Source organism: Natrix helvetica (genome assembly GCF_964273705.1).
Source record: "Natrix helvetica genome assembly, chromosome: 3".
NCBI lineage: Eukaryota > Metazoa > Chordata > Lepidosauria > Squamata > Natricidae > Natrix > Natrix helvetica.
The window spans coordinates 23,613,613-23,901,970 of record NC_138549.1 but is presented as its reverse complement, the minus strand read 5'-3'; the positions used below and the strand labels follow the sequence as shown (position 1 = coordinate 23,901,970).

At 40.4% G+C, this 288,358-nt stretch overlaps 7 protein-coding genes across 21 annotated transcripts in view; 3 read left to right on the top strand and 4 right to left on the bottom strand.

Moving 5' to 3' along the window:
- The first annotated feature begins 23,140 nt into the window (after positions 1 to 23,140).
- Positions 23,141 to 45,825, top strand: SLAIN1 (SLAIN motif family member 1). Its single transcript, XM_081948718.1, has 9 exons — positions 23,141 to 23,686; positions 28,569 to 28,708; positions 33,591 to 33,740; positions 34,969 to 35,118; positions 37,268 to 37,615; positions 39,490 to 39,645; positions 40,658 to 40,952; positions 44,897 to 45,275; positions 45,421 to 45,825. Exons 1-8 carry the CDS (start codon positions 23,184 to 23,186, stop codon positions 44,970 to 44,972), a joined length of 1,818 nt encoding a protein of 605 aa, XP_081804844.1. The 5' UTR covers positions 23,141 to 23,183; the 3' UTR covers positions 44,973 to 45,275; positions 45,421 to 45,825.
- An 18,332-nt stretch (positions 45,826 to 64,157) lies between these two features.
- On the bottom strand, positions 64,158 to 77,348 carry RAP2A (RAP2A, member of RAS oncogene family). Its single transcript, XM_081948740.1, has 2 exons — positions 76,637 to 77,348; positions 64,158 to 66,607 (listed from the first exon to the last, which is right to left on the bottom strand). Exons 1-2 carry the CDS (start codon positions 76,948 to 76,950, stop codon positions 66,370 to 66,372), a joined length of 552 nt encoding a protein of 183 aa, XP_081804866.1. The 5' UTR covers positions 76,951 to 77,348; the 3' UTR covers positions 64,158 to 66,369.
- A 6,843-nt stretch (positions 77,349 to 84,191) lies between these two features.
- On the bottom strand, positions 84,192 to 151,285 carry MBNL2 (muscleblind like splicing regulator 2). Of its 10 annotated transcripts, none has more exons than XM_081948730.1 (10): positions 151,024 to 151,285; positions 135,526 to 136,237; positions 127,233 to 127,397; positions 125,250 to 125,441; positions 123,212 to 123,466; positions 118,453 to 118,506; positions 117,693 to 117,846; positions 113,841 to 113,876; positions 109,596 to 109,690; positions 88,151 to 88,302 (listed from the first exon to the last, which is right to left on the bottom strand). In XM_081948730.1, exons 2-10 carry the CDS (start codon positions 135,697 to 135,699, stop codon positions 88,288 to 88,290), a joined length of 1,140 nt encoding a protein of 379 aa, XP_081804856.1. In that variant the 5' UTR covers positions 135,700 to 136,237; positions 151,024 to 151,285; the 3' UTR covers positions 88,151 to 88,287. The 10 variants fall into 10 exon arrangements, with proteins under 10 accessions (XP_081804857.1, XP_081804860.1, XP_081804859.1 ...); XM_081948728.1 differs by lacking the exon at positions 151,024 to 151,285 and adding an exon at positions 142,052 to 142,187; XM_081948729.1 differs by lacking the exon at positions 135,526 to 136,237 and having other exon boundaries at positions 151,024 to 151,217.
- A 9,307-nt stretch (positions 151,286 to 160,592) lies between these two features.
- On the top strand, positions 160,593 to 228,669 carry UGGT2 (UDP-glucose glycoprotein glucosyltransferase 2). Its single transcript, XM_081947290.1, has 39 exons — positions 160,593 to 160,751; positions 165,175 to 165,257; positions 171,260 to 171,390; positions 172,883 to 172,995; positions 173,780 to 173,954; positions 174,800 to 174,896; positions 175,310 to 175,382; positions 176,839 to 176,939; positions 179,009 to 179,108; positions 181,533 to 181,593; positions 183,932 to 184,023; positions 184,384 to 184,534; positions 186,273 to 186,392; positions 187,563 to 187,648; positions 189,877 to 190,012; positions 193,285 to 193,416; positions 194,651 to 194,812; positions 196,701 to 196,824; positions 196,922 to 197,020; positions 198,837 to 198,931; positions 199,661 to 199,867; positions 200,922 to 201,053; positions 202,766 to 202,893; positions 203,740 to 203,835; positions 205,331 to 205,433; positions 207,079 to 207,158; positions 208,701 to 208,890; positions 210,208 to 210,366; positions 212,644 to 212,729; positions 214,097 to 214,181; positions 214,314 to 214,393; positions 216,464 to 216,562; positions 216,984 to 217,068; positions 218,577 to 218,759; positions 219,905 to 220,065; positions 220,295 to 220,409; positions 222,063 to 222,179; positions 223,883 to 224,027; positions 224,593 to 228,669. The coding sequence occupies exons 1-39, from the start codon at positions 160,606 to 160,608 to the stop codon at positions 224,613 to 224,615; spliced, it is 4,551 nt and encodes a 1,516-aa protein (XP_081803416.1). The 5' UTR covers positions 160,593 to 160,605; the 3' UTR covers positions 224,616 to 228,669.
- Positions 228,670 to 228,696: 27 nt separating this feature from the next.
- On the bottom strand, positions 228,697 to 252,817 carry DNAJC3 (DnaJ heat shock protein family (Hsp40) member C3). The gene is made up of 12 exons (XM_081947291.1): positions 252,607 to 252,817; positions 248,708 to 248,818; positions 247,934 to 248,058; positions 246,394 to 246,468; positions 239,347 to 239,499; positions 236,795 to 236,976; positions 235,714 to 235,833; positions 231,949 to 232,054; positions 231,520 to 231,640; positions 231,247 to 231,379; positions 230,355 to 230,503; positions 228,697 to 228,956 (listed from the first exon to the last, which is right to left on the bottom strand). Exons 1-12 carry the CDS (start codon positions 252,686 to 252,688, stop codon positions 228,802 to 228,804), a joined length of 1,512 nt encoding a protein of 503 aa, XP_081803417.1. The 5' UTR covers positions 252,689 to 252,817; the 3' UTR covers positions 228,697 to 228,801.
- A 3,057-nt stretch (positions 252,818 to 255,874) lies between these two features.
- On the top strand, positions 255,875 to 281,452 carry DZIP1 (DAZ interacting zinc finger protein 1). 6 transcript variants are annotated; one of them, XM_081948714.1, is made up of 20 exons: positions 255,875 to 256,050; positions 257,936 to 258,430; positions 260,902 to 260,986; positions 262,813 to 262,940; positions 263,457 to 263,618; positions 264,156 to 264,293; positions 265,605 to 265,667; positions 267,264 to 267,404; positions 268,152 to 268,203; positions 268,377 to 268,430; positions 268,708 to 268,791; positions 271,967 to 272,026; positions 273,341 to 273,486; positions 274,653 to 274,845; positions 275,594 to 275,723; positions 276,103 to 276,156; positions 277,549 to 277,730; positions 279,267 to 279,394; positions 280,237 to 280,396; positions 281,237 to 281,452. In XM_081948714.1, the coding sequence occupies exons 1-20, from the start codon at positions 255,982 to 255,984 to the stop codon at positions 281,317 to 281,319; spliced, it is 2,607 nt and encodes an 868-aa protein (XP_081804840.1). In that variant the 5' UTR covers positions 255,875 to 255,981; the 3' UTR covers positions 281,320 to 281,452. The 6 variants fall into 6 exon arrangements, with proteins under 6 accessions (XP_081804840.1, XP_081804841.1, XP_081804839.1 ...); XM_081948713.1 differs by lacking the exon at positions 255,875 to 256,050 and having other exon boundaries at positions 257,531 to 258,430; positions 262,816 to 262,940; XM_081948712.1 differs by lacking the exon at positions 255,875 to 256,050 and having other exon boundaries at positions 257,531 to 258,430.
- A 1,829-nt stretch (positions 281,453 to 283,281) lies between these two features.
- Positions 283,282 to 288,358, bottom strand: part of CLDN10 (claudin 10) — a 19,267-nt gene continuing 14,190 nt past the window's right edge. The window contains exons 3-5 of the mRNA XM_081948739.1: positions 288,229 to 288,310; positions 287,207 to 287,314; positions 283,282 to 284,931 (exon numbers count right to left, since the gene is read on the bottom strand). Of these exons, the coding sequence (XP_081804865.1) occupies positions 284,811 to 284,931; positions 287,207 to 287,314; positions 288,229 to 288,310 (311 nt within the window). The 3' untranslated portion in view covers positions 283,282 to 284,810. The remainder of the gene's footprint in view (positions 284,932 to 287,206; positions 287,315 to 288,228; positions 288,311 to 288,358) is intronic.

Genomic DNA, 288,358 nt, shown 5'->3' with positions numbered 1-288,358 from the left:
CGCCGAGTCCCGTGTCCACGTGTTCGGCGCCTTGATTCTCATCTTACGCACCTGACGGGCAAGCGCTTCGTAAGTATGGGCACTTCACTCTCAAAGGCTCACGCCTCTCACAGGCTTGAGCTTTCCCTTCTAATCAAGCAAGCCAATAGTCTGCAGAAACTCAACGACACCACTGTCTACCCTCTTTCTAAATCTGATATCGATCAACTCCTTTTTTATGTCTATCGCCACTGCCCGGCTTACCCTGAATCCGGAACTCTTAAACGTTCCACATGGGAACGCCTTGGCACTTATCTCCATTCTTCTCCGCGCGCCCCCTTTGGCGTTATTTCTTCCTGGCGCGCTGTTATGTCTGCCCTTGAGATCGTCTATCCAAAAGATTCCCTCCCTCCTGCTACATCCCCCCCCTCCTCTTTCTCTTCTGACACAGTTTCTTTGTCTGTTCCTGCAACTGCTGATCCTCCCCCTCCCTATCTTCCTCCTACGGCTCCCGATTGCCCTCTTTCCCCCCCTTCTCTTTCTCCTGCCCGTTCCCCCCCCTCTTCCTCCCCCCCTTCTTCCCAGGGCGGTCACATCTCTTCCCTTGTTCGCTCCCCCTCCTTTTCCCTTGACTCTTCTGAATTCCCTGCTGCCTATCCCCTCACGTTTGCCCCGGGTGCTCCCGGTCCTCCTGTTCATTCCAACATAGAACTGCGTGTTTTAAAAAATCTAAAAGAAGCAGTTTCCGCTTATGGCTTACAGTCACGCTACACTCAAGGTCTGTTGGATTCTCTCGTTTCTGCAACTTCTGTAATGCTTTTGTATGACTGGAAAACTCTGTTCTCTATGCTGATGAATCCTGCTCAATATGTTGTTTGGCTGTCTGAATATGAAAAACTAGCTGACGCTGAAGTCCTCAAAGGTCTTCCGCCTCAAGTTACTGCTGACCATCTTAAAGGCACAGGCGCATTTTCTACCCTTGTTCAGCAACAAAATTGCCCTCGGCGTGCCTTTGCCTTGATTCATTTACTTGCTATGAATGCTCTAAAACGAGTAGATGACTCATCCACTGAAGCCACTCAGGCTTTTTTGAAAATTATGCAAGAATCTAATGAATCATATTCTTCCTTTATTAATCGCTTGCAGACTGCCTTAGAAAGACAAATTGACAATGAGGCTGCAAGGAAAGAACTTTTGGTTAAATTGGCTTATTCTAATGCAAATGAGGATTGTCAGAAAGTTTTACAAACTGTTGCTAATAAACCTGGAGTCACTATCGCTGAGTTCTTGCAACTTTGTCGTGTCATAGGAACAACGTCTCATAAAATGGGGGCTCTTGCAGCTGCTATCTCCTCCTCCATTTCTGCTGCTATCCCTCCCCCGCCCGCTGCTACGGTATCTGACACACTTGCTCTCTCCCGTCCAGGCAACTGCCATAATTGTGGAAAGCCTGGTCATTTTAAAAGTCAGTGCCGTTTCCCTGGCGGTGGAGGCCAGCCTAGGGGTTCTCGGGGTCCCCCTCCCACCCCTACGGTGAAGCCTAAAACCATCTGCCCTCGCTGTCGCAAAGGTTTTCATTGGGCTTCGCAATGCCGTACTAATCCCCCTCCTGAGACCCCTCCCTCGGGAAACTAATTTCGGGGTTCTCAGCCAACCCCACTCCAAAGGCTGATCCTCCTATTCTTTCTATAGCCTCTCGGCACTCTTTGGTGCATGCTTCCTCCCCTGACATGCTTTCTTTACCCACCGCCTATCCGGTGGCACTTTCGGAAGCTTTTACTTATGATGATCCTGGCTCAGTGTTTACTCTCCCACTGTCAGTTACTTTATTGACTCCACTTCCGCCTTCCCAACCACTTTTGCTCATGCCTAACTCCACCCTCATCCTCGAAGGTGTGGTTGCTGCTCCTTTTCTTTATGACTCCTCCTCTTTAAAAAACATTTCTCTCGCTGGCATCGGAGACCGATGCTTCCACCTAGCGGCTGATACTATAGTTGCAACTCTTTTAATTCTGCCTTCTTCTGATACTTCTTCAGTTTATGCTTTACATCAACCTGTCCAGCCTAATAAGCCTTTGCTTACTGTCTCTCTTAATGGACGTCCTTTTACAGGACTGGTGGATACTGGAGCTGACGTCTCTGTCATCCAACAATCCGAATGGCCCTCCTCCTGGCCTTTGACTGATTCTCCTTCAGTGCAAGGTGTGGGCGGAGCCCAATCGGCCAAGGTTAGCACCAAGTGGCTTTTTGCATCTACTTCTCATTCCTCTCTTACTGCTTACATTAAACCTTACGTCTTACCTTTGTTTATTAATCTTTGGGGACGTGACTTGCTTTCTCAACTTAATGCTACCTTGAATATTCCTTAACATCATGTCATTATTTTCTCTTAAGCTTTCGCTAAAAACTAACACCCCCATTTGGATTGATCAATGGCCGCTTCCCATTGAGAAACTACAGGCCCTTCATGCACTGGTGGATGAACAATTGCAATTAGGCCACATTGAACCATCCACCAGCCCTTACAACACACCTGTATTTGTTATTAAAAAGAAAAATGGGAACTTTCGTCTCTTGCAAGACTTAAGGACCATCAATTTCATTTTACAACCCATGGGAGCGCTTCAATGTGGGCTCCCAAATCCAAATTTAATCCCACAAGATTTTGATCTTGTTGTTATTGACTTAAAAGACTGCTTTTTCTCTATCCCATTACATCCTGAGGATAGACTTCTTTTTGCCTTCACCATACCTGAATATAATAATTCTAAACCAACTGCTCGATACCAATGGAAATCTTTACCCCAAGGTATGATGAATTCTCCCACAATGTGTCAATACTATGTTGACAAAATTTTGCAACCTTTTCGCCGTAAGTATCCTACATTTTTGATCTACCATTATATGGATGACATATTGCTGGCAGCAGAAGGACCTAAAGGTACAGTATCAAAAACGTTACCTCATTTACAATCCTTGTTACATACAGCAGGCCTTCACATAGCTCCAGAAAAAATTCAGCACCAATACCCAATGCAATATTTGGGTCACAAAGTAATCTCATCTGCTGCGGCACCTGAATTACCACGTTTAACACTTCCCCCTGATCCCACATTGGTACAGCTACAACAATATTTGGGAACTCTTAATTGGGCTAGACCCTATTTATCCCTTTCTACAAATGACCTTTCCCCCTTGTTTCAAGGCTTGGTAGGCCTTAAACATCCTTCTGATACCATACATTTGAATCAGCAGCAACTTGATTCTTTGGAAAAGATCAACCTTACATTACAAACTACATGGGTGGATAGAGCAATTCCACACATTCCCCTTTCATTGGCCCTTCTTGCAACTCCTCAACTTTTGACAGGAATCATCATACAAGTAGTGATGATCCCAAAACCTAAACTTTACATTTTAGAATGGTTACATCAAGCACACACACCTCGCAATTCACTCACACCCAGAGCAACCCAAATGGCTTTGCTCATTGAAAAGGCACGAAAAAGAACTCGTGCCCTAATGGGAATGGATTTTGTTACACTTTATCTCCCTTTCAAGCTATCTCAATGGGAGCCTCTTTTTCAAAATTCTACCCTTCTCCAAGATGCACTCACGGAATGGCCTGGTCAAATTTCATGTCATCTGCCAGCTGACCCAAGGCTACAAGTTATTAAGACCATTCCGATACAATTCTCCACACCAATAACATCCCAACCCATTAAAGATGCGTTAACCGTATTCACAGATGGGTCCAAAAATCATGGTGCATGTACATGGAATACACAACAGATATGGCATAAGAAATTGACAGCTACACAAACATCTGCACAACAGGCTGAGTTGGCAGCTTTCATTTTGGCTTTGGAATTATTTTCTTCCGAACCTCTAAATATCATCACAGACAGTCTGTATGTTGCTCAATTAACTTTACACATTTTTGATGCCTATATCTCACCCTCTTTAACACCTTCCCTTTTGACATTGTTTATACAACTGCAAACAGTACTACACGCAAGGACTAAACCTTTGTTTGTAGCACACATTCGTAGTCATCAACACCTGCCTGGGTTCCTATCGGAAGGAAATCACATGGCAGATGAGGCCTGCAAAATGATGCCTGTAACTATTGTTTCACCTCAGCCTGCCCCATTGACAGCAGGTGAAAGTCACACCTTTTTTCATCAAAACAAAAAAGCCTTGATGAAGCAATTTGGCATTTCAATGGCAGAAGCTACTGCCATCATTCAACAATGCCCCACGTGTAGTCTCCAAGCCAATAGCATTCCGCAAGGGGTAAACCCAAGGGGTACTGAGGCTTGTGAAACTTGGCAAATGGATGTTACTCAATATCCCCCCTTTGCCCCATGGAAATATCTTCACGTTTCTGTGGACACTTTTTCGGGTTTTATTATGGTAACCCCGCAAAGAGGTGAGAATACCAAGCAAACAATTAATCATTGCATTCGATCTTTCGCAACATTGGGGTGTCCAAAAATTTTAAAAACTGATAATGGTCCCGCCTATACCTCCTCTGCCTTTGCTCAATTTTGTTATAGGTGGTCCATTACTCACAAATTTGGAATTCCTTTTAATTCAAAAGGACAAGCAATAGTAGAAAGAGCAAATAAAACCTTGAAAATAGCTCTTGATCGGCATATGGGGTCAAAAGGGTTACACCCCCCCAATCTCCCGATGTTGCAAAACATTCTAAATACTTGTCTTTATACTATCAACTTTCTTAACCTTACTGGCACACCAGCATCTTCTGCAGCTTCTCGTCACTTTTCTAAACCTCCTCTCCCTGCCTCCCGACCTCTTGTCTACTACAGGCAATTGCCGGATCCACAGTGGAAAGGTCCGGCACAATTGATCACTTGGGGAAAAGGCTACGCAGCGGTACAAATTGACGACAAGACTCTCTGGGTTCCTGCTCGTTGTGTTCGTCCGTGTCACCGCATACCAGAAGAAGATCAAGATGACCCCGCCTTTTCTTCTCCCCCTGACATATCACTCCTTTTTCTTTAAACTCTTTCTCTCATTGTTGTCTTATGCCTCTGCTCGATTTATTGTTCACCCTCAGGTGATTTTTGCACCTCTTGACACTCATGTGACTTTTGTGTTCAAAGACACTCTTCTCACTGCTTGTCCCTATGCCTTGCAGCATCAGGGCCAATTTCTTTTCCCTTCTTTAAAACCTTTGATATTAATTCAATACTTGTATCATGACTCTTGTCAAGTTCGTCTTTCCTTACAAGTAACTCCTCAAACTATTGGCTCCTACTCGTGCATTGGATTTTTGTCCAATAACACCTATTTTAACCAAACTGTTTATCTCCACTCAACACCCTCTGTGGCTTATCCTCCATTACCTTCAATTTTTCTTTCTTGGATGACTCTTGTCCGCACCTCTCCTCACCCCTCTTCAAGAACTTTGCTTCGCCATTTTTCCTGCTGTTTTCCAGAGCCATGCGATGTGAATGCTTGTTTGTGGAAAGCCAAGGAAATTCCAGACTATGCACCAGGAGTAAGCGAGCCTCTCCCAGGAGCAAGGATTCGCCGAAACGCACCTCACTTTCCAAAATATAATTCCCTCATACGAACACACCAGGTACGCTACACCTTCGTACAAGGAGTGCCATATGCTCCCACCATGTCTTGTCAACAACGATCTCCTATCAAGAAAAAAGGTACTTTTTGGCGATGGTTTTTTAACAACACATGGCTTCCTGAGGATTCAGAACATTATTTACAAACATTCCATTTTCGTTCTACTCAATTAACTGTAAAAAACCCCAAGGCAGCAGATTTGGGACTATATCAATGTGAAATTACCAAGATGGTTAAAGGATTTGCCACTTCCACCAGATTGACCTTATTGTTGTTTCAGAAACAGTCCTTTCATTCCCCACGAATTCGGCGTGCTGCATCACTTACGTCTGACACTCAAAGTTGTAATGACTGCATCACCATCACACGAACAGGTACTCGCATTACCAAAACTCTGCTATATTCCAACATCAAACCTGAATGTACATCTGACTTATCATCCTGCACACACAATGCTACCTTGTACCATCGTTGTAAGGAATCATCTGGGAAGATTCATTGCTATGATCCAAAGTCCTTAGGCCCACAGACTGCCTCCCTTTATGTATATGGATATAAAGGAGGACCTAGCGAAAATTTGCCTTTTATTTTTTCAAAAGCCCAATCAAGTTCTGGATACATTACGCATAATGTATCCAGAGGACAAGCTAAAATATCAGCATGTTTTGACATATGTGAGGCTATTAGTAAAGGTCAAGGATCTTCTTATGGTAATGCAGGACGTCTTTGTGGCAATCTTGGGTGGCAACGAGCATATTTACAGGATAGGAAATATCTTTTCCAAAAAATATCTGGATCCAATGTAGGAGCTACTACCACTTACAATTATTGGTATACTAAAGATGTTTCTACTCAACCTGATTATAGGGGTCCTCAAGGCATTAACCTTACTCGTGAACCTGCTTCATCAGACTGTGATTTTAACAAATGCAACCAAGTTTGTATATATTTATACACATCCACCACTCCTAGCACTCAGTACCGTTTTCTAGGTCTTGGAATTGATGGAGGTGGAGCAGATCCGTATGGCTACATTATTGTTCAATTAACAACAACTAAAGTGGTTCGTAAAACCATCTCTGTTTTTCAAAACTTTGAAGAAATTATTTCTCAATTATCCTCCTTGGTTATGCCTCCAAAAGCTCATAATATGTTTATTAGCCTCGCTGAAACCATAGCTAAAGAACTTACTGTAAAAAATTGTTTTGTATGTGGTGGAACTAACATGGGGGACCAATGGCCTTGGGTTGCACATCAAGTTAATTATACTGATTTGGTAATTCATCAATCTAATTATACTTTTACCCAAAATGGTACTGAAGTATGGAGAATTGATAATTCTCTGATTGGGCAAGAATGTTTTTGTCGCAACTATACTGCAGATCATACAATCCATGTAGGAGACACTCCTTGTTTGGGCCAATGGAATAACGGTTCCTGGTGGAGCGTTAATGGATCCATGCTCAAATTTCCTGTTTTGTCAAACATTCCTGCATTGGCTTATTTAAAAACACCTGAAGATACCAAAGAATGGCAAGCCCCTGCAGGCTTATATTGGGCATGTGGAACTTATGCTTATAATAGGTTACCTCCTCAATGGTATGGCTCTTGTTTTTTAGCTTCTATTCGTCCTAGCTTTTTTCTTTTACCATTGACCGTACGCACTCAATTGGGAATGCCTGTTTATGATACCTTAGATAATATTTACCGTAGCAGACGAAGTATATCCCTAGGAACTGGTGTAAAAATAGGAGATTGGAAAGATGATGAATGGCCTCCTGAACGCATTATTAATTATTATGGCCCTGCAAATTGGGCAAATGATGGGACCACGGGATCCTTTGGCAGAGATCCCAGTTATTTGTTAAATCGCATTATACGACTTCAAGCGGTGGTAGAAATCATCACTAACGATACTGCAAAAGCCTTAAATAAATTGGCTGTTGAAAGTGTAAAAAGTAGGACATATATAATGCAAAATCGATTAGCTTTAGATTATTTACTGGCTAAAGAAGGAGGTGTTTGTGGAAAATTTAATCTAAGTAATTGTTGTATTGAAATTGATGATAGTGGTCATGTAATCAAGGAAATCACTGACAGAATGATGAAAATTGCCCATGTTCCTGTACAGACATGGACTGGAATTGATTTTGGAGGTATGTTTGATGGTATTTTACCCAAATTCCCAGCTTTGAAAGCTATCTTCATATTAGTTGCAATGATTGCTATGGGATGTATATTATTACCCTGCTTATTACCTATTTTTATATCTATGATAAAGCGTAGCTTGAATGCAATTGCTGAAGCAAAAGCTGCTGCACAAATCAATATGATGCTTGAGAATAATACATATATGTTGGTGCCAACAGATGAAAGTAAGCAACCCTTGCTACATTTCTCCTCGGATAACGATTCAGAAGATGACGCTGAAAGTATGGTAGGTGCGGACACAGGAAGCTTGGGGTCGGAGGGCGCCTCGCGACTTGAGATAGCACTCACCTCCATGGACGTAAAAGCTCCATGTTTTCAGCTTTAATAAAGTCAAAACAGAGGAGATGTAGCTAACATGCTTAACGACATAAATACCACATCCTTTGTCGAGCTAAAGCACCTGCTAAATACGCAGAAACGCTAAACCACAAAGCCTGTCCGGAGAACTCCGGGCATGAGAGAAAACCACATCCTATAGAAAGCTTTTAGCCTGCTTAAGTTTTGCCCGGCAACAGGTTTTTAACCAATCATGTAATCGTGTGTTGTATTACGAAAACCCTTCTTGTATGCCTTAATAAATACCGTCTCAATCAGCCAGTGGGGGTTCTTTTTGGCATCCTGCTGAGCTGGTTGGTGCGTTTTTACACACCTTGGTGTCCGTGCTTCCTTGGCAGAGCCAGACCCACCTAGCTTAGGCTCACCCTAACGAGGGTTCTCACCCCTTCGGGGGTCCACAAGCCTAGCTCAGGTGCACCCTCGCGAGGGTCCCAAAAGCAGACGAGGTCGTCACCGTGTGGCAGCCAGCCGCACAATCACAACTGAGCATGCCTGGCTGTGGAATTCTGGGAGTTGAAGTCCACAAGTCTAAAAATATTTGAAACCCAGCACTATGTCAGTGCCTCACCAATCATAAACCTCACCGCACGTCACTGCCATTGCCCATTGCTTTTCTGGGTTCCAGGGTGCCGGGCAGTTGGTCTTCACGTGGACAGGAGTGCCAGAAACTGGCAGAGCAGCCATCTGGTCCACATGTGCCCACCAGGCAGACGATCTTCCAGCTTCTACCACGTGGATGCGCACCGGCCACTTGGTCTTCTAGTTTCTGGCACACATGGACATGTGAAGACCACTGGTCGGTGCGCATGTGCTGGCTCCACCTGGCCTTTCGGGGATCCTCGCGCCTCCCTGTCTGCCCACCCTGCCCACCCACTCCTCATCCCCATTGGGGTGGCATGACATCCCCACTGATCATCCTGTTCTGTAGTCCCAGACAGGCAGCGCCGAAAAGGTTCACCAACACTGATCTAAGGTTTTCTGGATCTGGGTTTTTTTAAATTTCCTTTTTTGAAGATGGGAATCACATCCGCTCTTTTCCAGCCCTCTGGTACTCCCCTGGTGCTCCAGGATCTTTGAAATATAAGGTTCAATTGTTCTGGGATTACATCTGCCAGATCCTTCAGAACGCTGGGATGTAATCCATCAGGTGCTGATGATTATTGTTAAAGGTTTTAGAAAAGGCTGCTTGAATATTATTGGTAAATTAAATTCCGTTAAGTTGGTGGCATAATTAATACCATGAACATTGACTATTACCCTCCTCCAATTTAAAGAGGCATTCAAAATTTATTGAATCACCTGAGATTATCTTTTGAGGAGAGTGGTTTTAATTTCCCCATTTTCAGAAACGTTATCCAGCTTTTTAATTTTATTGGTCATATTTAAATGGAACAAAAATTTAGAACTGCAGACCTTTTTCTTTCTGGGCTTCCTTTGAAAGTTTTTTTTAAATTTATCCACACTAATATCCCATATCTGACAGCAGCTAAAGTCACAGGGTTCGTTTTGATATTAAATATTGAAGAATTCAACTTTAAAAATAAATATGAGGAAGTTTTTTTGGCAGGTTTGGGCAGAACATGAAGTAATTACTTCAAATGAATTACTTCATTTATATTAATGATTTCTCTCAAACTTTAGGAGGAAGTTTGATTGCCTAATTCACAGCAGAATAATATATTCAACAATCATATTTTAATGGCTAAATGTGAACCTGATACTTCATCTGCTTCAAAGAAACCTGATTTGTTTTCCTTTTGAGGGAGCCCGTCACTGGAACCAAACATTCACCTTCTATGAATCAAAATAAAAATTTAAAATTGTCATTCAATTCTCACAGGCTCAAAGTTGACTCAGCCTTCTATCTTTCTGAGCTCAGTAAAATGAAGACCCAGATTGTTGGGGGCAATATGCTGGCTCTGTAAATCACTTAGAGAGGACTGTAAAGCATTCTAAAGTAGTATATACCACTGATATTGTTATTAAATGACACATGGATCAAAGAATTGGAATTTACAGTAAAGGAACCCCAATGGTTTCATTCTTAATGATGGACCTAATGATTCAAAGCTACAATGGATGCCCAAAAATGTATTTAAAAGACTACCCCGTTTCCCTGAAAATAAGACCTCCCCGGATAATAAACCCAATCGGGCTTTTGAGTGCATGTGCTAAAATAAGCCCTCCCCAAAAAATAAGCCCTCCCTGAAAATATTGCAACACAGCATCAGCCATGAGGTGACCACACTCACTGCCTCCTGCACCTCAAAAATAATAAGACCTCTCTGAAAATAAGGCCAAGCACTTACTTTGGGGGGGAGGTCAAAAGAAAATAAGACACTGTCTTATTTTCAGGGAAACATGGTATATATTAGGTTTTCTCTACTGGTAATGTAAAAAAAATGATTTACTTTGGTATTGAGAGCTATTAGCATTTTTGGAACAATGTTTAATATTGTTAATACAAAAAGGTTTTGTTTACAATTTTGGGGAAGCTTTGGAAATTTTGTACTTCCTTGGTTTCTTTTCATATTATTTTGCTTACAAAATAAAAAATAAAAGTTTTTTTTTAAAAAGCCCAACTTATTTAAACCTGGATGAAAGTGATTTTTTAAAAAAAAATATTTTTAATTAACTGATTTTTTTAAAATGAAGAAAAACAAGTATACACAACCCTGAGAATGCATATCCACAGACATGCATATATAGTATCAATAAATTGAAGCCATGATTCATTGCGGTCATCCCTTGTTGATCTATATTAATTCTGCAATCTGCTAAATAATCAGGGCATACATTTGTGTTTCCAATGATGAATAAGACTATAGCAGTGATGGCGAACCTTTTTTGGCTCGCGTGCCACAAGTGGGGGGAGCGCGGGGGGGGTCGTGTGCGGGCGTGCCGCACCCATAATGCAACGCGCGATCCCCCAGCGTGCATGCATGCACAACGCCCCCCCAATTTTTACATGCTTTTTTCGCCCTCCCCAGGCTCCAGAGGCTTTATAGGAGCCTGGGGAGGGCGAAAAGAGCCTCCCCCCAGGCCCTCCGGAGGCTTCAGGGACCATCCAGAGGCTTCCCTGAAGCCTTCGGAACGCTTAAAACCACCCTCTGAGCAAACCAGAAGTGACTTCCGGGTTGCTCGGAGGGTCGTTTTAAGCGTTCCGAAGGCTTCAGGGACCGTCCGGAGGCTTCCCTGACGCCTTCGGAGCACTTAGAACCAGCCTCCGAGCAAACCGGAAGTGACTCCGGATGGTCCCTGAAGCCTCTGGGGGGGCGGGGGAGGCTCTTTTCACCCTCCCCAGGCTCCTATAAAGCCTGTGGAGCCGGGGGAAGGCGAAAAATAGCTTTTAAAAAGGTGAACTCATCTGGCCAGCATGCACATGCGCGCTGGCCAGCTGACAGGGCAGCGCCTCGCGTGCCCTGACAAATGGCTCCGCGTGCCACTTGTGGCACGCGTGCCATAGGTTCGCCATCACTGGACTATAGGGTTTTAGTAGTTGTTTTTTTTTTCTTTTATCCACCAGAGGGATATCTAATATAAGGAATAAAATAAAATGAACAGAATTATTTATTAAGAATTGGTACTTTTTAAAAATCAAAGCTAATATAAACCACTTTGTTTTTTTTCTCATACTATACTACTTGATATTCATATATTACATTATTAACCTTCACTAAGCTTTGTGTGTGTGTGTGTGTGTGTTTGTGTGTGTGTGTGCACCTTTTGGAGATTCAACTCCCATGGTTAAATGAATGCAATTATTGGGAGTGGGTCAGAAGAAGGGGCAGTAGGCAGTGGTTGGAATCGGTCTTACTGAACTTCATAAAGTCTGGGAGCAATTAGAAACTACTCAGAAAAAGATACAGCAGCAACCTGAAAAAGTCACTGTTTTTAAAGATCAGCAGTCTGGACAAAATAGACAGGGTTTGAAGAGACATCCTAGGTTGGCTGTCCATGTTACACTGCCTTGTTCAGTCAGAAATATCCAGGGGTTAGAAGGGGAACTCCAATTTCCTAGCAGAGATTAGACTGTGCCTGTGTAGTCCTCAATGGAACTGCATCTACATGGAGGGAAGTATGCAGTGGAGTACCCCAAGGCTCTGTTTTAGGCCCAGTACTCTTCAACATCTTCACCAAGGATTTGGATGGGGGAATAAATGGGGAACTCATCAAATTTGCAGATGATACCAAGCTGGCAGGAATAGCCAACACTCCAGAAGATAGGCTTAAGATACAGAAGGATCTTGACAAACTTGAACATTGGGCACTATCTAATAAAATGAAATTCAATGGTGAAAAGAGTAAGGTTCTACATTTAGGCAACAAAAATGGATTGCACAGGTACAGTATAGGTGATACCTTGCTCAGTAGTAGTAACTGTGAAAGGGATCTTGGAGTCCTAGTGGACAACCATTTAAATATGAGCCAGGGGTGTGCAGCAGCTGCCAAAAAAGCCAATACAGTTCTAGGCTGCATCAACAGAGGGATAGAATCAAGATCACGTGAAGTGTTAATACCACTTTATAATGCCTTGGTAAGGCCACACTTGGAATACTGCATTCAGTTCTGGTCGCCACGATGTAAAAAAGATGTGGAGACTCTAGAAAGAGTGCAGAGAAGAGCAACAAAGATGATTAGGGGACTGGAGACTAAAACATATGAAGAACGGTTGCAGGAACTGGGTATGTTTAGCTTAAGAGAAAGAAGGACTAGGGGAGACATGATAGCATTGTTCCAATATCTCAGAGGTTGCCACAAAGAAGAGGGAGTCAAACTATTCTCCAAAGCACCTGAGGGTAGAACAAGAAGCAATGGGTGGAAACTAATCAAGGAGAGAAGCAACTTAGAACTGAGGAGAAATTTCCTGACAGTGAGAACAATTAATCAGTGGAACAGCTTGCCTCCAGAAGTTGTGAATGCCCCAACACTGGAAGTCTTTAAGAAGATGTTGGATAGCTATTTGTCTGAAACGGTATAGGGTTTCCTGCCTAGGCAGGGGGTTGGACTAGAAGACCTCCAAGGTCCCTTCCAACTCTACTATTGTATTGTATTGTATTGTATTGTATTGTATTGAAAATTGTATATAGTGTGTAAAAACAGATTAATTATTCTACTTTTGGTCTTATGCATTTGAGGGAATTTTAGAGGGTAGGTAGGATACAACTGCCATTATCGAAACTTGGTGAGATGAAACTCATGAGTGGAATGTACTGATGGAAGGATACAAACTCTTCAAAATAAACAGACCTAACAAAACAGGAACTGGAACTGCATTACAGAGGTAGTATTCAGCCGGTTCTCTCCGGTTGGGCAAACCGGTAGTGGTGGCTACGGGAGGCTCCGCCCACCCACCCCCAACATAATGCGTGAGCACTGTGCATGCACAGAAGGCAGTGCGCGTGCACTCACATTTCCCAGTAGGGAAGATAAGTGAATCCCACCGTTGATGTAAGAGCTCATTATATATGTATAAAATGCACAAAACCAAGAATGAAAGCCTCCTAGAATGCATATGGCTTGATATAAAAGGAAAAAAAGAATGACATTGCCATAGGTGTATAGTACAGGCCACAATAGATTAACTTGGCCACAATAGATTAACTTTTTGCTAACCAGTTAACAAATGTATGTAGGAAACACACCACAGTAGTAATAGGGTATTTAACTACCCTGACATCAACTGCGAGACAAACTTTGCATCAGGTAGGGCAGGGGTGTCCAAACTTTTTGCAAGGAGGGCCAGATTTGGTGAGGTGAAAATGTGTGGGGCCGATCATTCAGCTTGACATTCTTTGAACCCTTAACATTAAATGCGAATTAACTACCGTATTTTTCAGAGTATAAGACGCACCAAGATTTTGAAGAGGCAAATTTTAAAAAAAGTTTTTGCACTCTCCCAAAAATGGCCCATTTTTCACGAAAATGGGCCTTTTTTTTAAAAGGGCATGAATAGCCTTTAAGAGGCTTCTAGAGTGCTCCTGGGGGCTAGGGGGGGGCAAAGTTGAGCAAAAAATGACCTGTTTTTTGCTCATTTATGCCCTCCACAGCCCCCAGGAGCACTCTGAAAACCTCCTAAAGGCTATGCACAGCCATTTTGGTGAAGGGGGCAGAGTTTTGGGAGGCAAAAAATGCTGTATTCAGTGTATAAGATGCACCCAGATTTTTAGCCTCTTTTTTGAGTGGAAAAAGATGCATCTTTATATTTTGAAAAATACGGTATTTTATGAAAGACTAAACAAATGACTCCAGTGGGGAGAAGAGGCTGCGGGCCGCTTGAAATTTGAAAAAGGGCCACATTTGGCCCCCGGGCCGCACTTTGGACATGCCTGAGGTAGGGGATTGAACAGGCTTCTGCCCACCTAGATGACAACTTTGTCATCCAAGGGGTGGAGAAGAGAAATAAAGGGATAGTTATACTGGACTTAATTTTTACTAACAGAGATCGAGTGGGTTGAAGTTGCTGGATCTTTGAGGGAGAGTGACCATGTCATATTGAAATTCAATGTAATGCAAACCCAAACAATAGAACACAATCTATCTCTTCAAATAAGCAGTAGAGAGAAAGCAGAGCTGCTTAATCTGTCTTCACACAAAAAAGATAATACAGCCCAAACTACCAAAAACATAAAAGACAGACTAGGAATACAAATTAATATAAGCAAGAAAATGATAAGAGAACACCTGTCCGCTCTAGATGACTTCAGATTAGCAGGACCTGACAGATAACATTCCAGAGTGCTGAAGGAACTGGCAGATGTGATTTTGTAACCACTAAACATATATTTCAAAGGTCCTGGAGCACTGGGGAACTACTGGAGGGCCTGAAAAGAGCTGATGTAGTTCCCATCTTCAAAAAAAAGGGGGGGGGCAGATTCAGGAAACTACAGACCAATCAGCCTGACATCAACACCTGGGAAGATCTTGGAAAAGATAATCATGCAACAGATGTGTGAACACCTAGAAGCAAATAAAAGTTATAAGCAGAAGCCCATATGAGTTTGGTAAAAACAGATCATGCAAAACAAATCTTATTTCATTTTTTCACTAAATTAGTATACCAGCGAAATACTGTGGAAATAGTATACTTGGATTTCAGTAAGGCATAGACAGAATCACCATTACATGGATTTGTAACTGGCTGACAAACTGCATTCAACATATAATTCTTAATGGAACTACATCTACATGGAGGGAAGTAAGCAGTGGGGTACCCCAAGGTTCCATTTTATGCCCCGACGTTGATGTCTTCATAAATCAACAGATTAATAGAGTTGGAAGGTACCTTGAAGGTCATCTAGTCCAATCTCCTGCCCAAGCAGGAGACCCTACACCATTTCTGACAGACGGCAGTCCAATCTCTTCTTAAAAGCCTCCAGTGATGAAGCTCCCACAACTTCTGAAGACAAGCTGTTCTATTGTTTAATTGCTCTCACTGCCAGAAATTTTCTCTTTATTTCTAAGATGAATCTCTCCTTGATCAGTTTCCATCCATTAGTCCTTGCCTGGCCTTCAGGTATCTTGGAAAATAGTTTGACCCCCTCCTCTCAGTGGCAGCCCCTCAAATATTGGAATACTGCTATCATGTCTCCCCTGATCCTTCTCTTCACTAGACTAGCCATGCCCAGTTCCTGCAACCATTCATCGTATGTTTTAGTCTCCAGTCCCCTATTCATCTTGGTTGCTCTTCTCTGCACTAGAAGTCTCAACGTCTTTTTTTATATACTGTGGTGACCAAATGATTTAGATGAGGGAATAGAAGGGGAACTCACTGAATTTGCAGGTGTCAATAAACTGGCAGGAATAGCCAACACTGCAGAAGATAGGCTCAAGAGCCAGATGGATCTTGATAGATTTACATTGGACCAAATCTAACTAAATGAAATTCAATGTAGAGAAAAATAAGGTTTTACACTTAGGCAAGGAAAAACAAATGTACAAGTAAAGATTAGTTGAAACCTGGCTCAATGCCAGTAACCGTGAGACAGATTGTGGAGTCCTAGTGGACAATCACTTAAATATGAACCAGAAGTATGTGACAGCAGCCCAAAAAGCCAATACAGTCCTAGATTGCATTAACAGAGGGATAGAATCAAGATCACATGACACATTAGTTTCACTTTGTAAAGTCTTAGTAAGACCACACATTGAATACCACATCCAGCTTTGGTCACTATATTATACAAAAGATGTTGAACATATGAAGAACAGGTGCAGGAATTGAGTATGTCTAGTTTAGTGAAAAGAAGGACTACGTGTGGTATGATAACAGTGTTCCAGTATTTGAGGGGCTGCCAGAAAGAAGAGGGGGCTCAATTTATTTTCCAGAGCACCAGAACAAGAAACAATGGAGAGAAACTAATCAAGGAGAGAAGCAACCTAGAAATAAGGAGAAATTTCCTAACAGTGAGAACAATTAACCAGCTTGTCTTCAGAAGTTGTGGGTGCTCCATCGCTGGAGACTTTTAAGAAGAGACTGGGCAGCCACTTGTCTGGAATGGTATATGATCTCCTGCTTGAGTAGGGAGTTGAACTAAAAGACTATTAATGGCGATAACCATTCAACATTGAACAAATGGTAATGTTGGGATTGGTCACAAACCTGGAAGAGAACAGATCACAGCTGCATTCCAACCCACATGTGACGGAAATGCTCCAAAAACAATATCTTTGAATTTGATTGGACAATGGGGCCTAGCAGGGGGATGCACCTAAGAGAGGGACAGTTGCACTTGGGGATTTTGGTGCACACTTTTCCATACTGGATTTGCTCTATTCTAGCATATCTATACTTATGGGTTGATGTAGCATGTCAGAATCAGAATAGAGCTCGAAGGGACCTTGGAGGTTTTCTATCTAGTCCCCTGCTCAAGCAGAAGACCCTATACCAGCGATGGTGAACCTTTTTTGGCTTGTGTGCCATAAGTGGGGGGAGCGCAGGGAGGTTGTGCGCCGATGTGCCGCACGAATAATTCAATGCGCAACCCCCCAATGCGCATGCGCACATGACAGGCGCTCCTTCCCATTTTTTGCATGCTTTTTTCACCCTCCCCAGGCTCCAGAGGCTTTATAGGAGTCTGGGGAGGGTGAAAACAAACCCCCCAGAGGCCCTCCAGAGGCTTCAGGAGCTTCCCTGAAGCCTCCGGAGCGCAAAGAAACGGCCTTACGGGCCTTTTCTTCTGGAAATTTGGGAACGGACTTCCGGTTTGCTTGTAGGGCCAGTTTAAGCCCTCCGGAGCCTTCAGGGGCCTTCCGGAGGCTTCCCTGAAGGCTCCAGAGGACGAAAAACGACCCTATGAGCAAACCGGAAGTCCGTTCCCGAACTTCCGGTTTGCCTGTAGGGCTGGTTTCTTTGCACTCCAGAGGCTTCAGGGAAGCTCCTGAAGCCTCTGGAGGGCCTCCGGGGAGTGGGGGAGGCTGTTTTCACCCTCCCCAGGCTCCTATAAAGCCTCCGGAGCCTGGGGAGGGGGAAAATGGCTTTTAAAAAGGCTGAACTCAGTTGGCCAGCTGACAGGGCAATGCCTCGCATGCCCTGACAAATGGCTCCGCGTGACACCTATGGCACACATAGGTGCCATAGGAGTTTCACCATCCCGGCCCTATACCATTTCAGACTAGTGACTATCCAGTCTCTTCTTAAAAGCATCCAGTGATCCAGCACCCACAATGTCTGAAGGTAAACTGGTTAATTGCCCTAACCGTTTGGAAGCTTCTCCTCAATTCCAGGTTGCTTCTCTCCTTGATTAGTTTCCATCATTTCTTGTCCTGCCTCTGGTGCTTTGGAAAATAAATTGACCCCTCCTCTTTGTGGCAGCCTCTGAAATACTGAAATACTGCTATCATGTCCCACCTAGTCCTTCTTTTCTCTAGTCAACCAAACCCAAATCCTGCAACTGTTCTTCATATGTTTTAGTCTCCAGGCCCTTACATTGACCCCTCCTCTTTGTGGCAGCCTCTGAAATACTGAAATACTGCTATCATGTCCCACCTAGTCCTTCTTTTCTCTAGTCAACCAAACCCAAATCCTGCAACTGTTCTTCATACGTTTTAGTCTCCAGGCCCTTACATCTTACCCTGTTTCCCTGAAAATAAGACCTCATGGATAATAAGCCCAATTGGGCTTTTGAGCACATGCACTAAAATAAGCCCTCCCCGAAAATATTGCAACACAGCAGCAGCCATGAGGTGACCATGCTCACCGCCTCCTGCACCTCAAAAATAATAAGACCTCTCCAAAAATAAGGCCAAGCACTTATTTCAGGGTCAAAAGAAAATAAGATCCTGTCTTGTTTTTGAGGAAACACAGTAGTTGTTCTTCTTTGCACTTTTTCCAAAGTGTAAACATCTTTTTTGTAATGTAGTGACCAAAACTGGATGCAGTATTCCAGATGTGGCCTTACTAAAGCTTTATAAAGCGGTATTAATACTTCATGTGTGTGCCTCTTTTTATACAACCAAGGTCTCATATTTAAGTAATTGCCCACTAAGACTCAAAGGTCCCTCTCATAGTTACTGTTTACAGTTTAGTTACTCTCACAGTTACTAACTAGGAACAGCTAAGGACCATTTCTGGTTATCCCACTTTACCTGTTGTCTGGATGGCACATAAATATTTATACAAATCAACATTTTCCCCTTTAGATTTCAGTCTCAGTATTTGAATTTCATCTACTATATATCATAATTTCGCAGAATAATTTCTTCTATTCTTACATCAAGGTATAATGCTCATTAAGCCCCTTTTAGCTCAGCCCCTCTTGCAGTCACTCTTGACCCATTTATTAAAAAAATACCTGAAGCCAGGTATTCTACCAAAATTATTTCCTATCAACCAAGTTTTCTGGAGAAAAAACATGTAATAACCCTGTAGAAAGTGCAACAAAATTCCCATTTATACATCCATGGAAAAAGGAATGTTCCAGGACATTTGATTGTAAATATCTTCATGTTAAATTTTTGTCAACACTGTTGATTAACTTCACTTTGGATTTAGTTCTGAAGAATATTTTGTCTACTTCTCTTACAAAAGTATTGTGTTGGAGTATGACATAGCTGTTGGCCTCTAGGGCTTTATTCCTATGGGTGTTTGAATCATCGTCTCACCATTTCACATGTTCGATTGATTTTAAAGTTCCTTTAGTACCTTCATACACACAGTTGGTTTTGGTTCCAGGGATATTTGGTGTAAACCTATACGTAGATATGTAACCCTCTCATAGTTGCCTCAAATAGCAAGATGGTTGGCATATAAAACAAACAAACAAACAAATGCATGAATGCATATGTATGTTGCATCCTGGGTCTTACTGGAAGAACTCTTGTGCACTATTATTAAAGTTTGTGTAAGATTCTCTAATGTATTCAGTAAGTCTGTTCACAGCATGGCAAGGTTCCAAAGGTGTCAATTATTTTTGCCTCCAGTAGTTCAGTTGCAATCTGACCTCCTCTCTCTTCCTGAAGTTAATTGTCTAAATAAGTTTCTCCTAAGCACAAATTAATTTATTAACTTTGCAGCCGGAGACAACAACATCTACTCCTCATTTCTCAATTAAAGTAGCATCTTGATGTAATGCCTCTGTGAGCAGAAAGATCTGCATCCCACAAAATATGCACTTTTGAAATATTAGAATTGGACGGCATGGGCTTTATTTTGAAGAACATACTTGGGATTATAGACTGCCTGAATGTCAGCAATATTCACTTATGGTCCATATTCACTTGCTAGGCAGCCACTCCACTAAATACAATTGCAGAGTGATGGCACTGAAGCAGTGGTGGGTTGCAGGTGGTATGCTGTGGTACGGGCATACCGGAGCCTGCCCGGAGCACCGGGTACCATTCTGGTACGGTACTCTGGAGGGCCCACCTGCCTGCCCACGCTCCTTACCTGTCTTTAAACCCTTTGGCGCTTCCGCGCACGGCACATACAGCTCCTGCGCGATGCTCCGCCGAGCAGCTGGAACGGCACGAAGGCTTGCAGAGGCGTCACTGGATGGTAAGACGCATGCATGCATTCCGTGCATTCATGTGGAGGAGGCTGGATCCCATTGCAACCGTACCGATTGCAACGGGATCCGGAACCCACCACTGCATTGAAGTGACTGGTTTAGAGAGTAAAAGTATTGCTTTCTTTGCGCCCCATCATCCGCTATTGAGTCTACTAAGGGTGATATATACATACATTTACTTAGTTTGCAACACATGATGTTTTAATCTTGATTTTCAGTTCTCCAATACTCCAACAGAATCTGCTGATGGCAGGCCAAGCTTAACAGAATAACAGAGTCGGAAGGGACCTTGTAGGTCATCTAGTCCAACCCCCTGCTCAAGCAGGAGACCCTACATCATTTCTGACAAGTGGCTCTCCAGTTTCTCCTCCAGTGATGGAACACCCACAACTTCTGAAGGCATTCCATTCCACTAATTAATTGTTCTTGCTGTCAGAAAATTTCTCATTTCTAGGTTGAGTTTCTCCTTGATCAGTTTCCATCCATTGTTCCTTGTCTAATCTTTGGGTGTTTTGGGAAATAAGTTGCTCCCCTCTGCTCTGTGACAGCCTGTTGGAAAATATTGGAACACTACGATCATGTCACCGCTGATATTTCTCTTCACTGGACTAGCCATGCCCAATTCTTGTAACTGTTCTTCATATGTTTTAGCCTCTGGGCCCCTAATGATCTTTGTAGCAAGTTTTCTCTGTGCCTTCGAGTCTCAACATCTTTTTTATAGTGTGGTGACCAAAACTGGATGCAGTTTTCTAAGTGTGGACTTACTAAGGCTTTATAGTGGTACTATTACCTCACGTGATCTTGATTCAATCAGTACATTAATGCAATTTAGGATTGTATTGGCTTTTTGGCTGCTACTTGTGGCTCATAATTGGCTCATTTCAAAGGCCAATTCACTTGGAGTTTGATATTTTTTTCTCTGTTGGTTCAACTATGGCATCTCTGTTTTGGGATATAGCAACTTGAACAATTTTGGACATAGGCTTCCCTACTTTGACAAGGTTAGTCAATTTAGATAATAGAATTACAGGACTGGAAACGATCTCTGTGTCTTCTAGTACAATTCCTTGTTCAAAGTAGGAGATCCTACACCATTCAATCAAATGACTATCCAATCTCTTCCTAAAAACCATCAGTGATGGAGCATGGAGGCAAGCTGTTCACTGATTACTTGTTCTCCCTGACAGAAATATCACAACACTGTTGTGGTTTGCAAACTACGTTCCATGTACATGCTTATGCCCATGGAGGAACCAAAACTGAGGATCTAAGAAGAAAATAGAATAGAATAGAATGAGAATATATTAGGATAGGATAGGATTAGAATATTAAAATAGGATACAGTCGGGTAGGATAAAATTAGAATATATTAGGATTCAATAGGTTGAAATGGGATGGGGTGCAGTAGAATAGAGTAGAGTAGAATAGAATAGAATGAGAATAGAATGAGGATATATTAGGATAGGATAGGATTAGAATATTAAAATAGGATACGGTCAGGTAGGATAGAATTAGAATATATTAGGATAGGATAGGTTGAAATGGGATGGAATGGGATGAGGTGTGGTAGAATAGAGTAGAGTAGAGTAGAGTAAAGCAGAATAGAATAACAGAGTTGGAAGGAACCTTGGAGGTCTTCTAGTCCAACCTCCTGCTCAAGCAGGAGACCCTACACCCGGGATGGTGAATCTATGGCACGCGTGCCACCTGTGGCACGCGGAGCCATTTGTCAGGGCACGCAAGGCATTGCCCTGTAAGCTGGCCAGTGAGAAGCCTCCTGAAGGTCCCCAAAGTCTCTGGAGGACAGAAAACGGCCCTACGAGCAAACCAGAAGTCTGTTCCCGAACTTCTGGTTTTCCCATAGGGGTGTTTTTTTGCACTTCGGAGGCTTCAGTGAAGCTCCTGAAGCCTCTGGAGGTCCTCAGAGGGAGGCTGTTTTCGCCCTCCCCAGGCTCCTATAAAGCCTCTGGAGCCTGGGGAGGGCAAAAAAAGCATGCAAAAAATGGGGGGGAGCCCCTGTCATGTATGCATGCGTACTGGGGGGAGGGTCACACATTGCATTATGGGTGCGACACACCCATGCATGACTCCCCCCCTGCGCTCCCCCACTTATGGCACGCGAGCCAAAAAAGGTTCGCCATCGCTGCCCTACACCATTCAATCAAGTGGCTATCCAATCTCTTGCTAAAAACCTCCAGTGATGGAGCACCCACAATTTCTGGAGGCAAGCTGTTCCACTGGTTAATTGTTCTCACTGTCAGGAAATATCACAACCCTGTTGTGGTTTGCAAAATATGTACCTGCTTATGCCCATGATGGACCAAATCTGAGGATCTAAGAAGAAAATAGAACAGAATAGAAGTTGCCACTTGGAATGTTTTCCTTGCATACATCTCGCAAAGGGTCACCATCTCCAATATCCACTACCTCACCATGACAGGAGAAATAAATACAAAATTACGCATATACCCCGCATACATTAGATGACACAGAGAAACACGGTGTAGTTCGGATGTATCCACGTACAAGAAGAGAAACGGTCTGGAGGAAAATAACCGGTGGACGCGCTTCGAATGGAGCAAGCCACAATCCGCCCCCCTCTCACCCGCGTCATTTATTTTCTGCCCCGAAAGAAACGCCTCAGAGCATTCCCGCCACGGGCTCGGCGACGGGAAAGGAGAAGCCCGGCAAGGGTTCCCCGTCGCCCACCATCCCTTCCCTTTGCCTCCCGCTCCCTCATCCTGGGCAGGAGGCTCCCCTCCCGACCCCCGCGCCCCGCCCTGCGCAGCGCAAGGGTGTCTCCCCGCCCTGCTTTGTTTCCTCCTTGCGCTTGCGCGGTGCCTGCCCGCCGAGGGTCCGCGCGGTGCGGTGCTCCTGTTGAGGGGGGGGGTGCGCTGTTTGCTGCTGCGCGGCGGCTGGCTGGCTGGCGGGAGGTGCCCGGGGTGGGGTGGGGGAAGGGAAGCGCGCTTGTCGGGGAAGGGTCGTCTTGGCCGAAGGAGGAAGGGAGTCCCTTGGGTTCGTTCCGGGGCGCTTCCGGCTATGGAGGCCGCCTTGGTGAAGCCGATGGTGGCGGAGGTGAAGCCAGGTGCCATGAGCGCCGTGAGCGCCGAGCTGGAGGTGAAGAAGCTGCAGGAGCTGGTGCGCAAGCTGGAGAAGCAGAACGAGCAGTTGCGCAATAGAGCCGCTGCCACCTCCCCGGCTTCGGCCCCCGGCACGAGCCCGGGCAGCCCTCTGCAGCCGCGGCTGCTGGACCCCGCCGCCGCCGCTGCCGCACCGCTAGCCCCCCGCAGCAGCTCCCCTCCAGCCGGCCGGTCGAGCCCAGCGCCGGCTCTCGTGTGCCAAGCCGAGCCCTTCGTCTACTTCAAGCCGTCCCCCACTGGGGGAGCCTACGAAGCCCTCGCCGCCCCTTCCATCCTTCTGCCCCCGGCCAGCCTTTTGGATGAGGTGGAGATATTGGACCTTCGCAGGCTGGGTGGCTACGGCAGGGATGGAAAGGAAGAAGAGCAGCAGCGGTTCCAGGAGGAGGAGGAGGAGGAAACCTGGTAGGGTATCTTTGCCCGACTTTTCCGCACAAAGGCTTGTCTCCCGCCTGGCTCTTCTTTCCCTGCGGCTCTTCCTGAGAAAAGAGACCCTTCCTCTTTTTTTTCTTTTTGTATCCAGCTGGTGCTTTCCATAGCTCGCTTTCCCAGCCTTTGGCTGCCCAAATCCCCTTTGATTCTTATTTTTTTAAAAATTAGAATAGAATAGAATTCTTTATTGGCCAAGTGTGTTTGGACACACAAGGAATTTGTCTTTGGTGCATATGCTGTGACTGTACATAATAAGACAATACATCATTATTATTATTATTATTATTATTATTATTATTATTATTATCATCATCATCATCATCATCATCTCTTATTATGAAACAACATGAAACTCAGTCAACTGAACATTGAAAATGTGCATTATTATTATTATTATTATTATTATTATTATTATTATTATTATTATTATTATTATTATTATTATTATTATTTACATCGTGCCTTTTTCTCCGAACATCTCCATTTTTCTCATTGATTCTTTTTCCAAATCTTACTTTCCCAAGTCCTCCATTTGTTTCCAACCTGCTTTTTGCCTGTGCGGTTTAAAAACAGATTTAGAAACACTGGGTTTTAAAGACTTCTCTTTGTATTGGAGTGGTGGATAAGTCCCAGGCACGAATAGGCATATGCCTTTAAAATGAGAATGAGTATAAATTCTTAAAAGAAATTTCGCATGGAGCGGGGGAACTGAGATCTGTTAGCGTTGTGTTCTTTGCTGCATTGCCTTCATTCTGTTGTGCAAAAAATCATGGTGCACTGGTTAAGATCCCAGGGCTAGCTGATGCTGATTGAAATAGGACAGTTTTGAACTACTGTCCTACTCTCATGTAGGGGAGAAATGATAAAATGGAAAAAGCTGGGGATTTCAAATAAAGCTCGCCTGGAGCTCACGGTTTAGCATACATGTTTGAAATGGAAGTTGAGTTGAAAATGAATGGGTAATATTACTGCCTCAGTGGGAGGGATGAAATCTCATGGCTTGTAAAACTTGCAGGTGGATTTCAGTACTGTGGTCAGCAACCCTTGTGATGGTATGGATATTTCTGAATAGATCCAGCACAATATGGGTGCCTGCAAAACTAATGAAAATGGAGGTGGTATTTGTGATATACTGCAGAAAATTTCAACAGTCAGCAAAACTGATGGGGGGGTTTTCTCCATTGTTAGAAAAACTGCAGTCGTTTTAGGAGAAATCCTTAGACTTTTCACAGGGAGTAGAGAAGTTTGGGAAGAGAATACTGTTTCATATTGTTTCACTTTCTTTACATCCATACCTTCTGATACTTCCTCTTGCAAAATGTAAAATGCTTCCAAAGGAAAGTACATGTAGAGTCATGCAGAAAGAAGAAACATCCTTCATTGTTTCCCATATCAAATACCATTTATATTTCCGTTTCATATTTCTCATTACATCATGCAGTCTATGATTTTTTTTTTGAATCTCAGTCATTAATATGGCATTATCTGTATACAAAAAGACACACTTCTAACATCACCACAAGCTTTCATTAGGCATTTATCCATAAAGGACATTACATACAATTGTGTTACTCTTGCACAATATTGAACAATTGGCTAAGAATTCCGTTTTGTAAAATATTCTGGAATTTAAGCAGCTATCTGGGGAGATAAAAGGCATCCATACCAATAAATGATTCACCAGATACTTTTTTTAAATCACCAGCTGCAGTCTCTAAGAAGTTGAATAATGTTTACAAGAACTCAACATGGTAAACCTGAAAAATCAACAGAAATGTCTCCCAATGCTTGTGAATCTAATTCTAACCACACCATGAAAAGAAGCTGGCTAATGAGTAAATAGAGAATGTCAACCAATAAAGGAGAATATTTGTAGTTCAGGGATGCAACGAGGGGTCCTTGGTTCTCTCTGAGCTTGCTTGTTTTCTTGCAGAAGTTTCATTACCCTAACTAGGTAACATCTTCAGGGCTAGTAAGGAGTGCTGTTTGCTGCCAGTTTGTATTCTGGTGCCTTGCCTGTCTGTTTGGGTGGGGGCAGTCTTAGGGATTCTTTGGTTGGGCTGTTTACTGATGGCTCTTTGGCAGTTTCTTGACTGGGGTATTGCTTACTTGATTGTTGGTCTGAAGTTAACCTTGGAGTTAATCTATGCTGATCTGAGTGCTGACTACTGGTGGAGAGGTGCAGGAGTCTTATTCTCTTTTGGGATGGTTGATTGCATCTTTTTCATAGTCTATAGATGTTATTAATGTCTATGTGCCTGTGGATGGCTGATTTGTCAGAGTGCTAGGCTTATAGAAATTCCCTGGCATTTTTGGCCTGGTCTAGGATTATCACATTTTCCCCAATTGAAACTATGGTTAAATCTGTTGATATGTTATGAAATCAAAGACTTTCCATCATGTCTTCTGACTGCCAGTTGGTGCTCATGGATGTGTGCTGCCAGTCTTCTGCCTGTTTGTCCTACATAGTGGTTGTTACAGTTCTTGCATTGTGTGTTGTAGACGACTCCTCTTTTTCTTCTGGGGTTTCTGGGTCTTTTGGTTTGCTTAGGATGTTTTGAGAGAATGTCAACTCCTACGTTTACTTTAGCCAAGACATCAATGCCATATGTCCAGATATCATACTGAAGAACACCAGCATGGCTCTTTAAACATTTACCTCTACCACCCAATCTTCCAATATATGAAACATCTCAAAGTACTTCCAGCAACATAGTTATACCAGCAATAAGTTATGGCTACTAAGTGTGGAGCCTAAGGACATCTGAAATAGAGAAGCTTTGAGTACACAGTACAGTTAAGTGGTGGAAGAGTAAATACTAAAAGTTTCATTCAGATACCAAATCTGAAATGCAGGAATATACTGCAGAACCAACTTGAAGATGCCATCAAAATGGCACAGAAAGAAATTATGAATGGGCAGGAATATTTTAAAAAATGCAAAGCAATGGGTGGCCCCAATAGGTAGCCCTTTTGGATGCTTGTAGGATTGACCGCCTCTGAGTTGGAGAGATGAAATAAATAAAATCTTGGACCCAGATAGAATATTATAGCGTGGGACTATATACAACACAAAAACCTATTGATTTTGTCGTTTCTAGCAGTGAACATACCTAAGTGAATGGACTAAACTACTGAATAAATTATTTTACTTTTTTCCTTTTCTACTACATCATTTTTCCCTCAAATTCCCCCCTTGTCACTCATATTCTTCTCATTCTAGTTTCTTCCACTAGTCACTTCAAGCTTTTATTTTAACCGGTCAAATTAATAATTCTTTTAGATTTGTATTCCTTCGTTATGTACCTGTATGGTTAGCCACATGCTTAAACCACATATTCCATTTAGACTTTGCCACTTTTAGTGGTTTGTGTAAGAATTTGAACATACAATCAATGTTTCCTCTAAGCTGCGTGGTTGCGCATGTGACAAAACGCCGCGCAGCAGTTTCCAACTGCCGCGCAGTGATTTTTAATGACACAGCGTGCTAGGATCACGCGTGTGGCACTGCCCCACTCGGGATGGGGGGCCGCCATGGGTCCTTCCTTCCTTCCTTCAGGATGGTGCGGCTTTCCGAGCTTCACCCCTCCCCTCTCCTCCCGATCGCCGCCCACTGCCCCTTGGCGAAAGCCTCACCTTCACTCAGCGGAGCTGGCTGGCCACCCCGAGCGCGCAAGCGAGGCACCGCAGATGCGCCCAGCTCGGACGGTCGCCCCCCTCTCCCATTCCTTGAGTGGGTGTGGAAAGGGCAGCCCCTGCCCCAGTGAAAGCCATGCAATATTTAGCATGTTGAGATCTCTCCAAGCCACTGGGGGTCTTTCCCTCCCCTTCCCCTCTGCCCAGCAAAAAAAATTCAGGTGCTCAGGCATAAAAATGTGCCGCTCAAACACTATACTTTTCCGCGCACACTGAAAAAAAATTAGAGGGAACATTGCATACAATATTTAATAAGTAGATCAAGTATAGACCAGGTTATTGTCAGCCCTTTGAGGTTGTCTAGATCATGAAACGGACCCCACAAAAAGACTACGACTATATTGAGATAGGCGGTTGTGACATCAACATACAAGCCTGACTGCATTTCTCTTCCTTTCCTCTTATATTCCAGGGAATTGGGGAGGAACCAGAATGAGACTTCCTAATACTTTTTCTGTTTCCTGGTATCAAAGTATGTTTTTGCACATGTTGTAATAAGTTCTAAGTCCCAGGGTGGGGTCAAGTGCGCAATCAGTTTGGAGTCCCTTCACTCTCACAAGAGATCTAAGTCCAGCCCTCCTTGAATTCCATTGACTCTTATCTAACCGCCAATTTGCCTTGACCATTAGTAGTTCAGATTCTTGTAAAGAGATAAAATGGAATAAACTTGTAATAATTTGAACAACCCCGGTTCCTGATTTATTGCAGCTGACAACGTCCATTTGATTCACTTTATAACCGTGGTGACTCACTTTACGGTCTTTGTAAAAATGGTTGTTAAATCGGGTAAGTCATGTGGTGCCTTGACTTGTCACCACAATATATTATGACTAAAATTCTAGAGCTTCTGGTGCTGTGATTGTTAAGTCAAGGATTTACCTGTATGGTATTTAACTTCACTTCAAGACTTGCTTAGAGCTTAACTATTGGCTCATATTATTTCACCAATGGACATACATTGCTATCTCCATTCTTGGAGGAATAAATAGTTACATGAGCCTGATTTAGGAAAGGCTAAACTAATGTTGTTTAAAATATGCTTCAAGCATTGTATTGTTTTAGGACTTGTAATTCATCTTCAAACACCAAAGGTAGAAAATTACAGCTACCACCACTACAAAGAATGTTGCCCCAACCATTTTTCTCTGCTTCTATTTAGGCTATATGCTGCACCGGTTAAGAGTATCATGCAGCAAAAAAAGTCATTGACTCCCCTGCAGTGGTGTAGACATGTTCTTGATAATCCAAGCCCTGAAATGGAAGCTGCTAAGCGTTCTTTGTGCTTCAGGCTGGAACAAGGTAATTCTAAGTTTCTATTCTTAAAATTTATTTTGGGCTTTTTTGAACTAAACCTCTTCTTATTGATTGTAGTTGCTTAGACATCAGTACCAGCGTAAGATTAGCCATTTGAATTTTTTTCTATATGGAGCTGTCCTTATATATTTTATTTTATTTTATTTATAAAATGAGGATTAGGAATTTGTGTGACTCATTTCTTTTTCTTTTGGTCTTATGTCCGATGATTTCAAAGCTCTTCGTTGTGTTTCTGATATCCTTATCTTTTGAAATATGGCTAAAGTCTGATGCACGTTTATAAATAGTTGTTTTCATTTGAATGCCGGTGTCATTCTAAAATTCTCGTTTAGCTTGTACAACAACGGGTTTGTTCATTTGTCAGAAAACACCTTCAAGTGACTAGAATCGGAAAGAAAGTTGATTCAGAATAATGGTTTGCGAAATAAGTGCAATATTGACAATATGGTGAAATGATGATTGTGGCAAAAGCCAAGGAACCAATTAGAAGCAGAAGATGTGAACAGATTTACTACATCAGCTACTATGTCTCTTATCAACATGGCAATTGGATTGATTTATTGCCTCTCGCAGAATTTGTCTATAACAATTCACTGTATACCTTTGTCTTCTTTTCAAGAAGTCTGTGGACACCATCAGTGTCACCTGCTCTGTAGAAGTCCTAACTCAGCTGTTCCTTAAGCCTCTGGTGTTATCCAGGCTGCATAGTTTCTTTTAGAGAAACAGTAGGGTTTGACCAAGGCTGGGTATAAATGTGTAAGATCGTGCCAAGATTGTGATGGAAAGTTAGATATGGCTTTCCTCTAAGCCATTGTTGGCGAACCTTTTTGGCAAGGAGTGCTGAAATCGGAACACGTGCACACACGCATATGCGTGCATGCCACAAACCGGAAGAGCAGCCACTTGGTGCCCAGGCGCGCGCTGGGAAGATGATCTTCCAGTTTCTGGCACACAGATGTGCACTGACCAGCTGGTCTTTGTGCACGTGTACGTTCCAGAAACTAGAAGACCAGGTGGCTTCGAAAACACCAGCCTGAAGATGGTGAGTGAGACCTCACCGAAACGTTGTCAAGACAATCTCAATCTTACACGGGAAAAGATCCGAATACAACAAGACCAGCATACCTACACCCGTGAAAATCTATGAAAACACACACACACACACTTCATATATATATATATATAAGCCCAGGTTCAAATCCCAGTAAGGATATGGCTAGCTGATGAGAGCTAATTAGCTCGAAATAGATCTATACTAGTCTCCCTTTATTTATTTATCAGTACAAATACAACACACACACACACACACACACAAACATATATAAAATTAATGAGTGGAAGCTTACTCAAATTAAGCCTTACCTTTGCCCCCAAACAGAGTATCCCAGTCAGTTTCAAGTAGTATTGTGTGGAAAATACAGAGCAGAGCCATGAAACTGGTGTAGCAACTGTTAGGAAAGGGAATGTAGAAATTCAGTTTTGCAAAGACTGGCTTGCTGTACCTATACATTGATCAATTGGGAGCTGGGGCAATAGAACCAATTTGGTCCAATGGTTAAGGCACCAGGCTAGAAAGCGGGAGATCGTGAATTCTAGTTCTGCCTTACCATGAAAGCCTGCTGAGTGACCTTGGGTCCAACCCAGAGGTGGTATTCATACTTGTTTCCTTGTACTTGTTGACACATAAATAAATACATAAAATCCAGCCGGTTCTCTCCAGTTCGGGTGAACCGGTAGCGGTGGATGCAGGAGGTTCCACCCGCACACCCTGACGGAATCCATGAGCACTGCACATGCGCAAAAGGCAGTGTGCATGCGCAGATGAGAGAAGCGTGCTCACATTTGCGAACTGATAGGGAAGGTAAGTGAATGCCACCTCTGGTCCAACCCTCTCACTCAGTCCAATTCACCTGACAGGTGCTTGATAAGGGGAAAATAGGAAGAGGAAGGAACATTAGACACATTTGCCACCTTGAGGATTTGGGAAGGAAGAAAGGAAGGGAGAGAGAGAGAAAAAAGAAAAAAGAAAGAAAGAAAGAAAGAAAGAAAGAAAGAAAGAAAGAAAGAAAGAAAGAAAGAAAGAAAGAGTCAGCCAACCAAGGAACACTGCACTTTTATCACTTTTCCTAAAACACATTTCATACCTCTGACTTTCACCACCTTCCTTCTATTCAGTTCTATTCTCAAGTTACTTTTAAAAGAAGAGCAGAAAGTCCATAAGTCTTTTTCCTTCCCCTGTGCCTATTGAAAACACTCCTGCTAAAACTGACTGGAATAGACCTCACACTTTCTCTAAGAAGAGCAAAAAGCTCTAGATTAGGACATGCTCTGTCTGTCCTCCTCTAAGGTTTTTTTTTTTTTTTTTACAAATGCTGTGTTTTTGTTACTGGGGTTCTCGGAATCCCAGCTGCAAAAACAGTAGCTTTGTTCACTGTGAGTCTTCTCAAAGGCACAATTGTGGCAAAATAATGAATGCTGTTCACACATGGGCTGCAGGCTGCATTTGGGAGTGACAGGGAGCTGGCCTTGGATCAGACTGTTATGACACCAGTCCAAAGGCACAAAAGACCTTTTTTCCCCCCACTTTAAAGGCATTTTACATTTTAGGATTTCTAATGAAAAGGACAAAAGATGGAAATTTGTCTTTAAAATGGCTTTTGTTATTCTTGGAATAAGATCAAGAAGACAAATAAGATCAAGGAGACGTGTTAAAAGTGTTCTCTTTCATATATGTGCATGCATAATCTAGGTAAATGATTCAATCCATCCTTGGCTGTACACAAAGTGGATTTGATTGAAATCAAGTCAGTTTAAATTGCAATTTAAATCAATAGTAAAAAGACTTGATTTAAAATTAAATCAAGTCGATTTAAATCATAATTTTTAAAGAGCAAATGTCACCTCTGTCCCACAGCAGCTCCTCCTCTGACCCGCTGTTGACTCACCGACAGTCCCATTAATTTTAATGGGATCGCTGGTGATGCGGCAGGGACACCACAAGGTGAGGGACGTGGCAGGCAGCAGGTGAGTGGATGCCCACTAACAGGAGCTGCCATGATGGATCTGAAATGACAGATGCTCTTTCAATGTAAGGACTCATTCTTGCTGGTAGTTAGAATCTTTAATATTACTATTTGCAAACAAAGTGAAGGTTTCCTATTTAGAGTGCATATTATCTCAGCTTGCAGAGTGTGGATTCATTGAATGAGTTTACCAAAAATGTAAATATTGCTAAATATACAGCTTCATGCTACATAACTAAGCTCCATTTCATGCTGAATAAACTAAATTTTTAATGTATCTTAAATAGAAAACTGTCTTTAGATAGATTTTTACTCCAAAGGCATTTTATTAAAATAAATTTGATAAAAATAAAAAAATCTGATTTAAATAAAAACAATCAGATTTAAATTTTAAAAATCTGATTATATATATATATATATATATATATATATATATATATATATATATATATATATATATATATATATATATATATATATATATATATATATATATATATATATATATATGTTATATTTGTACTGATAAATAAATAAAGGGAGACTAGTATAGATCTATTTATCAGTACAAATATAACACAAATATAAAAAGGCAACATTAAAAATAAAAATATGGTTTTCTGCCTGCATGGTCTTCTGTGATAAGCCGAAGGACAGAAAGAGGGAGTAGTGACCTTCCTCCCATATTTAGTCATACCAGGGGTTGTAACACAAATACATTATATATATATATATATATATATATATATATATATATATATATATATATATATATATATATATATATATATATATATATATATATTTATCAGCACAAATACAACATATATATATATATATATATATATATATATATATATATATATATATATATATATATATATATATATATATATATATATATATATATATATATATATATATATATATAAATTTTTGTACACCAATCTGGCATTTAGCATGATTATAATGGAAGAATGTCTACTCTGGAGCCTGTACGTTTGCATTAAAAAATTGCATTTATGTAACTTGAAATTTCATTTTGGTGAAAAGAAGAAAGATTTACATTTATTGACTTAAAAGCTTAAGAAAAGGGATGCATTTTATATTGGCTACTTGGCAAGTGAATCTGTGGTTTATCGTGAAACTTCACTCATTCAAGTTTGTCATCAATAATTAATCCAAATAATATTGGGTTTCAAAAACCTTTTTTCTACGCTAATTAAAAGCGCACTAATACAGCATTTCTTTTAAGCATTTTTAAAACACGACTTTGTTATTCTGTATGCAATAATAAGGATTTCAGTGTTTAACAAAACTATAACTTCTAAAGTTCTTATTTCAGTATGTATGCTCATTTTGTCCATAATCATAATATTCTCACATCCTTTATTTTACTATTAAATTTAAATAATTTGTATAGGTAGATATTGGTATCAAGAAGTGTTTAAAATGTTCAGCGTTAAATTGTATTGTACGGGAGAGAAGAACATTAAGCAAAGAAAAAACACTTTATTCCCTTTTGCCTTTTTAAAATGTATCTTAAACAGGATTTTTTCCCTCTAATCTATAGAAAATTATTGGCATTCTATCAGTTCAGTGGAACTAACTCCCATGTAAATGGCATCTTGCTTCGATACGAGATGGACAGCAAATAAATTTAATAAATCTCTCATACATCAGTTGGTTTGGGAATAAAAACCCCTGTCTCTAATGATACTTATCTCTCTAGATGTACATAACATCACTACTGTTTGATCTTTCTTGTGATATTAACTTCCTAATAGATATGCATTCTGTTGCTAAATACAAACTGATATTTTCTTTTCTGTGCCCACTAACAGCTAGTAGATGGCGGAGTCTCTTCTCTTCATCTGTATCCTTGGCTTTTCCTTATAATCCTGTTGCAAGGTTTACTCCATATAGCAATAGCTTTAACAGCCCTGCGTTCCCTAAAACCTTCAGCAAAGCAATATTAACACCTGAACAAACAGGTAATGCCTACTTTCTTACTAACATAGCAATTTAATATTCTCTAAGCCCAAGCCTTTGTAGGTTTACAGACGGTGACCCCGATTTAAGGACCCTGTTTGCTGTAAGGAAAACTACAAATAGACAGAAAATAACTAGGAATCCCTAATCCGTACTGCAGTTTTCATTGTTGTTTCTTTGTTCTACTTTTTTTAATGTGAAGAAATTATAGGATTCCTATTTGTATTGATTTAATGAATAGAGATAACTATAATACCACTTTTAATACATGCTGTTTAAATGGACTGCAGTAGAACTGAATATTTTGAAAATGATTTGAAAGAAGAACCTGTGTTTTCCCGAAAATAGGACCCTATCTTATATTTTCTTTTGCCACCAAAAAAAGACACTAGGTCTTATTTTCAGGGGGTGTCTTCCACTGACCCACCTCACTTGCGCGCATCACCCCCCCCCCTGGCCTCCTTTTTGCTGTCAGAACTTCTCTGCAGCTGGCAAAGCTTTCCTGAAGGTCTCTGCAGCCAATAACAGATCCAGAGTCGATCCGGAGCTCTGTTATTAACTGCAGAGGCCTTCAGGAAAGCCTTGCCAACTGCAGAAGAAATGGGTCAGCAAGACAGGTTTTGGGGTGTGTGAGGCCTGGCTGCAACTGTCCAAAGGTAAGTAGTAGGGCAGCTCCACCCATCTTCATCCCCACCCTAGCTTAATTTTTACCCGTGTACCTGGAGTGGGTGAGGTCTTAATTAGGGCTTATTTGGGCGGGGGATAGGGTTCATATTGTGCACACGTGTAAAAATCAAGCTAGCCCTTACTTTCGGGGTAGGTCATATTTTTGGGGAAACGGTATGTTTAACCATTCACCAGCACTTTATAGCCATTTTCTGCACTTTTCTGAACTTGCAAATTAATTCACCTGCTTTAAGAATTTTAATGAATCAGCTCAAGGCAGTAGCATCTTTTTTGAGGTTTGTACATCTGTTTAATGAATAACATAAAACAGTGATGCTCAGGTGTGGTCTGAGCACATTCCTAATTATCTGCAAAGTATGCATATCCTTAGGTGGCAAAGCATTGTTTGGTGCACTTTCTAGAGTGTCATTGTGTCTTTCTTCCAAATAGATATTTATGATATTGGGATGATGCGGACATACTGAATAGAACAGTCACATTTGTAATGTATTAATTTAGGAATTAGTGCTGTTATTTTATTATGGATGTAATGTTTTTCAACAGATTGCATTTCTAGAAGCTCCCCTCTTAGTCCCCAGTCATCTCTGGACAGTGAATTGAGCACCTCAGAAGTAGAAGATGATTCCATTTCTATGGGGTATAAACTACAAGACCTCACAGATGTCCAGATCATGGCTCGGCTACAAGAAGAAAGTAGGTTGAAATTTTTATTTTCCTACTTCTAAATAAGGGGGGGGAGTGCTTTCTGATTAGAGAAAAAAGGGCTTGACCTTTGCAAAATAATGTGATTTTGTAGAAGATGAGTTTAAAAAATTACCTAGTTAAAATTTGAAAATGTGCTATACCACTTTGGTTTTTAAGGGAAAATGGTGTTTGCATATTACTTCTCTGTAACTCCTTAAAACATCTGCATATTTTCACAAAATTGAATTGCTTTTCTTACAACTGGTGCGTGTTCCCTGGAAAATAGGCATTAAATTGAAGGAGTTGGAGACTGATATTGTACATACACAGTCATGCATTTCCCATTTGCCTTTGGCATATGAAGTACTTCACAGCCTTAAAATGTGTATGCTCATATGCTTTCAAGAACTTAATTGAATAGCCAATGTAAATCACAATTAACTATCCTAACTTATATGGCATTTGACTGCTGCAAAGAGAAGAAACCTAACTGGAGTGGAGAGTGAGCTAATTGCATAAAAAGAAAATGGCAGTGTGTCACTTCTGTGCTAAAAATGTATGCATACTAGTTTTCAATTAAAGTTGATCAAATTATAGATTAATGCAGAATTTACTTTTTATTTTATTTATTTAATCATCTTGTTTACGGATGACTACTTATATATTAAATTATATGTATTTTATGCTTTTATTAGTAACTGAGATGACTATTTGCAATATGAAGATACAGCATACAGATAATGCATACAAGGGCATTAAAATGCAATGCCGTGCAATACTACCAACCTAGTAGCAGCTATTGTAAGAGATTGTGGGGTTCTGGGAAAGGAATGGAACAGAGAGTGAATGTAAATAATCAAGTTTTGGCAGGAAAATCAGTTGATAGCTTATCTCATTAAATGACAACCCAAGTGGAAAGAAACTTAGAAAGAAGGGGGTCTGTTGCTACCTCACACTTGCTTGTGCATCAATATCATGCAGTGATGATGTGTCGTGGACTCTGGGGAGGGTAGATGGGAAGGTGGATGCATGGGGGAAAGCGAAAGTAATTGCTGTATTCTCCCCAGAATGCTGTTTCAAGGTCAACAGTTGGGAGAAGAATGCAGCTGCATGCCAACCTGTGCTTGAAGTGATCGTTCTGAAAACACCTTGCTTGAACCTGATTGAAGGGGGAGGGAACCCAGTGATGGGAGGCAGCTAAGAGAGGGCAAAGTTGAATTTGGGGATTTTGGTGCACAATTCTCAGTGAACTTGACTGCTGATAAAACTATACCTTTCTCAACAAATAGAGCCAAGGATCATTTCTATTTAGAGGTTTAAATTTGTGGCAGGTCTGACAAAGTGTTTCAAAGAATCTAGTCTTAATGAACTCAGAATAAATAAGGGTGGGAAATTTCCTCTTACCAAGAGTATGTATTTACCCAGACTCATATTAAAGAAACCTGTTATGGCCTAGGCTTCCCAAGAGCACGCAGCAAACTCCTTGTCCTGATAAAAAAACCCTTTTATTAATTTACTGTGAATTCTGCTCATTCACATCCATCAAAGTCTTTCAAGGGAGGATTTACAGTCACAGACCTTATCTGGCTTGGAGAGCTGACAGGCCGATACTTGCAAAACTGGGTAAGGAATCTCAGAGAGTTACAAACCAATTAAGCAAACTAATTGTCTCTTGCAAACTCCATTCCTCTTTTATTTCCTCTGGGAGGGCCATTCATCGTCCACCTGTGGCCTTACTCCCAAGTTGACCCCTGTTCTTTAGCTGTTCCCTTCGTCCAGCAACTCTGTGCATGCGCACACTGGGAACAGGCTCCAGCTGCTCATCTGCCTCACTGATGTCTGACTCTGAAGGCAGCTGATAACTGGCATTCGGCTCCGGCACCCTCTCTGCCTCCGACACAGAGCCTTCATCAGGGCCTTCCCCAGACTCCAGGACTGGTCCATGTCCCTCCCCAACCTCCTCAGTGTCTGAATCTACTGCCAGCTCTGCTGGCCGCTGGCGGATCACAACAAAACCTTTCTGAAATCTCTGTACTTCTTGCTCCTTTGATTATGGTTTGTCCAGCAAGATTAAAATAATAATGCAATTGTAATTATATTATTAGCAGAAGTACAATTTTTTACCACTTTCTATTTTGGATCTTGTTTTCCTTTACAGGCCTGAGGCAAGACTATGCTTCAACTTCAACGTCGGTGTCAAGAAACATTTCCAATGTTTCTCTTCCTTTGATCAAAAAAGGGATCAGTGGTGATCAGGAATTTGATCGTTACAGCCTTGAAGATGAGGAAGAAGAATTTGACCACTTGCCCCCACCACAGCCTCGACTCACCCGTTGCTCTCCTTTCCAAAAAGGAATTCCCCATTCCCAAACTTTCTCCACTATACGGGACTGTAGGAGGAGCCCAACTTCCCCATATTTTCCCTACAGTAATAATCAACAGCAGCCGTTTTGTTCTCCTCAACCCCCAAATCTTCTGGAGTCTCAATCAAACAGAATTAACGGAGGTAAGAGTTGCTGGGTTGTGTGAGTTTTTCTTGACATCAGCTTACATCTGATCCTGAACACACTGTAATACTAGTGGGCTGTTCTCTTTTTGACAATATGCCTAAAAACAATTCATAAAGGCTTAATATTCTGGAAGTAGTTTCCTTCTTCCCATATATGTCCCATTCTTCAAATTTCTTTTTTTTTATTTCCCCACCCAAGCACACATTTTCTCTTCCATAAGAAGTGGATTCCTGTGTTTAGTAGTATGAATTTTGTTCTTTCGAGTCGAGCTCTAGTAATCCTGTCACTCTCAGCTATCACAACGGTTAACTGTTCCACAATGGAACAGATTCTAATAAAGTTGGAAGGTATTAAGGAAGGAAGGTTAATTTAAATGAAGGTTCAAAATCCATGCATCTCAGTAAACTGCATTTATTGTTGGGGTGACCCTGACTAACAGATGCTGCTGGCTCAGTAATTTTGTTTTGTTTTGCATTAAAAAATTGAATTATAGTGAATCCATCAGCATTTCATTAATTTGGGGAAAAGATAACATTTTATATACCGTATTTATAATACGCACCTTCCCCCTCCCCAAAAAGGAGGGTGAAAATCTGGATGCGTCTTATACACTAAATACAGCATTTTTGGCCTCCCGAAACCCTGCCCAGCGCAACCCATTTTTCACAAAAATGGATGCCCAGAGGGTTTGGAAGTCCTGTAGAGTGCTCCTGGGGGCTGGGGAGGGCAGAAAACAAGTGAAAAGGGGCCTGTTTTTCACAAAAACAGTGTTTTTGCCCTCCCTGGCGCCCAAGAGCACTCTATAGGCCTCCCAAACCCTCTGCACACCGCGGTTTTGTGGGGGGAAAACCATGCATCACAAAAAATGGGCCGTGCAGAAGGTTTGGGAGGCCTGCAGAGTGCTCCTGGGCGCCAGGAAGGGCAAAAACTTTTTTTTTAATTTATCTTTTCAAAATCTTGTTGTGTCTCATACTCCGGTGCGTCTTATAGTCTGAAAAATACGATGTGTGTGTGTGTGTGTGTGTGTGTGTGTGTATAGCAACTATATATACAGCTTAATTGTACAACTGTCAAATGCTGCAATACAGACACACAGACACACACACACAGACAGAATCAGTATTTGACAGCTCTGCAATTCAGTACACCTGGCAAATACTGTCAGAAATTCTGACAATAAAGCGTGAAAATTATAGCTAGCTGTAATTTGAACTAGTTTATTTTATGATCTGACAGGTTATCATTTTGTCCTCCTTCAGGCCCGTACAGCTTGAAACCTGCTAAATCTGTTCACCACATATTGTGGCTATTTTGGGACTGCAGCATAGCTAAAGCACAGCTTTAAGGGGGGGGGGTGAAACGATCCTTGAATACATCTGATTTGGTTGGTTTAGGACAGATGTAATTTTCAAAGTTGGGATGGCACAAAAATTGAGGTACAAATTTTCTCCCACCCTTCTGAGTGGTTAGGAGCACAAGGGAGAGGAAACACGAAGTAAGGAAGGTTCAGGATGTTTGGGACTGAATTGGAGTAGCTTCAACTGGCATCGATTTTGTTGAACTGAAAACTTTTAGGGCAAATTCCTCCTCTTTTTTTTTTTTTTGGAATATCACAATCACCATTATTCCCATTCCAAAAATGGGATCCTAGTGTGAAAAGAATATTGTTGGAGCTTTCTAAGTTAAGGTATTGCCATAGGAATTGGCATGGCACAATCAAAAGAGATAAGATTTTGCTTGCTCGACCAGCTGCGTCCTTCTGTAAACCCCACCTCGATTGGTCCTTTTGACTTGATCCAAAAGAACTTTCTCTCTTTGAAATTCATGCCTCCTTTTTTCAGACAATGCACATGTCTTATTTTTGTTGCAGACAAACTCCGAAGAAGCATGCCTAATTTAGCTCGAATGCCCAGTACCCTTACTGTCAATACAAGCAGCAGCCCAGCAGGGTCTGTGAGGAACAGCCTAAGTTTTGATTCTAACTTATATGGCGCCAGTAATGGGGTATCCAGAATGCAGTCTTGCAGTAAGTATGGGGATATTTGTGGGTTTTTTTATTTATCAAAAGCTGCTTGATTACCACTCTTTCCTAATCTTGGATCTTTTGATCCAATACTTCTGAGTTTGTCAGGATGCTCTATGTGTCAGATCTGCCATCTTCAGCTTCTATGGTATGCTGGCATCCTGCCATAAGATGAAAGATCTCCCACTTGCTGCATTTGTCTCTCAGGGTGCCAGAGTAACTAAAGTCCCCCTACAGCGGTACATTTCTTGCACATCTCATTTACTGGTAGCTGATGTTCAGCAAAATATTCATCTATTTTCTCCTGCTTGGTTGGGTAGCCTGTAGTATATATACCTATAGCAATATCGTTTCTTTTTCCTCGTAATATTCACCCAAATGCATTCAAGAGGGCTTTCATCCTTAGTATCATGTATTTCTATAGAGAGTGATTACTTACATACAATGTGTGTAAATACCTCCTCTTTTGTTATATCCTCTTTGGTTGGGTGTGTCAATGCAAGTTGATTCCAGATTTAGTTTTAGTTTATCATTACTTAAAGGATGCTAGGAGGTTTTCTGCTTCCAACTTTCAAGTTGTTCGGCATGAGTTGGATCCGAAAATATTTCAATCCGGTGCTGTTCTTAACTACCATTTCTTCAGTTTTTCTTCTCTGTGGGGTTTAAAAATATTTTCTGAAACTCATTTACCAAAAGATGACTCGTGCAGTGTCACCCTTAAGTGTTTGCATAACAACTTGTGCTTCAGTTAACAGGCTTTGATACAGTAAATGTTTTGTCATCTGCTCCCCTTGCCTTCCCCATGGATACGCATGCCTGAATTTCATACAAAAAGGGCCAAATACAAAAGGAAAGAACTACATAATAACTGAACATCTGAATACATTTTTACATGGTACATTTGCTTATACAATTTACTTCCTTGTGTTAATATGTGAAGTCACTGTCAGGAATTATTTACATTTCTCTTCAATGATAGCTGTCAGTTAATGTTTTCTGCTTCTTCTCTTTCTAGTTCCTTCACCAGGGCAACTTCAACACAGAGTCCACAGCGTGGGACACTTTCCAATATCTTCCAGGCAGCCCCTCAAAGCTATGGCCTACGTGAGTCCAACAGTTCAAGGAAGTAGTAGCGGCAGTGGCCTTGCGTTGTCCAATAGTAGCTTGCAAATGCACTCCACTACAAGCATTCCAGTGCCAAACAAGACTGCAAACACAAATATTGTAACTCGTAGTAGTCTTCCTAGGCCTTCCCTGGCCATAGGTGGAAGCAGTATACCTAGGAGCAAAATTGCACAGCCAATTCGAAGGTAAGAATACATTTGTTGAAGGAGAAATTGGGCTTATAAGCTTTAAAGAATAATTCCTACACTCTAAGCAAGTAAGAATTCTCATAAATCAAGTGTCTTGTAAATTTAATCTTTGGATATGGTAGGAGTGTGAAGGACACACGATTATGGTAGATTGTAACTTTGGATTCTAACCCTAATCATAAATTGTATCAATAATACTACAGGTCACCAGAATCAGAGCAAAATGTAAACTAAAGATGAGCAGTAACCACCCTTTATCTTAATATAAGCGAAAAAAGCAGGGTTTCACATGCCAAAAGAAGCTCTCCCCTCCTTTCTCAGGTGGTGTTTCTAACATACAATAACCCCCCCTCTAAATTTAATTTTTCAACTCTACTTAGCTCCATGCATGTTAACATACGTATATCATCATTTACGCTCAGTGGCTAAGACAATCAGAAAGATTGGCAGTTCAGCGGTTTGAATCCCTAGCGCCACATAACTGAGTGAGTCCCCATTACTTGTCCCAGCTTCTGCCAACCTAGCATGTAAAAATGCAAGTAGAAAAATAGGGACCATTTTGGCACAGTGGCACAGTGTTCTGTGCGCCTTCGGGGTTTATCATGCTGGCCACATGACCACAGAGACGTCTTCGGACAATGCTGGCTCTTTGGCTTTGAAACGGAGATGAGCACTGCCCCCTAGAGTCGGGAACAACTAGTACATATGTGCAAGGGGAACCTTTACCTTTTATCATCGTTTACACTTGACATAAATGGGTACCCATCATTCAGATTGGCAGCTCATTGTCTGCAGACTCATCTCTGGCATATACATATTTTAATCTTCTTCTGTCATCTTCAGTTCCACCCAAAGCTTTCTGTATTGATGGGAAGGACCTATCATGACACCTCCTTTTCATTATGCAATTACAGGAGCATCCAAACAATTCTTTCTCCCACCTGCCTATAAATTAATCCAGCTCAGGCTTACCAGCTTGTCCTGAGTTTATTGAAACCAGCAAATCATCTCTAACTTTGATTTGATATCTGATACTGATACTAGTCTTCTGCGTCCCTTTTAGAGGAGTTTCCCTATGAGAATCTAATCTTCTCTGAGCTTCTTATCAAAACTAACACAAACTGATTTGTCTCAATGTCGACATGGATATGAGTTTTTTAGTGACATGCTATGTTCGAGAATTAAGTCATCAGAAATGTATATGCAAAAGATGCAAAAATCATTCATGGAATCACCAGTTGGGAAATAACTAGAAGTAGATAACAGGAAACATCGATATCCATAGATAGATAACGGGTCAAATAGTTGTTTTCAGTTGGTTTGTGCTGTTACCCTATTAATTCTGGACTGCCTTTGGTTTATAGCCAATAAATTGGTGTTGGCAAGGTATGAATTCTTTTAACTGAGCCGCTGGTTTGCCATTAGCTATAAGTGATATATTTGCTTGGAGAAAAGGATTAACTCCTGACTTTACTGAGTGAATAAAGAAGAAGACCATACATTAGTTTGGCAGAGGAGTTGGCTTAGGAGGTAAAGGAAGGGGCACAGGTAAAGAACCAAAAAGATAGTAGGAACTGCTTCCATGATGTATGAGATATATGTTTTGACCCTTCATAGAGGATGGTGAGGATGTAGAGCTAGTCCTGATACTGGTGATCAGTGTTCAACCCAAGGACCCCCTTCTGGCTGGGGCATATTCAGCAAGGCCCCCATACTCTGAAATTTAGCCAGAAATGCTAAGCAGAGGCTTGTGATATAACCAGCTAAACTCTGCAGATCTACGACTTGCCAAGAAACAGACCAATAGAAGAGCAGATTCTCATGTGCCTCAGTCATTCATTGGGGGGTTAGGACAATTGGCTGAGCCTGCTTGGCCGGCCTGCTTCACCCCAGGACCCCTGCTGCAGTGGTCCCACAGTGATATTCATCCTCAGCTGCCCTTCTACCAGCACTCCTCTCCTGCCACTAGTCCCTCAGTGTCCAGAATGCCAGTGGAGGGGCAATCAAGGATAAGCACCCGCAGTAGGTCGGCAGCAGTAGCCTCCTCCTGGGTGAAGCAGACACGGCCAGACAGCCACATCCAACTGAAAAATCTGTTAGACATGCACTTTTTTTTTCTCCCGAGCTCTGGCTAATTGTTCTCCTTGAAGAGAAAGGGGAAGGAGTATAGTTACACATGTAATTTTCCTCTGTTAGAAAATAATACTAATGATCAATAGACCTGATCGCTACCATTAATATACGTTTATGTTCTACATCTTGTCAGCACTTGGGGGGGACTAACCCATTTCAGCTCATCTCTACAATTGGAGTTATACTACCGAAAACAAATATATTTTGGCTTCTGACTGCATTGGTCTTTGCAGACACAAACCTAGGGCCGTTAGCACTAGCACTTATATACTGCTTCACAGTGCTTTCCAGCCCACTCTATGTGGTTTACCGAGTCAGCCTATTGCCCCCAACAATTTGGATCCTCATTTTACCCACCTCGGAAGGATGGAAGGATGAGTCAACCTTGAGCCTGGTGAGATTTGAACTGCCAAATTGCAGACAGCCGGTGATCAGCAGAAGTAGCCTGCAGTACTGCACTCTAACCACCGTGCCACCATGGCTGTTACCTGCCTCCCTTCCCTTAAACTCCATTCTGCTTCACCTGACCTCTATAACATACAATTTAAAAAAGAGAGAGCGAAACAAAATCTTCAGTCAAGCTTCCTTCCTAGTTGATTATGTGGACAAATCCAGACACTTTTCTTCAAAACAGTCTAAGTCTGTGATGGCAAACCTATGGCACGCCTGTCGAAAGTGGCACGTAGAGCCATCTCTCCAGGCACGCGAGTCGTCGCCCATTGCTCTTCCAGCTTCCGGCGTGCAGGTCAGTTGGTCTTCACACGTGGGACGTCGGAAAGCAGAAGAGCTGCCATCCGGTGCACATGCACACACTGGGAAGATGATCTTCCAGTTTCCAGCGCGCACATGCGCACCGGCCACTTGGTTTTCTGGTTTCTGGCATGCATGCGTGCGCGAAGACCAGCTGACTGGTGTGCATGTGCATGCTGGAAACCGGGAGACCATCTTCCCGGCATGCACACCGGGCGACTGCTCTTCTGGCTTCTAGCACATGTGCGCATGCGCTCCCATTTTGGCATTCAGTGCTGAAAACACTGGTATGGGTGGTTTACCATCTCCCAGATTTTTTACAGTTTTCTCCAGTCTCCCATCCATGTGCTAATAGGCTGAACCCTGCTTAATTGTCAAGATCAACCGAATTTGCCTGCCTGTGTTTATTCTCTTACTCTCTTTGGCAAGGTAATATCTCCGACAGGATGACCCAATGGATTACAAGTTTTCTAGTAAATTCTATTTCTGAAGGATTCTTACCTTCCAAAGACCTACAGTTTAAAAAAGGGGGGAATCTTGCTGGGCCAGTTATATGAAAAGAATAACCCAGTCAATTGAAGTGGGGGGGGGGGAGAGGGGAAATATCAGCAACGGGTTAACTCTGTAATCAATTTGGTAAATTTCCAAAAGAACAACGTTACAGCATTTTAAAAGGGGGGGCCTGAGAATTCTAGTAGCTTCATTTCAGGGCAAGATTGGCCACTGTTCCTGGCACTATTCCTGCTCAGTTTTTCTACCGGGTAAAACATTTGAAGTCCCTTGCGGATCTGGACAGATCTGAGCAAAGAATGAGCAATTTGTTCCATGTTTGAAAAGACATTAAAACGTTCTTTTAAATTAAAAGAATGCATGCAGTGTATTCCACCAAATCTTTCTTTTGATGATGCTAAAAATTAGAGGGTCATTCTGCGAGATTTTATCTGAGAAGTATGTCAGCTGCAACTTGTGGAGAAGATAGCAATACATGTGTGCTTAGTTGTATATGGAACATTGCCTTATTTTATGCTTACCTTGTCTGTGTGGTTTTTTTAAAACAGTTTTCTCCAGCCACCGAAACCTCTGTCTTCATTTACTACTCTACGGGATGGAAACTGGAGAGATGGCTGTTACTGATGTCAGCTCAATCTGAATCCCATTCGAGAAATAGCTCTCCTACCCAGCTGGCTGGGTAAATATAACTTTAGCAGTGCTCTTTGTTATTCTTATTCTTCTTTACTTATCATTGTCACTAAATATATTGCACTTAATTGTCTGCTTCAGCAAAAAGCAATACAGATAGTTCTAGACTTACGACCACAGTTGGGACTGAAATTTTGGTTGCTGAGCAATATAGTCATTAAACGAGTTCATCATGTAACCGGATTTCATTTTACCCATTCTTACCATGGTTATTAAGTGAGTCACATAGTCATTAAGGCAGGGGTGTCCAAACTTGGCAACTTTAAGACTTGTGGACTTCAACTCCCAGAATTCCCCAGCCAGCCTCTGCTGGCTGGGGAATTCTGGGAGTTGAAGTCCACAAGTCTTAAAGTTGCCAAGTTTGGACACCCCCTGCATTAAGGGAATCATGTTTGTTAAGCAAATCTGGCTTCCCCCATCAACTTAGCTTGTTGGGAGCCAACTGGGAAGATCATAAATTGCAATCATGTGACCACAAGATGCTGCAACAATTGCACATGCAATGCCCCTGAATTGCAATCGGTACCAGTTGCCATGTAATGTATTTTTCAGAGTATAAATGCATTTTTCCACCCCCTAAAAGAGCGTGGAAATGTTGGTGCTTCTTATACACCGAATACAGCCATTTTTGGCCTACCGAAGCCCCGCCCCACATCCCATTTTTGCAAAAAAATGAGCTGTTTTTCACAAAAAAAACAGTCCATTTTTTGCAAAGCTGGGGGCATTTTTGCCTTCCCCCAGCCCTGCTGAAGCCTGCAGAGTGCTCCTAATAGCTGGGGAGGACAAATTTTTTTTTTTCTTACTTACCTCTTCAAAATCTTGGTGCGTCTTATACACCAGTGCGTCTTATAGTCCGAAAAGTACGGTACCTGAATTGCACTCATCTGACTGCAAATGGGTGTAGGACAATTCGATGCAGCCAACTCGCCACCGCCAACTTTCCCCAGGGCAACGCGCCATGGGACAAGTGTTACACTAATATCAACGAAACGGTGGAATAGAAAAGAAAAGATGCAAAAGGAGGGACAGAATGAAATGCGAATGACAAAAATTAAACTATTTTTTTTATTTTAAATAATTAAATTGAATTGTTAAATGGTCCCCCAGTGAGCTGTCCTGGTGGGAGTTGGCTGTGGCAAATTGTCCCGCAGAAAGTTGGCTATGGTGAGTCGGCCGCAGTGAGTTGCCCCATTCCAGATTGCAGGGGTGGTGCAACTGTTGTAGCTTCAAGGACAGGTTGTAAGTCACTTTTTCCAAGGCCGTTGTAACTTGGAACCGTTGCTAAACAAGTGATCGTAAGTCAAGGACTGTCTGTATTACGAAGTTAGTGTTGCATTGTTCTTATTTAACGTTTCAAAATACATGCACAAAGTACCGGAAGTGTCCCTCTTGGGGAGTCAAAATGTGACTTCTGAATGTTTAGTCAGAATGAAGTGAGTTTATTTTAAAAATGTGTTCCTTGCTTTCTTCGCTCTCTTTAGCTAGGCATTTTTTACCTTGTAGATTTACAAATTATGACGTACTTCATTTTTTTATAGTCTTTTCAAGAAAGCATATTTTTTGCACTTGATATCTTTTTTGTATTTGCTTGAAAAAGAGTGTCGAAATTTTCATGTACATTCTATATATATATATTTTGTCTTTTAATAATCAGTATTTGGTCAGAATATGTGTTAAGCGTATGTCCAAATCCAATGAGGTCTATCTGTGCCAACTTTATATACCTCTCTGCTAAGTTGTTCAATACTTGATGAACGTTCCAATCACTCTTCAAGACAAAACAGTAATTTAAATGATAGCAGTCAATCACGTGGGATAAGGATAGGGAGCAGCGGGGAAGAAGGAACAGAAAGCAGAGGTTGGATTTAGATGAAGACTGAATGGATGGGAAGTATGATAGTGAATGTATGATATAACAGTATGCACTTAACAAGTTTTAATTTAAATTGCCATGAGTTTGTTCCCTCACCTCCTTGTTAATTTATTACCACGATGTTCTATTTCTAACGAAATGTGTAAATTGCATTGCACTAAAAAGTTGCAGTGATCTCTTACTTATATAGTCAGATTTCAATACTTTATTACAAAGAATACACTTGCGGTGTTTTATTAACAATTGTATATGATGGAAATGAATATGTTTTCATGGAAATATTACATTTTTGATAAAACTTTGGCAAAACATTGAATTGCACTAATAAATGCTTTCTTACTTAAAAGAGGACGATTTGAATACTTGACTACAACTCGCATTCTGCTGATCTAGAAAGTTCCAGAAATAAAGAAATCTATTTCAGCAATAGAATATTTTTGGATGTGCAACAGAAATGGACCGTCTGCGTTGGCTCTGCTCCATTTTTATTTAATTAACAAGTATACAGTCTGATTGAAGTGAGATCCCTTAATCACAAGGTAAATGAAAGATACCTAGCAGCCTGACTTCTGGTTAGCAGTTTTCCTACCACAAAAATGGCAGGAACTTATCTGGGCATTTTCTGAAAATTGGATACAATTGAACAGAAGAAAAGAAAGAAAGAAAGAAAGAAATATGTACCTGAGGCATCTGTACAAGTAGTGCAGCTCAGTGGTGGGATTCAGCTAGTTCATACCTGTTCAAGTGAACCAGTTGTTAATTAAACACACACACACCCTATTACCATGACACTGAGACACAAATTGCTCTATTGACAGTGCTGAAAAAAACGAGGGTTAAAGAGGGAAGGAGCTACAGTAACATCCCTCTAGAGCAGGAGTGTCCAAACTTGGGAACTTTAAGACTTGTGGACTTCAAATCCCAGAAGGGGAATTCTGGGAGTTGAAGTCCACAAGTCTTAAAGTTCCCAAGTTTGGACACCCCTGCTCTAGAGGTAAAGGTTTCCCTGTCCAATTGTGTCTGACTTTAGGGTGCTCTGCTCATCTCCATTTCTTGGCCAAGGGAGCCAGCATTGTCCAAAGACATTTTCCATTGTCATATGGCCAGCATATATGCCAAAGGCTCATGGAACCCTGTTACCTTCCCACTGAAGTGGTATCCATTAATCTATGTGAATTTTCATGTTTTCTAATTGCGATGGGAGGAATGGGAGCTCACCCTGTTGCGTGGTTCTTGAGTCTCAACCCAGGCTGTCAGCAGTCTTTAACCACTGAGCCATCGCACCCCACAATCCCGCTAAAAGGTAAAGGTTCCCTTCGCACATATATGCTAGTTGTTCCCGCCTCTAGGGGGCAGTTCTCATCTCTGTTTCAAAGTCAAAGAGCCAGCACTGTCCAAAGACGTCTCCGTGGTCATGTGGCCAGCATGACTAAATGCCAAAGGCACACAGAACACTGTTACCTTCCCACCAAAGGTGTTTCCTATTTTTTCTACTTGCATTTTTACATGCTTTAGAATTGCTAGGCAGAAGCTGGGGCAAGTAACGGGAGTTCACTCTGTTACGTGGTGTTAGGGATTCGAATCGCCAAACTGCTGATCTTTCTGATCTACAAGCTCAGTGTCTTAGGCACTGAGCCACCGAGTCCCCTTACAATCCCTCTAGGGATCTATAAATTAGACTGCTGGGTACATCAGCAAGGTATCTAATTGGATATAGTGCATTATGCATCCTGGCTTTCTTATAAGGTAGTTATGCAATAATGGAGCAGGACTACAAAGACAATGGCATTTTGAAACAACAAAGAGACAGTGTTTGATGAGCATTCTTTTTAGGGAATTACTTAATCTTATTTCTGCAGACCTCTGCTCACCTCCTGGCATCCTTTCCCTGTTGGTCAGATTTTCTTGACCTCCAAAATGTTCACTTCTCTCATCTGATTTCACGTTGGAGTATAACAATTACTGTAATGGAAAACAAGCTGTGGTTCTGAAAAATGGAAAAACCTTTCTGGACTGATGTTTGTGGCCCGGTATTAAATCTGGAAAGCCTAGGAGAATTACACAATTTACAAATGTTGAATCTACATTTCAATGTAGTAAAAACGTACATCATGTGAACAAGATTTTGGGAAATGAGCAAGTTGAGATCTTATGAGACTTTTAAGCCCCAAACGGATAGACATCTTGGTCATAACATGCCTAATATTTCAAGCGTGGTTCATTGATGTTGCTATTCCAGATGATGTTCAGATTAAGGAAAAACAATTGTTAAAAAATGACAAAAGATCATAAAAATTATGAAACATTAGGACTTTTTACACAATTGTTACACAAAACATGTTTGGAAATCTCAGAGCAATGCCTAAAGAACTTCTTCAAAATCTAGAAATATTGATTTTACCAGACCCAAACACTTTTTTAAAAAACCAAACCAAACCCACTCTTCTGGGAACTGCTTATTAATTCTTAATTCTTTGGTTGCCATATGAATTATTAAGTTTCCACTTAGTTTGCAATTGGCTGGATTGAACATACAGATGTAGCTGCAGGGAGATATTTAAAGCAATCATGATGTCTACTAGCACTAATGGAAGATCTCCCTTTTCCCCATGGCTCTTTAAGTATTCCAGACCTTATATTAGAAATGTAAACACAGGGTCAATCAAAATGGACTCAAATGTCTATACACCAATGCACAGAGTATGAGGAATAAACAGAGCGAATTAGAAATTCAAGAAAAAGAGGGCATATACGATATTGTTGCCATTACAGAAACTTTATGGGATGAAACCGACAAATGGAACATACAGCTAGAAGGATTTAAATTATTTAAAAGAAATAGACCAAATAAAAGAGTTGGTGGAGTTGCACTATATATAAGAAATAATTACCTCTCTGCAGAAATAGAGCACAACAATGATGAGAACTATCTTGAATGCATTTGGGTCAATATTAAAGGTTGGGGGGGAAATGACATTGCCATAGGTCTATACTACAGGCCACCCAACCAAGCAGAGGAAGTAGATGAACTTTTTGCTAGTCAGCTAACTAAGGTATGTAAGAAGCACACCACAATAGTAGTGGGGGATTTTAACTACCCTGACATCAACTGGGAAACAAACTCTGCACCAAGTGGAAGATCCAACAGGTTCCTAACAAATCTAGCAGACAACTTTGTTTCCCCAAAAGTAGAGAAGGGAACAAGAGGATCAGCCATATTGGACTTAATTCTCACTAACAGAGAGGAAATGATAGAAGATAATCAAGCAACAAATTAGCGAACACCTAGAAACAAACAAAGTAATAGCCAAAAGCCAACATGGGTTTGTCAAAAACAGATCATGCCAGACTAATCTTATTGCATTCTTTGATAATGTGACAAAATTAGTGGACCACAGGAATGCCGTCGATATAGTTTACTTGGACTTCAGTAAGGCATTTCATAAGGTAGACCATAACCTACTACTAGATAAAGTAGAAGAATGTGGTTTAGACAGCATCACCACCAGATGGATTTGTAACTGGCTGACCAACCGCACTCAACGTGTAGTCCTCAATGGAACTGCATCTTCATGGAGGGAAGTATGCAGTGGAGTACCCCAAGGCTCTGTTTTGGGCCCAGTACTCTTCAACATCTTCATCAATGATTTGGATGAGGGAATAAATGGGGAACTCATCAAATTTGCAGATGACACCAAGCTGGCAGGAATAGCAAACACTCCAGAAGATAAGCTTAAGATACAGAAGGATCTTGACAAACTTGAACATTGGGCACTATCTAATAAAATGAAATTCAATAATGAAAAGAGTAAGGTTCTACATCTAGGCAACAAAAACGAAATACACAGGTACAGTATAGGTGGTACTTTGCTCAACAGTAGTAACTGTGAAAGGGATCTTGGAGTCCTAGTGGACAACCATTTAAATATGAGCCAGCAGTGTGCAGCAGCTGCCAAAATAGCCAACACAGTTCTAGGCTGCATTAACAGGGGGATAGAATCAAGATCACATGAAGTGTTAATACCACTTTATAATGCCTTGGTAAGGCCACACTTGGAATACTGCATTCAATTTTGGTCACCACGATGTAGAAAAGATGTGGAGACTCTAGAAAGAGTGCAGAGAAGAGCAACAAAGATGATTAGGGGACTGGAGACTAAAACATGAAGAACGGTTGCAGGAACTGGGTATGTCTAGTTTAATAGAAAGAAGGACTAGGGAAGACATGATAGCAGTGTTCCAATATCTCAGGGGTTGCCACAAAGAAGAGGGAGTCAAACTATTTTCCAAGGCACCTGAGGATAGAACAAGAAGCAATGGGTGTAAACTAATCAAGGAGAGAAGCAACTTAGAACTGAGGAGTAATTTCCTGACAGAACAATTAATCAGTGGAACAGCTTGCCTCCAGAAGTTGTGAATGCCCCAACACTGGAAGTCTTTAAGAAGATGTGGATAGCCATTTGTCTGAAACAGTAGAGGGTTTCCTGCCTAGGCAGGGGGTTGGATTAGAAGACCTCCAAGGTCCCTTCCAACTCTGCTATTGTATTGTAAATGCAAAAAGTGGTAGTTTCTCCATGCATTTTTAATGAAATTGACATCCAACAATTGTAATGATACTATATTTGTAACATGCATGCATATAGCACAAAATGTACAATCAAAAATAAGAATTTAGCTTAGCAGTCCTCATTTAATGACCACAACAGCCACTCTTGCTATGACATGGTCATTAAGTGAGACATTGTGTTATTGTTATGACCTCCCTTCTGCCATAGTCATTAAGTCAGACATCACATGCCCACAACTTGTAATTTTCTTGCCAGTAGCTTTGAAAGATGGTTAAACAGATTTGTTGCTTTTATGTCAAAATAGAAAAGAATTTGAATTAGCAACTATAGATATACTAGCTGCTAACCCGGGGTTGTCCAGGTATTTATTTATAGGGGGAAAATGTCCAGACCAAACGTAATTTCTAATGTTGGCTTTCCCCCCCTAGTATAGGATTTTCTTCCTTGTGGTGTACTGTAAAACCGTTACCATGGCAACTCCACTGCACTGTACATTAGAAGCCATTTTACAGCAGTACAGTAGAAGCCATTTGAAGGCACAACAGGCTGTAATGTAACAGAACACACATCCCGTGGAGTGTTAGGGGTGTCTTCCCCCACAGTATTTGTTTCCAGAGAGTAAGTCATCTGTGGACCAAGTAAGAAAAAAGGAGTATTTCAGTTCATGGATATATGGGCTTTCACAGATTCTTAGAAAGTATAAAGCTCTGAAGTAAAGTATTAAACATTTCTACAACAAGACATCAAAGTTATTACGGAATTAAGATATTGCTAAGACTCTTACAGAGAGACTGTTGCAATGGTCAAGGCCTCAGGCTAGAAACCAGGAGACCATGAGTTGTAATCCCACCCAGCTAGGCGACATTGGGCAGGCCAGTCACTTTCTCTCAGCCTTTGGAAAGATACAGTGGCAAACCATTTCTGAAAACTTTCAAGATACTGCAGGGACTTACGTAGGCATTCTCTGAAAATTGGACATGAATGAATGGAAGAAGAAAAAAAGATTGTCACACAATCCCACAAAGAAATTGAGATAATACGACTTCAAAGAGAAAGTTTTCACAGGAGGATAAGTGACAAGTTATTTCTTTAAGAAGGTATATTACAGAAATATAAATTTAAAAATAACCCTCCAATAAGAAAAAAACCCTCCAAAGTGTAACTACTAAGTAACTGCTGATTTAAGAGCCTAAATGGTCTTGGAATACTTTTGTATTGAGGTTCATTCAAATTCTAGTGAAAGGATTTTCAGGCAACCAATAGCAGATCTGTCCTTGTATTGCTAAAGTAGATAAAAATACAATGGTTCAAAATCTAGAAAATATTCAGAGTAAATCCTTTTTCTTATCATTTCTCTCTTCCTTTTGTTAAGTGTGTTTATCCTATGCTTTCAAAAAAATCAGAAGCAAGCAGATAGTGGTAAATATTACTTTACGTTAACTTTAATAATTCTAGAACAGGGGTGTCAAACTGAATTTCTTCGAGGACCAAATCAGCATTGTAGTTCTCTGAGGGCCAACCCGGGATGGTGGGAGGGAACAGGACGGACGCCTCCTGCAGCACTCTGCGGGACAAAATGGAGTCTACAAGGCCCAAATCAATTCTAAACATGGTGTCCATCCGGAATGAAGCAGGAAAAAAAACAACAAAAAACACACAGCTAGAAAACACACACATTATTTCCGGCAACAACTCCCTCTGTCTGCTGTGATAAATAGCCAGTTTTCCAGTGCAGCCCATCAAGATAGGCAGGGCCTTCTCCTCTCAAGTAGTCTGCTGAACTTCGATGCTCCTGCCTTTTCTCTACCCTACGTGTTTTGGATCAAATCAGAAGGCAGTTCCTCCTCCTCTTCACTGACCATCTGCCACTGCAAGCTTTCCCCAGCTGAAGCCTCCTTCAAATCTCTTCCGGCCAACTGTTCAGAGCCATCAATCAAATCAGTTCCTGATGTGCCAGGAATGGCTTCATCCTCCCCTGAACTGTCAACTGAGGAGGAATATGGGGAGTCATCCAAGGAAGACATCACACTTCCTCCCAGTCAAGCTGGCGTTGTTGTCGGTGTGACTGGCGATCATGGACTTCAGGTCATGTCATTTTGACAGCCAGCTGGTGTTCATGGATTCTATTTTTTAACTGCCATTCTGTTCTGCCAGATATAGAACTGGTCACAATTATTGCAACTGATTCTGTATATTATGTTGATGCTGTCTTCCTTCTGTGTTCTTTCTGTCTTTGATCTTTGTGAGTTCCTGTCTGAGTGTGAATGTGGGTTTGTGGGCTATTATTATTCCTAGGGGTTGCAGTAGTCTGGCAGCCACTTCTGATGTGTCTTTGATGTATGGCAGGACTTATTTCAATGCTGCGTTTTCTGTGTGGCTTTTTGGGGTTTGGATCAGGGATGAAATCAACTTACCTTTGCTACCGGTTCACAAATGTGAGCACGGATCTTCCGTGCATGCGCAGAGCATCAAAAACAGACTGTGACAATATCTGGGCAGGTGGGTGGAGCCTCCCGCCGCCATCGCTACCGGTTTACCTGAACCGGATAGAACTGGCTGAATTACACCACTGGTGTGGACCTTATGCATCGCAGGATGAAGTTCCTGGGATCGCCATTGCAGAGGAAAACGTTGAAGAGATATTTCTCCTCTGCTTCTGTTAGGGATTTGGTGCTGCGGTGTGTTCTGGCGCTCTTGAAGAGGGTCTGCTTCTTTGGTGTGCTGTGGGGTGGTTGCAGGAGCAGTTGACGATTTTGTTCATGTGCGTAGATTTCCGATATACATAGGTTGTCATTTCGCCATTCTTCTGTCTCCTTACATCTGCATCGAGGAAAGGGAGATGTTGATCCTTTTCTTCCTTGCGTGGAAAGCTGCTCCCTAGCGCTGTGTAACGGAGTGACCTCCTGTTATTTGTCCCAGATTTTGCCAACCTAGAAGTTCAAAAGCATGTAAAAAATGCAAGTAGAAAAATATGAACCACTTTGGTGGGAAGATAACAGCGCTCTGTGCACCTTCAGCATTTAGTCATGCTGGTCACATGACCATGGATATGTCTTCGGACAGTGCTGGCTCTTCAGCTTTGAAATGGAGATGAGCACTGCCCCGTAAAATCAGGAAGGGCTAGCACATATGTGTGAGGGGAATCTTTACCTTTACCGTTATGTTTCACTATATGCAGCACTGTTGTTACAGTAAAATTTAAATCAACCAATATAATAGGTAAAAATATCATATGCATAAGAAATGATCTGATCCAGATTTGTCTATAAGCGCAAGGAGCATCAAACTAGGAATAGCAAAATTTAAATTCCCAACTCAGTCATGAAGTTTACTGAGAAAATACCAATTACTGCTTGTAAGTATTACTTACCAAGATTATTGTAAGAATGAAATAAGACAAGTTAGGACAACCAACCATACCTGCTATTTGGAATCAGATCACCTTGAAGAATTTTAGCTGATGGGAGGATTAAAATCATATTTTCAAAAATAATGGTCCATTTGAAAAAAATATTTTATAATACAAGGTAAGCTCTCCTGCCATGAATGTCACATATAATCTATCTTAACAAATAAACACTTCTAAGAATTTCAGGAAAGAAATTGTATATTGCTGTAACCTACATTGGTCCTCACTACATACATATTCACTGGAGAAGAGCCTCATGCTGGGAAACATGGAAGGCAAAAGAAGAAGGGGACGACAGAGAATGAGGTGGCTGGATGGAGTCACCGAAGCAGTAGGCATGAGCTTAAATGGACTCCAGAGGATGGTAGAGGACAGGAAGGCCTGGAGGAACTTTGCCCATGGGGTCGCGATAGATCAGACACGACTTCACAACTAACAACAACATTAGTCCTCTGATTTTTTTAAAAAAAGTATAAATCCTTCTTCAAGATAAACACAGTAATCTGTTTTTGACATTTGCAAATTATATTTTATAATAATGTTAAAATTGAAACACATTATGTCAATGAATTTAATTTTAGGAACTTAATTGGCCTAGTTGAATCTAGAGGTATTTTTATCAGACCAACTTCTGGTGTTATATCCCATTCTGGTTGCTATGGAATAACAATGATTTCTCTCAACCAAAAATACCGTATATACTTGAGTATAAGCCGAATTTTTCAGCCCACTTTTTGGGCTGAAAAATCCACTTCGGCTTATACTCCAGTGAACAACAAAAAAAAAAAATGTGGCTCTTTAAACATTTTAATGCGGCTCTTCTGTGTGCCGGGTGCCCGCTTCCCTCCCTCCTCTCGGGCTTCAGAGGGAAGCTTCTGCATAACCCCGGCGAGTGACAAGTCTCCCAGGCTGTAATTTGCCGAGCTGTACGCGCGCGCCTGTTTTCCACGGCGTGGAGCAGCGGCGAGATTCTGGGCGGTGAGCAATGATTCCGGGGGCCATCAGTGGGGGGGGGCAGGATCCCCCCTCGCGTTCCTCATCTTCCCGGATGGCCCCTGGAATCATCGCTCGCCGCGCAGAATCTCCCCGCTGCTCCACGCCGTGGAAAACAGGCGCATGCGCACAGCTCGCCAAATTAAAGCCTGGGAGACTTGTTGTCACTCGCCTTTGCAGAAGCTTCCCTCCGAAGCGTTCCGAGGGAGGGCTGTAAACTTCCCTCCGAAGTCTTGGGATGTTCTGAGGAGCCCCCCAAGGCAAAACGCCGCTGCCAGGTAGTTAAAAGTACGTCTCTGATTCGTCTCTGTCAGTCTCTCTCTGATTCCCTCTCTCTCTCCCTTTCTCTGTTCCTCTGTCTGTCTGTCTCACTCACACACACACACACTTTTAGCAATTTTATTGTTATCTACCTGTATTTTTATTTTTGAAATTTACCGTGAGCTGCTGCATTTCCCAGCCTCGGCTTATACTCGAGTCAATAACTTTTTCCAGTTTTGGGGGGTAAAATTAGGGGTCTCGGCTTATACTCGAGTCGGCTTATACTCAAGTATATACGGTAAATCTCCAATAGCCCTGGAGAAAAATACAACCAGTTCTTTCTGTTATAGGTTGCTGTACCAAATGCACATACCGTATTTTTCGGAGTATAAGACAAACCAAGGTTTTGAAGAGGCAAATTTTTTAAAAAGTAGGTAGGTAGATAGAAGGATATACAGAGAGAGAGAGAGAAATACAGTAGGTAGATAGGGAGAGAGAGAGACAGAGAGAGAGGTAGGTAGGTAGGTAGGTAGGTAGGTAGAGGGATAGAGAGAGAGAAATAGAGAGAAAAATACAGTAGATAGGGAGGGAGGGAGGGAGTAGATAGGTTGGTAGGTAGAGGGATAGAGAGAGAAATAGAGAGAAACAGTAGATTGGTAGGGAGAGAGAGTAGGTAGGTAGGTAGGTAGGTAAAGGGAGAGAGAGAGAGAGAGAGAGAGAGAGAGAGAGAGAGAGAAATACAGTAGGTAGGTAGGGATAGAGTGTGTGTGTAGGTAGGTAGAGGGATAGAGAGAGAGAAATAGAGAAACACAGTAGAAAGGGGGGGAGAGTAGTTAGGTAGGTAGGTAGGTAGGTAGATAAAGGGATAGAGAGAGAAATACAGTAGGTAGATAGGGAGAGAGTGTAGGTAGGTAGGTAGGTAGGTAGGTAGGTAGGTAGAGGGATAGAGAGAGAGAAATAGAGAGAAAAATACAGTAGATAGGGAGGGAGGGAGGGAGTAGATAGGTTGGTAGGTAGAGGGATAGAGAGAGAAATAGAGAGAAACAGTAGATTGGTAGGGAGAGAGAGTAGGTAGGTAGGTAGGTAGGTAAAGGGAGAGAGAGAGAGAGAGAGAGAGAGAGAGAGAGAGAGAGAGAGAGAGAAATACAGTAGGTAGGTAGGGATAGAGTGTGTGTGTAGGTAGGTAGAGGGATAGAGAGAGAGAAATAGAGAAACACAGTAGAAAGGGGGGGAGAGTAGTTAGGTAGGTAGGTAGGTAGGTAGATAAAGGGATAGAGAGAGAAATACAGTAGGTAGATAGGGAGAGAGTGTAGGTAGGTAGGTAGGTAGGTAGGTAGGTAGGTAGAGGGATAGAGAAAGAGAGAAACAGTAGATAGGGAGGGAGGGAGGGAGTAGTTAGGTAGGTAGGTAGGTAAAGGGAGAGAGAGAGAGAAATACAGTAGGTAGATAGGGAGAGAAAGTGTGTAGGAAGGTAGGTAGGTAGAGGGATAAGGAGAGAGAAATAGAGAAATACAGTAGATAGGTAGGTGTTTCTGCTGGCACAGCACTTGATCAATGTAATTCTCATCAATCAGTTAGCTTTCCAAAAGGAAAAAAAGTTTTTGCGCTCTGCAAACCTCCCCAAAATGGCCCATTTTTCATGAAGACAGGCCCTTCCCCCCCCCAAAACAAAGGCATGAATAGCCTTGGGGGGGCTTGCAGAGTGCTCCTGGGGCGTGGGGGCCCCAAAAACGAGCAAAAAAGACAGTTTTTTCCAAAAATGGATCCGGTTTTTGTCAAAAAATTTGCATGCATAGCCTTATGGAGGCTTATAAAGTGCAGCTGGGGGCTGGGAGGGCAAAAAACGGCCTGTTTTTTGCTAATTTCTGCCCTCTCCAGCCCCCAGGAGCTCTCTGAAAGCCTCCATAAGGCTATGCATGGCCATTTTTGGTGAAGGGACAGGGCTTCAGGAGGCAAAAAATGCTGTATTCGGTGTATAAGACGCACCCATATTTCAGCCTCTTTTTTGAGGAAAAAAGGTGCGTTTTATACTCCGAAAAATACGGTATGTGTGAGGGGAACCTCACACATAAACCAATATAATAGGTAAAAATATCATATGCATAAGAAATGATCAGATCCAGATTTGTCTCTAAGTGCAAGGAGCATCAAACTAGACAAGGAGTATCAAATTATCTACATATTTAAATTAAAATATGGGCCTGAGCAAGAAATATAACATTTATTGAAGGAAATCCTAAGCATGTTTTAGAGAGGTGAGAAGGAACTTTGCACCTGCCCAGATATTTCTGAAAACTACTTAACCCACTCAAAAGGGGATCACATGACCCCAGGACACTGCAACCATCCTAAATCTGAACCAGTTGCCAAGTGTCTGAATTTTGATTATGTGACCACAAAGAAGCTGCAACTGTCATAAGTGTGAAAAACTCATAAGTCACCTTTTCAATGATATTGTAACTTTAACAGTCACTAAACACTTGGTTGTAAGTTAATGAGTATCTGTAATCAAACTGTAGGAAAGTTGTATTAGTCTATGTCAGTGGTGGGATTCAAATAATTTAACAACCGGTTCTCTGCCCTAATGACCGGCTAGGTTGGTGTGTGTGGCCAGTGGTGTGTGACAGGCAGCACTCGGCCTCCACCCCCCCTGGGAGCAAAAATTGGCCGTGGGGGGCTGTGCCACCCCCACCCCATTTTGGGCCTAGTAGGCCTCCCTGCAGCCTCCAGGGAGCAAAAGCAGGGTGTGTGGGACTCCTGGAAGGGGCAGGGCCAGCCAGCAATTGAAGAACCAGTTCACCCAAACTGGCCCAAACCAGCTGAATCCCACTACTGGTCTATGCTAGCCAAAAATCCAAGGATGGCCCCTTAATAGTTTCTTAAACGACTCCAGATTTTGTGAGCTGTGAGCAGAAAGGAGCTATAGGACTTAATTTTGCAGTTAATAATAACCGTAACAATAATGCAACAGGCTGGGCGTCTTCTACTATACCCCTCAAGTCCAACCCCTCGCTTTCCCTCCCGGCCCTGGGACACAGGTAGGAGCCAAAATGACTTAACTATATAGGGCAGTGGTGGGTTCCTGCCGGATCGCACCGGATCGCGTGCGCTCCCTTTCAGCGCTCCACCTGGCTCGCGCGCTCCCTTTCAGCGCTACACCTGGCTCGCGCGCTCCCTTTCAGCGCTACACCTGGCTCGCGCGCTCCCTTCCGGCGGTAAAACCGGAAGTACGGTCTTGCCCCGCCCCTGGCGAAGCGACGACGCCTGCCTGCGCTCCACCAGCTCGGCTGGGAACGGAGATGTTTCCTCAGCGGAGCGGAGCGCCTGAAAAGTCTTTTCAGGCGCTCCGCTCCGCTGAGGAAACATCTCCGTTCCCAGCCGAGCTGGTGGAGCGCAAGCAGGCGTCGTCGCTTCGCCAGGGGCGGGGCAAGACCGTACTTCCGGTTTTACCGCCGGAAGGGAGCGCGCGAGCCAGGTGGAGCACTGAAAGGGAGCGCGCGAGCCAGGTGGAGCGCTGAAAGGGAGCGCGCGAGCCAGGTGGAGCGCTGAAAGGGAGTGCGCGCGATCCGGTGCGATCCGGCAGGAACCCACCACTGATATAGGGGCTGTTTCATGAGTTGCTAGTTTGCTTCCAGATTACTCAAGGTGTTACAAAGTCCTACATGACATAGGGCCAGATTATTCAGGGGCTGCCCAGCTGAATCAATCCCATAGGGTTGAGGTGCTTGATTCCTTCAACTATATATCTCGGGAACCCCCCTAAGTTTTCCTTCTCAGTATTAGTGCCTGCCCTCTAGAAAATGGTATCCCCCCCCCCAAAAAAAGATCTGGATGGCCCCACTCTGCTGTTATTTTGAAGAGCTCTGAAGACCTGGTTCTTTATCCAAAATTACAGCATAATGTAATGTTCTCCTTTTGGTGTTTCTTTTCCCAAAATCCTTGGTGTGGTATCATTTATTTTCTACTTGGTGAAATTTTTGTTATACTGTAGGACAACATGGTCATGACCATAATTCGTTCCATAACTGTGGTTGCAATAATTCAATTTGATCGTGACACAAACCTAACCAAAATTAATGCAGTGGCCACACGAGGTCGCTGTTGTTTGGCGCTTACAAGAAAAATGGCACGGAAGGGGAAATCGGCTGCGGCCGCGTTTGATCACCACCCGATTGTGTGTTCGTGACCAGATTCAAGAATTTTGTGGATTTTTTGGTCAGAATCCAATTTGGTCGTGGTCAAAAGCATTTGTGACCAGAAGTTTTCTGTATTGGTTTTGGCAATCTCAGCGGTCACTGAAGACAATGGGTCTGTCACAGCACCTTTAAACTATTCTTAAAGCTTGGTGTGCGACCCACCCACCCACCCACACAAAAAATATGGAGGAAAATCCTGTATTAGATATAAGCCCGAGAGTAGGCACTATCTCAGTGATGGCGAGCCTATGGCACGCGTGCCACTTGTGAGAGGCTTTATAGGAGCCTGGGGAGGGCGAAAAGACCCCCCCCCCCCGGAGGCTTCAGGGACCGTCCGGAGGCTTCCCTGAAGCCTTCGGAACGCTTAAAACCACCCTCCGAGCAAACCGAAAGTGACTTCCGGGTTCCTCGGAGGGTGGTTTTAAGCGTTCCGAAGGCTTCAGGGATGGTCCGGAGGCTTCCCTGATGCCTTCGGAGCGCTTAAAACCACCCTCCGAGCAAACCGGAAGTGAGTTCCGGGTTGCTCAGAGGGTCGTTTTAAGCGTTCCAAAGGCTTCAGGGACCGTCCGGAGGTTTCCCTAATGCCTTCGGAGCGCTTAAAACCACCGTCCAAGCAAACCGGAAGTCACTTCTGGTTTGCTCGGAGGGTGGTTTTAAGCGCTCCGAAGGCGTCAGGGAAGCCTCCGGACAGTCCCTGAAGCCTCCGGAGGGCCTCTGGGGGGGGCGGGGAGGCTCTTTTCGCCCTCCCCAGGCTCCTATAAAGCCTCTGAAGCCTGGGGAGGGCGAAAAAAGCATGTAAAAATGGGGGGATCATGCGTTGTGCGCGCATGCGCACTGGGGGGGTCCCGTGTTGCATTATGGGTGCGGCACGCCCGCACACGACCCCCCTGCGCTCCCCCCCCCTTGTGGCACGCGAGCCAAAAAAGGTTCGCCATCGCTGCACTTTCTGGTTCATATTTCAGGATCATCCATATACTTTTAGTTAAGGAACAAGGTATTAATGCTTTAAATACAAACACAAATACTGACATGGAAACTTTTTACAGGGCTGTGCTCCAAATTTAGGATTCTTCTGTATTGCCTAAAAGAGAAAAGGTGAACTTATTGTATAATTGCCGTTCATTTATTCTGTAAAGTTTTTGTCTTCTTTAATGTTTGTTACACCAAGAAACATTTTAAAAGACCAGCGCTATTGAAAACTTCATAGAGTTGTACATTTATTCGTGATAAGAAGAGAGGGGGAAGGACAAACAAGAAAATTTGGTCTATACTGCTCTATACAGCTACTTTTGTTTGCAACACACACATCAATACATGGAAGCAAAGCTACTTAGAGTCCTCCAAAGGGACTTGGGCCAAAACTGAATGAATGAATGAATGGAGTCAATTATCAAATGTAAGACCAGCTGATGGCTGCATACAATTAGCTACATTTGTCAATCTTTGCAGCCCTAGCTGGGCAATATACAGTTCCCACAGCAGTCTTTGGCATCAGAGGACATTACTTAAGAACCAAAACTATCTAGTATAGTAGTTATTGCCACCTGTAATTCTTATAATGACCGATTTTAGCAGTATTGTCATGATAACAATGCAATAGTGAATCCATATCAGGGCAAACTTTCTTCACTAACAATGTGACAAATATGTTCCTTTTTAAAGAAGCATTCTAATGAAGGAGATCCGAATTCGGAATATGTGAAGAATGTAGTTAGGTTTTTGCTTTATTCTCAAATAAAAAGGAATACGAGAAGACAAGCCAACAGACATTTCATTAAATAAATTTATTTGTTAAAATAATTTAACTCCAGATACAACTGCTGAGTTTGCATTGAGTTCTATGTACAATTTGTTTTATTTTGAAATAGTTCGATTTAAACAACTGATAACTTATAAAATGTAGTGTTTTCCCCCATTTATCAGTTGTAACAGAGGTCCACAGTCAATTGTTAAAGATGCTTATTCAACTCTAGAAATGACAAATTGTCAATGGTTACATTTGCAAAAACACACTGCAATCCCTTTTTAAAACCTGATCGGAAATTCAGAAAGGAAAAAGTCACAATAAAATCCCGAAGTTGCCAAATTTGCTTTATTGTGGAGTTATTTCAGGTTTATTGAAGACCATGTGTCACCTCACCCTAAACCTTTAAGTGGCATATATGACAGAAAATACTAGCATGACCCCAAAAAAAATTGCTGACAAAAAAATAATGATGTCAATTTTTAAATAAAGGGGGTATACAGTACAGGTAGTCCTCGACTTACAACGGTTCATTGAGTGACCGTTCGAAGTAACATCACTGAAAAAAGTGGCTTACGACCATTTCTCACCCTTATAACCGTTACAACCTCCTCATGGCCACGTGACTAAGATTTGGATGGTTGGCAACTGGTTCATACTTATGACTATTGCAGTGTCCCTGTATCAAGGCCTTTTGTGACCTTTTGGCAAGCAAAGTCAATGGGGAAGCCAGATTCACTTAACAACTGGGTTATTAATTTTAACAACTGCAACGGTTCACTTAACAACGGTGGCAAGGAAATGTCTCACCCAGGAACCAAAAAATGTGGGCTCAATTACGGTCGTGAGTCGAGGGCTATCTGTATTCATTGTTGGTACCACCAGATGAGGAATTCCTCAAAAACCGCTATCGATACTTCCATGTGTGCTGAATCATCTTACAAAAACATTCTGCACAGATGTTGGGAGTTGTTCAACCAGTTTCAAAGGAAAAGAGGGACTTACCGCTGCAGAAAAATACAAAGCTCTACGCAAAGAATATCGGGTCTTTGGATGAACTGATAATATTTTAAGGCATGTGAGTCCTCCTTCCCAAATTATGTCTACTGGATCTGCTTAGGATGCAATACAGGTAGTTAGTCTCAACAAACAGTCCCAAGGTACTGTATGTAATATTGCCGACCAGATAAATTGGAACATGTCACCAATACATATAGAGGCCACTGTCTGTATGCTGGAATTGTGGCCTATATAGTGTCAGAATGACCTTGTGGCCAAGATTAATATGCCTGTTTTGATCTAGTTTTTAAAAGCTGTGTTCTGGGACAGCCAATGGCAAGATCACCTTTACAAACACAGTGATGGCCAGAAAAAAAACAAAGTTGCTCACGGTTACAAATTGGGAAGGGTAACGATTGACACAGGAACGCACTCTTGCATTGGCACTAGGAATCCCTTTTAGCTGCCACTAATTCTGTAGGACTACACCAGGGGTCAGCAACCCGCGGATCTGGAGCCACATGTGGCTCATTCAGCTCTCTGCTGCGGCTCCCTGTCGCCGGTCAGCACACAATTTTGAGAGGAGCTTCTGGTTTGGCGGGGGGGAGGGAGGGGAGAAGCACTGTGTGCCAGGAGGAGATTCTGTGGCAGGGGTGGGTTTTCCGGTCAGCTCAACAATTGATAGGGCTTTTGGTTAGGACAGGTAGAGGAAAAAGGACGCCGCGCTAAGAGGAGACTCTATGGTGGGAAAACTGAAGTTCTGGTTGGCTCCAGAACGGAACGGGGGGCTTCCGGTTAGGACCTTTGTGGCTCTTTGAGTGTTTAAGGTTGCCGACCCCTGGTCTACACACATGACTTGAGAGAGGGGGAATCCACATAACCATTACTGATAACCTGGGATATCCCCCCTTACTGATTTATATCATTTGGTCAAATATACTGCACTACTCAGTGACAGAGTCTAAATTGAATATAAATTGTTTCTTGGAATTAGCAATATCACCTACTTTTGTATGAAAGTATATTGTTTAGTCTGTAAGCGAAGATTAGACACTACAAAGTAGTTGTGGTCCCCCCCCCCCTCAAAGCTTCCTATTAAAATAACGCCTTGACAAAAATAAAGAAATGCCATTTATGTGCCTCATTCTTTTTACATCAAATAATCTGACATGCAATACAGGACTTCTTTTTGGAATCAATCAGTATAAGATGCACTCAACACTCTTCTATACCTGCTTATTCCACTTTTATTTGATCAGTGAAATTATTTTCTGGCATACTGCTGCACCATGTTCCTTCTAAAAGAATTTAAAGGTTAGAATTCATCATTTTTGCCTTAATACATGGAAGTTGCCAAAAAAAGCTGCATTAAGGTTCAGTAATTCCTAAAGCTGAGCAAGAGGTTTGGGAAGGAATTACATTTCTAATACAGGACCTCACTGTTTCAATGACAACTCTTTGCTTTTCTTGATTATGAGGGGAAAATAATTCAAGAACAAAGGCAAGTATAGCCAATAATCATCCATCATTAGGGTTAGAAATTGATCTAATCTAAATTAAATGTGTTCTACTGTGTAAGGTATAAAGTGGCCAAGTGTTTTTTTTAAAAAGGCGTTTAAAAATTCATTTGCTTTTGATACCCTTTAGATTGCAGTTTGTTTTTCTGCTGATCAAGGCAAAATCTCAGAACTCAAGTTCATTACAGCATTTGTAAAAAGTTGCACTCACCAACACACTCACACCCATACACAGAACATACATTCCTTTCCACTCATCTACACAAGAAATTACAGAACTACGTCACAGGATTGAAAAACCAATCTTTCAGGAATAGTATTTGGACCATAGGCTCAGTGATATTGTATTTTAAAGGCCAATTTATCCATCAAGGTCCATTATCATTCCACCATTTCAATCTTACCAGACTTTCTGATTGGAAACTTCCTCGGATTGTAAGACATAATAGATATAATTGGTGCTGTTAAGTCATGCAAATTTTTAAGTATTTCACTGCTATTTAAATTAAAAATTAGAGGCTGGAGCCACCATTTTAAAACAATGCTTTCACTCACTATTTGTCACAGCAATAACCAGGGCAACAAGATCACTTTTAATGGCAGCACCTGACTAGCATGTTAGGTAATTGAAGACAAAAATCCTTTTTTTTTCTCATTCCCACATGGAATTAAAATATTTTGTATTCACCTTCTGAGACAAAGTAATTCTACACAGTTAACCAGAATCGCCAACATTAAAAGATATAAAGTGGCAAAATTAAAATTCCATAGCTCAATTAGTATATCACATTCAAGACACAGCCCTTAAAAGGCAAAAATAAACTGGTATCCTTAAAACTAAAAAATAGAGGATGCTTTTACAGCCCCTGTGAGGTTTCTGCAAAAAGGAACGTCTGAATACAACATGGCTTCATTTTCCTTACAAGGTGGTACTTGTTAATGTGCTAGCAATGTTCCTCATTAGTAAGGCCAAACAATTCTATTTACCCCATCATGGCTGCTTCTTCCTGGATCAGTAAAGAGATAAATGCATTTCCTGCTCTTGTTAAAGCAAGGGCTGGTTTGGTATCTTGACTGAACAGCAGCTGAAGCAGTCCACCATTTTCTGAGCAACAATGCAGAATATCTGGCATATTTTAATGTTTCAGCGTTCTCTTTACAAGCTGTTGGGTTTGTTTGTTTTTCCAGCGCTTCTCTCTTTCCGTTCAAGTACTGATGGAGCATTTTCCTTTTTGCATTTATGGGATCACAGAAAATAACGAATGTAAAAGAAATAACATAACTATGTATTAGCTTGCCAATCAATTGATCAACACTTGCGTCAAAAAAATAAAATTAGCATATTTGACTGATTTGGCCACAAGTGATAAAAATCCTGATATTCAGTAAGGAGATACCTTTTGTTAAATCTTTACTTCTCAGTACAGAATAGGCAAGAGTGCAAAAGGTCTTTGCTGGTGCGCTCCTTTTCACCGAAAACTTTTCTTAATTTAAAGCAGTAGCTGTTACCTGACAAGCCAATGTGCACAGATTGTGCTCACCCTGTAATCTGTTGGCTTAGCCAGAGTAGAACATGCAGGAGGTGTGCTGCAGGCAAATAAAGCTTCTCAATTTCTTTTTAACTAAACCGATCCATATTTAGGTTTCACTTGGAGGGTCAGTGCTACTCCACTTTGAATTTTTGACCAACTTTAAATCACAGAGTGAAATAGTCTATTCTGTCACCTTACCCAAAATACAGCACACGAGGTCCAATTCCATCCTTGGAATGTTATTGTATATTACATGCAGAGCAGCATGGTTCATCTTTATCCGGTTGAGAGGCATAGTTCATTTGTCTGACAATCTCTGCAAAGAGCTCATCCACCATGGTTTTGCTCTTAGCAGATGTCTCCATAAAAGGACAACCCCATTCTTCAGCCAGAGCTCTGCCTTCACTGGATGAAACTTCTCTCTCACTCTCCAAATCCACTTTATTTCCAACCAAGATTACAGGTACCTTCTCATATCTGCAATTAGAGGGAAAGAAACAAGGTTGAAGTCTTTGGGCATCTTTGCAAAGATAAAAGCAGTCAAAATTGTCTCCGGTCTCAGCCATTAGGGTGGTCTTCAGCACAGTCTTCTCCAAAGGCTTCATTTAATGAACTTCAAACTAGGGGACACACTATTAAAGTTTTACCCATTATTTAAAGTTTAAAGGCAGGTATTCAATCTCAGAACTGTTTTTTCTAAAGCCCCTAAAAACTGTGATTTATTCACTTGCATCATTCTGGGTGGTTTACAACAATTTTTTAAAAATCAGCAAAAAAAAAAAAAAACACCAAAAAACCCCCAAGAAGATACAAATTAAAAAACCCTATAAAATCACATTAAAAACATGACATATTCAGTAGCCAAGTTACCCGAACAATCAAACCATTCAGTATAATCATCAAACCACTTCTGAAAAGCTTGCCATGAAAACTGGACTGACCTATCCAAATAGTCTCTGAGAATTGGATATGATTGAATGGAACAAAAAAAACCTGTCTTCTTATCCTGCACATTTCAATTCTGAAATCTAAATACTGAAATTTAGTATCCATAATCCAGGGCACATACAGAATATACTAGTTTGAGCTGGGGCGGCACAGTGGTTAGAATGCAGTACTGCAGGCTACTTCTGCTGACTGCCAGCAATTCGATTCTCATTAGCTCAAGGTTGACTCAGCCTTCCACCCTTTCGAGGTCAGTAAAATGAGGACCCAGATTGTTGGGGGCAATAGGCTGACTCTGTAAACCACTTAAAGAGAGGTCTAAGTGCTACTGTGATTGCGATTTTGCATACATGACCATTGCCTAAGTATTGTACATATCAGCATGATAAAAAGTAGACAGTTGCAAGACTGAATCACTGCAATTATTTTCATGAACTCTATGAAATGACATTGAATGTTTTTAGAATTCTAATTTTGCAATCATCAACAGTTTCAGTGTTCTAACTAGCAACATAATGTCTCTTACTTTAAAAGCTTGAATAAGCTAATAAAGAAAATACTGCCAATATCTCTGTAATTTTTGAAAATGTTTTTGGATAAACAAGTGTGATGTTTGGTATACTGTATCCACTGTAGTGCAATCTAAAATACAACAATCATCTTTATTCCATGGAAGATAGTTCATGCAACAGTATAATACAGTTTGTTCATTTTTTATTAATTATAATGTATGAACCCGCCCATTATCACTTAGCTTTAAGGGCAAGCAAGCCTTGTTGTGACTTATGACCATTTTTGCACACTTACGACCACTGTGGTCACATGATCAAAATCCAGAGGCTTGGCAACTGGGTCTGTACTTATGACCGTAGCTGTGTCCCAAGGTCATGTGATCATCTTGTGCAACCTTCTGACCAGCAAAGACAATGGGTTAACCAGATTCGCTTCAAAGCGTGTTTAAATATCCCACACTGTCAATTGGCCATGCAAAAGTATCTCTCTGTGAAACACCCAGGATGAAACGATGGGGTTAGCGCGCTGGTGGACCAATGGCGGGAGAGGAGCGCTGATGCACAGCCAGCTGACTAAGAATGTCACTATCAGGTCAGTTGCGGTGGGGGTCTTGAGATGAAGTGGGCATGTTAAGGCGGGCATGTTCAATTGTTCTAGAGTCTAGACCCTAATAGATTGATTTTCACTATCTTCCTGATTAGATGTAGAATATCATTGCTGGCTACTTCTGGTCTCTTCAAATTCTTCTCCTAAAATTTGCTCTTCATAGTCTGGATGATCCATTGGCTGAATCTTTGGGGCACCACAGTTTCTGTTCCTGCCCGCTAGTCTGGATTTGGGGTCATCCCCACACTAGGAAGATAGGGATCTGACCAGGATGCTACCTCCCTCCCTCCTGCACTGATATTCCATCTATATATATAATAGCCAAATACCACTCACTCATCATGAAATCTCCAAACCGTAAAGCTCACAAACCTGAAATTTGGCCCATATGTTCCTCTTGGCTTCTAGGTGCTTGCTAAGAAAGGATTTTTTGAAATGATCATCAGATCCTTAGTATTTCTTATACAGTAATTAACACACTCTGATGCTAAGGAGTTCTATTCCCCCTCCCCACCTAAGAAGAACTCTGTTCCAACTGCCAGTTGCCTTATATTAACACGCTCTTATACTAAGGAGTTAGACATTCTACTCCCCCTCCCCACCTTAAAAGAACTCTGTTCCAACTGCCAGTTGCCTCATATTCCATTATCTCAGTTCAAACTGGCAGATGTTCCACACTTTCATTCAGGAGCAGTCTGGGGCTCCTTACAATGCTAAACGTCGGTACCTCACCAAAATGTCTACACCTTCCACTTATGGAACTGCTTCTGGGCTCAAGGTGGCGGGAGCAATATTCCCTTATGTGTTTCAATCACCAATTATCACTTAGCCATTGGATTGAACTGGAGTGAACTGGATTTCTCCTGCATTGCCCGATCACATAATTTTGTCGTGAATCATGGGCATCCAGCTAGTATCTAATAAGACCTTTCTTTCTTCTTTTGCTTCAAACATGGCAAGCAAAATGTTCCAAAGTTTACAAAGTGGTAGAAGAACAGGAATCATCCCAAGATTTTCTTGGTCTGGTGACCTCAGTCTTTTCCAGAATCTTATTTGCAGGGTCCTTGGGTTCTTTCTGAACTTGGTTGTTTTCTTAGAGAATCTTAGTTAAAGGAGAATACAATTCAGTTCTAGGCACTATCGTTCCAGTCTGGGTGTGTCAAACTGCAGAAGTGCCTTGTTGGCCAGCGGTTGGAGTTCCTGTGACCTTTTGCTACAGCTAAAGAGATCAGCTAAGACCTGTACCAACCTAACTGTGTTTTCCTTCCTTCCCTTCATTTTGAGTTTTTCGGGTCTCCCATCATCATGCTGCAACAGAAGACATTAGAGAAGTGGAAGCGATAATGATTGGGCAGCTGTCTGACTTCCTTGATGGAGATAGTGGGAGGAGCTACTGCTGTCATTGATAGTTTCTATCAACTAATGGCTTTTCAGGGTGAGCAAAAGCAAACAGGCGGTCACTGTTAATTGCATGACAAGAAACTTCATCTCCTCTTGAGTAAGTAAAGGACTTGCACATCTTCCTTCTTGCATGTGGGATCCAGTCTCTAGTACCTTCTGTCTGGCTAAAAAAAAAGTGTTGGCATCACCCTATCTACAAAAGAGGCACTGACAGCCTCCTACGTTCATTGCCATCCTCTAGCCACCCTATGCAGAAGCAGGAGATATCATGGCTCAGATCTACAAGCAACACAGGTCAAATCAGAGCATCCTGCCCACTTCCTCAGAATCCACAGGCCAAAAGAAAAGATGATGCCCCAGCTACCACATCAGACGGGTTAGGAAGAGTCCTCAGTGACATTACCAACTACTTGGAAAAGTCTGCTTGTAGCTCATGCATTTGGCTGATTAGTATTTCCTGGTATTAAAACAACCAAGATTGTGGACATTTCTCCCATTAGTAGTAGTCCTTTACGGCAGTGGTCCCCAAACGTTGTGGCTTGGGGGGGGCGTCTGAAGGGGGAGAGGGGAACCAGGTTGCATGAGTGGCAGGCCAGGGCATGCGGCCACCACAGCTTAACTTGCACAAGTGGTGGGCTGGTGCGCACCCGCATGTGTACGCAGCTCAACTTGCACAGGTTGAGCTGTGCACGCATGGTGGCCCGGCATTCACACAAGTGAAGCTGTGCATGTGTGAACACTGGCCAGCCATTTGCATGGCCTGGTTCTGAATAGACCATGGCTCGGCAGTAGGCCATGGCTTGAGGACCCCTGCTTTACAGTCAAGCTTAATATATTGTTTCAGAGTTTTGACCAGTGTTCTCGTTAAATGTACTTACTCAGTTTTGAAGAAAGGAACAATATTTGCTGTTCTCTAAACTTCTGATGCTGTTACGTATCCTGTATTGGATTACATATATGTCAACCAAAGTAGAAAAACAAAATGTCAATCCTTTTCATATTAGTTGCATTCTTCCCCATGACCAGGAGGGGTGGCTGACGGCAACTTTTCCACCTATCAAATGTTATTAAAAGGCTGCAGCTCACAAAAGCTTATGTCTTTTAATAAAACATGTTGTTGAGAAAAAAATGCTAGGATGTTTTTTTCCTAATGTGTTACTACCACAGATTAATACAGCCTTCCTCCTACAGTATCCCCCACATTATGTGACTGATTATACCCTGCTAACTCTAGATTGTCAAGAACCTAAAGATGTTTGCATATCCCAGCTAAACTTATGCATGTTGAGAGGAAAATATATGTCCAATCCCATCAAGCATAGATTAGGCAGCACAGTGGTATATAATAAAAAGTCAAGGTTAAGTCATTCTGATTCTGTTTGACTCAAATTACATAAAATGTTCAAATGCCTATTGTATAACATTTTGAAAAACAAACAAACAAAATGTTGGGAAGTCCAGAAATAAAAACTGCAGGGTCAAATGTCTCTGTTAATTAGGATATTTCCCTCAAGTATTTTTTCTTAACCTTCACTCTTTGCACCGTGATAACAAATTTTGATTTAAGACCCACTCAATCACGAAGCTCCTTGGGGGGAGCCGAAACAACCTCACAGATGTGTGAGAAAGTAAAACAGGAAGAGAGAAGATACCCTCTAATCCTGTGACAGCGAACCTATCCAGAGGTGCCAGAGGTGGCACGCAGAGCCCTTTCTGCTGGCACATGCGCCCTCGCCCCAGGTCAGATCTCCTTGGCATTTCTTTCGTGAGTTCCTGTTTCTCTGCAAACGAGAAAAGCTCAACGAAAGAAAAAGATCTTATCTCTTGAGGCGCTGCCAGTTTTGGGATGCCCTGCCTCCCGCCAACCAGCTGGTCTTCGGGTCTCTGCTGCGCATATGCGCATTTGTGTGCACGTACACCTTTCAGTTTGGGCATGCGTGCATGCCGCAGTTTGGGCACTTGGTGCCTAAAAGGTTCGCCATCACTGATCTAGTCTAACAAAGAAAAGTACTAGGGGTGACATGATAGCAGTCTTCCAATATTTGAGGGACCGTCATAGAGTGGACAGTCAACCTATTCTCCAAAATATCTGAGGGGAACACAAGAAGAAGATGGACGGAAACTTAACAAAGAGAGATCCAACTAGAATTAAGGAGAAATTTCCTGTTGGTCAGAAAAACTGATTCAATTGTGGAACAGCTTGCCTTCAGAAGTTGTGCGTAATCCATCACTGGACATTTTCAAGAAGAGATTGGACAGGCATTTACCCGAAATGGTATACAGTCTCCTGCTTGAGCAGGGAAAGAACTCCAAGGTCCTTTGCAACTCGGTTATTCTAAATCCTGCAAATAAAACCTGCAGACTTTTCTCTTTCATGGAGTTAAGCCAAATCACTGCCTTTGAAGACAAGGGTTCAGGGAATTTGAGATATGTGCAGCTCCCTAAGCAAAGGCACAAGTTTCTTCCCAGATTATTTGTCTACCTGCAATAATGCTTCCACATCAAGGACCCCAGTCCGGGAGCATGGGAACCACATCCTATATTATACTATTAAATTGTCACTCTGTATCTTCTTTTTCTGCTTTCCATACCAGAAGGAGCAAAGAAACATATATTTTTTTAGCATTTCCACACTTGGGGCTTCCCACAAAAGCTGGAGCTGCAACTCGGAGAACAAGCAACGAGGGTAACTGATGGCAGGCTGCCCTAATTCAGTATAATACTGTGTTATACTTACAAAGTTTTCTTAAACAAGATGCAGTAACAACTCCGAACAGAGAATACAAATGCCACTGCCTCAGCATTTACTGTGGTTTTCTTCATTTACAGTACAGTGGTATCTCGGTATTCATCGTTAATTGGTTCTGGGAGGCGAGATGAGTACCAAACTAGTTTTTCCCATAAGGAATAAGGTAGTGAGTCACAAAGAAGCTGACACGGACAAGCTCTAGCTTGTGCATTGAGTACCAGACAAATGATGAATATCAGGAAAATGTTCACATCAAAATGCACTGAGTACCAAATTCGATGAGATTCAAAGCGTTGAATACCAAGGTTGACAGTGTTAAAGTTATTCAACTGATCCTTGTCAGCTGTTCAACTGATCCTTGTCTATAAGCATTTTACAATTACACGAATTAGCAGCATATCCACCATGTTCGTCTGAACAACTATCTGAATTCCTTGTCGTTTAATGGATAGATGCAATTTACTTTGCAAAAATATGGGAGTACTTTTCATCTGTCGCCTGGGCTTCTTTTAAAAAATTCAATCTATTTTATAGTGCTGGGATTTCCTAATGGTCCCCTATCCAAATACTAGCTGGGGGAAATTCTACTTTAGCATTCTAGGACAGGGTTCCCCAACCTTTCCGGGTTTGTAGCCCGGTGCAAGGGGGTGGGGAGAGGGAATGGTTTTGTGCGAGAGGCAGGTGCACGCAAAGCTTCATTTGTGTGAGTGGTGGGTGCACGGGCGAAGTGGGTGCCAGCGCCTACGGCTTCTGGGAGTGGGGTTGGGAGTGATGGTGCCCATAGGTTGGGGACCCCTGTTCTAGGATACATAAGGTTGGATAAGTGAGACGACTTCACCAATTTCGTATTCCTTAGAAATAAAAATTGAAATTATGCAATGTAGGGTCTTCCCTATCTTTTTATTACAGAATTTAACTTTGGTTCTTATCTTTATAGTATGTTATAAAGTCAAGTTATATAGTGGGTTTTTGATGAAATAGCCTGTACCTTGTCTGTGGAAATTCTCAGTCATCCAGGCCAGAGTTAGGGGGTGAGTGGAAGGATAATTTACTAATGACCAGATGACTGCAAAGAAATATCATCCTTCCACCACCACCCCATCCTGTCAGAACTAATCCTTCCATCGTCCCCACCATCCTACCAGAACCAATGAAGCTTCTTGGGATCAGAAGCTAAACATCTTCCTCAAGGGAAAAAACAGTCCAGCTTCTTTTTGAAAAAGCACCTTTGAGATAAGCTGTATCTCCTAAAACAAATTGGAAGTCTCCCATTTCGCTATTGCTTTTAGTTTCTGACTTTACACTTAGGAAACTATTTTCACTATCTTTTAAAAAGTACCTTTCCTGTTTTTTGAAAGCAATCTTTAAAAAGCCAATGAACACATTGTATAAAACTTTGATTTTTAAAAAAAAATCTGTTCTACAGATAAGACTGGTTAGTATCATAATTCAGGGTGCAGGTTCCAGATGAGCTTTGACACAACTTTATTAATCTAGAAACATTAGTAAAGCAAACTGATGCTCACAGGTACACCCAATAGAAAGCATAAATCAAAACTGGCGTATTTTTGAAAAGATCCTGCTACTTGAAATACAGTACTCTGCCAGGCAAACTCTTTATATACAACATGGAACCTAGAATAGGGTGGGAAGAAACCTTGGAGGTCCTCTAGTCTGACCCCCTGCTCAAGTAGGAGACCTGGCCTATATCATTCTGGACAAATGACTGTCCAGGGTCTTCTTGAAAAGCTCAATGATGGAACATCCATAATTTCTGGAAGTAAGCTGTTCCACTGATTACCATGCTTCCCCAAAAAATTAGACAAGGTCTTATTTTCTTTTGACCCCTGAAATAAGCGCTTGGCCTTATTTTCGGGGAGGACTTATTATTTTTGAGGTGCAGGAAGCGGTGAGCATGGTCACCTCATGGCTGCGTTGCAATATTTTGGGGGAGGGCTTATTTTAGCGCATTTGCTCAAAAGCCCGATTGGGCTTATTATCTGGGGTACCTACAGAAATTGTGGGTGCTCCATCATTGACATTTTCAAGAGACTGGACAAATATTTGTTCAGCATGATATAGTCTCAACTTATCACTGGTTTCTTCAAAGTTGCATTGAACAAAATCAACTTATAATGCAATTTCAAAGTTATCATGGCCGCACAGAGAGAGACATGCAGAGAGTCATTTAATAGCTTTTTGGATGCTTGGCAACAGGCTCACATTTAAAGCTGCTTGCAATGAACTGCAGTCATGACTGCAATTGTTTACTTTTTTTGCCAATTTCCAGCAAAAAATGGAAAAAAATTGGCTTTTCTTAATAATATAGCATTCGCTTAATGACTACCTACAAAAAGCGTCCTAAAATCAGCTTGAATCATGTAATGAATGACCCACTAAACCACAATTAATTACCACAATTTTGGGTTCCATTCGTTGAGGATTCCAGAATCTCATTAAATAATTCGTTCCGAAATTAATAGTTTCGATGCTTAATTCATTTTTAAATTGTATTCAGCGGTAGAAAATGAAAAATCCAAAACAACGGGTTTAATGTAAAGATAAATCATTCATGTATGCACACATGGGTATGAGCACATGACAAACACAGGAACAGAGAGTGCGGTGCAGATGTCAAGATCTATGGAGCAGAAAAATTCAGATTGTTTAAAATCCATACAACAAAACAAGCTGAAAGAGGTGTTGAGAAACAATATGTGGGGAGAAATGTAATGTAATACAATATAGATACACATAAACATACACACACAGACACACATGTATATTAGGGGCATGTAGCAGAGGTTGTGTAGGCTGAATGAGATACCATACAGAGCACCGGAAGTAGATGGAAGGAGGAACCAAAAGCTCCCTGTGTGGAAAAAGAATGAAATCTACACAAGGGCAGGGAGGACAGAGAGAGCTGGATGCAAGGTGCTCCGTGGATGAATAGCCATAAGATAAAAAAAAATGACAAGATCGATTTGCTCAATGTGAATGGCAGCACATTTGGGTAACACAGATATGGATTAGACGATAGCGATTCCGAGGTGGAGATCTCTGCGAGAGGCTATTGGCCAGTCTCTCTGCAGCATTCAAAGAAGAAGAGCTGCAGGCAGAGATGAAAAGCAGGCATGAGTCAGAACGAGGCTGAATCAATGGGGCGTACATCACAGAGGCATTTGCCCCGCCAGAACATTTTCATATAAGGAGGAATAAGAGGAAATATTCCACAGAGCAACTGAATTTGTGTGTGTGTGTGTGTGTGTGTGTGTGTGCGCGCGCGCGTGTGTGTAATTCATGTAGGAGAAAAGCAGATGGGAGTTGCAGAAACAAGCTCTATGAGGGAAGGATGATGGGTCCATGCTTTCTGCAAAGCAAACAAGGCTTCTGGGAAACTGAGCTCTGTGTGTGTGTGCGTGCGAGCATGAGAGAGAAAGAGAGAGGGGAAAGAGACAGACAGACAGACATTCATACAGGGGGAAAAGCAGATGAGATTTGAGCCTTATCAGGAACAAGGAAGGATGAAGGGTCCACACTTTCTGCAAAGCAAACAAGGCTGTGTGTGTGTGTGTGTGAGAGAGAGAGAGAGAGAGAGAGAGAGGGAGGGAGGGAGGGAGGGAGAGAGAGAGAGAGAGAGAGAGATTCATTCATACAGGGGAAAAGATTTGAGCCTTATCAGGAAGGGGGAAGGATGATGGGTCCACGCTTTCTGCAAAGCAAACAAGGCTGTGTGTGTGTGTGAGAGAGAGAGAGAGGGAGGGAGGGAGGGAGGGAGGGAGGGAGGGAGGGAGAGAGAGAGAGAGAGAGAGAGAGAGAGAGAGAGAGAGAGAGAGAGAGAGAGAGAGAGAGAGAGAGAGAGAGAGAGAGAGAGAGAGAGAGAGAGAGAGATTCATACAGGGGAAAAGATTTGAGCCTTATCAGGAAACTGGGAAACTGAACTGCAAATATATAGGTAGGTAGGTAGGTAGGTAGGCAGGCAGGCAGGCAGGCAGGCAGGCAGGCGTGAATGTGTGTGCAAGTAAAATTCATACAGGGGGAAAGCAGGTGGGAGTTGCAGAAACCGAGCCTCATCAGGAGCAGGGTGAGGATGATGGGTGCACGCTTTCTGCAAAGCAGGCAAGGCTTTCTGGGAAACCACCGGCCACCAGGATCCCAAAGGAAGGAGGGGGGGCGGGATTTGGGTGGAGTAATGAAGAGGGAAAGAAGCAGGGATCTCTCTGGGTTAAAGGCGGCGGGGCGGGGAGGGTGGTTGTTTCTCTCCCCTCCCCCACCCACCCACCCCCCATCACCTCTTGACGCGGATGATCTGGTCGCGCATGGGGCGGATGTCCTGGAAGCTCTGCTGGTTGACCAGGCTGTAGACCAAGATGAAGCCCTGCCCGTTCTTGATGTACAGGTCCCGCATGGAGGCGAACTGCTCGGTGCCGGCCGTGTCGAGGATCTCCAGCACCGACGGCGAGGCGTCCACCTCGATCTCCTTGCGGTAGAAGTCTTCGATGGTGGGGTCGTACTTCTCGATGAAAGTGCCCGTCACGAACTGCACGGTGAGCGCCGACTTGCCCACCCCGCCCGAGCCCAGCACCACCACCTTGTACTCCCGCATCCTCTTCCCACGCCAGAGCTCGGTCGGCCGCCGCTCATCCGCCGCCTCGGGCGTCACCCGGCTGCCGCCGCCGCCGCCACCACCGCATCTTCCGCCGCCGCCGCCGCCATGACTTCAAACGACGAGGGAATCCAAGGGCGGAAGGGAACCCGAGGGCGGGGAGGGCTTCAACCGCCGCTGGCTCGAGGTGAGGCTCGCCGATGGCCGGAGCCGCCTTCGAGGGACCACAGCGAACGCGGCGGCGGCTTCGGCGGCACTACTGCTGCTGGCGCTGCCAGGAGGCAGCCCTTCCCACCCCCTCATAGCCCGTAACCGAGGGAACTGCCAATCGGGTCGAAGCTGGGCGTTCCGTCACGTGGTTGGTTCGTCTTCACCAATGGGCGCTACCGGAGAAGCTGAGCGACACGCTGCCCTGCTTCCTGCCTGCCTTTCTTTTCTCTCTCTTTTGCCCTCCCCCCGCTTCTCCGCCCTTCTTGCCGCCGCTCTTTCTCTTTGTAGCCTAGGAAACAGAGACCCGCCTTTTTCTCTGCCCCCACCCCCTCCGCCCGTAGGCCAGGGCGAGTGTCGAGGCCCGTAGTTTCAAAGGCCTCCCGTCGAGAAGGGCATTCCCCTCACGGGCATGTAGCCGAGCGGGCCATTGGACGAACGGGAGCGGGACAATAAAAGAATCTTTGGAGATTCTCTCTTGTTCCTGGTGTTTAAAATGTCGCGCTTTGCTCTCGCTGGGGAGTGGGAGAGACTGTTCCGACTCCCTGGGGGAACTAACAGATTGAAGGGACCTTGGAGGTCATCTAGTCCAACCTCCCTGCCCAAGCACAGACCAGTGGGGCCTTTCCTCCACTAGCAATAACACTTAGACTTATATACCCCTCTAAAGATAAAGGTTCCCCTCGCACATATGTGCTAGTTGTTCCCGACTCTAGGGGAGGTGCTCATCTCTGTTTCAAAGCCGAAGAACCAGCGCTGTCCGAAGATGTCTCCGTGGTCATGTGACTAAACGCCGAAGGTGGACAGAACACTGTTACCAAAGGTGGTTCCTATTTTTCTACTTGCATTTTTTACGGGCTTTCGAACTGCTAGGTTGGCAGAAGCCTTGGACAAGTAACGGGAGGTCACTGTTACGCAGGTGCTAGGGATTTGAATCGGCCGACCTTTGATCGACAAGCTCTCCGTCTGAGCCACTGGGACCACAGTGTTTTCTGCCTACTCGTTTGACTGACCTCGGAAAGGTGAAAGGTTGAGTCAAACTTTGAGCCTGGTGAGATTCGAACTGCAGGCAATCAGCAGAAGTAGCCTGCGGCACAGCATTCTAATCATTGCGCCACCACGGCTCTTAATGTTATTGATTAAATCAATATTATTGATTTAATCATGCAACTGCAGCACCCCCTCAGACCTTTGCCTGGAGCTGGTTTGGAGCAATGAGTGTTGTAGTCAAACCTGTGCGGGATACAGGTAGTCCTCAAGTTACGGCCACAATCAAGTCCAAAATTTATGTTGCTAAGTGAAACGTGTCAAGTGAGTTTCCCCCCATTTTGCGACCTCTCTTGCCAGAGTTGTTAAGTGAATCATTGCATTTGTAAAGTTAGTCATACTGTTGTTAAGTGAATCTGGATTCCCTGTTAACTTTGTTGGAAGGTCGCAAAAGTGGATCACGTGATCCTACAACTGTCATAAATATGAACCACATGCCAAGCACCTGAATTTTGATCATGCAACCATGGGGATACTGCAACGGTTGTAAGTGTGAAAAATAGTCATGAGTCACTTTTTCAGGGTCATCGTAACTGAACGGTCGCTAAACAAACTTATAAGTTGAGGACTACTTTCAGAGTAGTCTTTAAGAGAGCAGACAACAGTTTTTTTAATGTGAGCCAGTATGCTTACAGTAAAAAATGACAATAAAGCTTTATCTTAAGCTCTAGCAACGTGTTGCTGATTTTAAGCAGCAGCATACGGTCAGGGTCATTGACCGGAGCTGATTTTGGAAAACTAGGCAAGATGGGCTTTTTATTTATTAATCAAATTTACATGGCTGCCCATCGTCCTGAAAAATACAGGCAGCCAGTCCTCGACTTACGAGAGATCATTTAGATCACTGAAAAAAAAGTGACATGACCGTTTTTCACACTGATGATCATTGCAGGGTCCCTGTGGTCACATGATTTAGATTTGGATGCTTGGCAACTGACTCACTTTTATGACGGTTGCATGGTGGTGGGGTCATGTGGACGCCTTTTGTGACCTGACAAAGTCAATGGAGTAACTACATTCACTTAACCATGTTACTAATTTAACAACTGCAGTGATTCAATAAACAAATGTGGCAAGTCATAAAATGGAGCAAAACTCATGTAAACAAATTTCTCACTCAAAATTGAGCCCAAAATTGGGTTCAATTTTTTTTGGGGAAGTCAAGAACTAACTGTACTTGGATGGGAGAGAATCAGGTTTTCTCAGGGGAGTTGAAAAAGAAGGCAAGGGCCAATTGCTAGAGAAAACTATTGATGAGATCCCCTTCTCTTCCCTCATCTACATCATTTTGTGAAGTTATTGAAGAGTATTGGGCCTAAGACGGAACCTTGTGGTTCTTCCTTCCTTCCATGCAGATGTAGTACTATTAAGAACTACTTGTTGAGTATGGTTTGTCAGCCAGTTGCAAATCCATCTGGTGGTAATATTTCTTGGACGTAGGTTGCAACTGATCACCTTCCTTGCTTGATGGTTTTGATCCTGGTTTTGGGCCTCTCAAACCATTGTTTCACGGCCATCATGAAAGCTTCAAAGTTGTGTAACTCTTCAGCATCTTCATCGTGCAGTGGTACGACCCAATTAGCTTCACCTTTCAGAGCTCTGGTGCTTCTAGTTCAACCCCCTGCCTAGGCAGGAAACCCTATACCGTTTCAGACAAATGGCTATCCAACATCTTAAAAACTTCCAGTGTTGGGGCATTCATAACTTCTGGAGGCAAGCTGTTCCACTGATTAATTGTTCTAACTGTCAGGAAATTTCTCCTCAGTTCTAAGTTGCTTCTCTCTTTGATTAGTTTCCACCCATTGCTTCTTGTTCTACCCTCAGGTGCCTTGGAAAATAGTTTGACTCCCTCTTCTTTGTGGCAACCCCTGAGATATTGGAACACTATGTCTCCCCTTGCCTTTTTATTAGACATACCCAGTTGCTGCAACCATTCATGTTTTAGTCTCTAGTTTCCTAATTGTCTTTGTTGCTCTTCTCTGCACTCTTTCTAGAGTCTCCACATCTTTTCTACATCGTGGTGACCAAAACTGAATGCAGTATTCCAAGTGTGGCCTTACCAAGGCATTATAAAGTGGCATTAACCATGTGATATTGATTCTATCCCTCTGTTTATGTAGCCTAGAACTGTGTTGGCTTTTTTGGCAGCTGCTGCACACTGCTGGCTCATATTTAAATGGTTGTCCACTAAGACTCCAAGATCCCTCTCACAGTTAGTACTGTTGAGCAAGGTACCACCTATACTGTACCTGTGCATTTGGTTTTTGTTGCCTAAATGTAGAACCTTACTCTTTTCATCATTGAATTTCATTTTATTAGATAGTGCCCAATGTTCAAGTTTGTCAAGATCCTTCTGTATCTTAAGCTTATCTTCTGGAGTGTTGGCTATTCCTGCCAGCTTGGTGTCATCTGCAAATTTGATGAGTTCCCCATTTACTCCCTCATCCAAATCATTGATGAAGATGTTGAAGAGTACTGGGCCTAAAACAGAGCCTTGGGGTACTCCACTGCATACTTCCCTCCATGTAGATGCAGTTCCATTGAGGACTACACATTGAGTGCAGTTGGTCAGCCAGTTACGAATCCATCTGGTGGTGATGCTGTCTAACCTACTTTATCTAGTAGTAGGTTATGGTCTACCTTATCAAATGCCTTACTGAAGTCCAAGTAAACTATATCAACGGCATTCCTCTGGCCCACTAATTTTGTCAAAGAATGCAATAAGATTAGTCTGGCATAATCTGTTTTTGACAAACCCATGTTGGCTTTTGGCTATTACTTTGTCTGCTTCTAGGTGTCCGCTAATTTGTTGCTTGATTATCTTTTCCACAATCTTTCCTGGTATTGAGGCCAGGCTGATAGGTCTGTAGTTTCCTGGATCCATTTTATCCCCTTTTTTGAAGATGGCAACCACATCAGCTCTTTTCCAGTCCTCTGGCAGTTCCCCGGTGCTCCAGGATCTCTGAAAGATAATAGTTCAGTAGTTCGGAGATCTCATCTGCCAGTTCCTTCAGAACCCTGGGATGTAATCCATCCGGTCCTGGTGATTTGAACTCGTCTAGGGTAGACAGGTGCTCACTTACCATTTTCTTCCCTATTTCAACTTGTGTTCCTAATCTGATTTTTGTGGTGCTGTTTTTGATAGGTTGGACTGTTTTATCCCTTTGTGTAAAGACAGATGCAAAAAAATGAGTTAAATAATTCTGCTTGGCAACTGGTTTGTATTTATGATTGTTGCTGTGTCTCAAGGTCATGTGATCACCTTTTGCAACCTTCTGACGAGCAAAGTCAACGGGGAAGCCAGATCCACTGAACAACTGGGTTATTAACTTATCAACTGCAGTGATCCAATTAACAACTGAGGCAAGAATGTTTGTAAAATGGGGCAAAATTCACTTAACAAATGTCTCACTTAACAACAGAAATTTGGGGCCCAATTGTGGTCTTTAAGTCGAGGACTACCTGTATTTAAGAAGCCATTAAGAAGGGGAAATAATGCTTCTTTATATTTAAGGTATATAAGAAATACCTTAACTAACAGTTCGGGCATGTACTGTACAGGATGGCACATTCATCTATCTCTCTGTGATCTCTGGATTCTTTTGCAATCATACTGATGAATGTAGTGATATGAATCCTGAAGATTAATGACAGAGTTTTCTATTGTTTTGTTGTAAAAAAGCACAATAAAATAATGTAATGCTGATAGGATTGCTGGACTGATTACATGCCCTCAAGTCAGTGTCAATTCTTAGCAACTGCATAGACCTCCAAAATGATCTGTTCCAATTTAGCTCATCAAGTCCTCCAACGGCTCACCCAAGTCTGCTGTTAATTCATTCATTGCTGCGGTTCATTTTTTCTTCCCAGCCCTGGAGACTTTTCAAGAGAATTCGAGCTTTGCCTACTGTGACAAAGTATGTCTGGTCATCATATTTCAACATTAGATTGATTAGTTTTACGATTCATGTGTTTCTTTATTTTGACTATCTTGGCTATTCCAAAGATCAAAAGCATCAAAAAAAATTTGTCCTGCTTCTTCAACTTTTACTTCTGTAGAATAACAAAAGAAAAAACATTGCCTGTACCACTCTTTCCTTTGTAGGCATATAGACAAATTATGGTATTTGAATACTTCCAAGGCCTTTATTGCAACCCTACAAAATAAAGTTATTTCTTGACTATTTAAGTGTTAAAAGGAGAAGCTATTCACCATTTTTTACAATCATATGCTTGGCGGGGAACTTTGGAGGTCTTCTATCCAATGTTCTACCCAGGACAAGAAGCCCAGTTAAACAGTTATTCAAACCTTGTTTGAAAGCTTCCAGAAGACACGATGCTTAATAGCTCTTATGGTCAAAAATCTCTTCCTTATTGTAAACAAAATCCAAAACAAATAACTGTCTCAGCTAGATGACTGAGTGGGACAGATGACATTAAGCTGAATCAGATGTTTTTCTGGCAGAACCTGTCAGAGCCTGCTGGATTTCACCCAATTCCAATCCTTCCTTCTTCTCCCAACCCCTTCATGAGCTGCCTGGCTGCCAGCTTATGAAGCTTGGATAGGTGAGATGCATCTCATGCCAGATCAAAATACCATGTCCTGGAAGTCCCAATAAGGACTTCCAATTCTGCCAATCTAATGATTTCTTTGAGGCTAAAATAATCTTTTCCCCTTCCCTTCTTTTACTTAATCTTAATCCCATTTTTTTCACTGCGCTTCTTGACTTTTCACTATTAGAGCCTCCAGATCGTTTGCATTTTGAGCTATCAGAGTACTGATATCAGCATACCCAATTTGTTAAAAACACTTATTTTTCCACAGAATTTCCCCCATATATATTCAACATATCTGTTGAATAAATACAGAGAGAGTATACAAACGTATCTTATTCTTTTGCCAACTTACTGCTAGACTGTTTTGCCATGTTTCAGTCACACTTGCAAACATAAAAGTATATGAATATATACATATACTACATGTACAGAATTGGACAACCTTGAAGGATGTATCTAAATGGTCAGACTGGAGAAAGGACTTATAGAATTCATGCTTTTTGCAAGGCCATTTTTTCAGGTTAGGATAAATACTGTCTGAGATTCCCTGTAGAGCGAACAATGGAAAAAAAACCAGAGATTCCAGTGGGTTGTCCCTCCCCCTCACACCCAAGTATACATACATTAATGAAGTTGAATATTTTTATAGTGCTCCAACAAGACAGCAGAGGACAATGCATCCATCTTGGCCAAAGTGAAGACTCATTAAAATTTCAGGTCTGTTGGGCACAAACCCATTGAACCAGGGGTGTCAAATTTGATTTTGTTGAGGGTTGTGTTTGACCTCGGAGGGTGGGAGCCGTGGCCAGATAGAAATCACTCGTGTTGGGGGTGCCTGTGGTGGCCTGCCAGTGAAAACGGGCTCCAGAGCGCCATTTTCAGCTGCGATGACCTCCTGCAACCCTCTGCCACTGAAAATGTAGCTTGAGAGGACCGTGCAAAGCCCTCCCAAGCTTCCTGTTTGCTGTCAGGGGCATCGTGGGCTGGTCCTTCACTGTTTCCAGGGTGGCCCTGCGGCCCAGATTTAAGCACCCCACGGGCCAGATCCTGCCAACGGGCCTTGAGTTTGACACCCCTACATTGAACATTCAATGTCCATTGAGCCAAACAATGTCCACAATTTTTGAAATGATACCCTCTGACAGTTCCAATGCATTTTTTCCTTTCAAAGAGCATTATCAACTTTAAAGTACTTTGAGATAGCTGGTATCAAGCAACAAAACTGAGGGAACAAGGTGTTGTCTTACATAAGTTTTATATGGTGATGCTCCACTGTGAACTGAAAATGCAAAGTATATCTGGCACTATTGTCTGAAAGCAAAGTACTGGTAAAGTTCCTGTTTATTTGTTTTAACAAGCAAAAAAAAGATGTTTATTTCCATTCAAGCTTTTTGCTTCTCTGTCTCATAGAGAACACTGATATACTGGAATGATTTTTTAAAGGCTTATTTTTATTTTCATGGTTGTACATAGGTAATTAAATTATACCTCAACACACTTATAAATGGGTATGTATGCTACTAAATAGTTAATGACATGAATCAATGGGAGGGATTTATTTAACTGTTAGCAGTGTAAATAATTTGTATAGTAGACAGATTAAGATACTTTGATGAAGACCTTACAAAAAGTATAGGCATATCTCAAATAATATGAAATTATGCTCAGACTAGTAATTGTTTCTTTGGAAACAGCTATATATATGGGGCAAGTCTATACTTTCATAATTTCTGCTGTCTTAGATAGTCTTGCTGAAACTAATAGATATAAGTTAGTTTTGCAATTGGACATTACATTTGACATACACATTCACGGTTAGTTTAGCATATATGCATGTACATTATATGTACATATGTGTGTGCACATGTATACCCACAAATACATACAAATGTATGACAGGGTCAGAACTTGTTTTGTGATCTCATATAAAGATAATGTTAGAATGAAGTTTAATTTGGTTTTGTTTAAATGTCAAATCTAGAAACTGGTGGAATTAAGAAGCTTGTTAAAGTGAGTACAATCCTTCCATGCAAATGCCTGAAGATTAAAATAACCTAGATAGGACCGAAATCAAGTAATATTTCCTCTTCAAAGCAGAGGAATGTTAAAATGCTTATTAAAAAAAAGAAAACAACCTGTTCATGGAGGTGAAATTAGAGCAGAATAAAAATGGAATTGTTGACCATAATGTGGCAGAAACAAATGGAGCAATGTTTCCTTAAAAATCTTTAACAGGGTAGGTGAGGGACAATTTAAGGGCTATATTTTCAAAAGTGGACTGTATAGGTATCAATCATATTCAATGTCATTTTTATTATTTGTACATTTTCTGTGACACATACTTTAAAACTATCTAAACCACTTATTCCAACATATCCCCAAGGAGATCAACTTGATCTTTATCTGGAAAAAATAATTTAATATTTAATATATTGGTTAATGTAGGAACAGAACATATCCAACAGAGGGGATCTCTCAGATTTTTTTTAAAATACATTTTCTTTTGTTCAGTTTTTATCCAGGAAGAAAATTCACAAATGTCTTAAAAGTCTGTTTCTTAATAGAGTAAATAATATCAGAGTGATTCTAAGAAAATAATTGTTTAAATGTATTATGTTCATATATATTTTCTACAGTTTAAATATTTTAAGCATACATAATTTGCCATTTCGTATTGTTGAATAATCTACCAAATATTTAAATGGACCATTAAAAAGTTATTAACTAGCACAGAGGTTAAGTAAACAGCCAAGTCAACAAACAAGTTATAATGACAAATTTATAAGTAAAAACAAAAGTTGCATACATTTTTCTCGCAGTTCAGATGAAAATAAATGCAAGATTACAACATGTTTTCCATAAGATTTTTGGGTGTACTGTATGTGTTTCTCTTTAAATGATTAAACTACTGTTAATATAAACAACATTTAGACACAAAATTAATACTGAAAAATAAAGTTATTAAAAATAAATTAGTAGATCTGTCCCTTAGAATAGGCAATGCTGCCAAACCCATTTCAATCTGAAAAGCCTAAGTTAAAATACTGCAATCATTTATAATTTTCATAAGGGAAAATGTTTCCAATAATTATGAATATTTTAGACTAATTTTTGTTTAGAAACATTAATTTAAAAACTATATTTATGTGATATATGTGCAATATACAAAACATTGAATGTAATGTATTTAGTACAACCTTCCAAACAAATGAATTTCTGTACAACTGTTTTGAAAATCAATGCAGTTTTGAAAAAGTAAATATTAAAATGTTTTGCCCATATGTGTGTTGTATATGATACAGTATACAGCTGTATATAATACATTCTGTATTTAATATAGCTGTATTAAACATAACTTTGCATTTCTGTGACATAAAGTAAACTTTTAAATAAACAATTAAAAGAACTAATTTCTTTCGTTGTAATCTTTTTAAATTTTATTTTTAAAATATGGCAGTAGTAACAATGAATTAAAATGAAGCTCTTTTTATATCCTTTTGTATAATTTCCTAATCGTCTATATTAAAGTCACTTATTAGCTTTTACAGTGACTGCACTGAGTTTTGAGTTGAAATAGAATTTAATATAATCTTATATAATCTGAAGCCCCATTTATTTAATTGGGAAGAAGTTATTTTATAACAAATGTTTTTTGGTAACCTGATTGCAAATCTGAAAGCTGAATCACTTGGCATAGATTCAAATATAGACTGCAGTGTCACTTAAGTTTCAAGTTTTATGTGACAAAATTTAGGCACTTCTGCAAAGACTTCTTTAAAAAATATTCTCTCTTTGTAAAATAACATAGTCAAGATTTTTGTTAGGGGTATGAAAATCATACTGTGCAAAGGTTTGATTTAATTCTAGAATGTTGTGATTCCATATAACTTCTCCATACATATCCCAAAGCAGCTTGTGTGCATTGCTGCAATTTGTGCTTTACCTCAAATCAGGGATGAGGAACTATTGGCCTTTATATGACTTGTGGACTTCAATTCTCAGAATTCCTGAGCTAGCCATGCTGACTCAGGAATTCTGGGAGTTGAAGTCCATAAGTCATAAATGGGCCATAGTTTGCCACTTTTGCTTTAGATCAGGGATGTCAAACTCACAGGCCTTGGGCTGGATGCATCATGCACTGGCCATACCCACCCCCGGTTTAGCAAAGGGGGAAAAGTCACGATATCTCATATGACGGCGTGACACCACAAGTTTGATATCCCTGATTTAGATCTTCTGTTTCAGCTTCATCCAATTGACTGTGCTCAACCTAGGTTTCTTATGACTCCCTGGATTCCCCACCCACCCACCTACCCACAAGCATGATCATTGGCTATGGTGGTTGCACCATAGAGAGGAGAAATCCTACTTATCCGAAGGACACCAAGCTACCCTGTTTCCCTGAAAATAAGACCGCCCTGAAAATACTTAAACACATGCGCAGGCTGTCCCCATTTTCTCTGGTTGCTTGCCTCATAACAAAGACAAGGAGAGGAAGTGAGGCCGGAGGGGGGGAAAGGGAGGGGGAACATGCCACATGCACCCCACATGCCCTAATGGCCGTTCCTGCAACCATAGCCACCAAACTCCTTCTCTCATGCTAATGACTGCTGCAAAAAGAGTGGTAGGCCCAGCAACACACCTCACACCGCAGCACAACACAGGAGCAGGCATGAGGTGACCACGCTTGCCGCCTCCTGCATCTCAAAAATAATAAGACCTCCCCCAAAATAAGGCCAATCGCTTACTTTGGGGGGTCAAAAGAAAATAAGACCCTGTCTTATTTTCGGGGAAACACAGTAGGAAAACTACTCTGGAACTTCTAGTGGTGATTTCACCACTGCATCACTTATTTTGTCACCAAACAATCATCCTAGTGCAACTAGTGGCACTGGTATCCCAAAGTATTTTGTTTTTAAATTCCTATGACCTACATCATTGGAACCAGATTCTCCTTTGCAGCATTGCAAAGTGCTTTTGAAAGTCCAGTTTCAAAAGAATTTCTCTGTGCAAACGGGGGTGCAGGGAGATCAGTTGAAGAAACATGCAACCAAAGCAACAGCTCTCATGGGAAACTATTCATGTAGTTAGATTCTGGATTTAGTGGCCAATGTAAATCAGTTATTGCTAAAATTGAAAGAGTCATAAAACTGTGAACTCTGCGATACATGAATGGGACTACTTACATTCACTATTTTATGGTGGTAAGACAATATTCCTAAGAAGTAAACAGTGTTATATAAAACTTTTAAAAGTAAAATATTACCCTTTTATGTCTTGAACCATCACAGCTGGCATCAGGTAGTTAACTAGATTAGTTTTGAATATACTAAGCATACCATCTTAATATTCATATACGATATAGCAGCACTAGCTCTTAAGAGTGTTTTGTCCAGATAAATAAACTCTTTACTCAGCATGCAGTTTGTGGCAATTCTGTTAAGGAAGAGACAGTGTTGTATGTACAGTAACAATGCTTTGCTGTTCTCAACAAGGCCTCTTGACATTCCATTCCATTCCTGTTCACTATTTCAGGATTATCTGCGACAAGAAAACAAAATACCGATGATTTTCAATGCAATATTTAATTGGAATATTTAATTCTACTGGAACAATTAATTTTTATCAATGCTACTACTTTTCTACTTTTTAAATAGTCTAAATTTAAAAATTCTACATAACACATAGAAGTGCATTCACTTCATTTAGGATTTTTACAAGTTAAAATATATACTGCATGCAAATTTTTAACAACAGTAATGTTAATTAATTTTCAAAGAGCATCAGAAATCAAACCATGGATATTTAATCTCATCTTATATGCTAAATGTTTGGAAATAAATTACATATTCAAAAACAAAGCACCTGATTTGGATTTTATTTCAGAATTATAACCACTTTTCCTTGGATTTGATTGGACTGAAAAGGCTGGTTTTTTTTCTTAAGTTACAATTAATTAACCTCAAAACAGCAGACTGATATAACTTTTAATGATTTTTAGAACATGTTTTTAATAACTTTTTTGGATTGCATTCAGATTCTTTTATTGGTTTTTTTTTAAAAAAATCTGTAGTTTGAAGTTTTATATTCTAAAGTCTTGTTATGTGTTCACATACACTTTAAAGACAGAATTTGGAATAACCTAGGACAGTGGTGGGCAACCTTTTTTTTCAACTGAGCCAAATCTCGCCAAAACCACGATTGAAATTTATTTTGAGAGCCACACTTTTAAAACCGAAAATACATAGGATGGTACACTGTTTTTAGTTTCAATAAACTCTGGCATTTGAAGCACGCAAGTCTTAAAGCTGTCAAGTGACAAGATCCTTGCATCCCTAACCCTTTAGGAAAAAAACCCCAAGGGGTCTTCAAACCTGACAGCTTGAATACTTGTGGACTTCAACTCCCAGAATTCCTCCTCCAGTCATGTTGGCTCAGAAACTCTGGCATTGAAGCATGCAAGTCTTAAAGCTGTCAAGTTGCAAGACCCTTGCACCCCTAACCCTTTAGGAAAAAAAACCCAGGGTCTTCAAACCTGACAGCTTGAAGACTTGTGGACTTCAACTCCCAGAATTCTGAGAATTGAAGTCCACCAAGGGCATTTTCGTGTTGTGCTTTTTTGTTTTATATATGTGATGTCTGTACACCTCCCCGAGTCCCTGCGGGGAGAGGGGGCGGTTTATAAATTTAATAAACTCAAACTCAACTCAATCAATCATATTAGCCCAGGGATCTGAAAAATTGGCTCTTAAGACTGGTGGACTTCAACTCCCAGAATTCTGAGAGTTGAAGTCCACCAAGGGCATCAATCATATTAGCCCAGGCAGGGATCTGCAAAATTGGCTCTTAAGACTGGTGGACTTCAACTCCCAGAATTCTGAGAATTGAAGTCCACCAGTCTTAAAACAGCCAACTTTGCAGACCTCTGTGTTAGCCCAAAGCTTGGCGCTGGGCGGGCCTTGCTCCCCCATTGGTGGAGCCCCAGGAAGCGAGGAGGGAGAAAAAGAGACGGAGGCCAAGGAGCTTCTCCCCCCCCATGCAAAAATCTTATCAGGGAGCCGGCTGGCAGTAGCAAATTAGCTGATCACGCAGCGTGATCGGCTAATTTGCTACTGCCCGCCCGGCTCCCCGGTTAGATTTTTGCTGGGAGGAGGCGGGGGGGAAGCTCCTTAGCCTCCGTTTCTTTTTCTGCCTCCTCGCTTCTCGTCCCCGCCCGACTTCAGGATCCTCCCTAATCATTGTGGGTCGAAAAGAAAAAAGGGAAAGAGGCGCTTGTTATGAAGTGCCCGAGAGGAGGGAGGGGAGCGGGCGCCCGGCACACAGAAGAGCCACATTAAAGTGTGTAAAGAGCCGCATGTGGCTCGCGAGCCGCGGCTTGCCGACCACTGACCTAGGACAGTCAATATATCAGACTTTAATCATATTTTATAAAACTGGATCAACACATCCTAAGAAACGAACCATACAATTTAAAACTAAAAATAAACACTTCCTTTTTTCCCCTAGGATGTGGTTTTTTTAAAAAATAATCTTTATTAGATCTTTTAATCAACTGTTTGCATGATCTATGTGTGTTAGATTGGGTAATGGATAGGCACACATAGGCTTAACGTTAACAACAGCTCTTTATTAATTACAACAAGTGAGAACAATCCAGCGAAGGTTGAGTCTGACAGCAGCCCTTTTATAGGGAGCTGTCAGACCTTTCGACCAATAGGATGAAACCTCTGTTCCCACCGGAACAGAGGTCCTTGGTGGAAACCACTGTAGTTAGAGCAAGTATCTAACACCCCTCTCCTCTTGGATGGAACAATCCTACTAGTTATGTAGTCACACAGGTAGGCGGACTTTTGGGTAGCTCTGCCTGACCTGCGCAGTTCAGTAGGAAGGGTTTCCTTGGACAGGTCAGACGGACCTGTTTGCTCCACAGCTCCATTTGGTGGAAGCTCCTGGAACCTTTCACAGGCTGCGGCTGGAGCTTCTAGAGCCGGTTCACTCGGAGCTCGCTGTGGCCCTGCAACATTACCAGTTAAGTTTCCCGGTACCCTTGGGCTTGAGCTGGCCGTGGAAGGAGTGAGTCTTTGCTCCGTTTGGGTAGGGATTTGACTAACTTGTGCAGGAGTTACCTCTGGTTGTTTAAGAATGATTGGAGAGGCGGCCATGGAGTTGGTCAATATGCCTTCTCCAATTCCTACCGTCCTCGAGCTCTAGAGAGGGCCTCTTTTGCAGATCTCACCATTCTCTCCGCCTGACTATTGGAGGTCGGATGGAATGGCGCGACCAGGGCATGCCTGATTCCCTGAGCTGCTAGGAAGGTCTCAAATTGCATGGCCGTGAATTGGGGCCCGTTGTCAGAGACCAAGATGTCGGGCAGGCCGTGTGTGGAGAAAAGTCTCAGTAGCACCATGATGACCGCTTCTGCCGTAGTGGAGGTCATCAGGACTACGTCTAACCATTTCGAGTAGGCGTCCACAACTACGAGAAGAGTCTGGCCATGAACTAGGCCAACAAAGTCAATGTGCACCCTAGACCATGGTGCTTGAGGTCACTCCCATTCCTTCGCAGGCGCCTCTGGGGGAGCTGGTCTGGACTCCTGGCACGAGGTGCAGGTAGCCACCCATTCTTCGATCTCCCTGTCCATGTTAAGCCACCACACGTAACTCCTAGCCAGATACTTCATCCTGACAATTCCAGGATGCCCTACGTATAAAGCCTCCAATACTGCAATGCGCAGTTTAGTGGAACAACGACCCGGTCCGCACACAGTAAACAGCCATTAACACCGGATAACTCATCACGTTTGGTAAAATACATTTTGAAATCAACCCCAACAAGCCCCTTGGGCCACCCCCTCCACTCCCAGTTCATAATTTGCTTGATGGTGGAGTCCTTTGCAGAGTGACAGGCAACATCACTAGATAAGAGAGGCCCAGTCTCAAGGCAGTCAATGAGGAGGACTGGCGTCTCGGGGGTAGGGTCAGCGAGAAGTTCAGGCAGCGGGCAGCAGCTGAGAGCATCAGTGTGCCTCAAAGTGGAACCTGATCAGTGGATGAGACGGTAGGAGTAGGCAGCTAGGAAGATAGTCCATCTGGTCATGCGGGGTGATAATGACATAGGGGTATGTCGGTCCCCAGCCAGTAAGACCAACAACGGCTTGTGGTCCGTAACTAGTTCGAAGTCCCGGCCATATAGATACTCATGGAACCTCTTTACTCCGGCCACTGCAGCCAAAGCCTCACGGTCCAGCTGGCTGTAGTTCCGCTCTGCGGCGGACAAGGTCTTGAGTAAAATGCAATAGGGGCTTCAGTTCTGTTGGGCATGCGGTGGCTGAGGATGGCGCCGACGCAGAATGGGGAAGCGTCGCAGGTCAGCACCAACGGCAAGGTCTGGCTGTACTGTATCAGGAAGGAGGTATTCGCCTACAGGAGTCATTTTACCGCGGCAAATGCAGCAGCCTCAGCTTTGCCCCAGGACCACTTCACGTTCTTAGCCAGGAGATGGTGTAAGGGCTCAGCAACGGTGGCTTTCTGTTTAAGAAAGACCCTGTAGAAATTAAGGAGCCCGAGGAATGCCTGCAGCTCGGTTTGATTGCGAGGTGCGGGGGTTTCCTAAATTGCTTTGATTTTTTGTGTGATCAGGTGAATCCCAGAGCCGTCGATTGGGTACCCTAAGAATTCAACCCTTGGCACATTAATTTGTCATTTCTCTTTTTTGAAGCGGAGACCTTTGTCTCTAATTCAAGCCAAAACTGTTCGTACACATTTTAAAAGTTGCGCCTCGTTTGCAGCCGATACCAAGATGTTGTTGAAATATGGGACGACTCCTGGAAACCCCTGCAAAAGCCGTTCAATGACACTTTGGAACAGTCCAGAGGCGATACTAACACTGAATTGCAAGCAGTGACATTTGAATGCACCCCTCTGCGTCACAATGGTTTGGGCCTCTGCTGTAGTGCCATCTACAGGCAATTGTTGGTATGCCTGCGCCATGTCCAATTTTGGGAAAAATTTTCCGGGGCCTAATGAATGAAGGAGATGCTGTACAATGGGTACAGGATAGGCACTTTGTTGTAGTGCTTTATTTATTGTGCACTTGTAGTCCGCGCAGATGCAGACAGACCCATCAGATTTGACAGGTGTCACTATAGGGGTCTCCCAGCGTGTGTGATCGACCGGCTCTAGGATTCCCTGGCCTTCGAGCTTGTCAATTTCCCTGTCAATTTTGGGGCGGAGAGCAAAAGGTACTCTCCTGGGCTTTAGCCTTATTGGGGCTATGTTGGGGTCCAAACTAAAGGAAATTGGACTCCCCACATACTTACCCAGACCAGTGTCGAAGACGTCCTCAAACTCCTTAAAGATGGCTTCAGCGCCATCATCTTTCAAGGCGTTGATACTGGTCACCTCTAGGCCCAGGGCTTGGAACCAATCTAGCCCTAGGAGGGTCTGCAGGTTGCCACTGACCACTGTCACAGGGAGTTTCCTGCTGAACTGCTTGAACTTCACGATGGGGACCCGGTTTCCCTGGTAATCGCGTAGGCGGATGTCAGGGGTGCGAAGATGCTGCTTCTTTAGGCCAGGGATAGCCTGCTTGAGGGTAGACCATGGTATGATGGTCAGCGATGACCCGGTGTGATCTCCATCTCACATGGAGAGTCCTCGATGAGGACTGTGACCTTCAGCTTTTTTGGCTGCCTGGTGCGGACTTGGCCGATTGACGTATGGTAGGTGACTCTATTGTCGCCCTCTGAGCGTTGTGGTGGTTTCTGCCAGGCCCCTTAGCTGGGCCTCTGTTGGCGGTTTGGTGCGCTTGTAGGCTGCCAGGTAGTGGCAGGGAATTTGCTCCGGCACACCTTGGCGATGTGCCCCTTTCGCTCGCAGTGTTTGCAGGTTGCGTCGCGGAAACGGCAAGCCGATCTGGCATGGTCTCCTCCACAGCTAGCGCAAGGCGGGAGATGCGGTTTGAATTTGCACGCCGGCTGGGCGCAGCTACTGCGCATGCAGCAGCTGTCATCTTCCTCGCCTTCTGAGCTCTCGGGCTCTGCAGCCTTGCGATGTATGCGTGTACACTTTCACACGTCTTGTGGAGCGCTTTGGCGCTGCAGAGTCTGCAGAGATTTGACAGCTGATTCGGAAGCCCTGGCCTCGTTCAGTGCAATCTGCAGATGAGGTTAGATTTAGCGAGTAACCTCCTCTGCAGGTTAATGTTCCGCACGCCGCAAATTATGCGGTCCAGAATCAGCTCGTCCAGGTCTTGGAATTCGCAGTACGCTGTGGCCTTGCAGATCGCCACAATGTATTTGTTAATTGACTCACCCTCCTTCTGGTTTCTGATGTTAAACTCATGCCGGTGAACGTGCTTGGACGGCTTGGGTGCATAGTGGGTCCTTAACGTCTGCTGAAGCACGGACCAGGCGACTGATTGTAGCGGTGTCAGCTCAGAGAGGTCTTTCGCTGTCTCGAACACTTCCTGGCCACAGTATCCAAGGAACATGTTCTTCTTGCGGCCTTCAGAAAGGCCCATGAGGTCGTTTGCCTCGAGGAAGCAGTCAAACTGTAGCATGTACGAGTCCCTGTGCTCAGTGACTGGGTCATACGGAATCGGTGGGGCATGCATGGGCATTTTGTGTTCAGAGAGCGTTTTGAGTTTGCCGCTCAAAAATGGCTGCTTGAAGCTGCGCTGAGCTCCGGGCTGGATGTACTTGCTGGATTGCTATGCTCTTCGGTTCGCCTAGTTGCCTTCCAATTCCACCCTCGTCGCCAGTGTTAGATTGGGTAATGGATAGGCACACACAGGCTTAATGGTAACAACAGCTCTTTATTAATTACAACAAGTAAGAACAATCCAGCGAAGGTTGAGTCTGACAGCAGCCCTTTTATAGGGAGCTGTCAGACCCTTCGACCAATAGGATTAAACCTCTGTTCCCACCAACAGAACCGAGGACCTTGGTGGAAACCACTGTAGTTAGAGCAACTATCTAACAATATGTGTATTCATGTTTGCGCTAATATGGTGTACGTGTGCGATATAAAGACAAATAATTTACTAACACAGAAAAGTATTAGTTGAACGTTTCGCTTCATTTTTTGCCTGCAATAAACCTAGCCATTGCAGTTTATGAACCATAATTTATGATTTAACATAGTGTGTGAAGATCTGTGCCATTTGGGGGATTTCTTTATTCTTAAACAACAAGGAAGAAGGCTGCTGAATGCAAGCTAAAATAAGGAAGTGTGATATATTTTTTTCCCAACTTTGATGGAGAAATATAAGGGTAGAAAGTTGTGGTTTTAGTGTATTATTTTTAAGTAATTTGTACCTTGGTCTGCAATTATGTATAGGAACCTGCCAAACCACTGAGGCAATTTCTTGCTTGGGGTGGGAAAAAAAATTAAACTTTGATTTTAGGTTTTAACGATTAGATAGGTCTGTTGTTATAAAAATGGCTAGATTGTACTATGTTAAAATAAAAACCTGATGTTATTATCTTATTCTACTGCGCCAAAGGGAATTGGAAGTCAATGCCTTTACTTTCTTTTTCTTCCTTTTTCTACACTTTTCCCTTCCCTTTCCCTTCCCTGTTTTTCTTACTATTTTCTTTTGTATTTTACATTATAAACTAATACAAATATTATAAACTATTAAAAAGAGAGAAATTCTTGAGAAAAAGAGAATGTATGATGGACTTGATAAACATTCCAGAGAAGAAAAAGATTTTATTCTCTGAAGATAAACTGGGACGAGTGACTTAAACTTAATGAGTTAATTGGAATTAGGATAGGTTTTTATCAGTCTGATATATGTAATTGAAAGTTTTAATGTAAAATAGTTTGAATATCTATATATATGTATATCCATCTATATCTATAATATTAAGCAATTCCTAAATCTTGTAAGATTTTATTGAAATTGTGTTTGAAAATACCTGTGTTAATAGGTAGTTAAAAAAGATGTATTAACTTTAAAAAAGTTAAAGTCTTTAAACAAGAAAAATATTCTATTGAAGAGTTATTTAAATTTAATTAGTGAATTGGAGTTGGATTTTCATTAGTCTAATCTATGTAATTGTAAGAAAGCTTTAATGCAGCTTGTTTTGTTTGTGTTTATAACGTGAGTTTGAAAATGGTTTTTTCTTTCATATATGATTTTTGAGTAATTTTTAAAGCTTGCAAAATATTACTGAAAACGAAGTTTAAAAAGATATATTAAAACTTATTGATTTTGAAAATGTTTTTAAAGAAAAGTTTAGTGTTTTAAAATGGATGAAAAGTGTTTTTTTTTCTCTTGAAAAAGGTTAAAGAATCTGAAAGAATATAGTGAATTTAACATGGTTTATAATGTTTCTAAAGACTATTACGTGCAAACAGAAATATATAATTTCCACAGCATGGAAGAAAAAACAAGGATGGTTAAATTGATTGCTCTATTCAAAGAAGATAAAACATATTTAATTATGTTTTTTATTTGGAAATCACTTCTGGATTTTGTGCTTGTGATAAAAAAAAAAACTTTGATTTTGGTTTTGCTGATTAGATAGAGTTGTTGTTATAGAAATAGCTAGTATATATTAATGTGTGAACGTAAAATGTTGAGGCTGTAATATTATTATCTTCTACTGAACAAGAGTCAAAACCTTCTTTCCCCCCTTTTACCTTACATTTTCTTTTCCCGTCCCTTTTTTCTTCTCCTAGTTTCCTTTTAATTTTATTTTCTTTTGTAATTAATATTTTGAGAAACTAAAAAAAATTGAAAACAAAAGAGCAGAAAGATTCTTACTGCCTACAGAAACATTTGGAAACTGTTATTTCTGCCAAAGGAGATGTCATAATGTACCAGCTGAAAGTGTATCAAAATGTCCAAGAGGACTATATTAACTCTTTTCTTATTCTCCATAAATAATTGCATATAATAAATTTGCAGAACTATGTCATTTTAAGAGCCGTGGTGGTGCAGTGATTAGAATGCAGTATTGCAGGCTAATTCTGCTGACTGCTGACAGTCAGCAGTTTGATTCCTTCTATTCTGACCGGCTCAAGTTTGACTCAGCTTTCCATCCTTCCCAGGTGGGTAAAATAAGGAGCCAGGTTGTTAGGGGGAAAAGGTTGACTGTGTAAACTGCTTTGAGAGGGCTTTAAAGCATTTTGAAGTGGTATATAAGTCTAAGTGCTATTGTTATTGCCAAGTGCTATTTTTTAACTTAATATGTAGAGGTTGTGTCAAATTTCATTCATCAAAACATACAATTTGACCATGGGAATCTAAACTTTTGCATATAACCAAACAGTAGCACAAGAAATTTTCTTCTTGCACTCCAAGACATAATTAGCACCTATGTATTTGTGGTGGTTAAGAGTATGCAAAACTACCAAAAAAATACAATAAACCAGACTGATGATGAACAACATGCAGAATGGATGGAGAGCAGGATTATATGAACTATTGTATATGCATATTTTGCCTGAGCATGGATCAAGAATACACATACATGGTCTAAGCAGAGATCTTGAGCAGGCATATTCCTGGGTGAAGAGTAAAGGAAAGATAATCTGAAATAGCAGAATACATAAGTTTGAACAGAGAGAAGGTGGGCTGGCTAGATATGACATGGAACAAGGGGATAAGCCTAGCAGTGACAATGGATAGGATGGGTCTGTGCAGTAGTGACAGGAAGGCACAAAGCTAGAGGAAAGGAAGGGTGGATAATTGGGAAAGGGTGGACATCTTTCATTTGGGGGCAAGTTACTGATTGACTTCCTGAATTATATAGGCACTTATATCTTTCGAACATGTAATGAAAGTAGAAATACAAATTGAATATTAAGGCTGGAAGGTGTCTTGGAAGTCGTCTAGTCCAATTCCCTGCCCCAGGCAGGAGACCTTACACCAGGGGTGTCCAAACTTGGCAACTTTAAGACTTGTGGACTTCAACTCCCAGAATTCCCCAGCCAGCTGGCTGGGGAATTCTGGGAGTTGAAGTCCACAAGTCTTAAAGTTGCCAAGTTTGGACACCCCTGCCTTACACCATCCCTGACTAATGGCTGTCCAATCTTTTCTTAAAAACCTCCAGTGATGGAGCACCCATAATTCTGGGAGGCAAGCTGTTCCCCTGATTAACTGTTCTCACCATTAAAAAAATTCTCCTTAATTGCAAGTTGGGTCCCCCTCTGATGAGCTTCCCCCCATTGCTTCTTATTCTACCTTCAGGTACTTTGGAGACAGTCCTTTGAGTATTGGAAGATGGTTTTCCTATCACCCCTAAATCTTCTCTTTGTTAGGCTACTTCCATTAGTTCCTTATAGAGTTTAGCCTCCAAGCTCCTTATTATCTTTGTTGCTGTTCTCTGCTCTCTTTCTAGGCCTCCGTATCTTTTTTGTATCATAGTGGCCAGAACTGGACAGAGTTTTGTGTCATCTTACTAATGCAGTATAAAGCAGTAGTATGACTTCTCGTGAGCTTGACACTGTCCCTCTGTTGATGCAGCCCAGGATTGCATTGGCTTTTTGGGCAGCTGCAACACACTGTTGGTTCCTACTTAAGTGATGGGACATCCCTCCCACAATTACTACTGAGCAAGGTATCACTTATTATGTAGCTGTGCATTTGGTTTTTCCTGCCTAAGTGCAGGACCTTATTCTCACCACTGAACTGCAACTTTTGTTGACTAGGGCCCAATGTTCATGAACCTTCTGAATGCTGAGTCTATCTTCTGAAATGTTAGCAATTCCCCCCAGCCCGGTATCATATGCAAATTTGATGAGTTCCCCTTCTGTTCCCTCATCTAGATCATTTATGAAGATGTTGAAGAGGAGTGGGCACAAGACAGAACCTTGACGTGTCCCACTATGTTTCCCTCCATGTAGACATACTACAGTTCCATTGAGGACCACATACCGAGTGCGCTTGGGCAGTCAATTGTGAATCCATGTGATGGTGGTAATGGCGGTGGTGCTATCTATTCCACATTCTTCTACTTTATCAAAAACAGGCTGTGGTCTACATTATCAAACGTCGAACTGAAATCTGTATACTATATCGACAAAATTTCTTCGATTCACTAATTTAGTTGCTTTATTAAAAAAAGCCAAAGATTTGTTTGGCATGACCTGCTGTCTTCTAGAGATCACCTTGTTCATTTCTAGGTGCTTATAAATCCACTGCTTGATTATCTTTTCCAAGATTTTCTCAGGTATTGATGTTAAGCTGATTGGGCTGTAATTTCCTGGATCTAAGGTGCATGAACATGTTTTGTTAAGACAGTGTTCAAAAATGTTGGACCTTCATATAAATTTTAATTACTTTTCTATTACATGAAATTTCATCTGGAGAGTACAATTGGATTTAATCCACTGAAAAGTCCATACTTTTTTGTTACTGTTTGCCTATAATTGCCTACAGGCAATCCTCAGTTAATGATAATTTGTTCACTGGGTGTTTAAAGTTATGACAGTGCTGAATGAGGAGACTGACAACCAGTCCTCAAAGTTGTGGCTATTGCAGTCATGTAATTGTGATTCAAGTGATTCGCAACTGGCTCATAATTTTAACAGTTGCAGTGTCTTGTAGTAGTGGCCTTGTAGTCTCTTGTGTGGACTTCTCAAAGGGAGAATTGCAATAGATCTGTGAAAGTCATATAATCTTGTATAACAGGAGCTATCAATAGAACCACAGAATCAGATTTGATAATAAATTGAGATCTAGTCTGATTTGCATGCCAAATTCAACATCCACTATGACATCTTGACAGATGAATGACCATCCAGCCTGTTTAAAGACCTCTAGTACCGGTAAGAAGAACCACAATCTCATGTTCCATCGAAAACTTCCCCTATGTTTAACCTCCTTCCTTCTAATCTGAATTCATTTGCTATCCTTCTGAAGCAATTAAAAAGAAATCCATTCCTTCTTTTTGAAAGTCTTTCAGATATTTGAAGATTGCTATCATACCTTTCTTCAGTTGCCTGTTTGGGTTAAACTTACTCAGATCCTTCACCATTCCCCAGAGAGGTTGGTTTTCAGAATTCACCATCTTGGTAACTTTCATCTGGACTTGCTTCCAATTTGATTTTTGAACAGTGGTGCCCAGAAATGGGCACCGTATTCCACAAGGAATGTAGTTCAACGGAATGATTATCTCCTGTGATACATGCTTCTATTAAAGCAAATCTTTTCTGAAAATATGGATTGCATTTGTTCCCCTCCTGTTATGAGGTATCACATTTGATGAGCTGTCAGTTTTGAAACCTGAGCAGATGAGGCAACAAGCAAAAGCAGGTAAGGCAGACTTGTATGATGCGGTCCCAATCCTAGCCAGGTGCCCTGGTCCAGGATGCACCAGCAACTTCGGAGAACAGAGCAAGGATGATCTGCTCAGCTACTCAGGTAGCAAGGACAACACATCTCCTTCAGCTGTATCTGCTTCTGGGACAATGGTGGGCTGCTGCCATTTTGGACCAGTTCAAGCGAACCGGTGGTTGCGATCTGCGGGCTATACTGTCCTATTTAGCCTTGTTTCTTATGCTGCACGCATTTGCGCAAGGCACACATGCGAGTGAAGCGCATGTGCAGAAGGCCGGATGCATGCGTGGATGGAGGGCGCACACATTTTCAGGGCTGAGTGAACCAGTTGTTAATTTATGTGCTGCCCACCTCTGATCTGGAACTACCTGTATTTTTTGGAGTATGACGCACCCAGGTTTTGAAGAGGCAATTTTTCTAAAAAAGCAGGGAGGTAGATAAAGGGATAGGGAGGGAGAGAAAGAAGAGAAATACAGTAGGTAGGGAGGGAGGGAGAGAGAGTAGTTAGGTAGGTAGATAAAGGGATAGAGAGAGAGAGAGAGAGAGAGAAATACAGTAGGTAAGGAGGGAGGGAGAGAGAGTGTAGATAGGTAGGTAGGTAGAGGGATAGAGAAATAGAAATAGAGAGAGATAGAGAGAAAGAGAAATACAGTAGATAGGTAGGGAGAGAGAGAGAGTGAAAGTAGGTAGGTTGGTAGCTAGAGGGATAGAGAGAAAAATAGAGAAATACAGTAGATAGGTGGGGGGGAGAGAGAAATACAGTAGGTAGGGAGAGAGTGTGTAGATAGGTAGGTAGGTGGATAGAGAGAGAGAAAGAGAGAGAGAGAGAGAGAGAAATACAGTAGATAGGGAGAGAGAGAGAGAGAGAGAGAGTAGGTAGGTTGGTAGTAGCAGGATAGAGAGAGAAAAATAGAGAGAAATACAGTAGATAGGTAGGGGGGAGAGAGAGTCTGTAGGTAGGTATATAGGTAGAGAGAGGGGAAAAGAGAGAGAGAGAGAGAGAGAGAGAGAGAGAGAGAGAGAGAGAGAGAGAGAGAAATACAGTAGGTAGATAGGGAGAGAGAGAGTAGGTAGGTAGGTAGATGTTTCCAGGTGTATTTATCCATGTGCTGGAGAAGGAATCGCTGACAACTTGTAGCACCTAAAACTTTGTTTCTGCTGGCACAGCACTTGACCAATGTAATTCTCATCAACCACACACACCAAACAACATTCCGAAAGGGGAAAAAAGTTTTTGCACTCTGCAAACCTCTCCAAAACGGCCCGCTTTTTGCAAAAACGGGCTTTTTTAAAAAGGCATGAATAGCTGGGGGGGGGGCTTGGAGAGTGCTCCTGGGGGGGCCAAAAACGAGCAAAAAACGGCCTGTTTTTCGCAAAAATGGCCTGGTTTGTTGTCAAAAAAATTGCATGCATAGCCTTAAGGAGGCTTATAGAGTGCTGCTGGGGGCTGGGGGGGGGCAAAAATGGCCCATTTTCACTCATTTCTGCCCTCCCCCAGCCCCCAGGAGATCTCTAAAAGCCTCCATAAGGGTATGCACGGCCATTTTGGTGAAGGGGGCGGGGCTTCAGGAGGCAAAAAGGTGCGTCTTATACTCCAAAAAAATAAGGTATTTCAGAGCTGTTGACAGGATTTTGCCCTCCATCAAAAAGAATTCTCCACCAGCCTGTGTCCCTGCTTTGTTCTCTTTCTCTGACTCTATGACTTTATGGCTTGCACTGTCTTGTGGAACTGCCTAGTGTTTGGATCCCAGACTGACACAGTTCAAGCTTGTTTTATTTCTGCCATCTTGCCTCTTTTCCTGAAGTTGCACGCCACAGACAAATGAGAACTGCAGTTCTGTTACGTTCCCCCTAAATAAAGGGAATCTACAGGGCCATTAAATTATTGAAGGGATTTGTTAAAATTCTGAGTGAAAGGATGCAAAAGATTGGGCTGTGCAGTGCAGCTTTATGTTAAGCAGGGATATGCAGACCAAAGCTTTGCTGTTTATCAAGTCATTAAGAAATGTATGAATGTGAGAAAGTTGTTGATTTACATAAAGGATTTGCAAATAAGCTTGAATTATGGAATGAATTGCGTGAATTTGGAATTGAAGGTTGCTTGCTGTATATAAAAACAGTATCTAGTGGAAGTAAAACATGCGTGAGAACAAATTGTCAGTTCCCAAATGTAGCATACTGAAATATTTAGGCTAAAAAAATATGTTAAGACATAGCAATTGTCCCAGGAAGTTAAGATTTAACGCTGGGCTTATTGGGAGGAAATAGGAAAGTGTTTGATGCCGTTTAAGATAGTTTCATATATGCCTATTGATCTCTTCTCCTATAGCATGCAGGTGAATATTAAAAACAAATGTTCTAGTGTAAATAATTCTAGAAATTTCTTATATCTCTCAGCAAATCCTAAGTAAGTCACATAATTTCATACTTGTTTTTTTTTCAATTACGAAGATACAAAGGAGTAAGTTTGGCATTACACAGACAACCAAGAATTTCGTGACATGTTAAATAAATATACTACGGTATGTGTTTTTAGTCCAGCATTTAAAGAATTCTAGTGCTGGAGGCTAGAATCCAGAGGAAGGTAATAATAATAATAATAATAATAATAATAATAAATTTGGATTTATTAGCCGCTCCCTTTCCAAGTAGGACTCGGGGCGGCGTACAATGGAGCATATAACATAAAATACATAACAACACCAAACGTACATACATACACAACACATATACATATACACGGAGGAGGAAACAAATTACATCAATAGACAGTTAAAAATCTACTTTAAAATACCCCAATTGTAAAAACCCAATAAAATTAATATTTAAGAACAATAATAATTTAAGGTAATAATTAAGGTTAACTGGAAACTTTAGATCAGTCCCTATCTCTCAGTCAATCTATTTCACAGGTTTATTGCTTTAAGGAAAAATTGGATCTTGAATTCCTTGAGCAAAAGTGAGATACAAATCTCATGAGCCCATGAACAAACAAAAATTCTCAGTTATACAGCCACGGTGGCGCAGTAGTTAGAATGCAGTACTGCAGCTACTTCTGCTGACTGCCGGATACCAGCAGTTCGATTCTCACCAGCTCAAGGTTGACTCAGCCTTTCATCCTTCCAAGGTTGGTAAATTGAGAACCCAGATTGCTGGGGACAATAGGCTGTCTCTGTAAACCGTTTAGAGAGGGCTATAAAGCACTGTGGAGCGGTATATAAGTCTAAGTGCTACTACTATTGCTATATTGAGATATGATAGACAAATGTGAATACATATTCATCAGTTTTGACAGTGCAGAAACAAACAAACTGTGATATGGAAATACCATTAAATATGCTTGTAAAAGAATAAAAAGAGAAACAAAAAGAGATATTCTTATTAGAACTTTACAGACTACCTTGAAAGGTAGACATATGGATATAGCTTTCCTATTTCAGATGACCAAGCATTTTGGATACTGCTGTTATAAACAAGGTAGGTACTGGTGAGTCTAGGGCAGAAAGCTGAATCATAACAACGATGATCTAAATCAAGGATAGAAAAAGTGATACTGTAGCCCAAAAGAAATTCTGTATATTTGCTATTGTTTGATGAGGAACATTCTATAGGCATGTACATCAACTAGATACAAATCCATATTCTTCCAGACTGTCTACAAAAATATAATTGGACAACTTACCAAAAACGTTGTTGAGATTATATATACTACATTCATATTGTTGCAGTACTTAACCTATACTTCTGCAATTCTGTGCCACTACTTTTTACTTGATTTTCACATTTCCAAAACTAAAAAATGACAAAAAAGCATTACTAAGAACTCAAATATTTAACAGAGTTTGAATATTATCACATAAATTAATAGGATTAAAACTACATAATCTAAACTAGTTATCTGTGTTTGGAGAAAAATGTACTATCAATTTATTCTATAATTTGAATTTAAGACTACTAAACATGTCTATTTGCCACTTCATTTAAAGTAATGTTTACAATGGAGCTGTATTTCATATTTTTCAAAGCATCACATAATTTTATTTTGAATTTATGAAATTGATATATCAACATAAATGGGAAAAGTTACTTGTTTTTTGTGCAATATATACTACTGAGAATTATAGTTAGGGATTGGAAATGAATTAAAAATAAATTATAAAATAAGAAACTATTATAAATAAACTATACAATAATAAAATAAATTGCAAAATGCTTTAAAATATGCATGACACGCTAACCAAAGCAAAAATACATAAGTCATCTAACTAGCTTAGAAGTGGTGTTGGGTGAGGTATTTTCACCCAGTCTTCCATGTCCTTCCCATTTCAATCTCAATTCTCCTTAATGAGGCTGGTTGTAGCATAGGTTACCTTAGTAATATCAAAACCTGGAGTGCATTTATTAAGTGAACAGATACACTATATTGCCAAAAGTATTCGCTCACCCATCCAAATAATCAGAATCAGGTGTTCCAATCACTTCCATGGCCACAGGTGTATAAAATCAAGTACCTAGGCATGCAGACTGTTTTTACAAACATTTGTGGAAGAATGGGTCACTCTCAGGAGCTCAGTGAATTCTAGCGTGGAACTGTGATAGGATGCCACCTATGCAACAAATCCAGTCGTGAAATTTCCTCGCTCCTAAATATTCCACAGTCAACTGTCAGCTGTATTATAAGAACATGGAAGTGTTTGGGAACGACAGCAACTCAGCCACGAAGTGGTAGGCCACGTAAACTCGTCCAACATCAGTGTGTGACCTCACAAATGCGCTTCTGGAAGAATGGTCAAAAATTCCCATAAACACACACCTAAACCTTGTGGACAGCCTTCCCAGAAGAGTTGAAGCTGTTATAGTTGCAAAGGGTGGACCGACGTCATATTGAACCCTATGGATTAGGAATGGGATGTTACTTACAGTAAGTGCATATGCGAGTAAAGGCAGGTGAGTGAATACTTTTGGCAATATAGTATATTTTAGATTTGACACATAATCTAGATTATAGTCCTGCCTACAGTTAATGCTGCAGTGTTACCACATTCCTATCTCAGCAAATAAGAAAGTCTGCTCCAAAGCATCAGAACTTTGAATGCACAACAGAACATATGGACAACAGACAAAATCTCTTGCACATGGAAGTTTCTTATTCCGTATAAGGAACTCTGATTTAATCATGGCCCTTCTCTCAAATTCTCTTTGGACAGCAATGATGATTTCTTAATCCGTTTCCTGTGATGGATATGTCTGGTTAGGCTTAGCATGACTAGGCTCACTAGATTGAGATCTCACTCTCTAACTCAAGGAAGGATACAAATCAGCATTTGATACCTTAATGGTTTATTTAGGACAGGGGTGTCCAAACTTGGGAACTTTAAGACTTGTGAACTTCAACTCTTAGAATTCCCCAGCCAGCATAGCTGGCTGGGGAATTCTAAGAGTTGAAGTTCACAAGTCTTAAAGTTCCCAAGTTTGGACACCCCTGATTTAGGATAAGATATTTACCGTACAAATTACTGATGATGGATTCTCTGTGGGAAATTTTTTTTTTTAACAAAACAACACAAAATAAAATATTTGAAACAATTTGAAAGCTTATCAACTAGCTACAATATAAATTGTGTAATGCTGTAATTTCCATACAATGTAAACACACCTGTGTACTGTTACAATTCAGTGTCTACCCATCTGTTATTTTCCTTATTATTTCAGATAAGTACTCTTTCTGTAGACAAGGGGAACATGAAATAGATGGCACGCCGCAAGAGTCAGCAGCAAGAGTTCAACAACTGATAGTCTGTCTTTGTACTGGAGCTTAGACACTACAGGTATTCTACACTAAGCCAACAACTTCTTTCTCTTTTTAAGCTTTCATATTGATTGTCAATCACAGTACTCACTATATCTTAGTATATTGTTTGCTGGTAAAGATATAATTGTTAACATTGTCTGGAAGGTGCATACATAACATGTGCGCCAGTGGTGGGTTGCTCTTACTGTTACTACCGGTATGCTGATCACGCACTTGCGCATTCTGTTCGCTGTGTGCTGTGCACGTGTGTGCAATCTACTGCCCCTGCAACAACCAGCTGATTGTTGGGGCTCTCGCAGGCACAGTAAGCTGTGCCCGAGTGCGCAATTTGCCATCTGCCATAAAAAACAGATATAGGGCGTGGGTGGGCGGGCCAAAAGAGCCACCATACCGGTACGCTCTCAGCTGCTCTGGGCCACTACTGGTACGGCCGTACCAGGCCGAACCAGCAGCAACCCATCTCTGATGTACGCAAAACATAGACAGTTGTGTGCACAATTTTAGTGGCTTATGTAAAGCATGAAGACTAATTTATATTAGGAATGCCCCCTGGTTTATAATGCCTTCTAATCAAACAAATGACAGAACTAACGATGGTTCCCAAGTTGTATCTGCTTGCAACAGAAGTCAGAAGTCTAATTAGCAGGCACTGGCATACTTCTTATTTGCTCTAAAACACATCATGTGTTTTAGGTTCATGTGAATTTGTTCACTGTGTCCTAGATGTAATTTTTCCCATGTTCAGAAGATTTTCACTCTCTATAAGACAGATTCTAAAAATTGACAAGTAATTGAGACTAAAGGATTAGATTAGAATAGAATAGAATAGAATAGAATAACAGAATTGGAAGGGACCTTGGAGGTCTTCTAGTCCAATCCCCTGCTTAGGCATGAAACCCTACACCACTACAAACAAATGACTATCCAACTTCTTCTTAAAAGCCTCCACTGTTGGAGCATTCACAACTTCTGGAGGCAAGTTATCCACTGATTAGTTGTTCTAATTGTCAGGAAATTTCTCCTTAGTTCTAACTTGCTTCTTTCCTTGATTAGTTTTCACCCTAACCCCTGAGCTATCAGAACACTGCTATCATGCCTCCCCTAGTCCTTCTTTTCATTAAACTAGACATACCCAGTTCCTGCCACCGTTCTTCATATGTTTTAGTCTCCAGGCCCCTAATCATCTTTGTTGCTCTTCTTTGCACTCTTTCTAGAGTCTCCACATCTTTTTTACATTGTGGCGACCAAAATTGTTGATAGCAAATTGTGCAATTATCTAATACCAGTCAGATTTACTAAGCCGATTCTGGATTTTGAGATGGAAAAAAAATGAAACTTTGACTTTGGGTTTTACTGATTAGATAGGTTTGTTATTATAAAAATGGCTAGTATATATCAGCATGTAAAAGTAAAAAAAAATATGAGGGTGTAATGTTACTAATCCATTCTACTGTGCTAAAAATAGTAATTTCCCCTACACTTTTTCCCCTTCCCCCTTTCCATTTCCCACCATTTTAATTTTCTTTTGTATTTTACATCCTGATAAACTTAACAAAAATGTAACTGACAAAACAGGTGTCTACTATTCAATGACTGAGCATGTCCTGCATGTCGATTTTTGAAAACAAGTATTGTTCTATGACACTCATGAAATAAAAAATTACTTTTTGAATGTAGCATGAATTCACTTATATGTATAATAATAACCTGTATTTCTTTAGTGCTTGTTTCATGTACATATCTTCAGAATGAATTATACAGTATCTGAATTTCACATTCTTTTATTTTTCTTGGATACTCTCGTGCAAGAATACTGCACTGATCCTCTACTTCAGTTCAATTAAATTACCTAATGTTTTATGTATTACTTTATGATTCACTGATTAAGAAAATAAAACTGGAAATTAGTTGAACCTATTGACATTTAACGGGATTCATAAGGAAACAGTTCTAAAAACATAGTTAACTATATACCTGTCTAGATTCTGTTAAACATTTGTAGAAGAGTTGGGTGTGGGGTGTCTGAGTTTCCTACTAGCTTTTATATGGCAGAAAGAACATTTCTTAAACTCATGTCAGAGCATTCAAAGAATTCTGACAAACTCTAATGTTTCTAAACCTGGAACCTGTCAGAACCTACCATTTCCCCTCCCACCAACTAATCTAAACTGTCAATAACTGTTCTTCTATCTCCCACAGCAGGCAATGCAACTGATGTTTCCTGGATAGGAAGCGAAACATCTTGTTTTTCCTCAGAAAAATTAGTCCAGTTGCCTTTTCCAAATAAAAACCACTTTTGATGTTGACAAGCTCTAATTTGAAAGAACAGGCTGCAATGCTTTTGTGTTTGGATATGTAAAAACTTCTCCCACACATTCACTGAGAAGAAAAACATTTAGAATAGCTGTACATATTGTCAGTTTAGCACTTTTCATTGGCTTTGGTGTTGTAAAAGTACGATTAATTTCATAAAATGTTCCACAGATAATTGATTAATAAAAAATATACAGCGCAGTCTTAAGTAGTATGACAAAATAGGGTGACACAACCAATACATATCCTTAGTTTTAGTACTTTAAAAGATTGAAAATGTGAGCTGTTTCTTTTGTTAATCCACTCCAAAGAACATTTTAATCCAATGAGAACCCAGGAGAAAAGTTCCTTATGTAATTATTCTATACATGAAGAATGGGAACAAATGTTTTCTAAAGCCCTTTTTAATAAAGTTCCTATAATAATGATACTTCAGGGTTCACTTGGACTTCTACTGCTACTAATAATAATTCTAATAATCTTTTCAGTTGTTTCATTAATTTAGAAGTATTCCTTATACACTGTGAGAATTTGAAGGAAGGAAACAGCAAGAACATACAGCCAGAGGGAATGGAAATACAAATGCAGGTCCAATCAGGAATTGCTTCACTTCCATTTTACAAACATAAAAGGAATAACCTCGCTAAGCCTCATTAGGTTTATAGATAGGAATTATGTCTATTAATGTAAATATAACTGCTATGTGAAGATTACTTTTACCATGAATACAAGCAGTTAAATACAGAAAGAAAGCAGAAAGAAAAGAGCAATATTGTGAATGGTTATTAGACATGATTCTTAGGACTAAATAGAGCTGCCATGTTTAAAATGCTAAAAAGGTGAGAGGGGGGAGGGGGCTATTAGGTAAAAGAGAAACTCTTAGTTCTTTGCTGCCACCAACTGATCCTCCATAAGTTTGCAGCCCACATTAAAAATCCCATTGAATCTTGCAATTATAGTTTCTATGCAAGCATCCGTAAAAATACGGTACATAGAAATAGCCTCAATCTTTTAAATCTGTTTTTGCTTTAAAAGGTTAAATAATTAATTACAATTATAGTCTGGAGAAAAGATAGTTAATACTTAAATTTAAACATTAATTGGATGATAACGAAATCAGCACTAAAATAGCTACTGAGCAGCTAGGCTAGTATTAGAGACACACACACACACGCCTACCAAAAAAAAAATACACAGAGAGCCACATTACACCCTTATTTGCCATAAATGTTAACTCTAAATAAGTGCAACCTGTCCATAAATATTAGTTAAACAATTATTTCAAAGAAAAGTCTGATGGGTAAAAAACATGAAGAAAAAAATTCTCTCAAGAGAATTTTTTTTTTTAAAGAAATACCAGCACTCATTTAGAGTTTGGGATTTGTGAAATGAAAATAAAGCTTTAAAAGAGGCAAACCTGATTGGCTGAGGCTGCTGCAGCGAAGGGGACACTTGCTGTAGGAGCTGTTGGTGCAGAGACAGTGGCGGACGTAGCGCTGTGCATCATGGAAACTTTCAGGAGGGGAGCCAATGAAGCGGTGTGGGTAGCATTATGGCAATGGAAGTGGCATTTTTGGCATGGTGAATATCAGAGCAGCAAGCCATCATATGTTAAACCAGCAGATGGCATGCAATCACAATGCAAAGCAAGAAAGCATGGTAAGAGAAATAAAACAAAAGGGAAAATAGCTTATTACACGTACAATTTAAAGGAGTCATAGTTATCAGCAATTCCCAGAAGAAGAAAAAATGTCTTAGGTATTTGCTAATGTTATCCAAGTATTGGGTAATGTTTAGGTATTCTTCCTATAGTTTCAATAATATTTGGGGGAAAAAACCTGGTACGTGAATCTTATTGGAACTGTGATTGTCTAGACCAGGGGTGTCCAAACTTGGGAACTTTAAGACTTGTGGACCACAAGTCTTAAAGTTCCCAAGTTTGGACACCCCTGGTCTAGACCAATGTTTCTCAACCTTGGCGACTTTAAGTCCTGTTGACTTCAACTCCCAGAATCACAGCTGGGAGTTGAAGTCCACAGGATTTAAAGTCGCCAAGGTTGAGAAACACTGGTCTAGAAGATGATCTAGATCTGGAGTTACCCTATATCATGCTGTTCTAAAAGCTCCTTCCAAAAAGAAGGAACCAGTGGAGCCTTACTTGAGAGGAAGAAAGTCAGTGTATTTTCGACACAGTTTTTTTTTTTGAAAACATGTGCTCTAAGTTGATTTTAGTTAGCAGTGCATAATGATTTTCTCATGAAGCATTCATCACCATCATCTTCACCTCTTTTTAATGACCCCATTATCCCTTGCGGGGTGAAGTCTGGGCAACTGAATGGAGCTGAGTATTTACTGGCTGGATGCCCTTCCTGTCTCCAATGCAGTTATATTCAGCAGATATATTCTCAATGTGCCCAGAGAGTGAAATACGTTATCTGCCTCTACCTAGGATCAAACTCACAGCCTCCTCATTTTGAGGCGAGAGCTCCACCTCTAGGCCACCGCACCACTCATGAAACATTCATCCTCCTTCCAAATTAGCCTGTTTCATTGGGATGGGGTGGGGAACAATTTCCCTGCCTTTGCTCCACCTTTCCCTATATAAAACTTGCCTGTCTATTATTTTAATGATTCTCAACATCTTCACATAGACAGCAATAATGGAGTAAAAGCCAATGTTTTTTTTACACCTTCACAACCAGCAAGTTTTTTGTTGCTAAGGGTTACTGTTAGAAATTCTGCATATATCCCTACAGAACAAAACAATGCACAATCCACATGTGCTTTTCTGCTTAACTTCGATAAGAAAACAGGTAACTTTATATAGAGAGAAGGACATAGAGTGTATGCCATAGATGCAACTACAAACTTTAATACACTGCCATCTACTGGCTGGATATTATTGTATTGTTGCAAAAAATACATGAAAAATGTATTCCAACAGTTACCTTTCCATAATCTTAATGTGGGTTCCAGCAACTGCATTACTCACAAAGAGGAAGTTACTTTGTCTTGATACCTGATACTTGGAATCCTTTTTGAAATAGTGCTTTTTGTCATCTTCAGGCAATATAGCCAGCTTATTTTTAAACCACTGAAAACTACATTTCAGTCTAATTCTGTCTCCTTTTTTATGCCAATACATGAATAAATTGTCTACTAAAATAAAGGCTGTTTTGTTATCATTTTCTTAGCTTATTTCTGAAGATCCTGATTCAATTTATTGATTATGATTCTATGTTCTATTGAACATAGCATAACTTGTGTTAATGTGCATAGTATTATGATGTATCTCTCTAACTGGCTCTTTTGCTGTGTAATTCCCTATCATTTATAGGTCCTGCTTTCTTGGACAATTGTGCAGGACCCAGAAGCATTACTGAGCATGTAAATCTTGTTCTGCTTCTTTTATACTACCAACTGTTTTATTCAACACTTTTTTTTATCAACATTTGCTGAGGCTGAACAATGTCTAATACAAATTCTTGCTTCCAACAGATTCCTCTCTCCCTTTTATTTCTTAGCATTTTGTATGTTTCCATCACTGCCTTTGCTATTATTTAATTACCTGTTTCTTACTTAGGTTTCTGCACTGTCCATGAATAGGTTCAGGATCAGTGATGGGATTAAATTTTTTTCCTACCGGTTCTGTGGGCGTGGCATGGCTTGGTGGGCATGGCTTGGTGGGCCTGGCAGGGGAAGGATACTGCAAAATCCCCATTCCCTCCCGATCAGCTGGGATTTGGGAGGCAGACAATAGATGGGGATGTGGCCAGTCAGAGGTGGTATTTACCAGTTCTCCAAACTACTCAAAATTTCCGCTACCGGTTCTCCAGAACTGGTAAGAACCTGCTGAAAACCAGGATATTTTCTCGGAAACAAAGCAGAAGAGGCTGACCATGCTTTCAGGAATATTTCTCAACTTCTTAATCTTGACTATGGCCCTCACATTCTCTGGGAGTCTGCCATTCAAAGACTTACTGGGTCCAACTCTTCTTGGCTTCTGAGCATGTGCAAAGTCTGCTAAATCCCCCCCCCCCATCTGCTTTACCATACATAGTTTACTTATGAGGCACATAATAAAGTAAACTATATAAATACATAGTAAAGTAAAAACTCTGGTTGTGACCATATAAAGCAGAGATCCCCAAACTTGGCAACTTTAAGACTTATGGACTTCAAGTCCCAGAGTTGGGAGTTAAAGTCCACAACTCTTAAAGTTGCCACTTGTGGGGACCCCTGGTGTAAAGGGATAGGCTCATGTTTCTTTGGCAACAAAATATAAGTTGTTCATTATTGCTTTATTCTTTTTTTGACTTCCTAGTAGTATGTATCTATGAGAAAATGGTGTTAAATAAAGATAGCAGAAATTGTATTCCAACCTCTTCTTTCTTCCCACGCTGTTTGGGTAAACAAATATTCAGAGTTCACTATTTCATGAGCATCTTCAAGTAGTTTATATTTAAAATTCAAATATGAGTTCAATTTTTTATTACATTCATGAATAGTATTCTAACATAATGGCAACCATTTGATAAAGATTGAGGTAGTTCATTTTATATTGTAATTTCCTAACAGTGAAGTTTCATTATTATAATGAAGTAAAAATATAATGAACTTCCTAATTTTGGAAATGGAAAAATGTAGCTATTAAAACAACCTGAATTTGATTTCCTATTTTCTTTTGACTTTTGTTTATATGTGTGAGTCTTTGTGTTTGTTTATGTATATTTGTGTGTATATATTGTATGTGTGTGTGTACACACATTCACATACACATTCACATTTATGGTCCTATAAGCACAATTTATTTTATAATACATTAGATGTAACCTAACTACTATCTAAAATTATTTTATACACTCAACAAAGAAAGTAAAGATTATAATAATTAATTTTGATTAATTTTTCCTTATATAAGTATAAAGTGGTGTATGAGAAAGTTGAGGGCATCTGGGAAACACAAATTAAAACCTTGATTTTAAGGCACAAGTACTAAGGCTGGAAATTCAAACACCACCCTTATAATGTGATTACTCAAAATTAAATTGAAAAAGGTTTGTTGGACAAATAGCTAAATTAGAAAAGGGAAATTTTCTAATGTTTCAAAATTTAAAACTGTACTGCTATATATCATTGAATTAAAAGAGAATTACTTCTTAAAAAGCACTTATAGAACTGCAATGTTAAATAGCTTTATAGTAGTTTCAAATGAAACATATTTAATGATTTTTTTTTCAAAATATTAAGATAACATTTCTGGGAAATACTGATAAAAACTTTTTTTACAACACAGCGAAAAAGAAAATGTAGGCATACCACCATGAAACTTCAAAATACTAATGAAGTTAAATTGCTTTTTTTCAATAGTTTGTCACACAATAATGCTCGCATTATAAAATATACGTTAAAAAAAGCAAAAGCACACTGAACTTCATGATATAAGTGCATTTTGCAGTAGGATTGGTATTGCAAATGATGATGCATCTAAGTAGCCAGGTTTTGTTTCTTTTTTAAAAATAAAAATAAATGTCAAATGTTTTAACCATTCGAGCGAAAATTCAAAATAACCATTTATGTCTAATTTATATTTTAATTCTCCAAACAAAGAAAGGTAGAGAATATTATTAAAAAGAGATCAATAAATAAGTTTGAAACCTACCAATACTGGTAGCAGGTGTCATGCACAAAACTGACCCTGTGTCATGCAATGGTAGGTGAAAAAAGGTGAATAAAAGGAAGAAACAGGTTAGCTGTTTAGAGTTAACATTCAAAGATCCAAGCATCCCAAGGAAAAACCAAAGTGAGTTAAATAGAAGTTCAAAAAGGCTATTCATAACTTCATTGCTATTCTAAAACATTTCATTTCTATGTACAAATCTGTATAAATATACATCAAATGAAATTCTTTACTACAGTCAATGATCAGATGTTATCAATATGTTATGTGTCATAATCTTCACAGCAAACATTTCATTTAATATTGAACCATGGGACATTCTCATTAAAAAATAATTCAGTTTAAATAGAATATATAACAATATTTGTTTTACAATGTGATCTCTATTCCTGTCAGCCTGGTGTCACCTGCAAATATATGCTAGTTCCCCTTCTATTCCCTCATCTAATTCATTTATGAAGATATTAAAAAGTACTGGGCCTAAGAGAAAACCTTGGGGTACCCCTTGCAAACTTACCTCTATGTAGAGGTAGTTCCATTAAGAACTACACATTGTGTGCGGTTTGTCAGCCATTTACAAACCCATCTGGTGGTGATGCCCATATTTTTCTAACTTACTAAGAAGATGGTTGTGATCTACTTTGTCAAATGCCTTACTGAAATCTAAGTATACTATGTCAACAGAATTTTGCTGGACCACTAATTTAGTTACTTTGTCACAGATTGAAATGAGATTTGTTTAGCATGAACTGCTTTTGACAATCTGTGTTGGCTGGCTTCTGGTTATAATTTTGCTTGTTTCTAGATGTTCACAAATCTGTAACCTAACTATCTTTTTCACGATCTTCCTAGGTATTGATGTCAGGCTGATTGGTGTGTAGTTTTCTGCATCCATTTTCCCCTTTTTTGAAGATGGGAATCACATCAACTCTTTCCCAATCCTCTGGTAGTTCCCCGGTGCTTCAAGATCTTTGAAAAATATGGTTCAAAGTTTCCGAGATCACGTCTGACACCTCCTTCAGAACTCTGAGATGTAATCCATCTGGTTCTGGTGACTTGAACTCATCTAGGATGGATAAGTGTTCTTACCATTTTCTTGCCTATTTTAATTTGTACTCCTAGTCTGTCTTTTACTGTTTTGTTCTTGGTAGAGTTTGGGCTGTTTTGGGGGGGGGGGGTTGTATGAAGACAGATGCAAAAAATGAATTAAGCAACTCTGTTTTCTCGCTGCTGCCCATCACTTCCTTGCCATCTTATCCCATTAGTGGACCGATTGTTTCCTTGACTTTTTTCTTGTTTTTTACATGTTGAAAGAAACTTTTTTTTTGTTATCTTTGGTTTTTGTTGCAAGTGTTAGTTCATTATGAGTCTTAGTTTTCCTGATTTCATCTTTGCAGATTCAGGCTATATGCTGCCATTCTGCCTTAGTTATCTGTCCCTCCTTCCATTTTTTAAATACTAATCCTTTTTTGTCTTAAGCACCTTAGTATTAAGCACCATTCAAAGTGACAGAACTCGTATGTAACAAACAACTGTGCACCAAAATGTGTATGTACAGTATTGTTAAAATATTTTTTCTAGAATATTCTGCTTGTCAACACTGGTTTATTTGGGACGTAGTGTGTCCACCTGTAGGTTACAGTTTACTATTATCTACATAAGAAATTGTGAGTTTCATATTAACATGTTGTTCTCTTAATGGCATGATATGCTTTTCTTTTGAAGTCCCTTTTATGTTACAAATACGATCAGATCAGAATTTGATGGCTAGATACCTATGGGTTATTGCAACAAAGCAATCTGTATATATATTTATCAATGAGTCATTACCTTAATGTATGCAATAGACACATAACCATGGACAGAAAACTGATTCGGCATTGGTGATTTTAATGTTAAAGTGAGAATTTTAAAAAATACCTCCATTGGAGCATAAGGGAAGGAAAATGATGTTTGCTGGGAAGGGAAATCATGGGGCAGATTAACATTAGGAAAATAGTTTTCAAAAACGTTTAAGATCCCTCTAGCAAATACTAAAATGGCAGATAAAGCAGGAAAAAGAATGAAGATAAGAATAAGACATGTAATTTAATTTACAGTGACAGAAGATTCTTTTAATCTTATTCTGTACTATTGCCAGGTTTCATAGCCTTTGTGAAACTTTCTCATTTGGCATAATACATGGGGCCTCAATTTACCATCAAATGTGATAGTAGATGGACAATGTAACAGATCTGAAACATATTTTTTCCTCTGGAAAGAAATAAAAGAATAGCCTTCTGTATACATCAGAAATAGAGAAAGGGAGAGTAAGCCCACCTCACAGGATAATTGCTTAGAGGAAAAACAGAATAGGAAGCAGAAGCATAATATACGGTCCTCAACTTACAACAGTTCATTTAGTGACCGTTCAAAGTTACAACGGCACTGAATAAAGTGATTTATGACCATTTTTCACAGTTGCAACCTTTGCAGCATCCCTGTGGTCATGTGATCAAAATTCAAATGCCTGGTACTTAGTTTGCATTTATAATGGTTGCTATGTCCTGTGATCATGTGATCACCATTTGTGATCTTATGACACTGGGGAAACCATATTCACTAAACAACCGGGTTACTAATTTGACAACTTCAGTGATTCACTTAATAATTGTGGCAAGAGATGTCACAAAGTGGGGGAAAACTCACTTAACAAATGTCTCATTTAACAACAGAAATTTTGGGCTCAATTGTGGTCGTAAGTCAAGGACTACTTGTACTCTGTCTTGGGTTGTAGAAAAAAAGGCAGGATATAGTAACAACCACAAAAGCAATTTTTCCCAGTAAATCTTAAAATATTTGCTATGTCCCTCCGAGTTCTTCTAAGTCCTTAAAATATTTATATAGATATTTTAAGAAAAATATTTTCTGTGTAGAAAATATCTATATAGAACATATATAGTTCTTCAAAGATGCCAAAGAACTGAGACAAAGACCCAAAGGTGCTTTTTCAGGAGGCAACTGGACTTTCTCGTTTTTTTTCTTTGAAGATGTTTTACTTCTCATCCAAGAAACTTCTTCAGCTCTGACTGGATGGTGGGGAATGGAAGGATTGATATTCCTTGCAGACTAATCCTTCCATTTACAATACAATAGTAGAGTTGGAAGGGACCTTGGAGGTCTTCTAGTCCAATCCCCTGCCTAGGCCCGTTCCCCATCTTCAGTCGGAGCTGAAGAAGCTTCTTGGATGAGAAGTGAAACGCCTTCAAAGAAAAAACAAGGAAGTCCAGTTGCCTCCTGAGAAAGCAGCTTTGGGATAACCATGACCTGGATGACTGAGAATCTCTACAAACTCAGACAAGAGCATGCCTCTTTCCAAAAGACTGTTTGTAAGACCAAGGTTAATCAGATGGCTCAGACTGAAAAAATTTTGATCCTCTTTTACGCACTTCTAAACATTTTATACCGTGTTTCCCCGAAATAAGCGCTTGGCCTTATTTTCGGGGAGGTCTTATTATTTTTGAGGTGCAGGAGGGAGCGAATGTGGTCACCTCATGGCTGCTGCTGTGTAACAATATTTTTTTGGGTAGGCCTATTTTCGGGGGAGGGCTTATTTTAGCGCATGCACTCAAAATCCCGATTGGGCTTATTATCCGTGGAGGTCTTATTTTCAGGGAAACAGGGTAATATTCTTCGGAAATATTTTTTTTTTTAATTTTTTAAAGTGTTGTCAACGTCCCCCAAGAGATGACACAATTATTCAGATGAAAGCACAAGGAATGGGATTGCAGGGAGATTTTTTTTATCCAGAGACAAAGGAATCAAAATATTTCTTTACTTTTAAACAGAACTCACCTGTGGGAATAAATGATGCATGTTGCTGCAACTGTGCACTAGCAAGGGCCTGTTGGTAGTGCAAGAAACTGGGATTAAAAACAGCACTGGCACCATTGTTTTTCTCAAGCGCTTGTCTCTTTGGTAAAGGATGAAGGACAGCAGGTGGAAAGGCCTGTGAATTAAATACACACATACACACACAAATACAAACACACACACACACACATGTATATATATATCTCCATATATATCTATATACATAGATTTATATCTTAAATGAGGACTGGGTAATTATTACAGCTTTTTCAACAGTTGAAGAAGCCTTGCCATGCTCCAAAAGCAGCAGTGTAAAATTTTATTATTACTGGTAATTAATGCACGGCACAATTAAACTAAAATTATAGAATCATAGTAATTAAACTAAAAAAAGAGAGCCTAGGGAAAATATTATTTTTTGAAATAGGGTTTAAAATATGACTGAAGCGTTATTTGCATTTGTTTCTATTTATAAAAAGCACATGTTATTTATTATAGAATAAATAGCGTTCAATGATAAAAACACATTTTTCCTTCACTTCGACTTTTAAAATAAGTCAACTGACGAGGAAACTTTTGTTAAAAAAGATGTTAGGTTATTCTGTCATAATAACATGTAAAAATGATATTACTTAAATATTGAAATTATGCCTTACAATTAAGAGTGCAGTTCAGATAAACATTACATTTATTTGCATTTTGGAAAAGCTACATGCAAAGCAAAAGGTGAAAGTGATAGTACCAGGTCTACAGTTGCTTCAAGAGGTCGCTTCATTGCTTTGGCAGTCGACTGATTCTTTTTAAGAACAGGCAGCGAGCACATGATGGCAGTGGCCAATGGAATTCAAGCGAATTAACATACAGGTAAACAGCAAGCAGAGGAGCATCATGGGAACGGCATTGCATTGTGGATAGTTGAGAAGGAAAAAAATATTCTGAATGCAGGATACAACATACAGAACACTAGACATGCACAACAACAGAACTACTTCATCATCTAAAGAAATGAACATTACATCTTGGATTAGTACTGAAGCAAAAAATGCATTTATCATACCTTAGTTAAAAACATATAAGAATAAAACAGATGTTTGGAATTTAGGAAAGTTGAATAAAATAGCAGCTTGCAGACAAATAAGCATCAGTAAGCTTTTATACTATGTAGAAAAGCAGTTATTGCAATGATTTTCCTAAACAAATGCTGATAAGTTAGTTATACCATATTAGGAAGCATATATTAATTTCCAAAAATTAACAATCAAAATTGAAATCACTGGAAAACAATATTTTTTAATGAAGTGAAGGCATATATAAAACCTAGAAAGATTAGTGTTATTTTAAAGTCTGTTTTTTTACTTAGATCTTAAGTTTATGTTACTTCCGATCCTTAATTTATCACATTCAATATATTTTAAAATGTTGTCTAATTTTAACTATATTAGGAACCACAGCCTACCATGTTAAGTAGGAAAAAATGGTTACATATTTTGTTTCGGAATTTTAACAGGAAAACAGAATTGGAAGGGACCTTGGAGGTCTTCTAGTCCAACCCCTGCTCAAGCAGGAGACCCTATACCTATACCATTTCAGGCAAATGGCTGTCCAATCTCTTCTTGAAAACTTCCTGTGATGGGGTACCCACAACTTCTGAAGGCATGCCGTTCCACTGTTCTCACTGTTAGGAGATTTCTCCTTAGTTCTCGGTTGCTTCACCCATTGAATAGTTCCCGTTCATTGTTTCTTGTCTTGCCTTCTGGTGCTTTGGAAAATAGGTTGACCCCCTTCTTCTATGTAACAGTCACTCAATACTGAAACACTGATATCATGTCACCCCCTAGTCCTTCTTTTCACTAGACTAGATACACCCAATTCCTGTTCTTCATACATTTTAGCCTCCTCATCTTTGTTGCTCTTCTCTGTACTCTTTCCAGAGTCACAACTTCCTTGTGACCAAAACTGGATGCAGTATTCCAAGATTGGTCTTACTAAGGCATACAATGGTACTAACACTTCACGTGAACTTGATTCTAGCCTTCTGTTAATGCAGCCTAGGATTACACTGGCTTTTTTTGGTGGCTACAACAAACTGCTGGCTCATATTTAAATAACTGTCCACCAGGACTCAAAGATCCCTCTCTCAGTTATGGCTTTTGAGCCAGGTTTCACCTAATCTGTACCTGTGTATTTGGTTTTTCTTGCCTAAGTGTAAAACTTTACTTGTCTCTACATTGAATTTCATTTCATTTCAAGTCCTATGTTCAAGTCTGTCAAGATCCATCTGGTTCTTGAGCCTGTCTTCTGGGATGTTGGCTATTCCTGTCAGTTTGGTGTCGTCTGCAAATTTGATGAGTTCCCCTGTATTCCCTCATCTAAATCATTTATAAAGATATTGAAGAATACTGAGTCTAAAATAGAACCTTGGGATACACCACTGCTTACTTCCCTCCATATAGATGTAGTTCCATTAAGGACTACACATTGAGGGCAGTTAGTGAGTCAGTTACTGACTCGCACATCTGGTGGCAATGTTGACTATCCCACATTTTTCTAACTTACTAATAAACTCTCATATTCTGAATTTTGTAAAGATGATGATGAGTTCTCTTCCAACAGGGATATCCACAATGCTAATCTGCATTTTTTTCTCACTCACTCCTCAGTAATTCAAAGGTCTACTAATCTGGATTTGTTTGTTTAAAAATGTCTAGTATTGCTATATTATAGATGTATTTTCAGTATTGGCACAAATGGTTTTGTTCTCAGCCAAACTGTAAGCTAGCTATGTGAAACAACAACACACCATAAAATAATGCCGTGTTGGATCAGACCAAGGATCGTCTAGTTCAATGCTCTGTTCCCACAGTGACCAATCAAATGCCTCTGGGGAGCCCACAAGGAGGTCAGGAGAGCATTAAAACCTCCTGGTAGCTGTTCCCTAGCAACTGGTCCCTAGAGGCTTACTTCCATTGAGGACTCCAGAGTCATAATGCCCAGTAGCTCTCATTTTATCCTTAGAACTTTAAACACTTTTTAATCCAAATTGGCCCACATCATTGCATTTTATGGCAGCAAATTCTAAAATTTAACTATCCACCGACATGATTAAAGTGATTTCAGCAAGATATATATATATATATATATATATATATATATATATATATATATATATATAGATATAGATATAGATATAGATATAGATATAGATATAGATATAGATATAGATATATATATAAAAGATAACTTCTCTAACTTTAGATGGTGATGAATGGAATCCTCACACAAAACAAAAATATGGTTCTTAATTGAAGCAGTCTTTTTAAACTCACACCTGTCAATTCCTGTATGGAAAACATTAAATGCTCCTTCTTTTTAAACAAATTTATGCAAAATTATGTCGGTTCATAATTTTCTATTTATACTTGATTATGTTTGTTTTATTATGTTGTATCAAATTATGTTCGATCATATCAATCTATCTAAATTTCTATTTAAAAAGAGGCAGATGTTTGAGTTCTGATCGCTAAAAGCAGATATCAATACATGTCAAATTGATTATGGACAAATTGGACATAATCTGTCTGGAATGGCATAGGGCATGTTGGCGAACCTTTTCGGCACTGAGTGCCAAAACAAGAGCATGTGTGTGCGTGCCAAAAACTGGAACACCAGCTGCTGGAAGATGATCTTCCAGTTTCCAGTGTGTGTATGTGCACCAGCCAACTGGTCTTCGTGTACACATGTGCGCCAGAAACTGGAAGACCAGGTGGCCTGTGCACATGCTGCCAATCAGAATATTATCTTCCTGGCGTGTTCATGCATACCAGGTCGCTGTTCTTCTGGTTTCCGGCACTTCCACACACATGAAAACTAGCTGGCCGGCGCACTGGAATCTGGAAAAATAACGGGAACGGCTCGCATGGCTGGAGAGATGGCTCTGCGTGCCACTTCTACCCTTAGGTTCACCATCATGGGCATAGGGTCTCCTGCTCAAGCAGGGAATTGGACTAGAAGACTTCCAAGATCCTTTCCAACCCTGTTATTCTATGTTCTATGATTCTGGTAGATTTAAGAGCATTTTGGAAGCTAGCAAGAAGCTACTACAAGGAACAGCTTGCCTCCAGAAGTTGTGAATGCCCCAACACTGGAAGCTTTTAAGAAGATGTTGGATAGCCATTTGTCTGAAATGGTATAGGGTTTCCTGACTAGGCAGGGGGTTGGACTAGAAGACCTCCAAGGTCCCTTCCAACTCTACTATTGTATTGCATTATTGTACTACAGTCTACATCTACTATATAAAGTAACTAACATTTGCTTTATTATTTGCCTTATGGCAAGAATGAGGACAGATTTTTGTATTGAGGATACTTCACTTCCTCCCCGGAAACATCCTGCTTGTGTTATCTAATATACTGAAAATAATTTGCTCTCATTGACCAAATAAATTACCATAAAGGGTCCACTTATAGGAAATATATTCTCAGGATAAAACAGCTCTTTCAGCACTTCTAAACTAAAAGAAGCTATTTTTGTAAAGATATTGTAAGTAGAAATGTCATGGTCATTAAACTGATATTCCTACAAGATTTTAGGATGATATAGGAAAGCTATCTGTTTAGTACTGCTTGTTTCGAAACATAGCAATACAATGATATCTTTATAAAACCAAAAGGTAGACACAAACAATATAATATTCCATCCACTTAAAGAGGTTCTTGGGACTGTGACTAGATGTCACAAATAATGAAGTTTACAAAAATGCCAATAGGTGACAAAGTGATATTTTCTTTTTTTTTAAATGGTGGATTCAAAAGGTCATCCTAGCAAAATGATATCACAGCAGAACCATCCCAGGTCATCATTATAAGGTATATAGTGAGTGATTGGGCAAAGTTTCTTGCACAGGTTACCTTCCAGGGATTCAACCTATATAGAGAACGCATATTAACCTATCGCAAACCATGTTTCCACCTAATTTCTTTTTCAAACTGAAAAAGAAGACATCCAGTATTTTGCCCTCAGTTTAAAAGATACGTGTATTAATTAATTCAGCTTTCCTTCCTTCATAATGTTTTAATTAATTAATTTAATTACACAGTTACTCTGTAAGACACCACAACTCCAGTTGGAGCAGACAACATGCAAATTTAATAAAGAACCTAGCTACATATATAACTGCATCAGATATACTCTAAACCACCATGTGAATTTAAAGGTGTATGTTGTTAGCAGACTAGTTTATCCAAATTTCAAAGCATTCAAATGAAAACCAAGTTAATCTTTAGAAATAAGCGTCCGTACTAAGTACGAAGCAAAAGGCTGAAGATACAAAGACAATTAGATCTTGAGCTTGGCCGCGTTTCAGAAAGTTATCCCTTGTGCTGAAATTACTGAGTGAAATAGATTTTCTGGGTTGCTAATTCGTAACAAAAATCCATCTCTAAAGTTTCCAGCTCAAGGACTTAAAGCTGACTCTTAAAGGATCCCGTTCCCCTTGCACTTACCATGACTGTAGCAGCTGCCTGGGCTACTGCTGCTGCTTGGTTAGTCTGGTGCTGAGCGGCTTTGATTTTGGCCTGCAAGTGAGCAGGAGGATGAAAATATTTGCATTTTTCCCTCAGGCAACGCCCTTTTATGTAATCCATGCAAACAGTTACAGTGTTGTCATTTGTATCAATCATTGTGCTGTCAGCAGGATGTGCAAAGCGACAATCGGTTTCACCCCGTGCACAGTTTCCTCGTTGGAATTCCCGGCAAACCTGGGGCACAAAACAATATTTATTATGCATGTGAGGGTAAGATGAGCACTGAGCACAAGAAAGAATGTAAAAGGCAATTTTTGAACTAGGCCCAAATAACCCCTGAAAATTGTTAAAACCTTTAATCTCGGTCTATAACAGGATTGTCAAACTTGCGGCCCGTGGGCGGGATGCGTCATGTGCTGGCCAAACCCACGCCCGGTTTAGCGAAGAGGAAAAAAAGTCCCGATAAGTCACGTGATGCTGCCATGACGATATGAGTTTAACACCCCTGGTCTATAACATGGGCTTCGCTATTGTATAAATTCTGCATGGATCTTGAATCCATCTGGGTCCTTGATCTCTCTGTGACTTTTAATCTTATCCATTGTGGTATCCTTCTGGACTATTTCACGGGTTAGGAAGGAGGATGTGGTACTATGGTGCTTCTCCTTCCTTAGTGTTGACAGGGGAGACAGGTTTAGCCCTAAATCTCTGCTATTTGGGGTTCCATAAAGCTCCACCCTCCCCCACTCCTTTCTATATGAAACTGGTGGGTGAAGTCATCGGATGCTATGGAGCTAGGTGTATTGATAATACTCAGTTGTATAACTCAACTTCTGACTGACAGAACTCAAGAAACAAGCTCAGATTTTCCACATGTAAAGGCCACCTCTCTGAGAATGCAGCATACAAATGTAGTAATGGGCTATAATTAACTGAACAATGTTTTTTCCTTAGTTTATCATCTCTGTTTCCAAATTAATGTTCCCTACAAATTTCATAATAGATTACAACTGCTGCACAAACAATATAATTACTAGGCCATGCAAAACTCTGAGGAGATTATTTGTTCCAAAAGTGATTCAGGTGACCACTTTAACTGAATTTCTAATAGTTTAGAGCTCTTCTGTTCATGTACAGAAGTCATTCACCTAAACTAAAGCAGCCAGTCAAGATAGACAAGACCTGTGCTGATGTTTCATGAGGGTGGAAGTTCTTCTTACCTTCTAGTGCAGAGGTGCCAAACTTCATTTTATTGAGGATCACATCGTGGCCCAAGTGCTCTGCCAGCGAAGACAGGCTCCCAAGCTCCATTTTTAGCCATGGCAGCCTCTTACAGCCCTCTGCCAGCAAAAAGAGAGCTCGATTTCCCACACACACACACTTCAGTTTTCGCTGGAGAAGCGCTGCAGGAGGCCATCGCAGCCAAAAACGAAGCTTGTTTCTCTGAGGAAGCCCAATGGGCTGGTCCTTCATTGTTTCCAGGGCAACCCCGCGGGCCAGATCTAAACATCCCGTGGGCCAAATCCAGCCTCCATTTTTGCCCGCGACGGCCTTCTGCAGCCCTCTGCCAGCAAAAAGAGAGCTTGTTCCCCCCCGCCTCAGTTTTCGCTGGCAGAGGGCTGCAGGAGGCCACCGCAGCCAAAAACAAAGCTTGTTTCTCTGAGGAAGCACCATGGGCTGGTCCTTCACTGTTTCCAGAGCGGCCCTGCAGGCCAGATCTAAACACCCCGTGGGCCAAATCCAGTCTGTGGTCCTTGAGTTTGACACCTCTGTTCTAGTGCTATGTGAAATGTATCAAAACAAAGTTTTGCATAGGCATAATAATGAACTCTGCACTTCTTCATACAGCACAATTATGACACCAAAGATCAGAACAGATGATCTGCATTGCTGATGCTAAGTAGCCAACTGAAATAGCCTTTTCTCTATATTTAAACATATTCACTGTGTTTATTCACAATCCTATATAGCCAAATACCAAATACTGCATGTATCAGAAGAATGATGCTCACCATACCTCTAGTTTATCTGTCCTGAGGAGCTTCTGTGTTGTACTTGATCCAGAGACAGGATTTCCAGGAACAATTACAGATTGGGTGGGAACAATTTCCGTAGGAACCAATCCAACCCCAGAAGTAACTGGAGTTAAATATGGTGCAAAGTTTAGTGCTGGATTAGATCCTATTGTTGGTCCTACTTGAAATGATGGCTGAAAGAGAGAATAAAAAGCAATGATAAATAAGTATATAGAAATGAAAAATAAACACATGCTCTGTAATAAATTTAATATCAAAGTTCACTGATTTATGTTAGAGGAGTCCACACACATGCTACACTTAAATAACTCATATTTTGACTTGGCAGAATGTATCAACTCAATGTCTAGATATTTGTGGCTTTCTTAACAAATTAAACTGACTATTATGCTTTAATTTTGATGAACTAGTTCCAAAGGATTCTGAAACAGCCATACTTCATACTGAATAACTGACTCAGCATGAAAGCTGTGAAGCCATGTTTATCTTTGAGGGAGTTGATGTACAGTGCATGTATATAAATTAAAAGTAGAGAAAGGATGGTTAACCAACCAAGGAATGGCCACAAAAGTTATATTGGTATGACCAAGTAGAAATAAATCAAAACATGATTTATGCATGATTATCCTATATGTTATTCTTCTAACAAGGATGAAAAGATTTATACATTAAGGACCTTTTTGGTGTTATTCAACATCAAAACATTTGATGTGAGATAAATTTTAAACATACATGAATTACTGCTTCAATGAAAACTGTGCTTCTTTCATCCAGTTTTAAGCCTTTCTTAAAGGAAAAATAACATTTGAAAAACATTAAATTTCTGATCCAAGCAGTATACAACTAAAGTGTGTGTGTGTGTGTGTGTGCGTGTGAGAGAGCACACTCATATGTATCTTCAAGTCACTATGGACTTGTGGTGATTGCCTGGAAAGTCACCAGTTTTCTTGGCAACATCATCCATCTGATTTTATGCCAGATTAAAACTCCTGGTTTCTCACTTAATACTTTAACCACTACCTCAAATTTCTTACTATTTTTACTTTTAATGATTTCTATATTTCAAAAAGTTTCTGGGTCATTTTAAGATTTTCACATCACAGGCTACATTTTCATAACTAAATATTCACCAATCCACATAAATAACTTAGAAAGATATGCAAATTCTATATATTTAGAAAATACATGCATATATGTGTTCTGTCCCGTGACTCCAATGAATATGCAGACACAGGCTTGGCTGTCTGCCACGACTAATTACATAGATAAAGCCACTTCTTGGCTAGAAGCCTAGAACGCTATCTTCAAGAAACCAAGATTAGACTTACGGAATGCTTTCTCAACGGCTAGTAAAATGGACTGTTGTTTCCTGCAAAGATTCCCCTCCCGTCGCTCTACCTATAAACTCTTTGGGAGGGTCCACAACCGTAGTCAGCTGTCCCTATTTCCTTCTGTGACGTCTTCTCCACAGCTGCTCCCTTCTCCTCTCAGCTCCTCCCTCTGTTCCTCCTCACTGCTCCCTGACTCAGATGCCACCTGGTGGCCAACAGGCCTCTCTAGTCCCTGCTCTGACTCCAAGCATCCTCCAGAGTCTTCCTCATCCTCCAGAGCAGTCCCATAATGGTCATCACTGTCAGAGTCCACCAACAGCTCAGCCGGCCGCTGCTGGGCCACAATAATATGAAGCAAAATAATATATAAATTATTCAGCTTAACTGAATCTCACTATGTTTTTCTTTGTAGTTTATCCAGAATAAACTGGCTTGCCCCTAAAATGCAGAAAGTTCAACAGCTGCAATAAGATTACAAACAGAAAAGGTTCATGCAAGCGACTTATACATTTTTATTGGACAATATCTGATGACACCATATTGCAATTTATAAATTAAAATTATAATAAATTAATTTATTTGTTTATAATGTTAGTCAGTTGTCAGCTATGAAAAATAAAGAATTGGGCTGACCATTGGCTGAAGAGGTGCTCCTGGGAAAATAAATTGCATCTGCTGAGCCAGCATTGCTGCTGCGGTTTTCTGTTGGATCAGGTTGTTTCTACCATTAATTTCTAGCTGAGTTTTCAAATGTGTTGGTGGGTGAAGATATTTGCAGTTCTCCCTCGTGCAACGGCCCTGAAAACGTTACAAAACAATCCATTTTGGGAAATTTTATAATAATCTGTTATTGCAAAGCAGCTATTTCATATCCTCAAAAAGAGCCTTTTGTATAAATCAAATAGCATATTGGACTGAATTGCTCTGTTGACATTTCTCTTGAGGCGTTACACATCTATTATAATTGTATTATGTATTTTGCCAAAATTAGGGGGAAAGTATTCCCATATTTTTTCTTTAGTAATGCCCTGTAGATATAAAATATTACAAAATCGCATTTGATGAAGATTCTAATGTATGCTATAAAAAGGAAAGAGAGAAACAGAATAGGAATTCACTAAGACAGATTCGAATCCTTTCCCATTCTTTTTCAAAAGTTTATATATAGGCATAAAGACGAATGAGAATATAATTGCATTTTCCAAACCCATTTGAAGGGGTTCATAAACACCAAGTCTCTGAAGCTGATCATACAAATCTGTGGTGCTCACACATTCCAAAACGTATCCTGGAACAATTGTGTTTTTAATATAGTATAGTTCAGTGATGGCTTACCTTTTCTGGACTGAGTGCCTAAAGCGTGCCGAACCCCCCAAATGCAATGTGCATGTGGCCCCCTGCATGTGGCCCACCCTCTGCACATGCATGCGTGGCCCCCTGCATGTGCCCTGCCCTCTGTGCATACGCCCCACCCCCATGCATGCGTGGCAGAGACCCGAATACCAGCTGGCTGGAGGGAGGCCCACACACATGTGCAACAGCTCAGCTGGGGCGACAGCTTGCGTGCCCACAGAGGGTGCTGCATGCCACCTCTGGCACGCATGCCATAGGTTCACTATCATGGGTATAGTGTATGGTATGGGTATAAGTATAATTATAAGCATAAAAGGAAAAGGAAAGATAAAAATGGGGGAAAGAAATAGGAACAAAAAGTGGAGGATAAGAATGACTTTCTTTGGTACAAATGTAGATTTAAAATATATCAAACATTCAGTTTAAAATAACAGTAATTCGCACTAGTTCTATAATCCAATATAATTCTTATTGTCCCCAAATCACAATTTCATTTCTTTCATTTTCTTGCAAAAATTCCAAAAGTAGTTTCTTGATAGAAATAAAATTGGTAAGTCTTCTCTTTAAACAAAGCTGCCAGTTTCTGCCATTTCCGACAAATTTCATTGGCCTAACCATCCATTTGTAAGTCTTTCCATTTTTGTGTACAGGTAAACCTTGGGTTACAACCATAACTGAGCCCAAAATTTATGTTGCTAAGTGAAACATTTGTTAAGTGAGTTTTGCCCCATTCTATGATCTTTCTTGCCACAATTGTTAAGTGAAGCATTGCAGTTAAGTTAGTAACACGGTTCTTAAGTGAATCTGCCTATCCCACTGACTTTGCTTGTCAGAAGGTTGCAAAGGGTGATCACATGACCCCAGGACACTGCAACCGTCATAAATATGAGTCAGTTCCCAAGCATCTGAATTTTGATCATCTGATCATAGGGATGCTGCATTGGTTGTAAGTGTGAAAAATGGCCATGTTTTTCAGTGCCATTGTAACTTTGAACAGTGACTAAATGAACTGTTGTAAATCAAGGGCTACCTGTATTTAGAAGTCTCACTGCTATCATACACAAAAATAAAAATTCCACAATATTTTTTCAATGTTTGTCCATTAACTTCAAAATGAACACTCTTGTTTCACCTGTACATTTCATTTTAATATCTTCTGAATCAAATATATATTTGATCCTAACATTTTCTAGTTTTCTTACATGTCCACCAAAAGTAAGAGTGTACCTTCAGTGTCATTACATTTGCAACAAATATTTAAAACCCAATTATACACGTGGAGTCCTTGGTCCTATCTGACCATGGTTGTTTTCGTGCATATATGCTTTTATCCAACTAGGTAACATCATCAGTTCTAGAATGGAGTGGGGTTTGCTCTTTGTTTATATACCAACTTCTTGCCCTGTCAGTGTTGGTGGGAGTTTGTTTTCTTCTTGACACTTCCTTCATTAAGCTGTTGTTTACTGTTTATTTGTCTCAGTTGATAGTTCCTTGATTGGGGTATTGATTAACTGCTTGATTGTTGGCCTGGTTTTAATCCTGATGATAATTTCTGTTTATCTGGTTGTGGATTGCTTGCAAGGAGGTTTATACATCCTAGCACTAATATGGTCAATATTTCTACACAGTGCCACATCAAATTCAGTCCTACCATTTTCAAACTCATTGTTCTTTTTATCAGATTTTAACCTTTCCATTAACTGAACACAAAAAAACCCATCACACATGTAATCTTTCCATTCTGGATCCTCTCTTGTTTTTAACTTAAATTCTCCTTGAGAAAAAGATCAATACATCAGCACAAGTTAGCATTTTTGTTTAGATATAATTTCCATCTCAATTCCTAACATTTGCTATATGTACATTAATACTACATTATACAGGTGAAACTCAAAAAATTAGAATATCATGCAAAAGTTCGTTTATTTCAGTAATGCAACTTAAAAGGTGAAACTAATATATAAGACTCATTACATGCAAAACAAGATAGTTCAAGCTGTGATTTCTCATAATTGTGATGATCATGGCGTACAGCTCATGAAAACCCCAAATCCACCATCTCAGAAAATTAGAATATTACATGCAATCAATAAAACAAGGATTGTACATATAACAATATCGGACCTCTGAAAAGTATAAGCATGCATATGTACTCAGTACTTGGTTTGGGCCCCTTTTGCAGCAATTGCTGCCTCAATGTGGTGTGGCATGGAAGCTATCAGCCTGTGGCACTGCTGAGGTGTTATGGAAGACCAGGATGCTTCAATAGCGGCCTTCAGCTCTTCTGCATTGTTCGGTGTCATGTCTCTCATTTTTCTCTTGGCAATGCCCCATAGATTCTCTATGGGGTTCAGGTCAGGTGAGTTTGCTGGCCAATCAAGCACAGTAATCCCACCGTCATTGAACCAGGTTTTGCTGCTTTTGGCAGTGTGGGCAGCTGGAAAATGAAGTCAGCATCCCCATAAATCTCATCTGCAGAAGGAAGCATGAAGTGCTCCAAAATCTCCTTGTAGAGGGCTGCATTGACCCTGGTCTTAATGAAGCACAGTGGTCCAAAGTCCTGTTGCTCCTTGGTCCAAAGTCCTCTTTTCTGATGAGAGCAACTTTTGCCAAAGCACCAAAAACTGGTTCAATGACCGTAGGATTACTGTGCTTGATTGGCCTCTCCATTCTTCCTCCATACTCTGGGTCCTTGGTTTCCAAATGAGATCCAAAAGTTGCTCTCATCAGAAAAGAGGACTTTGGACTACTGAGCAATACATCAGCATGTATTGTGTGTGGCGGGTGGGGGTGGGGTTCCCCATCGGCAGTCCTGCCAGGAGAAAGAATCCCTGGAAATCCTTCCCCAGGTTCCTGGCCAGGGGTAGCCCTCTTGCTGCTAGCCTTGTGGCAAATGTGCTCCAAGGCTCGGTGCCTCTGCCTTTCGTATTTGGAGCCAGGCTTTGGGGGCTTGGAGCTGCAGCCTGCCTCTTTGGTCCCCATGGAGGAGACGTGCTTTCTCTTTGCCTTTGCCTTGCCTCCTCCTCTTCCCTTAGCAGCCTCTGTAGCAGTCTCTGACCTGGTTAGCTGCTCCTCTGCTCCTCCGGTGGGGCTACTGGCTGCTGGGCTGGAGGCTAGAGTCCTGCCGGCGTCCTCTGTGCTGCTGGGTGCCGCCATCTTGGATCATGTGGTTCCAAAATGGCCGCCAGCTCCAAATTCAAAAAGCTCCTCTCCCTGGGCACACATGGAACCGGCTTGTGCCTTTGGGGCTGCCACGCGGCTTCTGCTGCCACTGGAGAGCTCTCTCTCTCGCTTCCTCTGCTCTCTTCCAAGCTTTGCAAGCTCCTGCGGGCCGCTATCTCTCTCCAGCACTTGCAGGCAGGTGCGGACATGCCGCTGTGTTTAAAAACGCCGCGGTTCGCTGCTCGAACTCCTGGAGGGGAGTGGCGGAACGCTCCGGCAGTGGCTGAGCCTCTCCGATGTGATTGCCTTCCCAGGGCTTCCAGGGGAGTATCTCCTCGCCCGCAGCCTTGATTAGTGCCCTAGGTCTCTCTTTATGACTGGGCTGTGTGTTGCCCTGAAGAGCTTACTATGCGTGCTCTCTCTCTCTCTTCCCAGCCAGGGAATCAGCCAAGAGCCAGTTACTCACTCAGGCAGGGAGGCAGCGAACTCAATCAAGTTAACAGTGAGTTCAATCCTTTCTTTAAAATTTTCCAGGAGCTTGGGATGATCACAGCCGCCCATTGAGGGGCTGAGTCGATAACTGGGTGGTACCTGGTGACCAGGGCGTGGCCCAAATAGCTTATCTGACTCAGCCCAATCAATGAGAGGACAAGGTCAACCCATCCTGGATACTCCTCCCCTCACTATGGAGAATATGGTATATACATATACATATACATACATACATGTAACCAAATAGCAGATAATGAACATCCTCTCATAATTCCATAATAATCTTATGGAATGCATTTTTTTGAAACAATTTGCTGAATCTCCTAGAACAGGGGTGTCAAACTGGTGACACGTAGGCAGGATGCATCACATGCAGCCCACGCCCACCCCAATTCCACGAATGGGGAAAATGTCATGAAACCTCACGTGACACGATGAGTTTGACCCCCTTGTCCTAGAAGATACAGGCAAACCATTTCTGTGTTGTTGCCAAGAAAACTATGTACATGTTACTAGGTCTGGAATTGAAGGTGTTTTATATAAGTATCTACAGAAGCAACTGTTCAAAGACATTTCTCAAGCGCGAAACCATTAGTAAATTTCTAGATCTAAATTAAAATTGCAAAATGGAAAGGTTTCACATAATTGGAAATGAAATAACAACTGTAACTTTTGAGCGAGCATATTTTCTCACATATACTTGGCAACAATTTCATCTTTATATACCAGTGCTATGAACCAACAAGTTTTCCTTCTATTGTACAGGCAGATGTTCCATAATCCATCACAGTTCACTGAATGAATCTAAGATTTACATATATCAATAATATATCTAATAATAAATTTAGGCAGGAATTCAATTGTAGCCAATGAGACATATTCTCTTGTGGCCGGAAGAGGTATCTAAGATCTGAACACAAGAGAGTTCTTAATCATTCAGTGAGACTGAGACAATAGCACAGCATATGTAATGTGTGTTATGTGAATATGAAGCAAGGCAATATGTCTTTGAATCAGACTTGATCTCCAGCAACTACTGGGAAAGTCCATGCAGACTTCTTGACAACATTTTCAGAAGTAATTTGCCACTGTCTTCTTAGGGTTGAGAAGGAGGGACTACTTAGGTCTAAGTCTTCCAGCTGACTTCCATGCCCAAGGTAGGACTAGAATTCAGGTTGCCTTGTTCTAGTTTTTAACCAAAACTTACTAATCAGTGATGGATTGACAGACTCCTGTCTGAACAATTACAAACAGTAATCTATTTGCTGTAGAAATCTTACTATCTTCGGTAAGTGGTCTCATCTCTGCAAGTTAATTTAGAATAGAATAGAATACAATAACAGAGTTGGAAGGGACCTTGGAGGTCTTCTAGACCAAACCCCTGCTTAGGCAGGAAAACCTATACCACTTCAGACAAATGGCTATCCACCATCATCTTAAAAACTTCAAGTGTTGGAGGATTCACAACTTCTGGAGGCAAGCTGTTCCATTGATTAATTGTTCTGTCAGGAAGTTTCTCCTTAGTTTGAAGTTGCTTCTCTCCTTGATTAGTTTCGACTCATTGCTTCTTGTTCTACCCTCAGGTGCTTTGGAGAATAGTTTAACTCCCTCTTCTTTGTGGCAGCCCCTGAGATATTGGAACACTACTATCATGTCTCCCCAGTCTTCTTTTCATTAAACTAGACATACCCAGTTCCTGCAACCGTTCCTCATATGTTTTAGCCTCCAGTCCCCTAATCATCTTTGTTGCTCTTCTCTGCACTCTTTCTAGACTCTCCACATCTTTTTTACATCATGGCAACCAAAACTGGATGCAGTATTCCAACTATGGCCTTACCAAGGCATTATAAAGTAGTATAAACCCTTCACATGATCTTGATTCTATCCCTGTGTTTATGCAGCCTAGAACTGTGTTGGCTTTTTTGGCAGCTGCTGCACACTGCTGGCTCATATTTAAATGGTTGTCCATGACTCCAAGATCCCTCTTACAGTTACTACTATTGAGCAAGATACCACATATACTGTATCTGTGCATTTCATTTTTCTTGCCTAAATGTAGAACCTTACTCTTTTCACCATTGAATTTCATTTTGTTAGATTGCGCCCAATGTTCAGGTCTGTCAAGACCCTTCTGTATTTTAAGCCTATCTTCTGTAGTATTGACTATTCCTGCCAGCTTGATGTCATCTGCAAATTTGACAAGTTCCCCACCAATCCCCTCATCCAAATCATTGATGAAGATGTTGAAGAGTACTGGGCCTAAAACAGAGCCTTGGGGTACTCCACTGCATACTTCCCTCCATGTAGATGTAGTTCCATTGAGGACTACACATTGAGTGCAGTTGGTCATCCAGTTATGAATCCATCTGGTGGTGATGCTGTCTAATCCACATTTTTCTATTTTATCTAGTAGTAGGTTATGGTCTACTTTATCAAATACCTTACTGAAGTCCAAGTAAATTACATCAACAGCATTCCTCTGGTCTACTAATTTTGTCACTTTGTAAAAGAATACAATAAGATTCTGGCATGAACTGTTTTTCACAAACACATGTTGGGTTTTGGTTATTACTTTGTTTGCTTCTAGGTGTTCGCTCATTTGTTCTTGATTATCTTTTCCAGAATCTTCCCTGGTATTGAGGTCAGACTGATAGGTCTGTAGTTTCCTGGATCCATTTTTCCCCCTTTTCTGAAGATGGGAACTACATCAACTCTTTTCCAGTCCTCTGGCAGTTCCCCAGTGCTCCAGGATCTTTGAAAGATATAGTTCAGTGGTTCTGAGATGTCGTCTGCCAGTTCTTTCAGAATCCTGGGGTGTAATCCATCCGGTCCTGGTGATTTGAACTCGTCTAGGATAGACAGGTGCTCACTTACCATTTTCTTCCCTATTTTAACGTGTTCCTAATTTGTTTTTGTGGTGCTGTTTTTGATAGGTTGGACTGTTTTTTCCCTTTGTGTAAAGACAGATAAAAAAACGAGTTAAGTAGTTCTGTTTTCTCCTCGTTGCTTGTTACCTTCTTGCCACTTTCTCCCAGCAATTGTTCCTTGATTTTTTCTTGTTTTTAACTTGCTGGAAGAAGCTTTTTTTCGTTATTTTTTACTTTTGTCGCAAGCCTTTGTTCGTTGTGAGCCTTACCTTTCCTCACTTCATCTTTACAGGCTTGGGCTATTTGCTGATTTTCTGCCTTTGTTATATGCCCCTCTTTCCACCTTTTATACTTGTCCTTTTTGTCCTTCAATTTGTCAGAGAGTTCTTTATGCAGCCATGCTGGTTTCTTTTGAGAGCTGTTCTTTTTCTTCTTCATTGGTATTGCGCTAGGCTGGGCTTTTATAATCTCACGTTTCAAAATTTCCCAAGCTTCTTGAGTTGTTTTCCCCTTGAGTATTCTCATCCATGGAATCCTTCCCAAGCTCTACGTTTATTGAAATTAGCTCTCTTAAAGTCCAAGACTCTAGTTTGACTTTGTTCTACTGATTGTGCTTGAATAATATTCCGTTCCAATATTGCATGATCACTTGCCCCCAAGGTTCCTGTAGCTTCAACACCTTCTATCATTTCATCTCTGTTAGTGAGAATTAAGTCCAATATAGCTAATCCCCTTGTTCCCTTCTCTACTCTTTGGGAAACAAAGTTGTCTGCTAGGATTTTTAGGAACTTGTTGGATCTTTCACTTGGAAGAAATCTTCCAATTTAGATTTGGAAACTACACTGAGCCAGGCTGAGTTGGAGATGGGATGGGATAGCAACAAGGAATTCCTAGTCCAAGAAGCTACGAAACACCTTGGAAAAAAACAAGAGCAAACCAGTTCCATACCCTTGTTGAGAAAACTGACTGGATGTAACCCATTCAGGGATCAGAACCAGATCTCAATACAAGGATATGTTTACAATACATCCTTCTAATGCATGCATTCTTACCTTTAGGGAATCAAAGCAGGCAATCACTCTTCCGCTTTCAACTTGGCAGCTTTTGGATGGATGTGCAAATTTACATTCCTCATCAGAACGTGAACAAGTCCCTCTCTGAAACTGCCTGCACACTTCTAGTGTCAGCCATTTTGTGTCTCTCACTGGAGCAACAATTGAAGCCATGATATAAAGCTGCTTTCGATTTTGTGAGTTGTTAATGAACTAATCTCTGTTTTAAAGTCTCCAGAAAGCCAAGAAGTTCCTTTCAATAAAACCAGGCGTAGCTTAAGAAAATCCAATGCATACAAAGATGATGTACAAAGCAGCTATTATCAGTGAACATTGTAGTTATCATCCAATATATGCCATTTGTACACTTTTGTCTGCAAAAAAATCATGCTCAGTAGCATTTCTGGTCAACGTTCATGCTACTGAGGAAAAAACTTTGTTTTCATACAATGGCATTCTTTTATACATTTTAGGCTGTAGTATCCTCTTTGTTGGTGTTAATTAGGTAGGAAAAGCTACAGATTCAGCAGTCTTCTTGTTTAGTTCAATATTTTTTCTCACGCTTTGTAAACGCTGGAATCAGATATACAAGAAGCAGCTGCTATAGTTGATTTATAAGGTTAAAGCCAATATCTAGTTGTGAGAGATGATCAGGAGAACAACAAAGTTGTCGCTGTACAATGACTACATAAGGCACTTATAGTGCAGGAACCTGGGAAAACAAGACAAAAAAGTTATTCAAATAAGATATGAACATCAGTTTTTCTAGAAATGTAACTACAATATAACTATACATATCTACACTTGCAATCAGCCACATATTTTAAAAACCCAGGAAATAAAAAGACAAGATGCACAATACAATAATCCAGTAAAGTAATAAAATACTGGTAAATGGAACATGATCTATTCTCCATGTAAGCCTAAAACTAGATGAAAATAACCCAATTAAATTGGTCAAAAATATTATACTTGTTCATTTATTTACTGAGGAAAATGATCTAAAAATCTGGGGTATCCCCAATTACCATAAAAAATTTCTTTGTCCTTCCTCGAGGCTGTGCTTTCCATTCAGAGAATTGAATAATTCTCCTTTTTAATTCAATTATTTGCACTACCAATGTAGAGATGCTCAGTCGAAGTCACTAGTAGTCAAAATGTTACATGGTTTTAAAAAAATTGTTATTGGCAACCACAAAACCTTTCCTGTTGACAACCAATCAAATATTTTGGATGAGTCTCAGGCAGTATGGTTTTTTCCTCAGGGATAATAAGAGTTGGTCCAAACTTGTGGATTACAACTTGTTGGTGAATGTTAGAGCCATTTCTGTGGTAACATTTCTATTGTACTTTGGGAAACTAGCAGGGATGGGAAAATTCTTGAGTTTCTCTAAGATATATCCTGCAATGAAGAAGTCAGTTGAGAGGCCAAGATCTCACTTCATAGCTCTGACAAGTAGCAAGAGCAGGGGTGAAATTCGACCGGTTCTATCTGGTTCAGGTAAACCGGTAGCAGTGGCGCCAGGAGGTTCTGCCCATCCACACAAACATCATCACATCCCATTTTTGATACTCTGTGCATCCGCAGAATGTGCTGCGCATGTACGGAAGTGGACGACTAGGTGGACAACTAGCATGCGCTCACATTTGTGAACCGGTAGCAAAGGTAAATTGATTTTACTCCTGAGCAAGAGGATTTTTCCTCAATTCCAAATGACAATAATGTCATTAGACTGAGAAATATTCCTTCTAACAAAAATCATGAAGATTCAAGGAAAGACTTGTACTTGTATTTTATTATACCCCTTTTCTTCCATTCAATCATGTCTTGATTCTCAGAAACTGAATAAATCCTTGCAATTTTCTTCACAAGATTTTCAGAGTGGTTTGCCATTGGCTCTTTCCTAAGGTTAAGAGAAAGTGACTGGCCCAAGGTCATCCAGCTGGCGTAGTGCTTAAGGCAGTACTAGACTTCATGTTCTTAGAAATCTATAATCTATAAAGACTTTCAAGATTTGGCACCTGGATACCTACAGATCACCTTCTCCAAATGGATTCAAACCAGCCTATTTGACCATGTAAAGAGGACACTGTGTATTGATTTACACCTCCATGAAGCTAGAGGGCACCACTTCTCCAAAGCAGCACAAAACTTCAAAAAGGGCTCCCCACTGGAAATTATTAAAAACCAAGCTTTTCCAAGAGCCCTTCAGTATTTGCACTGTTTGTGGTTTTCTCTTCTACTTCAGTTTTGTTTTTATGATTTGAATTGTATGCTGTTCTAATTCTGATGTCATTTTATTATGAAACTGTAAACACCAAAAGTTGCAAGACTGTAATGTATTGGGATAAAAATCAAGTATCTTTTTAAATCTCCAGCAGAGGAAGATGTTAGATACTAGCTTCAGCTATAGTGGTTTACACCAAGGTCCTCTGTTCCAGCGGGAACAGAGGTTTAATCTCATTGGTCGAAGGGTCTGACAGCTCCCCATAAAAGGGCTGCTGTCAGACTCAACCTTCGCTGGATTGTATATAGTTGCTATTAAGTTAATAAAGAGCTGTTGTTACCGTTAGCATGTGTGTGCCTTTCCATTACCCGATCTAACAGAAGATATTGTCTGACCAAGAGTCATGCCTCACTTGTGAGCATAGTAGTGGTGTGTTCCAGATCCTGGTGCAACTGGTACGGGCAACGGGGCCGGGCGTCCACCACATGAACGCACGCAGCACTCGCATGCGTACTTACCACCAGCAATGTTCCGCGACACTCCAGTTGCTTGGTGGAGCATTGCGCAAGCACTGTACGCTTTGTGCGCTTAAACCCTGAAAACCTGTTAAGGAGCGCAGTCGGGCAGGTGGGCCTTCTAGAGCACCGTACCAGAACAGTACCTGGTGCTCCTGGCAGGCACCGGTACGCCCATACTGAGGGGTACCGGTCGTAACCAACCATTGAGGCATAGACAGCTGATGTATACAATGAAAGGAACCCTATCAGAATTCTTGAGTCTTGTTTACCCTAATATTGAATAATCATAGGCACTTAATCAATTCGCTTTCTCCTATACCCCTTATATTTTGTTTAGATTTTGAGGATGAGTTCAGGCAAGATGCTGGAAGTTAATACTGAAAAACAACGTGTAAGAAGGAGCAAGAAATGGACCAAGATGCAAAAAAAACAAAGCAAGAAATGGACCAAGATGCAAAAATTACTCTCATATATGAAGAAGTCGGTAAAGAGTCAGCGAAAGGACAGATAGGTATATGGAGCAGAGGGTATTTTTTTTCATTAAAAAATGAGAAAAGAGATGTATTCAAAACATATCTTGGGCTTTTCAGGATGAATTTGCCTATTGCATCTGTTTTCTTCGGCAGCCTTTTTCCATGCAACTCTGATGGTGAAAGATTGGTGAAGCATTTAATGAGTCTGCAATGGATGATAAGAATTTAACATCTCTTCAGTTTGTATCTTCCAGAAAGATCTTGAATGACTGTTTCCTTCTTCCTCTTTATTTCCCTCTTAGATTAGATTAGGACACTGAATTTTGTAATCGCTTATCAAGCCTAAACATTCAACTCTAATCTCTTATCCAGCTAAGTAACAGAACAATAAAGAGAAAAAGCTGTCTGCTTTGGGAGACACAATTTATTGAAGAACAAAAAGGGTTGTTGCTTGAATATTGTAGCATTGCCATATCTGAGGAAATGAAATGGGTGATTGAAAAAAAATGTGTAAAGTATCTAGGGGTCAATCTGGCTGAAGTGTCATTTTAAAAGATCAGAGGCAGATTTGGTAGAAACATTCATAAACAAAACTAGAGTCTCTTAGGAACTAATCTGGTAGAGGTATCCCCAGGAGTACCTTGGGGCCAGCTTTAGCAGATAATTCCCTGGAGGGTGGGGATGAAGATTAGCTGAAGGTACTAATGCAGGGAACTTGACAAGAGTTACAGGACAGAGTTATGAAGAGGACTCGTTAATTAGCAGTCCATGGCATTGGATAGACTGACAAAGTCCCAAAACAAAGTCATGTGAATGGAAGGCATGAGTCTGATTCTCCCAAAAGAATCAGACACAATATTGGACACAATATATTAGATGTCTGGAGCTTATTGTTGGGCATGAAAGCTACATTTACATTTTCAAGACTAACTTCCAAGATAGATGAAAGATACAAGTTGGGCCTGTAAAAGAATAGAAATGAGGATGCATCAAGTAGTAAGAAAACAGTCTTGTTACCTTGCCCTAAGTATGGAAACAAAGAACAGAAAATGATTTTTATAAGACACTAAAACTGCATCAGCCAAAAATGAAAATTATGATAACAGAATAATAGAATTGGAGGGGATTTTGGAAGTCTTCCAGTCCAACTCCCTGCCCAAGCAGAAGACCTTATACCATCCCACATGAATAGTTGTCCAACCTCTTCTTAAAAACCTCCAATGGTGGACCATCTACAACCTCTGAAGGCAAATCTAATTCATTGTTCTCAATGTCAGGAAAATGTCCTTAGTTCTAGGTTGGAGGCCATTATTTATTTTATTTATTTATTTTATTATTCATGCTTCTAGACCGCCCCCTCTCCCAAAAGGGACTCGGGGCGGTGTACAGTCCATGCAAAATATATCAAAATACAGTAAAAATTGAATATGTACAGTTGGAATGGAGGAGGTTAAAATGGAATTAAAAGAACTGTACAAAGCAATATATATAAATATAGGATTTTGAACCCCTAAAACACACATTCACAAATAGTCATGAAATCTAATGTACATTCAAGTATCACATTACTAAATGGAATTTAATAAAAAGAATAAAAGACAGATTTAAGAACTTTACATTGAAGGTATATATAGTATACGCAGAAATTATTGTCTTACATATAAGTAAAAGACCAAACCACAGGGATGATTCCATCAATTATTTTAGATTCAACCAATTGCAATGAATAGTTAAAATATATAATAACTTCTCTTTTTAGAAATCAATGTAGTACAAAGTCTTAATTTAGATGTGGTTATATTATTAATTCAGTGCAATACAGGACAGGAGATATAGTCATTTCCCAACAACAGATATGTTCCTTGTTAGCAAAAATGAACTAGTTGCCAGGAAATCATTCTTAGATCTATAAGTAAATAGTACATATTTTTCTATTATCTAGGGATGTCCGACATATTTTGGATGTTAAACATATTTAAGTTACAACATTTTGTTTAAAGCCCAATGTAATCTTGATTTTAAAAAATGTTTTGACTATTTGGGAAGTCTTTGGAGTTAAGAGTCAGCTATGTCAGTAACTCATTTAAATATCAAATGGGGTTCTTTGAGTTTGAAACATATCCAGAATGATTGAGATAATCCATTTTGAATTTATCACAGGGAGGACTTGATTAGCCAATCAAATCTTGGGGCTGTTCAAAATTAAAACAATCCTCCTCCAATTCACTGATGAATGGAGTATGTGGTGTTTACACAAAGCTCTAATTCTGCTCATGACTTTATAAAGTTATGCAAATGCAACCTACAAGTAGCCTTAGGCTGCATTTATATTAATATCAGACAAAAGGGATTAAATTATTTGCAATCTACTTTTCCCAAACTGTTATACTGTATGTTAGACCTTAAACCCGATTCCTGATTCTTCATATTTGCGTCTACCACATTTTAAAAAGAATAAAAAAAAATCACTGCTTTATGGTCAGATGCACTCTGGGAAGGATTAATAATCAGGATTTGGAAGTTATCACTAAGTCAGGTATCTATCCAGCAGCTCTATTTCTATCAGCAGTTCTATTACAGGAAATAAAAGGCAGAGCAGATAATAATATTCATAAATTATCAGTTAATATAAATTCTCACTTAAATCTGCCATAACTCTGGATTGATTAAAGATGAGCATGTATAAACTGATATATTTTTTCCTTAAAGCCACCTGAAATCTATGAAAATCATGGTGAAATTGCAGCCCAAAGAAACACGAACAATTCTTAAATTTATGCCTTCTGTTTTACTGTATTGGTGTTCCTATTAGCATATAGCTACTATTATAAATCAGCATTGATCCTTAGCATCTTTAAGCCTCTGAGATATTGAATCTTAAGAACAAATATTCAAAACACGCATTATGGATTCACCTGTGTTTACTTAACATTTTCTTTATATGCAACTTTATATACAGATTATCAATGTTTTCTAATCTAGAGGGGGAAAAGAATCAAACAAATTGACCCAAGTTTTAAGTGAGAAAAACAAGACAGTTTAAGATTCATGTAGAAATGCCATACCTAAAAGAAAATTAGAAATATTTCTGTGAATGCTATTAGAAAAAAATAAACAATTTATTTTCTAAGAGCTCCACAGATTGCTTTGACATGAATTGATTTAACTCTCACATACAGATTCTCTGATCTTAGAAGAAATCTCTTTTCTCTAAATCCTTGCTCCAAGTAACACAGATGATCTGCAGCATAGTGCCGCAAACTCTCTAACATTCAGTGATGTATTTTTTAATCAACCTCCTACCTACCTTTTGTAGCTGTGTCCAATCGGCACTCCCATGAAGCAAGCAAAATCCTCTAATGTAGGAGTAGCCATATCTTTTCAATTGCATCATCCTGATGATGCGCAAGTTTCCGTGGAATAATTATCATGTTTATTTTCTCCCTCCTCTAGCTAAAAGCTTTATGCCTTATCTGGGGATTTCCCTTTAGATGATGATGAAGCAAAGACAGCCTGGAGGCTGCTGGCGAAAGACTGCAGCCTTTCCTTCCAGCAAAATTCCTCCCAAAATACAGTCCTTAGCCAATTAGGTGAAAGCTTGGGCAGAGCGCTGGTCTTAGCAACTCATTGGAAGGCAGTGACTGACAAGGCAGCAGAACTTACTAATGTGCAAAAACAGAGCATCTGTACCAATGGAACAGAAATATCCCTTCCCCTTGAAAATGGTGTTTTGAAGAAGGTAAATGATACCAGTAATGAACAGAAATGCAAGGGGAGGGGGGAACCCAAGTGCTAAAGCACTGATTTATCAGGTTTGACACGTTACACCGCAGAAAATACATACATGTAAAAGGAAATGATTAGATTTTAAAATTGGAGTAGCCGTTTTATTTACATTTCAACTATCTTTTTGTTGATAAGCATTTCTTATCAACTCAATGTCTACTCTGCAGTAAATGATTATGAAGAAAGGATGCTCTGATCCTCTGCTGAGATTTGTTCATGCATATTAATCTAATTAATCCATGTATAATAACTTTAACTTTCAGAGCAATACTTGAGATAGATCTTGTGACTTTGGAATGCCAGATAATTAACTTCCACTTCAGTTTGGTATGTGCATTAAAACATATTTTTCTTTATTATTATTTTTTACTATGCAACATGTTAAAAAGGATTCTTATAATATTTAAAATTAGATTTGGCCCTAGGAATATTAAAAAGCTCAGAGAGCTACAAAATGCCTGTCTCGTATTAATGCTCAGCGTAACATTAATTTCCAGCAATTAAAAAAAAACATACCTAATGATTATTGTTTAACCTCTACGTGCCTATTTAGGGCTTACTGTATCTTTATTTTTTTACTGTCTCCACTTCAAAATATCAGGAACTTGAGCTGTCTCACCCTAATGGGATTGACGCATCCCACACACTCCAGCGGGAGAAGCCTATTTCAGATCCCATCTACCAAATGATCTCTGCTTTTCTGATGGGGTCTCTGCCCTCTAGAATATTCTCCCATTGGAGATGAGGTCTTATTCCACCTCATGGCCTTCCAGAAGAGCATTAATCAATTTAATTAGAATAGAGCTGGAAGGGACCTGGGAGGTCTTCTAGTCCAACCCTCTGCTTAAGCAGGTGAACTTATACCAGTGATGGCAAACTTTTTTCTTACGGCTTGCCAAAATTGCACAAGCATGCCCACTCAATCCTCCCCGTCCACCTGCGCATTCGAGCGCGACTCCATGCGCATGTTTGTATGACCCCTCCTCAGGTTCAGAGGCTTTCCTGAAGCCCGGGAGGGTGAAAAATGGCTCCAATGGAGGTTCAGGAATGCACTTCCGGTTGGCCCCGTTAGTGCCATTTTTCGTCCTCCCCAGCCTCCAGAGGCTTTCCTGAAGCCAGGGGAGGGCAAAAACGGCTTCCCCTGGCCCTCCGGAAGGGTAAAAAATCAGCTGGCCAGCGCGGCCAGGTGCTCCACATGCCACAGGTTTGCAATCACGGCCCTATAGTTTCTCCTTAATTCCAGGTTGCTTCAGTCCTTGATTAGTTTCCATCCATTGTTTCTTGTCTAGCCTTCTGGAGCTTTGGAAGATACGTTGATGCCCTTTTCTTTGAGGCAACCTCTCTGATACTGGGAAACTGCTATCGTGTCACCCCTAGTACTTCTTTTCTCTAGACTAGCCAAACCCAAATCCTCCAACTATTCATGTGTTTACAGGCCCTTAATCATCTTAGTTGTTCTTCTCTGCACTTTTTCCAAAGTCTCAACCAGTGGTGGGCTGCTGCCAGTTTGGGTAAACTGGTAGTGGCAACCAGTGGGTGGCCCGCCCACCTGCAATCCTGTACTATATTGCTGTATTTTTGAGGTTATGTTTTTGGTAGGTAGGGTTGTAATTTTTTTCCATAAAGACTGATGCAAAGAATGAGTTAAGCAGCTCTGTTTTCTCTCTACTACCTGTTACTTTCTTGCCACCTTCTCTCCTTAGTGGACTGACTGTTTCCTTGACTTTACTCTTGTTATTTATATGTGTAAAGAAACTTTTTTTTATTATCTTTGTTTTTTCTTAAAAGTCTTCTGAGTTCCTTCTGAGCCTTTGCTTTTCTGACTTCATCTTTGCAGATTCGGGCTATCTGCTGATATTCTGCCTTAGTTAAATGTCCCTCTTTCCATTTTTTGCCCTTGTCTTTTTGTCTTTCAGTTTATCAGATATATTTGTGCCACCAAGATGGTTTTTTCTTGGATTTCTTGTTTTTGTTTTTCAGTGGTTCAGGTAGTCTTTGACTTACAACAGTTCATTTAGTGACTGTTCAAAGTTACAGCAGCACTAAAAGAGGGTCTTTTGACCATAATTCACACTTACAACCATTGCAACATCCCCATGGTCATGTATGAAAATTCAGATGCTTGGCAACTGACTGTTGTTATGATGTTTGCAGTGCCTTAAAGTCGTGTGATCAACTACTGCCACTTTCTGACAAAGTCAATGGGGAAATCAGATTCACTTAACAACCATTTTACTAACTGAACAGCTGCAGTGCTTCACTTAATAACTGTGGCAAGAACAGTCATAAATGGGGGGAAATTCACTTAAATGGTTCACTTAGCAACATAGATTTTGAGCTCAATTGTGGTTGTAAGTTGAGGACCAACAGTATTGTGCTGGATTGGGCTTTTATGATCATATTTTTCTGAGTTTCTCAAGCTTTTTGAGTTGTTTTCCCCTTTAAGGTTTGCATCCATGGAATCTTTCCTAGGCTTTCTCTGAGTTTGTTAAAATCAGCTCCTTTAAAGTTTAAGACACTGGTTGGATTATGTTCTATTGTTTGTGTTTGCACTATATTGAATTCCAATAAGACATGGTCACTCTTGCCCAAAATTCCGGCGTCTTCAACTTCTCTATTAACTCCAGTATAGCTTTTCCTAGTTTCCTCCTCTACCTTTTGGATGACAAAGTTGTCAGCTAAGTTGGTTAGGTATCTGTTTGATCTCCCACATGCTGCATAGTTTGTCTTGCAGTTAATATCAGGATAGTTAAAAGTCTCCCATTACTATTATGGTATGCTTTTTACATACATTTGTTAATTGGTTAGCAAAAAGTTTATCTATTTCTTCTGCTTGGTTGGGTGGCCTATAATATACATCCACGGCAATGTTATTCTTTTTCCTTTAACATTGATTGATATGCATTCTATGAGGCTTTCATCCTTGGTTTTGTGCATATCTTTTGGTTATGCATGTCTTTGCTGGAAAACCATCAATCTAATCTAAGTGTGGATAGATTATAAAACTAATTAACAGCCCAGTAGAAGGCAATGGTAAACTATTTCCATATTGTTGCTAAGATATGAAATCACTAAGCACTGAGCTCAACTCAAAAAACACTTTGCTCTTTTAGCATAATGGACATTTTTGGAATGGAACATAATAAGAAACTACATAAGATCTTACAAAACAAGATGAAGAAGTCAGAAAAAAAATCTGAAAATGGCATAAACTGAACTAAAATATCCAAAATATTTACTACATTCCCATCCACAAACTAAAATTCCTGTCCAAGGTATTCACAATATTTATGCTATGAAAATCTCTTGGATGAAATTCACAATCTGGTAACTGCTTTTCTCATTACCCCTAATTAATATTAGTAATGTTAGCTACCAATAGAAATTGAAGGAGAATATGATGAAAATGATTGGAGGTTGAATTTTGGAGGCGAAGAAGTATAATCTGGTTTTGTTAAAAAAAAATGGGAAAACAGATCCACTTATATCAAAATCATACCAATGAGTGAAAACTAAAATAAACTAATAAAACTTATAAAAATGTTATCTCTCCATGGTGTAAAACTATTACATTAATTACAGATTGAATAACTGCATCTGGCTGAAGTTCCATTATATTTAAACTATTTAAGTGTGTCTACAAAGTCTTGAATTAATCTTGCTAAGTTCAATGGAGCCACCTTTCCCATATGTTTTTTCAATAATCTTACTACTATCAAATACAGAGCATTAAACTCCTATTCTATATTCAAAACAATTTGTTATTAATTAAAATCTGAATGCTTTATTCCAGGATAGTTAGATCTTAGAACTGTGGAAGAAACACCTTCTAGATATCAACAGATACTCATCATCTTCTTAATCAGTCCTGTACAATTTGACAGTGGAGGAGATAACATTCACTGCCCCTCACTACAACTCTGGCCCAGTGCTTTTGAAGGTCAGTGAGCAAGTTTTAGTAAGAGATAAGTCACTGTACCACAGAAGACAAATATTCAGGTTTTTTTTTCAATTTCTTAGGATTGACTTTGAAATATAAATAACATAAATATCAAGGCTCTTGGTATGCCCAAAGAAGGAGATTCCAATAAATTATACTATAGGTATGGTATTAGAGCTACCAGAATGGGAATCCTTGTACTACAGTTCAGAAAGCAAATTTTAATTCCAGTGAGAGGATATTAATGTACAATAATACAATAGACAATACAAAAAAAAACAGTTAAATATGCAAGCTGAAGTGAGATCAACTGAAACCAATCTGATTTATTTTCAAGGAATATCATTAGAACGTGAATTGAAAAATATCAAAAAGAGGTGCTATCCCTAACCTTGAGTCTTTACCATTCAGCATCACTCAGTTATTCAAGCTCAGAGGAACAGAACAAAACATTAAAATCAGTAAAGGATTTTGTAGGGTGACGGCTACCTTCTTTTTCAAGTAACAGTGTATCTACATAGAGAATACAATGTCTTTGCAGAGATAAGTTTTAATGAAAGATTTGGCAGGAAAAACTATGTTTCGATTTGCATGACACAGTAAATCTGATTAAAACTTATTAATGAACTAGCAACCGGCAATTCCCATGAGTATCAGTGGTTAATAAAAAAGACAAACTATGTTTTGCTTTGCATTTTTCTGTAGTTAGTTCTAGGACACGGGTGCCAAACTTAAGGTCCGGGGGCCAGATCCGACCTGTGGGGTGGTTAGATCTGGCCCGTGGGGCCACCCTACAAACAGTGAAGGACCAGCCTGCAGTGCCTCTGCCAGCAAAAATGGAGCTTGGGCAGCCCTCCTTAGGCAGAGGATTGCAGGAGGCCGTTGCAGCTGAAAACGTAGCTCAGGAGCCTGTTTTTGCTAGAAGAATGTTTGGGCCACCACAGGAGCCCCTGACACGAGTGACATCGAGCTAACCACGCCCACCCTGGCCCCACGAGGTCAAACACAACCCTGATGCAGCCCTCAAATGAAATCAAGTTTGACATCCCTTTTCTAGGGGGAACAAGACTGAATCCCTACTTGGAGAGTACACTAACTTAATCACAAAGTTTGTAGTTTTCTTATGGTCTCAGCTTGCAGAGAGAATTGGTTTGTACCCCATTACTACTTATTCATTGATAAACCTTAATACAATTTCTGTGTCATCGCAGACTGACTTTATAGATTCAGCTTGGATAAAACCATATCTGATTTATAAGAGAGAAAATGTGATCTAATGGAAAAAGCCATGTTCTGACCGCATATTTTCATTGCGAACATTTCAGCACATTTCACAGTGTATTTTAGATGCCATGCTCCATTTTCCAATTCTTCTTGCAATGCTTGTGAGAATGTGTATCTATGTCCAATTGCTACATGGGAAACTTTGTTATGGAATTCAGAAATAAGACTAAAATTAATTACCAATAAAGAAGAACGACACCGCCACCTTGCCATGGCCAGCTCGCTGCGACACAAGACTAATATTGACTAATATCAAAGAAATGGTGGAATAGAATCATTTAAAAAAGAATGCAAAAGGAAGGACAAAATGAAATGTGAATGACAAAAATTAAAATATTTTTGTATTTTAAATATTTAAGTGGAATTGTTGAATTGGCCTGTAGCGAGTTCTCCTTTGGTCAGCTGGTCTTGAAGAACTTTCCCATGGTGAGTTGGCCACAGTGAGTTCTCCCCTCCGGTCCTTGGTACTCTCTAAACTTGATTGTTTTCTTGCAGACCTTCCAATACCCAGACTAAGTAACATCATCAGTTCGAGTAATGGCTAATGAAATGACTATAAAAAAATCTCCAAGCTCAGAGAGTACCATGGACACCCTCCCCCCCCCCCAAAAAATAATGTGATTGTAATTTTAAACAATGGAGTAAATCTTTAATGAAAAATGTCACTGCCTTCAATAAGGTTACTCTTTTATATATTGGATCACTGCCTTCTTTGCATTTTCACAGACATATTTCTTCCGCAATAGGCCGCTACAGCATATGATAAATATGACATTATTAGGATTTTATGAATTTCAAATACCTGGAGAAAAAAACTCTACCGCCTCTATTCAGCTTCATGGGTAAAACGTTTCTGTGTATCAGTGGTCCCATGTTTTCTTTCAAATCATTTCAAGGACACATATTTCCCAAATATGTAGCCTTGCATTAAAAAAACCTACTTGGTTGCAAAATAAACATCCCACAGACAAACTCTCTTCGTTGCAGGAATAAATTATGTTTAAAAGCAAACTTTAGTTCTCTTACTAAAGTTGCCAAATGCTGAATTAACAAAATAATGAAACAGCACTGAACCACAAATAATTCTTTCTTTCCACATGTTCTGAGCAGTTAATAGCTTTAGTAGAACTATCCACAACAGAACAAGTCACATTTCTAAATCACCCAACAGTATTCTGGGCAGTATGCAAATCCACTCAAAGTATATATTTAAAAGAAATGGGCATAAAAGCTTTTCATGTTTAAAATTGCAAGTACTATTCAACAAATGAAGGGATGGGGAAATAGCAAACATCAAACATTTCCATATGGAAGAGCTGGGATACTGACCACAATTCCCCCCTTTTTTTTCTTAATGAATATTGATAAAGTTACAGGAGGGCCTTGCACAGCATGGACCAAATTGGTGAGAAAGGCTCTGCCTCTATGGGTTTTAGCCAAGAATTGCACTTAAAAATTCCTATAACCGTGAGGCCGAACCTACATGCCCAAAGTGGCACATGAAGCCATGTCGCCTGGCACGCATGGCCTTGCCTGTTTGTCTTCTGGGTTTCTGTCATGCATGCACACACAACAATCAGCTATCCTTCGCACATGCGGCAGTACCGAAAACCGGTGAGCACATGCACGCTGGCCAACTGTCGGGTGTGCATGCACGCCAGAATCCAGAAGTTCAGCTTTTCTGGAAGACGATCCCGCCGAAAACCAGCCTGTGCATGCATGCCAGCCAGCCAGCCAGCTGATCATTGGGTGCGCATGCAGACTAGAACCCAGCTTTTCTGGAGCGTGGCCCCGAAGACGCACGCAACATTTCTGTGCAACTTTTTCAACACTCGGTGCCAAAAAGATTTGCCATCACTGTCCTATAAATACTGGTAGTCCTCAACGTATGACCACAATTGAGCCCAAAATTTCTGTTGCTAAGTGAGACATTTGTTGTGACTTCTGACCCATTTTACAACCTTTCCTGCCACAGTTGTTCAGTGAATCACTGCAGTTGTTCAGTTAGTAACACCGTTGTTAAGTAAATCTGGTTTCTCCATAAGTATGAACCAGTGAATTTGATCACATGATCATGGAGATGCGTCAAAGGTTGTAACTGTGAGAAACAGTCATAAGTCACATTTTTCAGTGCCATTTGAATGGTCACTAAATGAACTATTATAATTTGAGGACTACCTGTAGCTGAGATCAGTGTGGAATTTTAAGGTGCACATAGTCCTCGACTTGCAGCAGTTCATTTAGTGACCGTTCAAAGTTACAATGGCACTGGAAAAAGGGAGTTAGGGCCATTTCCCACACTTACGACCGTTGCAGCATCCCCACGGTCACGTGATCGAAATTCAGACACTTGGCAACCGACTCATATTTATGACTGGTTGTGGTGTCCTAGGGAGTCATGTGATCCCCTTTTGCGACCTCCTGACAAGCAAAGTCAACCGGGAAGCCAGATTCACTTAACAACCGGGTTACTAACTTACCAAGTTCACTTCACTTCACCACTGTGGCAAGCAAAGTCGTAAAACGTGACAAAAAAACCCCACTTAACCGATGTTTCACTTAACAGTGGGCTCACTTGTGGTCGTAAGTCGAGGACTATCTATACTTATTTCTAGTCTGGTTATGCATCTTCCGATAATATCCTTCCCTGTTTGCTTTGCTATGCAATTTTACATGGGAAAAAAAGAGCGCGGACCGTAAACATTAACGGCAATGGGGGAAAGGGCCGCACGCTCGATTCTACCGCCTCCCCAGAGAGCTTTCCAAAAACCGGACGCCCCAAATCGTCAGGCTCTTAGCCGGCCAGGGGTCGTCCAACAACACGGAACCAGCGGCGGCAGCGGCACCTTGGCGAGAACTATCCTGGCGGGATCGCTCCTGAAGCAAACCTCGACACGAGCGCCAAAGATGAAAGCAGCCTCGACGCCTGGCAACGCCGCTCGCCCTCGCCGCCTCGATTACGCACGGAACCCGCAACTATTTCCATAGTATCCGTATGGAGCGCCGGCCTAGCAATACACACAAACGCACACACACACACACACAGGATGTTCTTCCCGCCCGGCAAAGGCACTCACAACGCCGGCGCTGGATGCCTCTTCCCCGCCACCCACCCACCCAAAAAAGTCCGCGTCCTCTCAGCCACTCATACCTGGTCCCATATATATATATCGAGTGCCCCGAAGTCTCGGCCGCCTGCCCTTCGCCAGCAGTCCGAGGAAAGCTAACGGGCACCTCGCCCTCAGGCCTGCCCACGTCCCCCCCCTCACCTGCGAAAGAGACCGAGCGGCCGCGGCGCTTGGGAAGCGGGTTCGGCGCGAACCGCAAGAACTCGTCCGCGCGCTCTCGGGAGTGGCGGAGGCAGCAGCTGGAGACTGGCCCTGAACCAGGCCCTCTCTCTCTCTCTCTGGAAGGGCTGAGCTGAGGAAACCGTGCCGCCGCCTCCCTCCCGCTCCTCCTCCTCCTCCTCTTCACGGAACCGCAGCCTCCATGATGAGGCCGCCCACGAGACACGCTGCGGCGTGAACCGGGGACGGCTGCCCGCCTGGCACCGCTAGGGAGAGGCCGCGTTCTGCGCTTCGTCCCTGGCGCGTGAATTCTCCCCTTCCCCCCCCCCCCCACACACACACCGCGCGCGCGGTCTTCGCCCCACGGGCGTCCGAAGTGGTTTAGTGGGACTTGTGAACGCCAGAGGGATTTTAGCAATCGTGACGGGAAGGGGGAGAATGAACGACGAAGCTTCGTGTTGGCGAAAATCATGGCCCGCCGCCTTTGGGTTTTCGGGCAGAGCATTACCCTGCGTGAGGGGGTGGCCAAGCCTATTGAGCCAAACGAAAGATATTCGGATCCTCCTCCAAATAAACACACAGCTTTCCTCGTAGAGTACAGAATGGAAGCAAGACGACCGAAAGGGGGAATGTAAAAAGCCAAAAATAATATGAAAGTGGTGGTTGAAAATCAGACTTCTCAGAAGCATCCGCTGCATGTCCTTCAATGTTAATGGTCAAGTAGATGGAAGATATTAATTAAGGAGAATATTTGTAGGTCAAGGGTTAACAAGAGGGGTCCTTGGAGCTCTCTTGAGCTTGCTTGTTTTCTTGCAGAGATTTCATTACCCAAACTAGATAATATCATCAGTGCTGGCTAACACTGATGATGTTACCTAATTTGGGTAATGAAACGTCTGCAAGAAAACAAGCTCAGAGAGCACCAAGGACTCCTCAAACGGAAGATAAATAGCAAATTGCTAATTACTCCATTGAAGAAACATACATATAAACACATAAAGTATATACATATGCTTGAAAATGAAGGCCAAGGATGCATCTTGCAAAAACATAAAAAATGCAAAACTTTTGACCTTTGCTTCTTCTTTTTTAGTGTGAAGGTGTGCATTTCACATTTTTATTAACTGGAAATAAAAAGCAAGTCAAATCAATCACCAACCATTTTGCAGAGATATGTAGGTGAAGATAAGGGTTCCGCTCATACATATGTGCTAATTGTTCCCAATTCTAGGGGGGCGGTGTTAATCTCTGTTTCAAAGCTGAAAAGCCAGCACTGTCCAAAGACATCTCTGTGGACTGGCATGACTAAACACCAAAGGTGCACAGAACACTGTTACCTTCCTGTCAGAGGAAAATATTTCACCCTGAACTAGATGAGGTCTTAGATCGCGGCTTTTCCAAACAGCATTATCTTTAAGGTGCGAAAAAAGAAATAAAATCCCGGAAAACGTATTCTAATGAAAAACAAGCTTTAATACAAAAATAATAAAACAAAGAAATAAACAAATCTATCTAATTGTTACATTTTGGCAGAAACAGTTTGTCTACCAGCTTCCTGGCAGACGGACAAAGATCAAAAGGGAAGAGAAGTCTCTGGAATGTGTAATGAGCAGGCGCAGTACATCATTGCTGATAAGGGCTTATGACCTGCGCAGTAATTCATCAGTAATTATTCAGTTCAGGCTAGCAAACAATTTAACGCAGTGACACTTCCCACCAAAGGTGGTTCCTATTTTCTACTTGCATTTTTACATGCTTTCGAATTGCTAGGTTGGCAGAAGCTGGGACAAGTAACAGGAGCTCACTCCGTTATGCGGCACTAGGGATTCAAACCGCCAAACTGCAGACCTTTCTAATCGACAAGCTTAGCATCTTAGCCACTGAGCCACCGCATCCTTGCAGAGATATATACTGAATAATAAATATCAATATCATTACAATTCATAATGCTTATTTCGCTCCTTCTCTGCCAGCTCCTATTTTAATTGCTTTTTAAGATGACAAAAAGATATTTTCCTTGAAACAACAGAATTCAGTTTCCCCATATCAAGGGGAAAATAAAATTCAATTTAGAGGTATTCAGAGCCACCCCTTCAGCAGATGGTGCTTCCCAACCTTTGTTGCTTTGAATGACAAACACAAATCGGTGAATTAAGTCCAGCTGTTTACTCTTGCTCTGCCAGTCCTACAATGGTTGCAGTAGGCCATCAATTGAGAGAAAAACAAATCCTATAAGGCAGAGGAAAGCAGCTGATCCTGAGCTCAAGGAAAGGATGCACAAATTTATTATTGTAATTCACCATTTTTACAACCTAACATTTGCTGCTTATACTTTGAATTGCAAACTCCCCTGGGTTAACCACATCTCCATAATAAGCAATTGATTAATTCATTGATGAATTCCTTTGCAACATTGGACAAAATTATTCTGGACACTTGACTGTAGTGGAATGGAGAAGGTTTCTTAGTAACCAGATTTCTGCACCTCCATATCTCTCTTCAGTTGCCACATCAAATGCAAAAATGGGTATGACTATATCTCAGAATTTGGGAAGGGGGAATTTCCAGTGGGGGGGACACTTGATATAAACAGTTTAAACACAAGGCCACCTTCCTTATAACAAAATCTTAAATCCATTATTCTTAATTTGATCACATTTTATAAATCTCTGAAAGTACTGCATATGGTATTATATAGAACATAGAATCATATGTCTGGAAGGGACCTCGGGGTTCTTCTAGCCCCTCCCCCGATCAAGGCAGGAGACCTTACATCATCCTGGTGAAATGGTTGGTCCAGTCTATTTTTGAAAACTTCCAGTGATGGAGCACTCACCATTCTGGGAGGTAAGCTATTCCATTGGTTAATTGTTCTCACTATCAGAAAATTTATCCCGAATTAAGGTTGAATCTGTATAAGCTTTTACCAGCGGTGGGTTGCTCCCAGTTCGGCTGAAATGGTAGTGGAATTCGGGCCTGAGTTGCAGAACCGGCAGTGACCCAGGCCTGCCATGCCCCCCGAACTGGTTCCCTCGCTGCTGCTGGGCCACCAACATTTTGGATTTTAGTGACTGCGTGTGTGCAGTTCACTGTAAATTGTTCTGCGCATGCGCAAAGGACAATTTACATTGAATAGTGCATGCGCGCAGGTTGAGAACCGATAGTAAAACTGGCAGCCACCCACCCCTGGCTTCTGCCCTATACTTCTTGTTCTGCTCTCTGATGCTTGTGTTCCCTTCTTGTCTGTGACAGTCCCCCAAGTACTGGAAGTGAGTTATTATGTCCCTTCTAATCCTTCTCTTCTAACTCCCGCAACCATTCATCATATAATTTAGCCTCCAGCCCCTTTATCATCTTTGTTCTCATTTCTCATTTCTAGGGTGTCAGCATCGTTTTTGCATTATGGTGACCAGAAATGTGTGCAATATTCCAAGGGTGCCTTCACTAATGCAATATAAAGAGGTAGTATCACTTTTTGTGATCTTGATGCCATGTTTCTGTTGATGCAGCCCAAGGGCTTTTTTGACAGCTACAACACATTGTTGCCTAATATCTTGAAGTGATGGTCTACTAGATTTTTTCACATTTATTACTGTTGAGCCAGGTACCACCTAATTGGCATCTATGAATTTGGTTTTTCCTGCCTCAGTGCAGGGCCATATTTTTCTTATCACCGAACTGCATCTTGTTGGATAGGACCTGATGCTTAAGTCTGTCAAGATCCTTCTGAATCTTGCGTCTATCTTCTAAAGGCTTAGCAATTCCCCACTGCCCCGCAGCTTGATGTCATTGGTAAATTTGACTTCACCTTCTATCCTCTCATATAGATCATTTATGAAGATGTTAAAGAGAAGTCAACCCAAGACAGAACCTTGAGGTACCCCACTGTATGCTTCTCTCCCTCTAGCCAGAGGTGGGTTGCTCCCGGTTCGGTGTGACCCAGACTGGCCATGCCCCCAAACTGGTTCCCCGGTCTCTTCTGCCATTGCCAGTATGTTTCTGTGCATGTGAAGAACAATTTACAGCCAACTGTTCATGTGCAAGCAAAGCGTGCATGGAGCGAACTGGTACCAACTGGTACAGGAACCCACCCGTCTGTAGCTGTAGTTCCGTTAAGGACTACATGCTGAATGAGGTTGGTCAGCCACTTGCGAATCCATCTGGTGGTGGTATTGTCTAATCCACATTGTTCTATCTAATCAAGAAGTAGGTTATGGTCTACTTTGTCAAATACCTTACTGAAATCCAGGTATACTATGTCCACAACATTTCGGTGGTCCACTAATTCTGTCACTTTATCAAAGAAGGGTATAAAATGTGTGTGGCATGATCTGTTTTTAACAAACTCATGCTGGCTTCTAGTAATCACTTTGTTCATTTCAAGTGGTCACAAATCCTGCACTTGGTTATTTTTTCCAGAATTTTTGCTAGTATTGATGCCAAGTTCATTGGCTTATAATTTCCTGGATGTATTTCTCCCTTTTTGTAGATTGATAGATACAGATAGATAGGTGCATTAATAATCCTATATAGCATTACAGGTGTTCTTGGTAAATCAATGGATGCCTTTTATAAACTGAATACTGTCATGGTAAAATATATATTTTAGATGGCACATTACTCTGGTGGAATTGGTGTATTAACTAAAAATGAATCTGAGTTTTCAATAGTTAGATTGCTAAAGTCTACTTTGAAGGCTTATCTCAGTTCAGAATGCTTCTTCTTGTAACCAGGCCTAAATTTGAAAAGCTGGAGTTTTATATAGGACATCAATGGGAATTTGCACACTACTACAAATAAAGTAAACCTCTGGATGTTGTCCTAACCAGGGTGCTTATTGGTTTATCTAAATAGAGGCTTCAAAACTTTCTGTTCAGATTGACAATTTCTCTCTCAATAATACTAGAATTTCCTATCACTTAGCATTCATTCATTCTCTTGACTAACAGTTACTTATAGCCTTGACAAAACCTATTAATACTAGAGTTGGATATTCTCCAAAAGAATGCGATAACAGCAGAAGTGTAGGGTGATATAAAGCCACCAAGAGCCTCTCAAAACTGACACAGATTTACTGATGGTATTCTAGTCCATGGTGAAGCTGGGTTGAGGACTTCTTTCCACTACACTGCTTTGTTAGGAATGTAATAAGCCAACTACATATTGTCTGCTTTAAATTCTTTGTTTTTCTATATTCCTTTAAACACAAAATAGTGTTTTTAAGTTTATCAAAATCTTAGCCACTTCAAGCACACAGTGTTTCTTCAGGCAGAATCTCTCCCAGATACTAAATAATTCACATCCTTTTTATTGGCTAGCTTGTTCCTCCTATTCAGGAGATTTTAGAGCTTCTAAGTGCTCAAATAGTGGGCATGGAGATATTCTTTGGAACAGAATGTTCTCAAGTTTTTCCTCCTTCAATCAAGAAAGAGAAGAAGGAAAAGAAGAGATGAGACAAATGCTTGCTAAAAATATCACCACATCAGCTACTATGGTATTCTTAATACTTATAAAATTCAAGTATTTTAATTCTACTGCTGTTCAAGCAATGGCATAATTTCATTTCTATTTCCTATATTATAAATAATTCCTTCAAACTACATAACAATAATTCAGTTATTATTTTTATTACAATATGTTTTCAGTTATATAAATAATAAAAAGAATCAAAGTAAACTGACTATCAGTAATTTATTCAAACTGAATTAAAAATGATGTGAACTTGTTAGATTGGGGATTTAGAAAAGAAATATACAAATCCTTTTTTAAAAATCCTGTTCAATTTTGCCTGATTCTCGGACACTGCTTGGAGAGTCCCTGCAGTTCTCAGAATACATAGCACTTAATCTTGTAATTCTCCATCATTATACAGTAACATGATAACAAGCAGCAGTTATGTGTTTGAGCTAGGGATCCAATATGTTATGAATTGCTATTACTGTCCCTTAGCAGAAGGCCCAACTGAAATGTTGCAAAGGTTTGTATGCTCAATAAAAAATACATAGGATTCCAGCCTTTGATTTTAAATGCCCTATCGTTTTTAAATCAAAGGATTTTTGTAATGATGGTGCTACTTTTCCCATTCAATTTTCTCTGTTATTCATCGATCGTTATAAAAAGTCCTAAACATTGAGAATAATAAGACTGTGGTAATGAGGGGCACATCCTGGAAAACTTTCATCTTCTTACCTGTACATCAGGGGTGTCAAACTCGTGACCCGCAGACTGGCTGTGTTACATGCTGGCCACGCCCACACCTGGTTTAACGAAGGAGGGGAAAAGTCATGATATGTCACATGATGACACACGTTTGACACCCCTCCTGTAGATGCTACAGTAGTTCCTTAATATGTTATGGCAGATACCAAGGCATATAGGATCGTGACTGACTCCTTTGAGATGAAGTGGAAATAACTCTTAGAATTCATTTTAACAGTAACAGAGTTGGAAGGGATATTGAAGGTGATCTAGTCCAACCCACTGCTCAAGCAGACCTATACTAGGGATTCGAACTGCTGACCTTTCTGATCAACAAGCTCAGTGTCTTAGCCACTAAGCCAGAATGCATTTCATCTTTGTTTGTCAAAACCTTGAACATAAGTAATACAATCCAGTTGTTTAAAAGTAAAGCATGGAAATCAATGTAATTTAAATAAATTTGTTTAAGCTGAAACAAATTAATGAAAACTAATCAGCTTCAATTTTACTGCTGGCTAGATGATAAGTAGGGGTTGTGATGGCTCAGCGGTTGAAGACCTGAAAGCTGATAGCATGGATTCGAGACTCGAGCGCTGTGTGATGGGGTGAGCTCCCTTACTCGCCCCATCTCCTGCCCATCTAGCAATTTGAAAACATGCAAATGTGAGTAGATAAATAGGTACCGCTTTGGTGGGAAGGTGACAGCATTTTATGCATCTCTGCGTATAGTTATGTTGGTCACATGACCACAGAAATGTCTTTGGACAACACTGGCTCCTTTGGCTAAGAAATGGAGATGAGTACCAGCCCCCAGAGTTGGACAGGGAAACCTTTACCTTTATCCTAGATGATAGTATGTGCAGAATACGCTAATTCTGCCCATTCCCTAGTTTCGTATGACATGTGAACATAGCTACTGAATTGCCATGCAATCTAAAGCTTCTATAATTTAGGCTGAAAATTCAGCCTCTTTGGCCTCAAGCACAATGTCTGTTCTTGCAGGACCTTTCATCATTCACTGGATTTTTCACTGCACGTTGACCATTTTCTCATCAGAAATTGAATGTTTCATCAAGAAGTTCATTTAAAAGTTCAAATATAAAAATGGGATGTGTGTGTGGCTTAGTCATTTAAAAGGCTTATTTTATATTTTATTTTGTCTGTCTCCCAATTTAGTAACTAGCTTTCTTAGTGTCATCCAAGAATTGGTGAAGTGATATAAAAGACTTTCCTCATGACTATTCCTTTGGCCCAATAACAATTAGATGATTTTTTGGGAAAACATTTAAATCTCTAGTGGGGAAACTATTCTTGTTGTAGGTGACTACAAAAACAGCAATACAGAATTAATTTAAAAGGTATTGTCTATAACAGTGGTTCTCAACCTGTGGTTCGGGACCCCTTTGGGGGTCGAACGACCCTTTCACAGGGGTCACCTAGGACCATCAGAAAACACATATTTTCAAAAAAATATGGAAAACATAAAATAATTTTATGGTTGGGGAAGGTTGAGACTCACTGGTGTCAGGCCTGTAGTTATGTTTCTTTTTAGGATCTTTGGCCTGCCACACTTTTTATTAATTTCCTATGCTGTTTCATTAATATAGTAGTTGGGAGGGGGGAATAGAAAGGAGTAGATTTATGGAATGTATTGTTGTCATTCTTTTCTAGAAGCTCAAGGTCATCTTTTGTCTCTGCACCTCGACACCTGACCGGAAGCAGAGGGGTGTAGATGCCAGCGTGGAAGATGATGATTGGAACATGTGATGGATTTGTGGGTGTGGGGATAGATCATGAACTTTCAACTGGGTGGAATTCCAGGAAGAACATTAGAGTTGGAATTCCATAGACGTGCTAACTTGCCTGTATGAGTAAATTGGAACCTTAAGGATGATTCTGCCTGGTCTCTGATTTCATGCATGGTATTTAGAACGTTGACAACTGGTTTATAATCTTCCATGGATTTAATTTTTATGATTGACACTTTGTATTTTTATACGACTGAGACAGGGCATCAGCAGTATTGCTATCTTCACCAGGGGCAGTGAGTAAAGATGACCTCTCCTGGCAGTTTCATACAAACGTTAACCAGGAGCGGCGAAAACCCCGGGCATCCCATAATATAAGGACCAAAGCTAGGGCTGTCACTCCGGATCATACAACTAAGTGGCTCTTAAAAGTCCTTTGAGGTATGCGTTACCCTCGCCTGATGAATCCTTGGGGTTCACTCAGGCCATGATGTAGTGAAAGAGCGGGCTAGCAACTTACTTTTAGCTATACAATTTGGGATGAACACCAGTGGTGGGTTTCCATTTTTTTTTTACTGCCAGTTTGCTCGTGTGCGTGATGCTTTCGCGCATGGGCAGAAGCCTCCGGGCAGATGGGCAAAGCCTCCTGCCACCGCTATTACTGGTTCGCTCGATCCAGGCCGAACCGGGAGCAACCCACCTCTGTCATTGAATGGTGTGGTAGTAGGAATGGATTACCAGGGGAAAAAATTGCAAGACTACAGGAACCAAGGGCACTTACTCAGGTGACCCTGAGGACATAGAAGTGCTTCAATGACCCTCTAAAACAGTGTTTCTCAACCATGGCAACTTGAAGATGCCTGGACTTCAAGTCCCAGAATTCCCCAGCCAGCGAATGCTGGCTGGGGAATTCTGGGAGTTGAAGTCCAGACATCTTCAAGTTGCCACGGTTGAGAAACACTGCTCTAAAAGGATGCAAATTACTAGCTGTCTGCAAGGAATATAAATCCTCCCATTCCGCACTATCCTGTCAGAGCTGAAGAAGCTTCTTAGATGAGAAGCGAAACGTCTTCAAAGGAAAAAAAAAAAACAAAGTCCAGTTGCCTCCTGGACAAAAAAAAGCTACTTCGGGGACAATTTACTGAGCCTGAGAAAAAAGAAGGATGCTTGCAAAGTAGGGAGAGGAAGAAAAGGAAACAGCAAGTCATTCAGCCCCTGCAAGCGATTTCCAAACCGTAGAGCCTATCTCCCGCCCTAAAGCGCGAGCGCCCACTCCGAAGCGCAAGTCCCGCGTAGGACTCTCCTCCGCCCCCCCCTCGCCCCCCCCCCCCAGCCTCTGCTCCTCAGGCCCCTCCCCTCCGCGCGCTACCTCCCGTCTCTGGCGAACTCCCCGGGCCGCTGTTGCGTTCGTCGCCGATTGGTCCAAGGAAAGTTCCAATGGGAACCGCCAGACCCGAAGGCTGGTCTGAAGGAGGCGGGAAAGCCGGGAAGGAGCAAAAGGGATTGGCTTGCTAAAGAGAGATCCAGTGGGGTTGAAGCTTTGCGTGGCAGCCAACGCGATTCCTCCCCCCCACCTTTTTTTTTTTTTTTTTTTTTGGGAAAGGCAAAACTCGCCAGGATGGTGGCCGGACCGATGCCGCTTTTTGTGACCGGGATGCTCTTCCTTACTATAGGGCGGCCAGGCGCAGAAAGCGCCCCGCGCAAGGCGGTGACTGCCCGGCTGGCAGCCAAGTGGCCGGCGACCCCGCTGCTTCTGGAGGCCAGGTGGGTGCGTTGGGTGCGTGGAGAAGGGTCAGCGCCGGAAACGCTGAGTGCTCTTCCCGAGAAAGGCTTCCTCCGCGGTGGGCATCAGGCTTAGGTGGCCCCCGGGCGTCCTAAGCGCCTCCTAGCCTCTTCCCCAAATTGGTAGAAAAAAGAGAGACCCAGTGGGGTTGAAGCTTTTCAAGAGGAGACGAGAAAAAGAGTCACTCCAGCAAGTTAGAGGGGTGCATGAAAATGGGCACAACCTTCTCTAGCAGAGCGCCTTCCAGATGTGTTGGTACTGAGTTCCTTGCGTGTGAATGAAGACCTTAAAAAAATGAGCTGCAGGATATTTATTGTTGCAATTACAGGGACTCCTCGACTTATAGCATTTACAGTTACAGTGACACTGAAAAAGTGACGTTTTTAGAATAGAATAGAATAACAGAGTTGAAAGGGACCTTGAAGGTCATCTTATACTTCTTATTTCCTCTAAAACACATCATAGTTTAATGGTTCATATGAATCGGTTCACTGTGTCCTAGATGTAATTTTGCCCATGTTCAAAATATTTTCACTCTCTATAAGACAGATTCTAAAAACTGACAAGTAACTGAGACTAAGGGATTAGAATAGAATAACAAAGTTGGAAGGGACCTTGGAGGTTGTCTAGTCCAACCCCCTGCCTAGGCAGGAAACCCTACACCACTTCAGTCAAATGGTTATCCAGCATCTTCTTAAAAACTTCCAGTGTTGGAGTATTCATAACTTCTGGAGGCAAGTTGTTCCACTGATTAATTGTTCTAACTGTCAGGAAATTTCTCCTTAGTTCTAAGTTACTTCTCTCCTTGATTAGTTTCCATCCATTGCTTCTTGTCCTCAGGTGCTTTGGAGAATAGTTTGACTCCCTCTTTTTTGTGGCAGCTCCTGAGATAACGGAACACTGCTATCATGTCACCCCTAGTCCTTCTTTTCATTAAAGTAGACATATGTTCATATGTTCATTGCGGTATCTCTGTGATCATGTGATCAGAATTTGGCCGCTTGGCAACTCATGTATTTATGCCAGTTGCAGTGTCCTGGGGGTCATCTGATCACCTTTGCAACTTTCTGACAAGCAAAGTCAATAAGGAAGCCTGACTCACTTAAGAATTTACTAACTTAACAATTATGGTGGTTTGCTTAACGGTGGCAAGAAAGAGTATAAAATGGGATGAACCAAACTCATTTAACGACTGTCTTGTTTAGTAATGGAAATTTGGGACAATTGTGGTTGTAAGTCAAAGACTACCTGTATTATCCCGCCTTTTGCATGGATAGCTCAAGAACACTTAATGGGTCTTCCCATTAGCAACCACACATAAGATACAATGACATCATGCAAATTGGGTAGTTTTCATCCGTTGCATCATGTCACAAGGGACATACAGAACATTATTCACATCATGTAGATGAAGAAATCAAACGTGTGATGACCAATCTGTTTCCCTCCATGGGTCTCCTCTCAGCAGCGACCTCATGAGGTAGGCCAGGTTGAGGGAGACTGACAGAAAATATACAATGATCTCATAATTGTCCCAGCTTCTGCCAACCTAGCAGTTCGAAAGCATGTAAAAATGCAAGTAGAAAAATAGGAACCACCTTTGGCGGGAAGGTAACAGCGTTCCATGCGCCTTTGGCATTTAGTCATGCCAGCCACATGAACACGGAGACGTCTTTGGACAGCGCTGACTCTTTGGCTTTGAAACGGAGATGAGCACCGCCCTCTAGAGTTGGGAACGACTAGCACATATGTGCAAGGGGAACCTTTACCTTTATGCCTGTTTTGGGGACCAATTCCAGGTTATATCCCAAAGACTGAAATTTTAGGCAGATTATTTCAAAACAAGAGGTTTGAAGTTGCAAATTGCTAATTAAATACCATAAAGTATTAATTTCAAAGTTTTTCTATCTTCGACTTCAACCTTCATTCAGTATGCTTATTTTAATTTCCATCTTGCTATTTCCAAAAGGTAGAGATGGTAAAGTGATGAGTAGGTGTTGTTTTTAAGGGTCCTGTAATTTGGGGGGGGGGGGATGTCAATATTTGTGGAATTCAAATGATCCTGGGACATGGTATCTACTGAGTGTGGAAAGACAAGCAAATGATGAAACATGTAACGCAACAATATAACTCAAATGTGCCTATATTGTACTTGTATTGTGACATGCAAGTACCTAAGCCACAGAGCTTGTGCCATGAAATCATAATGCATGTTTCATCTTTTTAATGAAACTCCCTGTTGCTGTAGATGTCTTGTCCTATGAATCTGATTCCAATATCTTAGGACTTCTTTTCCAGTAATTTTCTCTGGATATGATGAACTCCCAGAATTTTTAGCCAGTATAATGAACAGCTATCTTGACTAGAAATTATAATATAACACACACATGGAAGGCATTATAAGGTAACATAATGCTAGGAAAAAATCTTCATTTTTCAAAATTGGTACTTTGATGTTGGTTCTTTCCATGATATTTCAGTCTTTGCTTATTGCTACTGTTCATAAATATGGGTATGAACACACATGTTTATATATTCAACCATGTGCAAAGTAATCCTACTCCTGCCATGAAGAGTGAAATATACTTGATACTGTATAGTTGAGAAATATTCTCTAGTGCTCAGATGATGTATTGCCTAGAAATCAGTGGTGTAGAGTTTGACAGCTTATTGTTCCTTCCACTTACCTCAAAATAGATGCGAGCTATGTCTTAGCAATAAGCAAGTCAACTAGCTTCCCTCTGAGATTCTTTTGAAAAGTTTGACATTGGTTGAAAAGTTTGCTTCCATTAATAATGCATAAGTTTCTACATTTTCAATAAAATAAATCATAAAAATCCAGTTGATCACCTAATTTTGGAGTTTGTACTATTAATGTAGGTAGACTGGAAAAATGGGCTGTGCTTTTATCAACTCAGCTAGTATAGACAATTATGATTGATGCCAAGAACTGTAATTCATCCCTATTTGAAGGACTACAAGTCCCCATCGACTTCGGATTGGATACAGAATAAGCTAATCACTGAAATAAATAGTGCAAGACGGAGCTAGTATGACCAATTTTTGGCTAGATGTACAAATAACATTCATCAGTTATTTATTATTCAAGGTATAATGAATATATTACAATTAACCGAATTCATACTACATGCTGGCTCAAAGTCAAACAATTCACATTATGGCTATGTCTGAGCCAATTAATTCTGTGCAAAGATGTTTATACTATTAATATACATTTCAGCTGTGAAAGATAGGAATAGATATTAGAGGCAGAAAAAAGTATTATTATGTGAATTACAATGTTATCTTATGGATTGTATCTAATTAACATCCAAGGAAATCTCTGTACATGTAAAATTTACAGACTTTAATTCCAAGTCTCTGTTAGCAGTCTATATTCAATAGTCTCAAATGCTATGGTTATTGTATGTGTGAAAGAATGTAAAACTTCTGTACTTCTCATATTGTGGTATTCATCAGCCCGGTTTATGTTACTTGTCTAGTGGGTTCTCGGCCAACTGAATGTTATTCTGAAATGTTTTTATGAGGGTGGATATTATTAGACTCAGTAATTGCACCTCTATAAAGACTCTAATAGAGGTCTTTGCAAAACAATCCTAATTTTCTCATATAGCCATTAATTTCAAGTAGAATTGAAATTATTGAAAACTATCAAGATTTTACAGGATCATAGATAGACCTGTTGCCCCCGCCTTAAGTTCTTTTGACTTCAATACAGTAGAGTTACGTATATCTTTTTTTCAGCACCTTCACTTGAATTATTAGCCTGTAGTATAGAACACATTCCAAACAAAGCTGTATAGTTGTAAAGTATTTCGAATTTTGAAAATTTAATGAGGTATTTTGACTTACAAAATAAACATTTTATTTTTTCTTTCAAAATCAGCGGTAGATTATGTGTAGTCTAGACATACAACCATAATGGAATCTGCCCATTACAGTGAGATATTATGATGGTCATAAAATGAGTCCTCATATGACTGGATCAAATTTTAGAACTTTTTCGTGGTAATTACTAAATGAATGCCACATTGTTTGATATGGAGCATTTGGCAGAAAACTGAAGTAAACGCCAGTTTTTGACAAAAAAAGTAGTAAACTGCAGTCATGTGACCATGGGATGCTGCAAACGTCCATAAATGTGAACAGATAGCCAAGTGTCCAAAATATAGTCACATGACTGCAAGGGAGAGCAGCTGTCAAAACTTTAAACCAGGTAATACCAAGTATGTTTTTTGGGGTGTGTGTGTGTCTATTGTAACTTCACAGTTATTAAGCGACCCATCATATGCCAAGGACTCCCTGTACATTCTTATAAATAATTAGATTAAAAAATGTATCTGTTATGAGCTATATTAATTTTTAAAATATATATTTTAACAGTGAATTCATTGCAGAAGAAAGCAATGAGAAATTCTGGCAGTTTCTGGAAACGGTGAAAGAACTAACAATATATCAAAAAGGAGGTAAGCAATATACATTGTCAAATCTTTATATGAATAGCTACGTAATTTAAATCTGTATTTCAATATTAAACATACAATAATAGAGTTGGAAGGAACCCTGAAGGTCATCTGATCTGACTCCCTGCACAAGCAGGAGTATCTATACCCATGATGGTGAACCTATGGCATGTGTGCTGGCAGCACAAAGAGCCCTCTCTGCGGGCAGCCAGCAGTTGCCCCAGCCCAACTCCACCGCACATAACTTCGGGTCTCTGCCGCTCATGCGTGAGGGACGGGGCGCATGTGCTGGAGGGCACTCACATTGCATTTTGCAATTTGGGCCTGGAAAGCCTCCTGCACCAACCTGGAAGCCAAAAATGGGTGAGGGAGTGGGGGACATGCTCCGGGGGCGAGGGAGCACAGGGGGTCATGCTTATATGTGCGGGGATTATGGGACATGCGGGGTGGTGGTGGTGCATGTATTTTCTTGCCTAAGTGTAAAACCTTATTTTTATCTACATTGAATTTCATGAATTTCATAGGACTCACTGTTCAAATCTCTCGAGCTCCATCTGGATCTTTAGCCTATATTCTGGGGTATTGGCTATTCCTGCCGGCTTAGTGTCATCTGCAAATTTGATGTATTCCCCTTCTATTCCATCATCTAGATTGTTCATGAAGATATTGAAGAGTACTGGGCCTAAAACTGAACTTTGGGGTACCTCACTACTTACTTCCTGTTCACTCCATGTGGATGTAGTTCCATTGAGGACTACATGTTGAGTATGGTTTGTCAGCCACTTACAAATCCATCTGATGGTGATTCTATCTATTCCACATTTTTCTAGTTTACCAAGAAGTAGGTTGTGATCTACTTTGTCAAATGCCTTACTAAAATCTAAGTATACTATGTCCATGGCATTTCACTGGACTACTAATTTAGTCACTTTATCAAAGGAAGACGGGGAGGAAGCTAACCATCAGAGTGCAAGAACACAAGTGAACGGTCAGACGGTCAGACCCAAACTCATTGGTAGCCTCACACTGTAATGAACAATGGCATATATTCAGTTTTGCAGCTATTAAGATTGTTGGACAAGCAAGCACAAAAACAGCCAGGGAAGTGATTGGAGCCTGGGAAATTGGCCCTAGTACTCACCAGATTAAAAAGGAAATTAATATCCTTATGATAATCCCTAGCACAGGCTTCTCCAGTTACTTGGACTATAGGATAGGAATGGAAGGTAATGTAGTTCCAATGTACCTCAAGAATACTAGGGGAGGCATGGACTAGGGGAGACATGATAGCAGTGTTCCAATATCTCAGGGGTTGCCACAAAGAAGACGGAGTCAAACTATTCTCCAAGGCACCTGAGGGTAGAACAAGAAGCAATGGGTGGAAACTAAACAAGGAGAGAAGCAACTTAGAACTGAGGAGAAATTTCCTGACAGTTAGAACAATTAATCAGTGGAACAGCTTGCCTCCAGAAGTTGTGAATGCCCCACACTGGAAGTCTTTAAGAAGATGTTGGGTAACCATTTGTCTGAAACGGTATAGGGTTTCCTGCCTAGGCAGGGGGTTGGACCAGAAGACCTCCAAGGTCCCTTCCAACTCTACTATTGTATTATTGTATTATAATACAACATTGGTAAAAGCTGCCCCAGTCATTTTACAAAACCCAGCATCCATCTTTAGTGGTTATGATATATGGTTTTTACATCTATAGCAACCCCAAAGCATGAAATATATATTGGAACAGATCCATGGGGCACAGAGTCATTAAAGGAAAACGTTGAAATGAGTTGCCCCGGATTGAGCAAGAATTTAAATGGCTTATTCTATTTTAGCAAATGGTATAATACTAGGACTAAAATTAAGGCCTTTATTATCTAACTCAAATGTTAAAAGGTGATTTTTTACAAAGAACAAAACTAAATTAAAGTAAGTATGATTGAAAATAAATGTCCCTCAGTTACAGAAAACCTCTATAGGTACAGGAAGAATTCCGAGGCAACATGAGGACACTGCTTCTTTTTTCTAGTTTCATTTTAACTTTTGCCAATCCAAAGATTATATGGAAAGGCAACATTTCAAAAGATTGGTTGAAGATGAATTTTAACTCTGTACTGATGCCTGTCAGGATTGCCATCCTGCTACACTGCCAGGCTTCACCAGATACAAGCCTGCCGTGGGATGAGGGACCTGTGGGGAGATAGAGGGGAGGCTGGGATGAGGGGAATTGAAACTACTCTTTGTGAGTCCCGTGGGAGCTGCTGGCCATTCCAAGGTCATGGAATGGAATGTGACACCATCCAGCCAACCAAGCCAGAGACTGTTACCAAAACAATTTGTCTGAATATAATTGGATAATTTACTGTAAGATAACTAAGAGAACCAGATACTTTGGGCATGAAACTTCAGTTCCGTCTTTGCTATTCTGTAACTACTTGGCTTTAGAAAGTGTACTTTTGTTAACAATGGATTTGAGAGTCTTTCTTTTCTAACTAACAAAGTTAGGACACTTGACATTGCCTCTGTTTGAAAATTGGAGAAGGACTAGCCCAAAGTTACCCACTTAACTTCTGTAGCAGAGGGAGAGGGAAGCATGAGGGTTTCATCATTTCCCATTTAAAACCAGTATATCATACTTTAGGCACATTTGTAGCATAGATCAGAGATGGGTTTCTGCCGGTTCGGCCTGGATTGGGCAAACCAGTAGTGGTGGTGGCGGGAGGCTCCTCCCACCCAGTAGTAAACAAAATGGAAACCCACCACTGGTATAGATCTGCTAAATAAATGCATGAATAAGTTTCTTTGGTGGATGTAAGAATGGCTTATTTTTCATCCCTTGCAAAGGATGAACCTGTGTGAATTGGGACATATGTGCCTGTACATTTATTTCTGTGAGTAGCAACAATTGCTGTGACTACCATTAGGGAATGATTGTACCCATCCTCTATGTTGCCTTAGGAAAAGAATAAGTTCTAAATTGCTCTCAAATTCTCTATCAGTGAACAAAACAACAGGTAGAACATTATACAAGCATAACATAGATGGTATTGTGCCAAACCATGCCTCTGGAGGTTTGCCTAAGTAAATCTTTATATGGTTTCAACAAAGTAGTACAGATTGTTTTGTTCAGGTAGGCCTTTGTTTTGTATATGTATGTATTGATTTTTGTTGGTGAAGCTAAGCTGCTGATTTTTCTAATTTTTATTGATCTTGGTTTTTATGACATCTATCTTTTTTAAACTTTCAGAGTTTTGGAACTGGGAGTATATGAACGAATGATTGATTGAATGAATGAATTAGTGAGTGAATCCCCCCCCTAAATCATTCATGCTGTGTTTTTATACTTATTTTAGGGGTTGTCATGTTTATTTCATAAATTTCAAGGGGGTAGTTCCCACTCTCTTTGTAGGCATTCAGATGGCCTTTTGTACCCTGTAATTTTTTCATTAGTTATCTGCTGTTCCTGTCACTTCTCATCTCTGATTGCTGACACTTGGTTGGCTAATTGTTTCTTTCTTTAGATCCTTCCTCTTTGACCAAACTATTTTGCTGCGCCTTGAATGCCAGAACTGACTAGATTTAATAACATACTTTATTATTCAACCTTTAAGAACAAGTTGTGATTGTATTCGTGAGAGATTTGCCTTGCTGTATTTTGTATTTACCGTATTTTTCAAGGTATAAGACGTACCTTTTTCCCTCAAAAAAAGAGGCTGAAAATCTGGGTGCGTCTTATACACTGAATTCAGCATTTTTTGCCTCTTGAAGCCCTGCCCCCTTCACCAAATTGGACGTACATAGCCTTATGGAGGCTTTCAGAGAGCTCATGGGGGCTGGGGAGGGCAGAAATGAGCAAAAAACGGGCCGATTTTTTGCTCAATTTTGATCCCCCAGTCCCAAGGAGCACTCTATAAGCTTCCATAAGGCTATCCATGCCCTTTTTTGATGAAAAATGGGCCCGTTTTCGCGAGGGTTGCAGTGTGCAAAACCTTTTTTTTTAATTTGCCGCTTCAAAACCTTGGTTCGTCTTATACTCCGGTGCTTTTCATACTCTGAAAAATATGGTAGTCAATCCCAGATACTGGGATTGGATTAGTCAGATTTTTTGATGGCTGATAAGTTAGTAAAGAGATTTTTTTAAAAAATAATTTTGCTATGGGAATCAAAATTAGAATTATGGTCAAATGTTCAGAATGTTGCAGACTCTTTAATCATGCGGATTGCTATCAGATTATACTTCTAATTATCTCCATTCATGTAATTATGGATTTGCTTGAATGTTAGAAAAAACATTTAATAAAGCTGTAAAGTTATTTTTTTTATCTCAGTTGTTATCAAATTCAAAATCATATTCAGCCAACCTGTGACAAATTGTCAACTCTCAGAGACAGTATAATGGAAATGCTCAGCACATGTTACAGGATTCTCCACTTACATACACACACACACACACACACACACAGAGTACATAAGCCAAATACCACTCACCAGGAAATCTCCAGAAATATAAAGTCTACAAACTTGAAATTTGGCACATATGTTCCTCTTGGCTTCTAGGTGCTTGCTAAGAAATGATTTTTTGAAATGACGATCAGATTGGGTTGGGGCACCTTACAGTACTAGATGTCAGTACCTTACCAAAATGTCTATGCCTTCCCCCTATGGAACTGCTTCCAGATTCATGGCGGCGGGAGTGATATTCCCTTATGCGTTTCAGTCGCCGACCACCACTGAGCCAACGGATTGAACCGGATTTTTCCTGCATTGCCCGATCACATAGTTTGTCCCGAAGTACGAGTATCCAGCTAGTTGTACTAACTAGTAGCAAAACCAAGCTGATCTTGGCTGATACTGAAAATAATAAGCAAACACAGTTAATACTGGAATGGGAGAATATCAGGAAGTGCTAAGGGTTGTAGGCTAGATTGGATACTCAAGAAAGGAAGAAAGTAATACAACCACTTCTGTACTATTGCCAAAAAACTACATGAGTATGTTCGTTGACTCAAGGGAGATTTATATCACACTTATCTATAGTTAGTGGGCAAGAAATTAAACATCCCCACAACTCTACATTTTTTCAGTATGTAAAAGAAAGAACAGCCAAGATGTAGTGGGTGAACTTTAGACATAAAGTATGTCCTGGATTAGATATTCTCCCATTTTCATGTCAAATTGTTACATGCTCAAAATGCTTTATTCAATAAAGCAACAGTAATTTAATGTTTCAATTGTTGTGAGGTTAGTGTTTTCATTTTAATTGTTAGTCCTTCAGGACCTGCCCAGGTGTTCAGTTAGGTTTGGAATTATAATTGCTATTTGTGAAAAGAGAGTCGTGTCCATAATCAGTTTGTGGAAACAAAATTCCTGTTTTGTTTCATTCAGTTTATGCTGCCATGAATTCTGCTTTGTGGGTTTTCACTTTTACATGTGTACCTTTACGTTGTCTCTTCCTCCACATTATAGGTTTTTTTTCATTTGATAATTTATTTTGCTACTTTTAATCTACTCAATCTGTGAGAGGATTACGGTTCTGTGAGAGGATTAAGGTTAGCTAAAATGTCAACAGTTTGTGGAAATATTTTGGAGAACCAGGCAAACAGTAAAATAATTAAAACAATAAAAGCAATTGTTGAAGTTATACAAAGGGATTTCATATCTGCTTTGGGCTCAACCACATAGAAACAGCTCTCTGTTCAGTGCAGATCCACTACGACAAAGGTGTCAAACTCAAGGTTTGGGGGCTGGATCTGGAAATAGTGAAAGACCGGCCCGCGGTGCCTCTGCTAGTGAAAATGGAGCTTGGGAGGGCCGCGGGCAGCCCTTCCGAACTCTGTTTTCACTGTCAGTGGGTTGCAGGAGGCTGTTGCAGCCAAAAACAGAGCTCGGAAGCCTGTATAAAGTTGTACACTGTGTTGGCGAGCTGCTGATATTGAAAGTTGAGCACCAGAAATATTTTGTTTTATACTTTATATTTCACTTATATTTCTTTTTCTTTTTTTTAATACAGTCTCAGAATATTCTTATTATGACTTGCTCCTGAAGAAAGCTGGGCAGTTCCTATCAAATTTGCAGATTAATCTTCTGAAATTTTCTCTTTCCTTACGGGCATTTTCCCCAACTATCCAGATGTCTCAGCAGGTATGTAAAATTGGCTGTTCATACTAGATACCTGTATATGGTTACAGTTCTCAGGTTATGATATGAACCACCTCAAATAGAAACTTTAAAAAAAAATCTCCCTTTACTGGCTGTCTTCACTCAGCAAACAATTCTTTTGCAGAAGTATGCCATGCGCTTTCGATGACTTAAATGCAGGGATGAAATCCGGAAGGTTCTGACAGGTTCTGCAGAACTAGTAGCGAAAATTGAGTAGTTCAGAGAAATGGTAGCAGAAATTTTGAGTAGTTCGGTGAACTGGTAGCGGAAATTTTGAGTAGTTTAGAGAAATGATAGCAGAAATTTTGAGTAGTTCGGTGAACTGGTAGTGGAAATTTTGAGTAGTTTGGAGAACCGGCAAATGCCACCTCTGGCTGGCCCCAGAGTAGGGTGGAAATGGAGATTTTGCAGTATCCTTCCCCTGCCATGCCCACCAAGCCATGCCTACTAAGCCACACCACGCCCACCAACCATGCCCACAGAACCGGTAGTAAAAAAAATTGAATTTCACCACTGCTTCAATGGTTCACTTAATCTACCTGTGAAGGCTACCTTGTAAGCACCAGTCCTTAGCCAAGAGGAGTCCTAAGTGGAAATAGCCAAGAAGCAGGCATCTGAATGATCTTTTCCTTCAGGACTTCATTCAGAGTTTGTGAGAAATAGATTTCCACTTGGCCTCTATAATGCAGAAGAACCTATATTACTATGAATACAACTTATCTTCATCTTATATATTATGGAGGAGTCAGGGAAGGTGCAGTTTGGTACCTTTTAGTTGAATCATATGAGTATCTTACAAAGCTAAAAATAGAGACTGATGTCATTCCAGACAACTTCAAGTGTCCCATTGGCGGGGACATTGTTACCCTTATAAAATGCACCCTTGTTTCCAAGTTTTGAATAACTTTGATTTCAACTCTTTGATTCCACTGTAGGATACTATATCTTTTCAGGGGAAAAAAACACCTACCTGAACTTCTACACAGAAAAATAAATTCTTTATTGTTTAGAATTAACCAATTTGCTTTTAAAAATCCAAATTTCAAGTTTGTTCTTACTCTGTAGTGTGAATTTTCAAAAACAAATTTAATCAATAGAGTCTGACATTCAAGAAGGTCCTATTTATAATTAGCTGTATAGAAATAAACCAGCCTCAAGTAAGTTTCGGCAATTCATAAAATCAGCTGTTGAACATTTTACTTTCTCAAGCGTACTGCAATTATGGAAGCATGTTGAACCATTTGTTTAAAACTTCTCTATTGTTCTTTTGCTAGGCTAGCGATATGGATGATGACTGAGTTTGGAAAAATTGATGCATTGTTCTTTCCTGGATTTTGAATATGTTTATTAATTTTTCTCTCACATGCTTGGCACTTAAACAAGAGACACCTAACTTTTTAATCAAAGTAGGCTTCTTTAATTGTACTATGAAATGAGAGTGTATTGCCATTGAATATAATTGTTGAAATATTAGATTGCAGCTCTTGAGCCACCCCCAAAAGGATGCAATGCCTTTGTGGTTATCCATGGGAAAAGCACCTGTAAGACTAATGAAATTAAGAAGCTTCTGATGACAGCTCCGTCAAGGTGAATGTAGTGAGCTATATTGAATGATTGTTTTAAAAATATAAATACATTTTAAGCTCCTTACCCCATGCAAAGTGAACATTAAATGCAGTGATATGCATTGCTCATGATGCCCACTAAGATTTAATCAAAGTCCTTTTATTTCTTGACTCCCCAAGAGTAGGCTACTTCTTTTCCAAAAGTTGGTAAGATGTCTTTCCTGACTTTTTTTTTTAAAAACAAAATTTTTATTGGTTTTACAAAAGATAGTCAGTAAAAGGGACGGTGGAGTCTTTCCTGACTTTTGATTGGCTCTGCACCAGTAGGCTTATCAATACTAACCTCTCACAACACACGTATTTTTCACTCGGTGATAGCTTAAACCAAATGGAAAAGAGATGGAGTAAAATCCAGGTCACTGAAGCAATATTATTTTTGTGTGCAAAATAATATGATTCTCCATCAAGCAAAATAGGCAACATGGATAGTGGCCACATTTTATTCAAGAGAATAAATATTCTTCCTCTAGCATTGGATTTTCAACCAAACATAACTCAAACTACAGTTGATATTGTTCATTAATCTCTAATAACTTCATAAATAAAATTGCTTTGTTGATGCTATTCCACAACTAGTTACAATCCAAGTAGCATATGATAGTCCTCATCAACACAACAAAACTAACTTTGATGTAGATAACTTTTAGAGTTGCATGATGACATACTTTGGTAGTTGTCGCTTTTTGGTACATTCACTGAAGTATAATCCATACTGAGCAGAACATTATTTTTTTTCTTAATCAAAGGCCCAAACCATATCTCTTCAAAGGAGATCATAAATTCCCTATACTCAAGGAACCTGCGGTGGTCGTGATCCTTTATGCTGAAGTGGGTACCAAAGATTTTGCCACATTTCACAATGTCTTAGCTGAAAAAGCCAAAAAGGGAGAATTTGTTTACATTCTTCGACATTTTGTCAAGGTAGGTATATGTGGAAATGTTATTGTTAGCTAACATTAGAACAAAATGATTTCTTTCAAACTTCCATTGTGTTGCAGAATTGAATACTTAAATCTTTCTTTAGATTCCCAAATTGTGTTCTATAGAAGACATTGAAACTTTATTTATTTATTTATTTATTTATTTATTTATTTATTTATTTATTTATTTGTTCGTTCATTCATTCATTCATTCATTCATTCATTCATTCATTCATTCACTATAGCTGCCCAACTCAACCAGATGATTCTGGGCAGCTTAGCATTTTAAAATACCAAAGCAATTAAAATCAATTAAAAGACATTAAAACAATTAAAAACATCCATAAAATGAATAAGTATAAGCAGCAGCCGTGATGATTAATGAATTCATTCTGAGGGAAGAATATTCCTTAAGTCACTGCCTACTGCAGAAAAAGACCCTTCTAGATCCTGCCAGTCAGCGCTCTTTGAGAGCGCTGCAGATCCCATTAACCAAGTCTGTTGGATCTCATCATATGGATAGAAATTCTTGGATGAAAATGTTCCCTCAGATAATCTGGTCCCAAGCCCATTGACCATGACTCGGGTGCCATTTCAAAAAATATTTTTTTTAAATGAACAAAACTTCACAAGAGGGCCGGAATCTTAAAATCTTTGATGATATTGTCAGTTTTCACAGTATCAGCAAATAATAATAATTGGATATCTCTCTGTCTCTGTCTCTCTCTGTCTCTCTCTGTCTGTGTGTGTGTGTTTGTGTGTGTGCGTGTGTGTGTGTGTCTGGAAACATACTGTTTAGCAATGATTTCATAACACTTTTTTTTAAACTATGCATGCTTAATCCAGAAACGTAACACTGAGAAGATGTATTTGTCCGGATATGGTGTGGAACTTGCAATAAAGAGTACAGAGTACAAAGCAATGGATGAATCTCAAGCTGAAGGTACATTTTTCTTCCCTGTTGTGGTATAACTGGAAAATATTAGGATAAAATATGTGTCAGGTTATTGAGACAGTAAACTTTTGCATACACCCATGGATAATGGAAGATAATGGAAAATATGTTATTGGAGGCAGTAATTCATCTAATATTTGATTTCCAGACACATGGTCTTAGTTCTTTTTGGGTGGGGAGATGGCAAAAGTAGCCACAACACTGAGAATTAATATAGTAATATGCATTTGTAATTTTTTTGTAGATGGAAGCCATGTGAATTGTAATGTACATCAACCATAGGCTTCTGATTCTTTTTAATGGAAATCTTGTCTATAATTTCCTTTTGTTCATTTTGGAGTGGGAAAACAATCATTTGCAAACTGAATATGTTGTCATATTTTCTTCTGATGTATATTTAGCCACAAGAAATAGAACAGAGGAAGAAGATAATAAGGATAGTGAAGTCCAAGGATTTCTCTTTGACACATTAACGTAAGTTGATTTCAATCCCAATCTTTCATTTTACATTTGAATAAATGAGTGGCTGTATTATATTTCAAAGATTAAAAGAATTGTACTGAAAAATCAATTTATGATATTATAAGTGTGTCATTCACTTAACAACTCTGTCAAGAAAGGTGATATAATGGGGAAAAACTCAATTAACCAGTTTCTCATTTGGTAACAGAAATTTTAGGCTCAATTGTGGTCGTAAATGGAGGACTACTTGTATGGCTCAGATTTGAGATTACTAGTATCCATTACAAATAAACCATTCCAAGTGCCTCATTTGATTTATACGAAGGAAAACATCAACAGAATAGCTTCATAGGACATCACTTGTATTTTTAATAGTATAAATCTAAATTCAATAAGTTATTAATTTGCCTTATACTTTGCATTGGTGTATTTTGGAAAAAAGGAACAATATTAAAGAACAGTCCTAATTTTAGCAAAAGGCAAAATTTTATTGACATGCTTCTTGATTTATTATTACTGTTTTCTTTTTATAACTTTGATTAGTCCGTTGTTGCATTTTAACTATAACATGAATAAATATTTAAATAATTGTCATACAGGAGAAGGGATAGACTTGTTCTCTCATGCCCTAGAGGACAGGACCAGAACAAGTAATGGAAATAGACCATGGCATGGAAATGTGCTTAAGTTAGATATTAGGAGGAATTTCTTGATGGGAAGAATTTCCAATCAGTGATAATGGCTGACTTGTGAAGTGATATATTCCCTTTCACTGGATAAAGGCTGGATAGCCATCTGTCCAAAATGCTTTAGCAAATATTGCACCAATCAGGAAAGTTGGATTTAGTTACCTTTGAGATCCTTCCAGCTCTATGACTCTTTATCTGTAATAGGCACTGCAAACTAGAACAACCAGGCACGAGGACAGGTTTTCCCACATGACATCATTCTGCTAAACAACTAATTCCCACAACACTGTCAAACTATGTAGTAAGACTGTATTAATATTCTTCTTCTCATCTTTTCTACTACCTATCTCCTTTTCTACTTATGACTATAACTTTGTTGCTTGTATCTTAACGATTTATATTTTTTATTTAGTTTCTTAGTATGATTTATGTTGATTTTATCACTAAGTGTTGTATCATCATTTATGATGAATGTATTTTTATGATAACTATGATCATGATTCATCACTTATAGCTTTTATGTACAATGAGAACTTATGCACTGAAGACAAAATCATTGTGTGTCCAATCATACTTGGCCAATGAAGAATTCTATTCTATTCCATTCCATTCCATTCCTTCAACTCCACTCCACTCCAATCCAGTCCAGTCCAGTCCAATCCAATCCAATCCAATCCAATCCAATCCAATCTAATCTAATCTAATCTAATCTAATCTAATCTAATTTCCTATGTATAAATGCACTTTAATTTTAACTTTGTTTATATTTTATAAACCAGGGAGAACCATCCTGATCTCAAAGACAATCTGAACGAGTTGAAAAAATACCTGATTGAAAGCAGTGATAATACAGAGCCTTTGAAATTATGGGAACTAAAAGGTATTGCTCATTATACTGGTTTTCATCTTTGTGAAATACTATGTGCCAGTAATAAATCCATGTTACAGTTGGAAACCTTGTCTGAATGCTATTTGTTAAATTTCTTTTTGTCAGACAGGAAATTGCAGGAGATATACAACTAAAATATCATTACTGTATAAAGAACATAACTACCTTGTTTTTTTCAAAAAAGTAAAGAAGATATGGCCTTTCTGTTTAGCTGGACTTTTTTGATGCAAAGGGTACTGAAAAAAGAAAAGATTTAAATTTGCTGTGCCTGAAGTCCGAACAGTATTTTTTTTTGTTTACTGTTGCTGTTAACAGAGCATAAGAATAGACCGTGAAATCTTTTTTTTCCTTTGTAAAATAAAAAATGAATGCTACTTTAAAAGCTATTTTGTCAAATACACAACACGAGAATGAGAGAAATTAACCATGAAGTTTGCAGAATATTAGTGTTTTTCATAATAACATGACAGCTACCGTATATAATATGTTATCTTTCTCCCTTTTAAATTATTAGTCATTATTTCTTTTAACTTTTTGCAATATATATATATATATATATATATATATATATATATATATATATATATATATATATATATATATATATATATATATATATATATATATATATATATATATATACACACACACATACATACATACATACATACATACATACATACATACATTGGTTAGCAAAATGGAAACATGGAAGCAGTCTTTATTGAAGAAGCTAAGATTTATTGGTCTTAATCCATCTGAACTTAATCTTAAACTAAATTTCATGTATTTAGGACAGAGAGCCAACCAATGTTTCCAATTTGTGCTTTTATTTTCTTCCTGAGTTTCACTTTGGATTGTAACAAAATAAGATTTGAGTGTTTATGTGACACCCTGCGTTGTCATTTTTTTTTTAAAAAGTGGTTTAGCGCAAATCCAGAACATGACTTGATACTGTATTTGACAAAGAGAACCTTAATAATCTTTATGATTCAGACATCCTAATCTATTTACCTGTGGATTAGGGTGCACAAAACATGCTAAATGCTCATATGTTTTCTTTGTGGTTTCTTTAGTTTATAATCAGGTTTAACACATTTTATGAAGCTAGTCAAGTCAGTGAATTTTGCCTGATTTTACGACCTTTTGTGTCATATCCATTAAGCAAATTGTACGGTTATTAAAAGGATCTGGTTTCTCCTATTGGCTTTGCTTATTGGAAGTCCCTTGGGTCTTGTAGATGTGACGCTAGGACATTATAACCATTGTAAAAACATGCCAGTCGCCTAGCGCCCACATTTGCAAGGACATTGCAATGGTTGTAAATGCAAGGACCAGTCATCAGTTAATTTTTTAAAGAGCTGTTGTGACTTTGCGCAGTTAGTCTTTAGAATAACAGAATAATAGTTGGAAAGGACCTTGGAAGTCTTCTAGTCCAACCCTCTGCTCAAGTAGGAGACCCTATACCCATGATGGCGAACCTATGCCAGAGGTGCCACGCAGAGCCATCTCTGCTGGCACACATGCCATCACCCCAGGTCAGATCTCCATGGCATTTCTTTCGTGAGCTTCTGTTTCCCTGCAAATGACAAAACAGAAGCTCACGAAAGAAAAATACCTTATCTCTGGCTATGTTGCCGGTGCTTGGGATGCCCCACCTCCTGCTGGCCAGCTGGTCTTTGGGTCTCTGTTGTGCATGCACACATGTCCACGCATGCACATATCCACTCATGTTTGCACATGCGCATGTCCATGCATGCACATGCATATCCATGCATGCAAGTGTTCATGCTTGTGTGTGTGCATGCACGCCTTTCAGTTTGGGCATGTATGTGTGCGCAGTTTGGCCACTAAACTGTCTAAAAGGTTCGCCATAAACTGTTCTATACCATTCTGGCCAATGGCTGTCCATTCTCTTCTTAAAAACCTCCGGGGGAGTCCCCACAACTTCTGAAGGCACGTTCTGAAGGCAAATGCTCATAAATCAAAGATTACCTGCATTTTTTACAAAATGTCAAATGTAATATGAGGGTCTTTGGCAACGCTTTATTCTCTTTCAGATATTAGTTTGCAAGCAGCTTCTCAAATTCTCTCTGCCCCTCTTTACAATGCATTAAAAGTAATGAAAGACATCGCACAGAACTTCCCGGTAAAGGCCAGGTACAATTTATTTCTCTGATAGTCATATGAATGTTTGGATTTGTGCTTGTTTATCATCGTGATTTATTTTAATTTGCCTGAGGATGGTGTGTTTTGTTATTCCCTTTTTAAAAGCTTGAAAGAAAACCGATAAAATTAAACAGATGCGAAAATCCAGCATGCAACTATGAATATTCAGTTTTAAATGGCTTGTTCATTAAAAATTGTCAAATTTAGGGAATAATACTGTATATTGCAATGATGGATTTTTGCAGCGTTCTGTTCCAAGTGATGTTACTTCCTATCTTTCTGAGGCATATATGCTATTTCTAATGTTACCAGGCTTTGATGTTATTATATTGAACTTTTTATTGTATTTTGTATGTTAAATGTAGTTTTCAGGTCTTATTCCATTTACCTTCACAGCAGTCACTATAGATGTTCTAAAAGAATTGAATGCCTTTTTCTACTGTTCCAACAGATAAATAGGCTACTACTACTACTGCTTGCCATGTCTTGAATCCCAAATCCTGCTTTGTGCTAGTTGATTTTACAAGACCCAGCTGGCAGTAGTTTTGGAACTACTGTGAGAACTTTCTGTAGGAACAAGGCAACATAAACTTGTGCTATTGGTATTAGACATGACCAGTGGTATGTGTAATGCAGAAACCTGAATAACAGATATTAAGTAAATAAATAAATTTGAGTAATACACTATTTTGATCAAATTTTCTCCTAAAATTGCTTGAGGTACAATATTATGAAAATTTACTTGGAAGTCAGATTCACTGAGTTTGATTTAAGAAAGTTGGCCTGTAGCATAAGAATAATGTTTATAAATTCCATGTAAAAGAGAAAAATATATACATGTTCATCAATTAGCTATTGTAATTGTATTTGTTAAGATCTTCTGAGGAAGATTTGTTAAGATCTTCTAGGGAACCATGAAACCTTTTGATGCATGTGAGTTTTCAGTGATCTCATGCTGATAAATTTGTTTCAAAATAGCTACTTGAATATTTGCAGTAGCGCACTTAACATATTGGACGCCTGAAGGGAATCATTTTTTAATACCCCCACATTCTTTGTTGCTGATGGTGCAGGAGTTTAAGGTATCAGATTAGAAACCAGGAGGCTACGCGTTCTAGTCTTGTCTTAGCCTGGCTGGGTGATGCTCTTAGCCCTAGAAAGAAGAAACTAGCAAGTTAGTTCAAAAGAAAAGGCAGGGAGTAATTGCTAAGAGTCAGAATTGACCGAAGGTACAATTTCTCCCCCTTCATTGCTTCTACACCACCACTGTCTGTACAGGGTACAGGTAGCAATGACCTGATTTCACGGCAATTGCTGGCATCCATCTTTCTATAGCACCTCCTTATTGCCCGCACCTAGGGCAGACTGCTTATCGCTATCAGCATCGACTTTAATAGGCACCTGGATATCTGTCAGGCATATTGGGGGATATTGTGCCATCAGAAGTTTGGGAAAAAGAAATTGAACAAGATGTGCAACGCTGAATTTTCATTTCAGTCGCTGATTGGGTGTAGAGAGCAAATGCTAAATTCAGATATCATATATTAGATAAACAACCATCAAAAGGTCATGATGCTCTATATCCCTCTCCATTAATAAGAAACACATCATCTCCGTAAACTACCTAGCAGTACTACTATTTATGAGTGGCAGTAGATTGCGTTTTCTCTAGAAAAAATAAATGTTTTTCCCTCCAATTGATTGGAGAGGAGGAAAATATCCCAATACAGAGCATGTGGGTCCATGAAGATAATTATTAATGTAGTACTTATTCTATGCAGGGTTTTGAAATGATTTAATACAGTTGCTCATTATTACATATTCAGGTAGGTCAGAATGCAGTATTGTAGGCTACTTCCGCTGACTGCTGACTGCCAGCAGTTTGGTAGTTCGATTCTGACAGGTTCATGGTTGACTCAGGCTCCCATCCTTCCAAAGTCAGTAAAATGAGAACCCAGATTGTTGGGGGCAATATGATGACTCTGTAAACTGCTTAGAGAGAATTGTAAAGCACTATTGTATTGTTGTATTGTATTTTATTGTATTGTATTGCTGTACTGTTATTGCTATGCACTGTATATCAAATGAAGTTGCAAAATTTTAATCAACTGCCATTTATGCACAAGAATGTACAGTATGTGGGATTATTCTGGATAATCTAAAATGGTCTGATATAGTAGCAAATTGCCATTAAATGTAAGTAGGAACTTGATATTTCTACTCTCATATGGGCAATGTGTAGAGGAGGAAATGAGCACAGGAGCCCAAAGTGGAACAAGTTTCAGCTATGTAATTCTATAATCATGGTTTAGTGTTAACATCCACACTGAGCTGTGATGCACTTTATTGATGAATAAATATTTAAACGCAGAACAATTACTGTACTTATTAATTTTTTCACATTTCTTTCTCCAGATCCTTGACTAGAGTGCTAGTAAACCAGCAAATGAGAAAAGAAATAGAAGAAAACCAAAAGGTTTGTACTTGTTCTTTTTAAAATATGAAATGAAAGAATGTACTGTCTACTACTAGGAGATGAGAGTCAGTTTGGTGCAATGTTTTGGGCATCAGGATAGAAACTGGGAGATGGTAAATTCTAGTCCTAGAACTTAGCCTAGAATCAGCTAGGTAACTCTTTTGACCCAGTTCCCAAACACGACAAACCCTCTGTAGTTAAATCAATGATTCCTTTATTGGGAGTGCCAACAACCCAGCCAAAAGTTTCTCTCTCTCACACACAGCAGGGTAACAAGTCTGTCCAGCAGGGAGATGTCTGCCACACCTATTCATCTCTGCTCCCTGCCTTTTATCCCCAGAGCTAGGGTGGGACTTTGCTAGCAGCGGTGGAGCTTCCATCCCAAGGATAGGCCCATAGATTTTCACTGCTCTCCTCTCCTCTGCCTTCTGCGTATCCGAATTTATAATTCAATATATCTGAAGGGCCCTTGGTTTAGAAAAGCTTGCTTAGGAAATAAAATATATGGTCACCATTTTGGTTTTTCTCTGTCATTCATTCAAGAAGACATTTCGCTTTCTATCCTGGAAGCCTCATCAGTTGTATTGGATGCTATGGGAGATGGAAGGATAGTTATTGACAACTATTGTCCTTCCATCTCTCATAGCATCCAACACAACTGATGAAACTTCCAGGATAGGGAAGCGAACATCATTTTTTCCTCAAAAAACCCACCAAAAACAAAAAAACAAACAAACACCAGTCTAGTTGCCTTTTCAAAAATAAAAATCACTTTTGATACAACTATGATCTGGATGGCTGAGAATCTTCATAGACACTTATTTCCAAGCAACGTAACTATCAACAGAAGATCATAACCGTAGTGGAACTTGACTCGAGAGCAATATAACTTGATAACACAAAAAAGCTGATAGTGTGGAACTACTTAATCTGGATGGAATATAATGTAAAAGCCCAGCTACCATTTTCTAAATATGTATTGCAATTACTTATATCTTTCACAATAGAAATCATTTGCATGAAGCTTTTTAAAGAATTGAAATGGTCATAATTACTTATTTGTTACTATAACAAATATAGTTCTTCTGACTGAAGCATTTTTTTAAAAAAAAATCAGACCTGAGAATATTTCATAATATGCCATCAGACAAATTTGATTTGATATCAAATCAGAAAGTAAAGCAATATCATTTTGTCCAGGCTGGTCTTCCCATTGAGGAAGATGGAGTGACCTCCTTTAGACTGAATCATGGTGGGATGAAAAGGGGGCAGAATCAGCCTTTCTAAACTGCTATTCTCCCGGTTGTGGACTGCTTGTAAATGTTTGGAATTGTAGCCAAATACATCCAGAAGAGTCTAGGACAACTTGACACAGCCAACTCACCATGGCCAACTCACCATGGCCAACTCACCATGGCCAACTCACCATGGCCAACTTGCCGCGTGACAACTTGCCATGGCCAATTTGCTGCAGGACAGTTTCCTTTAAAACAAGAGTTACATTAATATTGAAGAAATAGTGGAATATAATAATTTAAGAAAGGATGCCAAAGGAAGGACAAAATGAAATGTGAATGACAAACATAATATTTTTAACATTATTTTAAAGAATTGAATTGAATTGTGGCACATTGGCTATGGTGAGTTGGCCACAGTGAGTTGGCCACACCAAATTGTCCCATTCCTCATCCAGAAGGCATTGGGTTGGAGAAGGCTGGGACAGATGAAACCAGGAATTGCAGCAAGAATTTGTAAAATCTTGGATTTAAGAAAGAGGAAGGAGCTGTCCTAATTTATTCAGATAATTAAGATACATTTCATGGCAAATATGGAACGTGAATTTTGTGGTCCATAATTTATCAAACCGGTTTTAAACATATCTGATGGAAACTGTGAATATGTATACTTATATTTATATTAGCTTTGTACAGTTCTTTTAATTGCATATTAACCTCCTCCAAACTGTACATATTTAACTATTTAACTTTTTTATTGTATTTTGTGATATTCTCTATGGACTGTACACCGCCCCGAGTCCCTTCTGGGAGAGGGGGCGGTCTAGAAGCACCAAAAATAAATAAATAAATAAATAAATAAATGTAATTATCATTCAATCTTCTAAAATCTCATTAAGGAATTTTTAGTATTAGATTTATTTTGCAGAAATCAAGAAGCTCTCTTTATCTTGAAAAATAAGTAGGATGTTAAAATTGATTCACTTCAAATGAATATAGCATTGCTATATGTATGTTGATATCCCAAACACTTGTTTACTCATTGGTTTGTTTTTTAAAAAATGGCTAGTTAACTCATGGCAAACTTTTCCTTTCTTTTCCAGCGCCTGCATGAATCTCTTGAACTTAAGCCTGGTGAAGCACATTTATTTTTAAATGGCCTTCCAATAGACTTGGATCTTCGTGATCCCTTTAGGTAAAATATTTTGCAGTTGGTTGCCATCCAGAATGCTCAGTTAGGTCTGTATTTAACTACTCCTTACTCCAAGACAAATGTTGATATTTTTTTCTGTAATGAGTAGTTCAGAATGGGAACCAACACATTGTTGGTGAATGCTGTTAACTAATTTATTACATCGCCTCCTTTAGTCTCTAAAACAGTAATTGTTCAAATCAGTACTGTAAGTGTAAGACGACATCCTCCCCGAAAATAAGACCAGGTGCCTTCTTTGGTGGGAAAAAAATGTAAGACAGTGTCTTATTTGGGGGGAAACACAGATATTATTCTTTGGATTATTTTGTACAGTGTTATATATAAATATAAATTTGTCTAAAGCATTTTAGAAACTCTGAAGATAGAAGGAAAAGCAATGCATGTTCTTCACTCCCTTGGAATTAAAGGAGATCTTCCGAGTAAATTCATGAGGTTAGCTTCCCAATCTCAGGATACCTCTTACGCATTAGACATCCGTCACTCAGCCATTGTAGTAAGTAATATTTTTGTGCATATGAATCTTTAAAGTGCCTCTAGGTTCTTGGTTTGAATTACAATAAATAAATGCCACGATGCCCTTTGGCAACAACCTTATTTTAATTTTGAAAATTTGGATTTGTTACAGAGCAATGCTAAGAAGCAAAATGGTGCTTTTCTGCTATTTCCACAGTCCTGGAGGCTTGTGCTGCTTAACAGAAATTGAGCAGAAAGTAACCTTTGTTTAGATATTTTTAAAAACCATTCTCTTCCTTCTGGTTAATTTTAGTAGGCAGTACCAATACTAGAATAGAATAGAATAGAATAGAACAGAACAGAACAGAACAGAATTGGCCAAGTGTGATTGGACACAGAAGGAATTTGTCTTTGGTGTGTATACTTAGTGTATATAAAGAAAAATAAAATAGAATACATTCATCAAGAATCATAAGATACAACACTTTGTGATAGTCATAGGTTACTAATAAGCAATCAAAGTATACAAGGAAATAAAACAATATAAAGTATAAAGATATAAGCAACATGGTTATAGTCATAAGGGGAAAGAGATAGGTACTAGGAAAGAGATAGTACTAGGAAGGAAGAGAAGAAGAATAGCAATACAATTTTAGTAGATAATTTGACAGTGTTGTGGGGATTAGTTGTTTAGCAGAATGATGGCATTCAGGAAAAAAAACTGTCCTTGTGTCTAGTTGTTTTGGTGTGCAGTGTCCTATAGCGTCGTTTTGAGGGTAGAAGTTTAGACAATTTATGTCCAGGATGTGAGGGGTCTGTAGATATTTTCTCAGCCCTTTTTTTTGACTCGTGCAGTATACAAGTCCTCGCTGGTAGTATATCAATTGGCCTAAGGAGAGACTCCTTTCTGGGATCATTTAGAAAAGACAAACATTTCTGGAAGCAAGGCTGATTGTACCCAGGCCTTAGTGCCCTGCTGGGGCTACCCTTTTTGGAAGTACCATTAAGGATTGATTTATGTCACCTGGGTGACACCTTTTTATTCTTTAAATGTTACTTTTTTGCTGAGAGGCGTTAAGGAGACACATTCCAATTGGTTTCACACATTTTACAAAGCCATTATTTCTTTAAATATCTTTATTGAATAGACTAATATAATTTTGGCTGGAGGTACACAACATGCCAAATTGTACATTACAGTTTATAAACAAATCCTGATATCTTAATACATACAGGACACCAGGCCAAAACAAATACACTTATTGGGTAGGTGTAAAAGCAGCCTAAGTATTATACCCACTAAAATTACTAGAATCTAGCTTGAAGTATTCTCATAAGGCAAGAAAGAAGTTAGACAAACAGACAGACAAAACATCTCTTGGTGGTGAAATGGGTTCTGGATGATTAGTAAAGCCAGTCTTTATAGGTATTTACTACTTAGTAACAGGTGCTCACCCATAAATGCTCATACAATTGTAGCCCAAATGATCCAGCTCTTTTTCCATTGTGTTGCAATCTCCAGAACTGTGGTCAGAAAGATGCTTTCAGCTTGTTTTTCCCTACATAGTCCCTTAAATATTTCCCCAATTCTAGCAATAGAATTAATTCCTTCACTGGCTTCCAGGTACATTGGTCAACAGCAAAGCCCATAATACGTTAAAACTACAACATGCTGAATACTAATTTATTAAAATGGACTTATGAGAACATTGTGTTTGACAAGGTTTAGTTTGATTGTAGCTTCACTAAATGCCCCATTACTCTTGTATTTTTTTTAGTGGGTCAATAACCTAGAAACGGATGCTATGTATCACAAGTGGCCTTCCAGTTTTCAGGAACTTCTCAAACCAGCATATGCAGGAATGATGCGACAGATTAGACGGAATTTATATAATATGGTAAGAGTGAAATATGCTCTGTGTGTGTGTGTGTGTGTGTGTGTGTGTGTGTGTGAGTGAGTGAATGCATTTGTGCATTCTTTTAAATATTTTTAGTAGGGATATATTATAATTACATCTTTAGTATGCAAAAAACACAGAAAGCCTTTCCTTCGCACATTTTGTTCAGCAATTCACTTACCTACGTAGTTATGAATGCACCACTGAACTGATTGCAAAGTATACCCAGCAGTGCATCTATGATAATACTTACAAAAGCACAGCCATACTTTGAGAGCATTTTCCTGTTGCATTTAGCATCGTTTCACCATGATTTACAGAATAAATAACGATCTGTGATAGACGTGTGAACTGTGTAGACGTGTGACCTTTGTCTTTACATTTGACTGGAATCTGTTTTTGACTTTGCATACTATAGATTTCCAAGGTCTCTCAGCAAATTTTTTTTTTTAGAGAACACAAGTCCAATTCTGTGGTACAATTCTTGTGTCAATTCTAATCAACTTTTATGACTATATTAAAACTTGTATCTTAGGTGGCATGGCATTTATTTAATTTAGTGTTATAAACTCACATTCAAGTACCATTTTTACTAAAAGTGATTCCACCAGCCCACATTTGAGAGAACCAGTGTGTGATAACAAGTCAAGTGTCCTTGGTTTGCTTTTCACGTTTAATTGAGTAAATTCAATTGTAAGGATTCATTTCAAGCTTTTAAAAATTCAGTTCAGGCCCAGTTTCTTTTGCATTTGTGTTGAATTGAGGGCAAACGTTGTGGTCTATAATATTAATAATATTTGAATCCATTTTTTCCTGAAGTGATAAATTTCAGGTGTGAACAACCAGGTTCAACCATGTGAAGTACAAACTAGCTACTTTATTGTTCAATGCCTTCATTGATTTCAAACCATTTATGTTTCTAAAGGTCCAAATTGCAGTTTTATTGGGCCGAAGACATACAACTAAGTAGACTGGTTGGCACAGAAGTGGCATAGTGGGTTCTAACTATCTGATTCTATTGAGTGCATGAACCAGGACAATCTACATCAACAGAAGTTTCCAGGTTATCCTTGAATGCTTGCTTGGGGCTTTCAGTGTATAGTAGTAGAAGAAATAAAAGGTACAAAGAGAGTATGAATCGTGGATGTATAAAAATTTCTTCTTTTGTAGGTCCTTTTTATTGACCCTCTCCAGGAAGAAGCAGCTGGTTTCCTTAAACTTATTGAGTTAATCTACACCCAGAAAGTACCTCTAAGGTAAATTAACACTAAACTTCTACCTGAGATTAAAATTGCAAAGGATTTTCTCTTCACTTTCTTCATTTTCAGAATTGTGGCAAAAAAAACACTATAGAATTAATGCAATGTTATTCTGCATAGTTTCCCTATATGAGTACTGATTAATATAAAGGGGAAGAGAGTGGGCAACATGTATCTATTGATATTCAATCCTCCATGATTCATTAATTGCAATTTCTCAACAAGTCAACAAAATAGAAAGGAGAGATTTTAATACATCGATTTGTTGATTTGTATTTATTCTGGGTAAATAATATATTTCCATAGATTTCAGTTAATTTTGTTGAATTAAATCTAAATCTAACCGCATTTAAATGGATACAAGAAAAGCATGTTCTTTATGAACTTTAATATCATAGCGTCAATGTAACTTATAACACTGTTCCACGATCAGTCTCCATTCATCCTTAGGTTAATCTAGTTCTACTCGCAAAATAGTTTTCTCCAAACTTGCAAGCTTCCTGGTATGGTAAGACTTAGTTGTGAAAGATTACCACGTCACGCTGCGCAGGAATTTGAAAGTTCAACATATCGATAGAATTAGTATAAAAAAAAGACTATTCTAGAGTAGTCTAGAACAGGGGTGTCAAACTCGTGTCCCGTATGTCCCGATACATTATGTGATGCTGCCATGACGATGCACGTTTGACACCCCTGGTGTAGAACCGTGATGGCGAACCTATGGCACGTGTGCCGAAAGCAGCACGCATAGCCATCTCTCCAGGCATGTGAGCAGTCGCCTGTTTCTCTTCCAGGTTCTGGTGCGCTGGCCAGCTGGTTTTCACATGTGCGGGAGCAGCGGAAAATGGAAGAGCACCGGGCGGCTGTTCTTCTGGTTTCTGGCACGCGCATCCACACCAGCTAGCTGGTCCTCGCCCATGCATGTGGGCCAGAAACCGGAAGACCAGGTGGCCAATATGCATGCACACAAAGAAACCGGAAGATCATCTTCCCTGCGTGTGCATGCGCACCAGGCGGCTACTCTTCCGTGCATGCTCCTGTTTCAGCAAAAAAGGTTCACCAACCCGGTCTAGACTCTAGAATATTTGTTCTACCATTGAAATATGAATGAAAATATATATATATATTTTCCCGTGGCTTAGTGGTTAAGACTCCTGCCTAAGATATATACAGCCTGGGTTCTAATCCCAGTAAGAGTATGGCTAGCTGATGAGAGCTAATTAGCTCGAAATAGATCTGTCCTAGTCTCCCTTTATTTATTTATCAGTACAATTACAACACAAATATAAAAAGGCAACAGTAAAAATAAAAATATGGTTTTCTGCCTGCATGGTCTTTGTGATAAGCCAAAGGACAGAAAGAAGGAGTAATGACCTTCCTCCCATATTTAGTCATACCAGGGGTTGTAACACAAATACATATATATAGGCAGGAGTCTTAGCCACTAAGCCACAGGCTCTCCTCCTTATCAGCTGAGCCAGGGAAATAGGGGGAGTAGTGAGCTCCCTCCCATATTTGGGCATACCAGGGGTTGTAACACACATACACACACACATACATACATACATACATACATACATGCATATATATGGCAGGTTATTAATCTTACAGTTTGACAGTTTTCTATAGATTTCTATAGGCATTGATTACACTAAAACTGACAAGTATTGAGGAATTTAAGGATGAATTTACACATCCTTAAAGCTGAATTATGATCAAAGCTATCCCAAATAGTTTACCTCCTGTAATTTTGGAAATCCAAACAAATCTCATCAGTCATTTGAACAAACTTTCATTTGCTATGGTTTCATTGACTTTACATGTCTGTGGAGATTCTCATCCAGATCCTGGTTGTCCCAAAGGTGTTTTTTCAAGAGGCAACTGGACTTTCAGGTTTTTCTTTGAAGACGTTTCGCTTCTCACCCAAGGAGCTTCTTCAGCTGAAGAAAAACCAGAAGGTCCAGTTGCCTCTTGAAAAAGCACCTTTGGGACATTGACTTTACATTTTATCAAAGGTAATTCTATTAAATTAGCATAAAATGTTAACTTGGTGTTCATTTTAATAAGATTTTTGAATCTTGTTGGAATATTATTACTTATCTTCCTTGATGAAGACCTAAGTGACATATTTTAACCTGTTTTTAGTATAGTTGTATTTAATCTGCTTTCAGCATAGTTGAATGTAGTTTTGCCATTCTCACAGTATTTCTCTTTTTCTCGAGCAGACTTGGCTTTGTTTTCATCTTAAATACTGATGAAGTGGTTGATGGAAATGAGGACGCAGGAGTTGCCCTGTGGAGAGCTTTTAACTTTATTGCAGAAGAACTGGATATCCCTCATGCTTTTGTCCTCTTACTTTATGTTAGTGTTTGTAAGAAGATTAAAATATTGCTTTATTTAAGGTTAGCCTTACTTTCTTTGAGATGCAAAATAGCCGTAGGATAGCATGGCTAAAAATTGGTGTGACTATGGGCAATTTGCAAATAATCAGGCACAGGCAGGAAGTGTCACATATTTAAGGTGTATAAAGAATACCTTAAAGGTAAAAAGCAAAGCAAATTTAAAACCACTGGGCATGAAATTATGACCTATCTTTCTGTATTCCATGTTAGAGCAAAATGTGAAACTTAATGAAGAGACAAATTAATCCTGGCAGAAGTGAATGGAATATCCATACTAGGCATTTTAGTTAAGTTCCTTAAAACTGCTAGCATTTAAATATCCTTTGTATAAACTCAAGTTGTAAGTTCCTTTTATAACAGGGGTGCCAAATTCAAGGCCTGTACACCGGATCTGGCCTGCGGGGTGCTTAAATCTGGCCTGCAGGGCCAGCCTGGAAATATCAAAGGACTGGCCCGCAGTGCCTCTGCAGGCCAAAATGGGCCATGTGGGGAGGGGGCATTTGTACAGCCCATGGTCAGCAGAGTGCTGCTCGAGGCGGAAAATGAGGTGCGGGTGTGTGTGTGTGCAGGTCTCCTCCCCCACGCTCTGTTTTAAGCAGCAAAGTGCTCCAGGAGGCCATCCAGGCAAAAAAGAGGGTGCGAGGGGCCGCACGTGACCCTCCATGTCCCATTTTGGCCAGCAGGGTGCTGCAGAAGGCATCTGTCCTGTCTCCCCCTGTACCCCCCACACCAGCCCACGGAGATCAGCAATGCTGATCTGGCCCTCAAAGAAATCCAGTTTGACACCCCTATTTTATAAGGTCCAGGCATGTGGCCCACCTAAATATTCAGGGAGAAATAAAGAAGGAAGGGAGTGGGATAGGCTGGATTTAATCTTTTTAAGATAATATAACATTTAAGAAGGGCTGTGAAGTTATAGGAAGAAGACATTCCATAAGCCTTCCACTGAATAATTGTAGAGTTCTGAAGGAATTTTCAAAAAAGGCAATTTAAGTCATTAAAAACGAGAATCTGATGAGATTTTTTAAAGACTTGAGATTGTCCACTAAAATTCGCTTGCAATAGATTCAGGGCCACAAAACAAAATACTATGTGTAATGCATTATTATATTTGCTATCGTATGATGTACGTACAGTAGTAATATTCACTGTATGAGATGGCTTAAATGGACATTGTTGGCTGTTCAGTCTATCAATCCTTTTTAACAGTAATTTCAAACAGCTGAATATTGACAGGATTGGAATCAAAATGAGAACAGTAGAAACCAACATTTGAAAATCATAGTGACCACTTGAGAAGCACAAGATTAAAAAAAAAACACCTTAAAAAGGAGATAACTCCTTCAAAGCAGAGCAACCTATATGAGATGTCATCTGGATGTGGAAAAATAGTAGGGAGGAGACAGAGTTAACCAGCGTAAGTGTTTTCTCTGGAGGAAGCTGACTAGGTACTATCCTAAATAAGATTCCTTTTCTAAGGAGGAATACAGATGTTACAATAACATTTGTTAGATATCCCATTGGTTAGTAATTGCTGGGTATGATTCCTTAAGATATGAGTTCAAGAGTTATAGGCTACTGCATTCCCAATCCAGAACACCAGTATGTTTATGATTTGTATTCTGCCTATGAGCTTCCTAAAAGCCTCTGGCACATCATTAAAATTAAATCTATCTACCTCCAAGGGATCTTTATCATCAAGTAATTCATTTAAATCTTCATAAATTATAAAAGGACTGTTTTGGGGGACATGGAATGCAGAACAAAACAGTAACCAAATGAATTTTAGAGAAACAGATGTTATTTGATTGAATAATAGGGTCCTAGAACAGGATGGGAATGGAAGATATTTGAAATTTTAAAAAAAAATCCTATTCATTTCAGATAAAATGGAAGCAAGGGACTAAAATATTAAATACGAGCTCCCTAATTTTAGACATCTTGAAGCCAGGAAGGATCCATTCTTTTCTAAGAAGACAATATACAAATATATAAAATTGTATGCCAGTAATAGAAATGCCTTCATTTCTACTTTAATCTGCAGTGCTTAATTTAGAACTGTTAAGATTGTACACCCACATTTTAACTTACACAGATTTTTGACTTACACAGATTTTCTCAAATGCTGTGAAAGTTTTAATATGGCTACATATCTAGAAATTTACTAATTATTTTGGCTCTTGTTGAATGCAAATGATTGATTGCCTAGGGTGCTTGACTCATTTCATGGTTGGTATGGAAGATAAGTAAGGGACGTGGTAGCTCAGTGGCTAAGACGCTGAGCTTGTCGATCAGAAAGGTCAGCAGTTCGGCGGTTCGAATCCCTAGTGCCGCATAATGGAGGGAGCTCCCGTTATTTGTCCTAGCTTCTGCCAATCTAGCAGTTCGAAAGCATGTAAAAATGCAAATAGAAATAGGAACCATCTTTGGTGGGAAGGTAACAGGGTTCCGTGCACCTTGGGCGTTTAGTCATGCTGGCCACATGACTACGGAGACGTCTTCGGACAGCTCTGGCTCTTCGGCTTTGAAACAGAGATGAGCACCGCCTCCTAGAGCCAGAAACGACTAGTACATATGTGTGAGGGGTATCTTTACCTATGGAAGATAAATACTAGTTTAATATGTGCATTATACTTTTCCTTTTCCTTAGAGAGTACAGAAATGAAGAGTGAGATTGCATTGAAGTATAGTTGGTTGAAGACATTACAGGTAGTCCTCCGTTTACAACAGTTCATTCAAAGTTACATAAGTCACTGAAACAAGTGACTTATGACCATTTTTTACACTTATGACCATCACAAAATTGAGATGCTTGGCAAGTGGTTCATCTTGGAGTGTCCCAGGGTCATGTGATCCACTTTTGCAACCTTCTAAGAAGCAAAATCAATGGGCAATCCAGATTCATTTAACAACCACATTGCTAACTTAATAAATGCAATGTTTCACTTAAACATGTGACAAGAAAAGTTGTAAAATGGGACAAACTCACTTAATAAATGTTTCCCTTAGCAACATAAATTTTGGGCTCAATTATGGTCGTAACTTGAAGACTACCTATGCTGTTGAAAACTGGCTGATAAGGATAAACCTGCGAATGGATGATAGGAGCTTTTTAAAACTGTTTATAGAATGAATAATAAAAATGGATTGTCATCTAATTATTATTAAATATTCTATTGTAACAGCATAATGGATAATATCATTTATCTTTCTTTTGCTTTCTTCAATTAGATGTATCGTCAAGTAGGGGAGGGAGAAATCCTTTCGGTGGACAACGTGAAGCGTATTCTTTATAGACAGTTTCCTCAAGCTGATATGGAAGAGATCCTGGGTCTTGACTCTGAATATGATGACAAGAGAAAGGTAGAAAGAGTTGAAAGTTGCAGAATGAAATGCAAAGAAACTAAAAGATTCATAGCCTGGTGCCTTCATAAGTGAAGACACAAGTCAATTAATTCTGTGTGTCTGGCACTGAATTTCTTTTGGGGGGTGCTGATAAACGAGGACGTTTGTTATTTCTTTGTCCCTGGATTCTTACTTCATAGCATCCATATAGCAAAGGATAATTTAGCTGGGAATGGTCACCATCATAAATATCTTCAATAAATTTTTAATAGCATCCTGATATCAGAGATCAGAAAATTACATGATTCTAATACTTCTTGGACTAAGCCATGTCGCTCTAAACAAAAGTTTGAATTCTAGTTGGCTGTTCTTTTTGTCATACGTTTTTTTGGGAAACAAATTCTCTTCTGGCAGTCCAGAGCTTGAAATGTAGCTCAGATTGGTAGTTAGACTGTTGGTTTGAGCGTTGAACTTGACAATTTGATTGCAAACATTTCATCACCATTTGAGGACGCATTGTCAGTGTGTTTTGAGTTGTGCTCTTCTGTCAGAACACAGGTCTTTAAATACGTTTTTTATGAGATGCAAATTAGTCTGAATGTTGTTTGTTCAGATATTTCTGAGTACCAGAATATCTGATTTCTGACGGTATGATTGGCTGGCTGTTGTTGCTGGGCTGTAGTTAAATCTGCCTGTGTGATGCAGATTAGGATTAGAGTTGTTTAACGTGTGCTTCTGGGCTGGTTTCAGCTTGTTTGATAGTTTGAGTGACTGGCTTTCTCTACCCACCCCCAAAATTGCTTTCTGGAAGGTTGTAAGGCAGTCTTCCTTCATCTGGTACCATTCTTATGCAAGTAGAAAAATAGGGACCACCTTTGGTGGGAAGGTAACAGCGTTCCATGTGCCTTCGGCATCTAGTCATGCCAGCCACATGACCGCAGAGACGTCTTCAGACAGCACTGCTCTTCGACTTTGAAACGGAGATGAGCACTGCCCCCTAGAGTCGGGAACGACTAGCACATATATGCGAGGGGAACCTTTACCCTTACCTTTACCTTTGTATCTGGAGGCTTCAGATTGGGGAATGTTGTTGAAAGGGAAAATAATTATAAAATAAATAATACAAATATTTTATTATTCCACTCTGCAGTTTATGGACGCTTTGAGTTTATTTATTTTTCTTTATATTAATCCCGCGTTCACACCCAGTCCGCTACCTTCTGTGTAACTGTGACATTCCCGATTTGTTTAGGCAGGAGCCATGTTTTATAAGAAGACTGGCCTGGGCCCATTGCCTCAAGCTCTCTTTAATGGCGTGCCTTTTAACAGAAAAGAGATGAATATTGCAGAGCTGGAGACTTCTCTGCTGAAGATCATAGATGCCACAGAAGCCTTTCAGCGGGCAGTGTCCACAGTATGTATATTTTTTTCCTTTAGGAGGCAGGAATGGCCAATGAAATAGGGGCTAATACAGTGTTTCTCAACCTTGGCAACTTCAAGATTTGTGGATTTCAACTCGGGTGGGCTTCAAAAATTTCAGCAACAGGTTTTCTGCCTGGTTGCTGGGTGGGCGTGGCCATGGTGGGCGTGGCCTAACCAGTCTCCTGCACCACGGCCGGGGGGGGGTGTTCACCTTCCCCAGGGCTGTTTTCAGCTTTCCTCGAGCCTCTGGGAGGGCAAAAATTGCCTCCCCCGGACTCCAGAAGTCCTCCGGAGGCTAGAAAAAGGCCCTTCGGGGTGGGATTGGAGGAGCTAACTAGGGGTGGGATTTGGAGGTTCTCTGAACCATCCATACCGTTAGATACAAGTTCTCCCAAACCCGGGCGAACCCGTAGCACCCCACCCCTACTTCAACTCCCAGAATGACTGGGGAATTCTGGGAGCTGAAGTCCACACATCTTCAAATGCCTAAGGTTGAGAAACACTGAGCTAATATATTGCTTCAGTTATATTTATATGATACATATTTCATAAAGACTTGGTTTGGAGTTAATGTTGCAAGCATCTAATTATTTTAATTTGTTGTCAAGATTTTGAAGGTTAATCTATACTGATTATTGATCGAGTGGTTAAGGCACCAGACTAGAAAGCAGGAGATTGTGAATTCAAGTCCTGCCATAGCCATGCAAGCCTGCTGGGTGACCCTGGGCCAGTCACTCTATCTTAGCCCAAATCACCTCACAGTGTTGTTGTTTGGGGAAAATAGGAGGAGGCAGGCTTGTCAGATGTGTTTTCCACCTTGAGTTCTTTATAAAAAAGTAATAAAGGTGGCATATAAATAGCCAAATAAATAAATAACACCTTACAATGTAATTATGTACTTGTTATATTTTAAAGCAATTGGAGCCATTGTGCTCTTTAGAAATGTGTAGAAATGATGTTTAAAATGTTCTATTTAAGAGGAGAAAGAGGAAAAGAGATATTTGGTTCTGTGCTTCATATTTAAGTTAGAAATGAAACCCATTTCTCTTGATTCACTAAGCTGTAGTTTTCTCCCTCATTTTTTGTTTAATACCTTGTAGCTGACTCTGATCACACTATACATTAAGCTATAAACTATGGTTTATCATTCAGAATAGTTTGTAAGTATTCAGTATTATAGTACTCAGTATTATCTCTTTCTGTTCTTGGAAGGTTAAAAAAAAGTGTCTTGAAATTTCCTTCTCTAAATGTTTGGGCTGGAAGAGAGAAGGTAACACTTAGTTATGGTACCAGAGGGCTTGGTAAAATCAAACTAAACTAAGATATCCATTCATTCAGCAGAGATTGCACACCCTGATCTAGGCGTGGGCTTCAAAAATTGCAGCAACAGGTTTGCTGTCCCGTTGCTGGGTGGGCGTGGGCGTGGTGGGCATGGCCTAGTCGGCCTCCTGCACCAGGGTGTGTGGGGGGGGTGTTTTTCACCCTCCCCAGGCTCCGGAGTCTTTTCTTGAGCATCTTGGAGAGCGAAAACAGCTTCTCCCACTCCAGAGGCTGGAAACAGGGCCGTTCTGGAATTCCGGAATTTCTGGTAGGCTCGCTATCCCCCCCTCCCCAAGCCTCTGTGTGGGCCCTGCACTTACCTGGCATAATGAACGGGCCATGGAGACTCTGGGGAGGGGAGGGGCTGGGTGGGAGGGGTGTGGCCAGCCAGGAGTGGCATTTGGGGGTTAGCCGAACTGGGCAGAAACCTAGCTACAGGATCGTCCGAACCCATGCGAATCCCCAACAGCCCACCTCTGCCCTGATCTCAAGTTAAGGGAAAGCTATGTATATTTCAAACTGTTAATGCTGTGTAAGTTAAACTGTTATTGTGATTACAGGGCTTGCTAAATGACCATAAAGATGCAGTTGATTTCATCATGGAGCAACAGAATGTAGTTTCGCACATAAATGATAGAATTCTTGGCGACGAAAAAAGATACTTGAATTTTGAATCCCCATCAGGTAAACTAAATGCTCTGTTTCCTCTCTCTTGTTCATTTGTGGAGAATTCACTTTGATATCATGCTTGATGTTATGTCACATCTTGAACTTTTTGCAGTTCCTATAGATGTGAATGACCACTCAGCGTTTTTCTTTTTGGACTCTCAAGATAAAACATTTGTTATTTCTGAAAACATGAATTATGTCACAAAGCAAGGTAAGCTTCATTACATTTAATCCTATTACTAATTCAGAGGTGGGTTCCTAGCGGTTTGGACCGGTTTGGCTGAGTAGGTAGTAACTAAGCCTGCCATGCCGCTGAACTGGTTCTATCGGTGGTGCCATCTTGTTTGGTTTTTTTGGTAGAAGGTGCTGCTCTTTGGACATGTCCATAGCAGTAGGGTCAGCCTTCTTTCATCTTTACTATAATTGATGCCACACCAAAATGCTGTCAAATTGTTCATTAGTGATGTGGTCAAGAAGGGAGATGCCAAATATCCAACGGAGCATTCGCATTTCCATGCCATGGAAATAGCTTTCGGTCCCTGTTGTTGCTGCCCAGCATTCAGTGCCATACAGTGCCACAGGGTGGATGATTGTCTTGTAAATCTTAGATTTAAGACAGGTTGGCATTCGTCTGTCATATAGCACACCAGTGAGTTCTTGCTAACGCATCTAAGCTGCATTCATGCTTGCTCGCATCTCGCCATTGATGTCGCTGTTGTCTTGGAGATGGGATCCCAGATACCAAAAAATATCCACCTTCTTTAGGTTTTCTCCATTGATTGGAAGCATTCCAGGGGTGGTAACAGTCTGTAAGTACTCATATAGCTGGTCCAGAATGCCAGAATTTAAATAGTTATAGGTACACTTTGATTTGCCTATGTAACACCTCGACTTTGAGAATTGCACTAGTGACCAATTAAGTTTCTGACTCTGGATTGTTCTAAAAGCCCTCCTAAAAGGCTCACGTTCTTGAAATCTATAAGAGAACCTGAATTTCTAAGTCCTCTCTTATAAAGAATGTTGCCTACAGGGCTTTTCAAGCAGAGAGAATCAAGGAGAGTTAAAGATCAATAAATACACTTGATGAAAAAGCACTGTCTAGGTCAAGATTCGGGTTAATGTCAGGGTTCCAATTAACACCCCCAATGAAAGAAGACTCAGAAGCTTGATATTCCTCAAAGTTCCATTTTATTAGAGATGTAATATTGCCACGTCTGGGAAAACCCGAATCTGAAAGTTTCCATGTTTTCCCCACCCAAACGAAAGTTCAAGTCCCTGCCCAGCACCCACATGTCCATCACATGGTCCACTCAAGCACCGTCCCAACTGGAGATGCCTCCCACTCACGCCATTCCAGGTGCAGGGCAAGAGGTCCTTGACTCTCTGAGAAAGGAATGTTATTTTGACTATATATCACCCATACTCCATATAGTCCCCATGCCCAGTTTCCCACAGCAATAAATGTGGCAGACCTGAAGGCCCACAGCAAAAGATGGCTTCCAGGCCTAGTAGTCTATTTATCTGGATGGCATTTCTAAGGAATCCTCAGCTTTCATAAAAATATATTTGTGTTAAACCTTGGATATATTACAACTTTAAAAAAACACTATAATGATTACTTTGTCAGTTGCTAATGGAATACAATCAAAGTAATTTTTTGTTTTGCTTATATTTTTGGAGATTGTGTGTTGGCAAGGGTACTCAATATGCCCCTGCAACTATGAAGCTAGAAAAGAATATGAGGACAAAGTCCTCAGCTACAAATTAAAAAAAAGCAGTTGCCTATCTTTGCAATTTAGCAAAAACCAGAATTCTATGCTTGAAATCCAAATACTACACAAAGCCATCTTCAAGGATTCATTTTTCAGTATTGTAAGATTATTGTGGATCAAATAGAAGTCTACCAACAATTCTTGATCAGCCTTCTGCCTATCATTAAAGTAATCTACACTTTATTCTGCTGATACCTTTTCTATTTTGATCGCCTATATTGAAGAGTAGAAATTCTTGCCTTTTTTTTTCTCCAGATGATGCTTTAGTCTACCCAGTAACCATGTGGATTGTGGCTGATTATGACAAATCAGATGGAAGGCAGTTGCTTTCTACTGCACTGAAACATGTGGTCAGTTCTTTACAGTTTCTTTTGCCTACATCGTTTTAAAAAAATTCTTGGGCCAATTTTGGAGAAGAAATACAAAGGGAAGATATGTGCCAGAACATGATCGCAGATAAAGACTCTGTCCTTCCCTCAAAATAAAATATTACAGAACAAAAAGAAACTTGTAAAAAATGTAATTACTGAATAAAATAGTTAACGTATGACAATAATTATGCATTTGTAATATCCAAAGAGAGAAATTTTGCCCATAGAAGCTTTGTGTTGAAGAAGCTAAAGAGAATTCTGTGTAATTGAAACAAAAAGGACAGGGGGTTGGTTTTGGGAATTCTGCATTATCATTACACATTTTCTTTAAAAGAAAATGTTAGAGCAAAAATTTATCTTATGATAGTGAAAGATATAAATTGTAGAAATAATAAGATTCCTACCCTGAGCTGTACATCTTAGTGTTGACCTTCAGAATATGGGATGGAATTTCTGCTGTTACTGTGTTTTTATTGCTGCAGGGAGCTATCTAGAACTCGAGAGGATAAGCAGGAGATAAACTCTTTGAAATAAGCACCAACTCACTGCATCTGGTTCTTACAAAGCAAAAATTGCTTTTTAAATTTGGCATGCTAGACTGTTTTCTTTCCTCGGCTTTTCTGAATCTCAAGAAAACGAATATTGCTCCAATGCTCTGGTTATAAAGTTTTTGGCACAGTATGTAACCAACCTGCCTTTATTTTTCAGAAAAGCAGCAGTCATATTCGGCTTGGGATTGTGAATAATCCTAGTTCGAAAATAACAGAAGACGGCACTATTATGGCAAGAGCAATCACGGCAGCATTTTTAACCCAGAAAAACGTTCATTTGAAAAACTTCCTCGGTCGGATTCTTAAGGAGGAGGCAGCAATGTCCCTTGCTGCAGGGATTAAAATTACAAAGTTTTTCCCCCCGGTTAGTACTTGCCCAATTGTGTACTTGGCTGAGTTTCAGCAGAGCATATATAACACTTAACAGTAATATTGTATAACTGGATATTGAAAAATTGATTTTAATATCACTCATTTTTTGAAAAGTATAACATTTCTATTTCTATCATAACTTTATGTACGAGAGTAGTCATGTTGTAACAACAGGATATTCTTTATATACAGGCAGATATTAATATATTTATGTTTGGTGGTAATTTATCAAATAATCACCCAATAGAGCTCTCTATATATATCACACACACACACACAGGTGTGTGTGTGTGTTTATGCACGCATGTACGTACTTATGTATTGTATTAAGGTGTTGGACTAAGGATGTGGGATATCTCGATTCAGGTTTATCCTTAGCCATAGATATTCATGTGGTTAATCTAGGCCAGTCATTGCCTCTCAATCCAACTCACCTGAGAGGAAGGAGTTGTTCCTGGGAGAAAGGCAGAATATAAATTTGGCAAATAAATAAATAGAGTATCATTTCAAGATACAGGGCTTTCTTTTGCATTGCCCCCAAATTATACCAATATACTCTAGGTCTAGGGTTTATTTTTGGCCCTCACTGCTGGCATTTATAAAAAGTGTAACACTTCATTTGTTTTCCAAACTTTTAATAGTTAATTGTTTCTGAAATGTTTTAAAATTTTCTTAGCCATGCTGAACATTTGGCAGAATAGAAATACAGAGGATAACTTACCATAAATAGAATAACTTGGGAGCAGGTGGTTGCAGTAGATTGGAAACAGAAACCAATATTTCTTTTCTGCTTTTCTGAATATCTAAAAAAGGGTACTCTTCAAAACAAATACCTTAAAAGTGCTTGGTTCTTAAATCTATGCATGCATTTTTATTTTAAAGAAAGAATTACTGCATAACAGATTCCAGAAGACTCTTAATTACTTTGAAGCATAGCATCAGTTGCAAAACTAGATTTAGGTATCTAAATTCTCAGTAGAGAAAAGTGTTAACCATGCTTGTGTAGTTTTCTAATTAGGGCTGCACTTTTATACTTTGTGTTCCAGGCCATGGATACGGATGCTCTTGAAAAGAAATATAATACAATGGGGGTTGATCTGATTCAGACTCATCAGATATTTTGTCAGGAAGTTCTTAAATTGCTTCCTGGAGAAATGGCTGTTATTAGTAATGGCAGGGTAAGTAAAGAATGGGGAGATGGGACTTTATTATTGGGTTGTTTTGTTTTGTTTTATTTACATGTATTTGAAGAGGGATATTGCCGTGCTCTGTTTAGTGAGAAAGAAGAAGGTAAATGTATTTCCAATTCAAAATTCTCCAAGCGTTCCAGGATGATACTTTCCGTCCTTTGAAAAAGAGCTTCCTCCTTTGATTAAGAGACACGATCCAGCATTTTTTCTCCCCTAGTCTTTCAGAACAGAAGGCTCACTCTTATACCCACTCCTTGTTTAGTCACCATGTTCCGTTCCACTGACCAGGTTGCTAAGTGAGACTGTGAAGATCATTCGCTGCCACCTCAGATAAAGTTCTCTCAGCTTGCTAGCATAACTGTCACTAAAGCATGAATGTATTTATTTATTTTTATTGATATATTTCGTTTGTCAAACATGTATGAGATAACAGGTATAAGTATAAACATGGACATGAACAGAGGAAATGGGGACAAATAAATGGGGACAATAGGACAGGGACGGTAGGCACGCTGGTGCGCTTATGCACGCCCCCTTACAGACCTCTTAGAAATGGGATGAGGTCCACGCTAGACAGTTTGAGGTTGAAGCTGTGAGGGTTTGAGGATGTAACAACAGAGTCAGGTAGTGCATTCCAGGCATTGATCACTCTGTTGCTGAAGTCGTACTTTCTGCAATTGAGTTTGGAGTGGTTTATCTTGAGTTTGTATCTATTGTGTGCTCATGTATTATTGAGGTTGAAGCTGAAGTAATCATTGACAGGTAAGATGTAGCAGACAATTTTGTGTACTACACTTAGGTCAGACCGTAAGCGGCGTAATTCTAGATTGTCCAAGGCCAAAATTTCAAGCCTGTTGGCCTAAAGTATTCTGTTGCGAGCAGAGGGGTGGAGTACTCTTCTCGTGAAATACCTCTGGACTCGCTCAATTGTATTAATGTCCGATATACAGTGTGGATTCCAGGCAGACAAGCTGTATTCGAGAATTGGTCTGGCAAAGGTTTTGTATGCCCTAGTTTGCAGTACAATATTACCAGAGAAGAAGCTTCGCAAAATTAGGTTAACAACTCTTAATGCCTTATTGGCAATGTTGTTACAGTGAGGGAATCGACCTATTTTGCAAAGCACCTGAGGGCAGGAGAAGAAGTAACGGGTTCATTAAAGAGAGATCCAACCTAAAATTAAAGAGAAATTTTCAGTCAGTGAGAAAAAATAATCAGTAGAACAGCTTACCTCTGAAAGTTGTGGGTGCTCCATTACTTGAGGTTTTCAAGAAGAGACTGGACAGCCATTTGTCTGGAATGGTACAGTCTCCTGCTTGAGCAGGACTAGATGACCTCCAAGGTCCCTTTCATCCCTATTTACTGTATTATCCATGCATTCTTACAATTTCTTTTCTTTTCTATGCCTTGTTGGACCTTTCTTCTACTTTTCAGGAGGACAAACATTTTTGCCTACATCTTGAACTAACCAGGTTGAGAATGCTATTATATATATTTGCCTCTGATTGTTTGAAAACTGTTGGGAAATTTTCACTTACTATAGAACGTACGACAAAGCTGTTACCTGATGCTTATAGCAATGTTTTGTGCCCGTTTCATTTCTCAGTCACTTTCTGGACATAAGTCAGCATGATTACAAAGCAAAGTATCATATTCTTCTCCTAATGTTGAATTATGTCAATTTCTGTTCTGTTCTGTAGATATTAGGCCCTTTGGAAGAAGACGAATTAAATACCAAGGACTTTGATTTGTTAGAGACGCTAACTCTGAAAACAGCAGCTGCAAAGATTAAAAGTCTTGTCAAGGAAATGGGGGTTGATCCTAAACGGTAACTTATTTTGGAAGGCTTTATAGTGAAGTGCATTTTGTAGATGTTTTGCCGCTTATAAGTGACACTGAATTTATCTGGTCTCGGTGTGGAAGACATTGCAATCATTTCATAGCCTCTTTGATTACTTTTGGTTTTATTGTTTTTGTTGCATTAATTATATCATTTTCACATTATCCTGTCAGTGCTCGAACCATGAGATAGGCAGCATATAAATTTAATAATAAATGAATAATAAAACATTATTTTTAAAGTTTGCCTCCCAGAGTTTAGAGTTGGGCAGCTTAAAAAATTCTACATTAATAATATAGATCGGCAAATTACATAAGTATAGAGTCTGAATGTAGTCTTAAGTCTTTGAGTCCCTCTGTCATCCAGACTTGATAGCACGAGAGAAAATCATCTCGCAATACTAGGCTTTATATTTACATAGACATACAGTAAATGGTAAAAATTGATTTTTGGTAGCTTTTGATGACCTCAACAGTTGAGGTTAGTTTTTGTTGGAGCACAAATATAAGACTGAGATGGATTTTAAAAGACCAAGGATAACCACTGTTATGGTCTTAGGAAAAAAATGATTTTCATTTTCTATGCCTTGTTTTGGGCCTTCCTTCTACCTAGAGATGGATTTGTTATTTCCATTGTTATGAAAACCTCTCAAAAACATATTTTTGTTCTTTACTTTCCCACATTTTATTGTGCTAACAATATTCAGCATTGCCAGTCTTCTTTGGAAGCTTACAAGATTGTGGTGGTGTTGCTTTTTGATATTTTATGACATTATTTTAAGTGATTCTTCCATTCCTAAATTATATCCAGTTCTTTTCTCTTTTTTTAAAATAGTGGCAGTAATTTAGTGATGCAAGTGAATGCTCTTCTTTCTTCTTTGCCAATAACTGATGACCGTCAAGATGTTGAATTTTTCAAAGACCAACATAGGTAAAAATAGTAGTTCCTTTTTTTCATAATAATTCAGTTGTATGAAACACGACCAGGTAATTAACAGTCTATTCTGTTTGCAATATTTATTGCTGCCACCATTGCTACTACCACTGGGGAAAAAACAAGATTAACTTTATTTAAGTAGTTTATATTCCACTTTTCAAAGAGACATTCATTGAAAAAGACTGACAACTGATGAAATCTTTAAATACTAAAATATTTAAATATACAAAGACCATAATCAAAGTGAGGTCAATTAAAATAAATTTATTTTGAGAAGACTGGAATGTGCATATGTAACAATTTAAATAGGAAAAATCAATTGGACCTTTCCTAAGGTTCCAATTCAAAAGAATAAGACATTATTGGAAAACTGTCACCAAAAAAGTTTTTCTCTCTTTGGCTATTTGTTAAGAACGAATTGTCTAAGAAGCTTAAACAGTGTTCAGAATTTAAAATGAATGTTCTTGAAAACTCCTTGTATTGCTATATTTATTTACAAAGTTTATTTCTGAGTGTCAGTTCTTACCGTGTTTCTGCAAAAATAAGACAGGGTTTTATTTTCTTTTGACCCCTGAAATAAGCACTTGGCCTTATTTTTGGGGGAAGTCTTATTATTTCTGAGGTACGGGAGGCGACGAGCGTGGTGACCTCATGGCTGCTGCTGTGTTACAATATTTTTGGGGAGGGCTTATTTTTGGGAGATGTCTTATTTTAGCACATATGCTCCAAAGCCCGATTGGGCTTATTATCCAGAGAGGTTTTATTTTCAGGGAAACAGGGTAGTTTCTCCAAAAATACAAAGGGGAAAGTATCAGCCAGCTAGATCAAGTTCTCAAGTTTGCCAAAATGTAAGAATGAGGCAGTAGGCACTTGAAATTGCTCAGAAGAACTGGGGTGATTTGGGTGTCTATCAATAAGAATGACAAGAGCTTCACTAGAGCGTCACCTTGTCAAAGATTATCAGGCTAAGATAAAACTCTTACCTTTTAATCTATCCCAGACCTCATCTTAAGAACGACCATCCTCTCCAGATCATTGATCTAGCAGTCCTATCATTGCCAAATCATCGAGATTAAAATTGAAGACCTTAAGCCAAAAAACCAAAGGGTGCTATAATTCAAGGATTGGGGAATAAGTAGAAGGAGGGTGCTCACAATAGATCTTTCCTCTTTCCTGCCTCTCTAGGGAAAATTGCTTTCAATGCATGCTTTTATTTTCTCAAAATAAATGGGCACAAACTATTACACAGTATGTGTTTTTCTAGTGGAACTGTTCTCCACTTGAACTGCTTCACTAGTCTGAAGATACCAGAGATATATTCAATGAAATCCATCCATTTGTTGAACCAGGACATGTTTTATTAAGTATCTTATAATTGCAAAAGGATAGTATAGTATATTTCTTATGAATATTACATCTTCAAATCATATATGCCTTTAAGATTGTTTTGTTCGATGTTTAATGTGTCCCCTTCGCCTTCCCTACATAGCATACTGAAGATAAATCCAGAGCTAAGTGAACCCTACTTTGATGTTGTTGGTGTTGTTGATCCACTAACAAGAGAAGCCCAGAAGTTATCACAGTTATTGATTGTAAGAGCACACCGTTGTCTTGTGCATTGTGGTGACCTTAAGCCAATTTAACATTGTTTTCCATACAATGTAACTATTTTATTTAAGATCTTTCTTGAACTGGTAATTATTTACTCTGAATTGTATACATGATGTGATGAGAGATCCAGATTAAAAATTACAGGGGGACACTTTGATATCCTCAGTAATCAATTTTTTAAAAAAATTAAATGTAAAAAATAAAGTAATGACAATAGATCCATCAACCGGCTTTAAGCAAGAAGAAGCAGGATAGAAAGAACATTGGAAGTTTGAATGCTAGAGTTGAAGAAGACTTCTGAGTCATACCATGGATGACTAGGAAAACAAGCAAGTGGACTATAGATTTTCAATCCATAGTTCTCATTTATGGCAGAAATGACCAGGCTCCTATTTTGGACGTAATGGAAAGATCTGATGAGGGAATAAAAGAAGGAAAGAATTACCAACAGCAGTTAGTTTATTTTAACTACAATGGCAGTGTTCCCTGCTTTTAAATGAAGGGCAGAATGGACACAGTTCATTCCTGGAGGAAGTCTGTCTATGGGGTCACTAAGGCTTTGATGACACATCAATCAATCTGTTGATACATCAGCATGACAGCAAATTGCAACTTGATGGGCTTTCAGAAAAGGTCCCCTTTTTTCATCATCTGGAAAGTTACCAGAATCACTTGAGTGGATCACAGGGCCTTCAGAGGAGCACTACGTTTAGTGACCTGCAGATCCATATCAGCAAAACATAATGAATAACTCAGTTTCATAGCAGACTAGCTGTGTTGATAGTATCTGATAGCAGGAGAATACAGCCTTCATCCGTGAGCAATAAACAAGGTGCTTCTTTTGATTTTAAGATAATAGAATAGGAGCTGGCCAATGCCATAGTGGCAGCTGAATTCATTTCTGCTTTTTCCAGTTCTTGAAGCAACACACAAGAATATGAACTGGCAGCAAACAGCACTCCTTACTAGCACTGATGATGCTACCTAGTTTGGGTAATGAAGCATTTGCAAGAAAACAAGCAAGTAGCCAGAGAGAGAGAGTACCAAGGACTCCTCATTTCAACCTTGAGCTACAAATATTCTCCTTTATTGATAATAAACTTTAATAAGCAAAAAAAAAAAGCAGGTTCGCACTGTCTCCTACCCTATAGCCTAAAGGAACATAGTTTTTTTTTTTCCTAATGTGAGCAGTGCAGGTTTCATTGCTGTAGTAGAATACAAAATATAAAAGCAGAGTTCTACTACTCTAAGCTGAAATCAATACTTCTGACTTCACAAGGCAGGAAGAAATCTTAATCCCTGCCTTCTACCTAGAGGACCTGCTAGCCTTTCCTGTTTGGTTCATTTTCCTATGTTCAAATAGGTGCTTCACAGTAAAGCTATCATTTCTCAAACTAACTTAATTGAAGGGGTACTAAGGATTCTTTCTACTAAGATTTAATTCCTAAATAAAGTTGATTATTAAATTGTAAATATGTATAGGGTAGAAGAGAAAGCGGAGACATGTAAATTTGCAAATTATGTATTTGTTTTATAATTTGAAAAATTTACGTAAATTTAAACGATGGAATTAGAAAAATGGCAAAAAGTTGCAGAAGATTCTAATATGGGAATTGTTTTCATTAGGTGCTTGGTCAGGTTGTCAACATGAAGCTGAGGCTGTTCATGAACTGTAGATCAAACCTATCAGAAGTACCCTTGAAAAGGCAAGTAACTTCAAGTTTATTAGCAAAATAGCCACAACAAAGTGAGAGTAGTGTCAGACCTGCCCCAGCTTAGACTTTTAGGAAAGAAAGACCCTTGACTCCATTTGATTGAAGTGATAGGTTCTTTTACCAAAGTTAAGTGGTTGCAGCAAAATTAAAGCTAGATCTGAGTATTTCCACACAAAGATTACACTCCCCCCCTGCCATTCTCTGGCCCTCCCCCTTGACCAGTTCATCAGTGTCCAGTAGAATGCCTTAAAGATGTTTTGGGAATGGCTCAAAGCTTGGCAACTCTCAATGCAGTTTCGCATTCGGTTCCCAAGCCAGGTGGCCTTGAAAACTGGTTTATGTCAGTTTGGCACCTCTGGTTCTTGTCAATGTGTCTCCCCTCTCCCACTGTTTGTCTTCTCATTCCCAGACCCACATGTTACTACCCCAAATTCCTTCCCCTTCCCTTGCAATTTATGGCAGGATGCCAGCGAAGTGAAGAATCTGGAGATGGTGGACCTGATAAGTAGTTTCACAGACAGTCTTTATTGGTGAAATGGTTTCATGTGTGATAATATGGTTCATAAAACATAAACACATTTTCATTGTCTTCAGCATCTGTATCTGGAGGTCATTTCACTAATATGATTTATATTTAGAAGCAGGTAGAGATTTGGGCAGGCCAGGGTAATTTCTTCACCTAATTTGACTGGTCTCCTTATTTTGAACATTTCTCTTGGTCCTGGAAATTGATACGTAGAATTCTCAACCTTTGTAACTAGCTCAACCAGGAGGAAAGTTGAAAAAAAAGAGTGCAACAAAACAAAGGGAAGAGAAATAGAACGAGAGGGAGAGAGAGAGAAAAACAGCTGGTGCAAACACTGCTATCATACTTCTCTGACAGTCCTTCCCCACAAAGGAATGGGCTTTTGACAGAAGAAGGTCTACTCCAAGTGCATAGAGAATCAATTTCCCCAGCTTCTTTCCTATTCTCGTTGCAATTTTCTGAAACATTTTTGCTGTTTCTTCTCTCAAAATCCTCTGTTCCGTTTTCTCCCCTTAAATGTTTAGTCTTCCCATTTTTTCCTATGGCTAAGCCAATAACATTAACCTGCCTTTTACCTGAATCTTCTATGCAGTATAGTTGCACTTTAAAAAAAATAAGCTTCACACCAGTGCTGTATATTTCATTCCATATAGGAGGACACTTCCTGGCAAATGTTGTATCCTGAGTTGGATATCTTACTTCCCCAAAAGCTTTATGACCTGGATTGAGAGTGAAGAAACTGTCTTTGTCTAATTATTAACACAATAATTAGAGCCACATTAGACAGATAGAGCATTAGAAATTAAAAACAAGAGACAGGAAAAAAAGCCCACTCAAGTTCCTTGTAATTTAGAATGGTTTGTAATATTACACAATTACTTGTCAAGCAATACCAAATGTATGAAATTAGATGCAAAACATTTGGAGGCTTTTACAATCGTGCAACCCTCTAAAATGCTCTTTGCTTTTTTGCCTTCTTAACAGTTATATTTTTGCCTTGGTTATAGCTTTTACCGTTTAGTTATGGAACCAGAACTTTCTGTGGGGTCCAACAATTTCTTTCCTCTTTCACCCGGAGCAACCTTCCATGAAATTCCAGAGTCTCTTCTCCTGACCCTAAATATGGCAACTCCGGAAAGTTGGTTGGTTGAAGCTGTGAGCAGTCCTTATGACCTTGACAACATTCATTTAAAAGATGTAAGTACATTTTGTACATGTTGTACACAAAGTTGTAATAGCCCCCCAAAAAATATTTTGTTTCACTTTTTAGATATTTTAGGGCTTGTATTTTTCTTAAAAACTTTTATTTCAGACACGGAGAATGCATCATGTTTGAAAAAATACTTACCCTGTTACCTTCGCTACATTTATTTAAAAGGGTGCTCACACCTCTGATAACAGCTTCATTGGCAAAATAACCAGAAGGTGGGAATAGAATTTGAAGGTCATTTGTTTGTATAAATTTATTGGCTGCCCAACTCCAGTGGACTCTTGGCAGCATGCAAAACTAGAAAAAAGATAAAATCAGACAGACAGACTCAATGATCTGACAAGCAGTAAAATCAACAATACAAAACAGAAGCCTTCAACAAGCCACAAACAGGCCTGAGACCAAAAGTAGATTTTCAAAGCTTTCCAGAACTCCAAAAAAGAGAATGTCCCCTTATCTCTCGTGTGTGTGTGTGTGTGTGTGTGTGTGTGTGTGTGTGTGCGGGCGCGCGTGTGTGTGTGTGCGGACGCGTGCGTGTGCGCGCACACAATAGAGAAGGCACACTTCCCAGATCCAACAAGATGACAATGTTGAATGGAGGGGACATGCAGTGCACCCACTTGGCTGAAACAATTTGATACAAGCAGTCTTGTGATATCCATATTTCAGATGATGTTACTCACTCAATCTATTTGTAGAGAGCTAAGATACAGCATGCGGTATTCTTTTTGCCCTAATTTGGTGGCAATGAATCCCTGAGGGAAATGGCATCTTAGGCCAGTGATGGCGAACCTATGGCACGCGTGCCACAGGTGGCACGCGGAGCGATTTGTCAGGGCACGTGAGACGCTGCCCTGTCAGCTGGCCAGTGCGCATGCGCGCGCTGGCCAGCTGAGTTCACCCTTTTTTAAAGCCATTTTTCACCCTCCCCAGGCTCCAGAGGCTTTATAGGAGCTTCCCTGAGCTTCCCTGAAGCCTCCGGAGCTCCACGTCATGAGCTTCCCTGAAGCCTCCGGAGCGCAAAAAACCGGCCCTATGGGCAAACCGAAAGTTCGGGAACGGACTTCCTGTTTGCTCGGAGGGTCGTTTTGACTGGCTCTTCGGCTTTGTAATGGAGATGAGCACCACTCCCTACAGTGGGGCACGATTAGCACATACGTTTGAGGGGAACCTTTACCTTTATAAGCACTGAGCAACAATAATACATCTGTGGCTTTAGCAAGCATAAGCACTCTGTGTATGGCTATGTCCAATACTTCCGACTCTTTATGTGTGTCTTTTCAATAGAATATGCATTTTCACAGGTAGAAGGGGTGGTTTCAGCTGAGTATGAACTGGAATATTTGTTGCTGGAAGGACATTGCTATGATGTGAGCACCAGGAAGCCACCTCGGGGATTGCAGTTCACTCTCGGGAGAAGGAATAATCCTTTCAAAGTCGATACCATTGTGATGGCCAACTTGGTAAGTGCTGGCTAAGGCAGGACAGTATGCATGGTGATTGATGCAAATGCTCATTGTTGTTACCTAATATGCCTGCTAATATTATTAATGGCGTGGTCTATTACTGTTTGAATCTTATAGTTTGGTCTTGCCAAGAAGGGATTGTTTATGGAATAACATCAGAGACACCAAAAACTGAAACTGAAATGCTTAAAACCTATGCTTGTGGATGCCACTTTTAAATCAGGGAAGTTGGTGATCTGAATTAATAAGTTACATGACATCAGAATATAATATCATAATAAAAGATATGATGTCACTTTAACCATGTCATTAAATATATCCTGAGCAGGCTATCTAAGAACGGTGTAACCACATTATATGGTTGTCAAACGTGATTGCGTCACATGACGTATCGTGACCTATCGTGACGTTTTTTGCTTTTGCCGAGATAGAGTGGGCATTCCCTGCGTGTGATGCATCTAGCACATGGGCCGCCAGTTTGACAGGCCTCATTGAATCAGATGCAGTCATTGTGGCTCTAGGATCATATGACTGTCCTGTTCTCCAAAGTCTTGAGTATGATCTCCAGAGCCTTTTGAAAACTTGTTGCAAAATAGCAATATCAATAGCACTTAGACTTATATACCACTTTACAGTGCTTTACAGCCCTCTCTAAGCAGTTTACAGAGTCAGCATATTGCCCCCAACAATCTGGGTCCGCATTTTACTGACTTCGGAAGGATGGAAGCAATGGTGAAATTCTTTTTTTTTTACTACTGGTTCTGTGGGTGTGGTTTGGTGGACGTGGCAGGGGAAGGATACTACGAAATCTCCATTCCCTCTCCACTCCTGGGGGAAAGATATTGCAAAATCTCCATTTCCATCGCACTCGGGGGCCAGCCAGAGGTGGTATTTGCCGGTTCTCTCAACTACTCAAAATTTCTGCTACCACTTCTCCAGAACCTGTTGAATTTCACCCCTGGATGGAAGGCTGAGTCAACTTGACCCTAGTGAGATTTGAACCTCCAAGTTGCAGGCAGCCGGCAGTCAGCAGAAGTAGCCTGCAGTACTGCACTCTAACCACTGCGCCACCGTGGCTCAAATGGTGGGATTCAGGGCTGTTAATACACCCTGTGCACTGAATGGCTGATTTTAAGTGGTGCATGTCTACAATGAAACATTCATAGTTCACAGGTTTTGGTCCAAGCCGAGAATGATACTGTTAGCCTCTACCAGTGACGTGCAGTGAGGTTTATGGCTGGTGACGCTGGTGACGTCATCAGCGTGAGCCGCGGTCCCCTTCATGTTGACTCAGGAAGGAGGGGAATGGGACCACGTCAGCCTCCCTCCTGCACACGTCCTATTCCCCGCCTTCCTAAGTCAACATGAAGGGGACCGCGGAGCGCGATCCCCTTCATGTTGACTTAGGAAGGCGGGGAATGGGACGTGCGCAGGAGGGAGGCTGAGGCTAGAGGAGCCTCTTGCACATGTGGTCCCATTCCCCTCCTTCCTGACTCCTGAGTCAACATGAAGGGGACCACGGAGCGCTCCCATTCACGACCACGTGTGCAGAAGGCTCCTCAGCGCCTTTTCCCTTTTCCTTTTTTTTTATTTTCATGATGAGAGCGGTGAGGCTCTGCCTCCCCTGCCTCCCCTGACCGCACGTCCCTGGCCGCACGTCCCTGGCCGCACGTCCCTGGCCTCTACACAGACTGAAGTGAGTCTAAATGTATAGAAAACTGTTTAAGAAATGGAAATGGAAAGTTACAGTATTTTGTGATTGAAATAGGGGAACACACTCCCCCAAAGTCATTGGCTGCCAATGAAAAGAAAAGCAGCCTGTTAATACTAATATCTGGAAAATCTACTTTCTCACCTGACATGAAAGAGATTTGATCCTTTGATTCAAGATCCAGCATTAGAATCTAATTTAGATCATTTCTTCTTAGTGGTTAAGGTTCCATATAGATCAAGGAGACAGTTCAAGTTTCCACTCAACCTTGGACTGGTTATTTTATTGTCAGCGAAATCTCTCTCACAAGACTTTTGTGAGAATAAAATGAGGAGAGACCATGTTGATCTCTTAGAGAAAATGTATAAATGTAATAACTAAAATATAAAAGAATACTAAGACAAGGCTTGTGCATGTATTTGCCTTAATTAAGAAGCAAAATCCAAGCAGAAAGAGTAGATTTCACCAATTGTTTGGCATCTATGTTTGAGAAGTTATTTCCTGGTCTGAAGTTCCTAAATCTACTTTGGGTTTGTTTGTTTGTTTGTTTCCTCGCTTTGCAGGGGTATTTTCAATTAAAAGCCAACCCAGGATCTTGGATTTTGAGATTACGTGAAGGAAGATCTGAAGAAATTTACGAAATATTTCAGTAAGACATAATTATAGTCTAACAGTAGTGAATATAAAACATTTTACATTATATGAGATATACTTAAATATTTACAAAATATGAGGGGGTGTACTTCTGTGATATACTCTATATCCGGGATGGCGAACCTATGGCATGTGTGCCACAGATGGCACACGGAGCCATTTGTCAGGGCACGCGAGGTGTTGCCCTGTCAGCTGGCCAGTACGCATGCGCGTGCTGGCAAGCTGAGTTCAGCCTTTTTTAAAGCCATTTTTTGCCCTCCCCAAGCTCCAGAGGCTTTATAGGAGCCTGGGGAGGGTGAAAACAGCCTCCCCCCCCCCCCCGGAGGCCCTCTGGAAGCTTCAGGAGCCTCCCTGAAGCCTCCAGAGCGCAAAAAACCGACCCTAAGGGCAAACCGGAAGTTCGGGAACGGACTTCCGGTTTGCTCGTAGGGCCAGTTTAAGCCTTCCGGAGCGTTCAGGAGCCCCCAGGAGGCTTCCCTGAAGCCTCCAGAGGGCAAAAAACGACCCTATGAGCAAACCGGAAGTCATTTCCGGGTTGCTCGTAGGGCCGTTTTTAATCCTCTGGAGGCTTCAGGGAAGCCTGCTGAAGGTCTCTGAAGGCTCCAGAGGACTAAAAACGGCCCTATGAGCAAACCGGAAGTGACTTCAGGTTTGCTCGTAGGGTCATTTTTTTGTCCTCCGGAGCCTTTAGGGAAGCCTCCTGAGGGCTCTTGAACGCTCCGGAAGGCTAAAATTGACTCTACAAGCAACCAGAAGTGACTTCCGGTTTGCTCGTAGGGTCGTTTTTTGCCCTCCAGAGGCTTCAGGGAACCTCCTGAAGTCTCTGGAAAGCCTCCGGGGCGGGGGAGGCTGTTTTCGCCCTCCCCAGGCTCCGATAAAGGCTCTGGAACCTGGGGAGGGCGGAAAAAGCATGCAAAAAATGGGGGGGAGCGCCTGTCATGTGCGCATGCACGCTGGGTGTGTGTGACACGCATTGCATTATGGGTGCGGCACGCCACGCATGACCCCCCTGCGCTCCCCCCCCGCTTATGGCACGCGAGCCAAAAAAGATTTGCCATCGCTGCTCTATATACTGATACATGGCTCTCTTATGAGGAAAAGATTCAAAAATGGCAGTGAAATCATGCATATTTTGGAATGCCGAAGAGCCTTATTCTTTTAATAATCCCAAGATCCTCATTCTCAATTCTTCTTCATGATCTTCTTAAATCTAAGCCTCTTGATGATTATTTTCTTCATGGTGTGTTTTTCTACCATTTAGATTTTTTGACTAGGGGTAAGGGGGCTGTGAGTATTGCAATAATTACAACAGTAATTATTATATCTATTTTTTATTTGAAAATAACTTTCTTTCCTCTCCAGGCACGAAGGAACAGATTCTTCTGGAAGTCAAGAAGAAGTTATTGTAGTATTAAATAGTTTTAGAAGCAAAATCATCAGGATTCAAGTACGTAAGCTGGCAAATTAAGATGGAAATGCTTAGATGATTCATAAATTAAGTCAACATTGAATATGGTTAATAATAGAAATTGCTGACCGTTTTGTCTGTGCTGAAAGTATTGTTTGGTTGGATGTGTAGGTACACAAAAAACCTGACAGTGAAAATGAAGATCTCCTGAGTGAAGTAACAACAGAAGAGGAGGAGGATTCCGTGGGCAGGTAAACTGGTTGGACTTTATTTGGGTCTCACCAAGAAGCTTGGTCTGTGGGGAGCATTTCTTGTTTATTATCTCTAATATTATTAGTTGGGCTCTCGTTCTTCAGGTAAAGAATGGTCTTATCCTATGAAGGAAGCTCATTCAGTGATGGATTCAGAAATCCAACATTGCAGGGTTCATTCCAAATTGCCTCCCTCCCTTCAGAGGGTTTATTCTTTTTATAAAGTTTTTACAAGCAAAGCAAAGAGCGTATAGCAACAGGATTATAATTGGCTTATTTTCCTTGTCAATCTCTAAGAACATCTCATCCAGGGTAGAATCTCACATCACTCAATAGTTCCTGGTAGTGCCTGGCTCTGCTAATTAGGTGAGCTCATAGTTTAAGAGGTAACCAGTCACTGAGATCATGGCAGTGTGCTGCGCATGTCTTTACGTAACCTTTCCTCTATTCCTACAATTCAGTTTTTCTCATTCTGTTTAGCCAAACAGAAAAACTGGGAAAACCAAAATAAGCAGAAGTCTGGGCTTTCCTTGAGTGCAGTGGATGGAGGAGGAGGATGATAGTGGTGGCAATGGGAAAGCAGGAAAAAACAATTGGCCGGGGATAGAATAGGGGAAACCTGCCTCAACAACAGTAACTGTGAGAGGGAACTAAGTGTTCCTTGTGGACCGTCACTTAAATATGAGCCACCAGCATGCTGCAGCTGCCAAAAAAGACAATGCAAACCCTAGGCTGCAGCAACAGAGGAGCACAAGATCACAAGAAGCGATAGTACCAGTTTATAATACACTAGTGAGACCACACTTGGAATATTGCATCCAGTTCTGGTCACCACAGTACAAAACCATTGCTGAGACCCTAGCAGGAGTGCAGAGAAGAGAAAGATGATGAGTCTGGAGCCTACGATGAACAATTAAAGGGATTAGGTATGTCTAGCCCCATGATGGCGGACCTACGGCATGTATGGCACAGGTGGTACACAGAGCCCTTTCTGTGGGTATGCGAGTGTCACCCCAACTCAGCTCCACCTCATGCGTGTGTGACTCCTGCCGGCCAGCTGATTTTCGGGTCTCTACCATGCATGCACAGGGGTGGGGCACATGCAGGAGACACATGCATATGCATGGGGGCAGGGGGCTCGCATGCGCAAGAGGTGGTGGTCAGCACCGCGTGCCCCGTTTTTGGTCCCAGGCTGCAGGGAGGCCTACGAGGCCCAGGAGGATCACACAGGCATGTGCAGGGGAGTGTGGCGGGGTCATGTGTAGGGGGGGCATGCGGGAGTGTGTGTCACACGTGCATTGCATTATGGGCATGCTTTTGGCTCATGACGACAAAAAGCTTAGCCATCACTGGTCTAGCCTACCAAAGAGAAGGACTGGGGTGAAATGATAGCTGTCTTCCAGTACTTGAGAGGCTGTTACAGAAAATGGGGGTCGACTTATGTTATAAAGCATCTGAGAGCAGGAAAAGAAGTAATCTTTGGAGGCTCTTTAATCCAGATTCAATCTGGAACTAAAGGAAATTTTCCTGATAGTGAGAACATTTCATCAAATTGGGACAGCTTGCCTCGAAGATGTGGGTGCTCCATCACAGGAGGTTTTCAAGAAAAAGATTGTGCATCCATTTGCCCACGATGGAATAAGGTCTCCTGCTTGGGCAGGGGGTTGGACTAGAAGACCTCCAAAGTTCACTCCAGCCCTATGAGTCGAGTTGAGTCCAGTTGAGTTGAGTCCAGTTGGCATTATTTTCAACCACAGGTTCTGATTCACAGCTTCTCTTGAGAAGAATATCCCACACTTTGGTAAGGGTTGGTTTCAGGTATTGCTTTGAATTAGGATTTGATTTTGGTATTTATTGCTTCAATCCCAATAACTGTATATAACGATTGTAAATCATTCTTGTTTTCATAGAGTAACATCGAAGCTTAGAGACAATAAATGCAGACATACAGACTTTGGAAAATATATAAATTGTCTTTTTGCTTCTGATATGATCTTTTTCTTGTTTCAGTAATGCTATACGATCCCTTTTATATGTCTTAAATACAAACTGAATAAAATATTTTTGAAGTTTTACAGGACGAACTTGGAAAGCAGATCTGGAGAAGAAAATGGATGTATTGAATATATTTTCTGTTGCTTCTGGCCATTTATATGAGCGTTTTTTAAGGTATCTAAAATATTCGGATGAAAGGGTTTTTGAGTGATTACAGGGTGCCTGATTGTGTATATTCCTATGTACTTTAACCTTGAAACTGATGAAAAATACTAAATGTGGAAGATTTGAATGTAGGGAACTTGTTTAGTTGGTTTTTTAAAGCAAGATTTGAGTATTTAAACCGTCATATTGATTTTATTCTTGGTGAAAAAAAGTTATGCAGGATCTAACCTGGGTTAGTCACTGGGACCAGAAGTTTAGTCTTCCGAACTTTTGGACTCATGCCGGAACTTATCCTCAGGGGAAAAAAGTTATTATAAAGTTACTTTTTGATATCTCTGTAAAATAGTGCACATATTACTCATGAATGCTATAAATCTCTCAAGGCACTCGACATTGATTGTTCTTGTTTTATTATTATTTTGTTTTGCAGAGTTATGATGCTTTCTGTTCTACGCCACACAAAGACACCAGTAAAGTTTTGGTTTCTGAAAAATTACCTTTCACCTACATTTAAAGTAAGCACAGTATTTCACTTTTAAAATCCATTGCAATTTTAATCAAGACAGATCTTGATTAAAGCTGTTCTAATTGCAAAGCATCAATGTCAGTTTTGGGTTATTTAAGCATGTTTTGGGAAATCCAATTCTGGTTTTTATTTTACAATAGATTAACTTAAATAAGTAACTTGCAATAATAGTAGTTGTAATTTTGAACTTTTTAAATAGTTTGAAGCTTTGAGGTAGTTCTAGTTTGATCACAAAAGTACTGTGTGCTTATTTCAGTAGTTTGAAGCACCTAAGCTCTGTTACATCTCTACTCACCTCTAAAGCAGAGGTGTACTATTTTTTGCTGCTTTATGCAAAGGATAATTGGCTTTCCGATTTCATGTACAATGTTTGACTGGAATGATACAGACCCATCATATCTTTAGTCTGTTCAGTAGCTTTTCAGATGTTGGACATCATTCTGTCTTCACTGATGTTCTTCTCCCCAGTTTTTGTCATGTTTGATGAGTCCTATTGCCTCAAGAGGTTGATCCTGTCTTAAGTGCCTCACATAACTCTTATTCCCAATATGGCTTTACTCATCCATGTCAAATTTTAATCAAGTTTTCATTTTTTTTAAAAATGCTCACTAGTTAAATGTATACTGAATAGTTGTTAAAAGATATGGTGCAGTGGTGGGATTCCATTTTTTTTACTACCGGTTTTATGTGCGTGGCTTGGTGGGTGTGGCATGGTGGGCATGGCAGGGGAAGATACTGTAAAATCTCCATTACCTCCCCACTCCAGGGGAAGGGTACAGGGGAAGGTAAAATTTCCATTCTCACCCCACTCTAGGGGAAGTTTACTGAAAAATCCCCATTCCCTCCCGATCAGTTGGGACTCAAGAGGCAGAAAATAGATGGAGGCGAGGCCAGTCAGAGATGGTATTTACCAGTTCTGTGAACTACTCAAAATTTCCGCTACCAGTTCTCCAGAACTGGTGAGAACCTGCTGAATACCACCTCTGATGTGGTGTATGTTTATATGTATTTAAGTTTATGGGCTAATTGCCTTATTGTTTCTTGCTTTTGCCAGAAGGCAAAATGTAGCTGCTAATCTGCTCCTTGAATAACTGCAGCTGTGACATGTATGTAGATAACATGAAAGGGCATCTGTATCGTACAGAGGAAATGTTATCATTCATGATTGCTAGTTTGATTATAGATTGTAATCATATGGATGATCTGAGGGACAGAGAAGTTGCAAAAATTAAAATTAAAACCTGTAAAGACAGGAGGAGCTCTATTCCCAGGAAAAATAAAACAATTCCAGCAGATAAATAAAACATTTCCTCTGAAAAAAATCTTAAATCATGCAGTACTGCCTTTTTTTGGCTTCTGACCACATTAAATTAATATCCAGGCATGGAACACAATAAGTGAGACTCTGTATATGCATTTTTCATGTGACCTTGACCAATTTGTTGTGTTGGGAACAATGAAAATAGAGTTTGCCTTGTCTCAATGTCTGTTTTATAGGCACTTATACCTCATATGGCTAAAGAATATGGTTTTGATTATGAGCTTGTGCAATACAAATGGCCACACTGGCTACATCAGGAGATAGAAAAACAAAGAATTATCTGGGGTTATAAAATTCTCTTCTTGGATGTTCTCTTCCCGTTGGCTGTGGATAAAATAATATTCGTTGATGCCGATCAGGTAACAAGACATATTAAAATATGGTATTTATGACAGTTTTAATTGACCTTGGTTTCCTTTATCCATGCTTAATTCTAGATACAGTGGTACCTCGGTACTTGTCCTTAATTGGTTCCAGATGATTACTAAAAGCAATGAGTGCCAAACAAATAAACCATGTGACTTATTACATGACCCTTTGCTTTGGCTGGGAAGGACTTCCTGTTTGCCCCCTTTCCTATGTCAGAAATCTTCCCAGCAATGCTGACTTCCTGTCCGCCCTTTGCAGCTGTCCCCCCTCTTTCTTTTGCAGCGCCCTTCCCGGCATGGCCGACTTTCTGTCTGTAGTAGCTGTGATAGTCTTTCTATCTATCACAGCTCGAGTACCAAACAAATGATAAGTACCGGGACAAATTATCAAGTCAAAATACGTCAAGTACCAAATTCGATGAGTTTTGAAGCAGTCGAGTACCATACTCTGTACCATTTCCTATCTTGTGTCATTTGATTCCATCAGTTGGGGAAGTTTGAATGCTTTCTTTCTCCATGCAATTCTGCTCTCTCATTTTTTACTTCCAATTCTGCTCTCTCATTTTTTACTTCCCATCTAACATATAGTCTTGGGGTATCCTGGTCCAACTCTGCTTAACTTTTTCAAGATCAACTAGGAACTTTGACCTACTGTGGCCTCGAAGTTATAAAGTAAGGGTATTTTTTCCCCATGTGACTTTATCAGAAGTTTAGATGGAAATGAAGGTGCTGATTTTACATTCCAAAGGGTTGAAGTATTCTTGGTGGCACAACGTATGGGCTTATTTATAGGTCCCTAATCCTATTTCAAAATAGCCTTGCGTATAAACTGTATGTGTGGTTCATGACAATTAGATTTTTATATTCTGGTGTGTATGCCTCTGAAATAAGTTTTGAGTTTTTGGATAGGAAGGATAGGCAGCCTACTGACACAATCCTAGATGCTAATTTGTTAATAACATAACTCAATGACCCAACTGAACCTACTTTCAGATATATGGTGGATCATGGAAAATCTATCTTAATAAATAAGCTGGGTGGTTTAGAGATATGGAAAATAAATAAATAGCAATTGTAATCAATAACCGTTATAACCAGGAATTATAGCCCCCTCTTTGTTTTCTCCCAATATTTAGATCGTAAGAAGTGATCTGAAAGATCTCCGTGATCTAAATTTAAGAGGTGCACCTTACGGCTACACTCCTTTCTGTGACAGTCGTAGAGAAATGGATGGCTACCGTTTCTGGAAGTCAGGATATTGGGCTTCACACCTTGGGAAAAAGAAGTATCACATCAGGTAGGAAAGGCATGCAAATCTCTTCTTATTGTTCTGTCAAAAGTTATGCATTAAATAACTCACTGAATGGGATTCACTAAAGGACACAGCAAAACATAGAAACATCACGTCCTTTTTATAGTATGGGTTTCAATCATTGATATTAGCAACATTTTGATAACAACTCATTTTTCAAGGGCAAGAAACAAGCTCCAATGCACTTTCGTAATCTTTGTTGTATTCTTGTTAGCGCTTTATATGTTGTGGACCTGAAGGTATTCCGGAAGATTGCTGCAGGTGACAGACTTCGAGGTCAATATCAAGCACTTAGTCAGGATCCCAACAGTTTATCCAACCTAGATCAGGTATGCTGTAGTCCAGAATATATGCTACCAAGAAAAAACCCTGTTACCCAGCATTACATCGTGGTTAAAAAGTGCTGAACTGGCATATTTATAGAGACCTGCTTGAGAGATGAGTGAAGCCTCATGTTGCTGTTTGGTGTCTTAAGACTGTAGGCAGGTATGGGATTCAGCAGGTTTGGACCGGTTTGGGGGAACCAGTTATGATTTTACGCAGTTCGAAGAACCAGTAAAATCGACCACCGGCTAGCCCAGCCTGCCCCGCCCCACCCTGCCCTATATATTATCTTCCCTTTGCCATGTGGTCCAGACCATCCAGCTAATTTCCGTGCTTCACCTGCTCTGCTCACCAAAGGTAAGTATGCCGGCTGCTCGCCACCCGCCCCTGCCTCAGGTTGGGGCCCAGGGACACACCATTCTCTGGCTCTGGCCTTGCCCCAGAACCACTACCTGCTTGCCGCCCACCTGAGCCTGGGAATGCGCCATTCCCCAGCTCCAGCCTTGCCCCGGAGCAGCTGCCCGCTTACCGCCCACCCACCTCGGCCAGGTCGGGGAATGCGCCATTCCTTGGCTCCAGCCCTGCCCCAGGTCTCTGCCACATGCCACCACCCCTCTGGCCTAAAGCGCTGCAGGGGAGACCTTGCAGCTATCCCTTGCCGAGGCTTGGTCGCTCGTGGAGATGCTCTAGAGCAGTGTTTCTCAAACTTGGTGACTTTAAGTCCTGTGGACTTCAACTCCCAGAATTCCCCAGCCAGCTATGCTGGCTGGGGGATTCTGGGAGTTGAAGTCCACAGGACTTAAAGTCGCCAAGTTTGAGAAACACTGCTCTAGAGGAAAGCGGCGGCTCACAGCTGCTAAGTTTCACAACAGATGCTCTCTCTCCCAGTAAGAGCAGCAGTGGAGAGAAGCAGCTGCTGCCCCGGAGAGCAGAGATGGAACAGAGCAGGCCCCGAAAGGCTGCTTGGTCGGCTCACACCGCATGGCGGAAGCCACGCATGCGTGGAAGCCGTGCGCACACGCATGCACACGCACTCACATTTTTTGCAAACTGCTTGTTAAGTGGGTTGAATCCCACCACTGAGTGTAGGGATACTGTTAATTTACTGTCTGCCCCAGTTGAGGTAACCTTTAGCCTAGCCCTTAACTACTGTAGCCTATTTTTGGGGAGATTACTGTCCATGTCAAGTTTGCCAGTGAAGACTGCCTCAGAATTAATGTCTACTGTGATAATCTCAAGCCTGTTATAATTCATCTTTAGACCCACACTTGTATCACACTAGATTTGGTTTAGCTGCTGCCAATGAAGGTGCTTTCTTTAACTCCATTACTTGATTACCGTGGTCACAAGTTTTGTTCTCCAATGTACAGTAGAACCTCTGGTCACAAACACTTCTGACCACAATCAAATTGGGTTCAGACAAAAAAATTGGTCGCGATCAAATACGGCCACGGTCGATTTCCCCTTCCGTGCCATTTTTGGGGGTAAGCGCCAAATCGGTTATGGAACAAATTATGGTCGTGACCAGTGTTTCTACTGTACCTGCATTGTCTGAGCTTGAAGGCAATTGTAATTCAACCTGCACAGGAAAAACCACATTGGGTACAATGGACAGCATACTGTTTTCCGAATAAGAGTTCTAAATCTTACCTTTTTAGGATCTTCCGAATAACATGATTCATCAGGTGCCTATTAAATCTCTCCCTCAAGAATGGCTGTGGTGTGAAACCTGGTGCAGCAATGAATCCAAAGAAAAGGCTAAAACCATTGATCTGGTGAGTGGGTGTAAAATGGAGTGAAGTTAGGAACAGCTGCTATAAGCAGTTTCAAAGAAGCATTTTTCCTCAGTCCCTTGGAATCAACTGCAACGTAAGTATTTGTGAGTCAAAATTCTGTCCCCATTTTTGTTAGATGTAAAAGTTAACAGCTGAATCATGGAAACCATGAAATTGTGGTACGTTGTGGGTCCTGCCTGAATCTGCAGCATTAACAGGACTTATCTCTCAGAGCATCTCGAACAACTGTTCCGTATTTCTGTTCTATTTTGTATCCCATAACTTGGAGGAAGGGAGAAGCATGGATTAGCCCATACCAAAGAGTACAGGTAGTCCTCGACTTACGACCACAATTGAGCCCAGAATTTTTGTTGCTTAGTGAGAAATTGCCATATTTGTTAAGTGAATCACTGCAGTTGTTAAATTAGTACCACGGTTGTTACATGAATCTGGCTTCCCCATTGACTCTGCTTGTCAGAAGGCTGCAAAAGGTGGTGACTCTGGGACACTGCAACTCTCATAAATATGAACCAGTTGTCCAACATCCAAAGTGAAATCATGTGATCGTGGGGATGCTGCAATGATCTTTAAGTGTGAAAAATGGTCATAAGTCACTTTTTCAGTGCTATTGTTGACTTTGAACGGTTACTAAATGAACTGTTGTAAGTTGAGGACTACCTGTACAAGCAGATGCTAACCGAGCAGTAGCTTTGTGGATACTTTCCATTTTATAATAAGAAGAGGTTATTGTAACATCAAGGAACACAATATAAAGTGTGTTATATTGCTTTTTTCCATTTCTCTTATCTAGATTTCTGTTTTATTAATTTAATTATCAAGGATTTCTCCCAGATTCATCTCCTTGCCCTTTGTAAATTGTAATTCTGACAGTTGGGAATGAGCCAATTCAAAATGACGGATGGATGGATGGATGGATGGATGGATAGATAGATAGATAGATAGATAGATAGATAGATAGCTGTGGGTTCCACACAGCTGGTGACAGTAGTTCTTTTTATAAAAGGAATGCTTTCCAGATGTTTCTGCAGATTAATAGAGTAGCAATTGGAAAGCATGACAAGTTATTCTCCATAAAATATTAATATCTGATTTTTCCCCAGTGATTTGCATGATTGCAAAATGATACATTCTTTAGAACGGTGGCCCGCAGCCTTTTGGGCACCAGGGACTGGTTCTGTGGAGGTTTTTCCGTGTACCCAGAGGGGGCATGGTTTCACATGCATCCTGCATCCTGTGGATGGGGCTTCACTTGTTTGCGCGGCCCGGTTTCTGGCATGTCGCGGCCCAATTGCTGGTCCACAAACTAGGAGTTGGGGACCCCTGCTTTAGAAGTTTACTTTGAGAAGCTGGGAAGCTCTCAGGGTCAAAGTCCTGTGTTGGCGAATAGGGAGAAAGCAAAGACTGGGAAAACCAATTTGTTTCCCTTTCTCAGCTGTCACTTGGAGTCACTAGAAATGGAAATATTCTTGATTAACCTTAGGATTTTTTACATTCTGGACTAATTATCTCACACGGTCCATGGCATGTGACATTTCCGATAATGTAACTCATTTACAACTTCCCGGTTTTCATTTTACTACATGTATAGTTCTTTTCATGGTGATTTTTCTTTTGTAGCAATAAGGTTTCCGTTTCAGACTTTAAATCACAGTAAGCCTTTTTCCTAAAAATATATATTTCAGTGCAACAACCCCAAAACTAAGGAACCTAAACTAGAAGCTGCTATCAGGATTGTTCCTGAATGGACAGATTATGACTCTGAAATACAGAAGCTAATAAATCGCCTCAGAAAGGAGAAGACAGACGGGACCCCATTTCATCCCAAAGGTGAGACAAAGGAGAAACTTCTGTAGCTCATGGAATTGCTCTGGGAAGAGAAGAGGGTTGATTGGTTTTGTTTATCTGCCTTGAAGAGGTAACATTACATGGAGATCTCCTCTAATGTTGTCTCCATAATCCTATGCAGTTGGTTGGACTCGGAGGGTGGGCCTCAGTGGTGGGATTCACTTACCTTCCCTACCGGTTTGCAAATGTGAAAGTGTGCGCACTAGCTTCACTCGCACGCACCACCTGTGCATGCACAGGTCGCGCATTACATCAGGGTGGGTGGGCGGAGCCTCCCACAGCCACCGCTACTGGTTCGCCCGAACTGGAGAGAACGGGCTGAATACCACTTCAGGTGGGTCCATCCCGAGTGCAGTTCGGCAATCTTTAATTTATATTTTTTCACCTTCCGTAAAAACAGTTTCCTATCTGATTACATTGTAGTGGTGGGATGATAGAAAAAAGGAGTGGCGAGAAAATGATTTTAAAAGAATACCGGTCAGTTTTAATATTCTTTTGCTTTGTAGTGATGTGCATTCAGAATTAATAAAATTAAATTCTTTTACAGATTCCAAGCATGATGAACTTTAGGAATATTTCTCAATGCCAACCACAGGCAGAAAACAAAGACTGCTTTTAATTAATGCAAAAAATGACTTGCACATGGCATGGAACTAACAGACTGTAAAATGCCCAGTAAATAAAACGTATTTGGAAATGATTGTATCCATGTGCCTTTCTATATTTACATTTCAAAATGCTTCCTGTAAGAGCTGCTGAAGCAATATTTCATACTTAACACACAACTTGAAATCATTTATCAATCTTTTTATTTAGCCTTCCTCATCACTTTCGGAAAATTCTATTTCAGTGAGCCTCCTCCCTCTCCTGCATCCTGTTCCGGTTTTCCCGTTATGGAAAATGTATTCACATATATTCACTGTGGTCAATTTTTTTTCCATTTGCAAAAAGTAAATAGCAGAAAAGAAGAAAGCAAACTGAACAGACTTGTGCTATAGATTCTATATTACCTCCCATTATCTAAGTTTGAAAGGATGAGATGGGGCAGCTATGGATAATGGTGCGGACATTAGAAGCAACCCATTAGCTCTGCATAGAGGAACTGTGATTATTTTTTGCAATTTGCAAATAGCATTTTTTTTAAAAAATCTTAACTTATTCATACTAAATACTATCAGGATGCGCTCCTTGAACTCAGAGGGATGTAACTTTGTCATAGACTCATAATTGAAGAGTCTGGAACCCAAAAATCAGTTCTGATCTCTTTGCTTTTAAAACATTTAGATTGATCGGAAGCTGTGGTTGGTTGTGCAAGGCTTCTGTTAACTCAGATTACCAGGGCTTTACAAATGGGCCAGAAACTCCAAGCAGCCATTACTAGGTTTGTGCAGGAAGTGAGGGGAGGCGAATGTCAACTCGTAAAAGCATTCCAGACCTGCTTTGTCATAAACAGGAGGAGGAGGAACTGACAGAGCTGCTTGGGTGCCGCGACCTAAAGCACATTCCACAGATGCCTTTCCCCAGATTGTATCTCTGGTTACTGGAGCAAGCAGGAGGGCTGTGGTTACTACAGCCCGTGAACATACTCCATTGGAGAATGTGATTTATGACACACGCAGGGAGGAGGGGGGAAATAGGGTCATAGGGAGCTGTAAATTATGTGAGGGTAGAGCTGACTCCACTTGGGTATTGCTGACATATTGCTCCTAATAAATGACTGGATTTCTTTTGAAACTTGGCTCGAGGCTCATGAATTAGGGCATCCTTCTGAATCCTGCAATCTGCAAAGATTTCACATTGATTAGGATAACTTATTCTATCTCAAGCATATTTATAAATATGATTAAAATCATGGATTCTTCTGGAATGCTCATTGATTTGCTCCATTATGAAAAATGACAATTAATGAGGAAGCCTGTCTTAGCGCCTGGTGTTTTCTGTGATCTTAAAGGATCTTCCTCAATCTGAAATTTAATTATTTCAGCCTTGCCGGGCTCACTGATGATCTCGAGAATAAAGAGGCTACTTTTCAGGCCCCAGAACAAGTTAATTAAAAATAAATAAATAAATGCTAGAACTCCTGAGCAAGAGGCTGTAATGACTGAGAACACTGTGTTTGGATTAGCTCTCGTTTGCCTTTAATCTCTCCTTGAGTTTTGTAGAACACTTACGAAAAACCCTGCTCTTGAGCTTCCAAGAGCTGAAGCTTAAACTTAAGCTTGCTGGCCAATTCTTAGTATAAAGTAGGGCGACACAAAACTTTGGGAACCATTCAGAAAAGAGGCTTTGGTGTGTGCACACCTACAACGTGTATCTGTTTCTTTTAAAGCAGCCATTTCTTTTCCCAGTTAGACAAAGCATCCATTTGGAATCAAGTATTGCCACCACCACCACCCACTGCAAAATATAGCAAAACAGATAAAACAGGTTTCTGTTAGCCTGCCACAAAATTATATAAAAAGAAGGAAGTCTATTACTTTGACCACTCTTCTGTAGACCACAGCTTCCGGTAGAGGGGGAGTAGTCCCCATGTATTATCATGTCATATATTAACGGGCAAAGGACTTAGATGTTATAGTACACCCGCAAGTAAATATTTAGCATTACTTTGGTCTCAATTCTGTTCAATACTGTATAAAGAGGACTGAGTTTCAAACATTGTCCCAATAAGAGAGGCAATCATTATTTTGATAAGTATATGTAAATGGCTTTGATAAAACAGAATTTTAAATTTCAGATTTCAGACATAACCCATGTACACCAATGCCACCAATTTAATATAAAACTACACCACCACAAAATAGCTTCCAGATTTCAAATGAGTAAAGTTTAAAAAGAAATATTAATCTTTGTGTTCTTAAAATATATTGCTTAAGTAAAGCTATTTTGCAAAGGCATTTCCCCCCACATTTGAGGCATTTAACTCCATGGATATTTTACGGTAGCAATTGATAACTGAACTGCCTTTTAAATTGATTCTTTAATTTCTAAAGGAATGAAGTAAGTTTTTTTGTTAGATTTCCCCCAAGTCTACTCAAAATCACTAGGTACAACAGCATAATAAAGCAATTTCTATTCATTACTTGGCGTACAAACAAATTAAGACTTGGCACAATGGTTAACTTCAGAATTCAACCTTTCTTATCCCTCCCACCCCCAACACAGCCAAATCCCCCCCCCCAAAAAAAATTCAGGATTTAAAGCAAATAAAATAACGATATGCTACTGTTGAATACTATTTAGTATTTCGTTACCTTCAAAAGAACATAGTTTTCATAGAATCTATCTCCCCCCCCCCACTTCCTTCAACCCCTCTGATTTATTCTGGCAACACTCCCAAGGCAATGTTTGATTTTAATTGACCCAGAAGCACTGCTGAACCTTTGGATCAATCCATGCGCAGCCCTGATGGCCTCTAGCACAAGGAGCTCCAGCAACATCAAGGCAGCCCAAACCATGTCCTGTATAAACATGGACTTGATAGGATTTGGTCAAAGAAAGCAAAGGCCTGTTTTTTCCCCAACCCCCATTCTAACAATGGCACTTTATGCAGTCCTGTCCAAAACATAAAGGTGATTTGTTAATAGGTAACCTCTCTCTCCCGGCATTTCTGGAGTCATTCCCAAGGAGAGAAACATGAAGGCACTTTGTGGGTCCTGGTTTTGTGTCCGAATGTTCACTCAAGTATCCATCGTGGCATATTTTGAGATGAATCCAAATCATTTCAAAAGCATTCCTAAAGGACAGAATGTCACACCCAAAAGCTAGTGAGATTCAACCACTAATTTTTCAGATGTTTGGAGAACTTTCATTGAAATAGACTGGGGCGTACATGTGTTATTAATGAGAACAAGCAAGGTGAAAGGTGAATATCATTTTGACAAGTGTTCAAAACGGCATTCTTGAAAAAAGACCGGATGTGAAAGAAAAGGCAAGTTCAAAATTACATCTCAAGGTGACGCCAGGCTCCGTTAGGAACACAGTTCAAAATATTGGATTTTGGTTGCATGAAAACACTTTCAATCAGTTCCATGTGTTATTAGTCTGTGCAACCACAGACACGCATATAATAGTTGTGAAGAGGATGATTGTCTACCACCCTTAAAAAAATATATCTTCAAGAGCAGAACAAAGTTCTACTTATTATGGCCACTATCTCAGTCCCGTCAAATGTCAAGCAAGTTTTCAAGGGAAAATGGTTCTCTGCCACCTGGCTAAAAAAATTAATTCTGTTTAATTCTTTAAAAGCAACCAGAAGGAGAGGTTTTAATCAGAGAAAATTGTCCTTGTAACATTAATCAGAACAAGCTGGCTGCAGTGACCAATGTCCGTATGATGTAAGTGGTCCTATACTGCAGATGTGTAATACTTCCAACAGTCACTTGAGACTTCAGCATTTCCTCTTGTGGTAACTACAGCCGGAGTACGTTTTGTTATTTCAAGTGATTAATTCCCACAAAAGGGCCCCAATGGTTTAGTAAACGTTAAAATGCTTTCTTAGTTTCTTCTCACACATGGGTTTGTCTTGACGTGGAGCTTGGAGGTCCGGAACTCTCAAACAGATTGGTATTATTGATATGGCTGGATTTTGCTATCCCTTTTTGAACTATCAAACCCCCCACCCCCCACCCCCAAAAAACCAAACCCTGGCTTTCATTACTGTTCAAAGACTAGATGGTAATTTTAAGTTATCTAGAAAAAAATTGCAGATTGCCAGATGCAAAAGGAAAAATAAAATAAAAAGAGTATAGCAGTTCTAATTGAAATTGAATTTAAACTGGAAAGGTCCCCCAGAACTGAAGGGGTCAAACCCTTGCCAGGAATTCCATGTTCGGTGAAAAGGGTGACCTCCCCCTTGCTGGCTCTCAGCATCCAGTGGATCTTCTCCTGCATCAAACTTCCTCCGCATTTCTATAAAAGATACAAAGATGGCGATCAGCTGAATCAGACATAACGACAAAGGAACTCCATCAGCTTTCAACCAACGCTTTTGATTCCAAAGCCACTAGAGTATTAACCACAAAAAATGAACTAATAGGTAAAAAGCAGTGGTGTAACCATAGGCAGAGCTGCACTCCTAAAAAAAAAAAAGCAAACTATTTTGGAACTTGCTTGCCCTTCACAGACAATTTTCTCCAAAGGGCAATATATTTATTCAGAATAAATATTCATTCATTCATTCATTCATTCATGCAGCATGCAAACATCACACCCCTTCCAGTCCACAGAAAAACATTTCTCCATGGAATCAGTCCCCTGGTGCCCAAAAGGTTGGGGACCACATATCTCTAGCCTTCCTCTGCTTAATTTCCAAATACAGATAAGCCAGTCACCAGCTTAAACCTGGGCCACATAATAAAAAGAGCAGAGTTGAAAGGGACCTTGGAGGTCTTTTAGTCCAACCCCTTGCTCAAGCAGGAGACTCTATACCATTTCAGACAAATGACTGTCTAATCTCTTCTTAAAAACTTTCTGTGATGGAGCACCCACAACTTCTGAACCCACAACAGCCGCTCCACTGATTAATTATTCTCACTGGTTGGATCTCTCCTTTATAAATGTTCATCCGTTGCTTTTTGTCCTGCCTTTTGGTGCAGAACTTAATAAAGGAAGAGGCAAAAAAGAAGGAAACCAAGCATGTGTCAAGGCTTTGATCAATTGGAAGTCCACACTTCTACTCCTGGAACCACGCAGCCCCCAAATTATCTCACAAATCATTGTGGCTGATATTCAATGGCTGCTTAATCTGTTACTGAGGTTATCCATATTGTTGGATTTACACAATACAGAAAACACTCACTCCAAGGTCCCGTCCAACTCTGCTATTGTATTGTAGTGTATTGAATATGAAGCTTGGATAACACTCATCAAGCTTCAGCTATTGTGCCAATGCAGCCATTAGGTTAAGTGTATTGTGTGAACATGGCCTAAAACCTAAATGTAATAGTTTGAAACAGAATGTCAGAGGGAGAATCACTGTGGATGAGTTTTAAGCAAAAAGTTAATAGACATACCTACTGCCTGTTAAGAAAAATCTCAAGGATAGCTCTAAAGCACAGAAGGTTGGATGTGCAGCTAGCACCAAAAATGCCAGAGTTTTACTTCACTATTTAAGCCATTTATCAAGCTCTCTGGCCCATGTATCAGCTGAGTCCCTTCAAAAACGAAATAACCTCAATAAACACATCACTTGACATTGAAAGAAAATGAATGTTGGTCGGTGGTCATAAAGATGAAGTGAAAAACAACCCAACTGGCTCGACTCTTATTCTGAAAGAAGGGAAGCAGACAAGCTACACATCTATCTACCTGGATCTGTCAGGACTTCTTTGGCAGCTGCAATATCAATAAACTTTTTCTCTGCTTTCTTCTTCTCTTCTTCATCCTGAAAATTATCTGGGTGCCACTGCATTGCCAGCTTCCTGTAGGCTTTTATGATTTCCTGTTTCCTGGCATTCCTGTCATAAGTATAAGAAATTACTTGAAATTATCTCTTCGTGCCAGGGTAAAACTTTTAAAAAGAAGCCAAGACAGTAGATGGGAATTCAGATTCTTTGGCTGCCCTCTTAATAAAAGATGGCAGGTACCATCTTTTATTATATGGCTTAACTTCTGTGTAAGAGGGAAATATGTTGAATGATGACTCCTTGCATCCAAGATGCCCAATTCCCTTCAAGCGCTAAACTTCTCTACCTGCAGCATTATATGTTGCGTTTATAAGTTTCCTTATTTACAACAGAACGTCCTTAAGATAGTTTTGAAAAACTCTTTCTTACAGGTTTCATAAGAAGGTAATACTGCATCTAGTGACCACTCATTCAGCAACCATTTAAAACTTACAAAGGTGCTAAATGATTGGTAGTTACAACCAATCCTCAAAGTTTCAGTGTCTCCGCAATTATATGATAATGATTTCCAACATTCCCTGCTGGCTTCCCAAGAAGCAAAGACAATGGGGAAGCTAGCAGGAAATTAGAACTTGTAATCATGTGAGGTTCTCACTTACTGGCTGCGAGTGGGACCGCCTCAACTGTTGTCACAAAACACCATGGTCATGTGCTGTCACATGTTATAACCCCATCACTTAGTGATGGAAGTTCCTGCCCCAATTGCCACTTTAAATAGAGTACTTCTTTAGCTTCTTGAAGAAAAAGCAACATTTAAGGAAACTATAGGGGCTTGGCAGTTGCTAAATGCTTACCTTTTAACTCCTAAAATTTTATAGTAATCCCTCTTTTGAGACTGCTTGAGCATTCGCTGGGCTTTTTCAAGGCTTTCCTGAATCTGCTGGTCATTGTCACTGTATTTTTTAGCAGTTTCATAGTCCTGGATAGCTATCACAAAGACAACAAACAGAGTTCATTTAGAGATTTGCTGTACAGTAATTCATTTCCAGCCTGGCCAGATTTCAATGGTATAATTATTTAAAATTGGGTAAAGGAAAACACAGAATCTTTATGCTGTCAAAGCGTACCTTCGTCATACATTTCTTCTAGCAAGTATGCTTCAGCCCGATCTTTGAGGGCATTCACATTTTCTGGCTCCAGCTGCAGAACCTCTGTGCAAACTTTAATGGCTTCTGTCGTCTGTTGATTCTGAAAAAAATTGAGATGGACCAATGAGGACAATAATAGCAATAGCGCTTAGACTTATATACCGCTTCAGTGTTTTACAGCCCTCTCTAAGCGATTTACAGACTCAGCATATTGCCCCCAACAATCTGCATCCTCATTTTACCCACCTCGGAAGGATGGAAGGCTGAGTCAACCTTGAGCCTGGTGAGATTTGAACTGCTAAATTGCAGGCAGCCGGCAGGCAGCAGAAGTAGCCTGCAGTACTGTCTTATAACCACTGTGCCACCATGGTTCCATAAGAAGTTTTGCCCAATGAACTGAATGTTTACCTTTGAAAAGCAATGACAGATTCTCTCTTTGGCTCGAGTAGTGTAGACAGGAACATTTGTCTCCATCTTCATAACAGCCTCATACTTCTCAGTGGCTTCCTGATACCTATTTACATTAAGAAAGAAAATCAGCGAATAGTGTATATTTATTAAATTTAGGAAAATAAATTAGATTGTTCTGTATTTTTACAGAGGGCAAGGTAAATGCACCAGCGCTCCCCTGTTAGACTGAAAGAATGACACAGACCTCATATTTTACCAATTGGTTTTCACTGAGTTGGGGAAAATGGCATGAAATTGTTCCATTAGTTTTCAGTGTTGCTGATTACTGAAAGCTGGAGGAGTTGCAGAAACTCTTGCAGATGAGATGGAGACTATACCATTGCCACAAACCACGACATTGAAAATTCCTGGAGCAAAAGACACTTCTCTGAGAAGTAATGGGGATCAGCCATCATGCTCATAATCATGCCCTTTTAATGGATATTGAGTTCCAATTAAATAATCCATATATAAAAAAATGGCTCTGTGTGTGTATGTTCCAGTATAACTCTGGAACGCTTTAAATTTCAACCAAACCTGGTACATAGATGACTTACTCTCTGGAGATAAATACTGTGAGGGTAAGACACCCCTAACACCCCTTGTGGTTTGTGTGTTCTATTAAGATGCAGCCTATTGTGCCTTTAAATGGCTTCTACTGTACTGCCATAAATGGCTTCTACTGTACCGCGCAGCAGAGTTGCCATGGTAACGGCTTCACTCTACAAGGGGGCTGCCTCTGGTAAGGGGGAAAATCCAAAATTAGAAATTACATTTGTTCAGGACATTTTCCCCCTATAAATAAATACACGGGCAACACCGGGTTATTGGCTAGTTGGAAATAAACAGCAAAAAGCAAATACAAATTTAATATAGAAAGTTATAAATAAATTAAAGATTCAGATAAATTTGGAGTATTGAGACATTTAATCTAAGATTTTGAAAATAATTAAATAAAATAAACAGCTTTTTGCAGGGACCAAATTGTTTTGTCTATCTGAAGTTGCAATAGAGATTTAAAATTTTCTTATACACTTGGACACTGGAAGGAACTAAAGATTCCAGGCAGAAAAGGAAAAAGTGTAAATTTGCTTTTGGTTTTGGGTTAGTCCAGGGATCTACAAAATAATACAAATTGTTATATATTTGAAATACTTCAGGAGATTTTCAAAGAATGGGCCCAGAAATTAGTTTACAATGTTAGCAATGATGTCAGCTTTCCATGAATAGACTATGTCCAAAAGATGTTAATGGAAGAATGATAGATGTGAATCAATTTTTACCCTATAAAGAAATAGTAGAACCAAAAATGTTGGATAATTTAAAAAAAGTGTGGATTACAAAACAGAGTTAAAATGGAAATACATATGACAGGCCAAGAGAATACCCTTCATAAGGCTTTCTACTGGAGATACAAAAAAAAGTTAAAGTTTTGAAAATTAAAGAGGGCATACAAATAATATACCAGGAGAATGATCTGAATGACTTTTTACTGGATTTACGAAAGAGATTTGCCAAAGCCTTGAAGACATCTTTAGGATGGGAAAAAATAAAACTTAAGGTCAAACCACATCCTTCATCCACATCTGAATGAATTAAAGAGCAGGATTGTCAAAAGTAAAAGGAAGGAATATAAGTTGGTTTGTTTAACCAAAATTAAAATAAAACATGTTTTTTATAAAGCTCTGGTAACCCTTTATGGACTGAAAAGTTCACGATTTAGATATTTGCATATGGTAAGAGATGGCTTATAGGAAGAAGAGATATTTCTTGTAAACCTATAGGGATTGAAGAGTTATTAAATATATTTATACAGGTAGTCCTCAACTTACAACAATTCATTTAGTGACAGTTCAAAGTTACGGCACTGAAAAAAGTGAAATGACCATTTTTCACACTTACAACTAGCATTCCCATGGTCATGTGATCAAAATACAGACACTTGGCATCCTGGGGTCCTGTGATCAGCTTCTGCGACCTTCTGACAAGCAAAGTTAATGGGGAAGCCAGCTTAATTTAACAGCTGTGCTACTAACTTAACAAGTGCAGTAGTTCACTTAACAGCTGTGGCAAGAAAGGTCCTAAAATGGGGCAAAACACACCTAACAGCTTAACAACAGAAATTTGGGGCTCAATTGTGGTCGTACGTCATACCTGTACTTATTATGATCAGAAGTCATCTATCTATCTATCTATCTATCTATCTATCTATCTATCTATCTATCTATCTATCTATCTATCTATCTATTTATCTCTATCATATTTTTTTCTTTCTTACCACTTCACTTTGCTTTTTTTTTTTACTCTTGTAATTAAATCTTCAATAAACACTGCAAACAAAAAATGTTTGAAACTTTTAGAAGATGCTCAAGAGCAAACCTGGAATTAAGGTGAAACTTCCTAACAGTGAAGACAATTAATCAGTGGAACAGCATGCCTTCAGAAATTGTGGGTGCTCCATTGCTGGATGTTTTTAAGAAGAGTCTAGACCAGTGGTTCTCAACCTTCCCAATGCCGCGACCCTTTAATACAGTTCCTCATGTTGTGGTGACCCCCCAACCATACAATTGGTGTCTCGATTCCTAAGACCATTGAAAATATGTGTTTTTGATGGTCTTAGGCGACCCCTGTGAAAGGGTCGTTCGACCCCCAAAGGGGTCCCGACCCACAGGTTGAGAACCACTGGTCTAGACCAATGTTTCTCAACCTTAGCATGTTTACGTTTTGTGGACTTCAATTCCCAGAATTCCTCAGTCAGCATGGTGGCTGGGGAATTCTGAGAGTTGAAGTCCACATAACGTAAAGCAGCTAAGGTTGAGAAACACTAGATAGTCACTTATCTAAATGGGTAAAGTTTCTCCTGCTTGAGCAGTGGGCTGGACTAGACGATCTCCAAGGTTCCTTCCAGCTTATTCTATTCTATTCTATTCTATTCTATTCTATTCTAAATATTAAATATTCATGAATTTTTCGGGAGAAGCACTCCTGTAAGCAGAAAAGACCCCACTGGATTTAATCCATGGTGCCCAGTCATTGCTAGCTTGTTAAACATTCACAAAATCCCTACCTATTGGCAGCCCTATAAGAGAGAACTGAAATGGTCACACTTCAGTGAGTCAGGCTTATAATAGTCTCTCACAGGCCAGCGTAGGCTTTTAAATATTGATAGATCATAACTGATTATAGTAGATTGTAGTGGAGATAAGGCTACTGAAAAGAAAAAAAACCCACCTGGGAATAGCAATAGCACTTAGACTTATATCCCACTTCACAGTACTTTACAGGCAGTCACGGACTGGATCCCACTTGATAATAAGCGTCCATGAAAGAGATCTAAAACAAGATGGATTGACGATATCGGCGAGCATTGCGGGCCCAATTGGCAAAAGAAAACTCAGGGCTGTATTGGTTGGAAATATGTGGAAGGGGCCTTCATCCGGCAGTGAATAGACAATGGCTAAAATGATGATGATGATGAAATTATGGCGAGGCAACAGAAGAAAAGTCTTAATAGCAAGTGCTATTGAACAGGGACACCAAATGCCTTGGAGGGTGATGGATTCCCCTTCATCTGAGTCTTTTTAATCAAAAGCTAAATGGTCATCTCTTGGAGATATGGTAATGCAATGCAGACCACTCCTAAACTGGCAAAGTGATCTGTGTAAAGAGCCACGGAGAGCAAAACTCAACCAAGAAAACAAAATCACAAAACGGATGACTCACCTTCCTTCGTGAATGAGCTCTTCTGCTGAAACCATCTGCTTGTTGAGCTTCTTTACTCGCTTGTAGTGAGAAAAGCATTCCTTATGATCTTGGTCCAGTTTCAGACATTCCCTCACTTCACTTCACACACAGGAAACAACAAGGGAGAGAGAGAATTAGAGGTTGTGGAATTAAGATTATTTTTTTTGGGGGGGCGTCTTTTAATCCGTAACTCCTGCATTGGGGTGGATTCGGGGCAACGGAATAGAGCTGAGTGTTTACTGGCCCGATGCCCTTCCTGTTGCCAATGCGGAAGTTCGCAGCAGATATTTCCTCATTGTGCTGAGGGAGAGAAATATCTGCCGCTATCTAGGATCAAACTCACAGCCTCCTGATTGTGAGGCGAGAGCTCCACCTCTAGGCCATTGTACCACTAATAGCGGAATCAAGATGCTAGTGATAAAACAGTTCAGTCCCTGCTCCTTGTTTGTTTGTTTGTTTATTTGGATTTATATGCCGCCCTTCTTCAAAAGGACTCAGGGCGGCGTACAACATTAAAAAAAACACACATCCCAAAAGTTTTAAAAAAAATACATATCCAAAAAACAAACCGAATTTAAAAGACAATACATTTAAAATAAGTTAAAATTAACAGGCCAGGCCGGCTTCCTGGAAAAGCCAACATTTTAGGGCGCGTCGGAAGGACCGGAGGTCAGGGATTATGCGAAGCTCCGGGGGCAGCTCATTCCAGAGGGAAGGCGCTCCCACAGAGAAGGCTGTCCCCCTGGGGGTCACCAGCCGACACTGTCTGGCCGACGGCACCCTGAGGAGGCCAACTCGGTGGGATCGTACTGGACGGTGGGAGGCTACTGGTGGCAGTAGGTGGTCTCGCAGGTACCCTGGGCCTAAGCCATGGAGCGCTTTAAAGGTCATAATTTCTCTCCCATAGGGAAAAAGAGAGAAATTTGGAGGTCTGGGAGAGCTCCATATCCATGTTTCTCCCTCCTCCTTCAAATTTCCTTCATCTTGGCAAGGCATCTTTCCGTTCAGCGCAGGTTTTCTAAAATTCTCAAGATTTTTTGCTTCTCCCCAAAGCATTTACCTTAGAGACATTTCGTGGTCCCCTAATTCATAGTATATTGTGCTGATTTTATAAAAAGCTTCAGTATTATCGCTCTTCAATTTAGCAGCAGCCTTCAAGTCGCTGATAGCCTTCCCAGGTTCCCCTTCCTTAATGTAGCTTTCAGCTCGAAGTTCCCGCATATCCGCATCCCAAACACAAACCTTGAGAAACCAGAAACAAAAGGAGACTTTAATCCTATTTGTACTTATTCAAAAGGACCCTCCCACCTAAAACGTAGCAATAAGCCACACAATGCCATACACACTTTAAGAATTGGATAACTATTTCTACACAATTGGAGCAACACGTTCCACACAATTTTTTGATTCCTCCGGAGCAAATCTCCTTTTAACTGAGGTTTCATTTTACCAGGTTAATCTAGCCAACACAATTTTTGGAAATTGTGTGGTTAGATCAGTGCTTCTCAATTATTTTCTGTCATGCCCCCCCTAGGAAGAAGAAAACATTTCGCCCCCCCCCCGCGTTATAAGTACACCTCTGCATAACATAGCACACCAGTCTTTCCTCGACTCCCACCGTAGTCACATGCTTTCTTTCCTCTTTCCCTCTTACTTGTCTATCCTTCCTTCCACCCTCCCTTCCTCCTTCCCTTCCTTCCTGCCTCCCTTCCAGTTCCCTCCTTCCTCTTTCCCCCTGCCTGCCTGCCTTCTTTCCTCTTTCCCTATCCTCCTATCCTTCCTTTCTCCCTCCCTCCTTCCCTGCCTCCCTTCCAGTTCCATTCTTCCCTCCTTCCTTCTGCCTCCTTCCTGCCTGCTTGCCTTCTTTCCTCTTTCCCTCTTGCTTGTCTATCCTTCCTTCCACCCTCCCTTCCTCCTTCCCTTCCTTCCTGCCTCCCTTCCAGTTCCCTCCTTCCTCTTTCCCCTTGCCTGCCTGCCTTCTTTCCTCTTTCCCTATCCTCCTATCCTTCCTTTCTCCCTCCCTCCTTCCCTGCCTCCCTTCCAGTTCCATTCTTCCCTCCTTCCTTCTGCCTCCTTCCTGCCTGCTTGCCTTCTTTCCTCTTTCCCTCTTGCTTGTCTATCCTTCCTTCCACCCTCCCTTCCTCCTTCCCTTCCTTCCTGCCTCCCTTCCAGTTCCCTCCTTCCTCTTTCCCCCTGCCTGCCTGCCTTCTTTCCTCTTTCCCTATCCTCCTATCCTTCCTTTCTCCCTCCCTCCTTCCCTGCCTCCCTTCCAGTTCCATTCTTCCCTCCTTCCTTCTGCCTCCTTCCTGCCTGCTTGCCTTCTTTCCTCTTTCCCTCTTGCTTGTCTATCCTTCCTTCCACCCTCCCTTCCTCCTTCCCTTCCTTCCTGCCTCCCTTCCAGTTCCCTCCTTCCTCTTTCCCCTTGCCTGCCTGCCTTCTTTCCTCTTTCCCTATCCTCCTATCCTTCCTTTCTCCCTCCCTCCTTCCCTGCCTCCCTTCCAGTTCCATTCTTCCCTCCTTCCTTCTGCCTCCTTCCTGCCTGCTTGCCTTCTTTCCTCTTTCCCTCTTGCTTGTCTATCCTTACTCCCTCCTCCCTTTCTTCCCTCCCTCCCTGCCAGCAGCTCCTCCAGCATCCCAGCTGGAAGCAGCAGCACAACAGTCGCCATTACCAGGGGCGAAGGGGTGGGGGTGGCAAGATCGGGCGACCGCCACCCCTTTGTCCCTTCCCCAACAGCGGCTGCTGCGCTTCCGCTTCCAGACGGAATGTTGGCGGTGGAGCTGCTGGCGGGGAGGCGAGCTACCTGCATAAGGACGCCGCCGAGGGCATGGCAGAATATATCCCGGCTTGAAGTGGCAGCGCTGGGGACTGCTCAGAGACTCATCAGAGCCGCGGGCTGGAGCTGTGCAAAAAGTCTGCTTGGGCTGGGGGGGGGGAGGGAGGGAAGCCTGGGACAGCCATGCTTCCCTCCCTCCCACCCCCGCCCGAGCAGGCTTCTTGCACAGATCCAGCCCGCGGCTCTGATGAGTCTCTGAGCAGTCCCCAGCGCTGCCACTTCAAGCCGGGATATATTATGCCTCGCCCACGCCGCCGCCGTTGCACCCAGATGGAAAGGGAGCCTTCGCGCCCCCCTTTACGGAGCCTCGCGCCCCCCCAGGGGGGCGCGCCCCACTATTTGAGAACCGCTGGGTTAGATTAACCTGATGATACAATTTGTCAAAAGGAGATTCGCTCTGGATTTCATGAAGAAATTTGTAAATTGTTGTGGCAATAGTAAATAAATAGTTTGCCACTGGCTTTTTCTAGGATGTTTTCTCAACTTTCCAGTCTAGGCTACAGCTCCAAGATGCCTTAGGATTCTCTCATCTAATCAGGTATGCATCAGACCCAATTGTAAAGTACTTAGCATTGAAAATCAAGTCAGGTGAGATACGTGCTGCCAGTCCACTAAAACTTTGCCCACTAAGGGAAAATATTCCAATTTACAAGCATCTGGTGAAAAAAACACATACCTACCCGAATGTTGCTATGACTCCAAAGTGACTTTTAATTCAAAATTTAAAAGTAGTAGCCATGCTTACATCTTGGCATCAGTTTCCAGTTCTGGGACTTACTTCTAGGATCTTATCCAACAGAGTGATAGCATTGTAGTAATCTTTTTCGAGAAAGGCAGACTGTGCTTGGGAACGCAGGCGCCGAGCCTCATTTGACTTCAACAACTGAGCACGGGCTTCTCCTTCTTCTTTATCACTGGGATTGGTCAGGAGCTGCAAGTAATGAGCACACACACACACACACAAACCCAATTACAGGTTGAAATTCAAATTCGAACTCATCACCCTGTGTTTGACACCCATCGACAAACCCACAATAAAACAGAGCCAGGCCTTTGACTTCTTTAGCGCGGAAAAATCATAGCCTAGAAAATAATTTTGGATTATTGACTTGGAAATCCAGAACAGGAATGCAGACAGCTCGCCAGTCACTTCAAAAGAAAATGGCTGTGTGTATCCAAACAGAGCAGAACAGAAAGACTGTGGCTCTAAACTGAGTTCTCCCTCTGATAATGTTGCACCTTGTTACTGCCAGACTATTCTTTTCTGTTGCTTCTTCTCCAAACTTCAGACAATTCACAACAAAGGCAGATGTTGACACATGTTCCCCCATACAGGCAAATAGTCCAAGGGTTCAATACTCATGTCTGTGTATATTTAGCCTCTCTTTCTCTCCTTCCCTCCCTCCACCCTCTCTTTCCCATCTATACTGTATGTTCTCTTCCGGAGACAAATAACAGCAAGTAATTTCAGGAGAACAGATGTATTCTACAAAATACAAAATGTGTTGAAGACTACAACCTGGGAGCCTTTCCCCAGGCTTCTCCCTTTGCCAAGTTCTGTCTGTACAACTTATGTCCCACACTCAATCCATTCTCACCTAAGGCAAGGACGCTGGACTGAGCTGGCTGTCAAATGAAGAGAGGGGAAAGGAGAAGAGAAGAGAAGCATTGGAGGGTTAAACTTCCATTACAGGGCTACAGAGGGACTAAAGGCGAGGAGAGGGCTGAAATCTAAAGCAGGTACAGGTGGGACCTCTTTTAGAAGCATAAGGCTGTTGTGGCTTGCCAGAGGCCAGCAGAGCTAGCAGCAGATTCGGACAGTGAGTATGTTGAGGAGGAACATGGGGCAGTCCTGGAGTCTGGGGAAGGCTCTGATGAGAGCTCTGTGTCAGAGGCAGAGAGGGGGCCAGAGCCGTATGCCAGTGATCAGCTGCCTTTGGAGTCAGACATCAGAAAGGCAGATGAACAGCTGGAGCCTGTTCCCAGTGTGTGCATGCACAGAGTTGCCGGACGAAGGGAACAGCTAAAGAACAGGGGTCAGCTTGGGAGTAAGGCCACAGGTAGACAATGAATGGCCCCTCCCAGAGGAAATAAAAGGAGTGAAAGGGGAGTGGAGTTTGCAGGAGACAATTAGTTCGCTTAGTTGGTTCGTGACTCTCCGAGACTCCTTGCCAAGTTTTGCAGAGCTTGGCAGCTCTCCAAGCCAGATAAGGTCTGTGACTATAAATCCTCCCTTGAAAGACTTTGCTGGATGTGAATGAGCAGAATTCACAGTAAAATAATAAAAGGGGTTTTTGTCGGGACAAGGAGTTTGCTTCATGCTCTCGGGAAGCCTAGGTCAGAACAAAGGCAGCCTAATTGTCAAGCCCATCAAAAGTAACCTCCCATTTAATTTTTTTCCAATAAAGGTAGAAAAGGCTATATTATCGTTAAGTATAAATCCTATTTCACGATCTGAACTGAGTTTAATTAAGAATAAGTTAAAATTAAGCCAAAGAAAATGTCCTTAGTCATCACTCAATCACTTCTTTGTGCTGGCCCTCTACAATGCCATTTGTGGAAATGGAACTGTGCATGCGCTTGCCAACGGCTTGTGTGAAACTCCCCCCCCCCCAGTCCGCAAAGCCAGAAACGTTGGGGAACTCTTAAACAGTCCATTGTGCTAGCAAAGAAGTTCTAAATGCTGACTACCAATTATTAAAGCTTTCACAAGAACAATATAAAAGTAACTCTCTTCATGTACAAAGGAACTTTACCAACAAGCCCTCAAAACCCTGGTTTAACATGTACCATTGTTAAAGGCTATTCACGCGGACCAATTATTGAGTACCCAAAATGCAATCATGTCACTGCAGAGGGCTGGGGTGGGGGAGCGGCGTCAGAACTTCAAACCCAGTTTATAGCCAAATCTTGGCTTATGATGGATTTCTTAGGAAAAGGATGGGTCAACGATCGCAGCTCATAGGTACACTAAGCGATAAACTTGGGTTTCTTGAGCTTCTCACTTTATCAGGGACTGTCAACAGGAGCACATGAGAGGCATCATCAGTATGAATGTTGAATATGACCTCTTCCTCTTGCCCCCCCCCAAAAAAACCCCAACCCCTTTATTCAAAATATTTTGGATTATTGCTTGAAGCAAATGGAATCATGTTCCATTTAGACAATGGAAAGAAATGAAAAAGCAAAAAATCTTATTGGCGGAGGAAAAGAAAACATTTTATTAAATATCTTTGAAGTTAACAAAACACCAGAGAAAGTTATCACCTCAAGTGCTCCATAAGCAGAAAACCCTAAACATTTCTGGACTGAAAACATTTTAATTAAGCTATTAGTGCTAACACTGGTCACTTAAAACATTTAGGGTGGCAAAGAAAGAATAAACCATGCCATTCAATTAAGCCCATTGCCTTCCTCTCCTGTCGAGAGAGGAATCCATGGGACAAGGGGGCAAGCGATCCAAATGCCCACCTACCAAGCCCTTTCCAAGCATCTCAGATAAGCAGATGTTGACATTTGATGGTGTGAGAGGTATCATCGTAAGCTGTCCTAAGTAAAGCTGCCTTTTGGTGATGTTTTTGTCAGAGGTGATAGTATTCAAGTGGTAATTTCTTTCAATTATGATTAGTAAGAGATAAGAGGAAGAAATATTCCTCTTTATCAAAGAAATTATATAATAAAGGAGTTTGGTTCAGATGGCTATTGCCAGAAGGAATGGTGATTTTCTGGGTGGGCACTAGAATTAGAATTAATACAGTTGTGGAGGCAGAGGCTTTCATTGAAAAATACAGTGCCTTTCTAGATGGAACAGGGGACAGTACACAAGATATGGGGGGGGAGGGGCCATGGCTCTGCCAGAAGACAGGGGGGAGGAAGCAATATGGGTGGATGGGTGACAACAGACTCAAGCTCAACCCCTCCAAGATGGAGTGGCTGTGGCTTCCGGCCCCCCGGTTCAACCAGTTGATCCCATCACTGGCCATTGGGGGCGAGCAACTGGCCCCCATGGAGCGGGCGCGCAATTTGGGCGTCCTCCTGGATGCCCGGCTGTCCATGGATGACCATGTGGCAGCCGTGGCGAGGGGGATGTTCCACCAGATTTGCCTGGTGCGCCAATTGCGCCCCCTATTGGACCGGGATGCCCTTCACACAGTCACTCATGCGCTGGTGACGTCCCGCCTAGACTACTGCAATGCTCTCTACATGGGGCTTCCCTTGAGATGCACCCGAAGACTACAGCTGGTCCAGAATGCGGCCGCGCGGGTGATTATGGGGAGTACGAGATACTCCCATATAACACCTCTCCTGCGCGAGCTGCACTGGCTCCCTGTGGTCTATCGGGTGTGTTTCAAGGAGTTGATCACCATCTTCAAAGCGCTCTATGGCACAGGACCTAGTGACCTGCGGGATCGCATCCTGCCCCATACATCCCTACGACCAATTCGCTCTCACAGAGAGGGACTTCTCCGGGTGCCGTCCACTAAGCAGTGCCAAAGGGCGGCGCCCAGGAGCAGGGCCTTCTCTGTGATGGGCCCAGCCTTCTGGAATGACCTCCCCCCCGACATTAGGATTACTACCGACCTCCGCTCCTTCCGTTCAAAACTCAAGACCCACCTTTTTCAACTAGCCGGCCTGGCTCAACCATAGTTCCATTTTTAATCCTCCTGGCAATTTTTTAAACCTGTAATTTTATATTGGGGTATTTTAATTTTTAACCTTATTATTACTATTGTTCTATGTATTGTAACGATTGTTGTGTGATTTTATACCTCCTCCGTGTAATGTTTAATTGTATAATATGTGATTTTTTATTTATTGTACGCCGCCCCGAGTCCCTTCGTGGAGAGGGAGCGGCTAACAAGTCTAATAAATAAATAAAATAAAATAAATAAATAGTGAAAAGACTCAGGTCACAAAAATGAGTTTGAAACATTATTGCAATTGTTGTTATAATGTAATTGTTGGAAGTGACATAAAAGATGATTGAACATATTGTTGATATAATGTAAAACAAAAAGCTGCCAATGTTTATTTCTTAATTTTTGATACTTTTTTTTGGTAAAAGTTGTGAGATTCAGGGGGATTTCTACCTTTCCCACGATGTAGCTGTCAAAATTTTCTTGTACCTATTTACCCTTTCCTATAAATATTTGTAAAAACCAATAAAATTCTTTTAAAAAAATTATGATTACTTTAGGTAAAATATAAATATATAAATTCTACATTTTGTGTAATAAATGTTTAAGTGAAAACATATAAAAATAATTATTACTGTTCATGTTTACACTAGGGGGGATGCAGTTTTAATAACGCTAGCCCTCAAGGACAGATTTTGCTGGCCTCTAGTGGAAGAACACAAAATAGATTGAAGTTGTTTTCCCCAATTGTGAGCTGTAATTCTTAAGGGGAGCAGCAGTTCCCCAGGGGATGGGTTACAAGGTGGAGAAGCAACTAGAAACTCTTGTATGGTCAGCTAACAATTACTGTAAAGTTGACCCTCTCACCCCCACCCCTTTTTTTAAAGAGGTGCACTGTTTTCCAGCCAGGCAGGGACTGCCCAGTCCACAGCAGATCAATTGGCAAGGCCCACAGCCATTTGAATTATGACTTCAATGTACAAAAGGCCACAATGCAGGCCTGCTCCTTATTATTCTACCCCATTTCCCTGAAAATAAGCCCTCCCCGAAAATATTGTAACACAGTAGCAACCATGAGGTGACCACACTCGCTTCCTCCTGCATCTCAAAAACAATAAGACCTCCCCCAAAATAAGGCCAAGTGCTTATTTTGGGAGTAAAATAATAATAATACCCTGTCTTATTTTCGGGGAAACGCGGTATAAGGAAGGGAGCTGCTATAGACAATTCCGAAAACAAATAGAAAAATTCCCTCAGAATTATATTCAAAATAACTCTCTCCTAATGATTTATTTTTTAACAGCTCCCCACTTGGGAAGCTTAAGTAAACGGCTGGGTGCCTGTTTTCAAATCTCATCATTTTTTACTTCTGGAGGGTAATATTATTTTTCTAAATAGTCTAATTGTACCTGAAATATACTGAGCTGAAATTTTGCAAGTTATCATTCTAGTTTTCTCATAAAAGATTTTATGTATCTTCTCACTCTACTAAGAAAAACCAAATAAGTTGCATAATATTTAACAAACATTAAATAGGCAATCAAAATAATCTGTTCTTTTTTTAAAATTTCAGGCAGAACGAGCATTCTTTAGCTTACTAATATTTATTTTGTATTCTGAGCTCCAGTAAGGGCAAGATCAGTAGAAGAACCATTTTGACTGTTTTATATCGAAGCATGTTGAGTTACATGCAAAATAATCATATCAAAATTAGGCGTGAAAATGTCGGGAGTGCAAAAGATATAAAAAGAGAAGTAAAAAATCAACAACAAAAAAACCTTGACCTGACGAAGATTCGCAACAAAGCAAACATCTCTTTGTCAACCATATGGATAATAAATACTTCTTTTCCAAATGCAAAACTATAAAGGTGTGCTGTGTGGAAATAGCACAACCTAGGCTACATTAACAGAGGGATAGAATCAAGATCACATGAAGTGATGGTACTGCTTTGTAAGGCCTTGGTAAAACCACACTTAGAATACTGCATCTAGTTTTGGTCAAAATATTAAAAAGATGTGGGGACTCTACAAAGAGTGCAGAGAAGAACGACAAAGATGATTAGGAGACTGGAGGCTAAAACATATGAAGAACGGTTACAGGAATTGGATATGTCTAGTTGAGTGAAAAGAAGGAATAGGGGAGACATGATAGCAATGATTCAGTATTTGAGGGTTGCCACAAAGAAGAGGGGGTCAATTTTCCAAAGCACCGAAAGGCAAGGCAAGAAACAATGGATGGAAACTAATCAAGAAGAAAAGCAACCTAGAACTAAGGAGAAATGTCCTAATGGTGAGAACAATTAATCAGTGGAATGACTTGCCTTTAGAAGTTGTGGGTGTTCCAATCAATGGAGGATTTTAAGAAGAGATTGGACAGCTATTTGTCTGAAATTGTACAAGGTTCTGTTGCTCAAGCAAGGGGTTGGAGTATAAGACCTCCAAAATCCCTTCCAACTCCGTTATTCTGTTATTTGAATCCATTTTCTTGTCTCTGACGTTAGTTTACCTTTTGTAAGGTAAATCGGTTGTGTATTTGGAACTCACAAAAATCACTTCCCTTCCACTTCTAATTTTGCTTGGGGGTGGGAGGGGGGGGGGGGGGAGAGATATATAGAAGGTGTTTTTTTCTTCTTTTTTAAACTTCTCCTGCTTCCAGTCAGATATGAAATGTCCCAATGGCACATTTACTCGCAATCTCTGGCCCATGATATCCTTCATCCTTTCTAACTATACTCTGGTGCAGAAAAGGATTCAGGTTTAGGCCATGGGGTACAGTGATTAGAATGCAGGCTACTTGCTGATCACTGGCTGCCAGCAGTTTGGCAAATCAAATCTCACCAGGCTCAAGGTTGACTCAGCCTTCCATCCTTCCCAGATGGGTAAAATGAGGACCCAGATTGTTGGGAGCAAGAGGCTGACTCTGTAAGCAGCTTAGAGGGGGCTGTAAAGCACTGTGAAGCGGTATAAAAGTCTAAGTGCTATTGCTATTTCAATGTTAAAAGAAAATTAAAGATACAGGAGAGTAGCACTTTTTACATGGTCCTAATTTCTCACTGACTCTAGCGCTACTCAAATTCAAAACCAAACCATCAACCTAGAGTACATATATATATAGGGACATGCAATGCTCAATATTCTTTTCACAGCTGCTACTTCAATTATGCCTTGAGAGAGCACTTCACTTACCACGCCTTCAAAATCTTCTACAGCTTCATCCAACTTTCCCTGCTTAAGCAGCAGATGGCCTCTTTGTAGTCGTGCCTTAAAAAAAGTAATAGAAAAACAAGCACTGTGATTAGAATGCCTGATTAATACGCACGACCCCCCCAGTGCGCATGCGCACACAACGTGCGACCCCCCCATTTTTGCATGCTTTCTTCGCCCTCCCCAGGCTCCAGGGGCTTTATAGGAGCTTGGAGAGCGCGAAAAGAGCCTCCCCCGCCCCCCCCCCGGAGACCCTCCGGAGGCTTCAGGGACCATCCGGAGGCCTCCCTGAAGCCTTCGGAGCACTTAAAACCACCCTCCGGGCAAATCGGAAGTGACTTCCGGTTTGCTCAGAGGGTCGTTTTAAGCACTCCGAAGGCTTCAGGGAAGCCTCCGGACGGTCCCTGAAGCCTTCGGAACGCTTAAAACGACCCTCCGAGCAACCCGGAAGTCACTTCCGGTTTGCTCAGAGGGTGCTTTTAAGAGCTCCGAAGGCTTCAGGGAAGCCTCCGGACGGTCCCTGAAGCCTTTGGAATGCTTAAAACGACCCTCCGAGCAACCCGGAAGTCACTTCCGGTTTGCTCGGAGGGTCATTTTAAGTGTTCCGAAGGCTTCAGGGACCGTCCGGAGGCTTCCCTGAAGCCTTCGGAGCACTTAAAACGAAAATAAATGTCAAAATGATTACTGTTGAGAGGAAAAAAATACTTCTGGTTGGACATCGAAGAAGTCACAAAAGTCAATATGGCAGCTGCATGATCAAAGTCTTGTTTCATTTTTTTCTTGCATTATAGCCACTGTTCTGATTGTTTAAAACACATGCACACAAAAATGCCTGTGTTTGTGATGATAGAATCTGCTTTAGTTTCAACACAAGACAAAGTTGAATTATTGTATGCTACTCTAAAAAAAATCAGGATCACAATTTGAATCTTAGATAAGATCCAAATCTAAAAATATAACTCTCAGCAACGAAATTATTAAATATTGATATAAAATGCAATATCTCTAGAACTTTCCAATTTTTAAGTGTTACTTCTTCATTCAAAGTATAGACCAGCATTACCTTTTTAAAAATATACACTTTGCAAACACTAGAAATATTATAATTATGGTTGATATAATGACATCAGGAAATATAGTGCTGTGTATATCACATTATAATGAGGAAAGGCTACTTAAGAATCTAAAAAGGATTTAAGAATCCCTCTGCACATACTTTCAGCAATTTGTAGCTATGCCAAAAACTTCATTCCCCAATCTTCAAGGGTATTAATACTCCTCAAAGTAAACAGAGCAAATTCACATGCTGAATTAGTACTATGAAAATCCTGTCTCCCCAGCTAGAATTTCAGCCTATATTTAATCTCCCCAAGTTGTATGATAATTAAGGTTTCCTGTTAGATTACACCACTTACTAAAAAAAAAGAAAAGGAACAGGCTCCCCTTTAAAAGGCAATAGAAAAATGAAGACCAAAAGCCATTTCCAGCCACCCCGAAGGAATCTTTAGAAAGCAGTGCTTACTGATGTGAAATCCTGCTTTAATTCGACTACCCTGCTTAAATCACGAATGGCAGCTTTTGATTTGCCCATGGCTAGATATACTGTGGCTCTTCGGTAATAAGCAAGGTAGTTATCGGAGTCTCCTTCTGCAAGGAAAAAAAAAGTAGCAATCAGAACATAGCCTTAAGTCAGCCAAAGCTTTGGAGAGAAGAGAGCAGCAAGCAATAAGGAGGAATACAATTAATATATGTGTGTGAGAGAGAGACATTGCATATAATTCAAGGAAGGAATATTTCCAGCAATGTAGGCACTGTAATGAAATTTTAACAGCAGTATGCACAGAACATCTATCCAATCCTAGTCTGCTTTTAAAGGCTTTATAGAAGTGGATATTTAAGGAAGTTGAGCCCCAATGTGCTACAGCTTCTAATCTCTAACTACAGACTCACATGTGTGGAAAATTATTTTACAATTTGGTTTTTAGATTCTACATCTTTCTCTTGTGGAAGACCAAATGACGGATCAGTAATGGAACATCTTTTTCGCCATCCCTGCTAATAAGACTTTAACATGTACCTGGCAGAAACATACCAGCCTTTTCACTTAAATCCTGTTTGAGAAGTTAGAATATTTTGGACCTGTGAACCAAGTATAAAAACATTCATTCAGCAATTAGAATTCTCACCAAGAGTAAGTTTCTCAGCCCTTAATTTTAATCTCATGCATATTACCTAGGCCAGAGGGAGCAAAAATCATATATTTAGAAGGGAAGCTCAACGGTCTTCAGGTACATACCTATGGCAGCATGGAAATGCGACAGAGCATCTGCCAGCTGCCCAGCTGCCAGCAGCTTTTTCCCCAATTCAAGCTGCTTTTCGACTTCTGCATTTATGCCACATTGTACTCCTGAAGGAAGAGGGGAAAAAAACACAGATCAATTTTTCTTTTCTTTTCTGCATTTCTCGGAATGGAAATCAAAATTTCAGGTCAAAATCAAAAGGTGAAAAAGAGGGCCGGGAAAATATTTACAGACCCCCTCACATCCTGGACATAAATTGTTTCAACTACCCTCAAAATGATGCTATACAGAACTGCACACCAGAACAACTAGACACAAGAACAGTTTCCCCCCCGAACGCCATCACTCTACTAAACAAATAATTCCCTCAACACTGTCAAACTATTTACTCGGTCTGCATTACTATTACTATTCATCTTCTCATCGTTCCTATCACCCATCTCCTCCCACTTATGACTGTATGACTGTAACTTTGTTGCTTGTATCCTTACGATTTATATTGTTTCCTAGTATGATTTGATTGCTTATTTGTACCCTATGACTTTTTTCTTTTGTGTACACTGAGACTATATGCACCAAAGACAAATTCCTTGCGTGTCCAATCACACTTGGCCAATAAAGAATAAAGAAAGAAAGAAGAAAGAAACCAACCAATATCTCTAATACCACCAATAGATGAAATCAGACTTGCGTGGCTAGAAAAGGTGGCAAGTCCAATGCCCTCAAATGTGCCCTGCCCCTGGGTTCTACCTCTGCCTTTGACCATCCTGAGGTTCCTCTCTGCCATCTCAGTTCTCTCCACATCTTGGTCCCTCCTCCCAGGCTTACAAGTCATACAATACAATATCACAACCAACGCTTCAACTTTAATCCCAACACCATGCTTAACAATAGAATTTCCACAGAGCTCAGTACTTTCTCCATTTCTTTTTAACATCTACATGAAGCCACTGGGTGAAATCCTCTATCACCACAGGTTGAGGTAGCTGCAGTATGCTGATGATACCCAACTCTATATTTCTACACATAGTGACCCAAGCTATTGCTGCCCTCCCGTGATGCCTGAAGGCTGTGGCTGAATGGGGGACAAACAAGCTTCGACTGAATGCAGGCAAGACCAAATGGCTTTGGGTACATGGAGTCCCAAGATTCAGGATGTCAAATCTTTAGTTCTAGATGGGATGGGATTAGTCCAGGTGGATCAGGTCTGCAACTTGGGGTTCTCCTGGACTGGTGACCACTGCTCAAAGAGCAGGTGGTAGTTACAGCTAGGAGAGCCCCTGCACAACTACGAGTTGTGCACCAGTTGCGGCCAATCAACCAATCAACAATAATCAACCAATGGAACAACAATCAACCAATGGAACAGTTTGCCCTTGGAAGTTGTGGGAACTTCATCACTTGAGACTTTCAAGAAGATATTGGACTGCCGTTTGTCAGAAATGGTGTAGGGTCTCCTGCTTGAGCGGGGGGGGGGGGGGGCTGGACTAGATGAACTATAAGGCCCCTTCCAACTCTGTCAATCTCTTAACCTGTTAATCTTCTGGATTAGGAGTCCCTGCGCTCAGTCAGGGACCTAGGCCTTCAAGCCCTAGTCGTCTCGCAGTTAGACTATTGCAATGCACTCCATAATGCAGTGGTGCAGGCAGCCTTAAGGGTGGCCCTTATCTACTGCTCTGTGAGCTGCACTGGCTGCTAGTTTGCTTCCTGGTGCAATTCCAGCTATTAATTACTTTTAAAGACTTGCATGACATGGGTCCAGGCTACTTGAAGGATTGTCTCATCCCAGTGGGATTAGCCCACCCCACCTGTGCCACCATGTTTGTGGGCACCATCAACCAGGATATTTTGGCTGGGGGGGGGGAAGCAAAAGAGTTTTCTCTGCTGTTGCGCCTGGCCTTTGAAACATCTTACCCTTCTGCCAGAATGTGGTCAGTTCCTCTTTACCTTCTATAAGGACAAAAGACCTGGGCTGACCCGTCACTTGAGCTAGCTAATTGAGAAAGACCGTTATCACGATTGCTAGAAATGACTGCTGAGCTGTTTGCCTTTAAAAGTTTTATAGAGATCTCTTCTTATAGAGGTCTTCTGGGAGGGAAACAGGATTAGAATTAATACAGTGCAAGAGGCGGAAGCCTTCATTAAAAAGCATCTCTCCCTCCTAGAGGACGAACACAGCGAAGGTAGTGGAAAAGACAGCAAGGTGCAAGACAAGAGGGAGGGGGGGGGCTGAGGCTTCCTCTGGGGACAGGGAGGAAGGAGCAATATCAAAAAGGCTCAGGTCACAAAAATAAAAGTATTTGAAATAATAGTAATTGGTAATATTCTAGAAAGTGACAAAGGAAAATGAATGAACACATGGTTGACAATATAGAATAAGACCTTGTTTTCTGCTTATCTTTTATCTTTTGTTTTTTAAGATTATAAAAATTGTGAGTTTTTGGATGGATTTCTATCACTAGTGTGGGAGCTGCCAAATTTTTTTGTATATCCCCTTATCTTTCCCCATATATGTATAAAAACCAATAAAAAATTTTGGGGGAAAAAAAGGACAAAAGACCTGGCTCTCCAAGGGAGAGGTTTCACATTGGCAGTAGTTCATAGATTAATAACAGATACTAAACTCACCCTTTCATCAGACTCTCTCTCCCCATCTTTTTAGCTAGATTGATTTTTTTAAAATAGTATTGTATTTGAATTATTAGACTTTATATTTCTATCTTTTGATATTGTAAGACACTCAGAGTTAGTGTGGAGTAAAATGGATGGCTAATAAATTTTAACAAATAAATACATGACTCCAACCGGCTGTGATACTGTCTAACCCACATTTTTCTAGCTTACCAAGAGATAGGTTGTGATCTACTTTGTCAAATGCCTTATTGAAGTCCATGTGTACCGTGTCTACAGCTTTTTGCTGGTCCACTAAATGATGGATTTAATTATTTTGGAAACTTGGGAAGATTTCAGCAAAACAGACAACGGACATTTACCAGTTCATGGGCTAAATTCCTAAACACAATTCATATGAAGTAAATGCCACTGAGTAAATGAGCACAGCTTGCCTATAAGCTACATTTTAATTTTAGAATAATGGTCCCAGGAGTATGCCTGCAAATGTCAACTTTCTAAGGACCACCTACAGTTCCAGCAGAGCAGAGACTACCATTAGAATATTTTGAGCTTTTCTTGTAAGGACAGCACCTCCCTTGGGGATTGGCATTTCCTCCCTCTTCATCAACCCTTTCAGCCTCATTAATTTGATCCCCATCACCAAAAGCAGAACTGTTTAATATATTATATACCAATGTTTTTCTTTTCAGCCTTGGCAACTTGAAGATGTGTGTGTGTGGGCTTCAATTCCCAGAATTCCCCAGCCAGCAAATATCTAAGTATTTAATTTTAATACTTAAATATCACTTTTTAATTAAAGATTTAATCTCTAGTTTAAATATTTATCTAGTCATATCTGGCTGGGGAACCTTCAAGGTAAGAGAAACACTCGTTTCTTTCCCAGGGAGTTTCAGTGTAGCCGTCTCTACAAGGAAGGCTGTAACTTCCTCTCCCACCTTTGCAATGATCCCAAGTGCGATCATGTTTTAGCTCTATAGCAGGGGTCCCCAAACTTGGCAACTTTAAGACTTGTGGACTTCAACTCCCAGAATTCTCCGCTGGCTGGTGAATTCTGGGAGTTGAAGTCCACAAGTCTTAAAAGTTGCCAAGTTTGAAAACCTCTGCTCTACAGGAAGATTTATAACACATGCACTTTAACCCGTGTCTACCAACTCCCACCACCCAACATACGCCTTCCTGCTTCCGTAAGTCCCTTCTCTCGCTCAAGTCCCCAAACTTCCCAGGTGACAATTGCTAAACCAGCAGCAAAACTTCCTCTTACCCTCGTAGTGGAGATCCCAGAGCACCAACAGCAACGGAATCGTCGACCCAAGCTTGTGAACGAAAGTCCGGGGAGAAACCATGACGGCTCGCCGACTCCCGCGCTCAACTACCGGACTTCTTTGGAAAGTTTACCTCTCCGGGAACTCTTGGAAACTCTTTTAACATTCTAAACCAGGGTGTCCCCGGGGTGGGTCGTGGGAGCCCCTGATTGGCTGGCAGGCCCGCGGTCCCGCCTCTCGCTAGGGGAACGTGGAAAGCAGGAGAGGTTACTGTCAAAAGTCTCCGCCCTTTTTCGCCCGCGAAGGCGCGCTAAGGGCAAATGAAGCTGAGCTGACGAAACACCGCCCTCACTTCGCCCCGAGCTCGTTCCTGCTGGTTTGCGGCTCTTTGAAAAGGCGAGCGGAGGAACGACGTTTCCGATTGAGGAAATCTTCGCAGGATTATTATTATTATTACTTTTTTAAAGAAAAAGTTCCCCAGAACGAGAGAATTTCTGAATTTCACGGAATTCTTCTTGTGACCTGAACGCAAGGAAAACGCTGAAAACTCTAGCAAAGCCCCACAGCAGGTTGTTCTCCTAGGAAATGACTGTTAATTACTCAGATCAGAAGAAAAGTATAAGATCAAGTAAAAAGTTGGTCACATTTCAGTCTCAGTCCTGGACTGCATCAACAGAGATCTCGTTAAATATTAGTATTAGGATCATGTTAACTATATATACTGCCTTGGTAAGGCTACTTAGAATAACAGCCCAGAATAATCTGAAATGGTATATAGGTCCTCCTGCTTGAGCAGGGGGCTGGGCTAGAAGACCTCAAAGGTCCCTTCCAGCTTCTATTCTATTCTATTCTATTCTATTCTATTCTAATCATCTCGAGGTGAGATGGAAGGCAAATAAATTTAATAAATGATAAAAAAAAGATTCCAGTTCTGATACGTATAAAAAAGACACCACGATTCTAGGAAGAGTGCACAGAAGAGCAACAACCATGATTAGACTATTATTACAATATTTGCCTGAATGAAGGCATATTTTCTATCATGTCTCTTATGTATCTGACCCCATGTGGGTATTTTATAAAATGTAAGAAATCAATTATTTCGCTGATTCAGTACATATCTGCATCCCTTGGGAAATAAATGCGAATGAGTTGTTTTCATAAAAGAAAGGCTAAAGACACCTTCAAGTCTAATTCAAATCCTACTGATGATGCGAACAGTCATAAAATATTACATCCATTTGCCGCTAGTTTCTCACACAACATTTTACAACTTCCCAGTCTGCAACGCAATACAGTAGTAGTTGCCATCTCAATACAAAGGTAGTATTTGCACTATGATACAAAAGAAGTCCTCGCTTACCAAATATCCTATTTAGCAATTTACAATGGTATAAAAAACCGCTTGTGACCAATCCTCACATTTATGACCACTGCATCATTCCAAGCCACATGATCATTTGTTTCCCAACTGGCTTTCCACAAACAGGGTTAGTGAAGAACACAGTAGGAACATCTCAAGTTGCAGTCATGTGGCATCTCACTTAACAACCATAGGTGATTCACTTAACAACTAAATACAAATGGAGGTTGTACGCCCACTGTGCTCCACTTGGGGTCACATAATTTAAAAAGAGTTGGAAAGGACCTTGGAGGTCTTCTAGTCCAGGTGTGTCAAACTCAAGGCCTCTGAGCCGGATTTGGCCCGCGGGGCCACTGTGGAAACAGCGCACCGGCCCATATGAGCTGAGCTCCTGAGCTCCATTTTCGTATGCAATGGCCTCCTGCAACCCTCCGCCAAGAAAAATGGAACTCGGGAGGGCGACCCGCAACCCTCACAAGTTCCGTTTTCGCCAGCAGAAAGTTGCAGGAGGCCGTTGCAGCCGAAAACAGAGCTTGCGAGGGTTGCGGGTGGCCCTCCCGAGTTCCATTTTTCTTGGCGGAGGGTTGCAGGAGGCCATTGCATACGAAAATGGAGCTCAGGAGCCCATTTTTGCTGGCAAAGTGCTCTCGGATCACCACAGGTGCCCCGACATGAATGACGATGAGCTGGCCACGCCTACACCAGCCCCCTGAGGTCAAACACAATCCTGATGCGGCCCTCAGTGAAATCCGAGTTTGACACCCCTGTTCTAGTCTAACCCCTTGCTTAAGCAGGAGATCCAATATCATTTCAGACAAATGGCTGTCCAATCTGTTTTTCAAACTTCCAGTGATGGAACACACACAACTTTTGAAGGCGAGCCCTTCCACTGAGTCATTGTTCTCACTGTGAGGAAATTTCTCCTAGGTTGGATCTCTCTTTAAGGTGTGCTGAAGAGGTGCCATATGGGGTTGGGGAGATTGTGCACAATGGTACAGGCAAGTGCAGCAAATGTTGTGGAAATTATATAGGGGTTTATAAGTAGGCTTAGGTAGGGAAATATTTTTGAAACAATGATAGGTTGTCTAGTTATTTTAATAAAGGCAACAGGTCAGCATCCTCCAAGACAGCACATGTAGGCAGCAGGTTTGCAAAGAGGTGCTGGAGGGGAATATGCGGCAACCCAATCGGCTATTTTGTGCCCAACAACTATTCTTGCAATACATTTTCTGGCTATGAAAGGATTTGCGTTTTGTGTCCAGGTAACTTTTTTTCTGAAAGTATCCACTTCCGGTTTATCCTAGTTCACTGGTGTCTAAGAAATCAAGGTGTGGTTGATTCATTTCAACATTCACTTGTTGAGTTTTCATGCTTCCTAGGTTCCTTGTTCCCATTGAATTTGCAGCTTCGGATTTTCTTTTCAGTTTTGGTAAAACCAGAAACTGGATGTGCCCCCAAAAAATCCTCTGCCCATGCATCCCATGGGCAGCCTGCCCTAACTCAGAAGCTGACCGATGTCTGACCTTGGACAATGTTTAGCTGAGGTCCCTACAGCCTGGGGGTCAGACGATCAAGTAGAAAAAGGGAAAGCCGGCCCCTTTCTGCACGATTGCCCCGAAAGGCGAGACTTCACGAAGAGCGTGGCTCGACATCACATTTAGCCACCGATTAATTTGGGACGGGTTTGCACAGAAGCGGCTTCTGCATCAAACCGACTCTGCAAATCCAGAGCATGCAGCCGGCCGCGTTTGGCTTCCTCGGCAATGAAGGGCGGATCCGAAATTAATCCCAGCCGCACTTCTGGAATTTCACTCCCGGAGGAACAGAAGGGGCTGCTTTATTCTTCCGCATCCCGGTCTTTCTCCCGGCCACGAGACCAAAGGCCTCTTCTTGGCTCCGCTTGTTCCACCTCGCCTGGGGATAATCGGATTGGAGGAAGGGGGGAAGACGGGCGGAAAATCGCCGAGTGCCCGAGCATCTTAAGGCGGGGGGCCGTGCGATCGCTTGCGGGATGCGCAAGAGCAGGAGGCGGGGTTGGGCAGCCGAGGAAGCCGCTTCTCTGGAACGTCGGCTGATCCAGGTGAGGCGAGCGAAAGGGGAGCAGCGACCGGATGGATCGCCGCATTCGGGGAAGAGCCCTTCAACGCGGGCAATCAAATCGCGTGGGGTGTTGATTCATCCCGGCTCTGCCGCCGGCCGCCCCCTTGCAGAGCTCCGTGACGGGATCTTCCCACATCTCACCCAGCAGAAGGAGCCTGTTCTGGCTCTGCAGCTCCGGCTTGGGGAGTGCGAACCCAGGAGGGAAAGGGGGCTGGCGGGAAACCCGTTTGCTTCTTCTCTTAAGAGCCTGGGAGCCTCGGCTCTCGCCTCCCTCTTGTTTTGCAATTGGGCTTGGCTTTTGGGTTAAAGCTTGATTTCGAGCGGGTCCTCCCTGGCTTGCTTCGCTTTCCCAACTTCGCGGGAAAGAAGTGCTTCGAATCGCGGTGCCTTTTTTTTCTTTTTTTACACCGCGATTAGAGCCATACGCCATGCGGCTGAGCTGCATATTGGGTCAATATTCATTTGGCTTTTTTTTTAAACTTGAGCTTTTATTGGATAAAAAAAATATTATGGTCGCCCCCTTCCATTGTAGTGGCATGCACTGTTTTGGGATTGCAACCCATTTTGTCAGAGATAGAATTGAGTGAATATCTGTAAATGTATAACTTACATATGTGTATGTATGACTGTAATCACAGAATCATATTGAAGTCAGAGCGAGATGCTGAAAGCCGATTTAATTTATATTCTATAATACAGAAATCCTCACAATAATAGGCAGCTGGCTTATCAGCAAACCACAAATTAAATCCAAATGAACCAACCATTTTCCTTGTGTTAAATTGTTGGAAATGCAAAGCAAGGGAGTCATAGGAAGCTTGTTTTTACATCAATGAAAAGGTTTCCCCTTCCTCATATACCGTATGACTGCATCTTAAACATGGTTGAGTGCCATTGCATTGAAGGATTATTAGATTATTATATGTCAGATGCTACAGATACTATATGCTTCCGAAATTAGGAGTGATTATGGTGCTGCAAGTGCAAAATGGGTGCTTATAGGAAAAGTGAAGCTTCCAAAGACAAATCCAGTGGGGATGCTTGCGTTCAACTTCTCTGCGCCTTCTTTTTCTTGATCTGAAGTCTCAGTGGGTAACCAAAAATTAATTGTATATATGTGTGTGTGTGTGTGTGTGTGTGTGTGTATGCCAAAGTTGAAACTGGCAATTTTGCTTGCATTTAATTGAAACCTTTAAATAGAGACCAGTGGTTCCTCCTAGTTGGGAAACTTTGCACGACCAGGGAATAAAGTTTACCCTGCTCTAATGCAACCGAAATTTATTTTTATGACAGGGAGTTGGTAAAACGATTGCATCTCTGTGTGTGGGAGGGCGGAGGTTCCCCCCCCGCCAGGTAGGCCAGCCAAAGCCTACCTGGAGCCCCTAACTGTCTGGATCCATAACAATTTGGACAAAAAAGCAGCAGTCCTGCTTCGTTTTGTTGCCATCCAGCCGCCTTCCAGATTTCCTCAGCCCGGCTTGGCAGAGGAGAGGTTGAAGGCGAAGCTCGGTTTCTGAAGCAGTTTTCCTCACCCACGGGGGCTTGAAGGCGTGCGGCCTTCACAGACGCCTTCGAGTACCTGAGGTCGAGAAGGGGAAAACTCTGGGAGGCAACGTGGGGCGCGCCCGCTTGCAAAAAGTGTGGGGGTGGGGAAGGAAAGGGAGGGTGCCATGGCGGGAAAAATGCCCTCGGGTCGGGGAGGCCTGTTCGTGGGCGGTTAGCAGGGACCCCCTCCTCGCGTGAGACTCCAGCAACGCCGCCTCGGTTGCCGCGGCAACGGAGAAGCCATGCGGCGCCCGCCAGGCCGGCGAAGACACCCCCGGCAGGTGGCGGTGCGGGAACCCCGTTTCTTTCTGTCCCAACAGGCGGACGCGCCGGCTCAGATGGCGGCGGCGGCGGCGACCTCTCCGCCGCCCGGGGCGGCCCTGCCTCCTTTCCAATTCCGCCCGCGGCTCGAGGGCCCGGATTGGCGTCGCCTGAGCGCCGTGGAAGTGGACCGCGTGGCGGCCGAAGTGAACGTTGCGGTGCTGCAGGAGCACTTGGAGCACGTCACCTTCTGCAACGCCGGCCGCGAGCGCTGTCCTCACTGCCAGGGCCCCGCCGACCCGCTCCTGCTGAAGCTCCTGCGCCTGGCCCAGCTCTGCCTCGAGTACCTGCTCCACTCCCAGGATTACCTCAGCGCCCAACTCCGCGCCGGGCAGGAGTTGCTCCGCGCAGCCGACTCTCACCGCGACCTGCTGGCTAAGGATGTGGCCCGCGGGGCCCAGCAGATCCGGCTGCTCAAGGAGGAGTGCAAGCGCCGCAAGAAGATGATCGCCACCCAGCAGATGATGCTCCAGGCCGGGGCCACCTATCACCAGGTGGGCTGGCAGGGTGGACAGAAAGCCTGGCTCCTAATGGAGGAGCTAGTGATGGATTTGGGCAAGTGGGTTACTAATACAGGTAGTCCTCGACTTACAACAGTGCATTTAGTGACGGAAGTTACAATGGAGCTAAAAAAAGTGACTTATGGCCTATATTTGACTTACATTTAATGACCGTTGCTTATGACTTACGCTTATGATCATTGGTCCCATGATCAAAACTCAGGTGCTTGGCAACTGCTTCATATTTACGGTTGCAGTGTCCTGGGGTAAGATGATCAGCTTTTACGATCTTCTGACAAGTAAAGTCAACGGGGAATCCGGATTCACTTAGCAAACATGTTACTAACTGAAATGCACTTAACCGTGGCAAGGAAAGTCATAAAATGGAGGCAAAACTCACTTAACAAATGCTAACATAAATTAACATTTAAATGAACACAACAGCATACATTTTGGGCTCCATTATGGTCAGAACTCGAGGACTACCTGTCGAAGATCAGGGTTGGCCTGAAGGGTGCTTGGTGCTCTCTGAGCTTGGTTGTTTTCTTTCAGACCTTTCATTACCCAAACAAGGTTAATGTCAGTGCAATGATGTTACCTAGTTTGGGTAATGAAAAGTCTGCAAGAAAACAACCAAGCTTGGCTAATTCCAGAAGGCTTGTTGATTTTCTGGGAGTGGGGTAGAGAGAATTAATACAGTAATGGAGGCAGAAGCCTTCATGAAAAACATAAGAACCTCCTTAGATGAAACAAGAGACAGTGCACAAGACAGGAAGGGGGAAGGAGCCATGGCTTAGCCAACAGACAGGGGAGAAGAGACAGCAATGAGACTTAGGTCACAGAAATGATTTAAAAACACTTCGCAATTGTTAATGTAATGAAATGGTTAGAAGTGATATAAAGTATGGTTGAAGATGTCAAAGAATTTGAAGTTAAACTGCTAATATGTATGTCATAATGATATTTTGATATATATAAAATAAGAGAGAGATGTAAGACTCCGGGGAGGTACCAGCTTCCGTATGATGTCGCTGTCAAAATTTTTCTCCACATTTATGTACCCTTTCCCCCAAAATACTTGAAAAAACCAATAAAACTTTTTTTTTTAAAAAGAAAACAACCAAGCTCAGAGAGCACCAAGGACCCCTGAAGTGAGATATGGCCAAATCTGGTGGAGCTGGGAAGCTAAGCAGGCCTGACTTGGGTTACTTCTTGGGGGCAGCCCTGGGAGGTTGAAAAAAATGTCCCATGGCAGCCAGCTTGCCAACACAACTGACATGTAGAAATTGATGTGACTCAAAGGGCATTTGATGTTGTTATGTCCGTATGAATGGAGGATTACAGTATCCCCTCCTCCCTTTTTTTTGCAGGGGGGAGTAGGTTTGGTTGTGAGCTTGGGGATTTGAACTCAGTATGGGTGGTGTCAAATAAGATACCGTTCTGAATATTGGCATGTGGGAAAGCCTCATTACAAGTTAGGCTTTTGCTTTGATACCTAGGAATCACAAATAAATAAAGCAAATAACAAGTAAAAAGGAATAACAAGTAAATAAAGCAAAACAATAAAGTATTGGGGACTATTTTTGAAGGTTAGAGAAATAGTTGTTGAGTTTTGCCTCATTTGATGACCTTGTCACAGTGGTTAAGTTCATCATCACTGCCCTGTATACATTCAAGAATGCGATTCTCCTAAAGTTATTAAATCCTTTCTGTCACTTCTTTCTGCTCACAATTTTAAAAGAGTAGCACAGAATTGTTGACTTCTGCTTACCTTGCCCATTGGCAGAATTTCAGACATTTCTGAATTGTTCTATGATGCCCCTACTGTATAGTCTTCGTACATTGCAGTAGAATTGAAACCTAGAATCCAGTATTCAGTTTCATCTGCCATAACCTAATTAAGTGTAATATAGTGTGAATGATGCTAGCTTGAATCTACATGATAATGATAATATACAGGTACTCCTGAACTTACATTAGTTTGAACTTACAGTGCCACTGAAAGAAATGACTGTTTTTCATACTGATGACTATTGCAGCATCCTCATGCTCACATGATGACATAAATGGAGCATGAATTGTCTAGTCACTATTCAATTCCCTTCTGTCCAAGGGTTCTTTCAAGATTAACCCACATCAACTGGGTACTGCCACCAGCTGTCACCAATAGTGATTTAGAAGAATTAAGTTTCTTTTTATGCATTGTACTTTTAAAAGCATATGCTTGTAATGTTTATAATATTTATACATTTTAATCAGAAGTCTTTTTCAGTCCTTTTGTTTCAGGATTGAGTTTCCTGCACCATACTACTGCCATTAAATTACTTAAATGGCACTTCTTTTCAGAACAAAACTGTCATTTGAAATAATGACAACCATCAAATCATACACAGATAAAAATAAACATACAGAGATAAATATGCTTAGTTTCACATATGTTGTTTAACCAAACTTTTATTTTACAGTGTCAGTTTTGTGACAAAGCCTTTATGAATGCTTCTTTCCTGCACAGTCATTTACAGCGTCGCCATTCAGAAGAACCAGTCACTGGTGAGTGAAATCTGACATCCAATCCATAATTTTTCTTGTTTGAAAAAAAGCAAAGAAGTGCAGTAGGTGCTATTTAGAGAACGAGGAGACATGTTTAGTTATTAGGAAATCCAGCACATTTGTTACTTCCTGCCAGTATGCAAGAACCTACTATGGCCCTTATTAAGCTAAAGAGAATTGTACAAATGCAGCTTGTACAGTTTGTATATATAAAACATTATGTAACTTTTTAAATTTAGGTTTTATTTTTTAGTGAGTTTTAATTTTTTGTTTATGTTCAGAGGAAAAATCTACAGGTAATCCTCGACTTACAACCGTAATTGAGTCTGGCACTTAAGGGCATACGTCATTATGGTTGTAAAACAGGTCATCACATGACTGACCCAATTTCATTAAGCAAATGCTATGGTCATTAAGCAAATCTATTGTTTGCGGTAGGCTTTTGTTTTCTGGATAATTGGACATAATTTCCTTTCCTGCAATGTAATAGGTGGTAACTTTTTTTCTGTGACATAAATGGATATACTTTTTCTGGGACATAATTGGACATAGTTTACAAGCATTTGCATAAAGCAAAAGTAAATCAAAGACATTCTATCTGTTTTCTACTTTTTCAACAAATTGTTTTCTTCCAATTACTGCAGCTTCTGACTGGTTAAATTGCAGTGGATTTGTATTAAGGAGCTAGCTCAAAAATAGATGATCGTACTTGATATTTAGGAGCTTAATTGCCTTCTCAGATATAGTTGTTTTTCTTGCAAGAATTTAAATTTAATATCACAATAATATGGATAAAGAGAAACTTAGGTTAACAGTTTTAGGTGGCAAAAAAGTCTTTGCTGCCATCTAATGGTCCTATGGATTTATGCCACCTACATCTGCAATTTAACATTTCTAGAAGAGTGAAAGTTGATTTGAAGAGCATTGCCTCACAATATTACACATATTTGTTTTTCTCTGTAGAGTTGAATTTTTGGCAGAAGGAGGGATCTGAATGGTTCAAAGTATTTGCATTGAAGACTGATAGAGGCTATCATAGATTATTTACAGACTATAATGTCATCAGGGCACTCGGAGCTTAGTTGTTATTTATTTTGTGCATGTATATGTATAAGAAAGAGGAAAAGATTTCATGAAGTAAAACAGAAGAGTAAGGCTGTGTTGTTCTGGGTTCACTTTCACAGGATGTCTGTTATAAAAATTATTCAGCATTGTGGCTGAAGAGAATTTGATCAAAATGGTTGAAGAGGAATATGCCAAATTTTATTTCTTTTATCATGGTGATTATGCTTTAAGATTCGATCTATTGTTATTTACGATGGAATTCAACTGTGCTGAGGAAGAAGTTACTCCTGTTCCTTTCCTCCCGTTGCTTATTCCAAAAAGAAGAACAGGAAACCTGTGGCCCTAGATGTTCCTGAACAACAACTATTGGCATGTTCAATGTGAAAAATGGTGTGAGGTCTAGTACAGGGACATATAGAAGAGTCCACCCTGATCTAGGACATGGCTGGAGTGTGTTATATTTGGAAGAAAAAGTGATAATGAAATGAAAACTCTGATAATGATACATTTTCTTGCAGGCTAGTATTTGCAAAGTACATTGAAGTAATGATTATAAAAGTACTCCGTAGCTTTTATAGAATGTTTACTGTTAAAATAACTTGAGGGAATCCCTGTTACATCCTTTAGATGGTAATGTACTGAGGAATTACTTGGTATTATAATCCACAGGAAGAAATGATGCTTCAAATGTCTGTGTAAGTAGAACTGCACTTCTCTAAAGTATATTAACAGGCACTGTCACCATTATACATTCTTTGAAGCAGATCGGAAGAAAAAGTCACAGACTTATAAACTGCAGGAGGAGATCAATGAACTGAAAGAACAATTACAACTTACCAGGTCTCAGTTAGAAGCTGAGCAACATGCCCATGTAGCCAAACTGTCTAAGGTAGGGCACATTCTGTAAAATGCCATCCAATTATACATTACTAATTAAGATTATAAGTCTAAACCAATATCAGCATTCAAAGAAGAAAATGACTAGTCTTGTTTGATACTTTTGCACTTTACAGAGTTAAATGTAGATGAAAAAAGATAATTGACTATTTTAGACTTGGTGGTTGCATATAAAATCTGCACCTCTTTTTTATGTTCTTTGGGAAATTTCACAGAATTGTCTATCCTGCCCATAGATTTCATCAAAAAGTTGTTCTAGCAATGAGCCAGGTTAAAAGGATAGACAATATACATTTTCATACATCACCATTTCCATTATCTCTTCCTACAAACCTTTTTTCACCGATCAGCAATCCTCTAGTTAGATTGGAATATTTTACAATCCATATATCACATTAATTTATGATAAGGTTTCATTGGTTTGGAATAAGCATCATGATCAAAAAGGCAGGAATTTTAGAAAAGGACTTCCTGGAATTCTTAAAATAGCTTTTTCATTCAATTTCAGGAATATGAAGATCGCCGATCCAAAGAGGAGGAGATTCGGCACTTATTTCACAAATGGAAAGAGGAAGAAAAGGAGAAATTGGCCCGTGAACTTGAGAAGGTGAAAGAGATGTTTATGAAGGAATTTAAAGAATTAACTGCAAAAAATTCAGAATTAGAAAATGTAAGTAGCTGAGAAATTGGACGCTGTATCTCTATAGAGTAATGTTGCAGTTTATTATGATTTATATTTTAAATATGGGAAAAGGTATAGAACTTTATAAAAAACTGAGCTTACTGGTTGTCCTTCAGCCGCAAATATCTTCCTTTCCCATGTACCCCTATTCCTGCTGTGTTCAAGCCGAGGATTATTTTCATCTGCAACTGCTAAGACTGTCCATGAGAACCCCTTCAGCTGGGAAGGCTATCACTTCTCTTCCCCTTTTGCCCCACATATTTATTACTTTCCTGAAAAGTTTCTGAAAGTGTGGCTTGAACACCTATTCCTTTGAACTTAATAATTGTACTTTATATTTGTGGGGTGGTTTATTATTTAATTAATTAGAGTTCAAGAAAATGGCTAAATTTGGGGGTTTGGTGGAGATGGCAAAAAAAATACTTTGCCTTTTAGAAGTATTTTCTAGCAGAATATGCCAGCTTATTTATTTTTCCAAAGAGAACTTTGAATTTACTTTGATTGCTGCTGTTGTATCCCTATTAGCATTTGCTAGAGGTACAAAAGTCCAACCAACATCTGAAATCCAATTTAGGCACTTTAAAAGATACCGTTGAATTAACAGATGAGAAACATCGGATTGCTGTGGATCATCAGAATGTAATGCAGCTTCTTGAAAAACAGGTAATTTAATACAAGTGTCAAGCACTGTGACTTCAGACTCCAGATATCTGGTTTAAACAGGGAGAAGGAATTTATGTGCATTTGGTCTTCCCTCACGTCCCTGTAAGTTGAACACATTTCCAATCAGTTCCCAATAAAGCCAAGAATTAGCACATTGGTTGGGGATGATTGAGACTGCAATTCATTTGGGGACATGGGTGAGTGAAGGCAGAATTAGATCTCTCAGGAATGTTCACATTATGTTAATGTATTTTCTTCTAGATTCAGACTCAGTTGTGCTTTAGATTGGTGAAAGGTGGTTTCTTGTTCTAGAGTGTGACAAAGGGACTGGCTAAGATGTTGAGCTTGTCGATCAGAAAGTTCGTCGGTTCGAATCCCTAACAGAGTGAGCTTCTGTTACCTGTCCCAGCTTCCGCCAACCTAATAGTTCGAAAGCATGTAAAAATGCAAGTAGAAAAATAGGAACCACCTTTGGTGGTAAGGTAACAGCATCACGTGCGCCGCATGTTTAGTCATGCCGGCCACATGACCACAGAGACGTCTTCGGACAGCGCTGGCTCTTTGGCTTTGAAACGGAGATGATGACTGCCCCCTAGAGTCGGGAACGACTAGCACACTTGTGCGAGGGGAACTTTTACCTTTACCTTAGAGTGTGGTATAATGCATACCTGGATTGGACATAATATTTGTCTTCTTTCATCTGAATCGAGATTCACTCTCCTTAATGCCATAACCTCTGGGATATCCTTCTCTCCCTTCCCTCCCCCTGCCCCCCCCCAAAAAAAAGGTTTGCCACAAATTCTTGGAATCTGATTTTTGATAAGTAGGTGTTCTAGAACCTCAGAGCCAGGTGCATTATTAGGAAGATCCCAGACATTAAAATGACAAACTAAATTAGTTCATAATGTCTATTGTGGTCTCAAACTAAGCTGGTTCAGTAGCTTCAACATGAACATGAAGTGATCTAGGCAACCAACTTGGGCACAGAAAGCAAAAGTAATTTCACAGTGTGATTCTAGTTTCAGATAACCTGTTTAATTTTACTTTCTTAATATAAGCAATGTAGACTTATTTAATAACTGCCACAACATGTTCACCTTCTAAATGGTAATGTAGTGTAACAAATAATGCGGTTATGCCAGTACCACCTTTAATCTCCATGGCTGCTTTTCTGGTGCAGCAGTTCATATTGGGATTTTATTTATATTGTGAGTTTGACACAAGTTGATAACTTGGATTTCAATAAAACAAAATTAAGCAATATAAAGTTAAGACTGTTCAAAGTAACGATATCATATTTGTTTTATGTAGGAAACTAAGTGGTCTTCTAAGGTACAAACGCTTCAAGAAGAACATGAAAATGAAAAGCACCAGGTAAGTCTGAATGAAAGTTTCCTACATAGAAAAAAAATAATACAAACGTGGTAAACCATTCAGAATGACTATTTTAAATCCATCTTAAATTTCACTGATTCCCATGCTGAGTACCGTATTTTTCGGAATATAAGACGCACCAAGGTTTTGAAGAAGCAAATTAAAAAAAAAGTTTTTGCACTCTGCAAACCTCCCAAAAATGGCCTGTTTTTTTAAAAAAAGGATATAAATATAAATAGCCCTTAGGAGGCTTGTAGAGTGTTCCTGGGGGGGGGGGGCGTGTGGGGGCCAAAAACGAGCAAAAAACAGCCCGTTTTTTCACCTCCTGGGTGCTTGGGGGGGGGGGCAAAATTGAGCAAAAAACGGGCCGTTTTTTGCTCATTTCTGCCCTCCCCAGCCCTCAGGAGCTCTCTGAAAGCCTCCTACAAGCTAAGCATGGCCATTTTGGTGAAGGGGTCGGAGTTTCAGGAGGCAGAAAATGCTGTATTCAGTGTATAAGATGCCCCCAGATTTTGAGCCTCTTTTTTGAGGGAAAAAGGTGCGTCTTATACGCCGAAAAATACTGCATGAAGTATTCACATTCAGTTGTTTTATTGAAAGATAAGCTGAAGCATGCAAGAAGTATGCTATGACAAGAATTACTTTGAAGTTCTTCAGTTACATTCAGATTTGTCTCTGTGAACATTTGAATTGGTAACGCCAAGAATTCCAATGGAGAAACATCTTCCCTGACAGAAGTCCTTTATACATGACAAAGATTAAAAGAAGTACAGAAAGTATAGGGTAAAAGTGTGTGTGTGTTTTCATAGTTTATAAGATAGATAAATTCATGGTTTATAAGATAATTACGAACAAGGTAAACTTAGGAATTTTGACAAAATTTATACTTACATATTTTTTTTTCTTGCTTCCAGTGGAATAGGAAGACTCAGGAAAAGAGTTTTACAAAATGGAGAAATGTGGAATGATGTGGTTAAAAGAGTCACTTTGTATCAGGATACCAATCTTTTACTCTGAAAGAGTACCACTGCAAACTATACAGTCTGTTATGCCCATAATGCAGTTGTCTAGTTTTGGTTGATTGTGACAGCTACACAAATCTTCTGTGTGTCATCACAAACCTGTTGAGTAGGATAGGCACCCTGACACTCTAGTTACTATCTAGAGGGCCCTAAGTTGCCTAACCGTACCAAAGAGCACAAAAGTATAATAAATTAATGGATTTTCCAATTCCTTAAAAAAATAAGCCTATTTCGTAAATCTAAATTATTTATCCTAAAAGGGAAATGTCTTCATTACAATACAATATAATAGCAGAGTTGGAAAGGACCTTGGAGGTCTTCTAGTCCAACCCCCTGCCTTAAGGGAGTTGGACTTAAAGGGAAATTAATTTTCCACAGTGCATATATTTCTATTTTCCTAGTGCTGAAGGGGAAGAGAGTCTGCCCTTTAATCTTTATGTCCAAAAAACATTGGGAGGAGGAAAATTAGACCAGTAATTTTATATTATAAATATATAATAAGATATATAAGATAGCATAAGATAAACAGAATGTTTCTAGTTAAATAGATTTTTTCCATATTTAACCTATTCAGCTCACATCTCAAATTGAGAAGCTTAAAGCATCAGTGGCTGAGGAACTGAGTATGAGCAACATTTTCTATCAGAAGAGGCTAGAAGAACTAGGACAAAAGCTGCAAGAACAAAATGATCTTATTATTATCCAGAAACATCAGGTCTGTTCCATGTAATGGTGCCCTTCTAAAATGCCAGAGCATAAGAAAGGGCCCTTTTTTATATGAAAAAATACGGATGGAATTCCAGTAATTAGATAAGTAATATTTCTATCCTTATACACTTCTCATTTTGTGTTCTTACAATCAGTGTTTCTTATTCCTTTAGTAGGCCTGCAAGTCAGCAATAGAGCATGGCTGCTGAAAGGTGAATACATGTTTAAGCTGCATCTGGGTTTTGCTTTTCAAAGAATTAGATAAATGGAAGAAAATATGCATAAAAGAACAATACAAACTTAGGGCTTAGGGAGCTAAACTCGGAAGCCAGAATTTTGATGGACCACTATCAGGAAGTCTCATGGCCATGAAGTCACCAGCACTAGTTTGGGAAGGAGACTTTGCTTATAATTGCAGTTGGCCATGACAAAAGGTCCTTTTTGCCACTGGGCTAGACTTGACAGTAATATATTCAGCCAACATTGAGTTCATTATAGTAAGGAATAGTCTCCTCTTTCTTGCCGCCCACCATATGTGCTTGTTGTTTAAGTCTGGGACCAATTAAAAGCAGTTCATCTGGAGGGGAGACTTTGTGCAGGGAGGAGTTATTGCAAGAGCATCGTTTCACTTCCCATGTGTTGATGAAGCCCTATCACTTACCTGGAAGCCTTACTTTGTCAAAATGGCAGATTCTTAACTAGTACATTCTAATTTCTGCATCACTACCCATGTTTTCTATCCCTGCAATTTCAGATAGAAAATCTGGCTTCAAAAAAACCAGTAGAAAACTCAAAGTTATCTGAAGGTAAGTGGGAATTTTAAGGAAGAAAGAGTTTAAAATGTGCCACAAATACTTTTTCAAAAAACTTTATTACAAAACTGCTTTTGCAGGAAAAACACACACCCTTGTTTAGAAATATGTGCAGTTTATTTTAAGAAGAAGGTTGACACTTACATCCTCTCATATTTTTGTTCCAGTGAAAATGTCAGCACAAAATGTTCAACCCAAATCAAGCCCATCATCCACGCATGGTAGGTTTCTGTAATAGACATGCAAATCCTTAGGTATTGTCCTATGGGATAATAATAAGTAACAACTCAATTTAATTAATGGAACAATCTTTTTTTTTATTAAGCTCTCTTGAAATATATTGGAAAGATCGTCATTGTATTCATTGGCATAAATGTAACTTGCTGACATTTTCTTTCTGTACAATACTTGTTTCTATTTAAAATCAAAATTGAAGGATTTTTAACTAAGAGCATAAAACGTTGTTGTAATCAAATTAATTTGTGGCTGGCTCAATAGATTTTGGAATTGAAGCAGAAAATCAATCCGTTCTCCCAGCTGTAAGACTATTATCAAAAGAGCGTCCAGAATCTACTGTCCAAGGTTAGTTTATATTAATCTGGGGTAAGCACCTTGAATAAAGTTTGTAATAATAGGACCTTTTTAAAAAACCCACCTAATTGAAATGTGTTTTATCTCAAGAGGTTTCTAAATACGCAAGAGATGAGAGAAAATGGATAGGCTAGACAAAGAAAGTGCAACGTAGCGCTCCCAGGGGCTACTATGCCTGCAGAACCATTATTCACATTTTGCAAAAGTGGATCTGGAGATTTATTTCATTTGTAACATTTAATTGCTTTTCTGGTTGGCCAGGAGCACTTCAAGGAGAAACAAGTGTGTTTGGAAAGGAATGATTCTCAAAGAGAAAATGAAGAGGGTGGGGAGGGAGTGAAATGGGTGGGTTTATTGCTAAGAAAAAGGGAGATTATATTCAGAAGAGGTCTGGTAATAAACAGATTTGTATTTTAAGGCCCAGCCCCACCTCTGAGGCATATTCAGGAACAAAGCAAGTTATGTATCTTTTGCCTCCATTGTTTGCTTACGATAAAGAGGGTTTTTTGCTGGAGTAGAAAATACGTTGGCTCAATGGACTGGTTTTACTGTATATTCTGGGTACAAACTGCATTTCTGCATTTATTTATAAAATGGGTTTTATAATTGGTTTTGTATATTCCGGGTACAAACTGCATTTCTGCATTCATAAAATGTTTTTTGCTAGAGTAGAAAATATATTGATTCAATGAATTGACTTTACTGTATATTCAGGGTACAAACTACATTTGTACTTGGTACGTTGTGGACGAGTTGCTTGTATTTCAACCTCACCTGTTTGCCTTTTGCCTTTCTATGATAATTCCAATTTATGAACAATTGTGGACAATTCCAATTTTAGGCAATTTTTGTCCAGGGTATCAATATAAATCACAGCATTGTACGATGGGATCTCTCTAGTGTCCCATACAAAAGTTCATGATTATAGAAGTATAATCTCCTTGAGCACCAGGAATTGTATCACATGATAGCGGTGCCAATTCAAATAATAATTGGGTTGTTTGGATCGGACATTTTAAGATATGGGGAATCTTTTATCTGTCATTGTGAATAGCTGTTCAATTTGTACAGGTATCTGTTATTTTTCCCCCCAAATAGATCTTTACTTGTAATAGCAGATTCTGTTTCTTGAAGCTACCTTTGAATAGCTATTTAACTGGTGCTATTTATAAAGATACAAAAATGCCTAAATGATATCAGTATTCAAAGTTCTCAGTATTTAGCATTTCTTATTCAGTTTGGACATATTTGGGTTTTGATCTCTGTTATTTTATTGGTGTTTGCCTATTTAAGTAGCAAAAAGCCTTTCTACTTCTGTATGCCTCTCATCCTGCACTTTCAAATTCCTCCTGCCTTTTATATTTACTGCTTTAAAATCAGATCTGTATGAACATAGGTATTCATGACAAATTAGGTGACAAATGAAGAAACTTAATTTGCTAGTGGCAACTAACTTTTCCTGCTTGTGACTTGACGCCAGGTGCAAATAAGAAGTTACTAGGTTTGGATTATGCCAATGCATTATTATTCGCAACTCCCCAGCACTATAATGTGTGAGTTTATGATTGCATTTTTACTCTCCGATAGAATTACGTTTTTAGAGGAATGATTGTTTTGGGGAAAGACTATTTAACATGATTGCCTGAGCTGTATGGGGCTGCCCCAGCATATAGATCATCTTCATATACCTGTAGTCATACTGAAGGCTTCCTGTATGGAATCTTGAAGGAGAATGGCAAACTGAGAGCGTAGAATTTCTTGATGACATTTTGCTATAATCAGTAATAAAGTTGGCAAAGATTAGATTTATAATGACTGTATCACTCCCAGAAAAGCTGGAATATTAAGATGGGTACCCTGTTTCCCTGAAAATAAGACCTCTCCGGATAATAAGACCAATCTGGCTTTTGAGCGCGTGGGCTAAAATAAGCTCTCCCCTGAAAATGAGCCTTCCCCAAAAATATTGCAACATAGCAGCAACCATGAGGTGACCATGCTTGCCACTTCCTGTATCTAAAAAATAATAAGACCTACCCGAAAATAAGGCCAAGTGCTTATTTTGGGAGTCAAAAGAAAATAAGACCCGTCTTATTTTTGGAGAAACATGGTAGATGCAAAAGCAGAGGTTTGAATAGTTTTTTTGGTGAGCATAGCTGCCATAATCACTGGGACTTTGGTTGTATCGTAGAGCAACCAAACAAGGAAACAGCTTAAGTAGATGGCACAAGTTGGCTTAACTATTTTTACCTGTAAAGTAGTGTCCACTTGACTTCTTGATTTATATTTAAGCTGGAAAACTGAAGAGATTCAATTATGAAGATTGATGCTAAATGCCCATGACAGCAATGGTATTCTCTGAGGCAATTCACACAGTACAGTCCATTGAAGCTTTTGTAAAATGTTTCACTTTGCTTTGAACTGTTACTAGTAAAATGATACTTTCTTTGATAGATCAGTGTTGTGATATGAGCACAGGGACCATGTGTAAATTAGAAATAGCCAAAGAGGTTTTACTCAGTTTTCTCATTTACACATAATGAGAAAATCCTAAGGCCCAAGCTAAAGTAACCATCTAATTTAGAAAAGCTTCAATGGACTGTACTGTGAGCATTGCATCAAAGAATAAGATTGCTATTATGGCTTACATCTATTGGGAGAAGTAATTCAGGAATTGATTAATGCATCCTTAATACGAGAGTAGAGATTAAATTGCCTGATTCTGCAATCTGACTGAAATAATGTATCTCCCCACTGCCCCCAATATCTGTATATGGTGTAGGGACATATTCCTAATTTCTGTTGGATTATATGATGGCAGGAGGAAAAAAATAGAGCAAATTTCTTAATGGCTTTTTTTTTTTAGTTTAGTATCCCAAAACATACTATCACCCTTTAATCTGCAGTTTGTGATTAGAGGTCGAAAAAAAGTTGTGTGTGATAATAAATATTTTGCCAGGTGCATGTAGCTGGAGGCAAATAACAATTTGCATTAAGTTGAGAATAAATAATTGCATTTGATTAGGTTTTAATCACGAAATAAGTATGCATTTGGTACTTTTCCCGACTTTTTTGAATTGTTTTCATTCTCTGGGCTTTAGCTTTACCTGTTTTTATACTGTCTTGTCTTTCTGTCTCTCCTGCTATTCATGTGTTTCCTCATTATTAGAACAGGCCCTTTTGGTACCCATGCTGGAGCCCATAGAGGAGCTTCCAGAGAATGAAAAAGGTAATCAACAGGACCAACGGACGTTTTTGTGGCCTAAATTCTTCTTGCATGATGTGTGTGTATGAGAGAGCGAGAGACATGAGAGCAGTGTCATATTTCTTCTACCAGAAGACCCAAAAAGTCTTATCTCAACATTTTCAGATAGCCTCAGTGTTTCTGTGATCCATTTGAAAAGTAGCTTTTCCTATTGCTTGGCTTCCCTTTTTGCCAATTAGTGTCCACAACTATTCTCTCTAGGATTCTGTTTTATTCATCCCTTATATCCAGCCTCCCATGAACTTTCTTACACTTACAGACAATTGAGTCAAGGAAAGAAGGCCAACCAGTTGCCTTGGTTTTGAATTTCTCTTTATTTGGGGAGTATTGTTGGAATTCCTTGTAGTTCATTTGATACAATTCTTGGCTGGTGTGGCTTTCAGACCACTGTTTAAACTTACCTCCTGTCTTATTTAGATTTACAGTTGTCTTCAAGAAGTCATAGAATTGTAGGGTTGGAAGGGACCTTGGAAGTCTTCTAGTCCAACCCTATTTGAGCAAGAGAATTCATACCATTCTGGACAAAAGTCAGTGGTTAAGGTTATTTATTTATTCAAGTTTCTCTATCGAGAGTAGTTTTGAAATAGTTGGCTACAGATTGGTCCTCCAGAAAAAAATCATAGATGAAATTGCTAACAAACACAATAAGTGCATGTGGATGATTAACTATATTCACTGAACTACCTGTGTTTCCATGAAAATAATACCGGGTCTTATATTTTTGCTCCAAAAGATGCATTAGGACTTATTTTCCAGTAAATATGGTACTAGATGCATCTGTTTGGCTAACAGTTTTAACTTGGGCTTATTTTTGGGCGTAGGGCTTATATTATGAGTATCCTGAAAAATCATGCTAGGGCTTATTTTCTGGTTGGGTCTTTTTTGGGGGGAAAACACTGTAGTTATTATTAGGATTCTGTGATCACATTATATGTTTATCTACATTGGTTTGGATTGAAAATTATTCTTAAGAGTAGGTCCACTAAAATAAATAATAAATACCTTTTCATGGATTTACTCTATCTATAACTGATACCTAATGCATAACATGATTTGTCAGATGCAGTTGTGACCAAAGAAAGAGTTGAATTTTGGACTTCTGCAGTTGGCCCAGTTATATTTAAAATTAAGTTATTGCTTTGCTTTTTGATATAGAAACATTAGAATTTCTTAGGCAGAAAATTCAGGTGAGTGCATAATACACTGCAAATATTTTGATGAAGCATATATTGATTTTATGATGTGATTATTTAAAGAAAAATATCTGGCTTGTTTCAGAAATAGAAAAGCAAGTGCCCCAAACAGGAAAGAATAAATCTCACATGATAAATATCTTGAAGAGTGATCCTTCTTTAACAAAAGAGCTGAGAACAGTTTTGGAGCAGACCCTAGCAGAAAAGTTGGAATCCTTGGGAATTAAATCCGTAAGATCACTTTAAATTGTTCAAATGAGTGAAGGAATGTTAATGCCTTTTTCAGACTAGCGGTCTTCAGGTATGCTTGCCTGACATTCTGAACCTTGTGTCACGCAAAATATTGCCTTTGAATAGGAAAAATGTGAAAGATAGTATCTTAGCACAGAGGTAGTAAAGTAGTGATGTACATCTGTAACAAGACTATTATATGCTCAAAAGTGGAAAGACTCAACACTATGTAGGAATGTCAGATGAAGATGATGGAACTGGCAGAGATGACAAAATAGACTCTAATCAAAAGACAGAAAAACTTTATTCATTATTTCCAGTCAACCTTAAATATATTGTTTTTCTCTAATAGACTTTTTGCATGAAAAAGAAAAATATACAGGGTTCCAAATAGCATCCAAAATTAAATCGGAGTCCAAGGCAAATATTGCTCAAAGTTCAAAATGTATTAAGAAAGCCATGTTGGCACATCTGGGAAAACCCGAATCTGAAAGCTTCCCGGTTTTCCCCACCCAGTTGAAAGTTCAAGATCTTGCCCCACACCCACACCCATATCTATCCACTTAATAATTTTAATTGTTTAAATTTTATAGCTATTTATGATGTTTTTGATATGGACCGTACACCGCCCCGAGTCCCTTTTGGGAGAGGGGGCGGTCTATAAGCGCTAAGAAATAAATAAATAAATAAATAAGTCCATCACATGGTCCAATCTTCCACTGCCATCCTGGCAGTTCCACCCATCCAGTTCTGGTCAGGTGCAGAGGTGCAGAGATAAAGGATGACCTTGGTTTTCTAGAAAGAATGTTGTTATGGCTACATAGCATTTAGCTCCGTACAATCCCCCCTCTCATTTTCCCACAGTAGAAAAGGCATAGTAGAATAATAGAAAGTGTGGCAGGCCAAAGATCCAAAAGGAATACAGATGCAGACCTGACAGGAAGCTTTTTTTCCCTTCCTTCCTTCCTTCCTTCCTTCCTTCCTTCCTTCCTTCCTTCCTTCCTTCCTTCCTTCCCTCCCTCCCTCCCTCCCTCCCTCCCTCCCTCCCTCCCTCCCTCTCTTCTGCTTCTTGTCTTTGTATTGTTCCATCATTTCCCAAGAAAGAATTTATATTCTTCCCGAAAAAATAAAATTATTGTTAATTTTTGTTAATTCATCCTATCCAGGGAGTACGTGGCATCCCAAGTGATCATCTGAACAGAGTCTTAATATCTGTTGAGACTGCTAGAGAAGAGAGAAAGAAACAACTGCCTGACATTCAGCACATTCGAGAGCAACTTGAACGACAAGTCAGTTTCAGAGTTGCTGAAAGATCATCTTGCAGCAGATTTCTTTCCAACCCTCATCTTTCTTCAGAAGGTATGATCTTTATTTATGCTTGGGTCAGATTTAAAAGTTTAGCTTTGCTGTCTGTAAATGATTCCTTAAAATAAATGCGGGCCAGTTCGTATGTATAATATGACTGTAATACTTATATTTACTGACAACAGGCAGGTCTCAATTAATGCTAATCATAAATCCCATGAAATCATTGTGTCATTCAGATTTAAACATTTCCAAGTTATATGGAAAATAGGCTGATTGGTTCTAGCTAGACATAAATAGATAATGAAAAATTATCAGCATGAATTTTTATATGCTTCATTAACGAAATATAGCAGTAAAGATTAAAAGTATACACTTACAACTTTATTTTTAGCAAAGTCACAATAGGTATAGGAAGTAAAATAAAAATAAGAATATTCTTCATATTATTCCTACTTTAAGATGTGTGGACTTCCAACTCTCAGAATTCCTCAGCCAGCATTCTGAGAGTTAAAAAGTCCACTATCTTAAAGTTGCTCAGATTGAGAAACATGAGGAAGGAGACAGTGACAGGAAATGGTCCCACAAAGTGGGAATGTGGGATCCTAAAGAGAGCCTGTGATTTGGTGATCTAGTGACTTGCTGGAATAAGGTAGCGTAATATTTGTAAGCAAAATGCTAAAATCAAATAGGAAATACTGTTTTTTTGTTCTTTTATGTGGCATGATTTCAGTAAGTATTCTTTTGCAGATAGGGCATGTGGTTTAAATGACACCGGATCCTCCTTATCATTTCATTACAGCTAAACACAGGACAACTCGTTTAGGAACTTCATTACCCACCGTTTTTCCCAAGCCAGTAAAACGTTCTTCCTTTGCCAAACGTTCATTCGTGCAAAGAACTTTGCCTGCTGAAAACACTTCGACCCCAAAGTAAGTTTAAAAATTCAGGTAAGATATAACTTGCATGTTTCATGAGTATCTGATAGTGTTGTCCTCTTGGTGATTTATTTATTTATGACATTTATTTGGTTCCCATCTCATGGTTCAGGTGACTCTTGAGTGGCCCATTGATGATCAGGAAGTAATGGTGGGGATTACTAAATTATTATATTATTTCCTCTGACCTCATGGGAACAGACATTTACATTTGTAAGAAGAACAAGGGAATAGTCAGCTTCACCTTCGTATCAACCAAATCTATAAGCCAATGGCTCCAGTGAGGAAATTCAGGAAAACAAATGGCAGTGAATGAAGTATCCATCTTACTAGCCAAAAGAAACTGCAAATATTGGTTTTCTCTTCCTTCCAGAACCAAGAAGAATATGTTGAAGGATGACATTTCTAGAAAGCCACCTAGTACGGTGTAAGCTGCCTTCATTTTGTTTTGCATGCTTTGAAATAAGAATTCTATTAGACAACCGAAAATTAATTTTGGAACAAATTGGATGTACAGGTAGCCCTCAACTTACAACAGTTCATTTAGTGACCATTCAAAATTACAACGGCACTGATAAAAGGGACTCAGGACCGTTTTTCATAGATACAACCTTTGCAGCATCCCCATGGTCATGTGATCAAAATTCAGTTGCTTGGCATTTATGATGGTTGCTGTGTCCCAAGGTCACATGATCCCCTTTTGCGACCTTCTGACACGCAAAGTCCATGGGGAAGCCAGATTCCCTTAACAACCGGGTTTCTAACTAATCAACTGCAGTGATTCACTTAACACGTGTGGCAAGGAAGGTTGTAAAAATGGGCAAAGCTCACTTCACAAATGTTTCGCTTAAGAAATTTTGGGCTTAATAATTGTCATATGTCGAGGACTACCTGTGCTACTTTGCCTAAAGAAGTGTAGTATAGGCTGATTGGAGACGAAGGACAGCAAAAAGAGAGGGGAGGGGAGCAGGGGTTGGACAGGACATTCTGCTTCTGATCCGAAATCTATTAATCATCTTCTGATTTCTTGACCTCCTAAAATGCTTATTTGCATACTTCTGGATTCATAAATTACACTGAATATTATACATAACAGGAACAACCAATGGTTAATGATTCAACTACTTTAGGTCATCCACCTTTAACTTGAATGGAATTAAGCGAATTGGTTGGCTGAAATCTATATGTAGCTCAGCATTTTCCAACCTTGTGCCTTTGAAATAAGCTGGAATACAGGCTATTGCACTAAAAATCATGAAAGGACTTAATCCAGCACCTTTGGAGGGCAATACTTTGGAAAAGGCTGAAATAGAATTCTGCCTAAATAGTTAAAAAAAATAGTTTAGCTAATTCTTATTTTTACAGAGTGGCGTTATTCTAGATCAGGGATGCCAAGCTCGCAGCCCGCGGGCCAGATTTGTCACATGCTGGCTTCACCCCCGCCTGTTTTAGCGAAGGGGGGGGGGGAAGTCCCAATATGTCGACAATGTGACAACACGAGTTTGACACCCCTGTTCTAGATTAAAAGTAAGTGCTTCATTGTTCTTATGATGTAATAGTTATATATCTGCCTATTGATGCCAAAATAATCTTCCAACAAAAATGGGTACATCTCCCAATTAGCCTTGCACTGTTTTAGGTATAATGTTTGCTAGATTATTCTAGTTTTATTATAGAAAGTTAATTAATAGTAATAATTCTTCGTTGTCAGTGCACAACATATGTACAATGAGATTTGGTTGAGCTCCCTCAACCAATATTTTTAAAATTGCTGTAACTGGAACAGCTTAAATTCATGGATGAATTTTTGTTTTCCCAGAACTTCTCCATTTAGCTCAGAAGAGGAAGTGGAGGAAAATGACATCAAGCACTCCTACATCTCACCTGAATTAGCTCTGCATAAGGCATCCAAGGGCCACAGCAAAGACAATTTGCCAAGATTTGCATATCGGAGCGATGTAAACATCCCTGAAGATGAAGTAGATCTTAAGCCATCCAGAAGTACAAAAGCTAATTATGTGGGCAGTACTTTGGGGGGGGGGGGGAGCTAAAACACATGGCACATGTAAGGGAGGAGAAACTGCTTTTAAAAGGTTGGCAAGCTGAAGCAGATGAACCATGTCAGAGAATTGGAAAACAATTCCTAACCTAAAGGATCCTTGTAAACCACCAAATTAGGACTTTTAGAAAATAGAATAGAATGAATGAGCTGGAAGAGACCTTGGAAGTCTTCTAGTCCAGCCCTCTGCTTAAGCAGGAGAACCTATACTATTTCAGATAACTGGCTGTCTAGTCTACGGGTGTCAAACTCACGGCCCACGGGCCGGATGTGTCGTGCTGGCTCCGCCCCTGCCCGGTTTAGCGAAGGGGAAAAAAGTCTTGATACGTCATATGATGATGCCATGATGATGCAAATTTGACACCCTGGTCTAGTCTCTTCTTGAAAACATCCAGTAATGGAGAGGCAAGCTGTTCCACTGGTTTATTGTCCTCACCATTAAGAAGTTTCTCCTTAATTCCAGGTTGCTTCTTTCTTTGATTATGACTGAAGTCTTGAGAGATTGACAGCTGTTTTAAAGTTTTATCATTATTGTAGGTGACCTTGGGTGGGAGCTGATCAACATTTTATAAAGTCTAATCTCAGGATTGGAATGTACTTTAATTTTCCAGATCAGAGTTTGGGTGATAACGCAGCGACGCCTACAAAATTGGCTAATCTCTGCAAGTGTTCTTTTCTTCTACTTTGCTGTAATTTCCCGTCCAATGTCAGGATAGTGCAGAATTATTGATAGCCATATTATCCTGTTGTGTGACTTGATGTCTAGAATGTCTAGAATGTAGTTGCACTCCCGAACAGCTGCCTTGGATCTAATTGTTTTCTTCCCTATTAACCTTTTGCCAATGATTTAATGTAAGGTTAATTTTACTTGGGCTGCATTTCATATGCCCAGAAGAAATAAATCTTCACCGTTTATTTCATAAAAATAGACCTGTGTATTTTTATGAAATTAAAATATACAATAACTAAACAATATCATTTTTGAACATTTCCTTAATTTAAAATCTGAGACGATACAGCAGTGCGACAAGTTTGCTGGGATGACATACAAGGAATAGCAGCCAGCCGTGTTTTATATGGGGAATGAAAGGGGGCAGAACATGGGCTAGGGGCAAAAGTAGAAAACCATCTTATCAGCAAGATGGTGTGTAGCTTCACAACCCAAACCAGGATAGTCAAAAGTCTGCTAGTTTCGAAAGGGAGCCCAGATTTCAGCCTTGGAAACTTACTGGGTGACTTGGGGTCAATTTTTTTGCCCAATGGGTGTTATAGTGTTATTGTGGTAGAGAAAAAAATGGAGGTTATTCCATGTATGTACCCTTGAAATCCTGGAAGAAAGATAGGTGTGGGTGTAAGAACGGTACAGTGTAGTCTCTGGACTAAGTCTTGTTAAAGAAATGTTGAGAGCGGAGCAGCCACTGCCACTGTGTCTTCACATATTTGTTTTATAAACTGTCTTCTATCTTGATGGGTTTTAGGCTCTTTACTTCAAAATGAGATGGATGAAATGGAAAAGTTTCTTTCGAGCCAAAGAAAGGAAAGCAAAGAAATTGGAGGAATGAATGGTGGTTCATCATCTATTCATACATGTGCCCAAGGAGTAAAGGTATTTCCCAAACCAGATTCTAGTCTGTCCTGCTAGATGTTTTCTGATCCTATTGTCCACACTTCCATTTGACTCCGATATCACCTGGCATAATCATAGAACTAACTGTGTGATTGCAAAGAGCAACTCAAACCATCAGATCCAGAATCCTCCATGCAGAAATCCCTAACATTTCCAGGCTTTGCTTATACACACCTAGTGCCAGGGATCCAACAGCTTCTGTGGTTGTGGTTCACCCTGGTCTTATTATTATCAATATTTTTTCCTAGCAAACAACTACCAGAATTAAGTTCAGAGCAGTAGAATCCTACATACAGCTTGTATTCTTTTGTATCCACTGGAATTCTTAATGCAGCTTTAATGAAACATTATTTTCAATGGAGAATAAAACACATGTTCTTCTCAGTGTAAATGAATGAGGTATAAGTAGAAACATTTTAACAGTGTTGCATTTAAAAAAAAGAAAGAATTACAACTGTAATATTTGATAGACAGTATTCTGTTTTGCTTTCATCTTACTCATTCTACCTCCTTTCAGTAGAGGTCACTTTTTTTTTAGAATGTTTTTTCTATGTTGATACAATGTTCACGTTTAGTAATGAATCAAGAAAATACACATTTTTATACTGTCTCCTCAATTTGTTTTTTGAAAGCAGGAAAATAAAACCATGGTTTTTCTGCATTACTCCTGAGAATTCCAAATATCTTTCGATAGTCTGATGTATCTCTTTCATCTTACTGTTTTACTGTGTTGAAAAAGATTGAGAACCATCGCTCAGTGAAATATTGCTAAGGATTTCCTAAGTTGAAGAAATTGCTGTTATTTCTTTTTTTATATATAGTTTACAGGTATTGAAGATGAGGATGACTGGGATTTATCATCTCTGGAAGATGAAAAACCTTTGAAAAATGAGAAAAATAAGAATGTACGTGCTGTTGAAAAGAATGACCCAGGTGCTGTGTCAACGACCCATGAATGGGGAAAACCAAGAAAGGATGAAGGTATTTTCATGCTAAAATTGCTGTGTTATATTTTTCCTGAACAATTTGAAAAGGGAGGGGGGTGTTAATCCAGACCTACATCTACTGTGGCAGTGGATATTGTTTACATAGACCTATCAGTTACATGATAGCTTAGTTTAGGAAGAGTTCCTATGGCAGTGATGGCGAACCTATGGCACGCGTGCCACAGGTGGCATGCGGAGCCATTTGTCAGGGCACGCGAGGCGCTGCCCTGTCAGGAAGTCAGAAGTGACTTCCGGTTTGCTCGGAGGGTCATTTTGAGCGCTCCGAAGGCTTCAGGGACCGTCCGGAGGCTTCCCTGAAGCCTCCGGAGGGCGTCTGGGGGGGAGGGGGAGGTTGTTTTTGCCCTCCCCAGGCTCCTATAAAGCCTCTGGGGCCTGGGGAGGGCAAAAAAAGCATGTAAAAATGGGGGGGTCGCGCCTGTAGTGCACGCATGCGCACTGGGGGGTCGTGCATTGCATTATGGGTGCAGCACGCCCGCACACAACCCCCCTGCGCTCCCCCCACTTATGGCACGCGAGCCAAAAAATGTTCGCCATCGCTGTCCTATGGCAACAAGATGTACAACTCTCCCATTGCAGTCATTGAGAGGGTGGTGAGAGTTTCATGAATTTCCTAGCTTTGCCCAAGGGCACTGATTCCAAAGCTGAACAGTTCCCACATTGGCCAACTATGATGAGATGGCGTTTTTTCTAAAAAGATTTAGACTGGATAATAATGAGAACCTGTCTAAGTGTAAAAACAAAAGGCGGCAGGGAATGAAAGCATCTTTCTCACCGAAAAATAATCTTTCATAATAACTGTTTTCTTTTTAAATAGGACGTCAAGATGCAGATATCTCAAGCTCACCGAAAAGCAGCTTGGTCACTGTTACAGATTGGAGTGACTCTTCGGATATTTGATTGTGCAAGGAGGTTTAATCTGATTTCTGTCCTTTTTTCTTACGGTGCACTAACAAGGAACTTTTCTTTACAAAACTGTGTCCAAAGTTTTACCTTTTATCAAACGCGAGCTTTTAATTACTTCCAGCTAGTTCTCCTGGAAAAAGTGGCTAACAGTGTTTTATCAATTAATACTGCTTTAATACTTTTTTTTAAAAAAATCAACACATATTTAAATCATACAAAGACTTTATATAAACGTAATGCTACTTTCTTGCTTTTCCAACATCCAGGACGACAAAAAAGTTGTAAGCAGCTGGATTTGTTTTGATTCCTGGCACTTCCATGCAGCTCCTATCCTGGACTCTCTTGCTCTCTGCATCACTGCCAACTTTCATCCTTGTTGCTTTCTGGGTTGGGAGATGAGGAGGAACAAGAGTCACTCAGGAAGGGAATTCCCAGGAGGCAGGATAAAACAGGCATTCCACCAGTGACACCCATTATCAATTAGAATAGAGCTGGATGTCAGCCTCTGCTTCGCTTGCTTGCTATCGGTTGCCATAGAAATGGGGAGGGTGGGGGCATGGTATTGGGAAAGGGAGTTTTGTTCTCACCATCCTCTGCGCATGCTGATGGTTGATGTTCGGACTTGGTCAAGGCCAACCGTCTCGCATACCAACCTGATGAGGCCCTTTGAAGATGCACCCCACATGACAGCTTAGGCAGTTGTAGATTGGACACTGGGCTGGGGTAACTGGAGGGAGGGGCTGGGCAATCAATTGGAAGGGACCTTGGCAGTCTTCTAGTCCAATCCCCTACTCAAGCAGGAGACCCTATACCATTCCAGACAAGTGGCTGCCCATTTTTTCCTTAGAAACCTCCAGTGACGAAGCACCCACAACTTCTGAACACAAGCTGTTCCACTAGTTAATTGTCCTCACTGTTAGGAAGTTTCTCCTTAGTTCCACGTTGCTTCTCTCCTTGATGAGTTTTCATCCATTGTTTCTTGCCTTGCCTTGTGGTGCTTTGGGAAATAAGTTGACCTCCACTTTTTTGTGGCAGCCCCTCAAACAATGAAATACTCCTATCATGTCCCCCTTAGTCCTTCTTTTTTCTAGTCTGCCCATAACCAATTTCTACAACCGTTCTTCATACGTTTTTATCTCCAGGCCCTTAATCATCTTAGTTGCTCCTCTTTGCACAAAGTTTCAACATCTTTTTTGTAATGTGGCGACTAAAACCAGATGCAGTATTTCAGGTGTGGTCTTTTCTAAGGATTTATAAAGTGGTACTAATAGGAAACACTGCAAAATCTATTCAGTTTCCTCTGGTGTAACATAACATCTGAGCTGAAAGTTAACTGCACACCTGTTAAAAGTCCCTACCCAAAAACCTAAACACATCTGTTGATACAGCCATTGTGTGAAAGGAGCCCCTCAATTTAAGAAAAGATTAGCAGATTTCCATAATGGTAAAGAAGTTGACTGTGAGAATCCCAAGCTTTGTATTTTTGTACAAATGGTGACCACAGGAATATTAGGGATAATATCAGGTCACATGACCACTGCTTGGGGATCGGTTGAAGCAACGAAGAAAGATGCATTAAAATGCTTTTCAGCACCTTAAGTCGAACACATCACATGTTTTGTAACCTGTCAAACCTGACCTCTGGCCTGGCCTTTGTGCTCACCTGTCATTGCTATCAAACTTGCAAGAGAAGGTGATGATATGCCCCTGCTTTTGACTCCTGCCTCTTCTTACGAAGAGCAAAATTGCCTTTTGCCTTGAACGTGCAGAAATAACTGCTCAAGGGGACGGGTGGATCACACCAGATGCTATCTCACTTAGCGTTTCAGGGTATTTAATAACTTCAATGTACTTCATAGATTGTGTCCTAGTAACCCTAAATGACCCCTCAACAAGCAAACTTCGAACTGAATTGGGGACAGAAGGCATAAAAATAATATTTTTTTTTTTACAAAATTGAAATTGTTTATTTTAAACCCAACTAAACAAGGTTCTTCTAAACATTATTCTAATCCAAAACAATTCCTAAAGCTACATTTCTGGTCTCATAAAAATGACTAAAAGGCTCTGTTCTTTTCTTATACCCCATTCTTTCCCTAAACATTTGGTATTTTTAGTTCTAGGCACAAGTAAGCATATCTGGAAACCAGTATGTATGCGCTCCATCCCCCTATCTTCCCATTACTGACGTCTAAATATACAATGTGGTTCTCTCTAGTAAAAAAAAAAATCAATCTGGAGGAGTCTAAATTTTAGTGGGCTTCATATCTTACAAAAACTCAGGATTGGTCTTTAACTGTATAATGGGTATCAAGGCAGTGAAGCTTTGTCAACAGGAGAAAAACAAGGAAGAAGCCATTCCTAATGCACTACAATTATAATTATGTACTACAACACTGATAACCAGTGTGGTGTGGTGGTTAGGCACCAGGCTAGAAACCAGGAGACCATGGGTTTTAGTCTTACTGTAGGCACAAAGCCAGCTGCGTGTATTTGGACCAGTCACTCACACTCTGTCCTTGCAAGAGAAAGGAAAGGGCAAACAACGCTTGGCAAAACAAAATATTGCAGGATTAGTCCAGGCAGTTGCCAGGCATTAACTCTGACCAGCAGGCACACACAAAAAAATCCAATACTACCTAGTTTCTAAATCACATCTATAAAAATGTTACACAAAATAAAATGATATAATCAAACGGTATATTACATTGTACATTTTGGTGGCCTGATGAGACTTTAAATTTTTAGAGCAATGTGGCAAATCTTCAGTGACACAGTTCATTATTTCAATCAATATCTGAGACTGCCTTGATTTTAAATCAATTTGAAGCTGAGGGATTAAGTGAAATTACAGAGAAACTCCTCAGAAATAGAGACACTTATCTGCTCATGATATTTAGTGGAATACAAGTTGCCTTATGTAAATCTAAAATTCAAATTTTAACCTTGTGGAAAATTGAGGAAGTAAATCTTTGTTTTGTGTTACAGGGTATTTGGATGTGTGTAGGGGGTTGTTGTTAATCCATATAATTGTGATATTGGGATTAAAACTATTGGTGTTTCATAATGCATTATTAAGATCTTGCTTAAGCTTAACTATATGTTTTAACATGCTTTCAAAACTAGTCCCAAGTTATTAAAAGCAGATCTTCAAAACTGATGGATCCATTTAAAAGCTGCAACTGTTAATGTTTGATTCTGAAGATCCCTGACAATATTGGCTGTAATCAAAACAACTTCATTTATATTTCTTTTTACAGAAAGCAAAACATAGCAGTTATAAATTATGTCTAGTATAGGTATAAATCTTAAAACAAGTTATGAAGAAAATTTACATCAAGTAGACAAAAGTTCATTTATAAAACAGTTACAATAGTTATAAAACTGATGCTCAAGATACCAAACCACTTTTAAAAATCATTCTGCGTATGGACAGCACATACATTATGATTCTTAATAACAAAAGTATTCCTCCAACCATCCATTTACACGTAGGCATTTTTGTCGAAGTGCTTTGGAGGGAACTTGGGTGCTTTAAAATCTGCTGAGTAGGCCTTGGTTCGAGTAGACATCATAGACGCTGGTTTGTTGTACGCATATACCATCCTGAAACATGAGAAAGTTTAGAGCTCATTTAAATGTCAAGAAATATCGAAAGGAAGATGTCATGGGGCTGCTGTGTGCTTTGGGCTTTACTATAGACAATACATTTTGGAATACAAGGAAGGATGAGCACAGCCACTACCTGCAGCTCATTTAAAGCAGCAGCATCGATTTCCAGGATCCCACAGCTGTCTTAACAGTCCTGGAAAAAGATACGCCTGTCCGGATGAATTGCAGGGGCTGCATGTACTTAACACCTTAAATCACAACAACGATATACTCATCCATTTTGTTCAAGTTGGGTAAAAACATTTCAGACATCATTGCAATTCAGGAGTCTTACTTGTCAAGTCTCAATATTCTTTTAAGTGACGGTTTAACAAGAATAATGTTAATACTTTTTCTTTCGAGTGACATTTTACCAAGAATAGTGTTAATACTTTGCTAGTCCTTGAAAAAAACCTTTCCTTAACAAAAAGTATAGAGTGGAATTTTGAACAATTTTCAAAACTTCTCCCTGTAAGAATACTTACTAGCAAGGTAGAAGCAGCTTTTCTCAGCCTGAACCTAAAGATTATTTGCACAGCAGTCTTCACCTTATAATCAAATATCTAGAAAAACATAGGCGTGTTCTGAAGAATATGCTCATGTTGAGTATCAGTGGGAAGCTAAAATTGCCTTAATGACCATACCATGGAGGTCAATTGGTCAAAGCCCACAGGGTCAAATGCTTTTCTGGCCAAGCCAGGAAAGGCAGCTGCTACCTTATTATTGATGACACAATGAAGGATGGCCTGTGGAACATCCCCAAATGTCTCAGAGCTTCCCCAGGCAGATACCTCTAGTTGCTTCACATTAAAAACCTGCAAAGGGACCCTGTTAGCAATAGCACTTAGACTGATAATACAGCTTCATATAGCTTTATGGCCCTTTCTAAACAGTTTATAGAGTCAGCATATTTCCCCCAACAATCTCATTTTACCGACCTCAGAAGGATGGAAGGCTGAGTCAACTTTGAGCCGGTCAGAATCGAACTGCTGGCAGTGAGCAATGAGTTAGCCTGCAATACTGCATTCTAACCACTGTGTCCTGCAACCCTCCCCCTCCCCCCGGCTCTGTCATCTGATGTTCAGAATCTACCACTTCATTTTTAGAAGGGAATAAAAGGATTTGTTTAGCAACCATTTCTTAATCATTTCTGTCATGCTACCATGACTCTGATTTTATTTGACCAAGTACAGATCCATGAAATCAAGCTTTTTTCTCTCTCCATGCCATTTATTGTAGCAAGCTGTCCTTAAAACAGCTTCAATTCAGGCATGGAGTTTACATTTTCAAGATGTACTTGTTTGTCCGAAACGGCATAATCTGAGGTTGCTTACTCAGAAGTGAACCCTATGTGATGCAGAGGGTCCATTCCCAAATTAAGACTGGGCTACACGTAGCTCATGCTGGAAAGTGTACAATCTTTCATGAATTCCTATTACAGCCCTACTTTTAGTCAATATTCTCAACACAATAGGTAAAATCACAGCAAATGCATTACTGCACTGTACTTTATGTCTTCTTCAAGATCCCACTTTTCACTCCTATTTTGTGTATAGGGAAGCAAAATTAATGTACTACATAATAGACAGATGAAAAGGAAAAAAGCTTGGAACGATGAGGACTATTAGTGAATACTGCAGTCTCAGTACTATTCAAGATAAGGGGAGGTAGTTGGGAAGTGGTTTCACAATTTAAATCTATTTCCGTGGAAACAAAATGCCCAGTAAACTTAAACATAAGTTGAATCATGTCATTCATGCACTTTAAAAGCACTGAAAATGCAACATGCATTATTTTAAAGAAGCGCTAAGGCATCTTATGTGGCATAAATTCACCATCAGCTTGTGCTACATGATTTCTAATCCTATGTTTAAAACTTACAGAGATGAGCAGTGTCTGACAAGTTTTTTTCCCTATAAGCCAGGGGTGTCCAAACTTGGGAACTTTTTAAGACTTGTGGACTTCAACTCCCAGAATTCCCCAGCCAGCATGGCTGGCTGGGGAATTCTGGGAGTTGAAGTCCACAAGTCTTAAAGTTCCCAAGTTTGGACACCCCTGCTATAAGCAGAGGGTTTTAAAAAAAAATCCTTCTTTTTTTCAACTAATCATTCTTGACTTTTGATTAGGGTCGTTTCTGAAATATTTGCAGATTGGATTGGTATTACTGATCTTACAATTTAGTAATTATAAATCCGTTAATATGAATTTTAACAAAAGCAGCCGTCTATACCGTGGAGTTTGTTTGTTTTCAAAAACGGAGAAGCAGAAGATGCTGCCACCAATTATGCAAAGCGATGCTCCAGCCCAACCAATGAATAAAGCGGCTCCCAGTTCATACCTGCAGATAGGTGATAATTCATGTTTAATAAATAGTTTAATCCACAAATCAGTTTTGATGGGAAAGGTTTACAAGGCTAAATTCATTCATTGTATTAACAAAATTTAATAAAATAATTCTTGCTCTTTCCACTGCAATCCTCAGTGCCCCCCTCCCCCGCAAATCAGAAAGCTTGGCAAACATTGCTCCTGTCTAAAACAAGTCATTTGAATTATGGTTACTACTAATGGGCATTGAAGTTTTAATTCCCTCTTTGCTTCTATTATTCTCAAGAGTTGGAGAAGTTACTGTCTTGCTTTCCAGTGTATAGCTTAAGTATTACAAGGAAAAAGGCCATAAATTGTCTGAAATTAAAAAAAACACCGAGTGCTTTGCTGCATATAATTCAGCAATAACAATCAATTATTTGAGTAATTATAACAGAATAATCCTTTACTTCTTGCTGGGTCACAAAAGGAGCACTTCTACTAAATGTATTATGGGCAAGAATTAATATAGAATTAGATCATTTGCTGTAAATGTTTCAGTTTTCGTTGCAATAACTAGAAAGATGAAAAAAGATCCTAGAATATAGGTAATCAGCTATTGGTTGATTTAGCTTCAGAAACAGAACAAAAGATATTTTAATTTTTGTTAGTTTCTTTTAGCTATATTGTACTGAAATATATTTTTCAAAGCTGTCTAAGACATGAGGAACTTCCTCAAGCCTACGGACCTTGTAATCTTCCAGTCTAACATCACTGAAATACTAACGGAGTTCAAAAGGCACAGTTGTTGTTTTATTTCATTATAGCCAGTTTAAACTTTATTTTGGGCAGGTTAATTAGCTCTGGTTCCTCTGAACCAGGCAGATAGACCAAAACAGCAAGTAAAATATCTCCTATTTCAGTGGGTTTTTCTTCAACTGGACTTACTTTTGTGCAATAAATGTGGGGTCAAAGAACTCGGATGTGATTCGGTGAGCATAGAGGGAGCAACCAGTCAATGCACTCAGTCCTAAAAAAATGCATCAAGTGCAGAACAGATTAATATCTGGAAATGCTT

Bases quoted from the DNA above. Each gene is read 5' to 3' on its own strand.
- SLAIN1 (XM_081948718.1), top strand. From the start codon at position 23,184: ATGGAGGCCGCCTTGGTGAAGCCGATGGTGGCGGAGGTGAAGCCAGGT. The intron at 39,646-40,657 runs GTAAGTATGGGG...TTCTCTTTCTAG, and splicing joins ATCCAGAATGCAGTCTTGCA to TTCCTTCACCAGGGCAACTT. The intron at 40,953-44,896 runs GTAAGAATACAT...TTTTTAAAACAG, and splicing joins ATTGCACAGCCAATTCGAAG to TTTTCTCCAGCCACCGAAAC.
- RAP2A (XM_081948740.1), bottom strand. From the start codon at position 76,950: ATGCGGGAGTACAAGGTGGTGGTGCTGGGCTCGGGCGGGGTGGGCAAG. The intron at 66,608-76,636 runs GTGATGGGGGGT...CTCTAATTGCAG, and splicing joins CAGATCATCCGCGTCAAGAG to ATATGAGAAGGTACCTGTAA.
- MBNL2 (XM_081948730.1), bottom strand. From the start codon at position 135,699: ATGGCTTCAATTGTTGCTCCAGTGAGAGACACAAAATGGCTGACACTA. The intron at 127,398-135,525 runs GTAAGAATGCAT...TAACGTTTTCAG, and splicing joins CCTGCTTTGATTCCCTAAAG to GGCCGTTGCACGAGGGAGAA. The intron at 123,467-125,249 runs GTATGGTGAGCA...TTTGTGCCCCAG, and splicing joins TCAGGACAGATAAACTAGAG to GTTTGCCGGGAATTCCAACG.
- UGGT2 (XM_081947290.1), top strand. From the start codon at position 160,606: ATGGTGGCCGGACCGATGCCGCTTTTTGTGACCGGGATGCTCTTCCTT. The intron at 199,868-200,921 runs GTTAGTACTTGC...TTTGTGTTCCAG, and splicing joins TTACAAAGTTTTTCCCCCCG to GCCATGGATACGGATGCTCT. The intron at 217,069-218,576 runs GTAAGCACAGTA...TCTGTTTTATAG, and splicing joins ACCTTTCACCTACATTTAAA to GCACTTATACCTCATATGGC.
- DNAJC3 (XM_081947291.1), bottom strand. From the start codon at position 252,688: ATGGTTTCTCCCCGGACTTTCGTTCACAAGCTTGGGTCGACGATTCCG. The intron at 239,500-246,393 runs GTAAGTGAAGTG...CATTACTTGCAG, and splicing joins TAGAAGATTTTGAAGGCGTG to CTCCTGACCAATCCCAGTGA. The intron at 235,834-236,794 runs GTAAATGCTTTG...CTGTGTGTGAAG, and splicing joins GACCACGAAATGTCTCTAAG to TGAAGTGAGGGAATGTCTGA.
- DZIP1 (XM_081948712.1), top strand. From the start codon at position 257,858: ATGCGGCGCCCGCCAGGCCGGCGAAGACACCCCCGGCAGGTGGCGGTG. The intron at 268,204-268,376 runs GTAAGTGGGAAT...TTTTTGTTCCAG, and splicing joins AAACTCAAAGTTATCTGAAG to TGAAAATGTCAGCACAAAAT. The intron at 272,027-273,340 runs GTAATCAACAGG...GGCTTGTTTCAG, and splicing joins GCTTCCAGAGAATGAAAAAG to AAATAGAAAAGCAAGTGCCC.